Source organism: Erpetoichthys calabaricus, chromosome 5 (assembly GCF_900747795.2).
Source record: "Erpetoichthys calabaricus chromosome 5, fErpCal1.3, whole genome shotgun sequence".
Taxonomy (NCBI): Eukaryota; Metazoa; Chordata; class Cladistia; order Polypteriformes; family Polypteridae; genus Erpetoichthys; species Erpetoichthys calabaricus.
The window spans coordinates 43,250,490-43,538,847 of record NC_041398.2 but is presented as its reverse complement, the minus strand read 5'-3'; the positions used below and the strand labels follow the sequence as shown (position 1 = coordinate 43,538,847).

The following is a 288,358-nucleotide window of genomic DNA, read 5'->3' as shown; positions in this document are numbered from 1 at the left end:
TGACGGTGAGTAAAACAAAAGAGGCTTCTGGTGGCACAGGCCATGCACTCATAACCTACTGAGGCTTCTTGGTCGATGCCACACTAACACTGTGTTTGGTCCACCAGAACATAAACACAACATTTGGCCCTGGTGGTGTCCTAGGGTGACCCTATTTCTCCCATTTATACTCTTCATTATGAAGGCCTGAAGGCCTCAGATCCACCGCTCTTAATCACACTGTCAGGTACTATAATTCATTTCACTTCTAACATACCAGGCAATTAGACACACTAAAAGAACAGGCAGGAAAGATTAAGTTACACATTTATTCAGATATTATAGATAATAAGTTGTATTACAGCTAGTGCCATATAAAAGCAAATATAATGTCACTTTGCAAAACGATACCTCCTTATAGTGCTAGATGTGTAGTTTCTGGCTGTACATAAACTTAAAGTTGCACTTGATTTTCTCTAGTCGGATTATTTCCGCTCAGCTCTCCTCAGATCATCATTTAGTCAGCTCTCCCCATCTGCCTAAGGTCAGGCACACTGTCTGAAAATGGCCATTGAGAGAGAGCAGTTGTCTTCTCAAGATGGAAATGTTTTTGCAAGTCTCCTCTTCTTTTACTGTGATGCTCCACAGCTCAGACACACCACCACCCATCAAGTTCTTGTGAGCATTTTCTCCCATTTGAAAGGAAGACACAAATGCAGTTATGAACAAACAAGCAAGTCATGAACTGTACTTTCTGGAACCTTCATGTGGATTGGTTTTTTGAGGGCTGAAAAATGCTTTCCCCATAGCATCACTCTGAAGAACTAAGAACTAAGGCACCTTTATTTTCAAGAGTGTATTTCTGTTAATTATATACAATATGTGTATCTTTATATTATATAAAAAAATCCTGTGACGAGACGAAACTTTTTCAGAGAGATAATTTCAAGTACCGTGAGATAAGACATTGTGCCAAGCGATTTAACCACCCCCATGGTCCACTCACCTCTCATTCATGTGAATGCTATTGTCACACACAGTTCCTAAGCTCTCAGCTCTTATAAATTTTTATGTTTTCCTCATTTTAATACAAGGCATACAATCTATTCATTTCCTTCGATGTAGTCCTTTTCTGGACAATAATTTAATATGTTCTAGATGAAACGTCAACGACTAAGCGAAGAAGAAAGGGCAGTGCGTCGAACAGAGGCCCAAAAGCATTGGAGAGAAAAGAATTCAAAAAAGAACAATAATAATCTAAGTGCAAATTTGGAAAATAAGGAAAACCTAACAGGTCCAAGCAGGGGCAGAAATAAAAGACAAAGAGTAGAAGACAAAGTAGAACGTCGTAAAGAGTTTCAAAATCGTTGGCGTGATACACATGCAGAACAGGTTAGAGACAATGAAAGTACTAAAATTCGAAAGTCTCAAAAAACCGATAGTAAAGATCGTATTACCGCTAACAAACAGGAATTATTACTCAGTGAAATAACGGAACAGCAAAAAGAGATTGAATATATGAACACAGGTGGTATGACAGAAGTATGTAGATATTGTTCGGCTTTAAACTTTAAGTCGGAGACTTGTAGATCGCCTAATTCGTGTTGCCATCAGGGAAAAGTATGTGTTTCTTCCCAATGATGAGGCGTATCTGCGAGAAATAAAAAATGTGTTATTTGATGAAAGTGAAATCCACTAACACTACAGGCAAAATATCCGAATCAACAATAATCATTCAATGCACAAAACATAGATTTAAACAATTCAGGACCATACACTATGAGAATCTGTGGTCCCGCAACAATTAAAGCTACTACAAGTCTAATTTCAAAGAAACCACAGTTCGGTCAGGTTTCTATTTATGATCACGGAGAAGCGATGCAACATAGAATCGAAACAGTTAAATGATCGGACATATTAGAAATTCTACAGCCAATAATGGATACAAATCCATACGTGCAAAAGTATCGCACTTTACACAAAAATTTATCTGAAAAACACGGACAAAGAAGTTTTCTTGGATTTCTATATGAATCTGAAAGATCACACTCACATATATAATAAACCAACATGTGACGAATTGTCAGCGATAATAGTTTCGAAAGACGGAGATATCAAAGACAGAGTTGATATTCGTGTTTATCCAAAAGCACAGCACGATTCATTGAAAGTGGCAGATGCAGGAAATGACGAAAGCATAGGGTCTGCATGGGGGTTGGCAAGCGAAGCGAGCAGGGGGCAGAGCCCCCTAGTATATATATTTGTTTTTTTATACTATTTATGCATTATTTTCTTATCTAATTGTTTTTCTTTGCATGTAACTACTTCTTTCACATCTTCTAAAGCACTTTAAGCTACATCCTTCAGATGAAAATGTGCCATAGAAACAAATATTGCTGTTGTTTTTGTTGTTACCGCAGTCTGCAAACTGCATTTGTTCTGCCACAGTCAAAGGTAAGCATCAAATACATTTTTAATCAATCAACTGAACTTTATTTCTTATAGTGCCTTGCATGAGAAGATTTACCTAATACGCTATCTACAAACCCCTCTCAGGTTTACAGTATGGCACTCACGGTCTCTGTCTCAACTACCAGAGCCTCCCTCTGGTCTCCACATTCAGATCCTAAATATTCCACATTTGTGAACTAAAATTTGCTAAGATGTAAATGAGAGTTCACTGACATTCTAAAAGTCTAATTCCTTTTCTTATGGGAGGGTAAAAATCACAATTCCGAACGTTATATATAAAAAAAAAGAAAACTGCAAGCTGCCTCAATTTTTGTATTTTTGTCTGGTGGTCTGCGATGATCTATATTTTATTCTATTTACATATCTTTTGTAAAGGACAGCCGGGTCCCATGGCCGGCAGGGACGCCCCTGCTGCATCTGTTCCGGGGGAGCAGCCATGGACACTTCAATACCTCCCCCGGGATGCTTGGTGGCAGCCTCCCTGGCGGACGATGATTCTCCAACCTGGCGCATGGCCCCATGGGAGATGGAGTCCTCCACAGCTCGGTTGGGGAGCTGCATGGAGTTTGCAGCCCGGCTGGTCGAATATTCAGCCCCACCCGGAAATGCAATTAGAACAAGGTGGTCAAGCGCCTGGAATGCTTCCGGGTGGGGTATAAAAAGGGCCAGCCACCACCACTCAGAGAGCCAGAGTCGGGAGGAGGAGGACTAAGCCTGAGGAGTGGTGGTAAAGAAAGAAAGTTTATTTGTGAGTGTTTTGGGACTGTGTTGGGCCTGTGGGACACGGGGAAGGCATGCCCCACGGCTGAAGAAAAACAAAAGATTGTTTTATTTAAGTACGTGCCTCTGGCTCAGTCTGTGCCGGGTCAGGCGCTATATAGCGTCTATATTACACTTTGCAAGTTGGAATCTATAAATGTCAACTGTCCATAGCTCAACAATATTATTACTAGTTTTGGAGGATGGAGCAGAACTTTCTTGTAACATTTAAATAGTGGAATCTTACAAATATACGTTATTATCTTCTATGCTGAAACAGAAAATTATTTAAAATGTACATTGTCTGTTAATGCTTTGTTGTTTAATAAGAGTTACCGGAATCCCTGGATGATTAATTTAAAGTGTAAAATCTCTGCAGCTTGTAATGTAGCCCACCAGGGGCCTCATGCATAACGCCGTGTGTAGAATTCACACTATAACATGACGTAAGCACAAAAGCCGAAATGTGCTTATGCACAGAAAAATCCAGATGCAGGAATCTGTGTGTTCGCCAACTTCCGCATTCTTCCGCTACATAAATCCCGCTCAGTGTGGAAATAAACGCATGTGCACACACTTGCTGTCCCGCCCCAACTCCTCCCAGAATTACAACTCTTTGAATATGCAAATCAATATAAATAGCCCTTAAGCCCAGCATTCTGTGAAAAGGCAATGGCAAAAGTACGAGGAAAAATAGAAGAATTTCAGCGAATACCAAATGGAGGCAAAGAAAAACATACTATTTGTTGGTTTAAACAGTTATATAAACAACAAAAGGAAGTTGATTGAGTGACATAGCATGTCGGAGAAACTCGAAAGCTCAAGTTCACAAAGTCGCACAGTGCCCGAAATAAAAGTCACATATCAAAATCAGCGTGAAAAGGCGACTTGTAGCCCATCGTCTAAGTGTCATATGAAAGCTTATTAGGGTACAGTAAAAAAAAAGGCACACAGTGTGAAAAAAGCACGAAATGTCAACTTTAATCTCGAAATTTCCACTTTAATCACATAGTTTATTTTGTCATTAAAGTAGAACATCATAAACTTCATCTTAAAATCGTTTCATTTACTAGTTTCTCAAATCCCATCGTAACTAAAGTAGCACGTTAAATGCTTTATTGTGTATTTGATCTTCTATGTGCTCTCTGTGCCTGAATCACTACGTGCTCTTCCTCCGACAGGACACAGAATCCATTACATTCGTAATATTACAGCTCTCTGAGTAATTAAAAAACTGAGAAGTATACGTGATATCATTTTCATGATGATATGAGTTAAAGCATGTTATTAAACATGGAAACACGGTGGAGCAGTAATTGTTCATGTCTTACCCTAGATGCTTGCTGCGCCATGCGCGACCTTCAATGAAATGCTTTGTTACAGAAGTACTGTCTTTTTCAAACGTACTAACCTCCAATTCCTGTCCTTACTTTTCTTTCTCCAAATACCCAATCACCACACAATCAGCTCTGTAATAGACGTTAAGCCATTGTGATGGACGACTGGCGCAGACTCTGGTCGCCACCCCCAGGCCGCCAGGAGGAGCCCTCCGGACAGCATAATCGTGCCCCGAGTTCCAGCAGGGCCTCATGGACTTTGTAGTTTGTATACACAGCCCTGCTGGATACCTTGGGGGCCACCGGGAGTCGCTGTAAGGGGGATAGTGGACTCTTATGTGCCCTATAACCCGGGAGTGCGTCATCTTCACGTGACAGGAAGGAACGACGTGCTCCCGGGCTGAAGAAAAGGACTGTTTACCCTGACCCAGAAGGAATAAGGACTTGTGGGTTTGGACAGGAACCACTTCTGGGTCAGGGGATATAAAAGGACTCTGGGAAACTGAGCTGAGCTGGGAGGTAGGAGGGCGAAGTGTCTGGGCGAGGAGGATTGGTTTTGAAAGAGAATTGTGATTTATGAGTGTGGAGTGGAGGGTGCTTTGTGCACGGTATAGTAGAAAAATAAATAGTGATTATACTTTCACCTGGTGTTCAGAGTGGTACCTGAGGGTTCAAGAGGTGGACCACGCCTCTATCTGTTACACCATCTGTAAGCTTAGAACGCCAATTCTTCAAAACATTTAAGGAACATCAAAATATCTTCGTAATGTTTAATTATTCTATCCATCTATCCTTCCAGTGTCGCCCCAGCCACAGCATGAATACAGCGCGAGGCAGGAACAAACCGTGAACGAAGCTCAAGCTCGCTAGCACTGCGGCACCATGTAGTTAAAGTTAAAGTTTTATCTGTATAATATAATCAACATATTTTGCTGCATTTCATCTTAAAAATGATATCATCATCATATGTAAATACGCGCTTTATAAAGTGGCTCAGGTTGTGCAATATTATAACTCTATCATAAGTACAATTACCTCACGGTAACTTGCAAGTACAAACAGTTCTACAAGGAGCACTTGAGCCGCCGTCGTGGATGTGGATCTAAGAAAGGGTAACCACACAGGAACAGTAGCACTGCTTTGACGCTGGGTGCCGCCAGTCTGCAAAACCTAATGGAGAACTTGCATACGACAGGGTATGAGGTACCGTGGAAAAGTGCGTGGCTTTACGACAAGTGTAGGTTTTATACATCGCGATTTGAACGTGGAAACGTTCTTACCCAACATTTCTGTGCGTACGCACCGTTTATACATGAGGCCCCAGAATATTAGAAACATTTTGATGACAACAGGCCCAACAAAGCTCACCAATCCTATCCACCTAATTCTTCCAAAATAGCATTCTGTTTAGTTTTGAATTTCCCTAAAGCCCTACTGCCCACCATGCTATTGCTTGGTTTTGTGTGTTTTGGGCTGCTTTCAATATTGCAGAACTAAGTGTAATGCACATATGGTTTCAGAAGCTAAGTATTTAAGTTATCCAAGCACGCTGCAGTGTAGACTACTATTTATGATATCAAAAAGTACAAACCAAGGCAGCAGATTTCAGAGACATGACTTTAGTTTTATGAACCTTGGATAATAACAATGAGCTTTATAAGCTTAGAGACATGAGAGCGACAAGAAGAGAGAGAACAATGTCAGAATTCATCTGGACGCCAGCGAACACAACTCATGTACCAACCTGATTGCTGAATCTAAAACCTGCCCAGGTCGAAATCCTCTTTTGACATTGTTGCTAATTTTCAATAAGTTTTCTAAGACTATATATATCTAGACGTTACTACACTGCTCAAAAAGATTAAGGGAATGCTTAAATCACACATCAGATCTTGATGAACAAAATATTCAAGTGGAAATTCTTTATTGCATAACACCATGTAAATTCATTGAGAACATAATGATATAACAACGGTCAATGGATACCAAAATCAGCAATCCATTAGGGGCTGGAATCAACATCACAACAAAAATCAAAGGCACAAATTGAAAGCACAGGCTAATCCAACTTGTATGAACTTCATTACAGCAACTAATAATGTGACTCAGTAGTGTGTATGGCCCCCATGTGCCAACAACATCTGGGCATGCTCTTAAAGAGATCACAGACCTGGATTATTTCCTAGAGAGGGACAACCCTCTCCCTGGTAATGTTCTTTAATGAACTGGCAGATAACTTTTTTGAGCAAAACTGCGAGATGGGCATATAAAAACAAAACAAATCCTATAAAAGGGCAGAAAGCAAAATGAAACCAAACTCTAATACCAGAGACAATAGTTGTGGTTGAGAGAACAAAATAGACAAAACTGAAAGTACACTTTGAGTCCTTTAGATATTTAGTAACCACCGACTGGAGAAAGATTTGAATTCAGAGCTGTCCTTTTATTGCATGTGGTTGATTGAGCATTGGTCATGACCTCAGAGGCCACAGCCCTAGCTATGCTAGAAGAGGACCTAACCACAAAATTAAATAATGGTGGAGTTTGAGTACACAAAATCATACCAAATCATGACAGTTAAGTGGTTTGATCGAGTGTGTCTAGGTTTTCATTAGGGATCCAGTCGTGTCAGCCTTTAGGTCTAGGTTATATCCTGGGCATACTCTTATGTTCTTTGTGCTGTAGAAAGTGAGTTCCTATAATAATAATAATTCTTTGCATTTATATAGCGCTTTTCTCACTACTCAAAGCGCTCAGTAATTGCAGGTTAAGGACCTTGCTCAAGGGCCCAACAAAGCATTGTCCCTATTGGCATTTACGGGATTCGAACTGGCAACCTTCCAATTGCCAGTGCGGAGTACTGAGGAGTGACAGACTGTGCAAGCATCACTCATAATCAGTGCTTATGTGGATAGAGTCTGAGTGTGAATATCCTTCTGTGTCGGTAAAGTTTAGGCAGGCAGTGTGGCATAGTGGTTAAGGCTTTGGACATCAAATCCCATGGCTGACCCCACTGGGTGACCATAAGCAAGTCACTTCAACTGCCTGTGTTCCAATTTGAAAAAGCAAAAATGCAACCAATTCTATCTCAGATGTTGTAAGTCTCCTTGGATAAAGGTGTCAGCCGAAATAAAAAATAATAACAAAGTGCAAGAGTAAACCAGTCCCATAATAAAGTCGGTACATTCCACTCATCCCATGAGAATACACCATTCTTCAGGTATGGCTGCTTTGTTTACAAAATTGTCCCACAATGCACCAGTTCATCTGGGGCTTACACTAAAATGTCGGTTCAATATAATGTTGATAGTATTGTGAGTGAGAATGGAGCTCATCCTGCAGGACAAAGAGCAAACAATGGAAAAATCAATAAACAGGCCATGGTCAAAATCAGAAAGAGTAGTAGAATTTGATCAACAGAATACGTAAAAACAAAATTCAAAGGTCCAAATGCAAAGCTGAAGCTCCTGACTGCCTTTGGAGCTTTTCCTCCTTTAACTAGATAGTTGCAAAGTAATTTTTCTTTGAATAATCAAAAAATGTGGATGCTACCCTCATTGCAATATCAGCTTAAATGCTACTATTAATTACAACATCACATGTAGTGCCACCATCAGTCACATACCTGGCAGTAACAAACAAGTCATGTGAAGAACATGAGGAGAAAGTGTTGCCATGATGAAGTCACCAATGAGGCTATAGAAGTAAAAACAAAATAAATTACTTGGTCCAAAACCAGATATAACACTTTCAAGTCATTCCTCAGGGAGTACTGTAAATCTATTAATCACAACAGACAACGTTGTTGACCTCACCAAACACGGACAGAAGCTTTCCTTAAAGCATGGACAATTGTATATTGTACAATGTAATGCTTAACTCCGAACATCAGCACTTTTTGGACCTGGCACGTCTAAACTTACATGCTTTGGAAAGCATTTGTACATACATTTACTTTCGGTGGTCAAAAATGTCATTTCAGTGTGGATAGAAAGCCAAAACAAATAAAAAAAGAGTTGTTTTCAAATTCATCCATGCTAGTGTTGACTAGGCTGGTGTCACGGACTCCTGTTTTAAATATGGTTTGCTTCTGTTGGGGGATTTTATACCCCAAAGTATCCATTGGGTTCATTTGTTGTTGAAATATAATTACAGTTTTAATTTTGATTTGTGATGTTGCTGCCACTCTGATGATGCCATTGTTGATTCCTGTTGTTAGAAACATCCTGGAGTGGACGTGTCCTTAGAGGTGACGATGTGATGCGATAAAAGGCCATCCGGGGTATGTTTCCCTATTGGGCTACATGGATTCCAAACTGTTCTTTGTTTTGTTTCTCTAGTTTTTGAACCCTCTGCACTCCTTCTGACTTTGTCTTGTGATTCTTGGTATAGGTTACTGAGAAGTTTTCTTCTGGTTCTGACCTTGCTATGGTGGTTTGATTCTGTCCTTGTCTTCAAGTCACCCTCTGAAGCCTCATACTTGCTCAGCATAACAGCTGGAGTCTAATGGTGTACTTTCTTTACTTATGACTGCACAACAAGACACAGCACAACCTGCATCAGTAAATTTGCAGATAATGCCACCATCATAGGCCTGATCAGCAATGATGAAAAGTCTTCTTACAGGGATAAAGTCACAGTAATAACCTAGACTTGAATGTGGGTGAAACAAAAGCCCTAATAGAGACACAGGCCACACTCTCATAATCCACCAAGTATTAATGGGAACAGTCACCAACTTTAGGGTTTTGGAAATTTACACTTCTAATGGACTAAGGTGGATTATGAACACAGACATTATCTTGAAGATGTAAGGTAAGGTTTGGTACAGCAACACCTCTACTCAGGAAAAAAGTGCATTGCAGATAATGGTGAATTTGGTCCAGAGGATATATGGCTGTAGTGTTACAGTAGTGGAGGAGGGCAAAGCCAAATAGAATTTCTAATGTGTAGAAAATCTCATTTGGAAGAGATAAAGAATTATAAGATCATTAAAGATGGAGAGTGTGAAAGTGCATCAAAAAGTGATGGTGACTTACAATCAGCAGGAGAAAAGAAAAACAGAACAAGCAGCACCAGGGATAAAGTGGTGGAGATTAAAAGTGGAAGGGCTTAGGAACAGGTTTAGGGAGAAAGTCGTCAAAGAAATGTAGTCATTTGAGAGTATGGAGGAATGATGGGAGAATAATAGCAAAGTTGTATTAAGAATAGATGAAAAGATTTTGGGTAGGATGACAGGAAGGAGCCCAAATGGGGACAAAGAGACAGGGTTGTGGAACAGAGAGCTGCAGGATGCGATAAAGGCTGAGAAGAGGGAGTAGATGTGTTGTGGCATCTAATGCAGAAAATCCACGAACAGGAGACGATACTGTACCAGAAGAGTGGAGGAACCGTGTGATTGTACCCATTTATAAGGAGAAGGGTAATATTCAGGATTGTGGAAACTATAGAGCTGATGTCACCCACAATGAAAATTTAAGAAAGGGTAATAGAGAGAAGACTTAGGAAAGAGACCACCATAGGGGTGGTGCAGTTTGGTTTTATGGCCAGGAGAGGAACAACTGATGCACTCTTTGTATTGAGACAGCTGATAGAGAAGCATCAAGAAAAACAGAAAGGTTTGCATGTGGTGTTTATTTATTTGGAGAAGGCTTATGAAAGAGTGCCATATCAAGAGGTCTGAAGGTGCATGAGACAGAAAGGAGTATCAGAGTATGCATGTGAGGATTGTCCAGGATAAGAATGAGGGGGTAAGGACTCAAGTTAAAAGCAGTGTTGGGGGTAACAGACAAGATCTCAGTTAGAGTAGGTCTGCACCAGGGATCTTCTTTAAGTCCTGACCTCTTTGATCTGATTATGGATGTTTTAAGTCTTGGGATAAAAGACCAATCTCCAGGCAAATGTTTTTTGCAGGTAACACCATGTTGCATAGCATCAGAAAACAAGAAGTGGAGAGGAAGTTGGAAAAATGGTGAAGAGCTTTGCAAAAAAGAGGATTGAAGGTAAACATAAAGCAGATCGAATATATGAGGTTTAATGATGATCAAGATCCAGAGGTAAGCCTGCATGGAGAGCTATTGAAAAGAGTGGGTACATTTAAATATCTAGGATCAGTGATAGCCCAAGATGGAAAATTAGATGCAGAGATAACACGTAGCAACAATATGGATGGAACAATTGGAAGAAGGTATCAGGAGTATTGTGTGATCAAAAAATTAAGAGAAAGGTTAAAGATAAGGTTTTTAAGACAGTTGTACGACCAGCAATGATGTGTCGAGCTGAGACATGGGCATTAAAGAGAGAGCAGGAGAAGAGAGAATATTAAGATAGATGTGTGAAGTTACAAAAAAGTACAGAATAAGAAATGAGACAATTAGAGGTGCAACATAAGTGTGAGAGACATCTAAGACAGTACAGGAAAGTAAACTGAGGCTGTATGGACATTTGATAAGGAGAGAAAATGAATCTGTGAGCAAAAGAGAGATAGGAATGGGAGTAAAGGGGTAGAGAAAGCCATGGCTGATAAAGCGAAGGTGAATGGATAGAGTAAAAGAAGATCTGAAGGAAAAGAGTCTGACTGAGGAGGAGGTGCAGGACTGAGCTGTTTGGCGAAGGTTGATCAAGTCAATCGAGTCCATACAGAAGTGGGAAAAGATGAAGAAGAAGAAGAAGATATGGAGCCTGATGGCTGAGGCTTTGTGTTTCATTCAGTTGTCTTCTGCTCCTCTTCACTGAAGTGGTCTATGTGATCTGTATGTGAATTAACAGTGTATTTGTTAAAGTTAAGTCTTCTCTATTTAAGAGAATTATTGTTCATCTTAGTAAATAAGGCTTTGTGTTTTGTTCTGGGGTCCTACCCATTTTTTGCTGTAAATATGAGAATCTTTTCTTTATAAGAAACATTGTTCAGTTATTGCGGTTTCAGTTATTTGTTTTGGGATCTTTCCCTTCTGGCACTTTGTGAAACATTCTGTGCCTTAACAGGAACGGAGGTTTGTGACACAAGATTTAGGTTCTTAAGTACTTATTTTGGATTGTTCAAGAGTTTTAATCAATTTTAATTCTGCGTCCTTCTTTCAGTTTATATTAAGTACAAATTTCTTTTTTTTCCGCAGTTATTTTTTCTTTATGTTATAATTTTATCATGGAGTGTATTTAGGGTTGTGTTTTTATTAATTTTTTGTTATTAATTAAGTAACCTTTCATTCAAATCTTAATAGAGATTGACAGAAACAACAAGGATACTGAGAGAAAATCCATGTAGAAAACAAAAAGTATCAGTAGGAAATCTACATGGACATGGAAGAAAACCACAATTACCAGTAGATGGTGCACATGGAGATGGACAGAAAACCAAAATTACCATTGGCAGATCCACATGGACACAGACAGTTAACCAAGACTACCAGGACTAAATCCACTTGGACATGGTAGAAAACCCAAAGAATCAGAGAAAATCTGCAAGGATATGAAGAAAAAGCCAAAAGTATCAGGGGGAAATCCACATAGACATGGGCAGAAAAGTAAGAGTACCGGAGTAAAATCCACATGGGCACTCTTCTGCCAAAGCAGAATAATTTTTACTTGGTGTACACAGAATAATTTTTAAATGGTGTACACACTGAGGTCAAAACCAAAGAGACAAACCAATGTTTTGCCAAGCCAAAGAGATAAAAGTCAGAATCATAAACCGGAAAGTAAGTCGGAAAACCGAGAATGAAAATACAGAGAAGCGCACAATAAGCCTTTTAAGTTTATCCAAAACACGGATACCCAAACAGCTCATGAGTGACCTCTTTAAGGGTTTTGCCGATAATGTTATGCAAGCACGCTCCTGGAGCAATGGCTGACATGAAAGTCACTAAATGGTGCCGGCCATCAATATTCAAAATGGCGTCACTATAATACGGTAAAAAATAACAACTTAGTAACCAAGATAGAATGAAATAAATGGCGTATTTAAATTCCTTGACCTCAGAAACCCCAGTATCATCACCAAGAAGTCCCAAAAAAATCCTCAGGAAAGTGTAAAAAAAAAAATAATAAATAACAACAATCACAATAGAGACAAACAGAAAACGAAAACTAGCAGGTTAAAATCCACATGGACATTGAAAGAAAACAAAAAGTACAAAATAGACATCCGCATGGACAAGGACAGACAACCAAGAGTACCAGGAGGAAATCCACATGGTCGTGGACAGAACAGAAGTTCTGAAACTGTGACGAAAAAGCTGGATACTCCGTTAAAGAGACGCTTTCTCACCCCTCATTCAAAGCTACGTTTAGTGTTATACATCTTTGTCGATGCCTTTGGGTGGGTCAGAAGTCCGTATGTTGGGTCAGGTTCTCGTATGGTACACAAATGTACCACATCAGTGCCCCACTCAATGTTAAAAAACACCCAGAACTTTTCTCCTGATGAGTTCATTATCTGGTGATGGCAAATTTCAGTCATGCATTATCGCGAAATGGCGATTATTTTAAAAGCTTCTCTACAATTTTCAGAATATCTGTTGGGCAGGCAGAAAAATCACATGATCACTTTTTTTTTATAAGAAAATAACATAATGCATGTTTATCAGCAGAGTTAGAGATTAACAAGCAATGGAAGTCATCTGCAATTCCGCTACATTATTAAACTGTGATTAGATCAAGGAAGCCTGGGAGAAAAGAATGGCATGGATGAAAAACAAATGCAAAACGCCATCAGTGGAAGGGAAAGGCGGGTGATGAGTGCGATTAAAGGTATTCCTTTTGAAATGCATGTTTATTTCCGTCCCGTTTCATTTAGTTTTTAATATCTCTTTGATAAGAGAGATTTGTAATCATCATAAACAGGAAATTGCTCTTTGGTCTTTTCAGCTTGCTGTCTCATAGTCTGTTTGTTACCTTATGCTCCGGTACCCCTACACTCCCTTATTGGCCCAAAGCAGGTACAGAAAATGGATGGATGGACTGTGATGACTCCGTTTTTTTATACATTACCAGAAAGGTACCCAGTAATCAGTTGAGAAGGAGACAACGAATATGCTGTCCTGTTACTGTGGAGGACTGAACATCTAAAGGTACATAGAGTGGTCAGGGAGGGGATGCATCCCTCTTCTTCACAAGATAAATGCTATCACCAAATGTCCTGCTGTAGTCTGATGACCCTGAAGGTGGGAGCAATGCTATCATATCTGAAGGGACAGAGAGATAAACAGCGTTAAGGTCAGATGAGCAAGTTCTCCCATTGCAAGATGTTTCTTCCACTGGGGATTTGTACTAAACTGTACAGTCCTCTCACTGTCTTGCACCTTCATGATAAACTTCGGTTGAAATGCTTCAGATGTCTCGTGTTACTGTCTAACAAGCAGGGCACCGGAAAGAAGAGACCATATTGACAAGGTTTCATTTTTCTTCAGAGAGACTACTGATGGACTGCACCCACATCTCTAACCATCTGTCTTGTCATGGGGGTGTCACAGAGGGATGCCAATCTCCCGTAATAATATTTAACCTCTACCCATTTACCTATTGGTCAGGTGGTGGGCTGCAATGTCTTTCACTGACACCGATCTTAGATGGACCAAACCAGGATTGAGTGCCTGCTCAGAGACAGTAAACAGACTGTTCATCAGTCAGCAGGGGAGCGGGTACAACATTATAAATTGCAATCATAAATGTCCTTAATGCCTAAAATGTACCCAAAGCTGAAGCAGAGCTGTGTTGTGGCATTTACCCCAAATACAACCTGGATAGATATAAGAGCGAATCTCTTCAAAGGCTACACACTCAGCATGTCTAGTGCTCCACTGGAAGGTCTCCTTGCATTACACACTACGCTGGTCAGTCTTTCTGGCAAACTGGAATGGCTGTTGGGGAACCCAAACCTTGGACTTGCCCTGGCATTTATGTCTTTTTCACAATGGCATTTTGGAGCCAATGGGCATCGCAAAGTAGAGGCCAGCATACTTCCTTTAGTGGCCTCTGGTCCTACCTTTCTTCTCAATTCTTCCATTAGTCAATGATTTACCTATGAAAACATTCTTGTAGGATATATCACATACTTTTACACCTTTGGCCGATGCTGGCCTCAAATCTCCCTCTTTATAGCCTGTCATGCAACAAGTCAAGCAGCTCAGCAAGTCTTATAATGGAGTAATCGCTAGATATAGTACAATTAACCCTAAACTTTCCTAATTTTGTAGTACATGCTTTTATTACTATTGTATTATGTGTCTAGTCAGGACATACATAAGTTATAAGAAATGCACAGTCCATATGGCCAAGTCCATCATAGCCCATCCCCGTATCTCTATCCATTCAGCTATCCATTTTCCAATCCAAAGTTGTTGAGTTCCCCATAACAAATTAATTACTTTTATATATATAGTGCACTTTCATATACATCAGAGGTCAAAGGTGCAGTTTGGACACTGTGAGGTAAAGCCCAGGTACTTACCCAGTTGGGATGCCTTAGGGATGGAAGAACTGGGGAAGAGGGTGTGCACAGGGCATTATCTCCCAAAGGATCGCTAGATGGCAGTCCTCTGGGTTACAGTGGTTCCTCGAATTTTCACAGGGCATCATTGGACATGGAGTTCTTCAACTCAGCCATGTTAGGTTCCATGAGTGCTTCAAGAGGGTGCTGCAGGGACTGGGGAGCCCTACTTCATGGGGCTTGCATCTCACCCAGAGGTGCTTTCAGACCACATGTATGGAGTATTCCAGGGTGGAAGATAAAAGGGGCTGTCTGCCTCACTTTGACAAGCGAGAGTCAGGAGGAGGAATGGAGGATGTAGTTAGAGAGACTGAGAAAGGAAGACAAAGAATTGTGTGCTATACAGTGCTCTGCTGCGCTTGTGGTGGTGGGAAACGCTTGTTGAGAAGAGTTTACCCCGAATAAAAGATTCTTCTTCTGGTTGTAACTTGTGTCTGTGCCTGTTTGTGTTGGGTGTCTGGGGAGCTGGAGTGCCCCCTGGTGTCCACAACACTTAACAACTTTTACTGGATTTCTTGAACAGATTAACTGTAAATACCTCAAAGAAGTTCACTCAGTTTCTGCATCTTTATGCTGTGAAATGCTCACAAATAGTGCTTAGAAGTGCAGAATGAGGCACCCTCAGGTGAGGTACAGTTTACTTGGAGCACATATGAATTGATTTAGGACTCTTGTGTTTCTTGTTCTGAATCTTATCCTTCACATATCTTCATCTTTCTATCTTTTACGGGTGCCACCAATTTTTAGTTTTCTTGGGACAGCTCAGTCTCTGAAGCATTCATAAAGCTCCTGTATTCTGTTCCTCTACTTCATATCCTGCTTGGAATCAGCAAATTTCTGTTTTGTAAAGTATTTAATATGCTTACCTGTCATAAATCATCATTTTTGCTACATAAAATTGTGACAGAAATATTTTGTCCAAATTGTCAATCAATAACTTTATATTCATGATGTCATCACACGGCTTTTTATGTTTGCAGGACTGCTGTTTTGCACTTAGTTCTCGTGTCCACATTACGTGTGGCAATGATGCTTGAACAAGGTGACAGAACATTTGAGGGAAGGAACAGAATCAGGCGATGGCACTGACAGATCAGAAAAGGGCAAGCAGGGGTCATAACTGGGAAGACTAAATTTAAATGAACAAACATCAGCACATGTAGGCAGAAGCACAGAACAGTAAGTCATAAGACAAAAAAAAATCAGGAGTGGTCTCCCCCTCATATACTCAGATATGGGGATGGATATTTGAGAAGTAAACCGCAAGACAATGATTGTATTTTTATATTATGGACATTAAAGGACCTTCAACAACAATCAAATGAATAATATATTGAACAATTATTATAAAAGTAAAGTGTTTGGTTTATGTGTGTTTTCACCCTGCGATGGACTGGCACTCTGTCCAGGGTTTGTTTCCCACCTGACACCCTATGCTAGATGGGATGGGATCCAGCAGACCCCTGTGACCCTGTTCAGGACAAAGCAGGTTAGAAAATGACTGACTGACTGCTCGACTTCATTTCCGTTTCTTTCGAGTAAAATATAGTCCCTTTCTCCTATTGTTAGCCATTGTGTCTTATGCCCTTCAGACTTGGAGAAGTGTTGAAAAATTGATGGGTACTCCTTTATTTCGTAATTTCGCCCTAAATATCGGAGGCCATCTGATTTCCTCCTCCCATTGGTGTCAGTCTGGTACATCTGTGCTAGCGGATTCTGTATATTTAGTGAGTCAGGACTGGAAGGGTTCCTTTCTCTTTGACTTAGGCATCCTATACCTTCCACTTCCTACCTTTTCTATTTTCAGCTGAGGTCTGTGCTCAGCCATGTGGAGTTCCTCTCTCCTCCCCTTGTGCAATTCATCCCCTACACTCATTTGTTTCATCCCTTTATCGTAAGTCCAAACCAGTATCTGGTCTCCATTCCCTCCTCCATAAAGTTTCCCTCAAAACACTACCAATCATGTCTGTCTGGCTAACAGACCTTTCCCCATCCTCTGCGTTGTGCTGGCAAACTATCTTTCTCGAGATAGATAGATAGATAGATAGATAGATAGATAGATAGATAGATAGATAGATAGATAGATAGATAGATAGATAGATAGATAGATAGATAGATAGATAGATAGATAGATAGATAGATAGATAGATAGATAGATAGATACTTTATTAATCCCAATGGGAAATTCACATTCTTCAGCAGCAGCATACTGATACAATAAATAATATTAAATTAAAGAATGATAATAATGCAGGTGAAAAACAGACAATAACTTTGTATAATGTTAAATGTTAACGTTTACACCCCCGGATGGAATTAAAGAGTCGTATAGTTTGGGGGAGGAACGATCTCCTCAATCTGTCAGTGGAGCAGGACAGTGACAGCAGTCTGTCGCTGAAGCTGCTCTTCTGTCTGGAGATGATACTATTAAGTGGATGCAGTGGATTCTCCATAATTGATAGGAGCCTGCTGAGCGCCCTTCTCTCTGCCACAGATGTTAAACTGTCCAGCTCCATGCCAACAATAGAGCCTGCCTTCCTCACCAGTTTGTCCAGGCGTGAGGCGTCTTTCCTCTTAATGCTGCCTCCCCAGCACACCACTGCGTAGAAGAGGGCGCTCGCCACAACTGTCTGATAGAACATCTGCAGCATCTTATTGCAGATGGTGAAGGACGCCAGCCTTCTAAGGAAGTATAGTCGGCTCTGTCCTTTCTTGCACAGCGCATCAGTATTGGCAGTCCAGTCTAATTTATCATCCAGCTGCACTCCCAGATATTTATAGGTCTGCACCATCTGCACACAGTCACCTTTGATGATCACGGGGTCTATGAGGGGTCTGGGCCTCCTAAAATCCACCACCAGCTCTTTGGTTTTGCTGGTGTTCAGGTGTAGGTGGTTTGAGTCGCACCATTTAACAAAGTCATTGATTAGGTTCCTATACTCCTCCTCCAGATATGAAAAATTTCTCTAACAATCGCCTACAGCATCACACACAACTTAAATTTGTTCCTACTGTACTCTACCCCTGGGACTAGAATTTGATCCCCTCTGTCATCCTGACACTTTTCTCCACATGTCTGGGAATGTCCTCCCACTGCAGGTCCCTGTCTCCAGGTGGCTGAATCCCCCCTCTACTTTTTTGGAAAAGACAACGTTTTCAGTCTCTTTTAATGGATCATCATCTGAGCCTGTCCCCTTCCTGTACGGGGTACCACAAGGATCAGTGGTTAGTTGTATTTTATTTTCATTGTACATGTTAGCCTTAAGTCACATTATAAAAAAGCATGGAGGGTCCTATCAGTTATGAGAATGACACACAGTTGTAACCTCCCTTTGAGATCTGGCAGCCCAGATGCACTAAAACTAAAAGCCTGTTTGACATTAATAATAATTCTTTGCATTTATATAGCGCTTTTCTCACTACTCAAAGCACTCAGCAATTGCAGGTTAAGGGCCTAACAGAGCAGAGTCCCTATTGGCATTCAAACCGACAACCTTCTGACCGCCAGTGCAGATCCCTAAGCCTCAGAGCCACCACTCCGCCTTATGCATTACACAATGGATGGCTAGTAACTTTTAAAAAATGACTGAGAGCAAGACTGACCTCTCAGTTTTTGGGCCTTTGTCTGGTTACATCAAACCCTTGGCATTTTATTTGATTATGATTTTAAATTTAATAAGCAGATAAATGCTGTTGTTAAGGCCTCTTTTTATCATTTGAGAGTCTTGAGCAAAGTAAGGCGCATGCTTTCTTTTAGAGATGAAGAGAAAGAAACCCTGGTACCATTGGTGAGACAGGAAGGAGAAGGAGGAGGAGGAGAGAGTCGGACAGAAGATAAAATACTGAGCATTGGGAGGTCAGGTCCTGAAGTGGAGTAGCATTTTGGTTGTTTGAGACTATGGGCTAGGGCCTCCTCCTATATTCACTAAATCTATGTCTTCTTCTTCTTCGTTCGGCTGCTCACGTTAGTGGTTGCCACAGCAGATCATCTTCTTCCATATCTTTCTGTCCTCTTCATCTTGTTCTGTCACACCCATCACCAGCATGTCTTCTCTCACCACATCCATAAACCTTCTCTTAGGCCTTCCTCTTTTCCTCTTCCCTGGCAGCTCTATCCTTAGCATCCTTCTCCCAATATACCCAGCATCTCTCCTCTGCAGATGTCCAAACCAACGCAATCTCACCTGTCTGACTTTGTCCCCCAACTGTTCAACTTGAGCTAAATCTATGTACAGAATAAAAAATGGCTGACATTTATAATGGGGATGGGGTAGGCAGTGCACAGTCAGAGAGACACATCTACTGCCTTTGTGAGCTCTTAATGGCCTCCTTTGTCCTGTTAATGGTAACCCTCTCTGACCCTCCGAGATGACATGTATCCCTTCGTTCCCATTAAAGTCACTTTGCAAAACTGGCTCTTTGAAAAGGAGAGAAAGAATACATTTGCCTTTTTCTTTCACTAATCCCCTGGCACAATAAAGCTTTTCTTTCATGTCACTGTTACTGCTTTGAAGCTTTCCTGTTTGCAACTGGCGAGGAATCGCTGAAAGTGACACCACTGCTCTCACTCAAGCCATCCAACCTGACATGGCAGAGATGGGATATTGGGATTACGAGCCAGCAGCTCTACCCCTGCACTAAGGGGAGCAGTCGGACTTAAGCAGAAGCGGATCTGCTCGCTTAGTTTGGAACGCGGCTTTTTTCTGTGCATGTCACCAGTTTTTATGGAAATCCTTTCATTTTCACCCTTCATTGACACCTTTCATTTCAAATCGTAAATCGAGGAAACCTCGCAGACAGGGAGACTGCGATGAGCCGCTCAGTAAACAGGCACACACAGCCCAGCCTGATGGCAGTAAAATGTGCTTTACCTCATTCAGATTTGAGATGTTTAGCTTCAAACTGAGCTTGACGCCCTCCCTCCATGACAGTGCCGTGACAGTCCTAACTCTTCACAATGTTAATGCACCTTTCATTTTTCCATGGATGTTTGTTCCCTTTTTCTGTTTTACTAAAATCTGAAATGAATCTCCAACATTCTGACCATCGCTTGCAGTTCCAATACTCTTATATTTTTATATAATTCCTCCAGAGGTCCAGGAGACATTTCTTGTTTTATTCCTGTACTTGAATGTGTGCTTCCTTTTTCTATTTTCTTGTGGGGTGTTCCTCCTGCGGCTTTGATTTCCTGTGTAAACTGTACACAGTTGGGGGTCTCTCCGCTCTTCTTAAAGGGGACGCATTGTTCTTTAGTTGATAAACAGCTGTTGACTATGACAGGCAAACAGAAAAGAACAAGAAGAGGAGCCTTAGAGCACAATTTGAAATGCAGTATGGACACTTGCCCTCCGTGAATGTGTTCTTGAAGAACTGCGGCTCGTACTTTGAACCTCCACAGAAGCCACAGTGGAGATATTAGGACAAGAGTGATGCGGTTTAAAAGAAAGGATATGTTTAATGTTCTTTAAAATGCAACTTTCACCCCTAGGTGTACACATATACTGTAATGCCTAAACTTCAAAATCAAAATCAGACTTTTGTATACGTAATGTTTCCTTGACTTATTTTTTTATTTGCGATTATTTATCTGTTATTTATTTAGTAACCCAAGAAGTGATGAAGCTTGAATTTCTGCCAGAAGGGCTTCTACAAAGTATTGAGTTAAAGCTCTGAATGCTTATATGATTGTGAGATTTCAGTTTTTGATTTTTAATAAATTTGCAAACCTTTCTGAAAAAAAAACTGCTTTCACTTTGCCATAAAGGTTGTTGAGTGTTGAAAAAACAGCACATTTCTCCATTTAAGGTTAAATCTACAACATAATATGAAGGCGTCTGAATCCATTGTACATCTTTATATACATTATTGTCATAAGAATGAGTCATAGACATCATCAGCCACCTGTATTGTTTTCAGGCTGCAAAAGTTGATTTGAAATAAGCACGATGTGCACAGAACAGAGTCCAAAACAGAACTGACTGGCCTTAACACAAAATGACCGTTTTAAGCAGGAGTAGGGGAAGTGACGCAATCGTCGGCGCCGGAACCGTAAGTGGCGTCTTTGTTGGTGCCGGAACTGACGTCTTTGTGAACGGAAGTGGCATCATCGTTGGCAACAAAAAACGGAAGTGATGTCATCAGTGGTGCCGGAATCGAAGCGGGATTTCCTGGGAATGGTCTGCAAGAGACTGAGAGAGACAGTGAGCACACTCCCTGGTCTGGTGTAGAATTACTATTATTTAGGCCCTTTAGCTGTTTCCCATGTGCATGTGTGTGACAGACAACCCAACACACGTTTATTGTACATTATATATTTACAAATAAGTGCACACACAACCCAGTACTCCCCCAAAGTCCAGGCCTTCCTTCTCTATGCTTTCTTCAGGTCCGCCTCCACTCCTCTCCTCCGAGCTCTGTCCTTCTCTGCTCCTGACTCCAACCATCGAATGGAGGGAGGCGGCCCCTATTATAATCACCCAGACATGCTCCAGGTGCCTCCCGATAAGCTTCTGCCGGCCCTTCCTGGTGTGCACCGGCTGCACACTCGGAAGCACTCCGGGTGTCCCTGGTCTTCTTCCCCCCAGCACTTCCGGGTGTGGTGGAAGTGCTGAGGGCCAGGGCTCCATAGGTATTGGGGCGCCCCCTGGTGGTGAGCTTCTAAGCTCTGTTCCCGTGGTCCCCAAAGCCACCAGGACAGTCGCCCCTTCTAGGTCTGAAGGAGGCATAAGCCCTCCTCCGGTCCTTCTGGGCGTCCCCGCTGGGTACCACCCCCAGCTGCTTGCCACTATATATATATATATATATATATATATATATATATATATATATATATATATTTATATTTATATTTATATTTATATATATACAGTATATATACTATATATATATATTTATATTTATATATATACTATATATATATATATATATATATATATACACTATATATATATATATATATATATATATATATATATATATATATATATATATATATATATATAATACAATATTTGTCTGTCTGGCCGCTTTTCACAAGAAAACTACTTAATGGATTTAGATCGGGTTTTTTTTTCTACAATTTGCTTGAACATTCCGGTTGATTTTGTGGCTTCTCTCATCACGCTAAGTATCAAAGTTCGCTTGCAGTAACGATTTAACTACGCGAATAGGAGAGAGATGCAGCAGGTGAGGGAAGGGGGAAGCAGGCGGGACCATCCTCAGTCCTTGCCTCCACTTAGCTCAGTGTTTCTCAGCCTTTAAGTATTTGCGACCCGAGTTTTCATAACAGTTTTAATCGTGCCCCCCTACCGTTTTTTTGAAATCCTAATAAAATTTATTCCTATATTTTTCATTGCTAATACACCGCTACAAGTTTAAAATTTTCCTACAAATAGCGAAATTACACCACATATGGCAACATTGGTGCCCCCTTTTTTGTTACGCCCCACAGTTTGAGAACCGCTGACTTAGCTAGTGATACCTGTTTGTTCAACAGACATTATCACTTACAGATTGTTAAGGAGTAACGTTTGATGTTTTTGAGAGAGAGATCAGAGCTACTTTGGTTTTAGAGGGTAGCTGCTGATTGGCAGAGATATCACAGCCATGTGGTTTTCTCTCAACGTGGGGGACGCTCTCCCATCAGAGCTGAACACAATCAGATACAGTGGCAACATTTGACATTGGTGTGTACCTACTTTCCGTTTGGCCAGAATTACATTTATTTTTTTTTCTTAATTTTTATATTTTGTTCTGTTTCACTACTATGTGGGCGGAGCCACGGGGGACATCTAGTCTATTATAATATAATATATTGTGCTTTTCATGTGTTTTATCCATTTATGCAATATCTTGTAGGCAGAGCCCGGCCAGGAGGGAGGATAGTTTGTTACCCGAATAGGAGGCCAGAGTGGAATGACAAACAGATTGGCCAGTGGGATGAGAAAATAAGTTTGTGCCCAGCCTGTATAAAATCATGGACAGATCAACAGAAGCTGAGAGTCAGGAGCTGTTCAATGACCCACACACCAGGTGGCGGCAGTCCTTGTATGGTAGCCCAGTCGGGACACCTGCAGGGGTGCTTGGGAGTTGGAGTCCAGAAATGCAACCCTGTTGGGATCCCTGGGTACTGATAGATGGTGCTGTTGGGGGAGGACCTTCCTACTTTCTGCTTCTAGGAAGACAAGGTGTGGCAACAGAAGCATTCCCGGGTTTGACTTGAAAGGGAGACCATAGCCAGAGTCGGGAGGCAGCAGGCAATACTTGATGGGAGGTTGAGATGAGGAAGAATTGGTTTATTTATTGTGTATTTTGGCTAATCTTTGGAAGGGTGATTACTGGAGAGGTGCTGTGTTTGAATACCGACCTTTTATTTGAACCCAAAAGTGTCCTGGGCATTGCTGTGTCTGTGGTTTGGGGCTCAGTGGTGCCCCCGATGGTTACACTCTATTAATCTATTTTAATGATTCTAGGGGGCTTTGCCCCCTGCTTGCTTCGCTCGCCAACCCCCTTGTTTGGTTTTCCAGATACACACTTTTAAGATTTTGGTTTTCTTTGAATTGTTGCTATTTCATTAGTTTCACTTTTATTTCAGAACTTCATATAAAAACAATATTTGGAATCTTTTGAGTCCCACTATGCTGAATCTTTTAAATGAGGCCCATGAGACATGTGTTTAATGACTTTGTACCATAATTCAGGATAGGTTTCTCTGTTTGGAATTTCAGCACAGACAAAGCGATCCACATCATCATCAGTTAATTTTTTTTGCAAAGTAACCAATAAATTCATGTGAGGTAAAACACGTTTTTCAAATTCTCGGACTTAAACTTCAAAGCCTTACAATATTTACATACTTCTGACATATCACCTATGTCCATATATTCGATCTCTATTCGCCTTTTTGTTATTTCTCGAGTAATAATTTCTCTTTCTTTGTGCTAATGCGATGTTTACTTTCTTTTTTTGACACTGTCGTTTTTTTTCTGCTTTCATATTCTCTACCCTGCTCTGCATGTGTTTGGCCCCCTGGTTTTTTAACCTCTTTATGACGTTTTACTTTGTTTTCTACTCTTTGTCTTCTATTTCTGACCTCGCTTCGTCCTGCTATTTTTTAATTACTCCTGGTCCATGGTGATTATTTTCCCTTTTTTCGAGTAATAATTTCCTTTTATTTGTGCTAATGCAATCTTTATTATCTTTTTTTGTCCAGCTCGAAAAGAGAAGAAGTTAAAAAAAAAAACCAGACAGACGTAGTAAAGTCTCACAAAAGTTTTACTTGAACAATCAAGAAAATGAACGCCGACTTCGTAACCCCAAACACAACCTTCTAGCACCTTCTCCAACCCCCTCCTCCTGTCCCAGGACCCCCCCTCCCGCCCTTACTGCATCAATCAATACCCTGCTGTCAGTCTTCCGTGCTGTTCTTCGCCCTCCCTCAATCGAACCTAACAATCACTCCAAAAAAAACAGGCCTCAACCTGCCTGGGACGCTACAATACTTTTGAATTTTCCTGCTTGCATATTCTTTACCTTGCTCTGCGTGCGTATCGCGCCATCGTTTTTCTTGAGCCTTTCGAATTCCACTGCTTTCATAATCTCTAACCTGCTCTGCATATGTATAGCGCCAACGTTTCTGAACATCTTTATGAAGTTCTACTTTGTCTTTTAATTCTGAACCCGATTGGACGTGTTTTTTTTTTCAATTCCTCTTGTTCCGGACTGATTATTACTTTCTTTATTTTCTGAATTTGCACCTTGATTATTGTTTTTCTTTTTTGCATTTTTTTTTCTCTCCAACGCTTTTGAGTCTCTTTTCTCCGCGCTGCTCTTTCTTCTTCGCTTAGTCGTCGACGTTTCATCTATAACGTATTGTCCTTCTACGCTTTATATGCGCTGAGAGCCCTGGATCTGTGTGTGCTCAAAGCCTTGACACGACTGAGTGTTTTGCTGCCCGTGGTCTTTTTTGATATTGGTTGTAAGTAGGGCGTGTCTTGCAAGAATCTCATGTTCTATGTCATCGCTAGACGGTCCTGAGTCAATCTCTTTCGTCTCACAGGTCTTTTAAGTGTCTTCCGTGATCTTCACGTGAAGTTCACGTCTCGTCTCCTTAGTCATTCTCTCCCAGGATTTTTTTTTTATAATAGAGAGATACATTAAGTAAAAAATCTGCATAAAACAGCATTAAGACAAATAACTTAATTATCATTTCAAACTGTCATTACACTCTGATTCAGCTCTGCTCTTCCAAGACCTTAAATATGGCCTTACTAAATATTAGAGCGTTAACCAAAAAGTTAGTGCTAGAAAAATCGACTTTCTTGCATTAAATGAAATGTGGCTTAGCGCTGATGGTGCTGCAGTTTTAATTGAAACTACACCTCTGAATTAAATCTTTACTCATGCAATTCGACAAGGCAAGAAAGGTGGTGGTTCAGCGAGCGTTTACACTGAGCCCATTAAACTGTAAAGATGTCGACTTTGGCACGTTTGTGTCTTTTGAGTATTTTGCCACTGTTATTCAAGGTGTGTCCCAGTCACTTGTATTGTCCATTTATACACCTCCTAAATACAATGTGTCCTTCATTGAGGAATTCTCAGACTTAGTATATATAATAATATCTAACTTGACAGGTTCTTAATTATTAGTGATTTTACCTTTCATGTCAAGTGAGACCCGAAAGCAAGAGATTTCATGAACATCCTGCACTCGTTTAATCTCAGCCAGCACATCAACCAGCCCACACCTAAGGGAGGACACACAGTGGATTTAGTCATTGCAAAATGATTACAAGATGACATGAGGCAGGTCATGGATATCGGTATATAATTAATATTACTTAATGTAGAAATACTGATAACTACAAATAATGAAAAGCATATTGTTAAAAACATCTGCATCTTCAAAAGTTTGATAATAATCTAAACAATCAGTCCATTTGTAGTGTTTACCTCAACAACGCTAACAATCTTTATAGCAAGGTGGAAAATATTTATGCAAAGATAAGAGCTGCAGCTGACACAGCCACCCCTTAAAAGACAGTTAAGAAATCCTCCATCACTGTTATACTCCGGAAAACTGAGATCTGAGTGTAAATGGAGAAAAGCTAAATTGATAGTCCATTATGAAATACTGAAGACTAAAATAACTGAAGGTAACAATGTAGTCCACCTTGAGAGGCAGTCCTATTTGTATGTTATTATAAATGATAATGCTGGTAATCCAAGAGTTTTATTCTCTATTATTGATCATCTTCTAAACCCAGTTCACTCAATGGAATGCCTCCTAAAAACTACCAGTGAAACTTATAAGGCTTTTGCTATATTTTTTAAATACAAAATGAATGACATTAGAAATAATTTAGTACATCCTCTCAGTGTTAATCCGACTGAATCCCAAAATTCCATTTAAAGCGAGTTAAATGATTTAACCAGAATAGATCTACCTGAAGTATGCAGAATAATGTCTCAACTGAAATCATCTACCTGAAGTATGTAGAATCTACCAAAAGGATTTTTCAAAGAAGTCTCTGTTGTGCTAATTGAGAGCGTACTTGACATAGTAAATTCATGATTAGATACGGGGGTCTTCCCTGACTGTCTTAAGACTGCAGTTGTCAGACCCCTGCTCAAGAAAAATAATCTTGACTCCTCTGTTTTTGAGAATTTTAGACCAATATCTAGCCTGCCTTTCTTAAGTAAAATCCTAGAAAAGGCAGTCATTACACAGTTAAACGATCTCTTGAACCAACACGCTATTCTTGACAAGTTTAAGTCAGGCTTTAGAACAAATCGCAGTACAGAAACGCACTGACTTGTGGGTAAATGCAGACAGAGGCTATTCTTGTTCTCTTAGACTTGAGTGCAGCATTTGACACCATTGATCACAGTAATCCTATAAATCACCTTAGTCAATGGGTGGGCCTCTCCGGCAACGTCTTAAATTGGTTTCAGTCTTTCTTAACAGGTAGAAAATTCTTTGTTAGTTGTGGTGATTTTACTTTCGGAGTTCCATGATATTTAATATGGTGTCCCACAAGGATCTTTTCTGGGTCCACAGCTCTTTTTCATCTATATGCTTCCATTACGTCAGATTATCTCAAAGCACGAGGTGAGCTACCACAGCTATGCTGATGACATAAAGCTTTATTTATCGATAGCGCCTGATGACCCTGATGCTCTTGGCTCCCTCATCCTGTGTCTTACTTGTATTTCTGAATGGATGAGCAGTAAGTTTCCCAAACAAAATAAGGAGAGAACGGAAATCTTAGTTATTGGCAAAAATTGATATAGTGATGGTATCAGAAATAAACTCGATCCCTTAGTCCTAAAGGTCAAGTCAGAGGTAAACAATTTAGAATTAACTATTGACTCTGACCTAAATTTTAAATTACATATTAATGAGATTACAAGGACTGCATTTTTTCACTTAAGGAATATAGCAAAAGTTAGACCTCTTAAAATTTTACAAGATGTTGAACAATTAGTTCACGCTTTTGTTTTCAGTCGAGTAGGTTACTGAAATGCACTCCTTACAGGACACCTAAGAAAGACATCAATTACTAATTACAGTTAGTGCGGAATGCAACGCCAAGAATCTTAAGTAGAAAAAGGAAACCCGAGCACATCTTCTTCTATGGTGGTGATCTGCACCACCACCACCACCACCTGATCAAGACACCCTGCAGCCCCCTGCGTTGATGGATGTCCACATGACCATCATCATCGGTTTCTTTCATGTGAGTCCTGAATACCACAAGGACTGATTTAGACCATCTGTGTTAGGTAGAATGTCCAGTGGGAGCTGGGTGGTCTTTTGGTCTTGGGACCCCCTGCAGATTTTGTTTTTTTTCCAGCCTAACTGGAGTTTTTTTTCTGTCCTCTTGGTCATCTGACATTACCCTTTTTCTTTGTTACATACTGTATGATATTATTGTCTTCTTCTTCTTTCGGCTGCTCCTGTTAGGGTCGCCACAGCGGATCATCTTCTTCCATATCGTTCTGTCCTCTTCATCTTGTTCTGTTACACCCATCACCTGCATGTCCTCTCTCACCACATCCATAAACCTCCTCTTAGGCCTTCCTCTTGCCTGGCAGCTCTAATCTTGTTTGTTTACATTTTATATTAACTTTTTATTTCATCTTGTAAAGCACTTTGAGCTCATTGTTTGAATGTAAACGTGTTATCGAAATTAATGTTGCCATTGTTGTTGCCTTTCTCGTCTATCTTTCTGACCAATCAACTGGTTTTTCAGGTTTCACATCCTAAGATTCCATCCGTCTTTGCTGGTGCCTCACAGTTGTAAATTAATTCCTTAAATGGCAGCTCAGTCGTTTCTAATGTTTCGCTTTTTTTTCTGCAGGCAGTAAACTCACAAATTAAACGAAGCACTCGGTTACATTAACACCTTGTCCAGGGGTGAGCACAGGAGCTGATTCAAACTGTCTGGTAAGCAGCTGATCTTCTTTCACACTACGGATTCTCCTACACTCATACGCAGTCATTTGAACTGATTGTCTGTCATCTACATGGCATATTTATCAATCAAGATGGCTTTATTTCATAAGCTGTGCTTGTGTGAAGTCAATAAATTAATTCTAATTCATCAATACCAAAAAAGACACAGCTTAAGTAATATTAAATGATTTCTCAGTTAGAAGGTTACAGATGAAAGGCACTATATGTAAGACACAATCACCCGACTGGTTTGCCGCTTGGCCTCCCAGTGGGTGCTTAAGTTGTCCTCTGGCACTTGTAACAGAGATGGCGACACTTGATCCCAACTCGGGCAGCCACTCATTCAGCAAGCTGTCTGGCAGCGATGTCAGGCAATTACTGGAGAATAGCCGCACAAAAGGGAGGTTAAATGACGGACTGAGGGGAGCAATTGAGATGATGAATAACGTGTGACATGTTTACTTGTTGCTGTCACACACGCTGACAGCCCTGCTGCTGGCTTTATTCGAATGAAATGAAGACCCAGCCCAGCTGAGACACACACAAAAGGCCCGAGCAGGCAGAGACACGGCTAGGTGAAAGGGAGATGTACTTCCTTGAAGGAGAAAACTGGCACAACAACGATGTCGTGTTTGGAGGGGTGCCACTCTTGACAGGTGATGCCTCCTATGATCTCGGTTTTTATAACGTGAATGGATGTTAGTTAACTCTGAAATATCTTTTTAGTCTGAAACATCCTCCATTAAAAGGTTTGTGCAGTCCCTTTTTGCAAAGAGCAGCCTTTAAGTGGTAGACGGAGGTGTTAAAAGTTGTGGAACTACTAAAATGAGAAGCGTTATTGATGATTGGAGTGTAACCACCATAAGAAATCCCCCCTGTGGTCACCACGTCATTCTAAGTTTCCATTTTTGGTCCCACTGGTGTTCATTACCACTGAACTCTAAATGACAGAGTCAGTCAGTTCATCTTTGTTAATCCAGTTCAGGGTCAGCACTGGGTGCAAGCTGGGGACCACCCCTGGACGGGATGCCAGTCCATCACAGAGTCCACCTCTACTCCTAACCTGCACGCCTGTGGGGATGTGAGAGGAAGACTGGAGGAGATCTCCTCAGTGGCAAACTCCACACAGACTGGGCACAGGATTTGTACCCACTGCATTGCCCAGAAGGAGAATACGCAAAATAAAGTGAGACCCTCTAGTGGACTTTGAGACACATTGTTTCTCTGCTTGGTCAACTTTCATGCCTTTCCAGTCATGTCCCTTTGTAGTCGGAGTTTCTCTGGTCTTTTATAAAAATCTTCCCTAAAAACTCAAGGAGGCAGCCACAACTTGGCAGATCTCGGCCTCGTCAATATGCATGGCACATGCTAAGCATATCACACTTGACTGCAGCTACCAGCAGAGCGGCATCCACGCTTCGTGTAACAGCTTGGCAGGGAACATCCTGTACAAACATGTTTGGTTAATGACTGGTAAACAACCTCCTTTGAACCTGGCAGCGGGTGCCAGGTCTGGAGTGCAGTCAGCCATCGTAAAAAGCATCGATGCCAACCCCACAGTGCCTGGCACAGTAACGAAATGGTGTGACCCCCAGACACCCTCACACTGCCTGTATGGTGCCTTTCATTGTGAATTCCAAGGCTGAATATTCCATATAATAATGAAGCCATGCTAACTGGTTGGCTCATCAATATTTAAGTGATTCGAGTGCCTTGTATGACATTAAAATTCACAACACCTTAAAAAATGAAACCAGTCGGCTGACATTTTACACAGAACTGCATGAAAAAGCTTCACAAAGAAGTCATGTTTGACTTACTGGAGTGCCATTCCTGACAAACAAACTGACCATTTTTATATTGTTGCTAAATGTAATCAACCTTTAAGCATTTTATATAGTGCCTTTAATGACTAGTTTATGCTAAAAGGCTTTAAAAATTAAGAGGTGAAGTCATTTACTTTACACTGATTAATATTAATTGAGAATCTTTATAATGCCCTTTTAAATAAAGAAAGTCAACTGCTTAAGTATTTATATAGTGCCTTTAATGCTAAGCTCCGTCACGGAAACCTTCATAAAGAAAGGAAGTGAACTTTTATCAATTAATTAACAAATACTGTAGTTTACTGCAGTCAGGGAAGACCCCCGCATTTAATATACTTTAGTACCTTCCATGGGAAAAACCTTAATATTCCTAACGCCCCGACAATGTTTGAGCATTTCATATTGTGCCTTTATTGCTCAACTGCATACAGAAGGGCAGAAAAGAATGAATTCATCACTTCAATATTAATATTGCATTTATTATAGTGCCTTTCATGGCAATAAGACAGTTGCTATAATGCCTTTGACAGTGTGATTAGTTCATCAGTATTTTATATAAAATGAACATTTCATGCCTTTAGTGCCTTTAATGGTCAACTTTATCATAAAAAACTGCATGCAGAAAGAAAGTGAATTTGATTGCTTAATTAATATTTCAATTAAATTTAAATTAAATTAATTTTAAATATACTTACATTTTAAATTTACTTAATGAATATTTCAATTATTTCAGTGCCATTCAGGACCACAAGACAGTTGTTATAATGCCCTTGGCAATGAGACGTTTCTGAACATTTCATACATAATGCACGGTGGCGCAGGTGTATTCAATTTGTTTTTGTGTTTTCTGATTTGTTTTCACATGATTTCATTTGTTTCTGCTCCTGGCACTGCAGGGCTACCGTAAATAAAGAAAACAATCAGCCGACATTTTATACTTCATGCGGACCTTCATGCCAAAAAAGGTTCACAAATAAGCAAGTGGATTTATCTAATTAATGAAGTGATGCTTTATTTACTGTAGTGGCCTTCTTGGCAAAACTAAAAAACTAACAATTTTATATTCTTGTTAAATTTAATCAGTCTAGGAGCATTTTATATAGTAGTGCCTTTTATGACTAAGGTGTCCTAAAAGGCTTAAAAAAAATAAGAAGTGAAGTTGTTTAGTGGAGTGATCGATATCAATTCATCACAGAGCTTTACATATGAAAAAGCTTCATGAGACACTCTTTAGAATGTCCTTGGAAATTCGAATAAGTGTCTTGGCATTTTATATAGCGCCTTTCAAGTTGACCTCCATCACAGAAAAGAGGTGAATTTGATCGATTCATTAATAGTTCATTTATTCCAGTTCTTTTCATGGCAAAATCCTTATGAAAATCCTTGATAATATACAGTAAGTTTATAAGAATTGTATACAGTGTTAAGACTAATTTAACTTCACGTTAGTGAACCCGTTTAGGATAATCTATTGATTAATGTTTCATCGGCCACATTGTCTTTTCTGGATAAAGGTTTATTGAGCCACAGTATTCTCTAAACGTCTATGAGCATTTCATATAGCGCCTGTCATGCTAGAAAAAACTTTATACATTAAGGAGGTCAATCTACTTAGTTGATTAATTCAGATTTATTATAACTTTTTCCATGGCAGCTTGACAATTTAATAAGCTATATATATATATATGTATAATATATATATATATTATATATATATATACTGTATATACAGTATATACTTCATATGTATAAAATCCTAAGCCTAAATGTGCAACGATTTTGTGCAACAATTTTATATGACATGTTTATGTCACTGTTTTGTCACGCTTTAAATCGGGCTTATTTTCAAACCTACATATATATGTTTCGTATGATTCTTTTCAGAATTTATCCACCTTTAATGTGATGTTGTTAGATTTTCAGATTCTTATTCCGATTTTAAATTATAAACTAAAGAATATCAAGAAATCATGTCCCACGAGATGAGACCAATAAAAGACAAAGAGTAGGACGTGAGTAGGACGTTCGAAGTGCCGCGCAAGATCACGCAGTACAGCAGCAACAGCAAGCCAGCAGCTGATCGAGCAAAGAGGAGCTAAAAAAGCTGTATTTGTTTCCCATTGTATCACCGTTTAAGAGGGGGTTTCGGAGGAGCGACTGCGTCTCCTTGGGGTGCGTTCAGTCCCCCTCTTCACAACGCAAAAAGCAGAGATGCGTAGCGCAGGCCAGGGGGGTTGGCGAGCAAAGCGACAGGAGGTGAACCCCCTAGTGTATGTGTATATATATATATATATATATATATATATATATATATTGTGAAGCCTCCATAACCTGGACACACACAGGAAGGACACAGGTTCAACACAACACCCTGTTTATTTACAGCTTAACGTGCACAAAACACCAACACCGCAGCACATCTATATACAGTCCCTTCTTGCTGCCAGTCCATCCACCTCCACTCAGGCTGTGTCTTCTTCCTCCCGACTCTGGCTCTTCCATAGAGTGAGTCGGCTCCTTTTATTCAGGTCCCAGGAGTGTTCCAGGTGGCTCATCAGTATTACTTGGAATCACACCCAGGTGCTCTGGAGGTCCTCTATAGGGCTCTGCAGCTCCCCCTGGTGGCCCCTGTGGAACCCAACAGGGCTTCACCAAACTCCAGCTCCCAACATGCCCTGTGGGAATCCATGGTGCCACAGCCACCCAGGAGGGCTGCCTCTCTAGTATCTTAGGGGAGGTATTGCCTCAACAATGCCCTCTCTCCTGCTCCTTCCACTCTGTTGGCGTCCTGGCTAGGTTTTCGCCATGGCCACCCATCACAATATATGTATATACTGTATATATTGCCATGTTATATTGTGCCTTGCATGCTGTACTCCACCTCAAAAAATGAATGCAATAAGCAAGTGAAGTTTGTAGACTAATAAATCAGCATTAACTCAATGGTCTGATCTTTCACAAGTGAAAGGCTATAGTTTTCATAATTTACATTTACATCATTTAGCAGACGCTCTTATCCAGAGCGACTTACAACAGTGTTTGTTAGTTTTTTTTCGCATACCCCTTGGGGTCAGAGCGCAGGGTCAGCCATTGTACAGCACCCCCTGGAGCAATTACAGGTTAAGGGCCTTGCTCAAGGGCCCAGAAGAGTAGGATCTCTTTTGGCACTGATGGGGATTCAAACCGGCAACCTTCGGGATACCAGCGCAGATCCTTAGCCTCAGAGCCACCACTCCGCCCCGTCTTTGGAAATGTGTGACCATTTATATAGTGCCTTCCACTCTTAATTGATCCCCATTGACTTCTCCTGACATGCAAATGAATCTGATCAGTTCTTTTTGAATTGATCAGAGCACCTTTTGTGGTGAAAGGTTTAATGAGACATTTTGTTTGTGACCATTTTATGCTGCGCTCCTTCCTAAGAAACCTTCACACAATAAGCAAGAGAAGATAGCGATAAATCAGCACTTATTGCATTATATTAACTTTTACAAGTGTAATGATTGCTTTCATTTTCATTGCGTCTTTGTAAATATGAGGAACATCAAAAGGTTTCCGCACTTTTTTAAACTCTTATTTTTTAAGAGTTTCAAAAACAAATTACATCACTTTTCTATAGTCACTTTCTATTGTGATGTCATTTTCCCATCAGCGTCGTACCAGCTTTTTAATGCCCAATTACTATTCCTCCACCTTCACCGTTTCCAACAAAAATATAAAAGTGCAGAAACTTTTTGAACATCCCTCGTATAACAAGAAAGTGGGCATTTATTTTGCACTATTCATGCTTCATTAATTTTGAACCCGTGACTAATTCATATTTAATTTGCAGTGCTTTTAATAGTAAAACACTATCCTGGCATTGGAAGTTTTTAAAAAATATCACATTCATAAAGTTTTTGCACAATGAAACCCAAAGCACAGCACTCGGACGTGGACCAAGCCGTCTCCTGATGTCCCCTGTGTCGTGATAACGCTATTTGATTATAAACCCATAGTTCGGTCTCCTCTCCGGAGTTTGTTCCTGACCCCCTCCTGATGTTACAATGGTGACCCTCTGACCAGATTAAGTGGGTTCATGCAGTTCATCGGACATTATATGGAAGCACCCGATCTTCTGAATTCATTCAGTAGCTTTTTACTTTGAAGCCCGTCATGCCAGAAACACTTCATGTAACACTTTAAAACGTGAGGCCCACCACCATCTCATGTGTCATCTTGTCCAAGTGAAGCGCTTTACATATGAATGAGTGAAGTGCAGTCGCTCCCGTCGGTGACGTGATTGGAGGCTGCAGCACGTGTTTTACTGCTCGTGTGGACATTTCTTGTCTCCTCCTGTTCTGCATGGCACCTTTCAAGCTGACTTCTGTCATTTAGTGCTCTGTGAAGTAATCAAGTGAAAATGATTTTTTTTTATTTTGAATCAGTTCAAAAGTGTTTCTTAAAAAAATTCCTTTAGTCTAGAAGGTCAATGAAATGAAATTAGAATTAATTGAAAGTGTGCGGCACGGTGGCGCAGTGGGTAGCGCTGCTGCCTCGCAGTTGGGGGACCTGGGTTTGCTTCCCGGGTCCTCCCTGCGTGGAGTTTGCATGTTCTCCCCGTGTCTGCGTGGGTTTCCTCCCACAGTCCAAAGACTTGCAGGTTAGGTGGATTGGTGATTCTAAATTGGCCCTAGTGGGTGTGTTTGTGTGTGTCCTGCGGTGGGTTGGCACCCTGCCCGGGATTGGTTCCTGCCTTGTGCCCTGTGTTGGCTGGGATTGGCTCCAGCAGACCCCTGTGTTCGGATTCAGCGGGTTGGAAAATGGATGGATGGATTAATTAAAAGTTAAAAGAAATAAATAAAAGAACTGGAAAGCAGCATTCTGGACATCCTGTTAAGAGTTCTGCTTTGTTTTTATGCAGCAGACGATTGTAACGCAGGACTCCAGTCTGTTCTCTGTGCGCGTGTGAGGGAGTCAGCATTATTAGAAAGCGTTCAGGGTGGAGGTGAGGGGTATCGGGGTGCTGATCCTGACCAAAATATTAGGTGGGGTAAGTAAAATACTCGGGAGGGCATGATGTGATAAATCCAACCATTACTAACAGTGTGGGCTGAATGACCCCCTGGAGCTGGGCTGGCGCTGACCCTGATTAAAAAGGTAGAAGGAGCTGTCCATAATGCTGATAATGTTATATAGTGCCTTTCAAGGTCAAAATGTGTCTCGGGTACAACAAACAATTGAAGTGGATCCATAAATTGGATGGAGTGGTGGCTCTAAGGCTAGGGATATGCACTGGCAATCGGAAGGTTGCCGGTTCGAATCCCGTAAATGCCAAAGGGGAGTCTGCTCTGTTGGGCCCTTCAGCAAGGCCCTTAACCTGCAATTGCTGAGCGCTTTGAGTAGTGAGAAAAGCGCTATATAAATAGAAAGAATTATTATTAAATGAATCCTTAGTCATATGGATGGTGTGGTCTTCCCAGGCAGGCTTGAGGTAAATGGGCTAATTCCTTGTGTTTCCTTTATATCTGTATTTGACATAACCTATGCAATCTAACTTTGCTGTGTACACAATAACCAATCCCTTCATCATTTTATAGTGCCTTTCATCTACCTTATTTTACTTAGCTCTCTTCATAGCCTGTTCCATCACAGATTATTGTATAGTTAGAAGTGCCATCAGCCTGTTACTATATCATATGTCAATTTTTTAAACTCTCTTTATCCTGAACAGGGTCATGGGGGAGCTGGAGCCTATCCCACTATTTCATATAGTGCCTTTCAAAATTAAAACGTTAAAAAAAACCACCTCGAACAATGAACAGGTGCAAGTTAAAAAGGGGAATTCTAGTGCCATCTAGGTCAGCTGCTACTGTATCTAGGACTTGTTTCAGACATGTCAATTTATTTATACAGTATAGCACATTTAAGACAACATAGGAATGCTGTGGCCAAACAATAAAAGAAGAAAAAAAAACATACGATTAACATAAAAAACATAAATAGAAATAAAATAAATTAACATAAATAAAATAAATAGTAAATAAAAGTAATGTTACATAAGGGTGGCACGGTGGCACAGAGGGTAGCGCTGTTGCTTCACAGTTAGGAGGTCTGGGTTCGCTTCTCGGGTTCTCCCTGCATGGAGTTAGCATGTTCTCCCCGTGTCTGCTTGGGTTTCCTTCCACAGTCCAAAGGCATGCAGGTTAGGTGCATTGGCAATCCTAAATTGTCCCTAGTGTGTGCTTGGTGTGTGTGTGTGTCCCCTGCGGTGGGCTGGCACCTGCCCGGGGTTGTTTCCTGCCTTGCACCCTGTGTTGGCTGGGATTGGCTCCCATGACCCTGTGTTAGGATATAGAGGGTTGGATAATGAATGGATGTTACATAATCACAATGAGGAAACCATCAGTATTACTGAAGGTCACGGAATGCAAGTGAATAGAAATGAGTCCTTAATCTTGTTTTGAACAGTTCAATTGTAGATGACTCCTTTATGTGACGAGGTAAAGCGTTCCACAGGCGAGGAGCAGCAGCTGCAAAAGCCCTGTCCCCCTTAGTTTTACACTTGGTATGAGGGACAACAAGAGACAACTGACCAGAAGATCTAAGCACTCCAGATGGCTGGTGTAAAGCACACAGTTAAGTATAAGTTTGTATTTCATGTGATTAAAGTGACTGACCTCCATCTTTAATTAGATGCACTTATTTTATTGTGCACCATTCAGATTTATAGTGCCTTTCACAGTTGTAACCACTATAAAGCACTGTGATATTACACATGTTATTAAAGTGTTACTATTTGATACACAGCAGCACCTTAACTCCATGTGGTGCAGTGGTTAAGGCTTTGGACTCCAAACCAGGAGGTTGTGGATTCACATCCCACCACAGACACTGAATGACCATAAGCAAGTCACTTCACTCACCTGTTTGGAAAACCAAAAAGAAATGTAACCAATTGTATCTCAAATGTTGTAAGTCACTTTGGATAAAAGCGTCAGCGAAATAAAGAAATGTAAACATATAGTGCTTATAACAGTGTGCTCCATTATAAAGCGCTTACTCATTACTAAAGTGCTTGCTTTTCATATAGTGCCTTTCACAATGACATCATACCAACATCACTACAAATATCGAACTTGTGAAGCTGAAAGATGATTTCTAAAGGATTCAGGATTAAGACCAGTAAGATCCAATGCCTCCCAATTCATCCACTTTGCCTGGGGTGTACCTCACCCCTTGCGTCTCTAAGACAAGCTTCTATGGGCCCTTTTTATAGTGCCTTTCATATTAAAAATATGACATTAACTTTGTCAATAATCAACTATTTTCTCTCATCAACCTCATTTAGTGATCAGTTCTTATCATACAGTTCACATTTTCATTCTAAAGTGTTGTTGAACAGTTGCAGCTTCATATAAGCAGCCCTCTACGGCCCAGTAGGTGTCAAGACTGAAGCCCCGGCCCCCAGCTCTGACCCTCCTGGCCCGGCACTCTCGGACTGACAGCTGCCTCGGCAGCCTCTCTGTTTTCACACAGAACACAAAAGCGGCCCTTGTTCTGTTGATTGCTTGTTGTCCCTCAGAGTTAGTAAACTGTTTGATGTATCAACTCCTGGGGCAGTTTTCACTTTGCTATCCTCCATGTACAAAAACAGAGAGATAGGAAACAAAAAAAAAAAAAAAAAAACGGGTCTGTCATTTCATCGCCGCTCAGCACTTTTGTGAACGCCGGCCTCAGATCCCTTTTCATATCAAAGAGCTTCCACTTAATCTGCCTCTCATATTTACCTGTAAATAAATACGCCAAGCTGCGTCGCCAGCAGCAAAACGGATCTGGTTATGTGAAATGCCTCCTCCTGCCCTCCGCACCCTCCTTGTGGTAATTTGATCAGGCTGAGAAAATTAAATGTTAATGAATTAATAATGCTTTCCATTTGAACTTCTAAAAACATATCATTATAATAATCCTGGCAGGGTAATCAGGTTTTTTATTTTATTGACACTGAGTCTGTCATTTGTGAGGCGTGAAGAAGAACTGATACTACTTACTGTCCGTAGGAAAGACGAATTACATGCAGCCCTGCCGTGTAGCCACCTGTGCCGTGATGGAGGAGCTTGGACAATTACAGGAAGATGACCAGTGAATCCAGTGAAGTTGATCTATTTTAGTTTTACTGTATAGCACCTTGATAAAAGGACTTTACAAAATCTTTTACAGGACACAGACAACTCCTTTAGTTCTTCAGACCAGAAGAACACTAAAATCTTCATCCTTGCAGTCATCCAAATGGTTTAGGATCAGCTACTTTCATCGCTTTTAACCAGATTTCTCGATTTTTGTTTTTTGTTCTTTATTTTGCCTTATAAAATTTATTGTATTAGGAATTTGTTAGTTTTCGCATACCTCTTTCGTAGGGTCAGCCATTGTACAGCACCCCTGGAGCAATTACAGGTTGAGGGTCTTGCTCAAGGGCCCAGCAGAGTAGGATCTCTTTTGGCAGTGACGGGGATTCAAACTGGCAACCTTCTGGATACCAGCACAGATCCTTAGCCTCAGAGCCACCACTCCGCCCCAGTTTTAGCTATGGTATTAATCTTCTTCCAGTTCACGTCTTTTCTCATAATGTTATTGATTACCTGTGTGATTTATTTTTAACTACTGGTTTCAGTTCCAGAATCTGTTGTGATCCTTCGGTAACCAGAGGACATGTCCATTATGTTGTAATCTCTTTGCTTTTTGGAAATTGGGGAAACTCCAGGGCTTTCCCCAGTAGTCACATTTTCAGTATGATCTCTCTGGGATATTCCACTGATCTGCCTTTGCATCCACATTTCCGTTGTGCAGAGCCTTTTCCTGAAGTCCTCAGAGGTGCTTCCATATAGCACTGATTTGTACATCTTATTCTTTGGCCATCTTTGTGTGTACTTATTGTTCATTACTCCAGACAGTGTCTTCTACATCCCCTTTGCTGTTTATTCACTTTTTTCCATGCTGAAAGCTTTCCACGTTCCTCATGGTGAACATTATTTTCCAATTTACCGATACCAAACATTTTTCTGCTTTACCCATATCCATCTTGTTTCTTCTTCGCTCAAGATTAACTTTTTTCATGTCATACACACCAAACATTTTTCCACTTTACTCATGACAAACTTTCTTCCACTTCACCAATGCTGAATGTTATTCCACTTTGCCCATGTCAAACATTTTTACACCTCACCCACAATGAACTTCTTCAATGTCACCCATGCTGAACGTTCTTCCACTTCTCCCATGCCGAACACTTTATTGCGTTTCTGGTGTTGATCTTCATCTAATTTGCATCTTCATCTACTGTTTCAAACCACTATGGTTTTATCGGTCATTCACCCAATACTTTTCCTTCTAGCTTCATTTCTAAGATTAAGGCAAACGGAACTTTATTATAAGAAGGTACAAGATGGGTGACACTGTCCAACAGGAAGATGTAGGGGCTCGTGTTGACTTAATTGTCCGGACAGTATCTGCACCCAATTTTTGTTTTTCTCAAAAATGCATGCAGAAGTTTAGAATGATATTTTGGTTATTTGATTTACTATATCTGTGGTGGGTTGGCACCCTGCCCAGGATTGTTTCCTGCCTTGTGCCCTGTGTTGGCTGGGATTGGCTCCAGCAGACCCCCGTGACCCTATGTTCGGATTCAGCGGGTTGGACAATGGATGGATGGATGGATGTTTTTCATGCTACAATTTTACTTTTATGAGTGCCACCATTTTGAAACATTTAGGCATGGACATTGTCATGTTTGTAGTTATGTCTGTGATTTCCACTGGGCAGCAATGTTGACATCATTACACACACATTATTTAAGAGATCAGTGCACAACATTAGCTTTGGGAATATTATAAAAATCATTAAAAATAAAATATTCACAAACTCATATTAGTGAAGGAAAGGCTTGTTAGTTACAATTAGAACCCTGGCAATAATTTAATTATCTTCAGAATTCTTTTGATTTCTGGTTTCTGACTTTTGCTCTGGCAAATGACTTCCCTGTATTGTTTACCCCTAAAAGCTCAAAATCTTAGCATAAATATTTTGTCCCAGCTTTTAGACACACCAACTACCATCTCTGGCCACAATTCCCAGTCCCTTTTCCTTTTTTTGCTTATTAATTATTTTATCTTAAGGTCTGGGCCAAACAGGAGTGGGGTCAAATTCACAATAAGGAATGTCGGGTGCTGCAGTCACCTAAGAGGACTATAAAAGACAGGGCCGCTCACTGTGGCAGTAGCTGCTTTTGCTGTGATGCCTTTGACCACATTTGCCATAAAGGTTCACTTTAACATGGGTTTGGAATTCTAATTTAGACCTGTTTTTAAAAAGTTAATAGTTTGGCTTCTTGTTTTTATTTATTTTTTTTCTCTAATAATATCAATTTTGTTTTTGACTATTTTTTTGAACTGAAGGCTTATGGTTTTGGATTCTTGTCTTGGATTGTTAAAGATTAAGAGTTTCTTTTTACTGTTAATTTCATTCTTTGTATTGTTACTTCCTATTTCAACACCTGCATGGCGGTTCAGAAGTGCTACACAGCACCAATAAAAAAGAGAACACCACAAGGGGAGAATTCCACAGCAGGGGTCTTATTTATAAAACTCTGCTTGGATTTGAGTGTGAAAATATACATATGCCTGTTGTGATGTGAGATTTTGCATATAAGTTGATAAATATCTTGTATGTCTTTATTTGTAACTTAGGAAAAACAATGTAATATTAGTGTATTAGTGTTACATTAGTGAGAAGCATTCATTTTTACAAACCCCCCCCAACCTACCACCCCGCCACGACTGAGTCTCTTTGAATTTTATTTCAGGATTTGGGGGAAATGCCTGAAACAGGTTTGGCTACTGTTTCTCTGAAGTCTCTCAACTGCCACACAAAGCCAGGCTGCCTAACTGCCAAGCTTTACCTTAAACATATGATTTAGAGGGCAGATGTTAAGATGTTCTTTGCCCCATTGGTCTGAAGTAAGGCTGTTTGGAATTGGCTTGTATCAGAAGCCTTAAAGTACCATGACATCTTATTGGCTGTAGGGGTTGGACAGAAAACCCACAAATTTGCTTGCTTTATTTCACCCTCTCTCTCTCTTACCAACTGATGAAGGAGCAGCTCACACACACCATGAACAGAAAAGGGCAACACAATGAAGAGCACAGCTCAGCAGCCATATTGAGACAGGCATGCGGCCTGTTCTGAAGAAAGCTGACCACCAATGATGCCTTAACTAGAGACATTTTAAGTAACTAACAAGTCTGTGTGCCGCCAGAAACTACACATCACCATTTATCAGGTTGTATGGTTGCCAATATTCAAATGTATTTTGCATATTGTTATTATTTATGAATATTACCAATAATACATTGTTTAAATTGTAACTGAGCTCCTGCTTGTCTTTTACTACACCTAATTGCCTGAGGTTATAAATGTAGAAGGGAAAGTGAGGAGAAGTTATATAGTATAATACCTTATAAACAGTGGTAAGTCTGGGAGATTTGAGGCATTCTGACAAAGGTTACATATTAATAATACGAAAGGGGAAAGTAGAGCAATACATTACTCTACCAAGACAAAACAATGCCAAAAAACAGGAAAATATGTATGCAAAAAAATGAAAATCTAATAGATAAAACCTGGAGTACGCACATTTCTACACAATTTACCATTAAAATTCACTATCATTTGTAAAATGTGTGTACGTGAATGCACATCAAAACTCATCTTGACATTACATAAGACTTGTGGGTTAATGGAATGTCACTGCTCACGGTTAACAGAAGCAGCTCTGTTCTCATTAGATGCCCTTATTGCAATATGAGTGCAGTAAAGAGATCCGATTACATTAGGAGAACTGGACACTGCTGCAAATTGCCTTTTTATGTTGGCAAAAACATGTTATGTGTTATCCATGTAAACGTACATCATATGGAAATTGGGTGTAGTTACTTGTCAGTTGGTTAATGGACAGTGGGAATGATGGAATAAAGCTTGGCTAAGAAATTCTCCTTTTGGCCAGTTCTCTGGACAGCCAATAACATCTGACGAAAACCCAAAGAAAAATTCTTCAGCAAAAATATGCAGCATTGGGACTCATAAAAGGGGATTAAAATACAGTCTGTGCATCATATTCATCACATTTGTGTTTTAACATGTTTGTCACATTAACACACATTATAATAACAACTTCCGTGAGTTGTCTTGTAACTGATTTGGCTGCATTTCTGGACTTGATCTAAGGCGTCCTCATGATATCTCATTATGCATAAGCAAATATTTAAAAATCCAAAATACGTCTGGTCCCAGGCATTTTGAACAAGGATATTCAACCTGTAATAAAAAAACAGAAAAATTACTGATGCATAGGCAAGAAACATCAAAATCGTGAGTCAAACAGATCTTCTGTCAAAGCCAATATCACAATTAAAAACTCTGGGTCAAAAACTCAGTGCAAAAGATTTGCCAACCAGAAAGTCAATAAAATAAACTTTGTTTCAATCTTGACCTTAGAGAAATCCATCAAACTTGGATATCCTGGACAACCTTTAAACCGTTGCCCAGATGACTTCACAAATGAGCACTTACCTGGGAATTCTGAGAAGGATTTCTGTGGAGATAGTCATAACAATAGCCTAAAATAACAGAAATAAAATCTAAGCAAAATATGAACTTTTTTATCGAAGTAAGATGCAACATAACAGACCTTAAATTCAAACTCCACATGTGTCAAAACCCTATATTTCATATGTAATTAATGAGAAATTCCATTAGGAGCTGTAACAAAAAAATGATACCTTCCAAAGATCATAATAAACACTATTTTAAAATAAAAATGATTGTAATTTACTCAAAAACGGGCAGGGAAACCAACAAAATCCTAATATCTACTGACTTGTTAAGAATTATATTAAAAATATTAAAATATCAACATGAATCTCAAATTTCAAAACACAGAATACTAAATAAAAGGAATGAAAACAATATTGAATTGAAATACACACAAATATCCAAAACTACGTTGTTAGACTCAACCAGGCAGGTAAAACGCGACTTAACTGAGATACAAATCTGATTTAATTAAAAAAAAATCATCTTTTGGTAATTTTTCAATTAATTAATTATCCAAAATGCAGAATCTAAAATAAGAATCAACATACAAGGCCAAAAATCCAATAAAGCATCATACTACTGAAGACTTTACAAGGACATACACATCAAAAATGAGAAGAGCATGATGCAAAGTTAATGCCAATGAAACAGTGCAGTGGCCGAGAAGACTTTAAATGAACCCCAGGCATTGTAAGACAAATAATTAAGGCACCTGGGGATCGTTTCTTAATTGAGGGTCTCCACCATCAAAAACATAGTTCACGCTAACTTGGATGAATTTCAGAATGCATCCTTTTTTGTATTTATTTTTGTTCTTCCATCCACACTGAAACTATTAACGTGCTTGAAGATTAATGTGAGCAGAGGAAATTGCAGGAGATCTTTGGCCGGCACCTGTATCCAAGGCAACTTCCAACTTTTGAGATACAATTGGTTACATTTCTTTACTTTTTTCAATCGGAGCACAGGCGGGTGAAGTGACTTGCTCATCGTCACAGAGTGACGGTGGTTGGATCTGAACCCACAACTTCAGGGTTTGAAGTCCAAAGCCTTAACCACTGCACCAGGAGATGATAAATGAAAACAAAAGGTGTGTTCAGGTGATAGCCATGAGTCAAAACCGGAAATGTAATCAAGAACAGGCAACCAAAAACAGAAGGACAAGACACCTTCAAATGTCAAAGTTAGAACAACGTCAGAACCAACCTACTGCTAGGTCCTACTCGATAAAAAAGCTAACTATCACTAAAAAGTTTTGAATGTCTGTTGTATCCACTGATGTATAATAAAAAGTCTGATTGCTGTGCATCTGTGACATCAGTGGTCACCTGACTATTCAAGTCAGTGTCACATAAATTAAAAAGTAAGACAGTAACAATATTTAGTGTTGTCAATTCAATTCCAAACCTAATCAGAATTAGAACCTTCATACTGTATGTTGAAACACAAAAAAATACAGAAAAACCTACGGATGTCTAATATCACTCAACAGTGTATAGATTTGTAAATGCCAGTGTTACAGTTTGGAATCTATTATTTTTATATGATTATTTCAATCTTTTTGAGTTGTTGAATGAGTGACTTGGCACTCATTTTGGCTTGTTTTTGTTTTGGGACACTGAAGTTAATTCTGACATTTTTTTATCCACCACTCTCTATTTTAAAGATTACAGCCATTTTTGGACAACCATTGTTAGGGGAATCGACACAATAAGTAAAAAGTAAGACAAAAGTTCACTTCGTCATCCAACTGGTGGTTCTAAAACCCTTTTTTTCCTAGACAACCTTTTGCTTAAAACTCAAGTTCTTGATTCTTTTGGTTCTGACCTTTTTACAAATACATTTTTGACTTTGATTTGTCTCTTTATTTTTGGGTTGTCAATCATGTCTTTTGTTCTTTTGGTTTGGACCTTTGTCTGTCCATTGTCTTTCTAATGGTTCTCACTAAAAATTCTCTTGATGGCTGACAAAAGAGTCAGGTCTCATCATCTCATGTAGCAGTGTAATTTCTGAAAATTCTGATGTATGACTTTCACATGACAAGCATTGACTTTGTCATGATAATTCCCTTTGTGATCTCATCTTCACGGTAGAGCTAGATATTTCCTAAATTCTCTGCAACAGCTGATGGATACTATGACTTGAAACACTTGAATATTTCACAGTATTTACAGTATTTTGTCAGGACCCCCAGTTTATATTAGCCATGGCCTTGCTTACATTATCTGCCTTTGTAACCTTGTAACCTTTATCATTTGTGCAGACAAAGCCTGTTTTGTTGTTTCCCCCTGGTGCTTTTTGTTTTTCCTTTCTTCTTTCTGCTTTGGTTATTATTGGGGTTGCTCCACAAACAAACCTTGCTCATGGCTTACAAATCCTGTATACCTCATAGGAAAGATGTACAATGAATAATTTTAGAAAACACTGAAAACACAGATGTCAGGTCAGGTTAGGGAACATGTACTTGTACAGAGTGTTGTTGCACTCGCCACACAATGAAACAACTCAAGATCAGAGCCTCCATTGACTCTGCAAAGATCACTGCATCGTCAGCGAAGTGAATCGTTGAATCGTTTTTCACCAACAGATGCCCCACAGCTGCTGGACCCCACAACCCTGCCCAACACACAGTCCATTCAAGCATTGAACAGAGTAGGAGCAAAAACACGGCCCTGACGAACCCCAGAATCAAGTGACAACTGATTAACAGATAGGTCACTAACAATAGATGGTGTGTCACTTGCTCACAGATTCCTCTAACAAACGCCTCTTTATCTGTCCTCAGAGCCCTAGCAGCCGTCCTTCTCAGTCCCCAGTACAGAACAGAGTTGTGTCATATCTGTTGACTTATGTGTACTCTCAGCGTTCCTCCTACGCCTTTCCTCGGTATCCGTGTTTGTCTCGATCTCTCTTGCCCGGCGTCTGCTCTCTCAGTTGCATTCCCATAAAGCCTTCTTCTCAGACCCTGTCATTTCGAGGCACTTTTTCATTTTTTAACTATCACCAATGGTAGATGGTTCTGCATTACCCACTGTAAAAACTTCATTCTTATTCTCATGAATACTTTCCCTATTATTTTATTGTTTTTAATCATTTTACCTGCTTTTGTTATTTAATTTTATTTCTACTTATTTTCTTTGGTGGGTTTTCTTTTGTTCAAGATAGTATTATTATTTTATATTTTATAGCTATTTTGTGTTTTTCTTGTCCCATGTGAATTACTTTGTACTGCTCCGCTTGGAAAGTGCTATACAAATAAAGTACTTATTATTATTATTAGTATCTTTGAAGGTGACTTTCTATGTTCCTCCTACACCTTTATTTGGTATCCTGATGCGTCTCAACCTCTCTTGTCCAGTGTTTTCTCTCCTGATCTCATTCCTGTAAAGCCTCCTTCTCAGGCTCTGTCATTTCTGCTTGCCTCCTTTTCACTTTTTGACTACCACCAATGGTAGCTGAGCCCCCATTAGCCGCTATGAAAACATCATTTGTATTCTTGCAAACACTTTGTCTTTGAAGCTGACTCTCAGCGTTCCTCCTACACCTTTCCTTGGTATCCTTGTGTGTGTCATCCTCTCTTTCCCAGCGCTTCACAAAAGAGGACAAGACAAAAGACAAAGAGTTGGGGCGACACCGTGACTCTGTATATTGTCAAGGCAAATAATTCAAAGCTTTTTAACAAAGAATGTCCCTAAGGACACAAGTTTCAGCTTAGACTAGCTCAGATGGCGACACTTCCTGTTGACTATAAACCATGCAGGAAGAGGCGGGTCCAGGGGGGCGGACACCACAAGTGAAGTCAGAGCCAGTCAGGTTGTCAATCATCTGGTCTATGGAGGAAGGAACAGAAAAGGCATTTAGTAGAGATTAGTATATACTGCCATCTTGTGCATTGAATTACCAAAACCAGAGGGATTGCACTGTCCACAAGGTGCATGTGTGTGACAGCTTTCTCTCCCAATCGCATTCCCGCAAAGTCTGCTTCTCAGGCTCTGTCATTTTGACGTGCCTTGCTTGTCTTGTGTCTGCTTTTTGGAACACCACCAATGGCAGTTGGGCCCACAATACCTGCTATGAAAACATCATCCGTATTCTTGGAAATACTTCCAGTATTTGAAGGCAACTCAGAGTCCACCTCATTAGTATTTAGAAATGCAACATCACTCAGTACGTAATTTGCTTTGCTGTCATTGAAAAGCTCCATTTTAACTACTTTTTTGTGAAAATAAAAATAATCGTAATTATCACAATCAGGAATTGAACTGTGCACCCCTAACACACTCCTAATGTATCACGTCATCATTACTACCCCTTAGCAACCAAAGCCAAAGTGAACAATCAGACCAAAGCCAAACCAACCAATCAGATTGCTCAGAGGGACCTTGCACACACACACACACACACACACACACACACTCACACGCACGCACACACACACACACACACACACACACACACACACACACACACAAACAAACACACCAACCCAAACTCATACATACACATTGACACACACACAGTAGCATTTTATTATATGGCAGATATGTAGCCCGATATACCTAAAACCACCATCACAATATGTAATAAAGATGAAACATTATGGATATTAAGTATTACAATAAAAAATGACACTGAATAAAAACTTAGTAATTTGGAACACAATCATGTTTCTCAAAGCAGAGTAGTGCCACACACTATGGAGAATGAGTGTCAATGGCAATTCTCCACTTAGGCTTAATAACACTCATATTTGAAAAGACAGGCGTGCTGATGGAAGTTAAACTCTCAATTTCCAGAGAAATCTCAGCAAGCTCTGGGTGTGTTCACTTTTACCTAACAGGAAATAAGTGATGCATTTCATTATTGGGCATGAAAGTTGGATGCACCAGCATGACCCCATCCAAAAAAAATAACAATCAAAGCAATGAACACATGGCGATTTTTCAACAGCAAAGAAATATAAATGCAAGCAAGTGCCAGTATGTATATGCACCCCATTCTGAATGTTGTTGAAGGTGTATTCCATATTGATTACATGATTCAAAAGACCCATGTAACAGGGCCATATTAGTGCTTGCAGCAGTCAGTCAGGGAAATGTGGTGAGGAAAATTGTCAACCACCTACTTCTTCCTCATAGCAATGTCATTGCACTCACTGCACATGTTCTGCCACAGTGTGTGATCACTTCAAACACCCTGCTTACTGATTCTAACCTCACAGCTCTTCAATGGAAGAGAAACTGCTGCTAGAGATGACCATCCTAAGGCAACACAAGCATTTGATCTAGTTATAAAGCAGTGCTCACATCATTCATGGGGACAGGCAACCCTGGCAGATGCTTGTTCTGTGGATTGAAAACAAGAAGATTCCCTCGTTTCCTTTTGTTTGGATATGTGAAGGTAATGGAATTATACCTGTTTATAAACTTAGCATAGGGCTCTCTCTCTCAGCATGACTTTGGAAGTATGTCAACAGGCCTTTCAGTTCAGGTTGGGGAGCATGCACCGTACAGTGTGTTGCCACACCCACCACATGATGAAACAGCTTGGGATCCTGGTTGGCAACCCCCCAGGCAGACGTCCAGTCCCACCTTCCAGAAATGACCATCTATCTGATGCAGGCAGGTGTTACATGGGCATCCTCTTGGCTGGGTCCAGCTGCTCGGGCCCTAAACAATGAGGATCCTACAAACTGGATCACCCTCGGGGAACTGAGCCACATGGCCATAGTGGTGTAACTGATGCTCCCTCAGAATGCAAGTAATGTGCCTCATTCGGGACTCCATGAACAACCGCTCATTCGACACAAAGTCAAACCAGTGGTACCCATGCATTCTCCAAAGAGACACAGTACTGAAGGAGTCCAGTCTTCGTCTCAGGTCACTGGATAGCATCCATGACTAGCAACCATATAGCAAGACAGGAAGCACCAGGATTCTAAAGACTTGGACCTTTTGCATAGATCTCAGGAGTGCCACACATCCCTTGCCAGAGACCTCATGACCCACCATGCTCTCCCAGTCTGTCTACTGACTTTGTAGGAAGAGTCACCAGAGACATGACTGTCGACAAGGTTGACACTCACTCCACAGACAGACACACTGCTGATTGCTGTGCCCAAGAGGTTGTTAAAGGCCTGGATATTGTTTTTTATCCAGGACACTCGCAAGCTCAGACACTCAGACTCCTCACTCACTCTCTCAGGAGTTCCAATCAGAGCCTCCATTGACTCCGTGAAGAGAACAGCATCGTCAGCAAAGTCAACATCAGCAAGTCTTTCTTCACCAACAAATGCCCCACAGCCACTGGATCCCCATGACCTTGCCCAACACATAGTCCAAGAAAGCATTGGGAATACTGGTAACACCAACACAACCCTTAGCAACCTTCAGGGTCTTGTCACAAAAGGTCTCCCACATAACATTAGGATCAGGGGTCACACTCAAGTCTATAAGTTACTCACACACTGTATGATAACTTGTTAGAAACAGACTGATCTTGGAGTCTGGCCAGGTCCAGCCTCATTTTCCTAGTAGGTGGTAGCCTGCTGGACCTAAGCTGGATCTTCAGAGTAGCAAGAACAAGTCTGTGGTCAGAATTCAAAAACTGGGCACTTCTCTAGACCCTGCTGTTTTGTAACAGTCTCCATCATCTGCCTACAAGGATGTGATCGATCTCCTTCACCGTACCAGCAGTATTGGAGTACTAAGTCCAATGATGCAGCTCAGGGCACTAGAACCAGGATCCAGCGATCCGCAGCCCCTGACCTTTTGCAAAGTCAAGGAACATGGAGCCACTTTCACCATGGTCGCCAGAACCATGGGGACCGAAACAATTCCTCATAGCCAGCCTGGGTATGATATTAAACTGCATCTGGCCCTGCAAACGGTTCTCCAACTTGCAGGGAAATCATGGGGGTTCATGGCAGGATTGTCACGCCAGCCACTGTAAAAAAACTTCACACAGCTCTGAGACGGCAGACAGGACTCCTTTCTGCTCTCCGCAGGAGTAGCCCTGCTGCAGCTGCCCATAGGATGGCTGCTCGTATTATGAAGGACATGGGGGAAAGCCCCCAGAAGAGTCAAAACCATTGGAGAGCTAATGGGGTCGGGCCTTTAGGGGATCAGAACTGATGTGGTGCTGAGGCGTCGTCTGCTGCACGGCAGCACTTGGGTTCAAATTTGAGGTAACCCAGCCAGGTAGGAGTGTGGAACGTTTTTTCTCTCTGGCATGATGATCATCTTCCTCTGCTGTCGGAGGAGCTTTGTAAACTCTGTATTTCAGTGGTGGCACTCTCTGGGGTATGCAGGCCTGGGACTGGCCAGATCTCTGTAGGAGGGTACACTTTTTATTGGTCTGGTCATTCTGAATGCTATCACACTCAGGAAGTAGCTGTTGTTGTGGCGGATCAGCTCCTTCTGATGGTGTCCGATGTTGCTCCTTTCAATAAGCGTATTATGAGACTCAGATTATGGCACTCTCTGGGTGCCTTGTCTGTTGTCTCAGTGTATGCTCCACCTGCAGTGAGTGATGTCTTTGTGAGGAAGTCATTTTATTTGCAGCTATGCTTGGTGGTTGATGGGAGCCTACGAGGTGACACTCATTTGGTCATGGGTGACTTCAGTGTGACTACTGGCACTGATAGGGCTGGCTAACAGGCCTTTCAAGTGTGATATAAAGCTATGGGAGTCAGTGTTGTAACCTCTTTGTTCAACCTTCTACCAAAGCTGCGATCTTCTGGAACTAAATGTCAAGGCACAATCAAAGTTGGAAAGAAGTTTTCTTCAGATACTTTTGGGGTACCATCTTGGTAACTAGAAGATGATGTTACCATCTTAATGTACATCAGTAAACAGGGACATCAAATTTTGTATGGCCATTTTTATAAATCTGTGGTAGAAACAGATATTCGGTTAAAGTAGAACAGTTGCCCTGAGTACCTCTTTAATCTGATTGTTCCATGTAAATGACTGCTCAGTCAATGATGTCATGATGTGAACATGTAGGCAAATAGCAGTAGATCATGGATGTGCACAATAAAAAGCAACACCAAGGATTCAAGCGACTGAACTTTCCATCTAAGTACAGAGCCAGAGACAGACGTGTCAAGAGACATTTAGTAATAATATCTGAGACAGGAAATCTCCAGGAAATTTTCTAGAATCTTCTACAGAGTGACATGGGTAGCCTAGTTGAGTTTTTCCAGGCTAATTTCCATGATAGATGTGTGTCTTGACTGTCTGACAGCTGTGTGGGATGCCCAGACACACTAATCTCGTTCCTTTGCCTCGCCTGCCCATCGCCGATGCTCTCTCTGACCTTCAGCTTGTCTGCTTACAGCGACAGCCTTCTAATCCTCTGTTGTGGTGCAGCTTGGTGTTTTTGCTGCCATTGCATAGCATTGGCCAAGGTCAATCCATCCTGCACACGTCTCGCCCATCTCCTGGCCACCTCTTTCATTAATCTCTGTGGCTCAGAGTCTAGTTATATACATGCTAGGGGAAGGCTACGGGATAAGCCTCTGACCTTTTCTCTACACTCATCCTAGGTTGCCAGACTGTAGAAGAGTGGGGTGGCTGTTTGTTTACACAAGAATTAAGTTGTTACGGCAACAGTAACTATTGTGGTGGTCGATGACCCCACACACTTATTGAAGGACAGATGTCCGGCTTCTAAAAGTGTCAAATCACAGCCATTGCCTTGAACTATGGCTTTACATCCCAGTTTCTATAAAACATGCAGTGCTGATGTCTCAAAGGTTGGATAATGCCGGGTTCACACAAGTACACACTCAGAAACTACGTTAACTCAGGGGATGGAAGAGGAAAGAAAATATTGCAAGTAATCTTTAGCTAATAATTTTATTGGTCTTATGAATTTCTTAATTATGGCACCTGTTTGAGAATTGTGTTCCTATTTTGTGTTGCCCTTTCAGATTCCTGTTAGTATATACAGGTATAGTCATATGAAAAAGTTTGGGAACCCCTCTTAATTTTTAAAATTTTTGTTTATCATTGGCTGAGCTTTCAAAGTAGCAACTTCCTTTTAATATATGACATGCCTTATGGAAACAGTAGTATTTCAGCAGTGACATTAAGTTTATTGGATTAACAGAAAATATGCAATATGCATCAAAACAAAATTAGACAGGTGCATAAATTTGGGCACCCCAACAGAGGTATTACATCAATACTTAGTTGAGCCTCCTTTTGTAAATATAACAGCCTCTAGACGCCTTCTATAGCCTTTGATGAGTGTCTGGATTCTGGATGGAGGTATTTTTGACTATTCTTCCATCCAAGATCTCTCCAGTTCAGTTAAATTTGATGGCTGCCGAGCATGGACAGCCTGCTTCAAATCATCCCATAGATTTTCAATGATATTCAAGTCAGGGGACTGTGACTGCCATTCCAGAACATTGTACTTCTCCCTCTGCATGAATGCCTTTGTAAATTTTGAACTGTGTTTTGGGTCATTGTCATGTTGGAATATCCAATCCCTGCTTAACTTCAACTTTGTGACTGATGCTTGAACATTATCCTGAAGAATTTCTTGATATTGGATTGAATTCATCCAACCCTCGACTTTAACAAGGGCCCCAGTCCCTGAACTAGCCACACAGCCCCACAGCGTGATGGAACCTCCACCAAATTTGACAGTAGGTAGCAGGTGTTTTTCTTGTTCTTCTTCCGCCATGCAAAGCGCTTTTTGTTATGACCAAATAACTCAATTTTTGTCTCATCATTCTAAAGCACTTTGTTCCAAAATGAATTTGGCTTGTCTAAATGAGCATTTGCATACAACAAGCGACTCTGTTTGTGGCATGAGTGCAGAAAGGTCTTCTTTCTCATCACCCTGCCATACAGATGTTCTTTGTGCAAATTGCGCTGAATTGTAGAACGATGTACAGATACACCATCTGATGCAAGATGTTATTGCAGGTCTTTGGAGGTGATCTGTGGGTTGTCTGTAACCATTCTCACAATCCTGTTCATATGCCGCTCCTGTATTTTTCTTGGCCTGCCAGACCTGCTGGGTTTAACTGCAGCTGTGCCTGTTGCTTTCCATTTCTTGATTACATTCCTTACAGTTGAAACTGACAGTTTAAACCTCTGAGATAGCTTTTTGTAGCCTTCCCCTAAACCATGATACTCAACAATCTTTGTTTTCAGATCTTTTGAGAGTTGCTTTGAGGATCCCATGCTGTCACTCTTCAGAGGAGAGTCAAAGGGAAGCACAACTTGCAATTGACCACCTTAAATACCTTTATATCTCATGATTGGACACACCTGTCTATGAAGTTCAAGGCTTAACGAGCTAATCCAACCAATTTGGAGTTGCAAGTAATCAGTATTGAGCAGTTACATGCATTCAAATCAGCAACATTACAAGGGGACCTAAATTTTTGCACAGCCAGTTTTTCACATTTGATTTAAATTCATACAACTAAATACTGCTTCTCTAAAAATTTTTGTTTGGAAAACACCCCAGTACTCAGATGTTCCTAGGAAATGAAAGACATACCACTGTTATCTTTTTTGTTAAAAGTAGAGTAAGTTATTATGCAGGCTGAGAGGGGTTCCCAAACTTTTTCATATGACTATATGTGTGATGTCATTCTGTCCTTTGTTGTCATTAGGGACGACTCCCATTGCTAGAGTACATCATCCAGATTACCATCAACAGGTTTCAGGATGAAAACCAAACTTGTGTCCTTTCAGTGTGAATCTCACGATTTATGGGGTTTGTTTTGGTTTGGTTTGTGGTTAATATTTTGGGCTTTTTTTTCATCAATGCTAGTCAAAAATGGCAGTACAAAAGTAAAGAAGAAAATCCCCAAAAAATAAAGAAGAAGGACCCACAAATACACAGAGAAATCACTAGGAACAGATTTGCCTTGATTTAAGAGGGAATCTCAAAACTAGCACACTATGCACCTCTGAAGATGAGGTCACTCAGAATGAGCAGGTCACATCACTGGCAAGTGTTGTTGCTAATAAACAAGATAGATACACACACTGACACCCGTGACAAAATCAAAATATTTGAAATGGCGGCAAAATGATGTTACCTTAACAACGATAAAAATAAATTATATATATCAAAACATAAATGACAGAATAAAAATCAAAGTATTGACAGCATTGTGCTTCAGTATGACAAATGGTGGTGTCCCTGCAGGTTCACAATTATATACACATACCCAGGTGCAAACCACCTAGACAGGACAGAGGACAATATACTGTTAAGTGTGTTACTGTGAAGTTGGCTGACTTTAAAGTCTCGTAACACCATCAGGAATTTGAGTTATGAGCTGCTGCTTTAGCTATCGCATCTACTGATTCCTCATGGGTAAAGTCGAAGGTGTCTGAAAGCGTGTTTTCTCTGCACCTGAAGCAGCCCCAGAGAATGAAGTGTGGTGTGACCATTTGCAAGGCGGAGGTGTGCACAATATGCCTTATTCTCATTTAACACTTAATGAAGGGCAACAAGGGTGGCACAGTAGTAGCACTGGTGCCTCACAACAAGGAGACTGGGGTTCACATTCCGAGTGCTCCATGTGTGGAGTTTGCATGTTCTCCCTGTGTGCATATTACAGGACAAAGATACAAACTTGATCTCCACAAGTGAAGAGCTCAGAACAAATTACAAGTGAGTTACACTTCTGTAGTAATAAAAACCTAACAGCTAATGACATCTACTGAGTAATTCAACAAACAAGAGAGTCTTCAAACACTCCTTAAACCCACTAAGGCAGTCAGAAGTCCAATTGGAAGTGGCTAGCTTGTTCCACCAGCTTGGCGCTACATGTGAAAAGAGTCTGGACTGAGAGAGAGTCTCTCTCTGTCAATCTCTGAGTTGCCTTTCCCAAGATTTCTTCCATTTTTTTCTCTACAAGGTTCTTTTTTCTTCTTAGGGAGTTAAGGCTGGGTGGCTTTTAAAAAAACAGGGCCTGTTAAAGCCCACTGAGCCTTTCCTTATTTGTTTTTGGGCTAAACAAGAAATAAATTGTGGTGGCTCTGAGGCTAGGGGAGCTGCACTGGCAATCGGAAGGTTGCCGGTTCGAATCCCGTAAATGCCAATATGGACTCTGCTCTGTTGGGCCCTTAAGCAAGGCCCTTAACCTGCAATTGCTAAGCGCTTTGAGTAGTGAGAAAAGTGCTATATAAATGCAAAAAATTATTATTAATACCATGCAGAGGTAGCATCACCAGATGCTGTTTATCAGCAGACCTGAGTCAAAAAGGAGCATAGGACCTTCCAAAAATCTTCATATACAGTATATACAGTATGTGCTGACCTCTGGACTACTCCATAAGTGAACATCAAGGATTTGCTAGAGGCAGCCAATGTAGCGAGTGACATGTGCCTGCCTCGGCTGGTTGAACACCAGATGTGCCACTGCATTATGAATCCTCTCCACTGGCTTGGTGACACATGCCAGTAATCCTGCCAGCAGAGAGTTTCATTAGCCTAGACTACTCCTGCCTTGTACCTGATGCTTTCTAGGATAGGCTTCAGCTGCCCTGTGATCCTGTTCTAGATGGGCAGGTTTGTGAAATGGATAGATGAATGAATGGAAGGGGACAACAAAAGTTTGTAATCAAAATCAACCTCATTGAGAAAATTTAATGGCTAGTTATGATTTTGAGGAAACATGTTTCCAAATTCGTCCTTCCCAGGGCTGCTTTCTGCATTATGAATACAGTTGTTGTTGAGTTGTCCTCACAGGTGGCGCAGTGATAGTGCTGCTGCTTTGCAGTAAGGAGATTGTGGGTTCACTTCCCAGGTCCTCCCTGTGTGGACAGCACTTTGAGTAGTGAGAAAAGCGCTATATAAATGTAAAGAATTATTATTAAAGAAAAGAATTATTGTTAGAACATTCTGCAGCCCACTCTGGGACCCAGAACTGGATTAGGTGGTTTTGTGAATCTGGGTATCAAAAGTGTGAACAAAAGTGGCTTAATGAACATGTAGTGAGGCCCAGTGACCTTGTGACCTCCTAAGCTGCCACACTTGCTGCCTCATTTTCCCTTATAAACCTATAATGCCGTTTGGAATGGACAGGCTTTAGCACAGGTCAGTGGGGAATGACTAAGTGACTTCTGTTAAGTAGAGGATGAGATCATTGGGTCAACTCATTGAATGGCTTTAGTGATTATTATTTTACACTCGGCTGGTGCCTTTATCCAAGTTTACAATATAATACAATTGCTTATGGGTATTTTTTACAGTTCGAGCACTTGCAGGACAAGCAACTCAATGAGACAGTGGTACTATAGCAGTATTATGTGCCCAGTGTTGTGACTGTAGATATGTGTGTAATGGTGCCCTGAGATGGAGTGGCTCATAATTTAGGGTAATGTGATTTCATTCTAGTGTTTTAAAGTGTTAAGAAGTAAAGCAGTTATAACAACATAAAAACTGTTTAAACTCTTACTTTTTTTGCATAAACTTCAAAAAGCTGCAAAATCACCAGATTTTAATCACAGAGAGAGAAGGTGTTAGTAGAGACAAAAGGCAGCTTTACAGAGTTGGGTATTTTTCAGCAGTCAGAACAGCATACAGACCCCTTTTGCAGATGAGTAGGATTCAGTGAAGGGTCAAAACTTTAAACATAATAATTTTATATTTTAAAAAAGATTAATTTCTGGACTTTTGATTTGCATAAAAAGTGACACTCATTGACATTTGGGCATGCACACCTCATGAATATGAACTGAGTTGGTCTGTTAAAATGGAATTGGACAGAGCAGGGCTAGGAGTGTTCACCCGGGTGCAGGACCTTTGTGAATGTCCCTCATCCTTCACCAATGTAGTGCCACCTCAGGATTTGAACATTCAGTTTTAGGCACAGCTGTCCCAAGCTTGTACCTGGGTGAGATACTGAGCCAGCTTAGCTATCAGCTAACCACGGGTGTCGAACTCCAGGCCTGGTGGGCCGCAGTAGCTACAGGATTTCATTCTAACCCTTTCCTAATCAGTGACCAGTTTTCACTGCTAATTAACTTCTTTTTCCTTCGTTTTAATAGCCCTGTTTTGAAGGATTCAGTCCTCTGAATTGATTCTTGTCTTCATTAAATGACAGCCAAACAGAAATAAGACGTGAAAGGAGCCGACAGATGACCAGCTAAACTGGGGCTTCAAACTCCAACCAATTTCACTCCAACCAGTTTCTTAATGAGAAGCCAATTCCTGCTGTTAATTAAACTTGTTATTTAATTCCATGGCTTGTTGCTGCTCTCATTCTGCCACAGCAGACATTTCCAAAACTGTTGATATTCTGTTTTTTCTAAGAACATCGTCAAAATGTTTTGGTGACCTGATTAGATCAACCTTACTGAGACCTCCAACTTTCTTTACATTCAGGTACTGTGTGATGGTCAATGGTTAGCAGGTCATGTTTTGTGTCTCATTATTGTTTGGCTACTAATTAAGGAAAAAGAAACAACTAAGGGATCATTTATACTTCACGCTCAGAACGCATACGTGCACACATCATGGCTGCCACGCATTCCCAGCGTTCATTTGAGCAGGTCCTCAGAGGTTAATGCGACATGTGTGTGAGTTGCAGTACCAGCAAAAAGTCGGGGAGCATAGCTTGATAAAAGTTGGAATGTAACATCAGAGTCTCTGTTTACTATCTACAGTTAGGTCCATAAATATTTGGACAGAGACAAACTTTTTTCTAATTTTGGTTCTGTACATTGCCACATGAATTTTAAATGAAACAACTCAGATGCAGTTGAAGTGCAGACTTTCAGCTTTAATTCAGTGGGGTGAACAAAATGATTGCATAAAAATGTGAGGCAACTAAAGCATTTTTTTAACACAATCCCTTCATTTCAGGGGCTCAAAATATTTGGACAATTAACTCAAAGGCTATTTCATGGGCAGGTGTGGGCAAGTCCGTCGTTATGTCATTATCAATTAAGCAGATAAAAGGCCTGGAGTTGATTTGAGGTGTGGTGCTGCATGTGGAAGATTTTGCTGTGAACAGACAACATGCAGTCAAAGGAGCTCTCCATGCAGGTGAAAGAAGCCATCCTTAAGCTGCGAAAACAGAAAAAACCCATCTGAGAAATTGCTACAATATTATGAGTGGCAAAATCTACAGTTTGGTACTCAGCAACGCAAAAAGACCTGGACGTCCACGGAAGACAACAGTGGTGGATGATCGCAGAATCATTTCCATGGCGAAGAGAAACCCCTTCACAACAGCCAACCAAGTGAACAACACTCTCCAGGGGGTAGGCGTATCAATATCCAAGTCTACCATAAAGAGAAGACTGCATGAAAGTAAATACAGAGGGTGCATTGCAAGGTGCAAGCCACTCATAAGCCTCAAGAATAGAAAGGCTAGATTGGACTTTGCTAAAGAACATCTAAAAAAGCCAGAACAGTTCTGGAAAAACATTCTTTGGGACAGATGAAACCAAGATCAACCTTTACCAGAATGATGGCAAGAAAAAAGTATGGAGAAGGCATGGAACAGCTCATTATCCAAAGCATACCACATCATCTGTAAAACACGGTGGAGGCAGTGTGATGGCTTGGGCGTGCATGGCTGCCAGTGGCACTGGGGACACTAGTGTTTATTGATGATGAGACACAGGACAGAAGCAGCCGAATGAATTCTGAGGTGTTCAGAGGACATACTGTCTGCTCAAATCCAGCTAAATGCAGTCAAACTGATTGGGCGGTGTTTCATGATACAGATGGACAATGACCCAAAACATACAGCCAAAGCAACCCAGGAGTTTATTAAAGCAAAGAAGTGGAAAATTCTTGAATGGCCAAGTCAGTCACCTGATCTTAACCCAATTGAGCATGCATTTCACTTGTTGAAGACTAAACTTCAGACAGAAAGGCCCACAAACAAACAGCAACTGAAAGCCGCTGCAGTAAAAGCCTGGCAGAGCATTAAAAAGGAGGAAACCCAGCATCTGGTGATGTCCATGAGTTCAAGCCTTCAGGCTGTCATTGCCAGCAAAGGGTTTTCAACCAAGTATAGAAATGAACATTTTATTTCCAGTTATTTAATTTGTCCAATTACTTTTGAGCCCCTGAAATGAAGGGATTGTGTTAAAAAAATGCTTTAGTTGCCTCACATTTTTATGCAATCGTTTGTTCACCCCACTGAATTAAAGCTGAAAGTCTGCCCTTCAACTGCATCTGAGTTGTTTCATTTAAAATTCATTGCGGTAATGTACAGAACCAAAATTAGAAAAAAGTTGGTCTCTGTCCAAATATTTATGGACCTAACTGTACATGTGACAGAAAGCCGATATGCGGCTCCTACAGGATTGATGTCTGCGCTTCGATGTTTGATGAATGGTTCGATGTGGTGAAGCAAAATGCCAACATACAGATGCATTCGTGGTATTTTTATATTCAAGCGTCGCATATTCCCGATCGTAATGACACGATACATTTTAAAAGTCTCACATATCATCTTTTGTGCCGTCTTTTTTTTCTGGGGATTCCTCCTGACCTGACAGCAGCGGCAAACAGCAAAAGATCACCACACAGAACACATTACATTTATGATATTCCAACTCTCTGCACATTTAGAATCCTTAGATTTATACTTGATATCACTTTCATGATGAAATGCATTAAAGTATGTATGTTGCATTTTTCACATAAATTGTTAATTTCATTTAAATAATGAATATTGTTAATAATTACATACACGGGGGTGACACATTGGCAGAGCGGTAGCACTGCTGTCTCACACTTAGTCACGTCGCTGGTATTCCCTGCCTGGAGTTTACATGTTTTCATGCTGGGTTTCTACAGTGTGCTCCGGTTTCCTTCCAAAGATATTTGGTGGCACTAAAATGACGCCAGTGTATGTGAGTGCTTGTATTCACCTTGCGATGAGCTGATGCCCCGTCTAGGGATTGTTTCTACCTCATGCCCAATGCTAGCTGGAATGGGTACATCCCTGGATTGATGGATTTAATCATTAAACATCCTTTTCAGAGATATTGCGGTAAGGTGTCATCAGAATTTAATGAGTGTTCCAGGCAATTCACAACACAGTGAAGCTGAACCTGTTCTCACTGTGATGATATCTCACACTTCCACCTGGTGGATTCTTCCAGATTTATGTAAAGTACGCGCGTAAGTATAAACAGTAAAATGCTTGCGCAGCAGGAGCGTCTGCTGGAGCATGCGTCACATCGCGTGAAGTATAAACCTGGCCTGAGGGGCCTGAGTCAAGTTAAATAAAAGTAAGGCAAAAGAGGTCAATTAGCAGAAAAAAATGGTCACTAATTAAGAAGATGTTTAGAATGTAAATCTGCAGCCACTGCGGCCCTCCAGGACCGGAGTTTGACAGCCATGAGCTAAACAAACAAGCTTGACTGACTGAATGGTCTCCTCTCATTTGTCAGATTTATTATGTTCTCATGTTTTAGGCATAGACGAGATTTGATATGAGCATGTGAGATGTTGATTGTGCAGGCCTCTCCACTGGCACCACCTGGATTTAGACCCAAAGAGTCCCTCAGCACTTCACCAAGAATGGCAGAAACTTACAAGAGATGAATACTTAAAAACACACCATCCTAAAACCACATAATCTGATTCTGGATCATTGGGGCCACAGTCTAACCTGACAGCACTGGGGGAAAAGCCTTGAGGAGGATGCCAGTCTATCACAGAAACCAGTCAGTCACCGTAAAGTAGATCGAGCAGAACTCTTTCAACTTAGAGGCAAGTCACGTACTCAATGACTCCAGGAGAAGTTAAGGGGATGAGCGTTTAGGACACTGACCCTCACCAGTCAGAGTGGATAGGAAGTTGAGATGAGGTAAGCATTTAGGACTGAAGCCAGGAAGCACTTCTTTATGCAAACAGTTGTGAGACTCTGAAGCCAACTCTGTAGTTGGAGTAGAAACCTTGAGAAAGCTGGATGAGATATGGGACAGCTTAGCTATTAGCTAAAGAAATGGGCTTGAGGGACGGAATAGTCTTCAATCGTGTGTCACATTCCTGAAGTTTTTTCTTCTGTTCTCACCAGTTAACCCAATCTACATATCTTTGGGGATCTGTGAAAAAAACTTGTAGGAAAACCCAGACAGGCATGAGGAGAACATGAAAACTCCACACAAGCAATGAGTGGGTGCCAGATTCATTTCATACCACTTTACTTTAGGGGAATTCATTTGAGCCCACTTTACTGGCCTTGTAGAGATGTGTTCCTCAGTCTTCTGGGCCACTGGGCAGGAAGCTGAATCAACGTTTTAGGAAATATTTATAATGAGCTGTGAAAAGTGAGCCTCACATTTAAAAAGAGGAGCCCACTAAATAATCCTCCTGGGACACTTGCAGCTCTCACAACACCACTATGCTATTGGGGGCTTCAGTGAATTGTGTTCAGACGAGATCAAAGCCAGCCGGCCTGGGGCAAGCCCCCTCACTTAAATTTGGCACACACAGGCCTGCCCCCAAACACAGCTCTGTATTTGTTTGTTGGGGGGAAATTGATGATGAATGATGTTAAGTCTGCAGCTTAGCAAATGGGAAGAGCGACTAACAAAGTAGGTTACTGACCCCGGGGGCACTTGTGGAGTCCCAAGCTTTGATTGGACTTTGAAGCCTGCTGAGTTTTAAGTACAAAGTACACTAAGAAATTTTAAAATTTAAAAGATGTTCAAGAATCTGAGCTTTAAATATTAGAATAGAAAGTCTTTGTTATCAAACATTACTGAATGAAATGAAATCTCATGTTGTTTCACAAACTCTTTTACCAAAGTAAACTTTGTCGTGTTATTCATGCGCACACACACACTCCACAGTGGGGGTGTCTGACTCACATCCTGGAGGCCACACTGGCTGGAGTTTTCTTTTCAGCCAATTTCTCAATTACTGCTGCTAATTGAACAGACGCCTGTTCCCTTCATTGCAATTGATATGCTTTATAAAATTCAGACCCCTTAATATTTGAACGGTGCTGTCCAAAAAAACAAAAAATAATATTGGAAATGTCTGGTGTGGCAGAGTTTAAGCCCTAACAAGAAAATAATGTGTCTCACTGACAGAAAGAATTGGCTTCGAATTAACAAAACTCTGGTGTAAAAATGGTGGCCCTCCAGCAGCTCAGTTTTGCAGCCCTTGAGTTAGCTCACTCTGCAGCTCATTGCTGACTGATTGTTGGTTAAGGAAAAAATAATCAAGTGTTCTGACTCTTGAAATGCAAGTTAAAATTAAGGCAAACAAAATATTTTCCAGTATCAGAAGTAATTACAGTACTTACTGTTAATGACATGTACTTCTATAGCACATTTTCATACAAAGTGTTCAGCTCAAAGTGCTTTACAACATGTCAAAGAAGTAGTTACACGTAAAAGAACAATAAGAATAATAATGAATAAAGAGTATACAAAAGATAAATAAATAATGCACACTTACATAAGAAAGATATATAATCAAGAGAAATAGAGTCCTTAAAATATAGAATTGTTGCTGTTTTTTTTTTTGTAAGTTTCTTAAGTGACAGTCCGATGTTAAGGTCAAACGGCCAGGGTGGACAGAAAACAAAAGACAGTGGCTTTGCTCTTTAGGAATGAACAGGAGTCTGTAAACAAAGGTCCACAAGGGGGCAATAAATCCTGACTAGCAGCTTCAACATTACATACTGTATGTACATGTGTGCTCCGGCTGTGAAAGGAGCTATATAAGGAAGGCACTGTATGTGATTGATTGCAATATGATATTCTCCAATACCAAAGGTGCTTTGTGATACTAGAAGGTGTAAGAGGCAAAAGCTGAAAAAAATGTAGTGCCTTTCATATCTCTCTAGCCAAATGCCTGCTGTATTATGTGTGTCTTTTATATCCATCTCATATGTTGTATCTATTCATTCTTTTTAACCTGTTTATCACTTCTGGGTCACAAGAACCGAGTGTTTATACTGGTAGTCTTGGAATGAGGTGGGAACCAACCCTGGAGAGGATGCCAGGCCATGAACAGGTCACACTCAAGCACACACCTAAAGTCAATCACAAATATTTAGAGTCACCAAATTAAATGTCCTGGCTTGGGGATGTGTGAGAAAAAGTGAAGTATCCAGAGAAACAGCTATGGAGACATAGAGAGAATATGTAAACTACACATAGACAATGACCAGGCCTGCATTCATACCCAGGGCTATCCTGTTTCTGTCTATTATACAGTGTCTTCCATGTCTATCCATCTGTTATATAGTTCTTTCCTTTGTTATCTATTATATAGGGCCTTCACTATCTATCACATTATTTCATATAGTGCTTTTCATATCTATCTATCTATCCATCTATCTATTTTATAGTGCCTTTTATTTTCTGTCTATATCTTATATAGCACCTTGCACATCTATATATTCCATATTACATATATTGTTTTTCAAATCTATCTATATATCTTATATAGCACCCTTCATATCTATGTATTTATTCTACATTACATATACCATTTTTTCTATCTATCTATCTATCTATCTATCTATCTATCTATCTATCTATCTATCTATCTATCTATCTATCTATCTATCTATCTATCTATCTATCTATCTATTTTATAGTGCTTTTAATTTTCTATCTATATCTTATATAGCACCTTGCACATCTATGTATTCCATATTACATTTATTGTCTTTCATATCTATCTATCTATCTATCTATCTATCTATCTATCTATCTATCTATCTATCTATCTATCTATCTATCTATCTATCTATCTATCTATCTATCTATCTATCTATCTATCTATCTATCTATCTATCCCTTGTACTGTATGCCTGCACAGTTGCTTCACAGAGTAATGAACAACGGTTACTGTGGAAATGCTTGATCCATACTTCTCAATGTTTGTAAAAGATCTCCAGCTGTATGAAGATTTTGCTGGAACATATTATTGATAAATTTGATTTTGTCCTGGGTGGCTGTCACATACGCAATGAGCTCTTTTAGTGTTTCCATTGCTATTAGGACAGACCCTTGCTCTGACCAGTATACAATAAGTGATGCGTGGATTTGCTGGCTTTGCTGTTGGTTATGAGAGGATGTGGTCACTAGATGGCCCCAGAGTGCCATGTATTTTGCCTCACTGCTACAGTCCAAGATGTCCACCTTTTTTGGGGGGGGGGGGCTATGCTGAGCTGCTGACCAGAACATCTTACAAGTTAAGTCTCAATTGTTGCTATAGTTAGCTTTTAAAAGTTTTGAAGCAACAGCTTTAATATGTGATTCTCCTATTGGCAAAATAGCTTTAACTAATGGAGGCACAAGCTGTGCAAACATGGCATGATTTTTATGGAAGCAACCTAAAAAGAATCCAACTGCAGGAATTGCTCTTTGAGAAGCCATCTGTAAAGATGTCATAGCGAGAGCACAGCATGGTATCATACCATGCAGGCTGGCAAATTCAGGCAATTTCCAAATTTGCCAGGGCCCATAGGGAGCATCAAGTTACAACTGAGAGCAGTAACCTTCTACCAAGTACAGAAACCTGGCTGGTCAGAGCAGAACTTGACAGAAATGACTGGCATCCAGTGCTGGCACTAATGAAGTCAGTGAGGTACATGTCAAAACAATCAACTACCTGACTTGACTGCTTTAAGAATGATAACATAGACTGGCTCCTCACATCATGGACCCCAGACGTTAGACTTACGCTTTCAGCCTGACACCACTAAGGGGAATATGGCATAGAAAAAAAAATGGCATCTGACTTGAGACAGCAGCCTAACAGAGTTAAATTACATACATACAACAAGCTGGAACCAAAGCTACCAAGGAGCCAGACCCCTGACAGTGCACACTGGCCCCTTGAAAAAGCAGCTTGCAACATGCAAGATTGATCAGGCACTTGTTACACCTGACATAGCGGCCTGGCACCAGTCAGGGAAGTGTGGCACTTCAAGGGAGCAAATGGATTCCAGTAGCTTAACAAGAAAGCTTCTGAGTTAGTGAGCAGCCAAAGCATTTTGATCTCACAAAGGCAGCCTGAGATCATAAAGAGAAGCCTAATACCTGGCAGACCAGGCATATCTTTTCTAAAATTAAGTGCCACTTGGTTTTGGAAACAGAACAAGATGGCTTGGGCACAGTCATTAGTTGCTTATAAAGGCTTTTCAGGTGTTGGGTAATGAAAAGATTTAAACGCATCCAACATGCTCTGTGTTTCCTCCTAGTCAGCCACACACAATGGTGTCCGGTAAACAGCCACCACTACTCTACCATGGTCAAGCTGATTCTCCCCTTTAACATGTCACACAGAATTGATAACAATGTGCTCCTTGTTGAATTACCCTTTTTGTAAGATGGTCAAAAATTTAGATGTCACACAAAAATCAGTTAGCAGGGTGGAGCAGAACCTCAACTCTGGCTCACTGGTGACACCAGTGAGTGGCTGATGGCATTGTGAATCTAAAGAGTCCAGGAATGTGAAGAACAGAGTATCAGGGACCATGTCAGCAGGTGTAGGACAGATCCTGATGGATGAATCTTTGGCAAAATTCCAAGCAAATAACCAGTTCATACTCCAGCACTTGGCGCAATGGGCATGATGTCCTGATCAGTGCCCTTGAAAGCTTTGTTATGTTTCCAATTACAAATGAGACCAGCAGTCAAGTTTAGTGTTTCAAGATGATGCTCCTTTCCTGACAGTCTGACGCTGCTAAAACGCTTAATCCCTTCATTTTGAGCTGTTGATGTTATGGCAAGTCGTTACATTTACATTTCCTCATTTGGCTGATGCCTTTATCGAAGGCAACATACAATATTTAAGATACAACTGGTTACATTTCTTTTGTTTTTTTCCCACTGGAGCACAGAAGGAGGTTACTTGCTCATGGTGACACCGTGTCAGTAGCAGAATTTGAACCCACAACCTCGGGGTTTGAAATCCAAAGCCTTAACCACTATACCATGCTGCTTTGGGAAAGGTGCTATGTAAATAAAATGCATTATTGTTGTTATTATTATTATTATTATTATTATCCCATGGCATCAAGTAGTATTGGCAGCAAAACAGCAAACTCAAAAATGGAGGAAAAGATCAGTCAGAAAGCAGCTTTGACTGAATGGGACAGACACCCAGTTCTCCAGCCGTCCCCATCCCACAGCTCCCTCTTCCCACAGATTGACGATTTAGCGAATAATTAAGCATATAAACCGGGTTAAACCAGGCAGTGCACTGAGGATCTGCCAGGTGGGTAAACCAACACCATCTCCAAATGCTCCAAGAAAAAACACACATCAGCTGTTGGCGGCAACTGCCCCTCTGCTTTTGAGACTTCTTAATGCTGCCTGTCTGGAGCGGTTAGTGCAGCTGTCTGGCCTCCATTATGATGCTAAATCAGATGAAGTCTGTGAACATTTCAGAAGATACCTGCCAAAGTGTGCCAGCTGTGGGTCACCAAATTGCCAGCTGGTCACAGAGTAGTTATACTTTCCAGCTGTTCTAATAAGTAAAGAAAGCTGGACTCTCACAGCTTGTGTTATATTTAATGACTACCTGCATTTTAGGAAGGTGTTGGCATGGGACAGAGTAACTCGTACTACCTGCTGCACGGGTCCACAGCTTGATTTTTTCTGTGAGGAGTTTGCATGATCTCCCTGCATCTGTGTGGGGTTACCTACAGATGCAGTAGTTTTTAGCGCAGGTTATGTTAATTGTCCGTGGCCCAGAAGGGGTTGTGTGTGTCTGAGTCGGCAATGTTGTGGGTTGGTGTCACTTTCAGGGTTGTTTTTTTCCTTGTACCCAGAGCTGTCAACTCTGTGAACCTAAATTAGATTAAGCAGTTTGAGAAGGCTATGTTTTGTCTAATACTGTAAAGGCATCCTGATCAGGGTCGGTTTCTGCTCTGCAACTGATGCTGTTAGGATTGTCTCCAGGGCTCCAAAACCCAGAAGCTGTTACGAGTGAGAGGTGCACAAGATGGCAAGAGGGGATTCACAAAAAGCCAGATCTGGACTTCACTAATCTTCTCCAAAATAGGCCTTAACATAGGCAGCCAGACCCCAAACTCAAGAGCCAGTCTTTTGGGCCTGTGGAACACTGACTTTAAAAGGGCAAAAATACTTTTACATGTCTTAAATACACAAAAAATGCTCATCAAGGGAGAAGAAACTGTAAAACTGTAAAACCTCTGGCTTAATAGGGCAAAGGTAAACAAAGAAATAAGGAATTTATTTTGTGGCAACTAGGGGTCACCTTGGGACCCAAGCTCTCCAAACAACAGCACAAACAACAGTTAAATGTTCAAATAACATTTTATCAATAACACTACCTTTACAGTTTTTCAGCAAAAGATAGCTCTCTAGATAGCTCTTTACCATCTGTGACTCCCTGACTGAGATAAGGAGGCCCCTTTTATGCCAGACCCAAATGTACTTTTGGTGCTGGACGGAAACCCCTCAAAGTAGGGACAGTCCTTCCCAGTAGCTCCCCCTGGAAGCACCCATGGAGCCTTGCAGTGCTGCCCAACAGGATTACAGTTTCCAGTGTGCCCTGCAGGTGTGTACATGGGTGCACCTGGCATAGCAGGAGAGAACACAGTTTCTGTTTCACCAGGCTCATTCACCTTATAGTTCCATCTTGAAACAGGAATGTGATCCATCCTAGTTGGGACATCAATTCAGGGCTGCCTCCCATTACCTATTTATATAAACAAAAAGAAGCACGGGCGGCACGGTGGCGCAGTGGGTAGCGCTGCTGCCTCGCAGTTGGGAGATCTGGGGACCTGGGTTCGCTTCCCGGGTCCTCCCTGCGTGGAGTTTGCATGTTCTCCCCGTGTCTGCGTGGGTTTCCTCCGGGTGCTCCGGTTTCCTCCCACAGTCCAAAGACATGCAGGTTAGGTGGATTGGCGATTCTAAATTGGCCCTAGTGTGTGCTTGATGTGTGGGTGTGTGTGTCCTGCGGTGGGTTGGCACCCTGCCCGGGATTGGTTCCTGCCTTGTGCCCTGTGTTGGCTAGGATTGGCTCCAGCAGACCCCCGTGACCCTGTGTACGGATTCAGCGGGTTGGAAAATGGATGGATGGAAAAGAAGCACAAAATGGCAAAACAGGACAAAATGACAAAAATAGGGAAAAGTTGGTTATGCCAAAAAAAAGGCAACCCAAGGCAAACAAATCCAGTTTGCAATCCAGGAATCAGAAACATAAAAAAAACAAACAAAAGTTCACATTGTATTAAGAAAATCAAAACTGTACTCACAATGATGATCTACAGTCCACAACTGGAAATGAAGCTCCGCTGGAACCTTCTCCTGTACTTCACTATAAAGGCTGGGGGCGGTGCCACAAGGTGATGTCACGGTGGCCCCGCCTCTTGGAGAATCCACTCATAAAACACAAGGATCATATTCAAACAACATAAACATACAATACATACTGTAAATACTAAATTATAAATGAACGAAACATAACAATATAAAGAAAAACTACATAAAAACAAACACACATGAAAAATGATAATTAAAAAAAAACATTAAAAGAGAAAATAAAAATATGCCAGGGAGCAGACCCTGTCTTTAACATAACAGAAGTGGTCTGAACAGGTTTAATAATAAATAGGCGGATAATTAAATACTTAAAGCAGGCATTTATGGCTAGAGAATTACTTTATACATAGCTCATATAGTGCCTTTTATTGCCACTATTTGTGCACTAAATAAGTCCACATTCTTTCTCAAACGTAACTTAACACAATATTGTCAGACCCACTTAATCCAATCCACTTACACTCACAATCACAGTAAGTACAATTTAAAATTTTTTGTGCCTAATCTCAAATACTGCCAAACAAAATGATGCCTACTCTATATATCTTCTTTCACAGTGTGCACTTTATGTCAAATGAGCCCCCGATCCTTCAAAATTCATTTCATTTCTCAGAGTTTGCTCAGTTGGAATGTTAATTTTCAGTTTCAAATATGCTTTGTAAATCTTTATTTTTATAGTTCCTTTCAGAAGTGAGATTCTGCAGTCAAATTAGCTGAGCCACAGAAGTTAAACTTTATTTTATAGGGCATAAGTGAAATTTGATTAGTATGAATAGCCTGATAAAACAATTATTACTTAATATAGTACCTTTCAGGCTCTTTAAACCCTGCCAAATTAATCTTTATTTTCGGATCTGATGAGCTGTCAATGCTCCAGTATCAATCAATACATTTAATCCACATTTATTATAAACCCTTTCAGATCAAATGTGCTCCTGATCTTACTGAATCATATTTTTATTTTATTACTTGGCTGATGCTTTTATTCAAGGTGACGTACAACATTTGAGGTACAATTGGTTACACTACCTTTTGTTTTTCTAAAAAGAAGAAAGGAAGGTGAAGTGACTTGCTCATGGTCATACAGTGTAAGTAGCAAGATTTGAACCCATATTCTCAGCACTTGGGGGTCCAAAGTCTTAACCACTTTGCCGCACTGCTTAGCTATTTACAAATGACTGCTAGAGATCTGCCTAGTTTCTAGTACATCTAAAAATAAACAAGCCTTATTTTATATAGCAACTTCAAGTCAAATGAGTTAGTATTTGGTGGGGTGACTTTCTGTCCCCGATAGGGTCTTTGGGGCCAAATGAGCCCCAAATCAGAAGATTCAAAAGATTATTTTTTTCTTTTATTCCATCGGGATGCAAGCCAGGCTGCTAATCCACTTCAGGTCTCATGCTCATACTGGGTCAGGAAGTACAAAGACGTTGTGCAAGAAAATGTAACAGACACAGGGAGAGCATGCAAACTGCACACAGACAGGGTCTGAGCAGAGACTTAAACTAAAGACACTTGGGCTATGAAACAGCAGGGCCAACCAGTGTTTCAGAATCAGTGCGTTTATTTGATACAGTGCCTTTCTGGCTGACTCGTAAATACTGGCCATTTTGTTTTAGGTGAACTGTACAACTCAAATTTACTTGCAATCAAATGTGCCTGTAGACAAAGTGAAATTTCATGTAATTTTAACTCGCTGAATCCAGACCAAGGTTGAACAGGAGGAATGGAGCCTATCTTAGCTAGCATAGGGCACGAGGTAGGAACAAACCCTGGGCAGGGTGTCAGTTTTAGCAATTTAACATTGTCACTTCACCTAACCAGCATGTCTTTGGACTGTAGGGGGAAACCAGAGCACCCAGAGGAAACCCACGCAGACTCAGAGAGTCCACGCAGGGAGGACCCAGGATGAGAACTTTGGTCTCCTTACTGCGAGGCAGCAGTGCTACCAACGTGCCACCCCACAAAGTGAAATGAATAAAGAGACTCAAATCAGCAGTCCAGAATCACATGGCAAAGTCACAGGTAAGGTCAAATTTTAGGGCCAGTATTGCCCAGCGCTGTGTGACATGTGGAGCTCCTGGGAAATCCCCAAACTTACTCAAGCAACCCACCACCCCTCTACACATCAAATTAAATGGCCAGCTGAGGAGCCTCCTGACCCTGGGAGTGTGTTTAAAGGCAAAGCCTCATTAACAGTTCTTAGGTGGGGCTTCAGGGGCTCAGCTCCTAATCTCTGTGATCTTCCTAAATATTAATGTGAAAGTGAAGTTCCCGAGGCTGGAATTACAAGGACCTTGATGCCCGATAATCAGGCAAAGTAATAATGAAAGACTGACAGCTCCAGTTTAGGGAAAGGGCCTCCCAAATGTCCTGTGGTGATTTAGACACAGCCAGCTGATGAGAGGACCCCGACAGCCCAAAGAGGGTCGACTAGTCAGGGTACACTTAATGCATTCATTAAGATATTCTTTTTGTGTGCCATTGTTTTCTCAGAAGCCTTTGAATAGTCATCTTAGGTGCTTTATAAAATATAGATGGGTGTACAGGGCAGAGAAATGTGGTTAACTGCTTTGTGAAAAGGTTTGCAATGGTAATCATGTCAAAGGCACTATAAATGTGCTTAAGATTGTTGGAAGGTTAGTAATCATTTTCAGTAGGCTTTCTGTGAAAGATGCCAAATAAAACAAAGACTAACATAGATAGTATAGTATCTTTGAAAGGGCTTATTGCCTTTAAAAAGTGTAATATTCTGCATGATTGTTCATTCAAATTGTGAAAGTATTAAAGGTACTATATAGAAAATCAAAAGATGCTTTTTCATATTGCTTACTTTAAAAAGTGCTGTAGGATAATGAGGAATGACTTTTAATATGAAAAGATTACATTGTTATATGCTAACAGGGTTAAGTGCTGCTTAAATGCTTCGTTCCAAGTTCAGTTCCAAGCCTGGTCACTATCAGTGCTGAGTCTTCTAGTTGTTGTGTATTCATAGCTATTGCTCTTCATGTATTCTGCACCCCCAAAGTCCTTTAATTTGCAATTCTGAATTGATGTGTGTGCTTGACTTTGCTCTGTGGTAGACTGGCAACCCATCCAGGATTGGGCTTCTCTTACACATACCGGGCTACTAATAAAGGCTAAACAGTTTCCAGCAGATTCATAAAGTAGACGAATGTTATATTTGAGGATAGCACTGTGGTACAGTGGTTAGTGTTGCTGCCTCCTAACATGAAGAGACAAAATATTGATATATGGCCTAATTACTGCATGGAGTTTTCAAGTTATCCATCTATTCCTGTTTATTTTTACAGTTTACATTATGTTACTTACTACATCTAAATGAGTTTGGCATATCTATATGAGAACTGGTGTGTCCATGACCGTGTACTGGTATAAGATGAACTTCCATTCAGAGCTGCTTCTTGCCTTGTGCTCACTGCTGCTCCGCATAACTGTATAATTGAAGAACCAGTTATGATGAACAGATAGATGTGTTGTTATAATGTTCCAAACCATTATAGACCAGCGGCACTTGCGTCTCACTTTATGAGGCTGATAATGGACTATATGAGTCCTGGACCCACTGCAGTTTGCCTATCGGACAAATATTGGAGTGGAGGATGCAATAACCTAACCTGCTCCACAAGACGTATTCCCACCTGGACAAAGCTGGCAGCACTGTGCTGATTATGTATTTTGATTTCTCCTGTGCCTTCAATACAATCCAGCTATCTCTATTAAGGGGTAAGCTCAGAGATAAGCAGGTGGATGTGCCAGTGGTGTCCTAGATAATGGACTATCTGTCAGGCAGACTGCAGTTTGTGAGACTCAAGGACTGCGTTTCTGATACAGATGTGAGCAACACGGGAGCACCACAAGGAACAGTTCTGTCTCCTTTTATCTTCACTCTGTCCACCTCCAACTATACATAGAACACCAGTTCATGTCACTGGCAGAAATTCTCAGATGACTCTGCACTTATGGGGTGTATTGTTAAGGAGGATGAGACAGAAGAGAGGAGTCAAGCGGAAAACTCTGTTTCATGGTGTAAAGAGAATCATCTGCATTGTTTGCACAGGTTGGACTGGTCTTGTAACACAAGGGAAATATATAAGAAAGGGCAGAGTGAACTCTTTTTTTCTTGGGAGACTGCATTCCTTTAATGTGACAAGTGACATCCTTCACATCTTCTACAACTTTGTGATGGCCAGTGTGATTTTCTATGCTCTGCTGTGCTGGTAGCATCACTTCAAGAGGGGACCACAGAATAAACAGGCTAATTAATTATAGGACACACTCTGGACCCCCTGGAAGTCATAGCAAAGGAGAGAATTAAAACAAAACTGAGTGTCATTATGAACAATGCTGCACATCCTCTCCATGACACACTAACCCTGAGGACTTTCAGCTAATGAATTACGCAGCAGAAGCATGTTAAAAAAGGGCTCCTTTTTACAAACAGCAATGCGTCAGCTTAATGCATCACTGGGACTGGGACAGCCATGTCAGAGGTTTTCTTTCTTTTTAGTCATTCTGGTGTATATGTGAGAGGAGTCTGCTGTTTGTCATAAAATAATAATAATATTTATTTATTTATTGAGCTTCTGTAAAATAGAGAACAAATAAAGTGCTATCTATCTATCTATCTATCTATCTATCTATCTATCTATCTATCTATCTATCTATCTATCTATCTATCTATCTATCTATCTATCTATCTATCTATCTATCTATCTATCTATCTATCTATCTATCGTGGCATACGGCCAGGGCTCTTGCCCAGCTAGGATGCTCTGGATACACTCCCTCCCCTGGAGTGCTAGGTGCCAGCCCCCCTAGGTTGCAGTGGTGCCTCGGATTCCTGCAGGGCTCGAAGGGAGCTGGAGTTTGATGCAGCCCTGTTGGGTTCCATGGGTGCCACCAGGGGATGCTGCAGCTACTGCTGAGCCCTTATTTGCAGCTCTTCCGCCACACCCAAGTCAGCGAGCACCTGGAGCACTTCCAGGTGCCTTATAAAAGCAGCCAGTTGCCACTACTCCAGGAGCCAGAGTCAGGAGGAGGTAGACGAAGCTTGCCCAGATGAGTGGAGAAAAGAGAGTAGAATAGAAGAAGAAAAGACTTTTGTATTGTGCCGGTGATTGTGCTGAACTGTATTGTACTTGTGGGAAATGGGGGAAGGCGTTTCCCACAAGGGAAAAAGAAAAAATAAACTTTGTGTGCTTAACTTGTGCCCTGTGTCTGTCTGTGTTGGGTTTGGGCGTCCGGAGATCCCTCTGCGGGCCACTCTATCTATCTATCTATCTATCTATCTATCTATCTATCTATCTATCTATCTATCTATCTATCTATCTATCTATCTATCTATCTATCTATCTATCTATCTATCTATCTATCTATCTATCTATCTATCTATCTATCTATCTATGTAATGTGAAAAGTGCTAAGTAAGATGTAGATTAAGTTCAATATTGGGTGGGTGAGTTTATTTAGTATGAAAGACAAAATCATTTTGAAAGACAAAACAAATCTGATTATGATAGCACTCAGCATGTAGGGTGTAATAATGAATGAAGAGAAATTTCTGTGTCATTAATTTAATTTCAGTTTAATTAAATTCAAATGTATGACTTGGCTTTCCCATTCACGAGGTATGGCACATAATAATTATGTTCAGTGTAGAAGGCACCTTATAAAGTCATGTATATTGTACCTTGTAATAATGAATGAAGAGAAATTTCTGTGTCATTAATTTAATTTCAGTTTAATTAAATTCAAATGTATGACTTGGCTTTCCCATTCACGAGGTATGGCACATAATAATTATGTTCAGTGTAGAAGGCACCTTATAAAGTCATGTATATTGTACCTTGGGCCACTCATACCTGAGGTGACTTAACTTCTGACACTTCATTAGCGGTCATGTGGCACCCTTTAGAGCTGGCAACTACTGCCTGCTGTGTTTCCTGGCCTGTTCATATTTCTTTTCTTCATTATTTGTCTCTTTTATCATGTAAATTGATCTTACTTTATCAAGCATGACGAATGTTGTAAACCAGCATTGCAGACTGACAGGGCGAGCAGGAGGAAAGTGAGGCCGTTAAAGGTAGCTGGCATGGTCACTTTGTGTGCCTTTCACCCCTGATGATAACGATAAGACATGCTGCTCCGTGCTTTTCTGAGCAGCCAGGCTCCATTACAAGAGCTTTTTATCTGGATGGCCATCGGGCAGCACAATCTTATTAACGATTTAGTGGGAATATAAAGGAAGGGAACAGCATTTCTGAACAGGAGGTTAATGAATTTTAAACACATCTTAATGAGGAAACTTACCTGAATAAACTTGCTTAATGGGCTCCATTTACAGTACATGCAGGCGTGGGGCTATGTGTGTGAAACAGGGGAGGTTAATGATTACAGGGAGCCAGTTCGGACTGGGCTCTGTGGTTATCTAACATCTCTCCATAATGACAGAGTCTTTAATGCTTAAATGTGAAAATGTAGCTGCCAGAAAAACAGTCCAAAACGTGCCAGTGGTTGGGCAATATTAGATAATGTTTAGGCATTAAGTTCTTTTATTGAAAAAGCGGTCAACATATTAGCTGAAAGGCAATTACAGCTTCCATTTGAATGTTCACATCATTAAAGATATGAGATGATAGATAAGAGTGAGAAAAAAAATAAATGAAGAAATAGCTTGACCTCACAGGCAAAAGAAAACACCCACAGGGCAACATTTGGCCGCCCTCTGGAGCCTACACCCTGGGTGTTTGACATCTGCTTCAGGTAGAGTCGTCAATGTAGGAAGAATAAACAAAAGGTGGTATGCACTGTAACAGGAAAGATGCTGTATAACTTTTTAAAAATAAAATAGCACTTTAATCACCTAAACAGAACAAGAATGTGTGAAAAGGATTTCAAATTTAATGAAAAGGTAGAAATATAAAATGAAAAAGCACAAAAGATGCTATATAACATTGAAAAAACACTGAAGAAAGAATATTGATTATTCCTACATTTATTTCAATTATATATTGCAATCTATCTATCTATCTATCTATCTATCTATCTATCTATCTATCTATCTATCTATCTATCTATCTATCTATCTGTCTGTCTGTCTGTCTGTCTGTCTGTCTGTCTGTCTGTCTGTCTGTCTGTCTGTCTGTCTGTCTGTCTGTCTGTCTATTCAAAGAGCCTATTAAAAGTATTCACCCCATTGGGTGTCTTCACATTTTATTGTTGTACAACATTGAATCACAGTGGATTTAATTTGGAATTTGCAGATCAACAGGAAAAGACTCTTTTAATGTCAAAGTGAAAACAGACCTCTGCAAAATGATCATAATTGATTACAAATTTTAAAACAATATAATATATATACACCCCCTTTAATATGAAACCATCCCTGGTGCAGCCAGTTGATTTTTAGAACCGCATTATTAGTTCTATGGAGGTGACTTGTCTGGGGTTTCAATTGATTTCAGTAAAAATTCACCTGTGTAAGGGAAGGCCCACTTGTGGGGAGTCAGTATGTTGGAATAACCTCCACAATGAACACGAAAGAACCCTCGAAGCAACTCCGTTAAAAGATGACTAAAAATCACAAGTTGAGACTGAGTCAAGAAAACATCCAAGTCACTGAATATCCAGTTAAATCAATCATAAAGAAATGGAAAAAATATGGCACAGCTGTTGATCTGCCAGGAGCAGGCTATCCACAAAAACTGAGTGATCATGCAAGAAAAATACTAGTGAGGGAGGCCATGAAGAAACCTGTGAGAACTCTGAAGGACTTGCTGGCTACAGGGTCTGTGCAGATGACCACTGCTGTGGGGTGCTTCACAGGTTGCACATGCATGGAGAACAGATGAAAAATATATGCTGAGAACGGTGAATGCTGAAAGTATTGGAAGAAGACCATGAGGACAAAAAAGGAAGAGATAGCAGGAACAGATTGATAGTGACTTGAAATTTCCTGAATGACACCCAGAGACTACAGAAGAGAGGAATCTCTGACAGAGGACAATTCATTCGTTTGATCCCAAAAAGTGAAAAGCAGCCTGAGGATGTCAGAGAGTTTTGCATGTACTGGAAGGTCAGCATAAAAAGTGCCGGTGGCTGGAATGCTTCTATAAAAAGTGCTTTCCTGTAGAAACCACAGAACTAATTTAAATATTTTATTTTTACGTATTCATGCTGATTTAACAAGCGTACTGCTTTTGTATTTCATTGTTTCACTTAAAACATGTCACAATCAGTTCTTTCTTAGGATGCTGAGTGTCTGTTCTTCTTCTAAATGAAAAACAGTCTGCCATGAAGATTAAATTTTGTCCTCTTGTATCTATTTAAATGAACACATTGTTACAAAATAAGTCTGTATCAGGAATTACCGTGCAGTAAGGTAATTCGATTTTCATACACCATTTTAAATTAATCATGCAACCATATAAAATGTCATGCAGGATGACTTTCTTACAGAGACTGATTTCGTGGGTGCATGAGGGAAGGGAATGGATGTTGCTCAGTTACTGTCCCGCTTTTCACTTCTGCCCTTAGACTCAAAGAAAATGCCCCCGAAGAGGACCAGTGTTGTCACTCCCACTCTGTCTCTAACTGTTTTGGTTTTATCCTTTAAAGAACGGAGGAAACAGGAAGTCAGTGTCAGCTGGAGGACCAACACTTTGGAAGATGCACCAATGTGGTAGACCAAGTTTATTTTTATATCTTTCTGAGAATTCAATTTCTATTTCTCCTAATGACAATTAATTAGGTTTTCTAACAGAGGATGCCAAAGCTTTTAGAGCGTCATTGTCTTTTCTTCTTTTAGAATTTAAAACTTATACTAAAGCTATGTGCACACTATTACATTTTCATTTAAAGGAGAGCTTTTGAAAATCCCGGACTGGATCCTCCTCATTTGATTTTCTTAGCTGCTTTATTCGTCTTGTACTTGTGCGTTGCTCTCAATAACAATTCCATCTCATTGTCAGTCCAAACAAAACAATCTGTTTTTTATTTTTTATATTCTCCATTGCTGTTCTCCATGAGCAGCGTAAGCTACAAACAAATGTCTGCCCTGTTGGTCACTTCCTTTTCCTGTTTCTGACGATGCACATAAACCCAATGTAAGTGAACAGCTACATCATATGCGCTTTTGCACATTCTAGTATTGGTTGTGTTGGATTGCCGGCTTCCTATTCCGGCCCTCACCCCCAGGCCGCCAGGAGGAGCTCTCCCAAAAGCATGGACGTGCCCCGAGTTCCAGCAGGGCCTCATGGACTATGTAGTTTTTATACACAGCCCTGCTGGATACCTTGGGGACCACTGGGAGTCACTGTCGGGAAGCCCGTGGACTCGTATGTGCCCTATAACCTGGAAGTACTTCTTGGTCACGTGAGCAGGAGAGATGACGTGCTTCCAGGTTGAAGATAAGGACTGTTTACCTTGACCCGGAAGGAATAAGGAATTGTTGACTGTTGTGCAGGAACACCTCCGGGTCAGGGTGTATAAAGGACTCTGGGAAAGCCCAGTACACTGAGCTGAACTGGGAGATAGGGTGGCTAAGTGTCTGGGAGCGGAGGAGAGAGTATTGTAATTGGTTTGGTATTTATATGAGTAGTGTGGAGTGGAGGGTGCTTTGTGCACTGTGTAATACGAAAATAAAGAAGTCTTGTACTTTGACCTGGTGTTTGGAGTGGTACCTGAGGGTTCAAGAGGTGGACACACGCCTCTACTGCTACATGGTCGATATACTTTCGTAGAGGATGCGAAAAATCTAATGTGGATGGAGATGCTGTTTTTCATTGAAAACAGAGTAGTGTAGCTGTAGCCCAAGTTAATCATTAACATCCGAGGGCAGCAGTCACCCATAGGCAAAGACTGAAAACTCAGGTTTGGTACTGGCATGACAGGAACATGACCCGCAGGCTGGAGGGCATAAACAGAGCACATGGGCACAACCTCCTGGATCTTCAAAAATATGTTTCATTTAAAGTGAGCAAATGCTCTGATTTTTCTAGACTTTTTCTTAACCTTATTATGTTCTTTTTTAACTGTAGATGTTACTGACTTGCTATCTGAACACTGGGAATATTGGGGGTCTTATAATTTGGATTCATTATTTAAAAGCCAAAGTAATTTAATAAAATATATCTCCTTATTTAACCTATTTAACTCTGGATTGGTAGGTAACAATGAGCAATTAAGGGTAATCATATATTGAACTTATAAAGAAATGCTATACATTGTTGTTTATTTTTGGTTATTTTGTCATTTTTACATATATTTTAATTGACTGATTTTATTGATGTTTTATTGAGAATTTCATTTTGTTGTTTATTTTTCTTCTTATAAGTGTAAAGGTGGATGGAAACTGTTTATTTTATTGTCAGTCATTGTGTGGATATGGGACAGATGTATTAGGTTTGGAAATTTGTCATTAATTTGTAGTGAAACGGTGGGACTGATGTTAAGTTTTCTCATATAACACAATTGATGACAATTATAACGATGTTGTAATGTAAATTAATCATATGCAGATTCCTTCAATTTAGTGTCAGAAGTATATTTGAAATTTACAGAAATAGTGTATTATTTTCTGAATTTGGGGTAAATGGTGGTCCAGTTAAAAGGCAGCGCTTCACTGGAGATTTTGATGTTTACAAACCTATTACTACTTTTTATCTCGCTCAAACTCAAAATTGGTTACAAAAATCATTGTAATCAACTACATTCCCTTGCTTAGCTGATCAGAGGCGTAGCTAGGGTTTTCAGCGCCCGTGGACAACTGAAGATTTCATGACCCCTCCTGTTTGCCAAAATGCAGTGGGGAACATCAATTCGGCGCCCCCTAGATGCTGCGCCCAGGGACAAATGTCCCCCCTTGCCCCCCCTAGCTACGCCACTGTATCTGATGTGACAGAATTATCTCAAAACTATGCTGATGAAACTAGAAAGCCCCGTACTAGATATACAGATAATAACAGACTAAATCAGATAAAAAAAAATCTGTGGCTAAATATGTACAAAATATTATGAGAGAAACAGAGCTACAGTTGCTAAATATACATAAAAATAAGAAAGTGAAAAGACTTGTAATTACTAAACATGCACAAAAAAATCTCAAAGTGAACAGACATACGGTTGTTAAATACACGCATAAATATCCAGAAACTCACAGGGCTGCTGTTACTAAACACATCTCAAAACAAATTAATATAAACAGAGAAGCTTCTGTTTCACATTAAAATAAAAAAAGATATTCGTCTTGGCTCAAAAGTTGCAATGATGGATTTAATTTTAATTCACACTTTGATTATAAGTCTAATAAAGACATTCTTATTGGGTCCATGAATGTTAAACTGTTGTGCACTGATGAACCACCTGGAATGTGTTGCCAAAGTGGAAAAATCAAATTATCACCTTTTGAAAACTCACCAGAGCCTATTAAAAGTTTAGTATATGGTTTACAGCTGGATTCAGAACATTTTTTCAGTGCTATAAAAAAATATAACAGTGTGTTTCAAATGATATTATTTGGTGCAAAATGGGCAATCAAAGGCAACCTCAAATTTTAAAGTACAGGGACAGGTGTATCACCATTGTCTTAGGAAGTTTCCCGCGTAAAGCAGGATAACACAACTGGTATAAACAAAATACATACATACATACATACATATATACAGTATGTCTTTTTAACTTATTGCTAGCTTGTGGCCATTTGTTGTATCTTTTTTGTTATTATTGTTCCATCTGCATCATGTTGTATTTGAGGCATGGTGGTGTAGTGGTTGGCACTGATGCCTCACAGCTCAGGTCACATTTTTGGCTACAAAAATTGGTCTGGCATAGTTGTCCCTATGTGCTTCCCTTTTGCCAAACTCACAGAACCTTCCTAAATGAAAACATTGCTTGCATTTGTGACATTGCCTTTCACAAAAGAAAGTGGTGAATGATCTTACTGCAAGCTCAAGTTCATGAAGTAATAAGCTCAGTTAATAAGCTGGCTCAGGAAGTACCAAATCATTTGACTCTGAAGTCAGTTGAGAGTGATCTGGTGTGAAAACTGGATTTTAGTGATCTGGACTTTGCTGCAAAAAAAGTAAAATTTCAAAAAGCAAGCATTTGTCTATATTAATATACAGAATGGCTTATGCAGCATTTAATATTTCTCATTTTCCACACATTTGCAATAGGATCCTTTCAAACCTTAATTTGTGATGGTTACTTGTGATCTGTGCAGCAATGGCTAATTAAAGATCTAAGCTTTGATAAAGCATACATCGTCTCTCATCATTTCAGACAGTAAAACCATATTTTTTTCTGTTCTTTGGATTTTTGCCATTCATTTTAAAGATAAGCACTCTGTGTGTCTCTGAGTTCACATTGATGTGTGTATCCTTAACCCAGCCCTGCCCATGACTTCATAATGAAGGCGCAGGTCAGGTCAGGTTGTGTAGCATGCACTGATACAGTGCATTGCCACACCCACACACAACGAAACATCTCTGGATCCTGGTTGGCAACACCCCAGGCAGACATGCGGTCCAGTCCCACCCTCCGGAAATGACCGTCTGCTGCAGCCACGTGTTACGTGGGTGTCCCCTTGACCTGGTCCAGCCACTTGGGTCCTCAACAATGAGCAATGAGGATCCTGTGAGCTGGATCACCCTCAGAGAATCAAGCCACATGGCCGTAGTGCCGTAACTGACACTCCTTAACAATGCGGGTAATGTACCTTATTCAGGACTCCATGAGCAACCACTCATTCAACATAGCGGTACCCAAGGCTTCTCTGAAGAGACACAGCACAGAAGGAGTCCAGCCTTTGTCTCAGGTCACTGGATAGCGTCCATGTCTCGCAACCATATAACAAGACAGGAAGCACCAGGACTCTAAATACTTGGACCTTTGTACTTTTTGCATAGATATTGGGAGCTCCCCACACCCCTTTCTAGTCACCTCATGACCCCCTATGCTCTCCCAATCTGTCTACTGACTTTATAGGATGATTCACTAGAGATATGAATGTCTCTGAAAAAACCCTCTAATGTATTGTATAAATTTCAAGAAAGAAACAGGGTGCCGAGCTCCTGAGTACAGGGCAGGAATAATCCCTGGGTGACCTACAGCAAGTTGTATTCCTTGGAGCTTACTTTGACTTTGGTATTCTTCCCCTACTAGCTGGGGCCTTCATGTCCATGTGCTGCTAAGATGAGTATTTACAGGATTGAAGCTTCACCATAAGTCATGCCATTGGAACCAAAGTAGTAGAACAGCTCCTGTTTACATAGTAGCTGAAGACCCTCAAGTGGCTCTTGTCAGGTCTAAAGCCTTTAAAGACAGATGTAAGAAGCTCCTGAAGTCTCAACTCAAAAGAAGCTTTGAATGCATAGGGAGCGTGCCATAAAGCAGTTGCACATGACAAAGGTTCAGCTTCAGCACCCATGTCTTCCTTGCTTCTGGGTCTCACTGCCCTCGAGGAGCGAGTAGAATTATTGTACTTCCATTTACAGGACAGTCTTGAAAGTGTAAGCTGATACCAAGACAGCCGATCAAGGCCTGTCAATATCTCCGACAGGCACAATTAGATAATGCCCTTAAATTGAGGGGTCTAAAGCACAGCACGTGTCTCCCAGGCATCCCAGCATCAAAGTCCAGGAAGTGTGTGTGTGTGTGTGTGTGTGTGTTTGTTGGAGTTTGGGGCTTTCCAAGCAGCTGGAGTTGCTACTGTACAACACAAGTGCTGGAACGGCAGGCCGAGAGGTCTGTGCAGGCAGCCTTCATATGCAAGCCAAGCCCGGAGGACTCACACACCAACCCTATCAGATTCCGGCGAGTCTTCACTCATCTCAATTGCTACGAAAGGCCAACTGTCAATCTCCGTCAGAAAAGCTCCCAGGGGCTTACTAGTTTCCGTTTTTTTCTCCTTTTGAAAAATGCAGTAGTCCAGTGATAGCGTTGGGGGAGAGGCTTGGCATCTACAGACGTCATGCAGGTGGGTCACTGGGTGGAGAAGACAGGACAAAGCAGTTGGCAGTTAGCTTGGTGCTGGAAGGTGTGAGTAGCTTGGCACACACTCTTTGGAAAGCAGCAAAAGCACAATGGCATGGGGATTTCCTCCCTTGTGGCATCATGCAAAACAACCAAGAAAAAAATAATCATAAATAATGAAAAAAGAAATCTTTAGACTGCAGGGGGCACTCTTGAGCCATCCCCAAAATCGGATAATAACCAAAAAGAGCAAAAGTATAAAACATGAAAGTTGTTATTTAAAGGAAGTTTAACAGAACAAGAAGAAAGCAAAGGAGAGTGTTGTCTGAGGAGGTCAGAAAGAAAATTACAGACAAGCATGTAAACAGAAAGGCTAGAAGATCATCTCCAAGCAGCATGATGTTCCTGTGACAACAGTTGCAAATATTACTAAGAAGATTAAAGTCCATGGGACTGTAGCCAACCTCCCTGGATGTGGCCACAAGAGGAAAATCGACCCCAGAAAGGGCAGAAGGATAGTGAGGATAGTAGACAAAAAGCTGAGGACAACTTCCAGAGAGATAAAAGCTGAACTCCAAAGTGAAGGTCCAACAGTGTCTGATTGCACCATCTGTTGCATTTTTACTGACAATGGGCCTGTTGAAGAAGTCCCAGGAGAACCTAAAAAGCCAGACTGGAATTTGCTATAAAGCTTATTGATGAGCCACAATGCTTCTGAGACAATGTCTGCTGGACAGATGAGACAAAGCTGGAGCTTTTTGGCAAGTCACATCAGCTCTATGTCCAAAGACAAAAAACAAATGAACACCATAATTACTGTCAAATATGGAGCAGGCTTGGTTATGTTTTGGGGTGCTTTGCAGTGTCTGGCATGGGGTGCCTTGAGTCTGAGCGGGGAACAATGAAATCTCAAGACTATCAAAACATTATGGAGTACTGCCCAGTGTCGGAAAGGTCATGGATCCTCCAACAAAAACAAAATATTGAACAATTCTAAAGTGGCCTTCTATAAGCCCTGATTTGAATCCTATCAAACATCTATGGAAAGAACTGACATGTGCAGTCTGGAGAAGACCACCTTCACATCTGACACAGCAGGAACAGTTTGCTTAGGAATAGTGGGCCACAGTACCTTCTGACAGGTGCAGAAGTCTCATTGAGAGCTCCAGGAATCACTTGTTTGCAGAGATTGCCTCTAAAGGTCGTGCAACAAAATATTAGGTTAAGGGTCCCATCATTTTTGTCCATGCCATTTTCATTAGTGTTATTATTTGAAATATTCTGTTGAATGAAAACTCTAAATCAAAAGTTGATTTTTGTTAAATACGGAACAAACGATGGGTGGCAATCATTTTTGTCAGTTTTAAGTTATTACAAAGACAATTGTGGGTTCTTTTTTTTTGTGGAGGAGTACCAACAAATTTGTCCACATTTGTATCTGTTTCAACGGTCGTTTTTTCTTGGTAGACCTGTACCCGGATTAGCCAGGCAGAAGTGGCTACATGCATAAAACCAAAGTGTAGCCACAAGAGGATGTCTCTTGACCGTCTTCAGACCTCATACCATTTGTTCTGATTTTGCTGAGCTTGGGAACAGTGAGGAGAATTGTGCTTGTTTTGTAAACAGATATTTGTATCGATTCACCTCTGATATCTCAGGATTTCTGTGGAGGTGATCTAGGTTAAGTTTTGTGTCTATTTTTCACTATTAGATTTTAGATTTATTTTGCTTTGCGTCCTTTAATGAACAAGAAAGAACATTCTTTTTGTTTGTTTTTCTTTTTCTACACTGTTTGATTTAGAGCCTGTGTAAATACTATATTTAGTCACTTACACTTTTTTATGCTCACTTTTATTTTTTTATTGTGCCTCAGTAGTGAACACAATTTCATAATTGCTAGATGCTGTTTTGTAAATACTTAACACTTGTTGGAGTAAACCAGAAATTCTGTTTGTACAAACAACGTTTTGGTCTGTGTCCCAAGCTATCACTTACTGGTTACGACTCAAGATGTCTGGGGTCTACGTCTGTGCAAAGGTGCCATTGCGTGGGGCATCATGACTCCCTTATAACTCAGAGAAGCCCTTTAATGACTCTTACTATTTTAATCGAATTTCCCCAGTGCTTTTCACAATATTTGTCTGTTGGCACCCCTGGCTATAGATGGTGTTGCTACATATATTTCTTTTACATGCCAAAAAAGTTACATCCGTGCCTTGCAGGAGGATGTTGTTGTCTCAGCCAGCTTCCATGTTGGGTTCTGTTGAGATCTCATTAGGTGACACTGGTAACAGACACCCAAAGAGAATGTCTGTGCTTGTCCTCTAAAATCAAACATTACCAGAGCCTGTTGCTATTCAGGAAAGTCTGGGGGAAATAAAGTGGTTATTGTCATGATCTTGCTTATATTTTTAATTTTTTACAGTTTCTTCTTGGCTTCTAAAAATAACTGAAACTTCATTTCAGGGTTTTTTAAGATCAGTAAATCTAATTGTCACATTGTTGTTTTGAATCTGACACATTTTTAATGATGTACAAAATTAAATACATTCTCCTGCTGTGCCATCTTGTTTTTTTCTTGAGCACCCGTAGTTAGGGACATGTTCATGGGGACTGGATGACATCTCCCGGAAGTCATGTCAAGTGACATAATCAACGTGACGACTCAAAAGCTGGCAACACAGATCATTCATTATCCAAGTTTCTGGATACAACCTAATACCTAGCGTCTCTGTTTGAGTATTTAAAAAAGTCTCTGGTTTTGACCTCTCTTTTACCTCTTAACTGAGATTTATGCCTAACATTTTGGCTTAGGCTCTATTCATTATTTTTGGTTCTGGCATTCTCACTACGATTCTCTACTTAAAATTTTTGTCTTATTCCATAAAGCTGTGTTACTAAATCTTATCTTACCAGTTTTGACCTTGGCTAGTTATTTTCTACGATCTTCATATTTCATTTCTATTCAAAACAACTGATGCTCTTTGAAGTCAGTAGAGCTATAAAACTGGATGAGAGGAAACCATGTTTAATAAGCAAATCATTTTGACAGCATTTCATATCTCTGCTTGAGTGTAGTGTTGGAATGATCTGAAGGAAGCAACAACATGTCTGACCTTTGGAGTTCTCCTCAAGTTAATGGTTTTTACTTGTACCACCAGCTTACCCAGGAGCCTTTAGGTTTCCCAGAACTAATATATAATATGGATAAAAAGAGCAAGAGAAGAGGACATTCTTGATTTATCTAATGTGATTTTTCAATATTTTTATTAATCTTCAATGGGCAGAAACAGTGTTGGTGGGAGTATCAGTGAAAGCTGCCAGTGGAAGAGGGATACACTTCTAAAAGACTTTAATTGCCAAAAGCCAATGCCACACCGTAGCAGGTGGTTTCTGTGTTACGTTATGGCCAAATTGACTAAGAATGTTTGATAGTTATTCTACAAGTTGTTTTGTCAACAAATAATTGGCTGCCGATTTGCTATGCTTTTATATGTATTTTTAACACTTTTGCTATCAAGTGCTTCATAGGTGGCCCTCTCGCAGTAATACTGGTTTGGATTTCCGTAAAACGCCTCTAACTTTCTCTGACAGTAATATCGCGCATAGCACCGTGCCCCGCGCATGCACACTTCACCAGAAGACACCCACACACGGACACCTGGACGCACATAGGGATTTTATATATATAGATGAAGCAGTTAAATGCATATGCATTTGCAGTATTAAATAAACATAGCAGGTGGTAAGAGCAGGATAGGAGGTCGGAGTCTTGACTCAGTTCCTCCGTCAATTTATGTCAACCCAGAAAGCTAAAGAACAACACCTGGAATGCTGGTGTCCTCAAATATGTGATTTGCTATTTAAATTAAATAATGAATTACTTTCAGAATTGGGAAGAATTGGTCTCCACACAGCTCGAAATTAAAGAAGTTTAGTTCTCTCTGCCAGATTAGGACAAGCCTTTTAGACCCAGGATGCACCTGGTTGCACTCCTCAGCAAAACCTGAAGTGCTGCTATGTCTTTTTGCACACAGTACTCCAGGTGTGGCCTCACTACTGCATTATATAGTCTATGCATAAGTCCCTTGATTTATAGTCAACATGAACATTTCATTTGCTTTTTATAACCATTGCTGCACATTGTTTAAACAATGAGACCCTGATGTCAACATGAATCCTTCAATCCTTTTTAGAAGATGCACCGTATAAAATACAAAATAAATCCACTAATCCATTCTCAAATCCACTTAATCCAGTTCAAACTTACGTCAGAGAGTAGAGCCTATTCTACTAACATTGCTAACTATGATTATGGCATTATTATTAACCTGTAACAGAACTATGGGTAATGAAGTTTTTTGCAGCTGGCTGTCCATATACTGTATGTAGGAGCTAAACAAAGTATACGGTCTTTCCTAGAGATCTTCCCCTCTGGTCATATATACGTAGGTCATATTAAGCACCTCAATATTGCAAATGGTACACAGAGAAATTACCAGGGGTCTTCACAGCTGATCTGCTGCTTTACTGACCCTCTGCATATATCGACTGAACAAAGCAGATGGCCTTATGTAACATTTCTTGTATTAGTTAAACACAACAGAAGTTGTACCCATGAGTTTCAAGCCATTGAACATTAAAGTTCATTCTTCAAATGGATATGGTCTGTGCATTTCAATTATAGATCCAAGTGGATAAAAAAAAAAAAAAAGACCAGTGCTGCTCTTAGGCACATTAGGCCGTGTTGTGTCTTGCTCTGGGAAGGGTAAGAAAGGATTGGAGGTGACCAGGAGAGTAAATGTTTAAAACAAGCCAGAAAATGTGTAACCAAAAGTCCAGAAAAATCCATAACCAGCAACCTGAAATCATAATCTTAAATACAAAATCTACAGTCAGCAAACCGGGAACTCTAAAGAGCACTAAAGAACACATACATGCTGGTTTTCTAATTGTTTATCAGCAAACTGACAAATGATGACAAATGCAAAGTGCTAGTTTTTAAAGTGTTGAGCCATGATATCAAATATGTGATTTTCATAACTGCGCTCCACAGTAACAAAGGTTACATCCCAGCAACAGTATCTCAAAATGGCAGTGACATGGTCTTGTTTATAAATGTACTTTTTTCAAACTGTCCCTTAGCCTCTAAAACTTATTTGGGTATGGTTTTATGTGTTTCTGAGGCCAAGAAATCTATTGGCTGCATTTATATTTTTCTTTCTTGTGTTAAAACAATTCACATTCTACCATGGCACTATCTTGTTTTCCTGTTGGACATCACCGTGTTTACGCAGACGCGAGGCCGCATTGCTGAGAGATGGTTCAAGGAGGTTGTGTATCATGATGTCACTAGACAATTTAAAAAGCAGGCACCATACACACCTAATTCATCCAAGATTGGACTGATAAAAGAAAAACTTGGCGTCACTTCATATGGTTAGTTTTTGATTTTTCTAGTTATTACATTATTTTTCTGCCCTACAATAATGATTTATGCTTTGAGTTTCTTGGCTCCGGTTATGTGTACCCTTTTTGGCTTATGACTTACTGCTCTGTTTTCTGACCAGGCTTCTAACTACACATACTGAGATTTGTTATTTAAATGTTGTCTTCTCAGTGATGACCCCTATGTGAATTCTGACTTCTCTGTGTCATCTCCTGATTCCATTTTTTCTCCAAACAGCTGTCACCTTATGCAGGGTGTCCAAGGAATCACAAAATGGTAACAGAAGAGATGTAAAATATTTTCTACTTTCCTAAAACAAATTAATATTGTAAAATAAATGCAAGAATTGAATTTAGCAATCCAAAAAATCCATAATGGGAAAGACCACTTAGAAAAAAAAAATTAAACAAAATGAGCAAAAATGCCAAACATTATTAAATCATAACAGACAGAAGGTGTAGCTGTACTGGAAGACAACCAGTAAAATTCCAGTGGCCTGACAGAATAGGACAGCCTTAGTAATAGGAAATAGAAAGTGCAAAAAGGCCACCACTTATGAATTAAATACATTTAATTTAATATATTCCAATATATATTATACTGCATAATGGCACTTTTACAACAACATCTGTTACAAAGTAATATAACAGATATTCTGCATGCTTTTAAAATGGTAACACCTACACTTTCTGTGATTAAGTGATTTCTGTGAGTGCCCAAAATGCTTTGAATACTGGCATTGATCTAATTTGTTTATGTTGTCACACACACACGCATGGGAAACGGTTTACAGGCTCAAACAGTGTTATTACTCTGCCAGTGCCAGATCAGGGGTTGGTGGTGTCATCAGACCCTCTCTCTTCTTGTCCCTCTGCAGACCAGCTAAAGACTGTGCCTCTCAGTGATATCACCACTGGTCCACCCACTGATGATGTCACTTCTGGCACCTTTTGGTTACATCACTTCTGGTACCCAGAATTCATTTACCTGACACATCAGTTCCTGTTCCGGCCTCCCTGACTCCACCTCTTCCTCTAATCCACCATATTTAGTGACCATATTCATCCTATTAGTTAGTTTGGTTTTTGAACTCTCTATCTGTAAAGATGTGTTTTCATTATTTTACTGATTTTTCAGTATATGTGGCGGCCATCCCCAAACCTTTTTCTGTCTGCTATCTATTTTTTATTACATTGGCGAAGTCGGCAGGATTTTTTTTGCTCAAAAATATCAGTAGAACAGGACCTGACTTCAGTCCTTCATAACATAGCCACAGAGATCCAGGAACACAAGGTTCAATTGGGTGAGACCCGGATGCGACTCACTGAAGCTCAAAGGACCTTTTATGACCTTAGGACTGAGGAGGCCACTAACTATGATCTTTTAAAGGATGGAATCCTTAAGAGGTACAGCGTTTCTCCGGACCAGCAGGTGAGGTGGTGCCACGGGTGGCAGTTCAACTCTGAGAGACTGTCTAGATCGCAGGCTTTGGAATTGTTGGGTAAGGCAGGGCACTGGCTACGGCCAGATCATGAAGCAGGTGCCCTCCCCGATTTTCTCGCCCAGCTGGTCCTCAGACAGGCATGTAAACATATGGACTTCCTCACTGAAACCCTGGAGAGTGGCAGCCCAGTTCGAGTGTTCAGAACAGTCTGTGCACCAAACCCGATAGGAGCATGTCGGCCATTTGGAGTCTACTTGCTGCAATATGGAGTCCAAGGCCTGTCACAAGGAGAAGTGCACATCCACCCTAGGGGAGGTCGGGCATACCATCTCAGTTTTTCCACAACTCAGCAAGCTGGCGCACTGCTGCTGGGCTTGAGGTGAAAGGTATTGTGCTGTTGCTAATCCCTTATCTTTTCCTTGGAAAGAAGTGGTGATAGTAAATGGGCATAGGGTTACCGAACTGATTGATACCAGCATCAACATTTCCATTGTAGCTCGCCGTTATGTGTTACGGTGACAATGGCTTACGGAGGAGACCAGTCTAACCCGTATTCATGGCAAGATGTGTTGGACTTCAGGAGTTCCACCCTGAACACCTTGTCATGGTACTCGTTCCTACCTCACACTCCAAATTAATGGCTTATTGGCATGGCCCATATGAAGTTAAACAGCAAAAAGAGCTTATTGATTATCTGGTTAAACCACCAAATTGTCGACTGAGTGAACAGATTTATCACATCAACTTGCTGAAGTCATGGAGGGACAGGGGGCCCGATCCTTACTCTAGCCAGCCCTGTTCTCTTTGCACCTATAAACGCAACCTTAACTTTTGGTCCTTTTATGACACCCTGACAAAACCAGGAACTTGAAGCAGTAATCCTGTCCATCCCTGAGCTAGTGAACGGGAAACCTGGTTGGACCTCTCTGCTTGAGCATATTATAACAGACCCTGGGGTAATCATCCAGGAATGCCCTTATCACTTCCCAGAGACAAAACGTGATGTGGAACTTGAGATCAAACGTATGCTGGAACTAGATGTAATTGAGGAAAGTCATTGTCCTTCGTCCAGCCCTATCGTATTGGTCCCTAAGCCTGATGGAAGTTGAAGGTTCTGCAATGGCTTTCATCGCCTTGATCAAGTCTCCCAATTCAACGCATATCCAATGCTGCGAGTGGATGACTTCCTCGAGTGACTCGGAAAGGAGAAATATTTGACCACTTTTAACATGACGAGTGGACGTTGGCAATATTGTGTTCTTAAATTTGGATTGCATGAGACACCTGCAACCTTCCAGCATCTGGTGGATAAAATGCTGTGTCCCCTATAGTGCTGCCTACTAGGATGACAAAGTCATCTATTCCGACACAAGGAAGAAACACCTAGAGCAGGTTCAGGCTGTGCTCCAGGGAAATGCTGGGCTTCAAATCAATCCTAAGAAATGTTTTTTTGGACTGGTAAAGGCCAAGTATTTGGGATAACCATTGGGTAAAGGGTCAGTGAAACCACAGTGTTCCAAAGTAGATGCCATATTGAAGTGGCCCTCTCTGAAAACCAAGTGGCAGATCCAAGCCTTCCTTGGTTTGGCCAGGTGCTACAGCCGGTTTGTACCACAGTTCTCTGAGAGAGCAGTGCCTTTGACGGATTTAACAAAGAAGCGGGCCCCTAACAACATGGTATGGGAACAGTAAGGCGGATACTATATTTCGTGACCTGAAGCAGACCCTTACGTCAGCACCTGTTTTAATGGCTCCTAACTTCTCTCTGCCTTTATCCACCAGACTGATGCTTTAGACACAGGACTGGGTGCCATACTGAGCCAAAGCATCGATGATATTGAACATCCCATCATGTTCCTGCTGGACAGGGAAACCAGGTATGCAGCGGTGGAACAGGAGGCCTTGGCAATCAAATGGGCAGTAACACAAGTGCGATACTAACTCTTAGGCCGTGAGTTTACCCTTGTCACTGATCCAAGGAGTCCAACCCGCGCATCATTTGTTGGTTTTTGGACCTCCATGTCCTTTATTGTTGGGGTTCTCTCCAATCCTATGGCTATGCTCTTTCTCGGGATCAATGCCTTTTGGTTCAGGCCGCCCAACCCAATGGGTCTGGGCTGAGGGGGACGCCATATGACATACGTGTACATGGGAGATGGTTTACAGTCTCAAATAGTGTTATTACTCAGCAAGACCGGGAGCTGGCACTGTCATCTGACCCTTGCTCCTCTTGTCCCTCTGCAGACCACTGGTCCACCCACTGATGACATCACTTCCGGTACCCAGAACTCATCTCCTTGCCACATCAGTTCCTGTTCTGGCCTCCTTGACTCCACCTCTTCCTTTAATCCACCATATTTAGTGACCAGATTCATCCTGTTAGTTTAGTATTTGAACTCTGCATTTGTAAACATGTGTTTTTGTTATATGGAAAATAAAAAGACACGTATTAGCATAAATAGACATAAAACTAATTAAGTGTTTCTGTAAGCATTAAACTTAGTTTGAATTAGATATGTCAAGCAAATAGTTAAATAAAGGCATTTGCCATATTTCTTTTTTAGTTAAGCTCAGAGCGAAACCACCAATATTGAGTAACTCAGAAAGACAGAGAAGGAAGATAATGACTTACAGAAACTGCCCGAGGACAGGGGAAGGGGGAACAGGGGGAACACCTATTGTTTGAAGGCCAGATAGGAAATAATGGAAGCAAGTAATGATACTGAATGACGAGATACATGAAATATTGGTGGCCAAGGAAAGCCCATGAGAAGCCAGCTGGAGTAGTGAGTCAGAATAGACAGCAAGTGCATTGTTGCAAACGAGAACAAGATGATAAGAAATGATTATATAAACTGTGATTTTTGGCTTGTTCGGGGCTCAACTCAGTTTGGCCTAACTGGCTTGAGTCTGCATTATTGTTTTATTGCAATAAAGCTAATTACTCTGTTTGCTTATCCTTCGACTCCTAGAGCCTTCTTTCAAAGTAAGAATCTTCAATGTATTTTACGCTTCCACAGTTATTTTGCTGATTTTTCAGTATACGGAGTGGCCATCCCCAGTTATGACTCTTCAATAATAAAATGAATACATCATTGGATTACACTTGCCATGAGAGATCCTAAGGGCTTGTTGTAATGCACCTATAGTCACTCACATCTATGTGATACAAATAAAGTGCTCCTTAAGATCATGCTATATAGCAGTGCGTGACTAATATATGCAGTATAGGCAGCCCCTGTTTTAAAGCTGTCATTGATGCTTTTCAGGTCAAATAAACAAAGCCCTAATTAAGGTCTTGTTACACAGCAGTAAGTGAATAACACATGCTCTACTGGAAATTCTCTGTTCTAACGTGTTGTCAATGGTGGTATGTAAGACTAAGAAAAGTGGTTCTTAAGACCTTGTGACATGGCAGTAAGTGGTTAACACATGCACGATAGGTAGCCCCTATCTTACAGTGCTGTCATTCAGGCTCTCTAAGTAATTTTAAGACTAAATAAATGCATTTGTTTAAGGCATAATATACAGCAGTAATTGACAAACATATACATCTAGGCAGGGTGGCGCAGTGGTAACGCTGCTGCCTTGCAGTTAGGAGACCCATGTTTGCTTCCCGGGTCCTCCCTGCGTGGAGTTTGCATGTTCTCCCCATGTCTGCATGGGTTTCCTCTGGGTACTCCAACTTCCTCCCACAGTCCAAAGACATGCAGGTTAGGTGCATTGGTGATACTAAATTGTCCCTAGTGTGTGCTTGGTGTATGTGTATGTGTGTGTGTGTGTGTGTGTGTGTGTGTGTGCCCTGTGGTGGGCTGGCACCCTGCCCAGGGTTTGTTTCCTGCCTTATGCCCTGTGTTGGCTGGCACTGGCTCCAGCAGACCCCCATGACCCTGTAGTTAGGATATAGAGGGTTGGATGGATGGATGAATACATCTAGGCAGCCCCTATTCAAAAGTGTTACCTATCAGGTTATGTTCATATTGAGCATGCATTCATATTTTATATAGCGTCCTTCATTGCTAGCTCTGCCAGACAGATTTTCATCATGGTCAAAGTACAATCATAAAAATGCAATACAAAAAATTAGATTCACAACAGTTACTCTGAAAATGTTACTTTATATAGTGCATTTCTTAGTGTGAACACATACAAAAAGTTATGAATGGTAAAGGAATGAAAGTAAAAGACTGAATGCACCAAGAAAATGGCCTAGAAAGAAAACAATTTTGATTTTAGGACTGCTTAATTAACATAAATCCTTTCATGGTAAATACTATAACAAAGGTAACAAGTCACTAAAAATAAAAATGACAGAATTTGAATGCAGACACTAGGAGGTGGCATAGAAGATAAGGATTTGGTGTTCCTGATTTATTATATAGTGCTTTACATACTGAACACTACAGTGTGCCCAACAATATAAATAAAACATAAAGAAATGACAAGAGCAGAGACAATAAAAAGAACATTATGTTCATTTTGTGGGCCGTATGGTCTAGTGAGTACAACTTGAAACCATGAGGATGTCAGTTATGTTTCTTCTGACTCACTGTGTGACCCTGACTGAGTCATTTAACTTGTCTGAACAAGGAAAAGCATGGATGGGAACAACTGAAATGCATGCCATCTTGGGTTAGTGTGTCCGCCAAAAATAAAATTAACATTAAGGGAACAATTTAGACTTGGCACTATATGAGATAGATAGATAGATAGATAGATAGATAGATAGATAGATAGATAGATAGATAGATAGATAGATAGATAGATAGATAGATAGATATGAAAGACATTAAATGATATTGATGAATAGCTATGGTATATTATGTGCACAATATCATAAAAGTTCTTCAGTCTCCAATGAGCATTTCCTGAAAATGCATGGTTTATCATATGTAGCATTTCTTTACTCCATTAGATAGTCAGAGTGTGTAATTAGTTTGTTTGTCGATGTAACCGCAAAAAAACTTTCAGAAGACATCAGGTAGCATGCTGGCAGTTAGAAACTTGACCACTAGAGGGGGGTATTTCATTAGGGTTAGAGTTTTTGGCACAAAGTGGGGAAAAAGGAAATTGGAGAAGGAATAAGAAAGCTGTAGATACCAAAATGGGAGACTTGACACAAAGGAAAGAGTGGTCCTCCTCACTGAGACCAGCATCAAACCTGCTTAAACCAGTAAAGGGTTATGGTGGCAGGAGCTTATTTTGTAGGCACTAGAAATTAATTGTGAAAAGAACATGGATCAAAATGAAAATCACCATAAACCTTAAATTGCATGTATTTGGGTTATGATGTGAAAACCAGTATGCCTTGCAAGAAACGCTTATGTATGAAGGTCAAGAGAAAGATGAAGACAGTGATTAGCTGGAAATGTGTCATTACAGTGTTGAGCTTTCTACGTAACTAACATTATCCTCTGGCCTTAAAGACCTAAAGTCAAATAAAAAGCACAGCCAACTGCAAATCTAACCTTGCAATGAATACTTCAGTCTTATCACAGAATGGGAGACAGCCAACTGAAACCAAACAAAGTTTCAGAGGTGGGATTTACTGTATGTCATTCATTTTAAATTTTTTTATTTTATTGCCAATTGTATGTTCACCAGGAATGTGGGTTTTGGAGGTGTGCAGTACTATATTAATAATATATAATTAATATTAATAATATATTATTATTATTATATGTTTACTATTTTCATTTGCTTATATTATTATATTATATTATTATATAAGTAAAGTAACTCATATTTTTATGTAAAGTTTTGCTTAGAAAAATTTTTCTGAGATATACATTTTTAAAGTGAACATCTCCAGTTCAATTCATTCATTCATACATTTGTTTTTCTGTAGTTGCATGTGTTTTTTTTTGGGGAGGGGAGGGTTGGGTTAATTTTTTATTTTCTTAATATGGCTTTAAACAAAAAGCTATAGCTAGACAACATCACTGAACTGTGCTTTACTTTAACGTAATTGCAAACAGTAATACAATTTACATGCCACATATGTACATAACCCATGGAATGAACCGAACATTTCAAATTTTGAGGTTGTTTTATCCTGATGACCTGTATTGTGGTGACCTCTTCTCAACACCTACGCTCACAGCCACAGCAGCTGCTAGCTAGACTGCAGCTTTATAGTGCTTGCTAACTACATCTTACTTGGGTTTCGCCAAACTTTCCTCCAGCTCATTTTCCACACCACATATCACGCCGTGTCTTTTTCTTTCCTCACTCATCCATGCACCCTATTGGTGAAGTCCTGCTGCTTGTATGCCCCTCCTGTCCCTTGGGCTGGTTGCCTTCATTTGAATAAATTGGAAAGCCTCAAGCAGCCAAGTGGCACAGCTTCATATTAGTGCTGTGGTGCATTAGTATAGCCTACTCGGTACAGTACAGTATAATTGACAAATAAAAAAACACATGTCAGCTAATTATCTTTTGTCTAAAATTTCATGAAATTTCAATCAATTCAGTCAGAGCATTTTTTATATTTTGGGATATTTCGGTTTTTTTTAGTATACGGATTGTAGAGGTTTTCTTTACCCCTAAATATTGATATATCAAAATGTCATTTTTTTAGTGGATACTTACTGACCTATATGTACAATCCTGTCAAATATCAGCATTTTAAATAAATGGGAATAAATAGTGTTTTTGTTGAGAGACTGAGTGAGTCAGCTTTGCATTTTATATATTTATAAGTATATTTAACATATAAATTTTTTTGATGTCCTAACTCACTTTTTATAATTAGCAAAATATATCCTTTGAATATCACCCTGATCCACTTTCTCCATACTAAAGAATGGGGCTGACACCTATATAATACAAACAGTGAACATTCCTCTTGCACTTGAGAGAAATCTCGTTCTTGACAATGAAAACAGTAAGCGTAAGTGACATAACGTAACACAAAAATAACAGACCTGACAGCTTCAGGTTACATTTTTCCAACCTGACAAACATTAACCCATTTTCTGCTTCTTTGATTAACTGGTGTCATATACATGCACATGGGAGACGGTTTAGAGGCTTGAATGTAAGTCTTTCTCTACTGAACCAGGGGTTGCCACTGTTCCCTGATGTTTCTCTCTTTCCTCTCTCTGCAGACCAGCAGAAGAGCCCACCTCCTAATGATGCAATTTCCACCTTGCAAGAAGTCGCAGCCCGATGAAGTCATTTCTAATATCGGTCCCAAAAATCGTCCTCTTCCTGTTCTTCAACTATATATCTGCCGTTTCCTAACCAGTTCAGTTCTGTTTTGGACTCCAGTTTGTAAAGACCACTTTCAATTTGCATAGTTCTTCAAGTACGTATATGGGAATGGTTTCCCAAAAACTTTATGACTGTTTCTGTCTCTCATTACACTGGCTATAACTTCATCATTTTTAACTCAATATTCATGTTCTACCCATCAAAATAAAGGTCAGACATTTCTCTTTCAGAACCACAAGAATATAGTAATGTTTTACACATACAGTGCATCCAGAAAGTATTCACAGCGCATCACTTTTTCCACATTTTGTTATGTTACAGCCTTATTCTAAAATGGATTAAATTCATTTATTTCCTCAGAATTCTACACACAACACCCCATAATGACAACGTGAAAAAAGTTTACTTGAGATTTTTGCAAATTTATTAAAAATAAAAAATTTGAGAAAGCACATGTACATAAGTATTCACAGCCTTTGCCATGAAGCTCAAAATTGAGCTCAGGTGCATCCTGTTTCCCCTGATCATCCTTGAGATGTTTCTGCAGCTTAATTGGAGTCCACCTGTGGTAAATTCAGTTGGTTGGACATGATTTGGAAAGGCACACACCTGTCTATATAAGGTCCCACAGTTGACAGTTCATGTCAGAGCACAAACCAAGCATGAAGTCAAAGGAATTGTCTGTAGACCTCCGAGACAGGATTGTCTCGAGGCACAAATCTGGGGAAGGTTACAGAAAAATTTCTGCTGCTTTGAAGGTCCCAATGAGCACAGTGGCCTCCATCATCCATAAGTGGAAGAATTTCGAAACCATCAGGACTCTTCCTAGAGCTGTCCGGCCATCTAAACTGAGCGATCGGGGGAGAAGGGCCTCAGTCAGGGAGGTGACCAAGAACCCGATGGTCACTCTGTCAGAGCTCCAGAGGTCCTCTGTGGAGAGAGTAGAACCTTCCAGAAGGACAACCATTTCTGTAGCAATCCACCAATCAGGCCTGTATGGTAGAGTGGCCAGACGGAAGCCACTCCTTAGTAAAAGGCACATGGCAGCCTGCCTGGAGTTTGCCAAAAGGCACCTGAAGGACTCTCAGACCATGAGAAAGAAAATTCTCTGGTCTGATGAAACAATGATTAAACTTTTTTGGTGTGAATGCCAGGCGTCACATTTGGAGGAAACCAGGCACCGCTTATCACCAGGCCAATACCATCCACACAGTGAAGCATGGTGGTGGCAGCATCATGCTGTGGGGATGCTTTTCAGCAGCAGTGACTGGGAGACTAGTCAGGATAAAGGGAAAGATGACTGCAGCAATGAACAGAGACATCCTGGATGAAAACCTGCTCCAGAGCGCTCTTGACCTCAGACTGGGGCGACGGTTCATCTTTCAGCAGGACAACGACCCTAAGCACACAGCCAAGATATCAAAGGAGTGGCTTCAGGACAACTCTGTGAACGTCCTTGAGTGGCCCAGCCAGAGCCCAGACTTGAATCCGATTGAACATCTCTGCAGAGATCTTAAAATGGCTGTGCACCGACGCTTCCCATCCAACCTGATGGAGCTTGAGAGGTGCTGCAAAGAGGAATGGGCGAAACTGGTCAGGGATAAGTGTGCCAAGCTTGTGGCATCATATTCAAAAAGACCTGAGGCTGTAATTGCTGCCAAAGGTGCATCGACAAAGTATTGAGCAAAGGCTGTGAACACTTATGTACATGTGATTTCTCAGTTTTTTTATTTTTAATAAATTTGCAAAAACCTCAAGTAAACTTTTTTCACGTTATCATTATGGGGTGTTGTGTGTAGAATTCTGAGGAAAAAAATGAATTTAATCCATTTTGGAATAAGGCTGTAACATAACAAAATGTGGAAAAAGTGATGCGCTGTGAATACTTTCCGGATGCACTGTATGTTGAGGAAGAATAAGTTGTAAAATTCATTATCAGTTTTTACCAAAAAATGCATTTTGAATGTATGAAGGAAAACACACAGGGACAGGCTCAGTTCCAGAACTACTGTATATGCCCTCCCAAAGCACTAGATGGCAGAATCTCTGGAGGCAGGTACACTCATGGACAACCGCAGGGCATGACGAGACTTGTAATGATGTGAGGCAACCCTGCTGTAGTCAGTGGATGCCACCAGAGGGCGCTACTGGAAGTTACGCTCCCTGCTTTAATGACCTACTTCCATCTGGCTGAGCCCTGATAGCGGAAATACTCCCAGGTCCAAGATAAAAGGAGCCATCTGACCTCATATTATTAGAATCAGGAGGAAGAGGGCAACACTTGTGGGAGGAAGAGGAGTCAGAAAAATAAGGGCGAAGAGAAATCCAGGTTAGTTGTGATTGTCTTTGTGAAGAAAGGTATTGAGGATAATAAAATATCCTTTATTTGAACCCGCGATTGTGTTACGTGTCAGTTGTGTCTGGGGTTTGGGGGTGCCAGTCTTCCATAAATGTTATTCTTATTTTCATACATGTTGGAATAAGCTTTCAAACCCTATAAAAGTGTCAGTGAATGTATCAGGAACAAACCGAAAAAAATTGCTGAAATATCTACAAATAATATGTCTAGTTTCACTGTTTTGAAGCAGTACAAAAAAAATTTCTCTGCTTTTACTATTTTCAAATATGTTTCCAAAGCATAAATATCAATTACTCAAGACCCATGGCCTATGTATCATTTTAAAAGGCAGCTCTTAGTGTTAGAGGATATATAGTTGGTAAAGAAATTATACTGTGTATCCAAATTACAACAGTTATAGTTGCAAGATTCAAAAACATCTTTACAAAAAAAAATAAAATCTAAAATATAGTAAGTGGGGAAGCCCAGGGTGATATTTTGGGCTTGAAAGAAATATATTTTATGGCAGTTCACTAATCACATGATTCATGTATGCCTCTGAAATTCATTCCTGTCTACATCCATGTTATGAACAATTGTGAGTTTTTCTAATGAAAAACGGATAGTACCCTCCTAACATTTCTCTCAGTATTCACAATTATGTCAAGAATCATCAGCTCACAAAGACTGTTGCACATTTTAGGGAAAGATTAATAACTGAAATAAGAAGTTATAGATAAGCTCTTACCTGCCCACATAAGCCCAGCTATCACTCATTTAAACCCTGTCTATCAGATGGAGTGAACTGTCCACTTACTCATCACTCCCATTCTTACCTCTTTTGTAAGTGTGTGTGATACTGGAGCACCTCATGGAAATGTCCTGTCTACCCTCTGCACAACAGACTCCCAGCACAATATCAGCACTTATCTCCTACAGAAATTTTTAGATGATTCCTCCATCTTAAGCAGAATTAATAATGGAGACGAGTACATGAAGATTATGGAAGACTTTGGCTTGTGGTGCAGGGAGAACCACCTGCAACTCAACATCAGCAAGACAAAACAGCTGGTGGTGGACAAGTAGCCTCTGAAACCAGTCACCATCCACTGGGAGGATGTGGAAGTGGAGCAGAGCTTAAAGTACCTGGGGGTACTGGACTGGTTTGACAACACAGTGGTGCTGTACCAGAAGGGCCAGAGCAGACTGTACTTCCTGAAGAGACTCAGGTCTTTCGATGTGTGCAGCAAGCTGCTGGAAATGTTCTACCAGTCCATAGTAGCCAGTGTGGTGTACTACACTGCAGTCTTCTGGGGAAGCAACCTGACCTCAAAAGAAGCAAAGTGCCTGAACACACTCATCACAGGGCAAACTCTGGCTACACTGGAAGCTGTTGGTGGAAAGAGGATGGTAGCAGAATTGGATGCCATCATGAAAACTCCCCTCCAGGAGTCGCTCTCTTGGAGCACTACAGGCTAATTCCACCACGGTGTGCTAAGAATCATCTCTGGGGGGTCTTTTCTGCCCACTGCTATCAGGCAATTCAATGCTTCCTCCTGATGTACTGTTTATCTTTAAAAATTCAGCACAATATTCATTTATTTGTTTATTTATTAATTTTTTATTTATTTATTGATCGATTGGCTATAATATTTGTACTGTGAGTATGTATCCTTGTTTTTATGTTTATTTTTTATGTTTATTTATCTAAGTTTCTCCTTAGGATATATAAAATTAATCTAATCTAATCTAGTCTTGTCTCTCTCATGATCCAGGTCTCTTTTCTGACGAAAAGTGATCCATCACTACAATTTGCTTTCTCACTCTGCACAAATCATACCTGAATCAAACCAATCAAATCCCTCTTTTGGGGTCACTTATAGGTGAGACATTCTTGTAGACATTGGTGCCTTTAAATGTCAGAACCCTAAAAAAAGTTAAAGGGCTGGATCTCCTGGGGACTGTTCAAGATGCCTGCATTAAAAGGCATCATGATCCCTCTATGAATGATGTTCTGGAAGTAAAATCTCTGGGATCATTAGAGAGAGAGAGCGAGGGAGAAATTAAAGTGGAGAGTCTGCCGGCTGTCACAAGTCTCTCAGACTGTTTGGTGGTAGCACATACTGTATTTTCTGACTAAGTCAGTGGGGGCCTAGTCAGGGGGAGGGGATGTGCTGCCAACTAGTAGCCTGGGGGTCTTCAAGCAACCAGCTAGCCCTATATTGACTCTCTCTCTCTTTTTCTGTAGTACCACCAGAGACTTTTACTACCAAGGCATAATTTGCACTGACAGATGACCACCCCCTAGGGTCTGCTCTTTTCGCACGTAGTGTGCAGAGACCACTGTCAATGTCATTATGAGTCTCAGTCCTTTTACAATCTATTTTTGCCTCTGACAACTTCTTACTACACAGACACCCCCAACACACAAATCCACCTATCCATTTTATTATCCCACTCTCTTGAGAGTATTGGATGCAGCGTAGGAGGCAAAACTTAACAGGGTGCTAGTACGGTGCCAGTAATCACTCAATAAGTAAAAAACATACATATACCTGTCCACATGAAGTTACATTTGATAGAATAAAATAGTTTTGCTATTTTTGTTGAGGTTGAAATACTCGGGCTTTAATTGTTTTTATGCTTCAGTATTCAGGCATAAACCTGTGTTAGAGAAGAGTTTAAGATTATTGTTTTGGGTGTATACAGGGGGTGGGAATTGATTCCATTACTGGTGGGCAATAACTGGAGCCAAGTGACAAAAATTTAACCAGTCTGTACAGTCCCTAGTCAGCCACATACAGTAGATTTTGCACACTTTATTGTGTTGTAGATAGAATATTAAATGGTTAAATTTGCCTTTTTTGACCAACAATCTACAATCAGTAACCCATAACAACAAAATTAAACCATGTTTCGAGTCACAGTTGGGCAATTATCTATAAGCTTGGCATATCTGGATTTGGGCAGTTTATCCAATTCTTCCAAGCAGATTCTCTGAAGTGCTTGTAGGTTGGATGTCTGTAAACTGCCATCTTCAGGTTGGGGTTTAAGACTTGGCCACTCACACACAGCCAGAGACAGGTCCTGAAGTCACTCCAGTGTTGTCTTGGCTGTATGCTTCAGGTCACGGTATGGTATGGTATGGTATGCTTCAGGTCAAGAACATGCTGAAAGACCTCCAGTCTGAGGTCACATGCACTCTTGGAGGAAGTTTTTTTTTTTTCCCCAGGGTCCTCTCTGTATTTGGCTGCATTCATCCTTTCTTAAAGTATAATTAGTTTCCTTGACCCTGCCGCTCTTAGAATCACCCCATAGCCTGGTGCTGCCACTACCATTCTTTACAATAGGGATGGTATTAGGCAGGTGATGAGCAGTGCTTGGTCTTTGCCAGACATGGTGCTTGGAGTTCTGCCCATAGTGTTTGATTTTTGTCTCCTCAGAGCAGAGAATCTTTTCCCTCATGCTATCAGAGTCCCTAAAATGTCAAGTGGGCTGTCATATGTGCCTGATTTAATTGAGTGCTGCTGAACTGGCCAACGGGCGGCACAGTGGCACAGTGGGTAGTGCTGCTGCCTCACAGTTGGGAGATCTGGGGACCTGGGTTCGCTTCCCGGGTTCTCCCTGCGTGGAGTTTGCATGTTCTCCCCGTGTCTGCGTGGGTTTCCTCCAGGCGCTCTGGTTTCCTCCCACAGTCCAAAGACATACAGGTTAGGTGGATTGGCGATTCTAAATTGACCCTAGTGTGTGCTTGGTGTGTTTATGTGTGTCCTGTGGTGGGTTGGCACCCTGCCCTGTGTTGGCTGGGATTGGCTCCAGCAGACCCCTGTGACCCTGTGTTTGGATTCAGCGGGTTGGAAAATGGATGGATGAACTGGCCAACCTTCTGACAGTTTATGCCATCTCACCAGAGGATTGCTGAAGCCCTGTTAAAGCGACCATTGGGTTCTTTGTCATCTTACTGACCAAGGTCCTTCTTACTCAGTTTTGTTGGACAGACCAGTGGTTTGGAACTTCTTTCATTCCTGGGGACACTCAAAACTTTAGTGATGGTTTTATCCCTTTTTTCCATGATCTATGCTTGTCTACAGTTTGATAGCAGAGGTCTACAGAGAGCTTCTTGGACTTCATGGCTTGGTTTTATTTTGACATGGAGTGTGAATTGTGGAGTTTATAATCAGAAGTGTGTGACTTTCTACACACTGTCCAATCAATTCAGTTTCCCACAGGTGGATTCCAATCATGTTGTAGAAACATCTCATGGATAATTAAAGTAAACTGCATGCTCATGGCCACAATTTGGAGTGTCACAGTAAAGGGCCTGAATACTTACATAAAGGAGAGATTTCAGGTTTTGATTTTTAATCAATGTGCAAGCCTCTCTGAAAACATGTCTTCACTTTCTCATTATGGGTTATTACGTGACAATTTATTCATTTAAAATTAAATCTACAACAGAACAAAGAATGCAGAAATTGAATGAGTCTGAAGATTTTCTGAACCCACTGTAGCTCCTCCTTCACCAACAAAACTAAAGCATACATTTAAAAGCTTGATAGCAGCTCTGAGCAACCAATCAGGTAAATTGTATGTATTTTACCAATACATTTTATTAATATTTTAAATTTATAGATTTGGAATTGCCACAAAAAAAAGTTAAAATATATCAGTAGGAATAAAGTACTCGAAGTGTGTGGCCCTCTAAAGTCCTTAGAATGATCTTCCCAAAGGTAGTGGTCTTGTGAGGAAAAATACATTTTGACAGTGCTGTTTTGGGTATCATGGATGTTCACTATTGTAATTTTACCTCAAAGATCTTAGGAGGATTTTCCTCTGGTTTTCTAATTTTTAATCAATCTATCTGTTCTTATTAATAATCAGATGGAATTGGAACATTGGATGCAAGGCAGGAACCAACGCTACTCTTTTGGATCACTGACTTTGCAGCTATGCTTTTCTTGTGATATCACTCTATAAGGTACGGCAGGCAGTGATAATCTGACTGGTAATCAGTGTATGGAGCAGAATGGGACAAACTGACAGAATTAAAGGCATTATGTACTAAAGTTGGTCAGTCAGTTATTCTCAAAGCCACTTAAATCAAAGCAGCAACACAAGACTGAAGCCTAAAAACACAGCAAAGAGTGGCAGATAACAGGCTGCCAGTCCTTCACAGATCTAATAAAGTATCAAGAATGTTCCAGATTCAATATTGTAGTCCAGGGTAGGCTGGAGCAGGATTAAAAACAAAAAGGGTGCAAAGGGAAAAAGCAAAAATACCAAAAACATCAGGCCAAAATCCAAATTACCAAATGTAAGAATCAAAACAGAAGAAGAGTTTGACATGATGACAAACCACACAATTCTAGTGTGAAGTGCATCTGTGGAATATCATTTGTGCCAAATAAAAGAGCAATTATGAATGATATAATCACATGAAATAATAAAGTGATTTTTTTAAATTGTGAAAAACAATTTTTGTGAAGTATGGTTTCAGTGTTTGTTTTTTTTTTCAATAAACTGTCTTCTTAAAAATATTGGTTCTTTAATGGTATTTAATGGCTCTTGACTGGGTTGTGTGATTCCTCATAGAACCATTGCTTGACATTCATTCTGAGAAGGGCTCTTTGCCTATGAAGTTTGTGCTTTGAAAAACTTCCTAATATTTAGAAAAACCCTGAAATCTTTAATGAATGGTAGGTTACCTAGCACGGCACTAACAGATCTATCTATCTATCTATCTATCTATCTATCTATCTATCTATCTATCTATCTATCTATCTATCTATCTATCTATCTATCTATCTATCTATCTATCTATCTATCTATCTATCTATCTATCTATCTATCTAAAAAGAAGAAACAGTCTGTTAGCCACAGCTCCCCCCTCTTGCCCTGGTGGGGTATTATATTCATATGATGAGTCCTTGAGGAGTCCCTCAGACAAACATGTGTGACACTGTCAATCAATTTATCTATTGGTCATGCAACTATGATGCACATACACTCACTGAGCAAAGTATTAGAAGCACCTGTACACCTGCTTATCCCTGCAATTATTTAATCAGCCAATCATGTGGCAGCAGTGCAATGCATAAAATCATGCATATACAGGTCACAGACTTCAGTTAATGTTAACATCTAAGACCAGAATGGGGAGACAAAGTTATCTCAGTGATTTTGACCATGGCACGATTTAATTGCTGGTGCTAGACAGATTGGATTGAGTATTTCTGTAACTGCTGATATCATGGGAGTTTCACATACAACAGTCTCTAGAGTTTACTCAAAATGGTGAGAAAAACAGGAAACATCTACTGATTGGCAGTTATGTGGATGGAAGTGCATTGTTGATGAAAGAGGTCACAGGAGATTGGCCAGATTGGTTTGAGCAGACAGATAGGCTACAGTAACTCAAAACATCACTCTTTATAGCTGTAGTGAGCAGAAAGGCAGCTTACAATATACAACCCATTGAACTTTGAGGTGGATGGGCCACAACAAGAAAAGACCACATTGGGTTCCACTCCTGTCAGCCAAGAACAGAAAGCTGTGGCTGCAGTGGGCACAGGGCCACCAAAACTGGCCTTCCTAGTCACCGGCTCCGAATCCAATAGAACACCTTTGGGAATTGGTAGAATGGAAAATTCACAGAATGAATATACAGCTGACAAATCTGAAGAAATATGATGCAATTATGTCACCATGGATCCAACATCTTGTCGTATCCATCCCACAAAGACGTGAGACTGTTGTGAGAGCAAAAGGAGGCCGTACCCAATATTAGTATAGTGGTACTAAGAATTTCTAAGTGAGTGTATATGCTTGTGCCCTGCAATATGCACTAGGACAATGAGCATTATCACAATTCCACTGTCATTTTGAAAACATAAGAGACAACCTGGAAATCTGTCATTCTACACATTTGTCAGCAATGAAACAAGAAAATAAAGAAAGAAAGGAACAGTAGAAAGTCTTTAGAAAGTGAGTAAAATTGAACACAAGCAGGTAGAAATTCTGTTATTCAATACGGGAAATCCATGACAGCACATTTGGTGGTCTAACACACAATTGAGTTTGTTTGGTAGAGGGGTGGTTGTTAATCTTAATAAGGCTGGAAGCTCAGACTCCTAAATAACAAGGATGCTGGAAACACTGGTTGCAATAAGATTTAACAGGGAGAGAAGAACAACATCACAAAAAGAATGAAAGGTCTTGACAAAGACCAACACAGCGCCTATGCCTCATGTATCCCCAGGTAATACCTACAATGACAGACCAACAATATGCAGAGCTGGAACTCTACTGATAGCATACATTATGGCACATAACTTTGACTGTCAACTTATTCTGTACTGGTTTATAACAACACAAGTAATTTTTTAAATAACTGAAGAATATCTGTTGATTGAGGCATCCCAGTATCTCATCCAATTATATTTTAAAAGCTGTCAAATTTTTTGCTTCAAACATGTATGTCTCCATAGTCTGTTTCAGAATCCCTCAAATGTCCTGAACTGGCATAGAGTAATCTTCACCAGTTCATCCCAGTTAGAATTTAGAGCTTATAAACTATTGTATTCACACAGATGACAACATGAATGATGGCGAAATTCATACATTTCCCGTTTTCTGGGTCATTGGGTGTCATTGTGTAAGAAGTATTAGCAATGATAGCTGTTTGCCTCTGGTTAGGTGAATTTTAACAGAGTTATGACATATCCTGTGACTTGCTACAATACTTTCATTGCAGGCCTGCTTAGTGTAATTTTCAAATGTGGTGATATCTGAGCTCTCCTATTTACCACCTATCAGGATTGTCTAGATAATACCAGCACCATTCCTTAGATAGCTGTTTCCCCAGACATGTCTTTAACAGAACATTGTGTGAGGCATTCTGAAACAACCTTCACTCTTCACAGACCACTTTGAAGAGATGAGTGAGTTTACAATGCTAGACTGACTGTATATGACCTCATAATACGACACACAATAATCCATGGATATCAATGTGAAATTTCATGACCAGTTATTGTAGGGAATGACAGATCACAAGACACCCTCATGATTTTTCAGCACAGTTTTCACAGTTTCAATTTCCTACTGTGAGATTAATGCGAGGCTGACACATTTTGGTAGCCAATCAACACGGACTATATCAGAATAAAGACAAGATGTTTAATGGATATTTGTGCTGGCTCCTAAAGTTCCATGAGTGTGTTCTTTATCTGTGTGGTTCATCATATCCAGTTTCCTTCATTTCTTGAGGCAACCTATGCTCGTTTCTGATCTACTTTACTTGTTGTAGATGTGATTGTTCATTTCTCATTTTGTAAGCATTATATACAATGTACTTCCAAACGAGTCCTCATTGTTTGTTAACTCATGCATTCACAGGAGTCCACCCCTCATGACTTGCATGGTTAGTTGTAGACCACTATGGCTAAGTAACTGGGAAACATCATGACCCATTAAGATTATCTACATGAAGGCCACAACTGAAAATTGCTGAAAAAGTTACATAGTGTGACAGTGGCCTAAGTAACACTGGAGGCAACTGATAGGTCTTGATCAAATTGATGTTTTAGATATGACCAGTTTGTTTAATTATTTTCCAAATACATTATAACCAACACTCTTTAGTCTACTTTCTCTTAAGTTCCTTTTGCTCTACTGTCATTAGAATTTCCATCAGACATAGCACTATTTGTTACTGTAACAATGTGCCCACTGGTTCCTAACACCATTCAGCTGCTTTTCCCAACTCATGGTTTCTCATCTCTGAATCTTTTCCATTGTCTAATTCAGGCAGAAGGTAAATGTCCCATCATCCACAAATCTGTCTTTTAATATATATTACAACCTGGAAAAAAGAACACCATATCCCTGTACCAGGGGTCCTAATATTTACTTTATTACTTCAATTACTTTAGATATAAAGACAAAGTATAGATATTTTAAAGCAATGTGCTATTTATTAAAGTATATAATATCAACAGAAAAAAATACTATACCATACTCTACGCTTGCTTAATCCTGAGCAGGGTTGTTAGATAATAAAAGAGATAGCAAAGTCTGGATGTACAGTATATAGTCTTGAAAAAATGTCAAAGGTGGATGTTGTCCTGGGTAGTTTTTTGATTCAGGAATCAGCATGATTCATGAGCTACACTTTTAATGTCCAGATGAAATGATCTCTCTCGCTCTCTCTCTTTCTGCTGTGTCTCAGTCTCTGATGTTGCTTCTTACTGTTGCCACTCTCCAGGATGGGTCATTATTTATGTTAAAATCACACATGCAGCTTTGGAACATATGACATTACACACATAATATAAACTCTTAACCGCATTTCATTTCTCCTTTATGCAGATGATATACAGCTTTATATCTCATTTAAACCCAATCAAATTGAAAAATTGTCCATTTTGGTTAACTGCTTGTCACAGATTAATGACTGGCTTTGTAATAACTATGTGATGTTGAAAACGGAGGTTCTTATTGCTTCCCTTAGCCTTCACTCTGAGATCAGTCTCAAGATGGCTTCTGTCTCTTAAATTTCCAAGTTGAATTTACATAATCTGAAGGTTAATTTCGATTAGTCTTCAAGCCTAGATTCACTTGTAAGGTCTGTTAGCCGCTCCTGTTTCCTTCATTTAAGAAACCTTTGTAAATTGAGGTCTGTAGTCTTAAGACCAGAATTGTAGATGCTTGTACATGCTTTTATTTCCTCGCATCTTGTCTACTTTAAAGCTCTGTATGCTGGTCTGATTAAATCCTCCCTTTCTCGGCTAAAGCTATTCCAAAATGCAGCTGCTAGGCTGTTAACTGAATCTAGTTGGAGAGCGCATATTACTCCCATTTTGTACACATTGCACTGGCTTGTAGTTTATTATAGAATTTGTATTAAAATTTTGGTGCTTACCTATAGAGCGCTCTGTGGACAACCCTGTGAGTATATTACTGGCCTCCTGCACCACAATACAGCCTGTCAAGCACTTAGGTAGGAGCAACTGGGCCTCTTAGCCATCTCTCGTACCTGGCTTAAGCTTCTTGCGGATTGCGTTTTTCAGGCCGCTGCGCCAAGGCGTTAGAATGGCCTTCCATTAGTGTTGCACACGGCTGAGTCAGTTAATTCTTTTAGCAAGCAACTTATTTTTAAGCTGGCTTTTGAACACATCTTAGTAATCTCTGCTTGGACTTTCAGTTATTTTTTTATATTTGGATGGCACATTCATGTGTTTTTGTTGTACTGTGCTTTGTGATGTCATTTCTGTGATAGTTGCTTTATAAATAAATTTTCCTTACTTATTTACTTTACTTACATATGATTGGATAACTATCCTGGTGATGGATGGCTCTTGCCAAAATCTTTCATCCTGTACTTAACTGCACAATCCCTTGTCATCTCTGTTTCTTTTAATCACAAAGTTTTAAATTGTTTGACCATTTTAAACTAAAAGCACCATAAATTACATGGATAACAAGACACATGCTTTAAAGTTCTAAAGTATTGGTAGACAAAGACAGAAAGTACAATTTTTGATCAAAATAAAGAAAGAATGAAGATTTACTTAGATAAGTTGCTTTCAATGTTAATTTCTTTGTAAATTAATCAAGTGAGTTGTCTTCAAGGGTTCTATAAATTAATTTGTAAACAAGCTAGGTCTTTTATAGTTCATCACAGTTTGTCAAAGCAAAATAAAAAAAAAAACTTTTAATATTAGCAGTCCGCAGTTTAATCCTCCAGGACACAGATCATAACAGTATACCACAATTGCAATAGCAAAGCGGTTATGTACTTATTGCGATGTTCTTGTACCATGATTTAAATTGACAAGACTTCCCAAAGCAATGGTTACCACACTGCAGAAGACAAAAGTAATACACAACATTTATATAACCTTCTAGTCACTCATTATTTTATGTTGCCTTAAGGAGTTAAAATTTGTAGTCCTTAAAATTGTAAAACCCTACTCACGGGGCAGTATTTCAACAAATAGTTATTACAATTATGATTAAAAGATTGTGAACACTTCAAGATGGCCATTATTTTAGATATTATAGTGATGCAGTATATGTGAGCCTGAACGCCTAATGAATACACAGAGTGAACAACTTAAATAAAAAAAAATCCTACACGTAAAAATGCATTTGAACTGATTAGTCTGATATTTAACAAATCTCTAGATATTCTTGTGTGCAAAAGTAAATAACCCATTTCAAACAGTATCTCGTGGCACATCCTTTAGCAGCAATGTCTTCACCTTCACCTTTTAAAGCCAATTATCGCTTTCTGACATTTTGCTGAAGGGTTTGTTAACAACCTGATTTTACGAAACTCCGCCAGCTCTCTGTAGTCTGATGGAAGAAGCCCCTTTTTGCAGGTCCTAACATGGAGTAGTATTTCAAAAGGATCAGCTCAGGACTTTGGCTTGTCCATTCCAGGATACAGGAACTCTTCTTCCAAAGCCATTCTTCAGTGGACTTACCTGAATCTGTCTGATCGTCTTTTTGTTAAAACACCCAGTGGCAGCTTTTCAAACAAAATGGCTTGACTTGCTTGATATTTACCAGAAATTGTGGTGACCATTCCATAGAAGGCGTTTCTGTTCAGGGTTGTTCCAATACTAAATCAACACAATTTTACTTCAGAGTCAGCTTGGGAGGTTGCAGATCTTTGGATGTTATTTTCAGATTACCTTTAATCTCGTTTATTATTCTACTTGTGGCTCAAAGTAAAATTTTAGGAGAATGTCCTCTACTAATGTTTTAAATGTCCTCCACCTGTGTATTATTCACCTGGCATTAGATTTATGGAACCCGAATGTTCTTAAAATGGCTTTATAACCTTGGCCAGATTACTGAGCATCCACCACTTTTTTATTAGTTCTGCTAAAGCTTAATTTGTGGGTTGGAGATGGTGGCACTGACCAGAAAGCAGGAGACAGAGCTGGAGGTAGCAGAGTTAAAGATGCTAAGATTTTCACTGGGTGTGACAAGGATGGATAGGATTAGAAATGAGTACATTAGAGGGTCAGCTCAAGTTGGACGGTTGGGAGACAAAGTCAGAGAGGTGACATTGCGTTGGTTTGGACATGTGCAGAGCAGAGATGCTGAGTATATTGGAAGAAGGATGTTAAGGATAGAGCTGCCAGGTAAGAGGAAAAGAGGAAGGCACAAGAGGAGGTTTATGGATGTGGTGAGAGAGGACATGCAGGTGATGTGTGTAACAGAACAAGATGCAGAGGACAGAAAGATATGGAAGAAGATGATCTGCTGTGGCAACCCCCAACGAGAGCAGCCAAAAGAAGAAGAAGATGGTGTTGCCAGGAATATTGCACTAGCTTAAAGTTATTTCTTATATATTTAATATTTTTTTGTTTATTAAGTTTTCATCTTTTGTTAATTCTGTTTTCAGTTTTTGTTTATATACAAATATGACTTTTTTTTGTTATTGAATTGGTAAGCATTGTGCTTCTATTTTCTTTGAAGGTATTCCTTGTGTTTTGCAGGTGTGCCTCAAAAGGTAAGCCCACCCTGATGTCACTGCTGTCCTCTGCCATTATATTCTGAAGTCGAGAGTAGATCCTTCAGTGCTTCATTCAATTTCTTAGAGTGCATTAATTGTAAACATTGGTTTTCTGATTTCTAGAATTTGCTACTGTTTTTGAATTACGTACTGGGTGTTGCTCACTCAGGATTGCCTTTTCAGTAAATCATTTGCCTCATTGTTTCATCATTCTGTGCTTCTTTTGTGATTTACAAATAAATGTGTTTATTTATCATTTCTTTTTGTCCTTAAACCAGAGGTTTTTATGTGTTTTTCCTTACCCTTATCTAGTAGGCATTCTTGCCTTGTTGTTTTTCAGGTAAAACAATCTACTGAACTCTAACCCTTGTGACTAGGCCTTCAGCGCCTGGATTAAAGGCATCCACTATTCAAGTGTTCTTGAGTGTGACACGGAGATCCACTTGTTAGTGTTGCTGCCTCACATTTCCAGAAATTTAGATTCAAACCTTGGTTTGGTTATGGAGAACATGGACTTTTAGAAATTAGCAGTACTTTTTCTCTGCATGCGTCCCCTCACGCCTCCCAAAGACATGCAGGTAAGAATCAATGCAAACTGCAAATACATAGATAAAGTAGGAGCAGCTCACCCTATGATCGATTTTAACCCACATCCTGGTCTGATTCATGCCCAGTGGGGGCTGGGTGGTCTTTTGGCCTGGTACCCCTGCAGATTTTCTTTCTTTCTCTAGTATCTCACCCCTGGAGTTTATTTTTTTGTTTTGGCTACAGAAACATCATAGTTCAAGGGTTTATTAGTACTGTTACTTTACAATTCTTTTATGTGTTTGTTGGACTGACTGTTATACTATATGATCGTGCATGCTGAAAAATACCTTGTATAAAATATCGATTGATTGTTGGGACAGAGGTCAAGGGAATCATCTACCGTATTTTAATGTGATATTAGTATTTTATGCTTTTGTGCATTATGCTTGCAAATGATTTGATCCTGAGTTTCCTAGTGAGTGGTTGGCATCTGACCACTACTTTTTTCAGTGAGGCAGGCAGGCTCTTCTGATTTGTGGTGTTGGTTAAACGTGATAATGCCAAATACATGCTTTAGACACTTTCATTGCAATAAAATTAGGTTTCGGAGTTGTAGCTGTCAATTCTGTTTAATCATCTATTAAGGTTCAATAAAAAATATAAAAAGGGAGAGAAGAACTGGATAACTATTTTCTGTTATGTCTTACGGAGCTCTTAAAATGACCATCCTAGCCAACATGACAACAAACCAGCAAAAACAAAAAAGAGTAGTCTTGCCAAAGCTGTGGTAAAAATGATGGAGAACAAAAAGATTGTCAGTCAAATCAAATGAAATGGGCAAGCTTGAAGTCAAGCTGCTGAACAAAACCCCTCAAAAAAGAAATTGTCAAAGAAACAAACTTTCTGTCATTAACAGCAATGTGCAAACAAAATGTGACCATTCAGTTTCCCCATGAATAAGAATGCTGCCAAAACTACATGACCAGGCCTCATGACATTGCATGTACAGTCAGGTCCATAAGTATCTGGACAGTAACACAATTTTCCATACTTTTGGCTCTGCACACCACCACGATGGATTTGAAACAAAGCAATCAAGATGTGACTGAAGTGTAGACTTTCAGCTTCAATTCAATGAGCTCAAGGGCTTTAACAAAAACTTTATATGAACTGTTTAGAAAAGACAGCCATAATTATACATGGTCCCCCTATTTTCAGGGGCTCAAACTAAAATAATCATAAATATAATATAATTTTCAATATTTGGTTGAAAATCCTTCACAGTCAATGACTGCCATCTCCAGGTGCTGGGTTCCCACTGATGCTTTGTCAGGCCTTTACTGCAGCTATGTTCAGGTGCTGCTTGTTTGTAGGCCTTTCTGCCATCAGTTTTGTGTTCAGCAACTGAAATGCATGTCCAATTGGGTTGTGGTCATTTGATTGAATTGACCATTGAAGAATAATCCACTACTTTGAATTGAAAAGCACTTGTTTTGCTTTTGCAGTATGTTTTGGCTCATTGTCCATTTGTACTGTGAAGCGTAGTTCTATTATTTTTGCAGTATTTGGCTAAATCTGAGCAGATAGTACAGCCCTGTGCACTTCAGAATTCATCCTGTACTTCTGACATTGATATCATCAATAAACACCAGTGACTGACTTCCATTTGCAGCCATGCATTATCATACCATAAAACTACCTTCACCATGGTTCATAAATAATGTGGTAGTCATTGGATAATGGGCCGTTTCTTCTCTTCTCCATGCTCTTCTCTTTATAACATTCTGGTATATACTGACCTTAGTTTCCTTAGTCCAAAGAAAATTATTCTAGAACCGGACAGGTTTTTAAAAAATGTTTTCAGGCAAAGTCTAATCTATCTTTTCTATGCTTGAGGTTTACCAGGGGATTACACCTTGTGGTAAACCCTCTGTCTTTATTTTCATGAAGTCTTCTCTTGAATGTAGACTTTAGCAATGATAGGTCTACCTACCAGAGAGTGTTCTTGGTTTGGCTAAATGCTGTGAAAGGGTTCTTCTTCACCAAGGAAAAGATTCAGCAATCATCTTATACAGTTGTCTTCTGTGGTTTTTCAGACCTTCTGGTGTTGCTGAGTTCACTAGTGTGTTCCTTCTTTTTAAGAAGGTACCATATGGTTGATTTGACTACTCCTGGTGTTTCTTCTGACTCTCTCTAAAGGGTTTGTTTTGTTTTCTCCATCTAAAGATGGACTGTTTTTACTTCCATAGACAGCTGTTTGGACCACATATTAAGAGTTCACAGTGGCAGCTTCCAAATGCAAATTGCACACTTGGAATGAATTCCAGACCTTTTTACCTTCTTAATATTTAATAAAATAATGAGGGAACTGCTCCCACCTGGTTATGGAACATCTTGTCAATAAATTGTCCAAATACTTTTTACCCCATGGAAATTGCTAGGCAGAAAATAGGCTGTCATTCCTAAATAGCTCATATGATATTTTTGGTAAACCCCTTAAATTAAAGCTGAAAGTCTACACTTCAATCACATAATGATTGCTTTATTTCAAATCCATTGTGGTGGTGTACAAATTTATGAAAATTGTGTCACCACCAAATATTTATGGACTTGACTGAATACACATAGGACATGCACCTTGGAGATGTGCAGCCTCAAAGCAACTAAAAAGTCCAGTATGGTGGAATGAAGATGTGATTATCATGTAATGCTGAAATGGTAACAGATAATAAAAAGGTACTAAAAAATAACACACGATGATCAAAACATTTGATCTCTGATTTAATTATAGTACTTTTGGCTAACCTATACAGGTTTAGTTTCCTGTCTACGAGGAAAAATGGATCACTCACTTATATACCACAAAGAATTACATGTAGGATTCTATTTAAATTTTCATGTCTTTCGTCAGTTTGGCATTGGGCTAACTCACATTTGGACTACAGACACAATGAGCCTTTGGGACATGGGGCAGCTTTAAATGTTGTCCTGAGATCAGTTTCAGACAGCCTCTACTTTGGCAGCAGGCTCACCAGGCTACAGCTCCCCATAGCATAGTTTACCCTCCCTTCTACTCTGCCTCCACGCCTTGACTTACAGTATTCAAAAAAGACCATGCTATATATCCAAAGCAGATGTTAAAATACCTGTCCTTTTAACAGGGCAACTCTTCCTTACCTTCCTATCCTGGGATTATGTTCTGCTCTGTATGAGCCAGAACGTCTTTTAATCTCTTCAATCTCTTAATTTTTACATACTTTGCACCCTAGAACTTTGCAAAAAAGCAAACCGCTGTACACTCTTGGTTCCAACCAGAGGGTCAGTTTTCTCTCCACAGGGCCTTTTCTGAGCCTTATCTGATAAGGCTGATCAATTAAAGACAAAGTGAAACCCAGAGATGCCCCATCTAAATAATTGCTCAGTAGGCAAGGAACCATCATTCAACAATGAGCAACATTGATAGACAAGACACTGCACCAATTATCAACCAAAAGGTTGGGATTAAATGCATCCCAAAAGCCAATGGTTAAACATCCTGTCTTTTCTATAAAAATTGTGCAAGCACCATATCTAGACTGTCTCCTTATATACTCACTGCTCTCAACTAGGCCTGCAACAATTATTACCTAATTGCTTGATCGTGATTATTTGAGCTGACTGAACTTATACTGCATAATCGCTAGAATTGTTTGCATTCATCCGTATAAAAATAGCTAGACAAAACAGAAATGTCATATTTCTATCACTATTTCCACATGATTTTGCACTGTGTAATGTCTGACTGTCGCTCATTTAGTGATGTCCAGTGTGTACTGGTTAACGTTACTTTTAAAAGTAACTTAGTTACATTACTTGTCTTATTACTTACAATAATAAGTATCTAAATATGTTATTTAGTCACTTATTAAAAATGTAATGGGTTACAAACAATGTGTTACTTCTGTGTTACTCTTTCTTCATTTGTACAAAAAACTGCACATTTCACTGGCCAGCATTTGTTATTAAATCCTAAACCTAAAAACCTTCATGAAACTGACCAGAAAGAAGATCACTTTTTGTTGTTTTATAGATATTGTAGCTAAATAAGGTTGGGACCTGAGAGGGACAAGCTCCACAGGTGGCCAAGAGCTGTCTGATACCTGGAGAAGCTGGCTATAAGAGGCAGCCAAAGGGGGCTTTGGACACAGCACTAGAGAGCACTGCAATCTCATCCTCTAGCAGGCTGCTAAAAGCACATCAGCTTCTTGCCTTACATCAGCTTTTTGTTGCTGTGATGATCACTGGCACCTTGTGACCCTAAACTAGGTGGATTAAATTTGCGCCTCGGTACATGCAGGATAATATGGAAAAGTACTGTATAACTTTTTTTCAATGCAGCAACATGCCACTTCACAAGTATGCTGAGTTTTGTGGTGAATTTCGAGGAGAGGCTGGTTACATGGGTTTTTGAATAATAAAAAAAGGGCTGAATATAATGCAGCAGGTCATCAAAGTACCGCCACTGTATCAAGGCACAAGAAAAAAAAATTTGAAATGCATGTCTTCATCATGTAGGTCACCTGTTCATGAGAATATTATGCACACCCTCACTTTACCGCTTTTGGTTAATGGGTTCAACACTCCATCTTCTCTTTATTCTCTTAAAGTCAATGATAACAGGCACAACTCCTCTTCAATCGGCAGAGTCTCATTTCCTCTGCTGTGACTTTGTTAGTTACGTGACATTAACCAAACACTATCACCTGTTGACTAGCAGAATATCAACACGCTGATCGAACTGGACAGCATAAGTATAAAAGAACTGTTTTTGTCCCTGACCACGCGCAAGCTTCATTTGGAAAGTATATATCAATCTTAACTCCTACAGCAGCAGGCAGTGTCTTTGCAAAAAAAGGCAATACTTCTGCAAAATAACACAGATATACGGTAACATAGTAACGTATTTCTATTTTGTTTTTTTAAGTAATGCAGGCATTTTTACTTTAAGAAAAAAGTGTCATGTTATGTCACTTATTACTTTAAAAAGTAAGCAAGGTTCCCTTTGATGAAGAAGTTAGCAAGGAAACACATGTACATTTGTGCAACAGGTACTGACTCTGAGAGAACATTTAGTATGGCCGGGAACATTGTGATCCCAGTGAGATCTTGCCTTCTGCCAAGTAAGGCAAATATGTTACTGTTCCTTGCCTGGAATCTACCTAGCTAGTGAGGACCATGATTGGCTGTGATTATGGGTGACAGGGATATGGCTTGTTTTGGCCACAGTACATTGTTAATCTGCATTATGGCACCTTACATATTGATTATTTATAGTATCTTTCCTGTACAATTTTTGTTTAAAAATTCTAAAAGGCAAACAGAAATGCAATTTTTATTTATATGTTTCACTGTTCAGTGCCAATAAATGGCTGTTCTTTTTAGTAAAGTGTATGTACATTATTAAACTGTTATTAGGTTTACTCTATAATGGTAATATAAAATGAACAAAAAATGACAATTAAATTGTTAATCACAATTATTTGTATGCCAATTAATAGTCGGCTAAAATTTTTTGATTGTGACAGCCCTACCCTGAACCTGGCTGCTGCCTAGGGTGGAAAACCTGTTTGTATTGGAGTTAGATGAAGGGGTCATTAATCCAAACCTTGCTCAGGAATAGCAAGTGCATAAGCAAGTGAGAGCTCATACATAAAGGGCACAAGTTCATCTTGCTACAGACTAATCATCAACTGCACAAAATATGTAACCTTGCTAGCAATAAAGGCCACATTGTGAAAACTTGAAGAAAAACACTGCAGTACCACCTAAAACCAGAAGATTCGACCAAGGGAAAGGAGAAGAGCTCCTGAACAAAGAAAAGTGTGCTTAAGATCCCTTCACATAAGCTGGATAAAGCTGACCAGGAAAGGAACAAAGCAACACTTACACCAAACCATAAATACACCTACTTTGATTGCGAGAACTCTTTATTGTAACTTAGTAGTTAGGATAAAACCAGCTAACATATAATGGTATTGATATCACTGTAACTAAACAGTAATACCTTTGTGAAAGATACATTTTTAGTTGTTACAGATTTCTCTCCCTACTTATCTGTTATTAGGGTTGTAAACCAATGTATCCAATGTAACCGATGTAAACCTTCATGGTGCTGAAACTAGAAACTTTAAAATTTACTAGGGAACTTATCCACCTTGACCACATGAATTAAAAGATCAAAATTCATAACTTATAGGAGAGAAAAAGTTCACTTAAGCTAACCAAATAAGTAAAATGTAAATACTGTAATTTTATGTTTTATATTGTTTGTTATTTTCCTTTGTCTGTATATCTATATACATAATTATATACATACTTGCATATATCCATCTTCTATAATGATTAAGTTATGAATAAATTGTATTTGGTTTATTGCAGCAAGCATGTTAGTGTATTTGTTGAAATATAGTCACTAGGTCCAGACATCAACAGAGAAGGTGAAAGTTAGTTAATATAGACATTCATTGATTTAAGAACTTCATTCATAAATTGTACAGAACTCTTCATATTTCTGGAAGATGAAACAGAGAGACTACATACATTTCCTACATTAATTTGGCACCACTAGGTGGGCATTTTACTATGTTTTTTTAATTAATTACTAGCATTGTGCTAATAATTAATTAACTGATTAATTAACAACAATCAATTCTTCTTCTTTCATCATACACAGTACAAACAATTCTTCCATACCCTCACTTTTCTCTCAATCTCTGACATTTGCTGGCTTGCCTACCCTTTATTGAACTTGGGGAGCAATGACTGTTTCCTTCAGAGTGGAACTGTATTCTCTTATTTCTGGGTGCTCCAGCCTCTATCCCTGCAAATGCACATTATTTCCTTACTTCAGAAACGGTCATGTCTCTGACACGACAATGTGCAGTACCACCATCTGCATATGCTTTCTTTTCTTTCCTACAGCTTTGTTGGGCCCTACCCCATGTCACCCTTTCCTTGTCTACATACCTCTTGTCCACGAGTGCAGTAATCCCAGGTCAGGTCAGGTTGGCGAGCATGCACTGGTACAGCACATTGCCACACCCACCACATGATGAAACAGCTCGGGATCCTGGTTGGCAACCCCCCAGGCAAACACACAGTCCAGTCCCATCCTCCAGAAATGACCTTCTAGCTGCATCAGCCAGGTGTTATGTGGGCATCCGCTTGGCCTGGTCCAGCCACTCGGGTCCTCAAAAATGAGGATCCTGCAAGCCAGATCACCCTTGGGGAATCACGGCACATGGCCGTAGTGCTGTAACTGATGCTCCCTCACAATGCAGGTTATTTGCCTTATTCTGGACTCCACGAGCAACCACTCATTTGACACAAAGTCAAACCAGCAGCACCCAAGGATTCTCCAAAGAGACACAGTACCGAAGGAGTCCAGTCTTCATCTCTGGTCACTGGATAGCGTCCATATCTTGCAACCATATGCACACAAATATATTAGTAAATTGAGAAGGGGTTAAATGTAATGGTGACATATTAAACAAAATAATGTTTGAAATGTCATGGGTATTGTTTATGTTTATTTCAAGACTTTATTACAGAAGAATGTGTGCTGCTTGGGTTTCTTTGCATCTGCATAATTACTTAACAAAAACAGAAACAGAAGCAGGAAATGAATGTTTCACAGTATATGAAAAAAAAAAATTTACAGGTGTGTTTAATTTGATTTTTATAAAGAAAAACTTTAGACAAGCATTTGTATTTGCCCTGAAGAGATTTTTCCAGATGAATATCCCCTCCTGTTGTTTTGTATCAGCCTCTAATGTGTTATTCTGTTGTACTGTACTGTTGACTGTAAACTGTATTCTTCTGAAGTTGTGCTTTGTGTAACCACCTGCTGTTAAAGTCACAACTCTTTACTTTCATAGATATGCTGGTATAACATTATTATCTATACAATGTTAGCTAAATGTCTCCAAAAGTAAGAGCAGTAGACACACTAATCCAACAAACTGCAATTATCAATACACATACTTTGTAAATTAATTATAATGTATAAAACATACATTCCATTAAAAAATTATACAGCTATGTAAATTGTACAATTTGCATTCCTAAGTGAAAAAGACAACAAAAATAAACTGTATTGTGAAATGCTTCTTTTTAAGCATGGTGTTCTTATATATTAAAATGCACAAGTCTAATTATACTTCTTTACCAGGTTGTATTTATTTTTCCACATTATTTCATATTTCACTGTGCTTAGCAGAAAGCTAAATGAAAAATCTTTTGTGTATTTATTGATGGAAGATTCTGTTTTATATAGAGACTTTCAACAGGCATAACATCCCAAGACAACCTACAAAGCAAATAACTAAAAATTCTTAAAAGTCACGTAAGATGCTTGATCCATTTCAGAGCCTGTCCTGCCAGCACAAGCCACATGCAGAAGTAGAAAAGTACTAATAAATCTACTCAAGTAGAAGTATTATTATGTAGACAAAAATTTACTAAAAGTAAATGTGTCTCAGTTAGAAACTGCTTAAATAAAAGAAAAAAAACTAAATTTGTAAATATCCTACAATGAATTGGGAAGCATAAGCAGAACATACACAGAAATAAAATACAAAATATTTATCAAAGGCATTTTAATAATAGGGCGGCACGGTGGCGCAGTGGTACCGCTGCTGCCTCACAGTTAGGAGACCCAGGTTCGCTTCCCGGGTTGCATGTTCTCCCCGTGTCTGCGTGGGTTTCCTCCGGGTGCTCCAGTTTCCTCCCACAGTCCAAAGACATGCAGGTTAGATGGATTAGTAATTCTAAATTGACCCTAGTGTGTGCTTGGTGTGTGGGTGTATTTGTGTGTGTCCTGCGGTGGGTTGGCACCCTGCCTGGGATTGGTTCCAGCCTTGTGCCCTGTGTTGGCTGGGATTGGCTCCAGCAGACCCCCGTGACCCTGTGTTCGGATTCAGCGGGTTGGAAAATGGATGGATTTTAACAACATATTTATAGTGTATACTGTACTGTACTGTATATGGTATATGTATGCACACTTGGAGACAAAAATATGCACTATACTGTAGATGGCATTTACATTTCAAATAGATTGAGCATGTACAGTACATCCATCCATCCATCCATTGTCTCCCGCTTATCCGAGGTCGGGTCGCGGGGGCAGCAGCTTGAGCAGAGATGCCCAGACTTCCCTCTCCCCGGCCACTTCTTCTAGCTCTTCCGGGAGAATCCCAAGGCGTTCCCAGGCCAGTCGAGAGACATAGTCCCTCCAGCGTGTCCTGGGTCTTCCCCGGGGCCTCCTCCCGGTTGGACGTGCCCGGAACACCTCACCAGGGAGGCGTCCAGGAGGCATCCTGATCAGATGCCCGAGCCACCTCATCTGACTCCTCTCGATGCGGAGGAGCAGCGGCTCTACTCTGAGCCCCTCCCGGATGACTGAGATTCTCACCCTATCTTTAAGGGAAAGCCCAGACACCCTGCGGAGGAAACTCATTTCAGCCGCTTGTATTCGCGATCTCGTTCTTTCGGTCACTACCCATAGCTCATGACCATAGGTGAGGGTAGGAACATAGATCGACTGGTAAATTGAGAGCTTTGCCTTGCGGCTCAGCTCCTTTTTCACCACGACACACCGATGCAATGCCCGCATTACTGCGGATGCCGCACCGATCCGCCTGTCGATCTCACGCTCCATTCTTCCCTCACTCGTGAACAAGACCCCGAGATACTTGAACTCCTCCACTTGGGGCAGGATCTCGCTACCAACCCTGAGAGGGCACTCCACCCTTTTCCGGCTGAGGACCATGGTCTCGGATTTGGAGGTGCTGATTCTCATCCCAGCCGCTTCACACTCGGCTGCGAACCGATCCAGAGAGAGCTGAAGATCACGGCCTGATGAAGCAAACAGGACAACATCATCTGCAAAAAGCAGTGACCCAATCCTGAGCCCACCAAACTGGACCCTCTCAACACCCTGGCTGCGCCTAGAAATTCTGTCCATAAAAGATATGAACAGAATCGGTGACAAAGGGCAGCCCTGGCGGAGTCCAACTCTCACTGGAAACGGGTTCGACTTACTGCCGGCAATGCGGACCAAGCTCTGGCACCGATCGTACAGGGACTGAACAGCCCTTATCAGGGGGGCCGGTACCCCATACTCTCGGAGTACCCCCCACAGGATTCCCCGAGGGACACGGTCGAATGCCTTTTCTAAGTCCACAAAACACATGTAGACTGGTTGGGCAAACTCCCATGCACCCTCCAGGACCCTGCTAAGGGTATAGAGCTGGTCCACTGTTCCACGACCAGGACGAAAACCACACTGTTCCTCCTGAATCCGAGGCTCGACTATCCGACGGACCCTCCTCTCCAGGACCCCTGAATAGACTTTTCCAGGGAGGCTGAGGAGTGTGATCCCTCTGTAGTTGGAACACACCCTCCGATCCCCCTTCTTAAAGAGGGGGACCACCACCCCGGTCTGCCAATCCAGAGGCACTGTCCCTGATGTCCATGCGATGTTGCAGAGGCGTGTCAGCCAAGACAGTCCTACAACATCCAGAGCCTTGAGGAACTCTGGGCGTATCTCATCCACCCCCGGGGCCCTACCACCAAGGAGTTTTTTGACCACCTCGGTGACCTCAGTCCCAGAGATGGGGGAGCCCACCTCTGAGTCCCCAGGCTCTGCTTCCTCATTGGAAGGCATGTTAATGGGATTGAGGAGGTCTTCGAAGTATTCCCCCCACCGACCCACAACATCCCGAGTCGAGGTCAGCAGCGCACCATCCCCACCATATACAGTGTTGACACTGCACTGCTTCCCCTTCCTGAGACGCCGGATGGTGGACCAGAATCTCCTCGAAGCCGTCCGAAAGTCATTCTCCATGGCCTCCCCAAACTCCTCCCACGCCCGAGTTTTTGCCTCAGCAACCACCAAAGCCGCATTCCGCTTGGCCTGCCGGTACCTATCAGCTGCCTCCGGGGTCCCACAGGACAAAAGGGTCCTGTAGGACTCCTTCTTCAGCTTGACGGCATCCTTCACCGCCGGTGTCCACCAGCGGGTTCGGGGATTGCCGCCACGACAGGCACCGACCACCTTACGGCCACAGCTCCGGTCAGCTGCCTCAACAATAGAGGCACGGAACATGGCCCATTCGGACTCAATGTCCCCCACCTCCCTCGGGATGTGGTCGAAGTTCTGCCGGAGGTGGGAGTTGAAGCTACTTCTGACAGGGGGCTCTGCCAGACGTTCCCAGCAGACCCTCACAACACGTTTGGGCCTACCACGCCTGACCGGCATCCTCCCCCACCATCGAAGCCAACTCACCACCAGGTGGTGATCAGTTGACAGCTCTGCCCCTCTCTTCACCCGAGTGTCCAAGACATGTGGCCGCAAGTCCGACGACACGACCACAAAGTCGATCATCGAACTGAGGCCTAGGGTGTCCTGGTGCCAAGTGCACATATGAACACCCCTATGCTTGAACATGGTGTTCGTTATGGACAATCCGTGACGAGCACAGAAGTCCAATAACAAAACACCGCTCGGGTTCAGATCAGGGGGGCCATTCCTCCCAATCACGCCCTTCCAGGTCTCACTGTCATTGCCCACGTGAGCATTGAAGTCTCCCAGCAGAACGAGGGAGTCCCCAGAAGGTATGCCCTCTAGCACCCCCTCCAGGGACTCCAAAAAGGGTGGGTACTCCGAACTGCTGTTCGGTGCATACGCACAAACAACAGTTAGGACCCGTCCCCCCACCCGAAGGCGAAGGGAGGCTACCCTCTCGTCCACCGGGGTAAACCCCAATGTACAGGCTCCAAGTTGGGGGGCAATAAGTATACCCACACCTGCTCGGCGCCTCTCACCGGGGGCAAATCCAGAGTGGTAGAGAGTCCAGCCCCTCTCAAGGAGATTGGTTCCAGAGTCCAAGCTGTGCGTCGAGGTGAGTCCAACTATATCTAGCCGGAACCTCTCAACTTCGCGCACTAGCTCAGGCTCCTTCCCCTTCAGAGAGGTGACATTCCACGTCCCAAGAGCCAGTTTCTGTAGCCGAGGATCGGACCGCCAAGGTCCCCGCCTTCGGCCACCACCCAACTCACACTGCACCCGACCTCCTTGGCCCCTCCCATAGGTGGTGAGCCCATGGGAAGGGGGACCCACGTTGCCTCTTCGGGCTGTGCCCGGCCGAGCCCCATGGGTGCAGGCCCGGCCACCAGGCGCTCGCCATCGAGCCCCACCTCCAGGCCTGGCTCCAGAGTGGGGCCCCGGTGACCCGCGTCCGGGCAAGGGAAAACGCCGTCCAAAATTGTTTTTCTTCATAGGAGGTTTGTTTAACCGCTCTTTGTCTCATCCCTCACCTAGGACCAGTTTGCCTTGGGTGGCCCTACCAGGGGCATAAAGCCCCGGACAACAGAGCTCCTAGGATCATTGGGACACGCAAACCCCTCCACCACGATAAGGTGACGGTTAAAGGAGGGGTGTACAGTACATGTCTATGAAATACAAAAAACATTTGTAAGAAAATCTGAGCAAACCAGACAGCAGCCTTACTGATTTTAAATTGCAATTATTGCACACGTATAGCAAAATGGGTCCATCGTTAATTGCAAAGCATGCTGAACTTGCCTCCGCTAGAATGAGATTTAAAGCAGATGACATACCATTAGTGCTAGAAGTACACAGTAATGATTAAAACAGGAATTCAAGAAAGCTGAGATTTTGTTCATTTATATTTTGTTTTAAAAAACAAATGTTTTCATGTGTATAAACTAAGCAGAAAATTTTAAAGACAAAAAAACTGCAACTGTCAGTTTTTCTAATAATTGTTAAAAATTGATTGATCAAATGCCAAAAATCCCAGAAACCAACCCTGGACAGATAGCCAGTCCATAGAGATGCCCATTATAACACACACACACACACTCACATACACACAAATACACACAAATAGACACAAACTCATAGATGATAAATTTATAATCATAAATTAAACCTAATTGTATGTGGTGGTCAGGATTGAACTGTCTCTGATAGGCAACAGTGCCTAACACAGCCTGAGCCGTTTATAATCACAAAGACATTTGAAATGTTTTAAATCATTGTGACTATGCTTAAACATGTCAGTCAACCAGAAGATGCAGATATTTGCCTAGAATGACTGTAAGGATGATAATGTTCACCCTCAGTTTAAATTAATATTATAAATAACTGAATAGCCTTGTAACATGCAGCAAATGTAATAAATGAACAAGAAATCAGTGTGATTTTTATGCTTTATTTCTTAATTCTAACAAAAACAGCATGCAATAGCAAACAAAAGATTCACCAACTGGTGTTATAAACAACAGAAACAGTACCTCTGCAGGCATCTTTAGATTACATGGGATCAGGGTATTAAGGAGCTCCATTTCATCACTCTCCCAGTCAAGGAGTGAAACCTCCTTCTGGATGGCTGTGCTTTTATGGTCGGGGAACTAGAAGGGGTGGAGTCAATTGACCTCACTGGACCATATATCAGCACTGTGGAGAAAAAGGAAGACAACATAGTTAGTGGCAGTGCCCCCTCTTAGCCTGCAGTGAAATTACATACTTGGGAGTAACCTGGAGGGTGACCCTGTGACGCGCACGCTTGAGCTATAAGACAATGCACCTTTACAAACATCCAGAGACAAACTAAAAAACAAGACAGAGCTGAAAGTCAAGTACCAAAGTCTTTTATATAACCAAAAAGTTGTCAGAATATCCTGGTAACAATATCTGACTAATGATAAACCCTGAAAAACAGCCCCAGACCATTATTCCTACTCCACCAAACTTTACAGGAGGCACAATGTAGTCAAGAAGGTAGCATTCTCCTGGCATCCACCAAGCCCAGATTCGTCTGTCAGACTGGCAGATGGTGTAGTGTGATTCATCACTCCAGGGAACACGTTTCCACTGCTCTGGAGTACAAGTGTATCCTGCTTTACACCACTGCAGCCAATATTTGGTATTGCATGTATTGATCTTAGGCTTGTGTACAGCTGCTTGGCCATGGAAACTCATTTCATAAAACACCTAATGCACACTTCTTGTGCTTATGTTGCTTCAAGAGGCAGTTTGGAACACTGTTGTAAGTGATGCCACAGAAGACAGCCGATCTATTTTACATGTAATGTGCTTCAGCACATGGAGGCTCCACTCTGAGTTTACATGGTCTTTCACTACAGGGTTGAGCTGTTGCAGCTCCTAGATGCTTCCACTTCACAATAATGGACATTGCAATTTACTGGGGCAGATCTAGCAGAGCTGAAATTTCACATCCTATGACAGGGTAATATTTAAAGTCAATAGGCTCTTCAGTATCACCTAATCTACTGCCAATGTTTGTCAATGAAAATTACATGGCTATGTGCTGAATTTATGAATTTGTTAACAATGGGTGTGGCTAAAACAACAGAATGCTGTAATTTGCATAGTGTAAATAATAAGGGAATGACCTACATAAGTGTAATAGATCAATACCTGGCTCTCACATTTTGTGTATTAAAAGCAGATGGCTTATTGTGAATTCTGTTTTGTTTAGTTTGACTTAATTGTATGTAATGTTATTTTCTTTGTAGTATAAGTTAGGACTTGATCACATAGAATGCTATTTTCTTCAAAATAACAAAAAAGCAGATGACTTATTCAATTGCAATAAGAGATAGTATCTTTATAACTGAATGGTTGCAAACACTTTTCCACTTTTTTGGCTGAAGACCAAAAAGAAATTGTCAGTCCATATCCACACTCTTACTGAACTCTTGTTCAACAATTCACAGTCTTCATACAAAGAAATTTAACAAACGTGTTTCTACCAATTTAAAAGTTGAAAGAAAAGGGCACCATGTGATGTGGAAGTTTTTATGGGTAGATTAAAAAGAGTAGTTTAGCCAGAGAAGAATGTAGATCAGCAAAGGTCTACCAAATAAAAAAATAAGCTTATAGTAGGAAACACCAGAAGTAAAAATGCCTTGAAAAGAAACTGCCATAATATTTGAATAAAGTTTCCCTTTGAAAAAAGTTCATGCAAGATTGAGCACACAAATGCATGTAGGAAATTCCCCCAGCAGAGCATAACTTAATAGCAAACAAAATCCAAAATGGCACAGTAATAACATTATCAACATGCAAAGTTGGGGGGGAGGGGGGTTAACACAATACATAATAATACCTAACTGTAATGTAATTACATTTCCCAGTAGTTAAGAAGAGTAATACATTGCAGTTTAAATTCTTCATTTTAAATGATTTAACTAAAACAGTTACTTACATTACACATTTGTTTCTAAGCAAATAATATTCATTATATGGGGTGTTTGGGCCTGGTAATGGTGTAGAAATGCATTTCATTTCACATACTATATATATTCCTTAGCCTGTCTACTGCATATGTGTGAGTTTTTTGTATATTTCCGTGGGTGGGAAAACACATCACTTCTGAAGAATCACCCTCGGTCCTTTATTTTTCAAAGCTGAAAAAAAATTATTCTGTGGTTCACTGAAGTTTGAAAAGTTCTGTTTTTTCATGAGTATTGTTTTTTGGATCCTGGATTTTTGCTTCTGTTTTGTAGTTTCAGGTTAGGTTTTCACATTGGGACTTGTTTGCCTTTGATTGTATTCTTAGGCAAGTCCTTTTGCTTTATTTAGCCTTTTTTGCCATTTTTGTTCTTCTTTTGTTTATTTGAGTAAATTCTGCTTATAAAGAATCTTTGTGGACTTGTTTCTCAAGCCGTTACCATTTGTCTTTTCTTCAAGAGGCATTTTGAGAAATTTAAAGTTATTTGAACTTGAAAAGAATGCTCCCTATTTTTGGGATTTAGACAGGCCTGAACCTTGTCTAAGGAGTTGGGGTCCAGGCTGCTTTAGTTGAAGCCTTTTTCTGGGCAGGTTAGGAAGTGCTCTGGCCTGTTTTATGGGTCATTCAGAGGTCTAACACCATTTTTCTATATTGTGTGTTGCTATATAACAACACGATTAGTCTGTTAAATCAGAGATGAGTTGCATTATAAATATTTTAAGGATAAATGATCTCTAATAACTTCATAAACATGTTATAATGTATATACTGCATCCATATAATATTTATTTCCTTTCAAACCTATGAATCTGTTAGATGAGCCTGATTGACTGAACAGTCTCCTCTCATTTATTAAACTATGTCCTTGTTATTTTCAAATGCTCATAAATTGAAATTTTAGTGTAAAGGGTTATGCATCTCTATATTTGGGGTAATTAGTGCAGTTGTAACCAAATTTCATGTGAGGTGCACTAATCATTTTTCATCATAGAACTAAGTAGAGGATTAGCCATGATTCTCATAGAATGTCAGTGAGATAGATCAACCCAAAGTTTACTCTAATCGCATTAAGTAAAAATTATACAACATATGTATTCATATCTTTTTAATACCTGCAAAAAACACATAAAATCTTTCACTACCCAAAAGATTAAAAATGACTAGTACAATAACAATCAAAAACAGTAAATACAGATAAAACTAAATAATGTTGCACTGAAACATGCCAAGAGGAGCTGGGAAGTCTATCCATCCTTATATTAATCACTTTGTTTAATCCTAAGGTGAAATGTTAGCGTTTACAGAAGCTCAAGAAGCATAAAAATATAACAAATAACAACCTCCGCCTTGTTCAAACAAAAGTAAGAATTCCAAAAAAGAAGAAAAAAAATTCTAGTTTGGCTAAAGATAAAGAGGACAGTCACAGAGAGGCATTATAAAAGTGTATTGCTGTTGGTATGAAGGGGCCACCAGTACTGTTTCTTGACACATTTCTGTTAAATATTTTGAAACAGTATCATAGAGAGAGCCTGTCCTGTCAGCATTGGCATAACACTAAGCTAAGAAATAAATATGATAAATTTTAACAGCAAATAATGAAACAAAAACCTGCAAAAATTATAGTTCCAGTAAAACAAAAGAGGAAAGCAAAATATTTTGCACAGAAATGTTAAAGCTAATAAGTTAGTATTATACATATTAGGGTAGTGACATCATAATCTATGTAAAGAGAGGGGAATGATGAACCTTTTATAAGAAGAACAAGTGAGTCCTGAATCTGCAGGTAAATATTGAGACAGATATGCAGACCAAAGCTGAATTGCAGAGAGTTGTAACAGTAGATTTTGAAATAGTTAACTAAAATAAAAATGAAAATATAATAAATGAAATAGTCTAACAGATTAAAAAAGTTAATATATTTAAAAAAGGGGTTTTGGAGCAAGAAGTATTATTCAAATTAATAGCACAGTTGTGAAGATGATTTATTATCTGAAAGATAGTCAGTGAAAGCACACAGCTTGACAGTAATGCATTTACTTTGGTGACAGCATTCTGAACCTCTTGTAACTTGTTGATACTTGGCACTGTATGAACATTTAAAAGGGAATTACACTAGCTCAACCAAAAGTGATACAAGTAAGGAAGGGGCTTCAGCAGGGTTGAACTGAGGCTTTGTATGTAATAAAAGGAAACTCTTAAGTGTGACTTCAAAGCTGGCCACAGAGCATAATGGGATAATTTTTAATAAAATAAACATCAAGATATCAATATAAGCAAAATGAACTAAAGCAGGGGTTTTCAAACTCGGTCATGGGGACCCACTGTGGCTGCAGGTTATTGTACCTTCTGTTTGTAATTGAACTCCTGGGCTGATTAAGTAAACTCTTATTTCCCAGATTCTGTGTTTTGGGAACAATATAGAAATTAGAAAACTAAGTTTGGTAAAAAAAATATATATTAAAATGTACTAAGAAATTATACTTTTCTTTTTAACAATATTTTCATCTTCATTTTCATTCTGTTTTTCCAGGTGTTCTCATTGTTTAATTAATCTATTACTTTCTAATTAGTGGTTCTGACGCTAAAGTAGTTGTAGCCTTTCACGATTCAATGTCATTTGCTGAGGTGTCTGCTTTGCTTGTTTTTAATTGAATGAAGGGAGCAAACTGCACAGTGAAAGGGCAAAATATAATGAAATCAGCAAAAGTTAGAGTTAAGCATTTAAATCTATAGCAAAAATAGAAATGTTTCTAAATGTCTTATAAATGTAAAAATCATGCTGCTGTGCTTTAGTGAATGTAGAGTAAGAGAAGAGGAAACAATACCAGCTAATCAAATGAGATCAATGACATCAGTTGTTGTCACTGATTATGAATCTGGCTGGAAAAAAAAAAAACCTGCCCCCACAGTGGGTCCCCAGGACTGAGTTTGAAAACCCCTGAACTAAAGTATTAGTACATGTAATTATGTAGTAATGTAATTTTACTTAAATGTATTCTTTTAAAGTACTATCCTTTGAAGACAGGCTCAGAATGCTTACATAGCTTTACAAAAATTAATAGCAGATATAATAAAATTTGTAATTCTGAAGGCCATAAAATATCTTTTATAAAACATTCTCCATAAATTAAAACTTCCTTAAGTATAAGAACAAGATATCTATAGTACATAAACAATAATAAACTGACAAATGTGGACAATATTGCATTGTATATTGCTATCATAATGGCAAGAAAAAGGCAATTACCAAAGGAAGACTGACAGGTCATTATAACCTTTAAAAATGTAGGTCTTTCCTTTAAAAAAATTGCAAAGAAACCCATGGTGGCAGGTAGTACAGATTCTTACACTATTAAAAGTGCAAAATAAGAAAAGAAGGTTTGCCCGGGCCAGGAACCACCACCAGTCTCAATATAAAAGCATATAACAAATAAGCAATTAAGAGATATGGATGCTGCACAGCTATTAGGCTATTCTTGAAGCTGTCGTCCTATGAGTTGCCTAGCATGCAAGCTACTGACTCTCAGAAACATGCATTCTGATCCTGTTGTGACTTTTGGGCTGACCAGACATATTCCTGTCAAAGGTTCTTCCATTTTCCAAGTTTTTTCTAATGGTGTAGGAAACTGTACTCACTGACACCTTGGATTTCTTTGCTATTTCTCTAAAGGAAAGACCTACACTTTTAATGTTAATAAAGAACTTTGTTAATGTCCTTTGTTAATTGCCTTTTTCTTGCCATTATCATAGCACTATAAAGAGCAATATTGTCCAAATAATGCTTTAGAGGGAACAACAACACAGTTTGTTCTAAAACTGCTTTTATATAGGCAGGACACTTGTCAATCTTAATTCCAATGCTGCAGAAAAGATGTAAGGTGTTAACTTATTACTTTTTCCCTAAAAAGGGCCTTTTTATAACTCTCAATAATTGCTTAATTTTTCAGCTTTTGATAATCTCAAGTCACAGTCAGTCAGGTGATGGAACGGTCCTTACAGATGATGTTGCAGTTGTGAACCGCTGGGGTGGCTACTTTGAGCAGCTGTTTAAAGCTGATCCTTCTGCTAGGATGTTGGACATCTATGGGTCCATGGTTCTTGAGGCTGATCCTCCAATTACCTGTGAACCATCGAGTCTCACTGAGATTCCATTGGTGGTGAACTAGCTGACGGTAGGGAAGAATGCAGGAATCTGAGGTATCCGGGATGAACTTCTCCAGGCTGGTAGGAAGGCTGTCCTCCTGGCATTGGAGGCAGGCATCATCCCAAAAACTGGAAAGTGAGGCTTTTTGTCCCTATCTGGAAAGGGAAGGAAGATCGCCTGGATTGCGGCAAGAACAGGGGGATAACACTGCTCTCGGTGCCAGGTAAGGTCCTTGCTAGAGTCATCGTCAAGGATCCATGATCACATGCTCACACCTACCAGCGACCAGAGCAGTCTGGTTTTATGCCTAAGAAGTCTACTATCAACTGCATCCTAGCACTGAGGGTTCTCATCAAGCACAAATGCGAGTATCGGCAGAGTTTTTTTTTTTGTAGCCTTTGTCTATTTTTGTAAAGTATTTGACTCAGTTGACTGAGCTGCCCTGTGGGACATCCTGAAACTTTGCGTAATCCCCCAAAGTTGCTGGATATCATGGCCGGCCTGTACACTGGTACTGTGAGTGCTGTCCAGAGTGTAGGCAGAACCTCTGCGTTTTTCCCAGTTGATACTGAGGTTCATCAGGGGTGTGCTCTATTCAATGCTTACTTGGACTGGGTGTTGGACAGGGTCATAGGGTCCAGTGGCTGTGGTGCATCTGTTGTTGAAGAAAGATTCACTGATTTTGACTTTGCCTATAATACTGTGATCTTTGTGGAGTCAATGGAGGCTCCGATCAGGGCTCTCAAGAGATTGAGTGAGCAGTCTGAGTGTCCGGGCTTGCAAGTGCCCTGTATAAAAACCAAGATCCAGGCTTTTAATGACCTCTTGGGGCGCAGCCATCACCAGTGTGTCCATCTGTCTGCAGAGAAAGTGTCAACCTCGCTCAGAGGTTTACTTAGCTTGGCAGTGACATTCATGACACTGGTGACTGTTACTAAAGTCACTAGACTGATTGGGAAAGCATGGGGGGTAATGAAGTTGCTGAAAAGGGGTGTGTGGCTCTCCTGATATCTGTGCAAAAGGACAAAGGTCCAAGTCTTTAGAGTCCTGGTGCTTCCTGTTTTGCTATATGGGCTTCAAGACATAGATGCTATGCATTGACCTGAGATGAAGACAGGACTCCTTCACTACTGTGACTCTTTGGAGAATGCTTGGGTACCAATGGTTTGACTTTGTGTTGAACAAGCAGTTGCTCACGGAGTCCCGAATGAGGCACATTATGAGGGAGTGTCAGTTATGGCACTATGACCATATGGCACAATTCCCCAAGGGTGATCTGGGTTGAAGTGAAGATCTGAGCAGTTGGACCAGGCCAAGGGGATGCCCATATAACACCTGGCTGTGGAAGACAGATGGTCATTTCTGGAGGGTGGGACTGGAGCATGTGTCTGCCTTGGGAGTTGCCAACTGGGATCCCAAGCTGTTTTGTCACGTACTGTGTGCGGCAACATGCTGTACCAGTGCATGCTCCGCAACCTGACCTGACATGACCTGTAATCTAAACTTTTTCTTTTAACCTCTGGCAGTTTACTGCTTACCAATGTACCATCTCAGGTTATTCACTGGACTTGAACTCCTTAAATTTAAATTAAAACTAGAAAAGAACTGGGGTTTTTCTAAAGATTTTGACCAGTGTGTGTCTTATAGTTGTGCAAGTAAGAATTTCATTGTACTACTGTATGTACACGATGTGCTATTTACATATGACAATAAACTTGAACTTGAAGCATCTTAGCTGAGTCTTAAAGACAAATACAGATATGACTATACAGTCCCCTCTCTGTACCTGGGCTTTGATATTTAACTTCCCATTATAGACTGTAATGGAAATTATGCTGGGAAAATCAAGGGGGAGTCATGACTACTCTAATCAACCTAATCAAAGACTTTGTTAAATGGTGTGACTCAAACCACCTACAACTGAACACCAGAAAAACCAAGGAGCTGGTGGTGGATTTTAGGAGGACCAGGCCCCTCATGGACCCCGTGATCATCAGAGGTGACTGTGTGCACCTATAAATACCTGGGAGTGTAGCTGGATGATAAATTGGACTGGACTGCCAATACTGATGCTCTGTGTAAGAAAGGACAGAGCCGACTATACTTCCTTACAAGGCTGGCGTCCTTCAACATCTGCAATAAGATGCTGCAGATGTTCTATTAGATGGTTGTGGCGAGCGCCCTCTTCTACGCAGTGGTGTGCTGGGGAAGCAGCATAAAGAAGAGGGACGCCTCACGCCTGGACAAACTGGTGAGGAAGGCAGGCTCTATTGTAGGCACGGAGCTGGACAGTTTGACATCTGTGGCAGAGCGATGGGCACTGAGCAGGCTCCTGTCAATAATGGAGAATCCACTGCATCCACTGAACAGTATCATCTCCAGACGGAAGAGCAGCTTCAGCGACAGACTGCTGTCAATGTCCTGCTCCACTGACAGACTGAGGAGATCGTTCCTCCCCCACACTATGCGACTCTTCAATTCCACCCGGGGGGGGGGGGGGTTGGTAAACGTTAAAATTATACAAAGTTATTGTCTGTCTGTATACCTGCATTGTTATCACTCTTTAATTTAATATTGTTCTTTATCAGTATGCTGTTGCTGGAGTATGTGAATTTCCCCTTGGGATTAATAAAGTATCTATCTATCTAGAATATACATATACAGTAAATTGTGGGGTTAAGGAGAGACTAAATTATTTTATTGTAGCAATATAATTCCAAACTCGTATTTAAATCATATAAATCAAGAAAATGAGTACAAAAACTTTATATTCAAAGCAAAAACAAATCTTTTCATTTTGAAATAAAAATGTGACAGGACACACTCATTGCTATTAATTGCCAGCCATTTCTTTTAGCTGTGTATTACTTTTGCTTGTTTTACCCTTTTATTCTAATAAATTATGTTTTTTACTCCTTTTTGTTATCCATTGTTGATTTTTTGTTGTAAAACACTTTGGTCAATTTTTAGTTGTTTTAAAAGTGCTATATAAATAAATTTGACTTGACTTGACAGTTACACACTCATATATACTCACTGATACTTTTGTAATTTAGACTTACAAAATTTACTTACAGTATGAAAGTATCATTTAACTATTTATTAGAACAATTTGTTTAGCCATTAGAGGAATAAGACTGGAGTACAGTTCCATATATGATCCAAACCAGTCAATTTGAGAACCAAATATTTTCATAACTTTTTCCAAATGTTATTCAACATTTGGTGACGGTGTCTATTCTTTTAGGGTTAACAAAGTATCATACCTAGGGCTATCCAAGAAAATAATTTGTAAATGAAGACTACTTGGCCTCTAGTAGTAATACAGTAATGTACTTTTTGAACAGTAACAATTGCTCATGGATACTTCTTTCCTACACTTGAAATAAACATTAAATTGCTTGTTCTAATTGACATTAATTCCAAAATTACAGCTTAATTTCTTTATACTTCTGTGTTTATACCTAAATTGTAATATTATTGACAAAATGCTAATTAAATTGTTTACCTTATATATTTGTATAATGAAGAACTTACACTTGAATTATGGTGATTTCCGTTTTGTCTTTAATAATCTTAAAATTGCCTTCGGGAACGTGTAGACTAAAATTGACAAAAGGTATAGATGAAAATTAAATTCAATAGTTTTATAAGGTACACCACCTAAAGTCGCTTCATATTAAAACTGTAGAATTTTCTATATGTGTATTTTTTAGCTGAGACAGGTCAAACGACATCATATTTTTTACACAGCTCTCTTCTATTTAGGCTGCAGTAAAGTTGCTGAGTCAGTCAGTCGTTAGTATAAATATCTGATTTTAACGCCTTTGCCCTTTACCAATTTCACACCAAAACTGCCGTCCTCGTCGCGCTCCTCTTGTATTTCTTGCAAGTTTCCGCAAGTCCGTTACTTCCCGCCCGGTTCGTGACGTTTAGCCCCGCCTCCTCGGTGACGTAGCGAATAGCGCACCTCACTTCTTTGATTGAAGGCGGAGTCGGTGGTCTCGCTGCGCGGAGCTGGTTGACGGCGCTGCAGACAAGCAGCAGTAGGCGGAGGTCGCCGAAGAAGAGGCCGATAAACTTTGAGAAGCAGACACGTAACAGGATAATGCGCCACCGCTTGTGATTGCTACAGCGACATGTCCCTGTTAGGGGTAGACGACGAGCAGAGATGGTTGCCCACTCATGTCCAGGTGACCGTACTGCGGGCCAGAGGCTTGCGGGCCAAAGGCAAGCATGGGACGAGCGACGTGTACACCATCATGCAGCTGGGCAAGGAAAAGTACTGCACATCTGTAAAAGAGAAAGAGCTGAATCCGGAATGGATGGAGGAGTGCTCCTTCGAGTTACATCCTGGTGTACTGGAAGGAGGTCCTCCGGGAGGCAGCGATCTTCTCCTCACCGTCATGCACAGAGCACTTATCGGCATGGACAGCTTCTTGGGGCAGGTGGTTGTCCCATTGGATCGTGTCTTCCAGGAGAGGATGTCCCGGAAAAATGAGTGAGTTTGTGGCGCCTAACAGTTTACTTTCTCATGTGTCCGTGCACTACGTGAAATCCGTAGCAGTGGGCGAGGCTGTGAGAAGTTCATTGGCATTTAACGGCGAAAAGATGCCATGGGTACCTTATACTGAAAATGGGTGTGGGCAGGCATATAAGCACAGCTCACTGGTGTTTGTCTGAATAGCACTAAGCAGAAAAGAGAGGCGTGGCATGTATACTGTGGTATGTTATGGGTCGTTTTCGCAAGAGGAACTCTGTAGAGGCGTAGTGGTCACTATGTAGGTTATGGGGTGCTGGTATAGTACTTATAAGGTGGGCAAGGTTGCAGGCATCGTGTATATATTACCAGGCTGGATGTCATGAGCTCAGTGAGTTGGGTGCATACAGTGTTATCTACTCCTGACTGTAGAAAGTGAACAAGATCAGTTAAGTATACTATATATAAAGAGAGTGCAAAGTGTACAGGACAGATAAGACACAAAGCATGACCAAGACACTTTATATTAAAGAATGTTTATTAGTACAGTATGAGTACTTTATTGTGTGTTTAAAAAATGAAAAAGAGATGTGGGGCTCTCTACAGCGATTTTGTTGAGAGATAAATGACACAGTGTAAAGCAGTATGCAAAATTGTAGTAACCACAGTATACCTAAAATGGGTGAATCTGTATGTATCATTTCCTTGTAATGCTATAAAGAATATTACAGGAATAATGTACACAATGAGAATGGAGAAGGACATGTTTCAAGGCTGAGGGGACCTCAGACACAGAGCAGGACACGCTATAAGCATACTTCACATGAAAGTATGACGTGTTCTGTGGGAATGACAACATGAAGAGCTAGGCAGAATGCTAATATACTGAAGATTAGTTAGGAGTGAGGAACTGGAGAAAGTAAGCAAATCCATCCATCCAACTTCTGAACCCGCATCTTTTGATTAAAGGTTATGGGGTGCCATGGCCAATCCCAGCAGCATCAGGTGAAAGCAGGAATCACTTCTTGACAATGTTCTGGACCATCACATTGTGCAGTTGCTCACACCTGAACTTGCTGGACATTTTAGGTTTGTTGAAACGGAAGTGCATGTCTTAAGGATGAGGGAGAAAAAAACTAAAGCAGGCACAGGAAGAACATTAAAGCTCCAGACAGAGAATTGCCTGGATTTGATCTTTGTTTTTGTTTTTTGTTCTTTATTTTGCCTTATACAATTTCTTGTATTAGGAATTTGTTAGTTTTCGCATACCCCTTGGGGTCAGAGCGCAGGGTCAGCCATTGTACAGCGCCCCTGGAGCAATTACAGGTTAAGGGCCTTGCTCAAGGGCCCAGCAGAGTAGGATCTCTTTTGGCAGTGACAGGGGTTTGAACCGACAACCTTTAGGATACCAATGCAGATCCTTAGCCTCAGAGCCACCACTCCACAGATTCTTTGTCTGTGGAGCTGTGAGGTAGCAGCTCAAACTACAGTAACATTGTACTACCAGTGTGTCCAAAGTGGTTTTAAAACAAGGTTATTTTGGAAGACAGTGCTGTGGATCAATCTGCTAGGAACTTTCAGCATATGTACACAGAAGGCAATCTGGGGAAAGGTAGTGGGCACACCAGCAGTTATGCATGTTTAGCACAATATACGCAAATGGGGAAAACAGAGAAGTCATTACTCTCATTTTTATGAAACCGTACATTCAAAGGAAACTGAGTGTAGAGAACACTTTGAGCATTACAAAAACAGGGTGTGGCAGAGCTTATATGAGTAATGTTGATCAGCTTTAAGCATATATATATATATATATATATATATATATATATATATATATATATATATATATATATATAATAAATGCATGGCTTTAGACAGAGGAATAGATTTTTTTGAAACTTTTGGTGAAACTTTTTCCAGTTCATTAAACCTATCACAAAAGCTCTGCTTTCTTTTCCTCCATATACAGTACATACTCATGGGGGAAGGGTTTTAACAGTTTTGTTCCCAGAATAGTAAGCCATCATATCAAGCACTGCATAATTTTACTTTTACTTTGTATGTACTATACAATTGTCCTTCTGGAAGCTGTGATGCCCCTTATTACCTCTTCCTGCAATAGCTACCTACAAAACATTGTCTTACCTCATGGTCTTCACATATCCAGACTCATTCTTCAGGAAGCATTTTCTGTTGTCCACTCATAAAGGCACAAGTAACATTATGTTTCTCTTACTAGGTACCTGTAGTAAATCCTGAGTCACATTTAAAACTGCCATTTTCACTGCCATTGAAAATGCTTAGTATTAAGCTTTGGTAAAACTGAAAAATAAAATCTAGCTGTTTGAGCTGCAGTCTCCCTGCAACGCAATGAGGAAAAATGTTTTAAAAAAATATGAGTGATTACTCTTTACCTTTTTTTATAGCTATACTATAGTCTTACAGTCCAGTAGATAACAACAGTTGTCTGTGTCTTTTTGCATCTTGTATACGTAATGGAATTGTTTCCTTAGAGTTGCCATTTGTATTTTAGAAATTCAGTGGCTTTCTATTTTTACTTTCATAACAAAATGTATTGCTTCTTCATTCCCACAGTTGGCCAGAGTATCCTATTCTAGTTGACCTGTTGCATTTTTCAGGTATCTTAATATTTCAGTCAAGTACTCTGGCATACTACCAGCTAGGAGAGTCTCTCCTCCTTTAGCTATATTTGAAGGTATATTTATACTGAATTTAAAACTCATGAGCCAATGAAATAAAATGTATCATTAAAGATTTACCAATATTTATTATTATTTCAGAACTGAGTAATATTCAACTTGTTTTGTGTTTGTATAGAACGTTACACGTATCTCATGGCAACATACATATTGGCCAAAATTATGAACACTTTTGTATATATTCGAGTATTATTTTAATTATGAAACATTCAAATCTCCATTATTTGTTGATAGGTCTACTACAAACATACTATATAGGCCCATTGTAATAAGTAACTACCTAATGCTAAATTTAGACAACTTACTGCAGTATGTTAAATGTAAATTAATAGAGTATTCCCAGTCCTAATGTGGAGATTGCCAAAAGTCTTGTGTTATGCATTTAGTCAAGGATTTTTTAAATTAATTTTAATTTATTCCCTTAAAAGGGAATAAAAATTGCATTATACTTAAGAATTGAAGCAAAATACTTAATACCAAATATGAAAACAACAACAAAAATGGAACTCACAATATTTTGAAACAGTGTCATGTTAATATTGCAGGGTCTTTTGCAGTTCTCACACTATATATATAATATAGTATAGTGTCCCACTGAGAATCGGCAAATCTGGACCCATTAATATCACCTTTTCTACCAGTACATTTTTAACATCTTACAGAATTAATATTGAGGCTGAAGTTGTGCTGAAATACTGCAAGAGATTGAGAGAGAGAGAGAGTGTTAGAGGCTAGGTGCTACGAGGCACCCCTACAGTTAGATATCTGATTTCCTGTTGGGGCTTTATGAGCTCTCCTTTAATTATTACTGGCTGAAAGAGCTGTTCTAGACTCTTGTAACCTCAAGTCAAATCCCAGCACTGCTGGCTCAGGAGAAGTACCTGAGTGGGAAACATCACTATGTACGAATTCCTCAGCAAAGACATGGTCTTACAGTGGCAACATGGATGACCACACAGTGCATAGAATTTCACTGAAATAAGATATTTTAGTGGCCAATATTAACTTCTGTTTTTAATTGGCATAGCACATAAGTCCTACAGTGCATGAAGGTACAGCACATCGGGCAGGGAAAACAAAATTGTAGGGTTCCATGCATGGCAAAGTGTCACAGAGAAGATTCTTGTGCAATAATGTGTTGTGGGTATGTTGTGTCACTTGTGCAGTGCCTTACTATCCAAGGTTTCTACCTGGGCAGCTCAAATGTCTAAAAACCTCCACCCCTTGCCAACAAAACAGAAACGACAAATGGCACAGAACAGGAAGTATGCCCACTATCTCTTCATGCATGGAAGGGGTGGTGGAAATTTTATATAAACACATTAGGATACACAAAAAAACATGCATAAACAGTGGGGCAAAAGAAAATGAAATGGAAATAAAAGCTTATAGTTGTTCATTCAAGATTTAAATGCATAAGGAGAGGCTTCCTGTGTTTTGTTGATGAGTATCAGATAAGACATTAATAGAGATGTTTAGTCTGCTTTTCCAAGTCAACAGACTATGTTTATTCATCAGGATAAGTGTAATGAACAGTAGTAGTTAGGTATTGTGGGAGACCTGTGACACCAAATGTCCTAAACATTGTGGTGCTCTGAAATGGGGGGAGCCTGTATAAAAAGTGTTGTGATTTCTACATACTGTAACTGAAATGTAAGCAAATACCCTTAAATTATTACCCTGTAATGTGCACTTCAATCACATCTGAATTGTTTGATTTATAATTTTAAACCGTGAAACAGAGGGGTAAATCAAGGAAAAATGTGTCTTTGTCCCAGTCATTATGGAGGGCACTATATGTACTGTATTTCAGCTTCTGTCAAAAATAGCTGGATTGCAATATTTTGATCACTTGAGCTTAATTTTATATAATTCCTTCGTTCCAAAGCACTTTACCAGTATAGTAGAAATGTTTCAATATTTTTATAGTTAAATCGGTGGTCTTAATTTAAATAAATGGTGGGGATTTATTTCAAGTGCATTAGTTGGTAGGGGCATAACCAATAAATGAGAATGGGAAGAATAATTGTCTTTAGTTTCTGTTCTTTTTTCTATTAAGAACATGTTTGCGTTACTCATCCCTTATTTTGATATATGACAGCTGATGTCACACTTGATGTTTGAGGTCTGACAAATATTTTTACATTATTGACATGGATGTTAGAGCTAAAAGAGTAAAAGAATAACTTTTTCTTGTCCTCTTTATGTAATACACTCCCATGTACTATATACATTTTGCAATTTTGCAAGTTCAAACTGCTACTTTAGTGGTATTTTAGGGCTGAATTACAACTTGCTCAAACTTGCAATCAAATGACTTTTCATTATTGTTTGTTGTCAGAATAACTGGCAAGGAAATGTTTTTTTTTCTAATTTGGAACAAAGTTCTTTCCAGAATTCTGGTGTTTTTGAACAACACTACAAACCTTGCATCAGCAAGTCTTTTCCTAATGGAGAATCAGTCTTGACAGATCTGTGTGAATAGCTCTCCAAGAGTCTCTTCCTTCCTTCTTTCCTTCCTGACTTTGCCACTCTGAAGTGATGAGGACTTTCCAGCATAGGGACTGGCACATTCAAGGACTTTGCTTAAGGAATATTTTCAGATATCATCATTTATTTATTTGCTTGCTTATTTAACACATTTATACAATGTGACTTACAGATCACAAGTGAATAATACGTTTTTTTCGTAAGAGAGCTTGTTTTCAAGGTTAAGCCAAAGTCCTTGTGGTTTGCAATAAGACACCTTAGCTGACTGGCCACATGACCCCACTGCTTATGCATAATTTTAGTGAAGAAGAATGGATACACACACAAATGCATATATTATGTGAGTTCAGAAGCCATCGTCTTCAGTTTCTTCACACAAAATGCACTTATTGCTAAGTAATTCTTAAGAAACTAGCCCTCACACACTTGTAACATCATTTGTCTGAATGGATACTTCTGTGATTCGCTTATGCCCACATTCTTTTTTGCACACTGTTAACACTTGGATGGAGTTTTCTTTTTTATTATTTGCCTTACTACACCACACAGCCAAGAATGCAGCGTTGTTTTGGCTTCGGCTGTGGTGGGCAAACCTGCTATATTTCCTACAAGTGATACGTTTTGTTTTGAACATGAAAATTTAAAAAAAATAGAAATTTTCCAAATATTCCTCTGATGATAATTCCTGGTAGGAATTGAAAGCTTAGGAATAAAAATCTATTTTAAGATACATGATTCATTTGTTCCCTTTGTGGATTTCTAGCTACAAATATGCAAACCGTATCACAGAACTTTGCCTGCTCACACACACACACATACACACAGACACACCTATATACAGTATATATACGTGTGTATATACAGTGCATCCGGAAAGTATTCACAGCGCATCACTTTTTCCACATTTTGTTATGTTACAGCCTTATTCCAAAATGGATTAAATTCATTTTTTTCTGCAGAATTCTACACACAACACCCCATAATGACAACGTGAAAAAAGTTTACTTGAGATTTTTGCAAATTTATTAAAAATAAAAAAATGGAGAAAGCACATGTACATAAGTATTCACAGCCTTTGCCATGAAGCTCAAAATTGAGGTCAGGTGCATCCTGTTTCCCCTGATCATCCTTGAGATGTTTCTGCAGCTTAATTGGAGTCCACATGTGGTAAATTCAGTTGGTTGGACATGATTTGGAAAGGCATACATCTGTCTATATAAGGTCCCACAGTTGACAGTTCATGTCAGAGCACAAACCAAGCATGAAGTCAAAGGAATTGTCTATAGACCTCCGAGACAGGATTATCTCGAGGCACAAATCTGGGGAAGGTTGCAGAAAAATTTCTGCTGCTTTGATGGTCCCAGTGAGCACAGTGGCCTCCATCATCCGTAAGTGGAAGAAGTTCGAAACCACCAGGACTCTTCCTAGAGCTGTCCGGCCATCTAAACTGAGCGATCGGAGAGAAGGGCCTTAGTCAGGGAGGTGACCAAGAACCCGATGGTCACGCTATCAGAGCTCCAGAGGTCCTCTGTGGAGAGAGGAGAACCTTCCAGAAGGACAACCATCTATGCAGCAATCCACCAATCAGGCCTATATGGTAGAGTGGCCAGATGGAAGCCACTCCTTAGGAAAAGGCACATGGCAGCCCGCCTGGAGTTTGCCAAAAGGCACCTGAAGGACTCTCAAACCATGAGAAAGAAAATTCTCTGGTCTGATGAGACAAAGATTGAACTCTTTGGTGTGAATGCCAGGCGTCACGTTTGGAGGAACCTGGCACCATCCCTACAGTGAAGCATGGTGGTGGCAGCATCATGCTGTGGGGATGTTTTTTCAGCGGCAGAAACTGGGAGACTAGTCAGGATAAAGGGAAAGATGACTGCAGCAATGTACAGAGACATCCTGGATGAAAACCTGCTCCAGAGCGCTCTTGACCTCAGACTGGTGCGACAGTTCATCTTTCAGCAGGACAACGACCCTAAGCACACAGCTAAGATATCAAAGGAGTGGCTTCAGGACAACTCTGTGAATGTCCTTGAGTGGCCCAGCCAGAGCCCAGACTTGAATCTGATTGAACATCTCTGGAGAGATCTTAAAATGGCTGTGCACCGACGCTTCCCATCCAACCTGATGGAGCTTGAGAGGTGCTGCAAAGAGGAACGGGCGAAACTGGCCATGGATACAGGTAGGTGTGCCAAGCTTGTGGCATCATATTCAAAAAGACTTGAGGCTGTAATTGCTGCCAAAGGTGCATCGACAAAGTATTGAGCAAAGGCTGTGAATACTTATGTACATGTGATTTCTCAGTTTTTTTATTTTTAATAAATTTGCAAAAACCTCAAGTAAACTTTTTTCACGTTGTCATAATGGGGTGTTGTGTGTAGAATTCTGATGAAAAAAAAATGAATTTAATCCATTTTTAAAATAAGGCTGTAACATAACAAAATGTGGAAAAAGTGATGTGCTGTGAATACTTTCCGGATGCATTGTGTATATGTGTGTGTATATATATATATATATATATATATATATATATATTAATGAGAGAGAGAGATACTTTATCTACATATACCGTAGACAGTATTTCATTTTTGCGATCTGGGTTATCTATTATTTGATGGTTTGTGCCACAAAGTAAAATTGTGGACATTGTACAATATGTTCAATTGCATGTTAGAACTTTACAATTTATTACTAAAATGTGATGAAAAGTAGGTGCAGGGTGTATGTCACTGCTCTTGTTATGGGTCAAATGATGAAGAAATCCATGGCAACAACCTTCCAAAACCTGATTAGAGCCACATTGAAGAAGACTTCAAAGCTACGGGCAGCTTTGGCATTTACCTAATAAATAATGCAGGGTGCACTTTTGTCAGATCAAAGTGGCACTGTGAAATGTAAGAAAACATCTGACCTTGCTGCATAGGCCTGATTAGACAAATAACCTTGAAAGCTTACATATGAGCATCAAATAATTTTTAGCTTGCAGTGAAAGTTCAGTCATTATTTGTGTCTCTTTCACTTGTCTTTTTTTATTTATAATAAACCTTAAAGGTGATCTGTCCTGCTTCTGATCTTGTTGGGATGCATTCTGCTTTCCCATGACCCTAAACTAGATTATCTGGGTTCAGTAAATCTATCTATCTATCTATCTATCTATCTATCTATCTATCTATCTATCTATCTATCTATCTATCTATCTATCTATCTATCTATCGATCGATCGATCGATAGTGTTGTTTTGGGTTGAAACAAAGCCCTAAAGCATTTCAGCTTCATTGTGGGATACATCACATGAATGCCTTGCAGCCCTACTTTTACATTCAGATATACTGAATTTTGCCTGTGAAGAAGGAGGATCCTGGTGGTGTGAAATTTTACAATCTTTTGCTTGTACTATTTCATTTATTTTCTAAAGATTTAATAAGTACTAAACTTACCCAGTGCTTATTTTATAGTAAACATAATACAACATTTAAGACAAAATATTGTAGTCAATAGTCCATTAAATGTGATAATGGAAGGCAGAAAAGTGAACATAGATTCATGTTCAGATGATCTTTGTTTTATTGCTGGAAGTGGAACATCAGCATAAACAGGCATTTAACATGATTTGTTTCTGAGATTTTAAAATGACTAGCAATGTGCTGAAGCTTGTTTCACACATCCATATTGTCATCCCAGGTTCTTAGGATATACAGACTTGGCAGCATTGCATGGTACACTTGCACACCTTCAGTCACTTACACAGGGTGAATTTGTAGTCCTCTCCTAACTGAACCAGGTGCATGTGCAGAATGCATAAAGAAAAAGTAGAACTGCGAGACAGAGAGAACCTACACTCACAGAGGTAACTTTCAAATGTAATGCTGATGGTGATAAGGTTAGGACTTGAACCCAGGCCTTTGAGCTACAAGGCAGCTTTACCCACTGAGTCGTTCTGCCGACAATCTTGAAGTTTGCTCTGTAAAGAAACTGGGTCTACAAATAGTTGATCAAAATAAGTCAACAGCACTGTCTTTTTTTAATATGCATGGTGTCAGTGTACTTTCTATTATAGAAAGGATGTTGAGGGAAAGGCTAGTTGACAAAGCACAGAGAACAGAACAACCCAATAATCTTAGCTTCACAAAATGATCTACATTTTATTTTTAATATTTTTGTGATCTGATGAAATAAATGTGGGTTATTGGTCAATGCAGTGGATATAATATAAAACATTAGTTTTTTGTTTCTATCTATCTATCTATCTATCTATCTATCTATCTATCTATCTATCTATCTATCTATCTATCTATCTATCTATCTATCTATCTATCTATCTATCTATCTGCTTCTCATTAAATAGTTACTTTGAACCAAAATAATCAGCTGGATAATGATATGTATGTAAATATGATTTTTTAAAACATTTTATTGAATTTATTAAAATCAAACAACATTCCATACAAGCAAGTCAAATTTTACAAGACTTGGTTCAAGTCAAGTCAACACCCTCCCATGAGAGAGAGAGAGAGAGCTGGGCCAACATAGTGAAATTTTAATAGTAGAAAAAAATAAGTAAGTAAATAAATACAATATAAAAGGGATGAGAATCCACTTACTCAATTTAAATGCTTATTCTAAAATGTTATTAATTAGATCCTGCCAGGTTTTAAAAAGGTTTTGCATAGATCCTCCAAGTGAGTATTTAATGTTTTCCAATTTCAAGTAGTATACAGTGATCCCTCGCTATATCGCGCTTCGCCTTTCGCGGCTTCACTCTATCGCGGATTTTATATGTAAGCATATTTAAATATATATCGTGGATTTTTTGCTGGTTCGCGGATTTCTGCGGACAATGGGTCTTTTAATTTCTGGTACATGCTTCCTCAGTTGGTTTGCCCAGTTGATTTCATACAAGGGACGCTATTGGCAGATGGCTGAGAAGCTACCCAGCTTACTTCTCTCTTGCGCTGACTTTTTCTGATCCTGACGTAGGGGGATTGAGCAGGGGGGCTGTTCGCACACCTAGACAATACGGACGCTCGTCTAAAAATGCTGAAAGATTATCTTCACGTTGGCTACCTTCTGTGCAGCTGCTTCGTGAAGTGACATGCTGCACGGTGCTTCGCATACTTAAAAGCTCGAAGGGCACGTATTGGTTTTTTTATCTGTCTCTCTCTCTCTCTCTCTCTGCTCCTGACATAGGGGGTGTGAGCTGCCGCCTTCAACAGCTTTGTGCCGCGGTGCTTCGCATACTTAAAAGCCAAACAGACCTATTGATTTGTTTGCTCCTTTGAAGAGGAAGATATGTTTGCATTCTTTTAATTGTGAGACTGAACTGTCATCTCTGTCTTGTCATGGAGCGCAGTTTAAACTTTTGAAAAAGAGACAAATGTTTGTTTGCAGTGTTTGAATAACGTTCCTGTCACTCTACAACCTCCTGTGTTTCTGCGCAAATCTGTGACCCAAGCATGACAATATAAAAATAACCATATAAACATATGGTTTCTACTTCGCGGATTTTCTTATTTCGCGGGTGGCTCTGGAACGCAACCCCCGCGATGGAGGAGGGATTACTGTATAACATTGGTTACCCACTGACTGAAAAGAGGTGAGTTAAGATTCTTCCAGTTGAGCAAGATAAGTCTACGTGCCAATCTCTATATATAATCTTCATTTGGATCTTGATCTTTGTTTGTCCGCGAATTCCACGCATGCATAGACCACCTTCCAGTTTAGTACGTTGTTGTTACTCACGGATGTCAACAATGTGCCAGAATAACGAAAGGGGTGGTGGACAGTGTTACGCTGGTTAGCTCCTGAGGCCTGGTTAGAGAATGAGATTGCCGAAAATAAAAGGTATGTGCCTACGTAACATATGAATGAAAGAAAGACAGTGGGTAAAATGAATGACAACGTAACAGCATGTTCCTGAAATTATTATTGTTACATTGTAGCCGGCGAGTGCTGCGCGTCTCACAGTTGTACCGTGGCTTGCTCACATGTCAGTGAAGTGATCCCTATTTATGCTTTAAAGAGCCTGGATACCTATGTGTCCCCCTTTTATAACCATTGCTCCGTGTATATTGCCTTACTCTTTGGATTGCCACAAAGCAACCTGTGAGATTGGAGAAAGGTTGATAAGAGATCGTGAGAGGAAACAACAGCGTCGTGAAAACGAGACGGACTGTGAACGGAGAGAAGCAGAAATGCTCCTACACCACCACATAATTACTATTCGAACAGCGATTCCGAGTAGGCCGTTCCTATCGAATCAATGTCCAAGGGTTTTCTTTTGTAATTTTGTTTCCCTTATAAAAAATCATAATGCTGTGCGACGAAGGGCCCAGTTCACGACTGGCAGCCGCGTTTAAACAGGGAGCCCTTCACAGACAACTTTAATACGCGCAACGTAGTTGGGCGCACATGGCTAGTAGTGTAGTAAAGGCAATTCCAGTTTGTTTGTCCTTCTCCACTTTAAGCCCATCTGGAAGTACACCAAACAAAGCTATTTGTTGATTAGGAGGGAGTGTGACACCAAGGCTGGCTGAAAGGCATTTAAAGATTTTGGTCCAAAATGATATTAATTTGGTGCACCCCCAAAACATATGACCCAATGAGGCTGGAACTTGCAATGTTTTCAGGTTGGAACTTGCCCTGGAAACATTTTGGATAATTTTAAACAAGACAGATATGCTCAGTAGATGACTTTAAGTTGAATGATTGTATGCTTTGCTCATATGGAGCTTGAGTAAATTCTGTGCATTGCTGCCTTCCATTTCTGTTCTGAAATGTTGAAAATTTAAAAGGTAAATGAGCATATTTATACACAAATTTAAAGCAAATCGGTATGTGCACCTAAGACTCTTAATTGCAGAAGTGATTCTTGAAAATAAGTAGATTTCAGAGTGGTCATGCCTGGTCTTACTTGATCATTTTTCTCTCCCTTATCATTTAACCCTAGGAGACCCCACTTTTATGTAAGATAAAAGCTCACTATCAAGCTAGCCAGATATGAAATATGATACTTTCCACCCTCAGCGAGTCTGAATTAGATCAAACAGGTTTGAGAATGTTAGCGCTTACATTAGCGCTTAAGTTCTAATTCTAAGACAGCTTTATTGGTATGATGTTGTCAGTGTATTAAACAGTGTTTTCTCACAAATAAACAGCAAGATCACTCCCAAAACCAGTGCTGTTTTTTGAAATTGAAAAGGGAGGAGTAAAAAAAATCAATATAGCAGAGTATTACAATATTTTTGGGGCAGTATGTTTCCAACACAGTGAGGACAATTTTCATGCCATTTTTTGGTTGTTTTTTATATACATATGGGATTCCTTGCAGCAGTTTTAACATTTGTAATCCACCATTTGTTAGAATGAAAAACCATTACATTTTATTAGTACTTGCATAGCAAAGTACTGTACAATCTAACGTAAACTTGAGGACTGATTCTTCTACAATATGTTCTGTCCTTGTTTAATGCAAGCATTGGAGTTCATTTTGTTTTCACCTGCAAACTAAACAGTAAGTCCCTGTTTTCAGCTTCAGCTGCCAGACATGCTTGAAGGCTGATTTATACTTAAAATAATTTAGAATTCTTAAACTGATGCAATCAAAGAGTAAGTGGAGAAGCAATAAATCCGAAATTGCTCATTATTCTGTTCTGCCAAAGTTCTTTCCCCTCGTGAGCAGAAAAAGGAAAAGAAGGCTAATGTTCTTAAAATAAAATAAAAAAATCAAGTGGATGCGAAAAATCACAAGATTAATTAACATTGAAAACAATTTGCAGTGTTTGAAAACTCAGTAGTGTTTAACATGTTTTGTGTATGAAAGTAAATAATATGTTGAAAAAATAGCAGGTTAATTGCTGACACTGATGTTATGGTAACATCCGTTCATGTAGCACTAAGAATTTTAAATGTGCATTTGTATTTAAAGTATATTTTAAATTTGTGACATTTTGAGTTAGAGTTTGAGACATCTGTCTTAGAGTTTGACAAGCTTTAGTAAAAATGTAAAGGCAACCACAAAGTTCAAATTACATACAAGAACTGAATATACTCATTCATACTGTGCACATTGCAGAGATATTGTACATTTCTGCTATTAAAAATGAATTGGTTAGAGTCGAGGCTTTCTCTTATTAGGTATAACAGACATTTTTGCCTGTGGGGATATGGTTGCAAGTTTAACTTCAGTCAATCAAATTTATGGCAAAATAAAATTGTAGTACTTAATATATCAAAGAATCACAATATTTTCATATCTTATCAGAATAGTATTGTATTATGGATTTCTTATCAATTTCCACTCCTGTTTTGAAGATATTGCTCACTTTTGTAGGATGTTCATTCAGTCGGCAAATTCTTGCTGTGGGCAAGGTATATACTTGTGATTACAGTCTTGAATCACTGATGCTATTTACCTTACTTGTAACTAAAGTAGAGCTTCTGACAATTGAAATTTGTTTTTCTTTAATATTATTTATTTTTAGCTGTATATTCTTTATTCAAAAGAATAAACAAAACAATGCCCATTTCTGTAACAGTTCAGTTTTGGATCATTAAGGTTTGCATATCAGCTCATCAGGCAGCTTTAGGTTTCATATTTATCCTGGTATTAGATAAGAGGGCTTTGTTGATGCAATATGCATGACTATCTTCCTGAATATATCTCTCCTCCCTCGCAATTCAGGGAGTGGAAGTAGTTGCTGAATTACTTAGGGTTCTTTATGTTTAGTCTTAATAATGGCCGTTTACATTAAACTGAAGCTTTAAGATTATTGTTATTCAGTCAGTCAGTCATTATCCCACCCGCTATATCCTAATACAGGGTCACGGTGGTCTGCTGGAGCCAATCCCAGCCAGCACAGGGTGCAAGGCAGGAACAAATCCCAGGGCAGGGCGCCAGCCCACCGCAGGGCACACACACCCACACACCAAGCACACACTAGGGACAATTTAGGACTGCCAATGCACCTAACCTGCATGTCTTTGGACTATGGGAGGAAACCGAAGCACCCAGAGGAAACCCACACAGACACAGGGAGAACATGCAAACTCCACGCAGGGAGGACCCGGGAAGCGAACCCAGGTCTCCATACTGTGAGGCAGCTGCGCTACCATGCCACCCTTATTGTTATTCATTCCTAATTAACTAATTTTCCTTTGTTTTTAATACCATGTCCCCCTCTACATGTTCAATAGTGATATAAAAGTCTGCCATATGTATAGAATATGGTGAAATATTTCTTGCATTTCTGACCAACATGCAACAGTAGAAGTGGTAAACACAAAACTGTATGCCTCCTCTATCAAACTTTTAATTTTAAATTCTGCTTTGATTTGTTTATTTTCCTAGCTAATTGTATCATAGGCTCAGACTGAAGAGCACTTATATAACACTTGTAGTGAGGTGCCTCTGCTTTATTGACTAAATATGTGTAAAATATTTTCAGTCAAAGGACTGACCGAGTTACTAGACTTGCCAGTTCCACCTTTATTGAAATAGTGAAGCAAATGTTTGCACTTGTGATTTTCAAGTCACTTCAGATTAAAATATTGACTAAATACATGCACAAGTGAAATGTATCCTGTACTTTTTCCATCAGCCTGAAAGTGCTGGTAATTCAGTTTTGTTGCTAGTCTGCTGAAGGTGCTGGTTTGCTCTTATCCTGTTAGCATTGTCTTAGTCCTAACTCCTAAGCTGATAAAGCAGCCGTAGTAGCACGATTTCTATATATAAATACAGTATAACATAACATTCTCATACCCGGTTAAACCATTTCAGGGTTATGGAGAGATGCAACTTGTTTCTGCAGCACTGGGCACAAACCAGGACTACAGAGACCACTCATATACACATTCATGCAGGACCAGTTTGGAGTGGAAAGTTAACCCACCACATGACATAAGGAAAGCATGCAAACTCCACATAGATAACAACAGAATTCAAACCCAGGTCACCGAATCCCTGAAGAAGCATCAATAGCCACAATGTCACTTGCCTACAAATTAGTAGGTACTGTATATCTGCCTTTAGAATTTCAGGATTGCAAGACTGGACAGATAATAACTCCAAGGTAATAACATTTCAGGTATTTTAATTTCAGAAGATTTTATTTCAATGTCAGTCTAATGAAATCTGAAAGCATTCAACCACAGATATGGGGAATGTGTGCTTATGCCTTTGCTTATTGCTTTTGGATTTCCACAATGAATAGATTTTTATAATATTTTGTCCTTTAGTGAATTCATTGTAGACTGCTTCTAAGGAACAATGCCAGCTGTTAACTGTTGCTAATCATGGTCACAATAACATCTGCAATGGCAGTAATGCTGTCTTCTGGTTACTTTCTTATGGTTTTATTAGTGACAAAGTTGATTTTACCTACCATGGGTAGTAAATATGTAATGTTATTTTAAACTGTAAACCTTACTGACCAGGGCTGCATTTCAAGTATATTCATTTGTTCATCTAAAAAAGAAAAAGGCATTAGCTAATAACATATTACTCAAAGAACTTAAGCATACAGTATGATGAAAGTCTGCAAGGAAATGAAGAAATCTAAGGTTGAACATGGTTATCAATGTTGATGCAAGTTCACTTTTGTTATATTTTGTTCACGAAATTTCTTATTTTACAAAAAAGAAAAAAAATGGAAGGTTAAATCATATCCAGATATCATTAATGGGGGAGGGGTGCTGGTAACTGTTAATTTTATGTGACACCAAATGCAAAATAGTGGTGTATAATTCTTATACTTAAAATATGTAGCAGAACATATAGTTTAGTTTCAAATGAAGCTGAATTTCATTTGCTTTAGACTCATCCTGCCATTATTAGACTTTGCACTTAATCTTTTTTCATATATGGATTCAGTTGATAGTAGCTGTTTCTCTTGTTTAGTGAAAGAAAAACACAATTTTGAAAATACATATTTTTTTGAAAAACACATTTATGTTCGAAGACGTTAAAATATCTTTTTTTTAATGACTGAAATTCTTTTAATTGTGGCTGTTTGTATCTTGACAACATTCTTTTTTCTTCTCTTGTCAACTATGACATTGAGCTTTTTATGCAGTAGAAATGAAAATCTGAAAAATCCTTTCTCTTACTATATACACTAAGATATAAAAATAATATAAAAATTGTTTGTTGATGGAGTTATAGTATCCATTAGAACCTTTTCTAACATTAAAGGATTGGTTATCACCCATGAAAATGGATGATAGGGTGAATATTTAAATGAAAAATTTTGTGAGCTGATCATACTACTAGTAAAATGTTGGTGTGCTCAGCAGATTTTCATAACTTGGGAAAGAAAATAAATGAGTAGCACAACTAGTAATCCCATAATCCTATAAACTTACATGGGTTCACACAGCAAGTACCTTAGCTACTAGTCCACTCTGTGCTAACGGCATGAAAACAGTGAACAGGGTAAGATCCTCCATACACACTTTTAAAATAAGCAATCACTAAGATGTGTTGAAAGTGAAGTAATCAACATAGACCTTAGTGTTAGAGTTTGCAATGCAACAACACATGTCTCTGTTATATGCCATTTGGTGTGGGATTCGTAAAAACAGTGTTAATGTTTGTGATGTGGCATATTAGAATGTTAAAAATATTTGTATTGCGTCATTTTTTGCATAGAGATTTTGGATGACAGAGACATGTCTTCCTTACTTGAAATAACTACCTTACCTTGAAACATTTGTCTTCCTTACCTAAAAAATGTCAGAACACATTTGTCATAAAGCAATAATGTACTCAACTTCAAAGTAAAATGTTTTTGGTAACCCCAAATTATCTAGACATACCCATTGTTGTCCTGAATCATTGTCAAAGATTGAGTCTAATTGAAAGTTAACTGAGATCTGCAAAAATAGGTAGGCTGTCATATAAAGCTGAAGGAAGACTAATTTTATACTGATGACCATCATAAGACACCAGTATTTCCCAGTAATCTTTCATCAGTAGGAGGCAACTTTCTAATGCAGTTATTTTTAGGTGCTGTCCTACGAACCTTTACTTCTTCTTGTGGCTTTGTACACATTTTTCTTCTCCAGGAGCTTCTCATCTGGTTTGTAAGTCATGATAAGTTCAGACAAGTAAGCCGAACCTCGGCCATTTAATGCTTTATATGTTAAAAGAAGGATTTTGAAATCTGCCCTAAACTTAACCGGGAGCCAGTGTAAGGATTTAAGAACTGGAGTTATGTGTTCGTATTTTCTTGTTCTTGTAATAATTCTTGCAGCCGCATTTTGTATTAACTGGAGGCTGTATAAAGAACAGTTTGAACATCCAGTGAACACTGCATTGCAGTAGTCAATCCTACTAGAGATAAATGCATGAATTAATTTCTCAGAATCCTGTTTATTTAGAAAGCTCCTTAATTTCCTACCATTTTTAAGATGGAAGAAACATGTTTTGGACAACTTTGTAATATGCGCTTTAAATGACATGCTAGAGTCAAAGATAACTCCTAGATTGCGGGCTGATTCAGTAAAATTAATTGGGATTCCAACTGAGTTAAATGATGACAAAATATTGTTATGATCAGCGTCATTCCCTCCAACAATTAACATCTCTGTTTTATCTGTATTTAAAGACAAGTAGTTCTCATTCATCCACTCCTTTAATTCGCTAACACAACTAATTAAAGACAACATCGGAGAAACTTCATCTGATTTAAATGAAAGGTATAACTGGTTGTCATATGCATACGAGTGAAAATTAACATTATGTTTCCTAATGATAGATCCCAGTGGAAGCATGTAAAGTGAAAACAGTAAAGGTCCCAGTACTGAGCCCTGCGGGACACCATATTGAACTTCTGTGTATAATGATGAAGTACTGTCAGCACATTTCTGTACATATTGGAATTGATTTGATAAATAAGAACTAAACCAAGCAAGCACGGTGCCTGTAAGCCCAACATCATTTTCTAGCCTGTGTAGTAAAATAGAATGGTCGATGGTGTCAAATGCTGCACTTAAGTCCAACAACATAATTACAGTGGAGTTTCCTTCATCGGATGATATCAGAATGTCGTTTACAAACCCACGTTGGTGCCGTTTCTGTACTATGACCAGTGCGAAAACCAGAATGGAATTTCTCAAATAAATTGTAATGTGTAAGGTGTGACTGAAGCTGATTGGCGACTACTTTTTCTAGTATTTTAGAGAGAAATGGTAGATTTGAAATAGGCCAATAATTATTTAGTATGTGTGGGTCTAGGTCTGACTTTTTAAGTAATGGTTTAATGACTGACACTTTTAGTGTATCAGGTACTGTGCCATGCAATAATGAACTACTGATAATGTTTAGAATAGGCGCTGCAAGAACATTCATTGCACTTTTTACTAGTTTTGTTGGCACTGGATCTAGGGAGCAAATAGTGGGCTTCATTTTAGAAATTAAAGTTAAGACTTCCTGCTCAGTTACAGGATTAAAATTACTAAAGTGCTGAATGCAATGTGAGACAGGGTCTGCTAAGCTAGTATTTGGTTTGTAGTGTGATGCAGAGATCTGGGATCTTATATTTTTAATTTTCTCATTGAAAAGTTCATAAAGTCTGTACTGCTAATATCTGTTGGAATTTTGCACTGATGATCTGAATTTCCATTTGTTAATTTAGCCACTGTTCTAAACAGTACCCGAGGATTTTTATTATTGTTATCTATTAATGTAGAATAGTATTCTGAGCGAGCTTTAAAGAGGGCTTTTTTATATTTATTAACACTCTCTGTCCATGCAATTTGAAAGACATGTAGCTTTGTTGTTCTCCATCTGCGCTCCAGTTTTCAACACTCTAATTTAACCAGGGAGAGCTTCTATGTGCTTTGATCACTTTTGTTTTAAGGGGAGTCACTGTGTCCAGAGCATCTCTCAAGGTCACATTATAATGTGATGTTAGCTGATCTAAATTGTTTTCCACGTTTATATTTGATGTTAACTGATCTGAATGGTTTTCCGCAGTTACACTCGACTTACTCAAAGTATCTATAAATTTTGACGCAGAATTACAATCAAGATGTCGCACTGTCTTTGTTTTAATCTGGGAGTGTGTTGACAAGGGCAGGACTAAATCAAATGTAATTAAGTAGTGATCGGAAATAACTTCATTTAATGGAGTGATATTTAAATTTTGAATTTCAACTTTGTAAGTTATAATTAAATCTAATGTGTGGTTATGATTATGAGTTGGACCTTTGACAATCTGACAAAATCCTACTGAATTTAACAAATAAGTAAAACATTTGCTAAAAGTGTCAGTTTCCACATCAATATGTACATTAAAATCAGTACTAGTTTTTCCAGTATTACTTTAATTTAATCAGTTGAAATGCAATGAATGACCTGAAGTGGTGAAAAGGTAAGCAGTAAACTGCCAGAAGTTTAAATTTAAAGTTTAGGTTAGCAAAAACTGAAAAAAAGGAAATATCAGAATATTGCAAATGGGCATTCTTCAAAGAACAACTAATAAGTTACAACCTACAAATCTGAAGAAAAAGTGGAATAACTGAGGTATTCTATAACTTTTGATCGTGTGTGTGTGGGTGTATATATATATATATATATATATATATATATATATATATATATATATATATATTATATTTATATATGTATGTATGTATGTATGTATGTATGTGTATACAGTATATATGTGTACAGTATATATAGATATTTTGGAATATACATTTTCTTTTTCTCCTTGTAGAATTGTCTGTGTCCTGTCTGCACTGAGTTTTTGTTATTGAAAATTTAGTCCTCAGGTGAAAGATTTTACATGTGAAGTGTCTAAACCTGTTCAGGAATGTGTGCCTGCACGACACTGATCAGGGTTATGCTTCCATGGGTGTGTAAGTGGATTTTTAATGCGCACAATTATAAAATGCTGCCCTATTCTTTCTCTCTGTCTCTGTGTTTTTGGTACATTTATTTATTTATTTGGTTTAATGTGATTTGAAAGGTTGTGTGACCTGTTGAAGATTTAGACAATTGTTGCAGTACAGTACATGACATGACCCTTTGTCATTTGACTTGAGATTGCAGGGAGTAACTGATTAAATGTTTTCTTCATGACTATCAAACCACTTAATTTTAGTAGTCAATCAAAGTGGAGCACATGAAAGTAAGCACAAAATACCAACCATTTTGTACTGATTCAAAAGTTTGATGTTTTCTGTTTGCAATGTCCAAAACTCTCACTTTCCCTCTTTCCTTGCAACTATTATTATTCGTCAGTGTTTGTGAACATTCTATGCTTTGTATTTCCAGAAAAATGCTCATTAAATGTTAACGTTCATTAGCAGAAGAGCCCACATCTTGGGATGAGAGATCCTAAGCAGTCTTGATTTTCTTATATCTGCAGCGAGTTTCAGAGTTGTAAGGGCTGTTAAAGGTGCTATCACTCTTAAGAGTCATTGGAAGTGTCATAGTTGACCATAATGGATGCATGTTTTGTGATGTCTGCAATGTTCTGTGATTTTTGTCATGATTATTTAAATTAAGGCTATGACTAAATATCGGAGGAAAAAGGTATACAGTGTGATACTGGCTTTATACATGGTGATTTGTAGGAATGGGGGCACCCTTAGGACATAGGTGCTAACCTAGTTAGTCTTTCATTCTTTGAAAGTAGGCAGATGGTTTAGAACACAATACACAGACACTTTAATGTGTTTAATGAGAATACACGTGGCTCACTTCATAAATAAGTAGATATTAGAGTTTAATAAACCTTCACTGATTGTCATCACTACATTTTCCAAAGTGCTGACTTAAAAAAGCCAGGTTGTGTGGGAAAATTATATGTGTCATCAGATTTCCTCTACATGCACCTACATGTACTATTTGTTACCATCTTCTTGTGTCAATACACATTAGACAGTATGACTTACATATATGGACGCTTCCATCTAGGTAAGGTGTTTCAGATGCTCATTTTAATCAGAGACCACCCTAATTCAGTCAGAACAATCAAGCATATAACATTTTATGTAGCGCCACCACAAGGCAGTTCAGACAAACAAGCAAAATTTGCTTATGGCTTTGAGGCAAAAGAAAAAGGTAAATGATAATTCAGACATGACGTTAATCCTTGAGAAAGACAAACATCTAACTCCCTTAATTGCACTAAAGGAAAAGTCTGTACATCTAAACAGGCAGAGTAACAATACACAGAGAAGATTGTTTAAACAGATGCCCAATACTGCATTTTACCCAACAACCCTATTCAAAAAGAGATTTCAGACCCTGAGAATTCTTCTTGAGTCACATTCTTCAAAGGGTGTGAGTAGATAGCATTCCACAGCTTAAGTGAGGGTTTGTTTGAATTTTACCGATAAGACCACCCTGAATGGACAAGCAGTGCAGAAGACAAAACATTTACTGTGCTCATCTTTGGGGGACAATGCATCTGTTTGTTTGATTCTTCCTATGAACTATTAATAATGGGGGATGTTGACAGTGTCTGCATTTGTTTTGACATGTTCACCTCTGCCTTTCCCTTACTGAGGGGGTGATTACCTTGTTTCTTTTGCTGGTAGCTATCAGATGAGATTGTGAGAATGTTGAGATCCCATGTTTTGCAGGCAATAGTTCTGCGTGGTCGAGTGTCTGAACTCGAGGTTTTTGTTATCTTAAAGCTTTGCAGCACTCCAAGTGACATCTCATGTTTCCCTTTCTATAAATAGTTTCTTTACTTATGACTTTTTCACTTGCATTCTTTGTATTCTGAGTCATACATTTATTGCTTTATTTGAAAAAATTTAAAATTTTCATTATTATTTTTCGGACTACCTTATTTCAAGAGAGATGGAAGGTTTGCTGACTGTCCTGGAGAGTATAAGGCAGGAGCCCGTCTATCACAAAGGTGTGCACACTGACACCAGAGCATTTGAGAGCAGAGTCACCAATCAACTTAACCAGCACGTCTTTGGGATGATAAAGAATTCCCGATAATGCAGGGGCAAAACCAAGCAGACGCAAAATAGAATGTGCAGAATACACACCAGAAACACAGAGAGACTAGGGTTCAAACTTAGGCCCTTGGAGGTGGTTTGCGAAGTGGCAGTGTAAGTCAAGTTCAGGTTTCCCCATGACCATTAGAAATTCCCATTCCTTACATAGTTTGCCAAAATTACCTGAAAGTTGCTTGTGTTATAATTGCATTTCTTTAGTAATTTCTTTCTGTTGCTAGAAATTTCTTAGTACAGTTTTAAATTTTTCATACATTTTTGAATATCAGGACACTAATTATTTGATTATTTTCACGAAATACAGTTTTTACGTAATCATTTGTTTTGTATTTGATAAAATGTCAGTTTGTTTTCGTTAGGGGTGCTGCCATTGTGAGCACCCATGGTTAGGGACACATTCATAGGCTGCCGCAGCAATGTTTCTTGGAAACAATACCAAGTTACTTAATTTGGGAAACGATTTAAAAGCCAGCAGAGCAGAGCACTCTTCAGCCACGTTTATGAATGCAATCTCTGGTCCTTGGTGTATTTATTGTTAAATGATTTACGGCAAACAATTTAGTGATCTTGTTACTTACTTTGAATTTGGTTTACTTTTTGGTTTTGGTAGTAGATAGGCTTCATTTATTCGCTTTGACTAGACATGCACCAGACTTAAATATTCATATTCCGACCCATTATATTTCTTTCTGCCTCCTGGCAGTACAACTTGCTTAAATGTTATTTAACCTTTGACTCCTATCATCCTAATATCTCCAGTACTGATTGCTGTGGTTATCTGTTTCTTTGTCTTTAAACATTTTTAAATATATTTTGTAGTAAATTGTTATATTTTATGTTTTGGATATGTCAGTATCATTTGAGTGTTTATTGCATTACTTTGTCCATCAGATGGCACTTACACAGTGTCTCTGATTTAATACAATACAATACAATACAATTTATTTTTGTATAGCACAAAATCACACAAGAAGTGCCGTAATGTGTCTACAGATCCTTTCATTCTCACATTCATAAATTATGAGTTTGTCCAAATTACTATGTGTATACCAAATGTGTTTTTAAGCTACTGTGTAACATACTACCAATAGTACAATTTAAGAGTGACTACTACAGTTAAATTAAAGCTTTTCTATATGTGAAGTCAGGGAGATCCAATAGGAGAGTGTAAATTGAACTGCAGTAGTGGAGTGCGTAGAGGACTTCATTCCAGAAGTGGGTCTGTGTGTGTGGCAAACCTGTGCTCATATCTCTTCATCTACTCATTTCCAAACTGTTATTCGATTTCTGAATCTGTATATCTGTTGACAGACCCACATTATCATTATTATCAGGTTTAGGGTCCTGATAAACCAGAGCATATCACAGGATCATTTGGTCCAGGAGAGTAATTGTTATTTTTACTCAGGAAAGCTTTGTAACATATAACAAGAAGATTGGATGATTTTGCTATCTGCAGTTGTGTGATGTTGAGAAAACCATACAGAATTGGCTATGATCCACCTACAATGCTTCCATTGTGAATTTATTGCAATTATTGGAGCAGTTTTTGGGGGTTTCATTTGGGCCTTCTGCGGCCCACCTGTACCGCCACAGCCCACAGGTTTGGACACGCTGGTTTAGATATTCTCTATCTTTAAACTGTGTATTGATAGTCAGCTTAAAAAGAAATTCATGACTCTTGCTGTGTCTTACCCCTTCATGTGTAGTTTTATGTTTGCCATATATTATCTTGAAACTAATAACATTACAGCATATTCTCAGAAGGACACCTTTTGCCACTGATTTGTAAAAGCTCTGAAGAGTTGCATATTGTTGTGTAACAGTAGGCAGAAATTATTTTCTTAATTCTACAGCTTCAGTAATCTATGTAATTATAATCATTTATAGTAGCTTGGAGGTTTAAAGTATTATAAACATCGACACTGAATTATATCCCAATTGGCTTCTGCATTTCAGCCACCTGTTTGGAGAGGTGAGTTTTTCAGTGTGCAGAGCAATGATTGCTATTATATGATTTAAAAACAAAAACAACAGCACAATTTTTAGTAATCAATGAAGGATTATTATATGATTTTACAATTAAAATTTTTGGAAATATCAATTTTCTTGTACATATTGTCAAATGTGCACTAATATTTTTATATGAGAAGAGCCTGATGGGAGGTGAGCCTACCTTTTGAAAAGGAACCTTAGGTAAATTAATTATTTTTTCTTAAGTAGACCACATATTGTTTGCAAATCCCGGCAACTGTTTCACATGCCTGCAATTGCTGAAAACATCCGGAAAAGTTGTCCATTTGAGTCCTTTTTCATTATGACCATGCTCTACTACACAGAGCACATGCGACAAAGGAAACATTTCAAGAATACACCTTAAAACTGTTGTCCCACTCTCCTTATTTGCCAGTTTTGGTGTCTTCAGACCTCCTTTGCTTTTCTGAGATGAAAAAAACATTTGTGGGTTCACCATTTTGATGATACTGTCATTAATGAGGTGGTGCAGTGGTGTGACTTGCAAGAAGTTTAATTTTTTTCTGAGGAAATCTGGAGGATGCAATACCAGTGGGAGAAATGTGTTGACCTTCTGGGAGACTACATTGAAAAATCCTAAAACAGCATTGTGGTGCTACGTTACTTCCTTCCCAGGTAAGCTCACCTCCCATCTAAGCTCACTTCATATCAGATACCCTTCATGTGTATTATGAGTTCTCAAAATGTCTTTACATTTTGCATGTGTAAATTATGAATTTTTCCTAATACTCATTGTTGTCTGCCAGGGTCTCTAACAGCTTTCTAGTGTAAACTGTGATTTTGATTCTGTAATCTGGTTTTGCTTTTTTGTTTTAGTGCTACCTTTGTACAGTACATTGGTGGATAGTGGATGGGTAATGTGGCTCTTATTGATGCTTTAATCCACAGATAGTGTTAACAGAGTGATATTGTTTTTGTTTGTGCATTGCTTTTCACCAAGTCCATTATGTTTACACTCGGGGCTCATCAGAATACAAAATCATTTTGTACAAACATGTTGTGTTACCCTAAGAGAGTGTGTGTGGGTATTTGTATCTATATGTATGTATGTATGTAAGTATATGTTTCTCAGCTGCAGTTAATGTACATAAATTTATATACATATTTGTAAAATTATGCTTCCCCCCATCAATGTTATGTTGCATAATATATGGCTTTTCTTCACCCGCAGCTTCCTTTTTGCCATCTTTGTATGCAAGTCATGTTATTCAATTTACATTTTTCTACAGCAGTGCCAGTGTAAAGATGAATTTTTAAGATCCACTTTGTATTTTTTGAGGAATATAACTCAAAACTATTTAAAACCCTTTCATCCCGTGTAATAAGTAAAGTAAACTAATGTTGTAGCATATAGCTTATTACATAAGTTACACATTACAAACATAAAAAGTACAAAATACACTATATGACTAAAATTATGTGGCCATCCTTCCAAGTTATTGAGTTCAGCTGTTTCAGCAGTACTTCTTGTTAACAGGTGAATAAAATCAAGCACATAGCCATGCAATCTCTATTAACAAATATTATCAGTTGAATGGGTCATACCTGAACAGCTCCATGACTTTAAATGTGGCATTGTCATATGATACCACCTTTGCCACAAATCAACCTTTGAAATTTCTGCTTTGCTACATTTGCCCTGGTTACCTGGCAATCTGATGAATAAATCTTTGTAACCTTTCAGGCTACCTAGTGCCTACAATAAAGTTTGGTGGAGGAGAGATAATGGGCATAGAGAGTTTTTCAGGGTTTGTGCTAGACCCATTGGTTTCTATGAGTTTCAGTGAGTGCACAATTTTATGCAATTGCACACTTCCATCACTTCCAACTTTGTGGCAACAAGACCCCTTTTCTATTCTAGTTTGACTGTCCCCTGTATAAAAAGTCAGGTCCAGGTTTGACAAGTTTGGTGTGGAGGAACGTGAGTGGCCTACAAAGAGCCCTGACCTCAGCTCTGTTAAACACATTTTAAGATGAATTTGAATGCTGAGTGTGAGCCAGGTCTTCTCATCCAACATCAGCACCTGGCCGCACAAATGCTGGTTTGGCTGAATGGGCACAAATTCCCACACACCCACTCCAAGATCTTCTAGCAGAGTGGAAGCTGTTAAATAGCTACAAAGAGAAAGCCAACTCCATATTAATGCCCATGGTTTTGGAATGTTCAGCAAGCTGATATAGAGATGATGGTCTGGTGTCCACAAACTTTTGACAGGATAGTGTATGAAAAACTTTTCAAATCAAATGCATAAAGAGTTCAAAATATTCAATAAGATTCAGGTACTTTTTTCATCGTGTAGAGGTTCTGTTCACACACTGCAGAATGCCTGAAGCAGAAGTATAATTAAATTTGTGTTTCTTGAAACTTTCTCATGCAAGAGGGCCAAGCAAATGAAAGGGAACTCATTCTGCCACTTCTTCTGTTTTGGAACCAGTTATTACCTTTTAGCAGTAATAAATAAATTCATTTTCAGAATAGGAAACTTAGACATTTTCTTAGGAAAACAAACTTTGTACAGCATTGCTATATTGTTTAGTGTCCATGGATGTCCTCACTAACCACTTTGCTGTTCCTTTGCTTAATGATAAATGCCACCATTTTTATTTTAAACATTTACAGTGAAACCTCGGTTCACGACCATAATTCGTTCCAGAACTCTGGTCGTAAACCGATTTGGTCGTGAACCGAAGCAATTTCTCCCATAGGATTGTATGTAAATACAATTAATCCGTTCCAGACCATACGAACTGTATGTAAATATATATATATTTTTTATGTTTTTAAGCACAAATATAGTTAATTAAACCATAGAATGCACAGCGTAATAGTAAACTAAATGTTAAAACATTGAATAACACTGAGAAAACCTTGAACAACAGAGAAAACTAACACTACAAGAGTTTGCGCTATACTGTAGCCTTATGACCCGATTGCTGTAAACATTTTTTTTTTTTTTTTTTGGAGTTTTAAGCACAGGGAAAAAAGGAACATTTGAACAAATCCAAACTTTATTTAAATGCCAACCATAAGCAACCAAGAAAGTAACATTGCAGGAGTTCACGCTAAAAGCATTACAACCTGATCGCTGTGTAAACTTTTTTTTAATGAGTTTTAAGCACAGGGAAAAAAATGAACATTTGAAAAAAGAGAAAAGTAACATTGCAACAATTCATGCTACGAACCAAAAAATGAACATTTGAAAAATCCATAATACAAAAACTAACCATAAACCACCAAGAAAACTAACCTTGCATGAGTCGAGTTTTGGCATGAAGTGAGGAGGAACTGGGTGGAGAACAATCCGGTCTCGTCGCAGTTGAAGACTTGTTATAGGATGTAGCCTTCGTCCTCCACTAATTTTGTGAACTTTTTCACGAATTCTTTCGCAGCTTCAGCGTAGGAACTAGCAGCCTCTCAATGCCTTACCACACTATGAATGCCACTTCTCTTGCGAAACTTTTCAAACCATCCTCTACTGGCTTTAAATTCCTCACTTTTGCCACTCATAGAAGGATAGTTTTGCAGCAAATCGCCATGAATCTTCCTGGCTTTCTCGCATAACATCTCCTCGCTTACGCTATCCCCTGCAAGTTGCTTCTCATTCAGCCACACTAGCAACAGTTTTTCCACCTCTTCCAGCACTTGAGGCCTCTGCCTGGTTAACGCTGTAACTCCTTTTGCAACATCAGCTGCTTTAATAGATTCTTTCTGCTTTAGAATAGTCAAAATCATAGATTTTGACTTCTTGTACTCGGTGGCAAGATAAGTAACACGAACGCCACGCTCATACTTTTCAATAATTTCTTTCTTTACTTCGATTTCAATTTTCTGCAAAACTTTCTTCTTACCACTCTTCACTTGCTTAGAAGCCATGGTTAACTGCAAAAGCACACAAAATACTGTAGAGCACAAAGAGTCCACAGGTAAAGCACGCACGTCTGACTGAGAACAAGGAACAAGGAGAGGCTGAACACGTGCTTAAATACAGTAATCGGTGCGTACGAACCGGAAGGGAAATGAAATAGAGCACAAAGAGTTCACAGCGAAAGCATGCACACACGTGCAAGCACGCACATCTGACCGAGAACAATGCAAGACGTGCGGAAATCATCGGCGTGCACAAACTGAAAGGGAAACTGGCTTGTTCGTATACCGAGTGTGTGGTCGTGAACCGAGGCAAAAGTTTGGCGAACTTTTTGGTCGTAAACCAATTTGTACGTGTACCGAGACATTCGTGAACCGAGGTTCCACTGTACTAGTAAATTGTTCATTCATATGTTCCTATATTAATTCCTTTCCTGTCACCTCTGTAGATTACCTGCTTTGTATCCATTGCCTCATAAGTATGTTAGCTGCATTCCTTTTCTTTCTGGCTTCATTGCGTTTTCTTTACACATTTTCTTTTTTTGTCACTCATCTTTCAGCTTGTTTCACTGCATAGTGTAGTAACAGTGCAAGTCTGAATTTTTTCCTTTTAAAGACTCACAGGCAGAAAGCTGCACATCCACTTCCTATGGGTGACTCAGGAGAAACTTAGTGCGAGTGCAATGTTTCCAAAGATTATTTTAATGAGAAGATATTCTCAAATAAAACTTTTATTGTCTGACTGACTTGCATTTGTTACATTGGCTTTTCCACAGACATGCATGTTTATTTTTTGACTGTATGAAAACATAATAGACATATTTGGTAACCATTGCTATCTGTAATATTGGTATGTGTCTACCGGTATATGTGTGCTGGGTTCGATAAATACATCTGCTATAGACAGTGACAGTATCTGTGGTGAGTCCCCTCTACACCACCATATATGTATGTTGTAGTATTAGTGTTTCCATTAATGACCATTGATTTTTTTTTTTTTTTATTTAATTCATTTTGCCTCACATACAACTTCAATGACAAGAGGTTTTCAGGAATAATTGATGGCTTCTAGGAACTGTTTATAAACACTAGTTTTAGTAAATGACTTATTACCAATGTTCACATTCAGTTAATTGATAAATCAAATGTGAGATTTTTTAGTAAGATTTACGAATATCTGGAAAAGGGCTGTTCAGTTCAGTGGGAATACATTGTAAAATGCTATAAGACTATTGATTTTCAACAAAATCTTTCCAGTAGGTTTTGCTCTACAGTGATTGTGTATACAGCAGGTATTTATTCAGTGGGTAAAGTAATAAGACATGTTTGAAATCATAGAATTATGTAAGGAAAGTCATGTACCTGGATATGTCAATTTTTTTTCATTACTGATTAGAATTCCATATTTGTGCCAGTGAATGATTAATAAGTACATCATATGTTTATTTTTTTATGCAAAGTGTTACTTTTTCTGTTTTTTCCATTTTTTTTTTTAATTCAGAAAGTACCTCTTAAATTGAATTTATTATGACTTATATTTGTTTGTAACAGATTTGGAAAAATGTATAATTTAATATATATTTCAGGGGTTAATTCACCAAATATCCAAACATTTGGCTTTGAAAGTTCTATAATACTAAACAACTCTTATCCTGAATCTGTCAGTCCTTTAACCAGAGATTGTGCATTTTATTTTGTGACTGAGAAGACTTCTGCTATATCTAACTATATAGTGGATTGCTTCTTCTTTTTGTGCCCTCTCATTTTATTATCCTAATTCCTTTTGCATTACTATTCTTTTATTTCCAATCTGACGATCACTTATTTTTAGAAGGACTCTCACTCAGGGTGAATTCGTCTGAAGAGTGGGCTGGTCAACTTCTGAGGTAATTTTTCCTCTCATTCCTGTGTAAACACAGTCCACAGACATGATCGGAGCATTGCCAGTGCAGGGAGGGGCTGTAATTGCTCCTGCATTCTTTCCTTAACTCCCAGTGGCTATGGGCCCTTTGGCATATTTTAAATTGCACAGAGATGTGGCATGTTTAAACTGTAGCCAGTCCTGTCGTTTATCTTACTAGTGTCAGAGGGAGAGTCTTGATTTTTACTTTGCTCAAATATTTCCCAGGATGATGACCCATTTATCTACTCTGTTAAGTACTTTTTTGCTACAACACTCTTCAGGGTTCAACCTTGTGGTAGCTTTACTTCACAATATGTACAATATAAATTAATTATTTGTAGTAAAAAAAAAAAAAAAAAAGAGGATTATTTTTGCAGGATAAGAGACAAAAAGTCCAGTGGAGTAAATAGTGTTTATAAGTGAATGTTGAAAAGTTCAGTTTTACCTATAGTGGGAAAATGGGAGGACTTTTGATTTGCTGTTTAGTGTGAGTTCTTAAATGTCACATGTACTCCTGTGCATTGTACGGCACTCTTGGACAATCTCAGATCATTCAATTTAGTCTTTAGTCAGAGCGGCATTTGTTTTACACTGGCCTCCATTTGACTGTGTGACCCACAGAAAGTCCAACAGTTAAAAATGTGTAAATAGTTCCTCTGCTTACCAATACTTGGAGAACTTTTTGGGTGGTGTTTACTACTGTATATATAAAATACAAGTTGTTTGTTACATGTTTTGTTTCGCCTACATGTTTTTGGAATATGTGGAAGACATATAAAGGAAGGCAGAATGTTTAAGTCATCTATTCAATTTATGGTGCAAGTCAAAATTCTGCCATCAGCATTTAAAACTAGTTTATATATGAGGAAGGACTCATAAACCTAAACAAGAATGGGATTCCCTTTTCTTGAATGTTGGAAGTAAGAAGATAAGAAGAGCAAACCTTTTAGATAAGCATACACAGCATATTAACCATATTTGTGAAATACATTATCACCAAGGATCTTGATCATTGTTTGCCACAAAAATGTACAATGGTAGAAGAAATAAACTAGCATGAACAATATCCTTTGTTTTCAAACAAAATATGTACTGTATCTACAATAGTATTTTTAAATATAAGAATATTGCATTTTGACATATACTGTAAAAACATACATTGCATCATCCAACAAATTATTCAGCAGAATTGTGTGAGGAAATACCACTGGGGCTCCTCCACTACAGGAATATGCCTTTATAATGCCCTACTGTGACTACTGTCTTTAGAATGGCCAGTAGGTTGGATGAGTTGGCTGAGGTCTCCAGGACTCTGTGCATGGCTTGTCTGACTTTTTTTCTACAATCTGGCTGTGGTTCTACAATTAACTCATAAACAGATATTGTTGCATTTCATTTAAATTAATTGGTTTCTGTTAGAGGTGGGCGGTATGACCAAAATTCTATATCATGGTATTTTTCTAAATTTTGCCGGTTTCACGGTATTAGACGGTATTTTTTTCCCCATGCATGAGTGGATGTTAACCACATTTTCCACTGCAATTACTGCAGTAGACTGGCTAAGAATAACCTATTCGACTGTTATGAGAATTGTACATCGTACAAAAAGACATTTTAATGTGCACACAAGTATTAATCCAGGTTTGCATGGCCCCATAAAGTGATAGTTTTCAAGGGGGTGGCACTAAAGAGAAGGAATCACATTGCATGACAGATGCAGTCAAAATATAGAACCTTCTAATTGAACAAATTTTGCAAAAGCTTAAACTATGATTTTGACAACATATTTTCAACCATCCAAAGAGGCATTTAGACTTAGTAAAATATCCAGAGGTGTTTGTCAAAAGTTGGATTGCACTGAACACGTCTTAGAAAAGGAATAAATAGTAAATATTTTTTGTAAACCAACTACACTTTCTGTTAATGTTAACAATCTCTGTCCACTGACACGTTGAAGTGACTTTTTAAACAATTTTACCATCATTAAACTGCATAATATTTAAACTAATAAATAATAACAATAAAATATATAATAGTATTACTGATAGTTGCACCATTACTTCAAGGCTTCAAGCCCAGGTGCATTACACAGTATTCACCAAATTAAAATAAAATAAAACAAGTGCAACTTGGTGATGACATCTTGCCAACTGTACCATCATTTAGGCAAACTGCATTAATATGGAACTTGCTTCAAGCTAAGCTATATACATAAATAATAAAACTGCAACTTGCATTTATAATGCTGTTTTTGGTATAGCCCTATGGAAGCGCATTAGGGCCACTGTGAAGAAAAAAAAATATGGACACGGAAGAAAAAAACAAACTATATGTCGAGAATAAATTTGACATGTTGACTTTATTCTTGACATTTCCACTTTAATGTTGACGCTTATGTCAAGATTAAAGTCGACATTTCCACTTTACTCTCATAGTTTATTTTATAATTAAAGTAGAATGTTGTAAACTAAACTTCATCCTAAAATCAATGTTTAATTTACTAGATTCTCTCAAACCCCGTCATAAGTTAATGCAACACATCAAATACTTTGTGTTAAGTGTTCCCCGACCCAGTCGTGAATCACTACGCTTCTTAAACTGACTTCCTCCGCACTAAGAGCAGGCGCCTGCAGCAATCACCGCACAGAATCTATCCACTTCATGATATTCCTGCTCTCTACCAAAACCCCAGTTCCTATCTTTCCTTTTTCTTTCTCCACATTACCAATCACCACACGATAAACGTCTTCGTGAAATTAAAACTAGTTATTAACTTAGCCGACGGAGTGTTCAGAACTTTAAAAATATCTTCGTTATACTTGTTTAATTATGCCATCCATTCAGAGTTGCGCCCATCTCTGAACGAGTCGCCAGCATATCGCAAGATGAATACAAGCAAAACATACACTAGCAAGTACAAAAACAAGTACAACTTGGCTTGCAGTATTATCCAGTAGTATAGAAACAGTATTTACACATCTGACCTTTTAAAACTAAAGTATCTCCAGGCGACGGACGTGACTCCTTTTTCTCGGCAAAAGTTCTTCTGTTGTTCATGTTCAACTTTATCGTCGGCTTCAGTTTCAGAATGCTCTCTGTCCATTTTTCACATTTCACAGAACTTTAATTTATTTCCGCATTTATTTATTTATTTATTTAATTTTGTCCGAAATAGTCCTCCATATACCTATGCTACTGCCCACTATTTGGTGGTGTAGGAGTGAAAAAGAGCCCTAGTGCAACAAATCTGTGTTTAGCGGTGTAGAAGTGAAAAAGGTCCCCACTTGAACAGTTTCCCGCTGCCTACCTGGAAGGAGGTCTCTTTCTGAATTGCCTTTCTCCCAGATTGATTCCATTCCAGATTTTTGTATTTTTTTCTTGTGTTCTTAGGGAGTCAAAGCTGGGGGAGCAGTCAAAAAACATTGTCTGTTAAAGGTCGTTGAGGCATTCCTTCTGTGATGTTTGGGTTATACAAGTAATCCATTGTTGTTGTTTAGCCAAGTCCTTAGTTTACTTATTTTTCTTCTTTTTTTTTTTTTGAATTCTGTGAGTTGTGGTGTGGGGTGGTGTTGTTTGTCATAATATTTCTATATTCCTTGAACTTCTGTAAAAGGCTTTCTTCGGACAAATAAAGTATTGGTCTTTCTATAGCCAGTAGATCTCAGAAATGTGCATAGCACTGGGAATAGATAGATAGATAGATAGATAGATAGATAGATAGATAGATAGATAGATAGATAGATAGATAGATAGATAGATACTTTATTAATCCCAATGGGAAATTCACATTTACATGTGTTTGTTATGAGAATCTCAATCTGCAACCTTATGCCAGAAATTGAAATTTTGGAAAAGGAGAATGGCTACTGTCTGACAGAACTTAGTTGGCCTTCCTTCTAGCCTAGTTTTAGTTCTTAATACTAAGATTCCCAAAGTGCCATATACTATAAAAACATGTGGAAGGACAGATTGAAGAAAAAACTGTTAAGAAACAGTGACATTATAGTTGTGTCTGCTTTAAATGTCATTCTCTGTAAAAAGGGCAGCTTTTTGCCCTTTCATGCTGATTTGCTCTATGTTTTCAGTAAACGTCAATGTCTTCTAAGTGAATGTTTGAGTATTTTTAGGATTCCACCATCTCTAGAGTTTGCCCTTTTTTCTTGGATTAAAGGGAACACCAAGAATGTATAATAAAAAAAATAGCTGAATAACTATGTCATACAAAGTTATACCTTAAGAAGCGCTTGCACAGTTTGAATTTCAGCATGGGTTTGCAGGTAGGTATCCTGTCTGTTATTTAAAAGTCCAGCATGGTTTCACTTTAAGTGGGACAATAATAAAGGGTTTACCTATTTTATGCCATTATAGAATTAGAAGTTAAAAAGACTACTTGTTGAGTGAGTTGAGCAAGTGGAAAGATTATTCGTTTTGTAATATATAAAACAAGGGAAGGTTTGCATTTATCCTTGCTTTGTTATGAACATGGCAACAGCTGTCCATCTAACCACTTATTTTCTGACGGTGCATCCAGTAGATGATTGTCGGGAGTTGGTGCCAATGCCGGCAGCATTAGGCACAAGATAGGAATTAGACCTTAGATGGGGCACCAGTCTCTCACGCAACTGAATGCATGAGTTAAAAATAAAATGTATATAATTATTGTGTCAAAATTTCCATATTGATTGAAACATTCCTAATGTTTTGAATCACAAGACAAATCTCTCCAATCATACAACCTGCATAATCTGAGAGGTTGTGATTAGTGGGGTTACTGAAATTGCAATTCTTAATTACTGAAAACAAATCCGCAAACTCAATTTGTTAATTTGTTTTTTTTGAAACCAAAGCAATATTTATTATTTTAATGATGCAAGAACAAATGTAATGCCTATTCTTGTTGTGACAAATACCTGCAGTTGCAGTCAATCAATTAAGGCACAGCATATTCTGGAGCAAATCATAGATTCGGACTATTCTCTAATTGTAACAAGAATGTTTAATAATTCATGGCCTGTAGAAATGAAAACATTTTGCATGAAAATTGGCATGGTAGATCAGCACAGCAAACTTTGCAAAGGTTTTGATTTGTAAATCATACAGTGTGAACATTCCACGCAAAACTTTTGGCAGCCTGAGTATTTTCTGTTTTGGACCCACACCCTATTTCACCCTGTTTCAGTTACGAGGTCCTAAGTAAGCACTTAGTTTACTTGTGCCTTAAAATGAGCTGCATGACAGAATTTCAAGTCATAAAAGTATAATTGTAGATGTCTAAAATGCAATAAGAATGATACATTTACAGTATTTTTAAAAAGGTTTCACATCAGATATCAAAATATAATTACAGATATCCCTGATTTAAAAACTACATAGATATCAATAGTGTTCAGTTGAGTACACAGTATCACAGAGTACATTTTAGAGATCTCTGATTTGCTTGCTCACTGATCATTATTAAATTGTAGAAAAATTCAATTTTAACTAGTCTGCTAGCCAAAAATATAGTGCATGACATGGAAGAGGACGAATAGGAATCGAGAAATGCCGTGTCGGCTGTGTGTGGGCGGGACCGGTTTTGAAGAGGAGCCGCAGGTAGCGTGGGGAAGGGTTTGGAAGAGGACGAATAGGAATGGAGAAATGCCGTGTCTGCTGCGTGTGGGCAGGACCGGTTTTGAAGTGGAAGTAGGACGAACCAGAAGGGAAATATATATAAGAGATAGAAGTGCAACATTTAAGGTGATGATTGCTAAGGTTACCAGTGCAGTCTTTATTGGAGTTTGATTGCCATGATCTGGTGGTGGATTATTGTTGACTATAAATCCATTTCTTCTGGGGCTAATGATCATTGATTCACAGTGCTTTCCAGACAAGGTTTTCTGATGGCATAATACCAGAACAATGTGTATGTTCATGTGGGTGCAAAGATACATTGTAGTCAATTGTCAGTTGCTGCCTTCTTTTTAGGGATGCTTTGACTGCTTGACTGTATTTTATGGCAATCCTGCCATCTGTTGCACATACTTTTGGAGCAGGGCTACGTAGTGCCAATATTTCAAAGTGTTAATGATAGAACTGTCAATTCAGCCATTTACTGTAAGTGTCTTTGCGTGTTAGTGTGTGCGTGTGTGTGTGTGTGATGAAACTTGTCTCTGGCCAGCTGTGTCCTTATGTCATGTATGACACATTCTGAATCCATGTTGTGCCAATTTAATGTCTTTCTAATTCATTTTAGTAAATCATTCCTTACTTGTCTCATCTTTTTTGCATACACAGTGAGTGTGTATTTGTATATATTTGCAGTGCCTGTAAAAAGTAGTTGGAAGTTTTCACATTTTATTATTGTACAACACTGAATTGCAGTGGATTCAGTCTGGCTTTTGTGACTCTGATCAACAGAAAAAAACTTGTTAATGTCAAAGAGAAAAACAGACCTCTGTAAAGTGGTTTAATCTAATTACAAACCCAAAATAATTGATCTCCAAAGTATTCACCCCCCCCCCCCCCCGTGGAAAGTCAGGGTGTATAATAAATGTGCGTGCAAACATTATATTGGCCACATACAGAGAACAGAAAACAAATTTATAGCACAGACCAGTGGACAGATTTATTTTATGTTATCATTATTCATTTTTTTACTTTTCATGATGACAGATGAGACTGCTTGTCACTGTATGAAGTGCAGTCATGGTGCCAGAGAAGTGCTGGACTTCCACTAAGCACTGATCCATCTGGCCCTGCACTGAAACTCCGAGACGCTTTTCTTCTTTTCGCACGCTACATTTGCTGTTATTATTATCTGTAATTAAATTATTTCCACATGTTACTTCCTCACTTTCTACCTGCAAACATCTGTGCAAAAGTCGCCATTGTCATCCACACTTGCTTACTGCTTCAATCTGATGAGCCAAATGTGCCCAACAAACAAACAACAGTCCTTTTACGGAAGTTGCGGCACGTGACTATAGTAAGACCAAGTAACGAGATCACAGCATAGTGAACAGCAACACCGCAACGTAACTGAACGCTCATGGCGACCTACAAACAACCCCACTGCACAACTGAACCGGATTGAACGAAAATGCTATTGCTGTTTTTTCCGTTTTTACTCAATTTTCATTCTCGTTTTAGTTCATTCACATATCACTAATTTTTATTTTTATTTAGTTTTAGTTTCTCTGTTTGTCTTAATTTCAGTTCTCATTCTTGTAAAACAAAAAGCAATATTTTGAGTTCTAGTTCTTGTTTTCATTATGAAAATATCACTGCAACAAACACAAAAGAACACTACAAGCAACTCTGTGAATAGTTGATTTAAAAGCACAAGTCAGGGCACGAAGACAAAATATCCAAGTCATTTTATTTACATCATTGGAGTCTAGTGAAATCACCAGTCACAGATTTATGGTAAAATGGTAATTAGAAAGCTACTGTTTTTTAAAAAAAAAAAAAATATATATATATATATATATATATATATATATATAATATATATATATATATATATATATATATATATATATATATATATTATTATTATTAGTGCTGGGTGGTATACTGGTTCATACCAAAAACCATTTTTTATTTTTGTTACAATATGGATTTTCCTTATACCGCAACACCGGTTTAAATTGCCTAAACACCATTCGGAATGTGGCGCAGCGAGAAATTGTTTAAGGGGGACCTTTTTCACTGCTACACCACTAAACACGTGCAACGAAGTACATGCGGTAGTGGAGGAATTGCACGGTGAAAATGGACAGAGAACATTCCGAAACTGAAGCTGTAGCAGATGATAAAGTTGAACATGATGACACAGAAGAACTTTTGCTGGAAAAAGGAGCAGTGTCTGTTGTGTGGAGATACTTTGGATTTAAAAGGTCGGTTTTGGACCATTATGTTCAAATGTGTGTATACTGTTTTTATACTACTGGATAATACTGCAAGTCAAGTTGTACTTGTTTTATTTTTTTCAATACTGTGCAATGTACCTGGGTACTGTGTAATAGTGTGACGACATGTTGACTTTATTCTCAACATTTCCACTTTAATCTCGTTGCTTATGACGAGAATAAAGTCGACATGTTGACTTTATTTTCAACATTTCTACTTTATTCTTGTCGTTTGTCGAGATTAAAGTCGACATGTTGACTTTATTCTCGTAATTTGTTATTAAAGCAGAACATCGTAAACTAAACTTCATCTTAAAATGAATATTTAATTTACTAGTTTTTCTCAAACCCCATCATAAGTTATGTAGCACATTAAATGCTTTGTGTTAAGTGTTCCCGGAGCCATGTTAATCGCTACTGCTTCTTAAATTGAATTCCTGTTGCACTAAGAGGAGGCGCTGGCAGCACACAGAATACATTAATTTCATGATATTCCTGCTCCCTGAACATTTAGAATGTTAAGATAAGTACTTGATATAATTTTCATGATGAAATGCATTAAAGCATGTATTAATCATGTGGGGTCACGGTGGCGTGGAGGTTGCACTGCTGCCTTGCAGTAATGGAGTCCTGGGTGTTCACTGCTTTGAATTTACATGTTTTTCTGGTGGGTTTACTCGGTGTGCTTCAGTTTCGTTTCAAAGTCATGTAGGATGTGAGGTTTTGTTATGCTATATTAACCCTGCTAGTGTATGTATTGCTCGTATTCACCCTGCAATGTGCTGGCGCCCCGTTCAGGATTTGCTTCTGCCTCGCACACAATGCTTGCTAGGATGGGCGCAACCCTGAATGTACGGCAAAATTAAACATGTATCGTGTGGTGATTGGTTATGTGGAGAAAGAAAAAGGAAGGATAGGAACTGGGGGTTTGGTATGTCAGACAGATAGCACGCGTGCAATAAAGAAAGCCCGCTCAGAAGAACATCCATTGAATTCTGTGTTCGTGTCTCTGAACACCAGATCACAAACCCAACATTTATACAATATTTAAGTTAAACCTGTGCGATACCCATTCATACATCCAGTTTTTTGGAACCTCGTCACACCTGCCATAAAGTTCTCTACACTAAACGTAGACCTGGGGACCCCTTACTGCGAGGGAGCAGCACTACCGCCATACTACCGTGCATGTTTAATACCTGCTTTAATGCATTTCATCCTGAAAATGATATCATGTATTTATCTTAGCATTCTAAATGTTCAGAGAGCAGGAATATCATGAAGTGAATGTATTCTGTGCGGCAATCGCTGCTTGCGCCTCCTGTTAGAGCAGAGGAAGTCGGTTTAAGAAGCACGTAGCGATTAACAACTGGTTCGGGGAACATTTAACACAAAGCATTTAATGTGCTACATTAACTTATGACAGGGTTTGAGAAAATTTAGTAAATTAAACATTGATTTATAGGGTGAAGTTTAGTTTACGACATTCTACTTTAATTACAACATAAACTATGAGAATAAAGTGGAAATGTCGCGAATAAAGTCAACATGTCGATTTTATTCTCGACATATAGTTTTTTTTTTTCTTCCCTGTGTCCGTATTTTTTTTTTCTTTACTGTGGCCCTAATACGCTTCTGTAGGGCTATATCACAAATAGCATTATAAATGCAAGTTGCAGTTTTATTATTTATGTACATAGCTTAGCTTGAAGCAAGGTCCATATTAATGCAGTTTGCCTAAATGATGGTTCAGTTGGTAAAGATGTCATCACCAAGTTGCACTTGTTTTATTTCATTTTATTTTAATTTGGTGAATACTGTGTAATGCACCTGGGCTTGAAGTCTTGAAGTAATAGTATTATTACTGGAAGTTAAACTATTATTTATTTTATTGTTATTATTTATTAGTTTAAATATTATGCAGTTTAATGATGGTAAAGTTGTTTAAAAAATCACTTTAATGTGTCAGTGGACAAAGATTGTTAACATTAACAAAGTGTAGTTGGTTTACAAAAAATATTTACTCTTTATTCCTTCTTCTAAGACATGTTCAGTGCAGTACAACTTGACAAGCACCTCTGGATATTTTACTAAGTCTAAATGCCTCTTTGGATGATTGAAAATATGTTGTCAAAATTTTAGTTTAAGTTGTTTACAAACATTATTCAATAAAAAGGCTCTATATTTTTTTTTAATTTATTAATTTTATTGTAATCATCCATCCATCCATCCATTTTCCAACCCGCTGAATCCGAACACAGGGTCACGGGGGTCTGCTGGAGCCAATCCCAGCCAACACAGGGCACAAGGCAGGGAACCAATCCCGGGCAGGGTGCCAACCCACCGCAGGACACACACAAACACACCCACACACCAAGCACACACTAGGGCCAATTTAGAATCGCCAATCCACCTAACCTGCATGTCTTTGGACTGTGGGAGGAAACCGGAGCGCCCGGAGGAAACCCACGCAGACACGGGGAGAACATGCAAACTCCACGCAGGGAGGACCCGGGAAGCGAACCCGGGTCCCCAGGTCTCCCAACTGCGAGGCAGCAGCGCTACCCACTGCGCCACCGTGCCGCCCTTTTTATTGTAATCATTCCATACAAATAGATCAATTTATAACAAAAAAAAATTGAAGACAAATCAAACCTCACCCCTGAGAAGGAGAGGAAAAGGCTCTATATTTTGACTGCATCTGTCATGCAATGTGATTCCTTCTCTTCATTAGTGCCACCCCCTTGAAAACTATCACTTTATGGGGCCTTGCAAACCTGAATTAATACTTGTGTGCACATTAAAATGTTTTTTTGTACAATGTACAGTTCTCATGACAGTGGAATTGGTTATTCTTAGCCAGTAATTGCAGTGGAAAATGTGGTTAACATCCACTCATGCCTGGGAAAAAAAATACCGTCCAATACCGTGAAACCGGTATAATTTTGAAAAATACCGTGATATAGTATTTTGGTCATACAGCCCAGCACTAATCATTATCATAATTATCACATTATCAAAAACACACCATGCCCACTGCAAAGGATTGTGGTGGTAGCATCATACTGTGGCGATACTTTGCTGTAACAGACCCTGGGAGGCTTGTGATGGTAGAGGATAACTGAATGTTGCAAAATACAGTGAAATCTTGGAGGAAAATTTCATGTAGTCTGCAAGTAATCTGTGCCTTTTTAGAAGATTTGTTTTCCAGCAAGACAACCCCAAGCGTAAAGACAAATGTACAGAGTAATGGCTTAAAAACATCAATGTTAATGTCCTTTAGTGGCCAATTCAGAGTCAAGATCTTAATCCAAATGAGAATGTGTTGTTGGACTCTTAAAAGGCTGTTCATTCACAATCCCTTTGCAACCTGACAGAGCTTGAGCAATTTTGCAAAGAATGGGGAAAAATTTCACACGTGCACACAGACTGGCTTGAAGTGGGTGAGTATTTATGCAGCCAGTTATTTTATGTTTTGTTTATGTAATTAATTTAGATCAATTTACAGACATCTGTTTTCACTTTGACATTGAATAATCTTTTTCTGTTGATCAATGTCAAGGAAGCCAAATTAAATCCACTATAATTCAATATTGTATAATAATAAAATGTGAAAACTTTAAAATGAGAGCTGATTTAATCTTTTGCCATATCAAGGTCATCTTGTGCTACAGGAGATGTAGCTTTATATATGAAGCTCCCCCTGTGATAGAGGAGGTGCAGCTTTAAATATCAAGAATGTGAGTATCAGCAACGTCATGAGAGTACTGTCATTGGACTACATAAAGGCTTAGGTACACCAATATATTTAGGTGTTGATGTGTTGGTACTTATAATCTGAGAAAATGGTCCACACTTCATTATAATCTGAAAGATTTGTATATTGCTATTAATCCCTCCCAGTAAAATGCTGAGACTGCACCAGTATACCAAGGACAAAATACATTTGTCTGCTGAAAAAAAGATGTACTCCTGCATGATGAGAGAGTTTTTTTTCAGGTGTGATAACATCTTCCATTTTTATTTGGTACAGTACTACAAATGTGAAATAATCCCAATTACACTCACTAACCTGTATATTGGTTTCTGTCATCTAAAATTAATCTTCCTTTTTTACTTCTCTTTCCTCAGAAAAATTTTGAAAATGCAAAGTATGAAAAGTCTGAGTCAAGCTTGTACTGTAGGTCAGATGACAGGATGTGTTTGAGAGAAATTATGTAGGGCAACACTTCCCAAGAGTCATGTAATACCAGAAATGAAGTGTCTGCATAGTATAGAAGTTAAGGAGCCTAAACAATACATTTTGAGAGATTTACTCAAATTATTATTTCTTTTGATCTCAAGAATAAAAGACTATTTTAAGATATGTGGTTCATTTTCTCCCTTTGTGCATTTCTAGATTTCTAGCTATATAATAAATATATATATATATATATATATATATATATATATATTTTATATATATATTGTGGAGACTGGCTCAAACACAGACAGGCAGACACACTCATGTCACCCAACACACGTTTATTATACATATTTACAAAGTCTTTAAGTGTACCACAAACCCCAAAGTCCTGGCCACACAACAATGCCTTTTCTCTCTTCAGGCCACCTCCTTGCCTTCCTCCCCACATCATCCAACATCCACCCGACTCTTGTCTCCGTCTGAAGGTAGGTGGCCCCTTTTTATACACACCCGGATGTGCTCCAGGTGCTCCCCGGCAATCTTCCACCGGCACTCCCCAGTGTGGCGGAAGTGTCGGCTGTGTACCTGGAAGCACTCCAGGTGTCCCCTCTTTTCTTCCCCCCAGCACTTCTGGGTGTGGCAGAAGCGCTGGGGTCCAGGGTCCCCAAGGCATCGGGACACCCCCTGGCGGTGGCCACGGGCCCCTACAGGGTAGAGCTTCCAAGCCCTGCACCCGGCCCCCAATACAACCAGGACGGATGTCCCCTCGCGTTCTGGAGGAGGAATGAGCCCTCCTCCTGTCTTCCTGGGCATCCCGGCCGGGCATGAGGCCCGTCTGGGTGCCACAATATATATATATTTTATATATATACAGTGGAACCTCGGTTCACGACCATTATTCGTTCCAAAACTCTGGTCGTAAACCGATTTGGTCGTGAACCGAAGCAATTTCCCCCATAGGATTGTATGTAAATACAATTAATCCATTCCAGACCATGCACTGTATCTATAAAATATATATATATATCTATAAAATATGTATATGTATAAAATATATATATACAGTGGAACCTCGGTTCACGGACGTCTCTGTACATGTCCAAATCGGTTTATGACCAAAAAGTTCGCCAAACTTTTGCCTCGGTTCACGACCACACACTCGGTATACGAACAAGCCAGTTTCCCTTTCGGTTTGTGCGTGCTGATGATTTCCGCACGTGTTGCATTGTTCTTGGTCAGACGTGCGTGCTTTCGCTGTGAACTCTTTGTGCTCTATTTCATTTCCCTTCTGGTTCGTACGTGCCGATTACTGTATTTAAGCAAGTGTTCAGCCTCTCCCTGTTCATTGTTTTCAGTCAGACGTGCATGCTTTACCTGTGAACTCTTTGTGCTCTACAGTATTTCGTGTGCTTTTGCAGTTAAGCAAGTGAAGAGTGGTGAGAAGAAAGTTTTGCAGAAAATTGAGATCGAAGTAAAGAAAGAAATTATTGAAAAGTATGAGCGTGGCGTTTGTGTTACTGATCTTGCCGCCGAGTACAAGAAGTCAAAATCAATGATTTTGACTATTCTAAAGCAGAAAGAATCTATTAAAGCAGCTGATGTTGCAAAAGAAGTTACAGCGTTAACCAGGAAGAGGCCTCAAGTGCTGGAAGAGGTGGAAAAACTGTTGCTAGTGTGGCTGAACGAGAAGCAACTTGCAGGGGATAGCGTAAGCGGAGCGATATTATGCGAGAAAGCCAGGAAGATTCATGGCGATTTGCTGCAAAACTATCCTTCTACGAGTGGCAAAAGTGAGGAATTTAAAGCCAGTAGAGGATGGTTTGAAAAGTTTCACAAGAGAAGTGGCATTCATAGTGTGGTAAGGCATGGAGAGGCTACTAGTTCTGATGCTAAAGCTGCGAAAGAATTTGTGAAAAATTTCACAAAATTAGTGGAGGACGAAGGCTACATCCCGCAACAAGTCTTCAACTGCGATGAGACAGGATTGTTCTGGAAGAGGATGCCGAAGACTCTCCCTCAAAACTGTAACCTCCTCTCCACTCAGTTCCTCCTCACTTCCTTCATGTCAGAACTCGACTCATGCAAGATGAGTTTTCTTGGTGGTTTATGGTTAGTTTTTGTATTACGAATTTTTCAAATGTTCATTTTTCAGTTCGTTGTGTGAATTGTTGCAATGTTACTTTTCTTGGTTGTTTATTAAATTTCTGATTTTTCGAATGTTCATTTTTTTCCCTGTGCTTAAAATTCATTAAAAAAAAAAGTTTACACAGCAATCGGGTTGTAAGGCTATTAGCGTGAACTCCTGTAATGTTACTTTCTTGGTTGCTTATGGATGGTTTTTAAATAAAGTTTGGATTTGTTCAAATGTTCCATTTTTTTCCCTGTGCTTAAAACTCATTTTAAAAAAAAAACAACAAAAAAAAAGAGTGTTTACAGCGATCGGGTCATAAGGCTACAGTATAGCGCAAACTCTTGCAATGTTAGTCTTCTCTGTTGTTCAAGGTTTTCTCAGTGTTATTCAATGTTTTTTACATTTAGTTTACTATTACGCTGTGCATTCTATGGTTTAATTAACTATATTTGTGCTTAAAAACTTAAAAAAATATATATATTTACATACAGTTCGTATGGTCTGGAACGGATTAATTGTATTTACATACAATCCTATGGGGGAAATTGCTTCGGTTCGCAACCAAATTGGTTTACGACCAGAGTTTTGGAATGAATTGTGGTCGTGAACCAAGGTCCCACTGTGTGTGTGTGTGTGTGTGTGTGTGTGTGTGTGTATATATATATATATATATATATATATATATATATATATATATATATATATATATATATATATATATATATATATATAATATTCTGTGTATGTACTGTATATGTTTATATGATCTGGTTAGGCAAATAAACAAGGTGGTTAATTTTGCAAATAATATCAAACTTGTTGGAATATCAGATAATCTAGAATTAGTCAAGTAAATGTACTTGCATTGGGAAGTAAAAATGTTCGATTTGAATTCATAATGGAAGGTCTGAAAAGTGCAGGTACTCCTTATGAGAATGATCTTGGAGTCACAGTGGACTCTTAATTGTGTACCTCCAGGCAATATACAGAACCCATTAAGAAGGCTAACAGAATACTAGGTTATACAGATCAATTTAGCAACTGCAAATCAAAGAAGGTTGTGCTTAAGCTTTATAAAGCACTGGTGAAAGCTCACCTGGAGTATTATGTGCATTTTTGGAGTCCAGGCTATACAAAAGACATAGCAGCACTAGAAAAAGTCCAAAGAAGAGAGACTAGGCTGACTCCAGGACTGAAGGGGGATGAGTTATGAGAGGAGGTTGAAGGATTTGAAAATTTTCGGTTTAAGCAAGTAGAGATTAAGAGGTGACATGATTAAATTTTAAAAAGTATGAAAGGAATTAGTACAGTGGATTCAAGACATTACTTTAAAATAAGTTCAGCAGGAACTGTAGGATGCAGTTGGTAATTTGTTAAGGGTAAATTTCACACAAATGTTAGAAAGGTTTTCCTCGCACAGGGAAGCATAAACTTATGAAATAAATAGCAAATTACAGGGTGGCCCACCAAAAAGTGGTATTATGATGGAGAGTAGGAGTTTAGGGACCTTCAAAACTCACTTGATGTTATGGAGAAATTAGGTGGATAGGATTGGAAATCTTTGTTGAGCTGAATGGCCTGTTTTCAATAAAATTCTTCTAAAGTTTTAATGCAATGTTTGAATGTAATTAGCTTCAAGTCTGATAATGATACCAGTCATTTACCTTTAAAGTGATGTGTCCCAGTTATGGCCGGTTGAAGGGGGTAGAGTTCTTCCAATTACTTTCTACCCTGGCAATATGAATGGGAGTAGTATTATTCAGGTCCACACTTCCTTTTAAACAATTCTGAAATTCTTAAACTGTAAAAATCTAAAATTATTTTTGAAAATACCGCTTTTTTAGGAGTCAAATGTAACCTGATGCCAGTGATGTAAAATTATGAGAGACTGCACTAAGTGACATAAGTTGCAAATAGTGAAATGAAACACTTTACGGGTCATGGTGTAATTTTTTGGAAGTACATCTGAAAAGTTTTAGTAGTACTTCAGTTTTTATCCTTGACATAGGTCTAGTGATAGCAAAATACTGTTAAGAATGACAGAAAAATTATGAAATTACCTTTTTTGCATTATAGTCAAAATGGAAATCAATAGGAGTAGTTTCAAATATGCCATATAGTGCTAGCATTCTGCTATCTATTCTATGCTATATATGCATAGTCTATTTAAAGGTACATGTGAAATACAAAAGAATGATTTTATATTTACATTAAATTATAACAGCCAAGGCTGAAATATAGGTGGAAAAAAACAATGCATTGTTTTAGAAAATGCAAATATAGTTCATAAGTAAAAATGTAGGTAATAATGTCAGCACAGAAGTTTAATTTATTCCATTCATTGTAAATATTCCTAATGTTTGTCATTCCATATTCCAAAATATCTATTATTTCAGATAAGGAATTGGAAATATATGCTAGTTTTATTTTGCTCATTTGTTGAATTCTTTGTTTATAATCTTCATTTTATTTTTTCCCCTCAGGTGGTTTAAGTTACATTCTAAGGTTGGGAAAAAGGAGAAGGAGCGAGGGGAGATTCAAGTGACTGTTCAGTTCACACGCAACAATCTGACTGCCAGCATGTATGACCTCTCCATTAAAGATAAGCCCCGGTCTACTTTAGGGAAGCTCAAGGACAAGATGAAGGGCAAAAAGAGTACAGAGTCTTCATCTGCAATAGTGCCTAGTGCCTTTGGAGCTCTTTCTGGCAAAGGGGGTAGGGAAATAGACGAAGATGATGAAGAAGACGACGAGCAGCACGAAGAAGGCAAGCGAAGCAAAGTCAAAGGGTTCTTCAAGAAGCAGAGGCTGCGCAAGTCATCAGATACCCATTCTAATGCCTCAGTTGCCTCCACAAACAGCGTCTCATCCTCTCCAGGGGGAAGCCTCAGTCCAACCGCTGGGATCAGTGTGGTAGTGTCAGATCTGTCCAATTCACCAAGCTTGAGCAGCAACCTAACTGTTGACAGTCCAAGTAAGTGTACTTCAGGTGGGAAATGTGCATGTGATATGTAACTAGAGTGCCTTTGAAGCCAGTAAAATAATGGGAAAATTATAAAATGATAAACCTATAGGATTAAGTTTTAATAAGTGAAGCTGACAAATGCTAAATGCATTATACCATTTTTTAAATATATTTTAACCACATTGAGAAGACGTATACAGATATTCCGAAAATAAATGTAAAAAGTAGAGAAATTAATTGAATGAAATCTCACACCCTTATTTTAGTTTTTGGTAGCATTTTGATTTGCAGCAGTTACTGTCTGTTAGTATATGGGTCTGTATCATTGAAGCAGCTGATTGGCTATTTTTGGCAGATGTCTGTTTCAACACAATTATTCATTGCCTGCAATCACCAAGTCATTCCACTAATTTGTTATTAGTGCCTGGGCTAGTCAAGGATATCTATTTTTTGCCTCTCCACTGCTAGTTTTGCTATGCACTACATACATAGGATAGACAACATTCTCCTTTTGAGCTTTTTTTTCAAAGGGCAGCATTTGCTCTTCAAAAAATCTATGTATAGATTTTTTCCTTTTTTCTGTTTTTTCCTACCAAGGATCACTTTACCACAAAATAGTTTAAAATGTCAACAGCTGTAAAGTTAGTCAGCATTTTTTGTTAGTGTTTTTTAGCATTCTACTTGCCATTTACCTATGCATACCACCATTGCTTAGAGCTCTGTATACTGTCAAGACTTTTGTCATACACTAGTCAGCTTTTGTCATAAACGCATGAGGGTCCTCCAGAATTGCCATTGGGTACAAGATGTTGGCATGACAATGCCATCCATTTTGGAAGGACAGTCGCACCTCAGGTATTATGTTCACAAACTCATTGATGGGGGCATCAGAATGATTTTTATTATTCTTCTAATCTGTGCCATTCCACAACTTCATGCTTGTAGGTCTTTTAGCACCCCTTGTTCCTTGTAGTTCAGGGGTGGGCAGATTCAGTCCTGGAGGGCCGCAGTGGCTGCAGGTTTTTGCTCCAACCCAATTGCTTAATAAGAAACCCTTATTGCTCAAGTAACACTTCTGCTTCACTTTAGTTGTTTCGCTCGTTAAGAGTTTGAACCCTTATTGCTTATTTTAGTCTTAAACAGCTGTATTCTTGGTGTTTAATTGCTCCTAATTAGCAATACCATGCAAATGACAAAAGAGACCAGCATTTCTCCATTTAGCTTGTTACCATTTACGCCTGTGTGTATTTATTGTGCACTATTTGGTTTAATTAAATACTTGGAAGGAAAGTGAAGAGAAAAAAAGTGAAACACTGAGAATTACTCATCTGTTTTAGACTTCAGATCATTTGGATGATATCCTTAGGAAGGAAAATAAATCTAGGATATTAGAATGACCTGACATGGCAGAGTTAAAGCACTAACAAGCCATGCAATTATATAATTGACAAGGATTGGTTTTTAATTAAGCAACTGGGTTGGAACAAAAACCTGCAACCACTGCGGCCCTCCAGGACTGAATCTGCCCACCCCTGTTGTAGTTCATGCTTTACTTTGAGATGCACTAAACTGCAGTTATCCCACATTAACAGTTACTCTGAAACAACTAAAATCAGTACAGTTGAATGTGAACTTGTGGAATCCAGGTAGCTTATTATATGATTTGCAAGATCATTGCATATACAGTACCAGAGTGAGCTTGCAGGTGCTGTTGGTAAAGGAATAATCCACCAAATGTTTTTTGTATGTTGCTTACCCCATGCAGTTTGTTGTGAGGGCAGAGAAAAAAAATTTAATTTCATGTTTTTATGCAAAAGTGAGATGACATTTTTCCTGATATATCCGGTACAGTAATCCCTCCTCCATCGCGGGGTTGCGTTCCAGAGCCACCCGCGAAATAAGAAAATCCGCGAAGTAGAAACCATATGTTTATATGGTTATTTTTATATTGTCATGCTTGGGTCACAGATTTGCGCAGAAACACAGGAGGTTGTAGAGAGACAGGAACGTTATTCAAACACTGCAAACAAACATTTGTCTCTTTTTCAAAAGTTTAAACTGTGCTCCATGACAAGACAGAGGTGACAGTTCCGTCTCACAATTAAAAGAATGCAAACATATCTTCCTCTTCAAAGGAGTGCGTGTCAGGAGCAGATGTCAGAGAGATAGAGAAAAGCAAACAAATCAATAGGGCTGTTTGCCTTTTAAGTATGCGAAGCACCACGGCACAAAGCTGTTGAAGGCGGCAGCTCACACCCCCTCCGTCAGGAGCAGACAGAGAGAGAGATAGAGAGACAGACAGAGAAAAACAAACAAGCACAAATCAATACGTGCCCTTCGAGCTTTTAAGTATGCGAAGCACCGTGCAGCATGTCGCTTCAGGAAGCAGCTGCACAAAAGATAGCAACGTGAAGATAATCTTTCAGCATTTTTAGACGAACGTCCGTATCGTCTAGGTTTGCGAACAGCCCCCCTGCTCAATCCACCTACGTCAGGATCAGAGAAAGTCAGCGCAAGAGACAGAGAAAAGTACGCTGGGTAGCTTCTCAGCCATCTGCCAATAGCGTCCCTTGTATGAAATCAACTGGGCAAACCAACTGAGGAAGCATGTACCAGAAATTAAAAGACCCATTGTCCTCAGAAACCCGCGAAGCAGCGAAAAATCCGCGATATATATTTAAATATGCTTACATATAAAATCCGCAATGGAGTGAAGTCGTGAAAGGCGAAGCGCGATATAGCGAGGGATTACTGTATCTATAATGACCAACACTAGAAAACAGTACGTTATGAAAAACGCCCATGAAAAAGTTCCTCATGTTGCTTGTGTTTCATAACCCATATGTCAAGTCACCTAGTCAAATGCTCAACTACATCCCAAATGCATGTATTTTTACAAAAATATTGTCATGAATGAAAGTAGAAAATGCTCAGATGCAAACAAGAATTTGAATGGAAGGCAGCTATATGAGCTAAGTAAAATATAAATAAAATATCATTTTTGGATGGAGAATTCCTCTGAGTATGTATTCACCCCCACTTTGTGTCTGTTGTGACCACAACAGGGTGCCACTTAGCGCTAAACCTTTGACACGATGTTACCCAGCACAAAAAGACCCCAAAGACCCCGACAGGGTGCGTTTGCCCCTGTGGGTGTCCTAATTGAGTTCAGCCCTGAGAAACACTGCCATCTGTCCTGTGGGGGAATGACCTATCTCCTGGTAAGCCCATTTGCCTTTTGTTACATTATTGCCTCTTGGCCAGGTATAAATCCTTCCTTTATCCCAGCCAGGATGCCTGTCCCTCCTTCCTGGCACCTAAACTATCATTATTAATTAATCTTTTAGAATTTTTGTACTTTTCTCTTGAAGGTTATTACCATGTTATTCAGCATATGTAAATTTTAGACTCATGCCAAAAATGTGAATGTTTTTTGAAAGGTTTTCAAAATATTTTCAAGCACATTTTGAAGGGGTAGAAGAAGTTTATCCAGTGTTTCATTGTGTAATCCTTTCTAAATTTCAGTTTACTTATTTGATGTGCAATTTTCATATGGTTGTCAAGGTAGCATATGCTTTCCATTGCCTTGCTTCTTTTAATTGGATCTCTTAGAAATGTTTTCCTATCATACAAAAGCTACACTTTTAAATAATCTTTCAAATAAATAGATCAGTAAGTACGTAAGTGGTAGAGCCTTAATTAGCAGTGGAAGAAAAGTATAAAATTGGCACCTCCACTATTTACTCTGGTCTGGCTAATGATTTATTAATAATCACATTTCCTACAAGGATATTTGGAAAGTAGGCAGCTGCCATTAATTTTGCATAATGTATTCAGTTGTGCACCACAATTTCACTTTCCTGCCTGTCATTTATATTGTAAATTAAAGTGTAATCTGTAATTTAAACAGATTATTAATAAGCATATTTTTGCTGGGTTTCTGTAGTATATGGTAAATAAAAATGTACTGTAACTGTTAAAACAGAATAACAAGTATTATAAATGGGTAAACTAATATTCTCAAACCTGCTTAATCCAATTTCAGGGTCATAAAGGCCCAGAACCTATCCCAGCAGCATCTAGTGCAAGGCAGGATACAGCCGTGGACACAAAGCCAGTTCATCTTAACACTCACATAGGGCCAATTTAAAGATACCAAATATCCGCATTATCCTCATGTTTTTGTTTTGTTTTATTAATACTCTGAAAAAGCAAAACTCAGCATGATATAGCATGTTTTGAATGATTTTGACATATCTGCCAGGTCTTTTGCTTGTACTTGCTTGCTAAATAGTTTGAAGCATACTTATTTTTGCACGCCTCCAGGAAATATTGCGCAAGTTTAACATTGGTATCAAAAATAAACTGTCTTCCACACATCCCCTTCTGTTTTTCTGCCATCAGCAGAAGATCAATTTTAAGTCACAGAACACTGCTTAGATATTTTAACCTACCCAAATTCTATTGCACTGTTTAATGACTATTCTAGTAACACTGATATCTGGTATAAGCAGTCTGCATGTTATAAAAGATATTATAAGCCTTTTTACCATGACATAAAAAAATGAATATTGATGCTGAGGTGGGTAGAGTAGCCAAAAATTGTACTCAAGTAAGAGTAGCGTTACTTCAAAATAATATTACTCAAGTAGAAGTAAAAAGTAGTCATCCAAAACATTACTCAAGTAAGAGTAAAAAAGTATTTGCTGAAAAGACTACTCAAGTACTGAGTAACTATTTAGTCATAATAAATTATTTATTTTTTAGAAATGTTGCAATAAGACAGACAAAAATATAAAATAATGTGAAAATTCTGCTATTTCCAAATAATAAAATAAAAAATTAGTAAAAATAAATAACATTTTTACAAAATAAAGCTGCACAAATAACACAAAGTTCCAAAAAGCCAATACCTACAGTAGGTAACATGTATGTTTGAACAGTGCAAACTACTTACAGTGACAAGATATACTGTACACTAACAGTATAATACTGTATATTCACGTGCCCTCCAAATAGCATAGCTCATAGAAAATAACATTAGAACAAGGCAGCTTGCGCACGTAGAAGAAGTCTCACTTTACCTTGACTGTCTGTGTCTGTGCATGTTTGGTTAAAACGTGGTTGTTCTTCACTTAGTGAAGTGATGTTTAAGCTTCAGCAGGAGCTGGCTCTCACTTTTCATGTACAGTGGAACCTTGGATTGTGAGTAACTTGTTTTGCAAGTGTTTTGCAAGACGAGCTAAAATTTTTTAATAAATTTTGACTTGATAAATGAGCGAGGTCTTGCAATATGAGTAGTTCGTATACGCTTTGTCGAGCATCACGTGATCACAACTGAGCTGATGGTTCTTCTCTTCTCTCGCTGCGAAATTGTGGGCAATTGTCAGTCGGCGTGCCTCAATCATATAGACAACTTCCGTACGAGCATATACTGTTTACTATAGCATTGTGACCACGTGTGTGTGCTATGACGTATGAGTCCCTGCCTTGCACCCCAAAACACGAAGCTGAGTCTCAATACTTTAGTGACACCATCTTTATTCAGCTTGAAACAGGAACGGCGCGGTTATTTATTGTAGCGGGATCTGCCACTCTCCTATACACAGACACAGCAGTCAGGCAGGGTCATGCCCAGGTTAGTGACCAAGTAATGCTGTGCCCTGTGCATTTATAATGTTCCTTGTTCCTTGTATCACCCATCAATGGCAGGTGGTTATAGCATGACCGCGATCTTTTAGGATTCACTTTTACGGCGAACTGCTTCAGTGCTGGGTGCCTGCAGTTGCTTCGGGACGCTCTTCCGCGTGTCGTCCCGTTGGGTGAAATCCCACAAGAGTTTAGAAACTCACTCACACCAGCCATGATTGTTTTCAAAAGTAAAGTGCAGGTTAATTTGTTTTATGTATTTTTTCTTTATATTTTGTATTAATCATTTTTATATGAACAGTTTTGGATTGTTGAAAGAATCATCTGAGTTTCTATTATTTCTTATGGGGAAATTCGCTTTGATATACGAGTGCTTTGGATTGCGAGCATGTTTCCGGAACGAATTATGCTCGCAAACCGAGGTTCCACTTGTATTCTTTCTTTTCCTGTCCACTGTCTGTGAGGGGTTTGTGCCGCTATGCTGCCACAGTTTGTGTGTGGTCATGTGACTGCATGGCTACGTCTTGATTTGTGAAACGGAGCTATGTGATTATTGTTGCTACATCTGATTGGTGAAACAGAGTCTTGTGATTATTGTTGCTACGTCTGATTGGTGAAACGGAGTCTTGTGATTATTATTGCTATGTCTGGAGAAACAGTCATGCAGTAGATCCACTGGCGGCTTCTCTCTGGCAAAAATATAGTGTATCTAATGGAAAAAAAGTAACGATTCGAGTGTTGCCCAATGTAGCGGAGTAAGAGTAGCGTTTCTTCTTCACAAATGTACTCAAGTAAAAGTAAAAAGTATGGTGCAGTAAAACTACTCTTAGAAGTACAATTTTTTTTTAAAGTTATTCAAGTAAATGTAATGGAGTAAATGTAACTCGTTACTACCCACCTCTGGTAAGACGTTTATTGAATGTGAACTGCTTTATTTTAGGGTCCAAACTTTTAAAGACTTGAGATCCTCATCAACATTGTCTTTGAATGAACTGAATTGAAACAATAATGTAGGCTTACTGGATGGCCATCATTTGAAAATAGCAACAACAGATTCCTAGATTGTGAATCAGGTTCCAAAAAATAACTGAAGACGACAGCCTTAGAATGGAAGGATTCCCAGTGGTAAGGTTTATAATAAACAACCTTAGTTATTCTGAATTTGTTAAAAAACAGAAATTTAATTTCTGTTGTAGTCTTTAAAGATATATCAGCTTTGGTAACTGACTATGTTCTGAATCAGTCAGTGGAGTGTTCCCGCTAAGTATTCATTTGCAAGTCCAAATGTACTTTATACTGAATAATTCATAAGTACACATAGTACGTGTCAGCCATTTTCCCCCCTTCCCCTTTTTATCTTGTATGCAGATTCTTTCACTGACCTACATTGTATAGAGACCAGATTATTACAAGCACTGCGTAGCATGTAGGCTTGCAATACTGATGAAGATGTCTAGAGGAATTTGTCTGCCTAGCACTGGAATGTACTTATCTTTATGGGATGCAACTCAGTTTGCCGTACTTATGCCTGCTTTTGTAAGATCATCCAAGAATGTACAAAATTGGTGGATTCTATGCCAAATCGCAACCAGATACTTCTCAAGAGTCAAGGAGGTCATATCATACACTGATGTGAGCATTTGAATATTATTCAGAATAAAAAATGAGCAAGACTGATTTTTGTTGTTTTCAGAGTCTGTTTCAATTAATTTGTACAAGGGTATAAGAAACTTGACACTGTGTCAACTTGTTACCCATGTGTTTGTTATGGCCGCAGTAATTTGTTTCTTCAGTGGAGTGTACCACTGTCAGTTCTATGACCGGACCAGTTTATTTATGTTTCCTGAATATGTCCAACAAGCCATGTTCAAAATAATAAAAAAAATACATGCAGAAGCCCCCTGCTTTGCTACTAATGCTTCTGAAGTTGACTTTAATACTCTGCAACCCTCTAATGGACCAAGGAACTGAACTGAAGGGTAAACATATCCAAGGTGAAGTATTTTTGATTCCTCCCTTTCTTATTCCGCCCACATAAACCACATTAAGAATCTTTCTTACTTTCACCTCCGTAACATTTCCCGTGTTCGCTCATTCCTCTCCTTTTCTAATGCTGAGAAACTTGTCCTTACTCGAACCAGCAACAGTGAGCACATCACACCCATCCTGCTTCGCCTTCACTGGCTCCCTGTGTCTTACAGGATTGAATATAAAATTCTGTTAATAACCTACAAAGCTTTAAATGGCCTTGCACCGGACTACATCAGTGACCTTCTAAATCACTATTCTTCTGTTTGCCAACTAAGGTCTCTGATTCTGGTAATCTTGTTGTGCCTCACACTAACCTGCACTCTATAGGTGACAGGACCTTCAGCTCCATAGCACCCTGACTTTGGAATGACATCCCGAAATTAATTAGATCAGCTGACTCAATTCATTCTTTTGAAAAACAACTTAAAACTCATCTGTTTAGGAAGGCTTTTAACTTAACTTAACATTCTGCCCTTTCTTTCAGTTCACTTCTCTGTCCAGGTGCTCAGGATAATTTGTGTGTCTGTTATATCACAAATTAGGTTATTTGTTAGGTTTTTCTTTTAGTATTGAATTTAGTATTTTACTCTGGTTTATTTTTATTTATTCTATTTAATGCTTTATCTGTTTCATTGTTCTATTCAGGAAAACATTTGTATTCAATGTTACATATACCCTGTTGTTTTTTCTAAGACTCTGTGAAGCGCCTTGAGCATGGGAAAGGCGCTATATAAACAAAATGTATTATTATTATTATTATCCAGTAATAATGATGGAATGTGCAATTATTACTGCATGTAAAATTATTTAATATTTTTAAGTTTGCAGTATGTATAGTAGTAAAGCAAAATGATTAAAATTCATTAACTGCAAATGTGGCAGTAAATGTATACAGTGGAACCTCTAGATACGAGTTTAATTCGTTCCAGCACTGAGCTTGTATAGCGAATTTCTCGTATCTAGAACAAACTTCCCCATTGAAAATAATGGAAATCCAGTTAATCCGTTCTGCACCCCAAATATATTAACATAAAAATCAATTTTCCTAACAAATAACACTGATAAATTATATATACTGTAGTCTACCTTTAATAAATAACACTGGTAAATAATATAACTGATTATTAAAAGAATCAAAACAGGTGTCCAAAGTGCAGTAGAGCATTCAATAAATCTTTAAATAAATAATCCTTAAAACAGTTGTGAAGTGGAGGTTTAAAATACACAAGAATAACAATCCTTTAACACGAGGTTAAAACGTCAAAAGGAATGCCGTCTTTAAAAAACAGATGACAATCCCCGGTGCTTCTTCTCTGTTAGCGTCTCACCTGCGGGCTCTGCAACAGGCGAGACACTCTTAATGCAGCTGACCTTCTCTACACCGTCCTGCTTCAGCTGTTTGGCTCGCCTGTTCAGCTCACTGTTCAGCTACACGCGAGCCTGCACTCACTCACTCACTTGCCTGCCTGCCTGCTCTCTCTCTCTCTCTCTCTCTCTCTCTCTCTCTCTCTCTCCCTCTCTTTTACTTTTTCTCCCCCTTAACCGGCTCGCGCTTCTCTATATATGCGGGGAGGACATGGCAGCTGCAGCCCATCAGCCACAGGAACAATCATGGATGTGGGCAGTTTCCCACCTGTGCACTTAAGTGAGAAACGCAGACACCGCAGATCGCGGCTCGCAACTGCTACCACGCCCCCTTGCTAAGCCGCGAGCTATACCCACAGCCTGGCTCGTGGCTCGTTACGCGAGCCAATGCTCGTATTTAGATCTGAATTTTTCGCTCATACTTTCCTCGTATTTTGAATTTCTCGTATACAGAGGTGATCGTATCTCGAGGTTCCACTGTATTTCAGAAATTCTGGTATAAAGGGTGTAATGGAGGAAATGGATTGGCTAGCATCCTAACTGGGATGGATGGTTCCTCAGTTGGGAGCCCATCATAATGGATGGTTCCCATGGATGGATTGGTGTTCCTTTTCTGGGTCAGGATAATATTATAATGGAAAGGTGGAACTGCTTCCATAACACAGTGGATGGTACTGTTCCTCTGGTGGATCTTCCATGTGAACATTTGCAGTGCTGCATAGAAGTTGTAGTTCCAGTGGGTAGCCCTGCTCTATTTCTTGGCAGTTGCAGTGAGGAGGCTTCCATGATTTAAGATGGTTCTGCCATATCTGGAAGTGTTATCCTATGTACAATATTGTGACATTGTAATACTTTCAGATCTGGCATAAAAGAAGCATCTGAACCTCACCCAGACAACTTGGAGTTGAGAGAGAAGGGGGAGAAAACTTGTCTGGGGAGAAGGGGAGGAGGAACAGTGATAAAATTAAAAATTATAATGCTGTGGTCTGAAGAAGCCTATTTGAGACGTATTTCAACAAATAAAAGTGTTTATCTGGACCTGGGGCTTTTGTTTGTATAGTTGTGTCGTGGGGTTTGATGCCTTCTTTTACAGTAGCTTCCAGTTGAAGGATAAGGGCTTGGAGAGCTGCACAGGTGACACTTCTACAAGGGAAATGTTTTTTTCCTAGTGTTATTGTATTGTCAAATGCTATACTTTGCACATGGGCAATTTTCCCAGAAAAAAAAATCTTGAATCTTTTAAATCAGTATACTTTTATTTAAAATTCATTTTTTATATAAAATTATACTTTTGTCAACTTATGCACATATTTATTCACAGATTCAATGATTTATAGCAAGAGTTAAAGGCCAATCTTAACAATATGTTTCCATACAGTAAACCATGTATGTATTTTTTTTCTTCAGATGGGTTAAATTAAAAGAACTAATAAATCCAGTTTACAAACATAGGCTTATTTCCTTATGTTTTAACTGCTTTGCAAATATGGTCAGCTTCCTCATATGACAATGACAGAAAAATGTCACTTTATCAATTTGTTTTCACAAAATGAACACTGCCAACAAAATTTATAAAGTGAAAAGGTCACTGGCAATTCGGTAATGAATAAATAATCTTTTCTCAGTTGCATTTGCCAGAGGTATAGCAGTAACACAGCTTGCAAAGCTATAAATAATTGCTTAAAACTGTAAAGGAATGATAATAAATAAAAAAAAATGATGATAATCAAGTATATTAATAAATTAGTAGCGAATTCACCACTGAAGGGACTGCATTTTAGATGGCCATCTTGGATTCTTTCCTTGTATGTCCAAATGTCTGAAAGGACCCCCATTCTCAGCTCATTTGTTAATATCTTTTCTACAAAAAAATGCATGCTTGTATCAATGTATATAACTTTATAGCACCTTCTGTTAATATGATGTGGAACTGCACATGTTTCTCACTGCTCTAATAACAAGATATAAACAAAACCTTCATTGGGTACAAAGAGCAAAATAGAATATTGACAGTCTTGCTTTTTTGAATTATATAACCTTCCAGTGATGTTAAGTCTGCTGGCAAAGCTATCATACACATTGATACAACTTTAGCAAAGAAAGTGATGAATAAAAAATAGAAATTAATGTTCCGATACAAATAGCTCACCATCCATGTTATCCATGGCTCTAACTAATAAAATGTCTAACAACCCCTTATGACATTACTAGACAGGTACTGTGCATCCAGTAATCTTGGTCAGACAGCCTCACAGTTTCCCTGTCACTTCTCTTTTGTACATTTCGTCAGTTTGTTAACTTTTTTACAGCAAGAGACCTCATACTTGTACATCCTTCTGCTGTCCTGTAAACAGATGTTCAGTAGATCCTATTATGCAGGTCCCATTTTCCTCTAGTGGCCCTTTGCCTGCTTGTTCCCCTCCTTGCCTGGTGTATAATGCTGTGTTGTTTCTTTCTAACAAGACAGGGGAAAATACAATGAAAGTGAATCATGTGTAATGTACCCACAGTTAAAGCAGCCGTGTTGAATGCCATAGCATACTGTGGCCACTTCTATACTTGAGTATTCCTACCAAACCAATGTGTTGACTTTTTCCAGTTCTACACTAAAGTGACATTAGCAGTTTTCAGAGTGTATTAACACTTTTCACAGTAGGAAAAGTATGATATGTGGAACAATACCCTTACCAATCAGTGCTCATTTGGATCAACTGTTATGTTGCTGCCATAGTTTTTTCTGTTTCAGAGGACAGTCCAAAGACATTCAGGTTAGGTGAACTGACATTGCTAAATTAGCCCTTGTCAGTGAGTGTGTGTGTATGTGTGAATGTTCTCACTGTGATGGACTGGCGCTTTGTCCAAGGATTGTTTCTGCATTGAACCCTATGCTTGCTGGGACAGGTTCCAGTTGCCACTCAACCCTGCCCTTGATAAGCGGGTTAGGAAGGTGAATGTGTGGATGGGCTACTTTTCGTTTCATTATGTATTGTGCCTCCCTCCAACTAGGTCTTTGAGAGTACAAATATTTATTTTGTTTATTCCTGCATCTATCCTTTTCTGAGATGACTTAATTCATGTCTGGGTCATTTAGCCTAAGCCCTGGGACTTGGAATGTTTAAGTGTATTTGCATTTAATGCATAAAGCACCAACAGTGGCTGTCATGTCCGTCTGTCTGCATGAAACATCAATGGTCCAAATGTATTGGAATTTGGCACACATACTCTTCAAAAAATTATTGAGAAAGTTTAGCTTTTTTGACATATCTTGTAAAAAAAATCTTGAGAAAGACTGTAAAGTTGTTTGAAATCTCCCATTGAAAAGCATTGCCCAATTTATAAATTCATCTATCTTAAAACAGAAAACTGCAAAACAGGTTCCCAATACAAATGAAATGCTGGGAGTAGTGTGCATATGCACACTGCTCATGGAGATGAGTTAACCGTTATTGTAAAAAGTTGCTTATCTAGAAATTAATGTAAGAGGAAAAGAATTATGTATGTACACTAAAAAACAACCTCACAGCTGCATTATCTGCACATTATAATTATTCAGTATTTCTCTGACTCTGTAGTTTTACTGCAAAGCTCCAGACCTGCTCTCCATCATGAACCGATGTAGCCAACAATTTTACCTTGAGACATCAAGAAATATTTTAACTTTCTATCAGGTGCGTTTTTCAAAAACGTCATGTTTAAGAAGTTTGAACTGCAATTAGTCACAGACTCTCTAAAACCAAGAACTAACAATAGAGTATTAATCAATGCCATTTTTGCATCGCTTGAATTGAAATCTCCTGTCTGTGAAAGTTATTGTGCCACCAGAAGCCTGTTTGGGCAACAGTTTTAACCAGATAAGATTGTAAAGTAGTGTTAAAAAGCATGCATTTAATATAGTACACTGACATGTGTAAGTTGCATTATGTTATTCCTGTCATTATTAAGCATGACTTATTGTTACAAAACGTTTTGTTAAACAAAAATTTGATGAACTTACTCTGAATGAAGTAACTGGGAAAAAATACAAAATACTCTAATTTTCAAATCAGTTAACTGATTTACAGTGGATATAAAAAGTGTATTCACTCCTTCCAAAATCACAGATTTTGTGAAATGAAAAAATGAAACCAAGGTAAATCCTATCAGAACTTATTCTACCATTATTGCAAATTTGCAATCTGTACAAAGAAGGTGAAAACAAATCAGAAACTGTTTAGTATAAAAGGGAAAACTAAATCATACAAAAACTTGGTTGCATTAGTGTGCACACCCTTTAATAATCAAGGGTGTGGTTGCGTTCAGAATTAATCAATTGTAATGAGTCTCATCTCAAATAGTAGACATCAATTTAAGTCATCAACAAATGGAGAAAATATGGCTTATCAGTGACTCTACCAAGATCAGGACATCCCACCAGGATTGATGAGAAAAGGTCAGAGAGGCCATCAAGAGGCCCACACCATTTTAAAGGAGTTGCGAGATTTCCTATCAAGTACTGATTTTTCCCTACATGTGACAACAATCAGTTGCATTCTTCATATGTCTGGGTTGTGTTCTAGGGTAGGGACCTGAAAGCCTTTTCTCACAAAGAAAACCATCCCAGCTTGGCTAAACTATGCAAAAAGGTATGCCCAGTCTCCCAAAACCATGTGCAAAATGTATTACGCTCTGATGAGACCAAGGTTGAACTTTTTGACCATATTTCCAAAAGCTATGTTTAACGCATGCCATTTAACGCAAAAATAACACAGCACATCCTCTAACAAACTTGCATACCCACAATGAAGCATGGTAGAGCTAGCATCATGCTTTGAGGCTGCTTTTCTTCAGCTAGAACTGGGTCTTTAGTCAAGATGGATGGAATTACGAATAGCTCCAAGTATCAGGGGCTATTTTGGCACAAAACCTTCAAGCAACTTCTAGAAAGATGAAGAGGAACTTCTCATTTAGCATGACGACGACCCAAAGAATACATCAAAATCAACAAAGCAATGGCTTCATCAAAGAAGGATCAATGTTGTGGAATGGCCCAGCCAGAGCCCAAATCTTAATCCAATTGAAAATATATGGCATAACCTGAGGAGAGCTGTGCACAGGAGATGCCCTCATAATTTGACAGATCTGGAAAGTTTTTGCAAGGATGAGTCTACATGTGCCAAACTGAGAAACTTTTACCCAAAAAAGACAGAGTGGTGTGTGTCTTATGATTTATTATATATACCAAATGTTATTTTAATTATTTTTTAAAATTTGTGAACAGTAGTGTGGTTTAAAATGGACTACGAATTCAAAAATCTCTAAATATACAAACATTATGTAGTCACAAATCAATTCACATCCAAAAAAAGAGAAAAATAACTGTTAAGTTACATACAACTTCAGGTCAAAATTAAACAAAGAAAAAACGAACAAGAAAATTAACTAACAAATATACAGAAATTAATGTGAATGCTGAGCCTGCTTCATGGTACTGTAGGGTTTGTATTTCGAGTAACTTTAAGCAAAGATCTGCTTCTATGTTTAACTTATTCCTTTTTATTTCTTGAGGAAGGACAGAGGTAACTGAATATTGGTGACCAAGTGTGAAATCAGAACGTTTCACTAATTAATATTACATCGTTAGGTATTTTTATTTTATTATTAATAATTTTTATTTTTATTTATTATTAATAATTGTTTAAATTCATATTTGTTCCTCAATGTGCATTAGTCTAATAGTCTCTAAAACTGCACAATACGTAATGGTAGACTGAACAAAATATTGCAGTATTGAAGGAGCAGATCTGAGAGAGAGGAGGAGAGAGAAGCTGTGCGATTGTGCATTCAGAATGTGGAAGAAGAAGAGCACTTGCTTGCTAAGATACTCTGCTGTGCTTTACAAAAAAATCAATTGGCCTTGCCCTTTGGCTCCCCAGTGTTCATTCTCCTGGAAAGGATTGGATCAAAGAGGTGGGGAGCAAGCAAGAAGGAAATGTTAATTCAGACCCCAATTGAACAGTGGGAGAATTCAGATGAGTTTGGATAATGGATGCAGAAAGGAGAGTGAGACTTTTTTTTTTTTTTTTAGTCTTAGTGTTGGAGAGATAGTTGGAGAGTTTGACAGCAGGAGCAGCGTGAGACGCAGTGGTGGAGTTGAAGGAGTTCACCAGTTGTATAACCAATTACCCTTTTAAGATCCACTTACCACCAACATTCTTTGAGTGCCAGTCCATTCCTTTTTTGTAAAACCCCTGCCTTCTATGTTGCTAAACCCCAGCTACCTATCATTTTCGCAATATTTCCATTATTATTATTTTTTTTGAGTTCTCTTTCTTATACCACATTGCGACTGCTCACATACCACAGGCTGAGGACCAATGATCTAGAGCTTATACACAGTTGGCAGGAATCTGTTCTGAATGTGGTTCCAGTTTCAAGGCACATTCTTGTACATACACAAGCATATTCACATTTGGCTAATTTAAACTCACCAGTTAATTTGACACGCAGGTCTTGAGTATGAGAGATAAACTCACATATAAAGACTGATTTAAACCCTTGACTTTAGGGGTGTGATGAGCACTAACCACAGCACCATCAATCTGCCCCGGAATTCTTTGCTCAAAATGTAAGGCCTTCACCACTTAACTCCAACTGATTAAACCAAGTACTGTTTAGACTTCCTTTTTATTTCATATTCCTATTAAGTATTCAGCTAGCTGCACCAGTTAAAGTTTTAATTCAGTCACCAACAGTTCTTGTTTATGTCTCTTATGCCACATTAACTTACCACATAAATCATTAGCATCCAGCTATCCTGTTGCCTCAGACTATCACAACAGTCCATATAGAAAAGCTCATTCAGATTTGAGACTTTCTTTAACTCTAAATGTGTGTTTATGAGCTTAAAATTTGCAACTTATCTACTGGAAATGTAGCTCTGGATGTCAGTTTCTCAAGCTTTTTATGTTATTAATTTCTGTTTGTCTGTTTATAGTTATTTGCCTAATGTCATAATTGTGATTTAGAACACTGGCATATCAAATGGCACTCCTTAGTTCACACCATGGTGAATCAGGTTTATGGACAGAATCGACAGGTTAATTGTTTACAGTTCTTGGGACATTAAATATTACATGAGTTTTACTTGTTTAATCGTGCATTTTTTTATTTTTATAATTTCTTCATGTTTTTAATAAAGTTTGAAATCCCTAAATGAATGCATATATTTTATGGAAAAAATATGCTTCACAAACATGTGATTCTTCTTTATCACCTTTACTTGTTTTTAATCATAGCTTCCTGGTTATTTAATACACAATAAGTCTTTATTCTCTCTGTCTCCAACAGTCCATACAGCCCAGTCTTCTCCAAAGCTTCAGACACACAAAAGGGCATTCAGTGACGAGGTGAACCAGACTGGTGTTCTTCTACAGCCCAAAGAAGTGCAGAACCTTAAGTCCAAGGGAGAGCCACTGTCCAAGTCCTCATTATGCATTAATGGCAGCCATGTATACACAGCAGCAGAGTCCACAGTGCTGCCAGGTGCAATGGGAGTCCTTCAGAAGTCCTCTCCACTGTCTCGCTCACTTCAGAATCTTCCGAAAAAAGGAGACGATTCTCACAAAGCTGATCATGATGGTCGTCGTTGGTCCCTGGAGAAGCCAAAAAAGAATAATGATGCCAAGTCACCAATTAATTTAGGGGAAATGGCAAAAGAGGCAAGTTTGCTTGGGCACCCAGAAGGGAAGCCAGTGCAGATTGCCACACCTATAATTTCCATAGGGAATGAGAAGCAGACAGAAGAAGGCGTAAAGGAGGAGCATAAAAAGAATAAGCTTCATTTGTTCTCTCATGGTAGTGGGAGCAAGAGTGATTCTGTGAAGAGTACTGAACATGGAAGTCCATCTCCACCCCATAAAACTTGGTTTGGTTCTAAGGACAGCCAGCACAAACCAAGGTGAGTAAAATTTTAGGTTAAATGTTGCCATGACCTGTACCTGTTGCTTGCAGTGTGGTTTGGTGTCTCTATTTCACACCTTGCTTGACCCTTCCTTTTCCTTATTTTTTTTAATTAAAAATTGCTTGCAGCACCTGATTAATATGATACCATGCCTGCTTTTTAACATACTCTTTTTATGACTAACTTTCTATGAGGTGTCTTCCTAAAAATGATCACCCAAAGCATTCTAGATTTAATAGAAAATAAAAAATGCATAACTAAATTTCTATATATTAAAAATAGTGACATGTATATGTACCTGTTGACCACATACTTCTAAAAAAGCCAAGAAGATAGGTTGGGATAAAGACAGTTGCCAGAGTTTAGTGAAATTTTCTTCCCTGCTATTTTTCTTACAGTGTTTTGCAAAATTAATTTGATAGACTTTCTGGAAGTAGGCGACATGCAGTTATGGGCCAGTGTAGTGACAATCTTCTGTTAGATTTTGCAGGGTAGTTAAATTCTTTCTTTCTGTTTGGCAACCAGAAGTACTAGGTATGAGAAGTGAAAGACTTCCATGCCTACTGCATCAGCCTGCCATACATTCAGTCTTTGTGTGCCAGTTGGTGGAAGACTGTCAGTGTTTTGGTGCTGAATGGTAATGTTTTTTGGTGAGTGTAAGTCATGAGTGAAGAACAGAAGAACAGTTTCCCTACCAAATTTGTTGTGTTTTTTTTCTAGCTTTATTTGGAAAATTCTGTTACTTATCTATCATTCTTACCATTTACTCATAAACTTAAATTTGCCTTTTTGATGGAGAAAAAAATGACTGCACTTTAAGTCATGTATGCATATGTTGCTGTTAAATTAATTTATAAATGGTAACATATTTTTTGCATCTGTAAAAAATATCTTTCAATAACTGTATACAAGACATTTAAAATATTCACCACTATTAATCATATACTTTGTGATTTGTCACTCAGTTTAGTAAAAAATGGGCTTATCAGGGTTATCCTGGTAGCTGTAGTCTGGTGATGTTGATGTGTATTATGGATGTGATTATCAAAGAAAAAAATTAAGCAGCATCTGTCAAGTGTGAGTGTGTTAGGAGACTGTCAACATGGATTTCCTTGAGAGGAATCATGTTTTGCAAATGTGCTTAAATTCTTTGAAGAAGCAACAAAACATGTCTAGAGGGATTATACAGTATTTAGCTATATTGTCAAAAAGCTTTTGATCAGGTAACACAGGATAGGCTGGTGATCAGATTAAAATTAATGGGATTTCAAAGTACAGTGTTTGTAGATTGTTTAATAATTAGGTACACATCCAAATTGCCAGTATGAAAGTAACAGTTATATATGCAAACATAAACCTAATAATTTAGTTAATTTATTATCAGGTGGTTACACAGGTAGATTACATCCTATGCAGAAGAGTTGATCTGAAGGAGATTGAAGACTGCAAAGTGGTGGCAGGGGAAAGTGTAGTTAAGCAGCATAGGATGGTGATCTGTAGGATAACGTTGGAGATCAAGAAAAGGATGAGAGTGAGGGCAGAGCCAAGGATCAAATGGTGTAAGCTGAAAAAAGAAGACTGCAAGGTTTAGGGAGGAGGTGAGACAGGCACTAGGTGGCAGTGAAGAGTTACCAGACAGCTGGGAAACTACAGCAGATGTAGTAAGGGTGACAGCAAGAAGGGTGCTTGGCGTGACATCTGGAAAGAGGAAGGAGGAAAAGGAAACCTGGCGGTGGAATGAGGAAATACAGGAGAGTATACAGAGGAAGAAGATGGCAAAGAAGAAGTGGGGATAGTCAGAGAGATGCAGAAAGTAGACAAGAGTACAAGGAGATAAGGCACAAGGTGAAGAGAGAGGTGGCGAAGGCTAAAAAAATAGGCATATGATGAGTTGTATGAGAGGTTGGACACTAAGTTAGGGAGAAAAGGACCTGTACTGATTGGCTAGACAGAGGGACCGAGCTGGGAAAGATGTGCAGCAGGTTAGGGTGATAAAGGATAAAGATGGAAACGTAATCACAAGCGAGGAGAGTGTGTTAAGCAGATGGAAAGAGTACTTTGAGAGGATGATGAATGAAGAGAATGAGAGAGAGAAGAGGTTGGATGATGTGGAGATAGTGAATCAGGAAGTGCAACGGATTAGCAAGGAGGAAGTAAGGACAGCTATGAAGAGGATGAAAAATGGAAAGGCCATTGGTCCAGATGACATACCTATGGAAGCATGGAGGTGTTTAGGAGAGATGGCAGTGGAGTTTTTAACCAGATTGTTTAATGGAATCTTGGAAAGTGAGAGGATGCCTGAGGAGCGGAGAAGAAGTGTACTGGTGCCAATATTTAAGAATAAGGGGGATGTGCAGGACTGCAGTAACTACAGGGGAATAAAATTGATGAGCCACAGCATGAAGTTATGGGAAAGAGTACTGGATGCTAGGTTAAGAAGTGAGGTGGTGATTAGTGAGCAGCAGTATGGTTTCATGCCAAGAAAGAGCACCACGGATGCAATGTTTGCTCTGAGGATGTTGATGGAGAAGTTTAGAGAAGGCCAGGAGGAGTTGCATTGCATCTTTGTGGACCTGGAGAAAGCATATGACAGGGTGCCTCAAGAGGAGCTGTGGTATTGTATGAGGAAGACAGGAGTGTCAGAGTTGTACAGGATATGTACGAGGGAAGTGTGACAGTGGTGAGGTCTGCGGTAGGAGTAACAGATGCATTCAAGTTGTAGGTGGGATTTACATCAGGGATCGGCTCTGCGCCCTTTCTTATTTGCAATGGTGATGGACAGGTTGACATACGAGATTAGACAGGAGTCCCCATGGTCTATGATGTTTGCTGATGACATTGTGATCTGTAGCGATAGTAGGGAGCAGGTGGAGGTATGCTCTAGAGAGGAGAGGAATGAAGGTCAGTAGGAACAAGACACAATACATGTGTGTAAATGAGAGGGAGGTCAGTAGAATGGTGAGGATGCAGGGAGTGGAGTTGGCGAAGGTGGATGAGTTTAAATACTTGGGATCAACAGTATAGAGTAATGGGGATTGTGGAAGAGAGGTGAAAAAGAGTGCAGGCAGGGTGGAATGGGTGGAGAAGAGTGTCAGGTGTAATCTGTGATAGACGGGTATCAGCAAGAGTGAAATGGAAGGTCTACAGGACAGTAGTGATACTAGCTATGTTATATGGGTTGGAGATGGTGGCACTGACCAGAAAGCTGGAGACAGAGCTGGAGGTTGTAGAGTTAAAGATGCTAAGATTTGCTCTGGGTGTGACGAGGATGGATAGGATTAGAAATGAGGACATTAGAGGGTCAGCTCAAGTTGGACGTTTGGGAGACAAAATCAGAGAGGCGAGATTGCGTTGGTTTGGACATGTGCAGAGGAGAGATGCTGGGTATATTGGGAGAAGGATGCTAAGGATAGAGCTGCCAGGGAAGAGGAAACGAGGAAGGCCTAAGCGAAGGTTTATGGATGTGGTGATAGAGGACATGCAGGTGATGTGTGTAACAGAACAAGATGCAGAGGACAGAAAGATATGGAAGATCATCCGCTGTGGCAACCCCTAACGGGAGCAGCTGAAAGAAGAAGAAAATTACAGGTGGTTTTGTTGTGTGATGTTAGATGTGGTGTTCCCCAGAGATTAGTGCCATTCCTTATCTTTAGATGCATTCCCATAAAATGCTTTGGGGCTCTGTGCTGCTTCACGGGGGAGCCCAACCACAGTGGTTGACCCTGTGTCATAGCTTTGTGGCAATCAGTGCTTCACGGAAGACAGAACCCCACCACCAGAATGAATAAGTAGGTTTGCAATACGCACATACAGTATGTTGTTTATATTCTCTTGGCAGAAAATAAAAAAAGAGGCAACATAGGTGCTGTCATGTCAGCACTCAAAAGGTTTCAGATTTTGAAATTTTGGATTAAGGATGCTTAATATGTATGTATATAATATACGTATCTGGCATTGACAGGTTTTAAACCACAACCATATATATGTATCTATATATATATATATAAAATCCCTATGTGCGTCCAGGTGTCCGTGTGTGGGTGTCTTCTGGTGAAGTGCGAATGCGCGGGGCACGGTGTGATGCGCGATATTACTGTCAGAGGAAGTTAGAGGGGTTTTACGGAAATACAAACCAGTATTACTGCGAGAGGAAATTAAAGGTACACAATACAGTGATGCATATTACAGCCACATACAAGCCAGTATTACTGTCAGAGGAGATTAAAGGCATATTACCAATGCGCACGCCTGTATCACCGCCAGAGAAAATTAAAGGTATATTACGGACGTACAAGCCAGCGGATGTACAAGACAGTATCCTTCAATAAGGGCGCGCACAGGCATCCTTCAGTAAGGGCGTGCACAAAAAGGCAAGCCTCAAAAGGGCGACCTCAATTGGGCGCAGCGAATAAAGGTGCGCGTAAATAAAGATCTGCACCTTTGTTGCTCTTCACATATTCCAGAGCCATTTGAACTAAATTATCTACGAACGCCTTTATTCGCTGCGCTCAGTTGAGGTCGCCCTTTTGAAGCTCGCCTTTTTGTGCGCGCCCTTATTGAATAGAGCCGTACGAGACAGTATTACTGTCACAGAAAATTAAAGACACACAATATACAGCGGCAGCCCACGAATAACGGTCAGCTTAGCAAATAAACATCAACAAAAGAAAGGCTGAAAGAAAGAAAAATACGACCAACAAAAAGAATGAGGTCAAAGTCCCTTGCCATTTAATATAGACTGTTCCTACTAATGTTTATGCACTACTGTTCTAGCGCCCGTTATTGTAACGGGCTAAATGACTAGTATATAGGGGTGGGCGGTATGACCAAAATTCTAAATCACGGTATTTTTTCCTCATGCATGAGTGGATGTTAACCACATTTTCCACTGCAATTACTGGCTAAGAATAACCTATTCCACTGTCAAGAGTATTGTACATTGTACAAAAAAAACATTTTAATGTGCACACAAGTATTAATACAGTTTTGCATTGCCCCATAAAGTGATAGTTTTCAAGGGGGTGGCACTAATGGAGAAGGTATCACATTGCATGACAGATGCAGTCAAAATATAGAACCTTTTTATTGAACAAATTTTGTAAAAACAAACTATAATTTTGACAACATATTTTCAACCATACAAAGAGGCATTTAGACTTAGTGAAATATCCAGAAGTGCTTGTCAAAAATTGTATTGCACCGAATATGTCTTAGAAAAGGAATAAATAGTAAATATGTTTTGTAAACCAACTACACTTTCTGTTAATGTTAACAATCTCTGTCCACTGACACGTTAAAGTGACTTTTTAAACAACTTTATCATCATTAAACTGCATAATATTTAAACTAATAAATAATAACAATAAAATAAATAATAGTATTATTACTGATAGTTGCACTATTATTTCAAGACTTCAAGCCCAGGTGCATTACACAGTATTCACCAAATTAAAATAAAATACAACAAGTGCAATTTGGTGATGACATCTTTACCAACTGAACCATCATTTAGGCAAACTGCATTAATATGGACCTTGCTTCAAGCTAAGCTGTACTGGGAAGAAAAAAACAAACTATATGTCGAGAACAAAGTCAACATTTCCACTTTATTCTCGCCGTTTATGTCGAGATTAAAGTCGACATTTCCACTTTATTCTCGCCGTTTATGTTGAGAATTCTCGCCGTTTATGTCGAGATTAAAGTCGACATTTCCACTTTATTCTCGCCGTTTATGTTGAGATTAAAGTCGACATTTCCACTTTATTCTCATAGTTTATTTACTTCATAATTAAAGTAGAATGTCGTAAACTAAACTTCTTCCTAAAATCAATGTTTAATCAGTTACTTAATTTACCCCGTCATAAATTAATGCAGCACATTAAATGCTTTGTGTTACGTTCCCCGTCACTACGCTTCTTAAACTGACTTCCTCCGCACTAAGAGAAGACAGTGATCACCATACAGAATCCATTCACTTCATGATATTCCTGCTTTCTGAAAATTTAGAATGCTAAGATAAATACTTGATATCATTTTCATGATGAAATGCATTAAAGCAGGTATTACACATGCACGGTAGTGAGGCGGTAGTGCTGCTCCCTCGCAGTAAGGGGTCCCCAGGTGTATGTTCATTATAGAGAACTTTATGGCAGGTGTGACGAGGCTCCAAAAAACTGGATGTATGAATAGCTATCGCACAGGTTTAACTTAAATATTGTGTAAATGTTGGGTTTGTGATCTGCTGGTCGGAGACACGAACACAGAATTCAATGCATATTCTTCTGAGCGGGCTATCTTTATTGCATGCATGCTGTCTCTATCTGACGTAGGCTACCAAAACCCCAGTTCCTATCCTTCCTTTTTCTTTCACCACATAACCAATCACCACACGATAAACGTCTTTGTGAAATTAAAACTAGTTATAAACTTAGCCCACGGAGTGTTCAGAACTTTAAAAATATCTTCGTTATACATGTTTAATTATGCCGTCCATTCAGAGTTGCGTTCATCTCTGAACGAATCACTTAACACAAAGCATTTAATGTGCTATATAACTTATGACGGGGTTTGAGAAAATCTAGTAAATTAAATATTCATTTTATGATGAAGTTTAGTTTACGATGTTCTACTTTAATGACAAATTACGAGAATAAAGTCAACATGTCGACTTTATTCTCATCATAAGCGTCAAGATTAAAGTGGAAATGTCGAGAATAAAGTCAAAATGTCGTCACACTATTACACAGTACCCAGGTACATTACACTGTATTGAAAACAAATAAAACAAGTACTTGGCTTGCAGTATTATCCAGTAGTATAGAAACAGTATTTACACATCTGACCTTTTAAAACTAAAGCATCTCCAGGCGTCAGACGTGACTGCTTTTTTTCGGCTCTCTGTCCATTTTCACCGCGCGGCATACCTATGCTACCACCCACTATTTGGTAGTGTAGCAGTGAAAAAGAGCCCTAGTGCAACAAATCTGTGTTTAGCGGTGTAGCAGTGAAAAAGGTCCCCACTTGAACAGTTTCCTGCTGCGCCACGTTCCGAATGTCATTTAGGCAATTTAAACCGGTGTTGCGGTACAAGAAAAATCCATATCATAAAAAAAATTAAAAACGGTTTTCGGTATGAACCGGTATACCACCCAGCACTACTAGTATATTAATATAACTGATAGTAAAGAACTTTTTTTGTAAAACAATTACATGTTTATTCAGTCTACATCAAAATAGCTCCCTTCAGAAGAAATTTGTACCTTCAGCCATCATAGCATTCTTGGAGAATGTTCTTCTCTGAGATAAATCAGTACATCGGGCACAGCTCTTGGCTGTTTTCATTTATTTCAAAACTGTGTCCTTTTAGGCAAATCTTCAGGTTATGGCAGAGAAAGTCATATGATGACAGATCTGGTAAATATGGAGAATGTGAAAACACTACATTCTGCTTGGAGATGTGAAAGTTCGTAACAGATAATGTACAGTAAATGAGTTAATTGTCATTGTGAAAGATCCAATTTTTGCCAAGTTTAAATTGAAAAAAAATCAACCTCAGCATAAACCTTACACTTTTATATCTTGTATGCCTTTACTACATTTTTTTTTATGCATAATGCTGATGATATTCACTTATGGTGGGGTTGACAAACATACTGATTAGATATTTAAAGATTACCTTAAATACAAATTATAAACTAAGTTGTTGAAGGTTTTGTTGTATCCTAGAGCACCCAAACAACATGCTGCTAGGCAGTTATTCAGAATTACAGAGTTACACCTGAGGTACCAACAAATAGCAAGGACACTATTAACATTTAATAAATTATTGACCATCATCATATTATTTGGTTCAGGGGAGTGAGGCTAAAATATGCATATTTTGTGTTTTTTTTCTCTCAATTAATTGGCCAATGAAAGGGAAAAATGCAGTTGTATGGTGTAATCCCCCTCACTCATTTCCCTTCTTTTTTTGCTAAGCTTTGATGGTGATTAAGTCAGTTTTACACTTACAATTTTGGGTGGACTTTGGAAGGCTAGGAGGGAAACCAGTCACACAAAATATGAAGTGGTGTAGCTTGTGTGCTTTTTCTTCAAAAAACACTTGTAAATACAGCAGAACTCAGACAAATATCTCTTCATAAACCATCTTGGAACTTTGTTACTGCATTTTACTGCTGCCCTCTTAAATCTGTAGCTGTACTGATCCTATCAACTGTTAATCGTTTGTAGTTTTCCTAGACTACTGGTGTCATTGAGCCTTGGGACTAACTATAGCACTAAGTGTCTGTATTTTAAAAGCTTGTTTTCTGTTATTTGGTTACTTTGTTGTTTCCTACTAATATCTCCAAATTTTTTTGGGTTTCATGATTTTTTTTGTTACTTTGAATAAAAATTCAACTAAATAATAATAATAATGATGAAACACACTGACTTATTGTAACAACACCAACATTACACACCAACATTAATCCATTTGTGAAGCACTTCAAGACTTACCAGTGATGAGCTTATATGAAGTACAGATTGGCAGTGACATTATACGTTCTAGCCTGTGACTTCACAGTGAGCAATAAAAATGGATCAATGAACATGTTTATTATTCACAAAAATTCTAAAGGATCCACTGTGCACAAAAGACAGAACAAAATGCATTGTGTGAAGTAAGCAATTTTGACTGTGCTTACAATTCCTTATGCATAAGGTGGCTCCAAAGTTCGCCTATACATAAAATGTAAATTAATCTTTAATTGCCATCCCCTCGATTCAGATAAGTTTTAGTGGCAAGAAGGTTAAATGCTGACCAGTTTTGTTAGGTGAAGGGGATTATGAAAGGAAAATTGATTTGGATGTTGTGTGTGTTCCTGGATGTGATGTGCAAATTAAAAAAAAAAAAAATCTGCATCGCTGCATAGATGTGCACAGTTTTACAAATGCTGACTAGTGAAAGATAAATCTAGCGACAGTTTTTGTTTGATTGTCAACTTTACAGGATTACAAGGAGTTGTATTTTTTTGATTAATTCAAGATTTTTTAATACATTCAAATCATATTCAACTCGTGAAATTTATTTTAACAGACCTAATTTGTAAGTGTAATTTTAAGTAACCATTATTATGTGTTCTTGTTAAAACAAAAGTTGTAAGATAAGATTTTATACTTATACAAATTGAAATTCTGTAAGCCAATGTAAGCATTAAAATGATTTCTTAGTCCCAAAGGGAAACTTATGCATTAAGTATATTTTCAAAACAAATAGGCAACGAAAATAACTCAGAAGCAAGACTTGCAAGGTAATATTATTTTAATTTTCTGAATTTTAGGACTATGTAATTGAATATAACAAAGTTATCATGAGGAAATGTCATTGTAGTTGACAAGAACTACACATCACAAACATCATGAGGTTTTTTTTTTTTTAAGCTTAATTATTAGACTTTGTAACCATCTTTAAGAATACATTTCAGAAAAAGTTGGATGGATAGATAGAATTGAACATGAAAGAAAACATGAGAAGTACATATTTAAAATTGCTATTTTTATACATTGCCCCGAGTACAAATTACTGACAACTTTTTTTTTTCCTATTCATTGTATTTTTTAAACTGTCAGTCTGTTTTTTGAGCCCACTTTGGGTCACTTCGAAATTATGCCTTTGCCCCTATAACCCTATGTGCCTAGTATTAGGCACAGTGCAGGAACAAGCCTTGGACAAAGTACAAGTCTAGGACAGAATGATTTGTTTATTCTTGTAAATATTTTATTGCTTTGCACTGTTCAGCTCCTTCTAGGTAACTGCTTTGAATTTGTGAATTTTTTTCCCAGTTTTAAACCACCCTTGCTACTAACAGAATGTATTTCTGTTGGACAAATGCTAGCAGGGAAAATGATTATAGGAGATGTACTGAGATTGAACGTTTGATGCATGTAACTGTGCAGTTTTCTTTAATGACACATCATATGATTTAAAAAGAGTAACTTCACTTATAATTTATAATTTGAGAATTGTTTCAAAGCTTGAAAAACATCTGCGGACAAGAGAAAACAGTGGTTCCCAATGTGGTTAAATGTGTTTTTAGTGTTTTGCTAAATAGTCTTTATAGCTTTAGAATGGGATACAGTGATCCATTATTAGTATTGTAAATAGAATGCAAAGATTTCAAGTCATTCAGCATTATTCAAAACACAGTCATTGCTGGACACACAAACTTTTTTTTTCCCCAATAAATCCTCCCCTGTCTCTCCTGGTACTAGGTACACAGCATTACAAGTGTGCTTATTACAGTCTTTTTTTTTTTTTTTGTTCTTTATTTCGCCTTATACAATTTCTTGTATTAGGAATTTGTTAGTTTACGCATACTCCTTTGGGTCAGAGCGCAGGGTCAGCCATTGTACAGCGCCCCTAGAGCAATTACAGGTTAAGGCTCTTGCTCAAGGGCCCAGCAGAGTAGGATCTTTTTTTTTTTTTTTTTTTGGCAGTGACGGGGATTCGAACTGGCAGCCTTCTGGATACCAGCACAGATCCTTAGCCTCAGAGCCACCACTCCGCCTTTCATTCATCTGAAATAAATATACACCTCTACTTGCCTCCATCCACTCATGAAATAATCTACTTTGTCCAGATTAGATACCATCTTGATTATTAAAGGCCTTCAAAGAACTGTTGACACAAAAGGCCATCTCAAAACCGTGCCTCGTGCTCATTGGTGTTGTTTTTCTGTTTGTGGAGTTATATAACTCATCACTTACAAAGGAAGATGTCACAATACCAGAACTTTTCTATTTGATACCAACTCCAGTGAAATTTTATAGTACTCAAAACCTTTTAGTTCCAGTGCAAAAACATAAATCCTGTTCAATGCCTTTTTAGTAAAGTGCCTCTATTAGTGAAGTGAACAATATTGTGTCTTTTTCTGTAATACAATATTATACATATAAATACTAACAGTAATAACAGCTTTAAAATACTGGTATATCCATCAAGTAGTTCCCCATCAATCATTTACGTAAACAAGTATTGGAGTTCATGAAAATCAAAATATAGTGCATGGCTTTAATTTTAATGTGTGGGAGAAATTTGTTCCCCCAATGTAACAATAACATTTTTAATCTTTTTGGGGAATTTTGGCACAGGGTTTATAAAGAATGATATCATCATGGACTGATTAATCTTAGCATGTGCACATTCTAATTTTTTTCTGACTTTTCCTGTCCAGTAACAGAAAAATACAGCTTAAAATCCATACTGTATTTTAATATTTGTAGAAAACACACACACACACACACACACACATATATATATTTGTGATCCAATATTGGAGTGGGATGTAGTTTTCTTTCCCTAGAGTCTGTGGGGTAGTCAACGTGCTTAGGGGGCTGTGGAGTAAGTTGATTGATTTGAAAATTCTAGTTAGGGACATGAGGACAAGATTACCTTTAATCTCGTGTCCTAGTAGTGTCCCCTCTTTTCCTCTCTATGGTTCCCTCACTTTTTCATGGAAGAAAGTGCCCTTTTGTTTTTTTTAGTTTGCTAAAGGCGGAGCTTAGTCTCATTACAAGTGTATCAATGTTTTTTTTTAAAACTCTTTGGCCATCATCATCATCATCGGCTGGCTGTGTAATTGGCTGTCCATTAAGCTTTACACCTGGAGGTACCCCAGGCTGTCTGCCACTCCCAAAGAGTTTTTGTTTTAATTTTATTAAGTTTAGTATATTGGATGGGGAATGGGGCCTTGCAGATCTGTATTTTGGCTTTGGAGGGCTAGAAGGGAAAATAGTTTGAAAAGCATTGGTCTAAGCAACTGCTGTTCCAGAGTTTGTATTTGTGAGTGTATTACAATTTTAAATATGAACACAATGTTAACTGTGAATTCCTCAAATGCATGTTTACCACAGTGTCTGCATTTAGTTTGGAATACTCTGGAATACTCTGACAAAAAATTATATTTTTTTAAAATATATTACTTAATTCATGTAGATTGTAGCTGTTGCTGGTAAAAATGTTTAATGTTAAGTTTTTATGGAGAATGGAGATAAACAAACCTTGTGATAGAATGGGTGTCTGTGTACAGCAATGCTGGGCAACAGCAGTTTAAAAAAACATCCATGAAAAAAATCACACATTAGTCGTTGCACATAATCACATGCCAAGTTATCTAGTGGTATTCTCATAACATTCAAATCACATGCTTTTTTTGTTAAAATATTGTTAAGTAAATATTTCCAGAAAATCGGATTAATACACGAACAAAGAACATGTTCAGTTGAGATTGAGGCAAGACTTTTGACCAGTGAATGAGCGGAGAGGCTAGTCTTAAATATAAACAGATTGATCCCATTTGAATGCATTTCCGGTTTGCACACTGCTCTGATTTTTCGGAAGTATTTATTTAACAGTATTTTAATAGAATATCAGCATCTGTCTAAACCATATACCTGCTTTTACGTGCTGTTTACAGTTAATTTTGTCCAGAATGTAAATGTCCAACGGTATACCAGCCACACCAACAAACAAATATTTACTGTTGGTATCTTTCATATTTCTAATTTCACTTGAATGACTATATGTTGCACGAACAAAGACACATCTCTTACATTCAAGTTACATAACATTGTTAGTCTATAACATTATGATTTTTGTGTCTTCTTTTCAGAATTCCAGAAACTGTCATAGTTCAACATACTGAGGCTTTTGACATTGTGTGCACAGTCATGCACCACTTTAATATTGTATCATTTAGTATGATATATCCTGGCCTGAGAACCATTTAAATTTATTTTTGTCATTCTCATTCTCATTTTTTATGGTACAGATTATGGCTTTGGCTTTATGGCAGCATGAAAAATGGGATGCTGACTGAACGTACAAAACAAAAATTTGTTTTACCTAACCATGTCATCCTTTTCAGAATCCTCTTTATTCCCTGTTACCGTTGTCTAGGAAGTCTAGAAGATCTGGAAATTCAACTATTTGCAGGCAGACAAATTGTATAATAAACTGCCTTATGTTCAATTCATTTTATTTGCTTTCATTTCAGTTTATTTTACTTCATATTATACAATGTATACTTTAAGTAGAAAGTATTTAATTGGCAGCTAACAAATATTAAATGCTTAAGGACTAAAGGAATTAATAATTTTCTAACTTTTATTTTTTACTTTTGCATTTTTTTACACAGTAAAAGTGAATATGGTTTACCAAAATTTTAAGCAGCATGTTTTGCTGCTCATACGTTGTAAATGCGAGTGCCATACACACTTTCAAATATAAGTAAAATAATAATATTTCGATTAATCCCTATGTGTAGCTCTATGCGTTCTCATCTTCTTCTTTCCCTGCCTGAAAATTCTCTCTGCAAGCTTTGCCTCACACCTCATTTGAACTCGCAGCCAACACTACCTGCCTTACTTTCCCAAACTTTATGAAATGATTCAAGCCATGATCCTTAAGAAGACTTGCTAGAAGCCACATACTCGGACTAATAGACTTAACACTAGAATCCCTGAAGCCTACGAAAATATTCGTAATGCCGGGCCACCTTAAATTTCCTCGGACCACCTCATCAGCATCTTTGTTTTGCAAATGTGTCAATCAGCACAAGCAGCAAGCAGTCTGCTATACCATCCCCCACCGAGGCAGCTGAAGTCAGATGCAAAATTCTCACAGCTGAAGTCTCTTTATCCAGGAGTTTAGATGTCTGGAATTGTATTGGGTAAATAATAGACTGTTATTTGGAATACAGATACATTTCATGTGTGTTTCGTGTTTACAACCATCTGTGTAAATGTAGGATGACAAAAAATGCGAGGCACAAAATGTTGAATACATAACTAAAACAAACTTTTTTCATGTTATTGTAAAAATGACAAAATGTTGACATGAAGTGTATAATAAGAGAAGACTGAAGTCCAAATATCAAATAAACACTTTCACAAAAGGTATAACAAAACAAGTGTGCTTTTATTCAAAATATAACCGAAGAAAAAGAAATTGTTCAGTTTACATGTTGCGGTCAATTGGTAAAAACTGAAGCTCAAATATCAATGAAGTGGACATGTCTGCTTGGCTTGTGCAGAGGTAAGAACTATCTCATAATCAAGAGGTTATGGGTTCAATCCTGGGTCTTCCCCACATTTATCTTTTTGAGACGTGAGCTTCTATATAATTATAACTATTATATAATAAAACACTCATCTGATTTGAGTGTGTAACAGCCAGTGTTAATTTATGGTACTTGTAAAAGATATTTCTGAAGGGTTTAAGGTTTCTTTATTTAGTCATGTTTACACAAGAAAACATGACATTTGCCTTCTCAGTTGCATCTAATAACAGACAGAATGAAATAAAACAGACAAATAGAAACAAGAAATGTTAAGGTAAGGCAGTTAGATAATACATATTTACACCAAAAAAAAAAGTTACAGGATATATATCAAAACCTTAATCATTATCTCCGATATTTCTTCTTGAAAAGTCGTATGGCACTAGGAAGAAAGGAGTTTCTGGAGCGATTTGTGTGGGTTTTCAAAGCGACAATCCTTCCTGATTTACTGAACTTTAGTTCTACATGTAATGGATGTCTGTCATCCGTTGAGATGATTTCCAGTTTCTTGAAGATTGCCCTCTGACACACACTAGACAAATCATCTACATCAATCCCAATAACTTTAGCTGCATACTTCGTAATCTTCTGGAGCTTTTTTGAGTTTTGGTTTGTCAGACTATTAAACCAGGCAATGAAACTGAAAGTGATCACAGACTGGACCATACTGCGGTAAAAGGACAACATGAGGTCCTTGTTCTACTTTAAATAGTTTTAGTTTATGGAGGAGAAATAAGCGCTGGTTGCATTTAGAGAGTAATTTTTTTGTATTTGTATTCCAGTTAAGATTGTTATCTAGTTAAGTTTCTAAGTATTTATATTCAGTCACTATTTCTACCTCCTCTCCCAGAACTACAATAGGTGAACATACAGATTTCTGTCTCTTAAAATCAAATATCATTTCTTTGGTCTTTTTTACATTCAGAGAGAGAGAGTTTTTATTGCACCAGTTTACCATACACTCCGCTTGATTTAGATATTTGCTTTCATCCTCCCCAGATATGCATCCTATGATCATGGTGTCATCCGCATACTTGATAATGGAGCAGTGGTCATTATTCTGTTTCAGGTCACTTGTGTACAGAGTAAACAGTAATGGTGATAAGACACACCCCTGCGGACTTCCTGTGTTTGAATGAATGGCTATTGAAAAAGTGTCCTGTACTTTAACTGTCTGTGAACAATTTAAAAGAAAGTTCTGAATCCATAGTGTAATAAATGGGTTTAACATTCATACTGTTCTATTTCTGAATCAGTATATGAGGCTGTATGGTATTGAATGCTGAAGAAAAATCCAAAAATAGTGCTATGACATACAGTATGAACCAGGCTGATCAAGAAAGGTGTAGATTTGTTGTAAGATAACAAGCAGAGCATCTTCCACACTTCTGTTTGCACAATAAGCAAATTGATTGTTGTCTTGAAAAGACTTGGTCTCTGTCATTAAAATGTTTTTCACCAAATGTTCAAAGCATTTAATTGGAATAGATGTACTGTAAGTGCCACTGGTCTGTAGTCATTTAAATAGCTTGGCCTAGAAACCTTAGATACAGGGGTAATGATTGATTGTTTCCACATATTAGGTACAATACCACAGGTCAGGGACCAGTTAAAAAACAAATGAAAAACTGGAGAGAGCAGCTTAAAGCAAGACTTTAAGAGCCGACCTGATATGCTGTCTGGTCCCACTGCACTGTTTGTTTTGGCCTGCCGCAAGCCTTTCTCCACTTCAGTTAAACTGAACCCCATCACAGCAGAATTCCTGGTGTTTTTATAAAGCATCTCCTTTATTTCTGTATTTTGGGTGCTGAAATCACTTGTTTCAAATCTGGCAAAAAAGTTATTCAGTTCATTCAGGGGTATACGTAGACACAAACACTGGTGAATCATGTCTTCTTGGTATCTTGTTGTCACATCAATTTTTTTTTATTCAGTTTTATTCTTGAATAAAAGCACACTTGTTTAGTTATACCTTTGCAAAAGTGTTTATTTTATATTCCAGTAACCACTTGAATGACATCAAATCTGTCTCTGCCTCTCTCGCTCTCTCTCGTGCATGCACATACACATCCAAGCATAAAAACATCATTATTTGAAAATGCTAGTCATTTGAATATGAGTTGTCTTTCCAAGGGGAGGCAGAGGTCTCGGAACAGGAACTTATAGTCGAATGTGCTTCCTGCTTTTTTTCCTTTTTTTTTTTTCCTTTTCTTTTGTTGATGCTCGGACTGAATTAGCACATACTTTTTGGTCCATGATGTCAGCACCTCACTGACAAAAAAAAAGAGAGACATAAATATATGTGACATTTTCAATAAATCATTTTATAACCTGAATAGTACATATCAGAAAACATTGTGGCACTAATGCAACATTATATTCATTCACATACCTTGTGGTTATAGTCCGTGACTGTGGTGGTTTTGTTTTTTTTCGATCTTGCCCATTCTCCACGTTACGGTGCATGGTACTGAGTGTATACACCATCAGCATGGCACTGCCAGATATAAACACTAGCGTGGAGAATTGCTTGTGTACTGAAGTGACTTTAGCTGCAGGTGGAAGTTCCCATTGTATTTTATATATGGTGCCAAGCAGAGTTGTGTTGCGGTGCAGCAGTCTATTAGTCAGCAAAAGTGATGTGGAGAAGTTGTCTGTTGTTACGGTTCTGCCTTTGTCCAGAAATGGCTCCACAACCTTTAAGACCACAGTCTCAGAAAGTCTTTCTGCTCTGGGATGACTGGGATCTTTTCCTAAATAAGGAGTGGCATTGCACATGTACTTTGTCTCCAAATCTGCCGCAATTCAAAACTTTATGCCAAATTTGTCAGGCTTGGTTGAAATATATTGCAAGAAAGGAAAATGGACCTTGGTTGGAAACAGTTGCTTATCAACAGTAATATGTTGCCCTGGGTTGTAATTCAGTAATACAGAAATACAGTTCTTAATAAACATTTCCAGATGTCCGAGATCACAGCAAATCTGTCGTTTATCACACATTTTGCATGGTTGTCCTTGTTGTCAAAGCACAAGTGCCGCATGATAGTCTGATAGTGGTCACGTGGAATTGTATCTTTGATTCTGTTTTAGTTATTTAGTTCTTGCCTTGCATTTCCTGTCAATCTACATTTACTCAGATTGTTGTAGACAAAGAACACGCATGAAATGTAAGTGTTCCAAATAATGATATATTATTTACCCTATAAAATTCCAGACACCTAACTCCCGGATAAAGAAACTTCAGCTATGAGAGTTTTGTGTCTGACTTCAGCCGCTTTAGTGGGGGATGTTATAGCAGGCTGCTTTCTGCATTTGCAAAAACAAAGGTGTTGATGAGGAGATGCTGAGTAAGGAATGTAAGGTGGCCTGACATTATGAATATTTTCGTAGGCTTTAAGGATACCAGTGTTAAGCAGTGGAAAAGCATCTCTGCAATGCTTGCATGGAAGGGCTGTGTAGGACTTTTTAGCTGGGCATTATTTTATGCAATTAGTGTTGGTATTTTGTTGTTTATTTCACCAGCTTTTAAGCTACAGTTGTCACACCACTTAACTAAGGATTGAATAAGGATGTAGATTTCTTAAACTGACCCCAATTTATTATTAATATTAAAAAATTACTTTTTCTGTGAGTTAAGAATTGATTGTAGGTAACTGTAATATCTGAGTAAGCAGTGACTATAGTTTTGTAAGTTTTAGAATATATACCCTTATTAAGAAATGTGACTATAGCTAATAGTAACCTTTTGCATGTAACCTCAGAGGTTAAACACCTTTTAACTAGCATATGCTTTATAATGAAACCTCTTGGGATAAATGGCTTTCTTAGCCTGTGTTACATGAATAATAACTCTGTTCACATGGATCCACGGAGGCTAAGTGCCATTCCTTAGCATTTGTTTCAGAATAAAACCTTAAGAGGCTAGGCAGCTTAACCTAATGTGTGTTACATTTGATTCAAAGACTAAGTATAAACAGAATACTCTCCAGTTATGAGTATTCAGTCTGTGAACCACAGAGACTGTTTTCAGCGTTGGTACTCTTGATAGCTGAGTCAAAAATCAGATATGGTTTACAGTAATGAACAATTTATTAAATAGTAAACCCAAAATGATTCAAAGTTACATAAAAAATGTAATTATACTGTACATATGCAGTATATGGTGTATAATGGCCAAGAATACAGATGTATTCTAAGAGATTGCCCTAGAATCTTTCAAACTGTACCTGGGTTTCAGCCTTCTTATATTCTGTTGTGTGGCCTGAGTCAAGTTGCCAGACTATGATATAATTACGTATATCTTTTGCAGATCAACAGTTATCTGACTCCTGTTAAGTGTAGCTCGACTTTGATGATTAAACAGGAGTGTTCTGTGACCAAACAGTTACTCTGAGGCTAGGGATCTGCACTGGCAATCGGAAGGTTCCTGGTTCGAATCCTGTAAATGCCAAAAAGGGACTCTGCTCTGTTGGGCCCTTGAGCAAGGCCCTTAACCTACAATTGCTGAGCGCTTTGAGTAGTGAGAAACGCGCTATATAAATGCAAAGAATTATTACTGTCCAAGAGAAAGAGCCAAAGGCTTAATTTAATTTTGACTTACCTTCAGAGAAAGATTCTTCTTTCTCCTTAGTGTTGCATTTTATTCCAGAAAAACATGTAAAAAGCATTGCATTTTTGGCATGAAAAATTACATTTTTAATAAATCTCAAAAGCATAATAATGACACAAATAATAATAGTAATGATGAATGAAAATAATAATAACAGCAATAATAATACTATCTATGATGCCAAAACAGTATGTAATCTCAAAATGAGTCCTTTTTGTGGTAAATCGTAAAGTACGGTGAAAGACACTACCCAACGTCACAGTTAGGACAATAATAGTTTCTTTCTTTTCAGATTTTCTTTCCAGATTTATCAATTTTTAAACAACACACTGCACAGGTACAAATTGGATTCAGTTTTTTTTACTGTTAGAAGTATATAATCAATAAAATGTCTGCCAATCAGACACTCTGGATTGATCTGTGATGTGCTGAGTTGACCGTGTGTCTTTAGCTGTAGTGTGGACAGTAGATGTGTGGCAAGGATTTGTTCTACAAGCTGGCATGTAAAGTTTGCATCAGATAAAGTTTTTGTTTGTATAAGATGAATGCATTCAAAATGCACTATTGCACAAGATGATGAAATATCTTTTTGTAGTATTACTTTTGTTGCCTCTGCATGACAGGATAGAAAGTCAATTCTAGATCAGCACAATCTACAATGCCCATCGTGCTATTGTAGTTGACCACAGCACAAGGCTTCGTAACATTGTTGCCTTTTGCCTGTACAGTGACTGTAGCTGCATTAAGATGCAGATGACGTAGCAACACCGTACTGATTGTATTTCGGATCAAACATTGTCCCTTTCCCTGTGTGCAGAACCAAATTCCAAATGTATCCCATTTTAGATTCACAAAGCTTGTAAAACTTTATGCGAAATCTTGCTGTTTTTGACGCATTGCACTGTATCTATGACAGTCTGCCCTTATAAGCCATGAGACTTTCATTGATGCTGACATCACGTTCCAGAATGTAAACACTCAGAAATTTAGCTACAATGGTCTGTCTCCCAAATTTTCGTTAATTTTGGTTCTGAATGGTTATTCTTATCAAATTCTTCATTGTTGGTAAAGTGCAGATATTTCATAGTGAAAACCTGCACTCAGACATAATTTCTCAAAAGAACGGCAGCACTGACAGCACTTTTACAGCCCGAGTGATTCTCAGTTCTAACGCTTACGTAAGATGCATCTGTACTATTGCCGAGTGACACCTTGGGTGTAACGCTTTTAGTATGGTTTTCACAGCCTGAGTAATGCTCGGGTCTAACGCTAAGGAGGTTAAGAGTCTTTCAGGGGATGATTACCTAGTCCCTATGGTGATTTATCTGAAGCCAGCACCAGTTGTTTTTTCTTTAATACAGTATTCCCCTGCCCACACTCCCTCCAATATCTTTCACACTCTGCACCTGTTCCTTTTGTGACTGGGTGCCAAAACCAATGGTTCTACTTTGCGATATTCGGTATCTGCATTTCATTTTCTAAAAATGATTGTTTTTCCTTATTGTGACAAATTGGGCCAATTTTATGTAATCCTCTTTAATAAAACCCCTGTGTGCGTCCATGTGTGTGTGTCTTCTGGTGAAGTGCGCATGCGCGGGGCACTCTTTAATAAAGGACGTCATTGCTGGGGAGAGTGCTGATTGGGTAGTCGCGGCCAAGGTGGAAGTACAGGGAAGGGCGGAATGAGTGGCAGAGTCACCGGCCTCTAGCAGATGCTTCAAAGGCTGCCTGACACGTCACACAAGACAAAGAGGGCAGGACCTATAAAATATTACGCGGCCGATCCAATCGGATTTAGGTAAATGAGGTAAGCAACATCTCCTGGAAGAATGGCCAGCTCAGCAAGTAAACATCAACAAAAGAAAGGCTGAAAGACAAAGAAAAATACAAGCAAATAGATCGATTTAAGAAAAAGAAAATGAGCGTCAGAAAAACGCTAAAAGAGAAAGACTCAGAAGAGCAAATAGATCTATAGAAGAACAGGAAAATGAGCGTAAAAAAATTCTCAAAGAGAAAGACAAAGACGAGCAAATAGATCTATTGAAGAAGAGGAAAATGAGCGTCAGAAACATGTCAAAACACACAGAGCTAAAGCTAAAATAAAACGAGGCAGGATAAGAGATCTTCAAACAGACACAACACATCAATCAACAGCCACAGAGGAGAGGATAAATGTAATATTAATTATACTTATTGTATTGTCATATACGTTTCTATTTTATTTTTATTATTATTTTACATTTAATATAGACTGTACCTACTAATGTTTATGTACTACTGTTCTAGCGCCCATTATTTTAACGGGCTTAATGTCTAGTACTTTATAAAAAAATAATACATAGTACATGTGACTCAACTAAGCACACACGTATAATAACTTTGCATTCTACTTAATGCACAATATCAACAACAGACAATGATTATTCCATGTAAGGATGTTGCTCAGTAAGTATCATAGTACTATAGCACAGTGTTTCCCAACCACCAGTTTTTTTTGGTGGTTCACAAAAATCAAGCAGTTCAAGTATTTTAGCCCAGTCTTTTCCAGCTGGGGGTCTGCTGCATTCTCCACAAATTGATGTATTGTTAGTAAATATGTACTCTCTATACTCTGAGAGGTGATCCACCTCTGCCCCTCCTATTTAATGCTACTAAATTTGTATGCTTGAACCTCCCAAGAGGTTCCCAATCTCCCAAACCCACTCTCTGATTTAGTGCTAATAAACCTGAACAGCCAAATTTCCAACAGGGCACCCCCACCAAATGCCCCCACTGTCCCACCCTTGCTTTCCAAATTCCATTTAAACAGTCCATGAAAATTTTCTAATACTGTACTTCAGGGAATCCACGTGTCATAAATGTTGAAAAATGCTGCTATAGCAGACTAGCACTTGAATTTTAACATGTGCCATACAATGTTATATACCACCTTTACAATAAAGGAGCTTTTTTTCTTAGAGGATTCATTTTCAAAGGTATTATTGTAATTATGTAAGCTATCAGCATAGTTTGGTTGTATTCATTTAAAGCTATCTGTTGGCAGAGTAGAGAAGAGTGTAAGTTGAGTCTACATAGATTCCAGAGAAGTAAAAATTCTGGTGCCCATATTAATCTATCTATCTATCTATCTATCTAATTTGGAAAATGCAAGTTTAGTAGTTAGCTTGGACTACCTGATGCTGGTTCTGTCATTAGTGATGCTATTGTTTTCCATTTACTCCAAGGACCCATCCAAATTAAAAGGGGTAAGTTAATCAAACTTGCAGAAATGGCAGTCAGCACTCAAGATAAATGAATAGTAATAGGCTGATAAAAACAATTAAAAGAAATACAGTTGTGCTAGAAAGTTTTTGAATCCTTTAGAATTTTGTTTCTGCATAAATATGATGAAAAACGTGATCTGATCTAAAACTAGATGAAGAGAATCCAATTAAGCAAATGACATAAATACTGTACATTATATATGAAGAGAATGATCCAGTGTTACATATTTATGTACAAAAAGTATGAAACTTTGCTTTTTTAACTGGTGTGACTCCCTCGTGCAGCAATAACTTCAACTGTTGTTAGTAACATTTAGTTGAACAGTCCTCCACATTAGCCTTGTGGAATATTAGCCCATTCTTCCATTCAGAAATGCTTAAACTTATAGATGTTCATGGGCTTCCTTTTATGAATCGCTTGTTTCAACTCCTTCCTCGACATTTCTGTAGGATAAGGGTCAGGTCTTTGACACTTTTATTCCAAAACAGGATTTTTCTTTCCTTTAGCCATTCTTTGGTGGAAAGACTTGTTTTTAGGGTCGTTGTCTTGCTGCATGACCCACTTTCTCATCAGTTTTAATTCCTCATTCTTCGCTAGCAAAGCAGACCCAAACTGTGATATTATTGCCACAGTGCTTCACAGATCTCACCAGGTTCTTATGGAGGAATGCTGTGTTTTGCTTTTCACCAAACATAATGCTTTTAACTTGAGCCTAAAAGTTGTATTTTGGACTAATTTGCCAACAGAACATTTTTCCAACAGATTTCTGGCTTATCCACATGATCTTTAGCAAACTTTAGACAAGGAGTAGTGTTCCTCTTGGAGAGTAGTGGCTTTCACCTTGCAACCTTGCCATGCACACCACCATTCTTCAGTGTCTTACTGTTGGTGGACTCATAAACAACAGCATTAGCCAATACAAGGGAAGCCTTTAGATTGTTTGTTACCCTGGGATAACATCTCCTGGAATATTACACGACTTGCTCTTGGAGTGATCTTTGTTGGTCAACCACTCCTGGGGAGCTCAACAGTGGTGTTGAACGTCCCACATTTGTATGCAGTGTGCCTGTCAGAGGGCTGGTATAGTCCAAACTCTTTTTAGAAATGCTTTTGTAACCTTTTCCACCTGGTAAGCGGCAATGTGAATTTCCCCTTGGGATTAATAAAGTGTGTGTCTGTCTGTCTGTCTGTCTGTCTATCATCGATCGATCATTGGGTTTTTTTTCCTGTGGTCCTCAGAAATCTTCTTTGATTAGCCATGGCACAGCAAGATAGCTTTATTGTCACTGTACAATACAATGAAATATTGTTTCGAGCAAGCCTATAGATGCCTTAGATAAAAGTATATAAGAGTAGATAATAAACTAAGTAAACATTAAACTATGAGAAGCATAGTTACTATTAACAGCTACAAATATACAGAGTAGAATTAAAGTAAAAGTAAAGGTAAACATGTAAGCATAAATAGATAAATAATAAATGAAGTCACAGTGAAGATTACAGTTATTGTAATGGTCGTAAGTTCCATGATTCATGTATAAGTGTGTAACTATGTGTGGTTGATGCAGATGTTCAGTTCAGTCAATGATGGTTTCTGTTATAGGAAGGGGCAGTGATTGCTGTTCACTTAATAGGCTGATTGCTTTGGGGGTAAAAGCTGTTCTTCAGCCTGGTAGTGTAGGCATGCAGGGCTCTGAAGTGCCTTCCAGAAGGCAGAGGAGTGAAAATGCTATGGCCAAGTTGGGTTGGATCTCTACAGTAGTTCTTTGCTTTTCTACTGCAGTAGTTGAGTGACAGTAATTCTCTGAGCCATTTTGATGATACACCAGAGGGTCATCCTATTCCCAGAGGTGCAGCCAGAGTACCACATCTGTAGAAGTTAACCATCAGCTGTTGTGTGAATTGTGCTTTCTTTAGGCTCCTCAGAAAGTGAAGGCTCTGAAAACCTTTCTTGGCCATTGCTGTCATGTTTGTTGTCCATGACGGGCCCTTGCTGATGTGGACTTTCAAGAATCTGAAGCTCTGTACTGTCTCCTCTCTCTTGCCGTTAATGCCTATAGGATGGTGACCATTGTAGTTCAATCTCCTGAAGTCCAGCATCAGTTCATTTGTTTTCTTGTAGTTGAGTGAAAGGTTGTTGTTGTGGCTCCAACACTCCAGATTCTTGACCTCTTTTCTATTGGCTGCTTCATTATTATTATAGATCAGGCCTATCACTGTGGTGTTGTCTGCAAACTTTATTATGATGTTAGTGTCATGGGTAGGTTTGCAGTCATTTGTGAAGAGGGAATAAATGAGAGGGCTCAGTATTCAGCCTCGCAGTACCCCAATGTTCAGTGTTACTGATGAAGAGAAATGTGCACCCCTGCAGACAGTTTATGATCTGTTAGTGAGAAAATCTAAAATCCGGTTACACAGGTATGAGTTGAGACCTAGGTTGTGTAATTTAATAGCCAGTTTATTTTGGGGAAGGGTTTGAAGGCAGAGCTGTAGTCAATAAATATCATCCTCATATAGCTGTTCCTCTGCTCCAGGTATGACAGGGCAGTTTGTAGGGCAAGTGAGACAGCATCCTCAGTTGACCTCTTTGACCTGTAAGTGAACTGGTATTGATCCGGGGAGGTGGGGATGTTGCTCTTAATGTGTCTGAGGACAAGTCGCTCAAAGCACTTCATAACAATAGGGGACATGAACACTTCTGTCAGCTGTTCCACACAATGCAATGGGCCCATCAAGGGACTCCCATCAGGGACAGCTGCTTAATTAGGGTTAATTTGGCTTAGAGTCCATTTCACCTCATGTGCATTCAGCCCCAGAGTGCATAATTGGGCCTCTTGCTGGGCTAGTTTGGTGATAGGTTGGTTACTTACCTTGTCAGAACATGCAAAGAAGTGATTGAGGTCATCAGGAAGAAATGAGAGTTTCCAGTATTTGTGGAACAGGCGTTACCCTTGTAGTCTATGATTGACCTAATGCCCTGCCACATACGTCGGGAGTCAAAACTGTTAAAAAGCTCCTGTATTTTTGCTTTGTAGCAGTGTTTTGCCTCCTTAATGCGTTTCCTCACATTGGACCTAGCTGTTTTATAGGAATCTGGGTCTCCCATATGGAAAGCAATGTCACATGCCTTCAGTAAGTGTTGGACTTTTCTGTTCATCCAGTTTCCTGTTAGGGAAAGTGCGGATGCTCTTAGTAATAGTGACATTGTCCATACAGAAATTAATGTAGGATAAGACGGAAGAAGCATAGGCATTTAAGTTCGTGTGATTGTCCTTTAAAGTTGCATGTTTGAACAGTTCCCAATTGGTACCTGTAGCTGCGTTTTTCATAGTTACCAAAGTTCAGCAGCTCTAACTTAAAAAAAGGGATTCAACAAAAGCCTGATGCGCAGAAATGATTCCACAGACAAAATATCTTCGTTTTTAAAAGTTTAGTTAAGTTTCAAAGTAAAACAGTTCACACAAAAAGGAAAATTAAATAGCAAAAAAAGAAAATTCTTATTAAGAAAAGTTCTGTTCAAAGCTTAAATCATTACATCTCAAATCGTTACTATTTGTTTAACATTTCTGAATCATTTCAAAACGTTTCTGAACCATTTCTAGACGGTCAGAAAACTGTATGCTTATCCCATTTCGGAGTTGAAAATGGGTCTTTCAAGTCCCTGTTTACTGGGACCTGTTCTAAACACAACTGAATCTATTATTAAACAGTTTCTCAGTTATAGCAAGAAGGTTCTGTCTCTTACTAATTTATAGGGGGAAAAGACTATACCATTGAGAAGAAATTTATATTCTATTCAAATTAAGCAAACATTAATATGAGTTTAACACAAAACCTTAACTTTCTAAAAGTTCTTACAGTACCATCAAAGCAGTCCTGTGATTCAGTCATGGCTCCTCTGACTGTTTGCACATTAGGCTTTGTCCTATGATAAGGTGTTTGTGTGCAGGAGTCAAGAACAAAGAAGTGTGATCAGATTGGTTGGGTGGGGAAGGGTGATGCTGTATAAGCATTTGTTATATTACAGTATATGTGTTCCACCGTATTATTTCCTCTTGTTGGGAAATCAACGAAATGATAAATTTTGTTGAGCACAGTGTTAAGGTTGGCATGATTAAAATCGCCAAGATAAACGCACCATCTGGATAAATATTTTGCAGACCATTCATAGCATTGTGCAGTTTAGTCAATGCCAGCTTGACATTAGCTTGTGGAGAGATATAAACTGCAATGAGGAACGCGACTGTAAATTCCTTCTGCAGATAAAGTCTGCACTTCAGCGTTATGAATTCTAAGTCTGGAGAGCAATATTGTTCAGCAGTGACCATGGAGGTGTACCAAGCATTATTTACATATATGCACAGCCTGCTGCCTTTGTCTTTACCGGATTTACCTGTACGATCCAAGCGGTAAACAGTCGTCAAGCTATAAGCTCAATAGCTGCATCAGGGATGTTAGTGTTCAGCCAGGTTTCGATGGAAAAAAAAAAGTGCAGCTGTTCATCCTGTGGGACGAAGTCCACAGTCTTAGCTCGTCAATCTTATTGACTAAAGACTGGGTGTTTGTGAGGAACAGGCTGGGTAGAGCTGGCTTGTTAGGGGAGTTCTTTAATTTAACATGAACGCCAGCTCTCTTACCTCTCTCACTTTTGCATCCTCTCCCGTCTCCGTCTGCACTGCCTTATTGTTGGAGTGGTAAATCCAGGTGGGCACTGCTGTGCTAAGAAGCTCGTCGGGGATATTGGGATGTGGTGGTGGAATAAATCCCTTCATTCCAATATCCAGTATTTATTGCAAGGTGTATGTTATGTGAATTGTACTAGATTGAGTACAGTTGCTCACTGTGTTAAAAAGTAAAATAGCAACGATAAAGAAAAAAGTGACATCTAAACGGAGAGCTCCGGGCTGCTGCATCCATGCATGCTGCCCTCCCCTTATTCCACAAACCTGCATGGTGAAGATCAAACTTTTCATTGTGAAGACCAATTTCTTTAAATAGGGCCGGCCCTCCAACTCTCACACTTGACTGATATCTCATACATTGAACATCAACATCTAATCTACATCTAGAGGTTCACATACTTTTCTCACACAAATATGCAACACTTGATTGTTTTCCTCAGTGAATAAATGAACAAGTATAATATTTTTGTGTCATTTGTTTAACTGGGTTCTATTTTTCTAGTTTTAGGACTTTTGTAAAAATCTGATTATGTTTTAGATCTTTATTTATGCAGAAATAGAGACAATTCTAAAGTGTTTACAAACTTTCTAGCATCACAGTAAACAGTCTCATCATTGATACTAATAGTCATATGCCATGACAATGCAAACTCTAGCACTAATGGCATGTGTTTAATACTAACATGTAAATTATTCCTGAATTTAAATGCTTTGCCTCCTGAAGTAATTCTAATTACTATCTAAGGCCTTTAGTACTTAGTGTGAAAGTGTGGTGATTTAAACTTCAGTGTTTAAACATATGCTTTATGTGTATTCACTAGTTTTTTTTTTTTAAGGAAACATTGTTAGTATTAATGTCTGTAGAATCTTCCAAAAGATCTTGTCTTTTGCTAATTTACAGTCAATTTGCTTATCTATTGTGTTGCCTCATTAAAGTACTTACTTAATGACATAATAAAAGAATTTGACTTTATTGATTAATACAGTTGACTGTATATACTGCAAATGAAAATTATATTTCCAAATGATATCTCTTAATGATAACATGGTGAGAAATCAGTAGATACATTTGAATACTATAAAAGAAGAGGTTATTCTTATAGTAATGGTCAAAACTCGACTAATGTAGCAGTTGTTTCTTCCTTGAATAGTTCTGCTTCAGAATATTTGCATATATCAGGCAACAAGTTGAAAGTTTTTTTTTCCTTTTTTTAGTGCTTGCAAATAGGAAAAGGAATAACTAAGCAATATTTGCTGGGGTGTGTGAACAAAATGATAGCTTTATGAACACAGAGAAATTGGAGAAAGGCAGCACATTGCATAGTTACTGTAGCCATTTTTGTATTCACAGGTGTGATGATAAGTAAATTTGCTGACACTGTTTGTAGCTTTAGGTTTGTAATAAGTTTACTTTAGTAACTTTAGCTTTCAATTTATTTGGAGTTTTATATTATTTTTTCATTGGTAAGTCACTTTATGTATGCCTTTATGGGTGATTTGCACTAATTTGTATGTATGTTCACAAATACCAGTTCCTTTTGAGTGGGAAAACATTTTCACTTCTTTCTGGGGTTCTTTCCACTGTCCTGTGCTTTGGGTTACTATTCAATATCGCAGGCCATTGGCGATTAAGACTCGGGCATCTGTAAGCAGGAGCCATGCCACTTGCCACTTACTGGATACATTTCTCAGGTGCTTGTTGAGAATGCCACTTTGCTTCTCATTTTTGGAAGAGATATTTTTCACAGTGGTAAGTTTGTTTCTGAAACAAACTTTATTTTTAGGATGTTGTGTTTATAGTCATAAACTTATTGTTGATTTTTAACTAGTACTGCAAATTATCTGGGTCGATTTTTTTTTTTCCTTCCCCCAAGCTCAGGTCCAGTCTTGATATTTCAAATTCATTTGCATTTGCAATAGTGAAATTTAGTATGAAGCCAATATTTGCAAATCACCACCAATACAGAAATGTTAATTTATCTGTAAATATGCATTATGTTCAAATTAGCATTAGCATCATGTTCAGATATTTATGTAAAACTGAGCTTGGCTAAAGCTACTTCTGGGCTGTGAAATGGACCCTAGAATTTGCATTTCCAAGTTGTGTTTGCTCAAGAATGTTTCCCTGCCTTCTCTTACTCACCAAGCTCTGTGTGACAGGGCACTAACCACAGGGACTATTTGTGCCTTTCCCTCCACAGCCTGGAAGTGTCTCCTAAGGTAGAAACCAGATCAGATGCACCCTCTTACCTCTTCTCACCTTGCTTCCCTGTACACCTTTCCTTTCCTGCTTTTGCTGACCATATTCCACTGGGCAATATGCCTCCTCACGCTAACCCTTTTACCGCTGCACTGGTGTCCCCACCTTCCCGGCCCCTCACAAATCCCTTCTTCACCAGCCTTCAAAGTAACCCATTCTTTGAGGAACTATTAGCTGACCAGGTTCTAAAATCTCCCCTGCCCACTCACTGTCTCTCCAGTTCGTCTCTTGAAGCGTCCCTGGCTGCATCCTCTTGGAGTGAAGAACACCGATCTGCTGTGAATGGCACAGACTTGAAAGCTGACCCTTCCAAGCAGGAGCTTAACAGCAACAGTATCTACTTAGCCACGGCACAGACATCTCTATTCAGAAGCAGTACTACAGTGCCAGAATCAACTGAAAAACTTAACCTTGAATATAGAGGAGACTGGGATGAGTCATTTGATGCTTTTGCTGCCAGTAGGCTGAAACCAACAAAGGATATCGAGGCAGCCTCTGGTCCAAAAGGAAGACTAGAATTGTCAAATGCAGACACCAATATTACAGTAACAGAGCTATCATCTACAAATAAAAAATCTTGTGACATTGCTGAAACAGCTGGCAGCTACCTCCCACCAGTTCCACTGCGGCGATCTTTAATGGTGATTGTAGAAGAAGATGCAGCCGACTGGACAGATAGAATGTCACCTAATATTAATAAAAATGAGAAACATGAATCATCACTAACAACTATAGAGCCAGGAAGTGAAACCGTCAAAGATATTATCCAGGAATTGTCTTTGTCTCAAACAACAGGAGGTACAAGCATTGATTTAAATCTACTGGATGAGGCAGATCTTTTGTCTGAATACAACGATCATACTAATCCTTGCCTAACACTGAAAAATGAAACCTCAGAAACATATGCTGATTTAGGTAAAATGGAATCTACAGCTCCACAGTCTATGAACGAACTGAGTTCTTCTTCAGTGAGCTCTTCATCTGTTACAAAAATCAGCCCAAGGTTTGTCAGCACATGGTCGACTGCCTTCATGCAAAAAGCAGCGGAGACTCTCAGCGAGGACCTAGATAGGTTTATTGATAATAAAACTAAAGGGGATTGTGGGCCATTGATATCAAACTGGGAAAATGGAAGGTCTTTCGGGAAACCATCTGAATTAAATGACTCAGCTGGCAAGTATAGAATTAATGAATCTGATTTATCACTTCTAACAGCTGAACAAATTTCTGGGACTAGAAATGATGATGAAGATGAGGATCCTTCTCTTTCAGATTGGCTATTGGAGCATGTAGGAAATTCAAAGAATCACGACAGCACATCATCAGATGCTAATACCGCTAACCCTCTAAGATTGCCCATAGTTTCCAGTCATGAACCAAAGTTCATTTCTAACAAGCCTCCACCTGATCCTGCCAGTGACATGGCTGTAACTACTATTTCTTTTTCCGCTGATGCACTAACCAAAACTAAATTAATGCCTGAAAATACAGAAGAAACCATTATCACTGAAGGGATGGACTCAACCTTTAAGGTATCAGCTAATAAATTAAAACCAAAGATGGAGGACAGTATTGACATGCTGCCAACTGTGAAAAAGGCTGATGTTACTGAAGAGATTGTGCCGGCAATGGAATGTGAACCTAGCATAGAGGTGGAAACTACTTTTCCATCATCTGTGAGACAGGTACAGACAGATGAACCACTTGTTTTATTGGACAATATGAGTGTCTGTCATGACAATGTTCTTCGCGTTATTAATTCCATGATTGTTTGTGCTGAACCTGTTGACACAAAGGAATCCTTTGTAGGAAAGCTTTCTTCTCACGGAGAAACACAGAACATCTGTATTGTTAAGGAGGATTTGGAAGACGAGGACCTACTAAAGACACCTCTCCTGGTAACAGAACCAGTGATCAAACACAGTTTAGATTTAGAGGTTACTGTTGGTGATGATTCCTTACCTTCTCAGTTTTTACAGTCTCCTGCAAAGCAAACAAATGGAAGTGATTATAATCCAACTGGGTTTGACTCTATGTGGGGGGTAGAAACAGTTGCACCTCCTAAGCCTGAAAGAACTCAACAGGATGTTTGCGATGTGGCCTCTGGCTTAACATTGGTCTTTCCTCTTTTAGTCAGCAACTCTGATGACCATATGTGTCAAAAATCGAACACGTCTTCAGAGGATGGTAAGGTTAGCTCTAGTGAAGTGACAGATGTGGACCATTATAAGACCTGCAAGTCCAAACTCTCTTTAGAAGAATTAGACCTAGTGGCCACTTCAGACAGTAATTTAAGAAAACGAACTGTGTTTCCAGCTCCTCCCTGTGTGAACATTTCTGAGGCTGATAAGAAACCAAATGCAGCAAAGAGTGAGGTGTGTGAAAGGATGAGTATACCATGCTCTAATGGTGAAAAGGATCTATTAGCTCAGCCAGGTGCTGCTTGGAGAAAGAGTGAAGATGACCTCTCAAACATGTTCTGGACTACTGTAGATGAACATCCTCAAACACTTAATAATGACACTCCCCATATTAGAGCAGTATGGGTAGAGAATGTTGATTTAGGCTTAACTCAACAGAATTTGAATCTGAAACAGACAGAAACTGATGAACCCTGTGAGTCTTTCGCATCTGTGACATCTATAGGTGGACCATTCCTCTCAAGTACAGAACAGAAACATCCAGAAGAATCTACAGCCAATAGAGAAGCAGAGTTTATTTGTGTAACTGGCCAGCCATCTGTAATGTCAGAGAACCTGTTGATAAAGACCTCTGAAGAAGCAGTTCTCCAAGCAACACAAACACCAAGTGTGGTTTTCCAGGAAGCAAATAAGCCCATTAATAGACTGGATGTGTGGAGGAGTTCTCACGAGAGCTTTCCCCGGCACACAGGGCAACCTGATAGCCTTCTCACTCAAGCTCTATCTCCACCAGTCTTCAGTAGTCGCAATCCCTTTGTCCACACTCCTCCTTCATACCCATCTTCCTCTTTGGAATCCTCCTCCCAGGAAGGTCTCAGCTTCAAAGATCTCCATGTTAAGGTTGCCCCACCCTGCGTGAGTATACGCAGTGACCCAGGGGATGAATCCAAGCCTTTCTTGCATGACAGCAAGCCCCTGGCTGCCTCCACTCCTTCTTTAGTGGCTGTGACTAATTCAAGGTTAACCCACTTCCCTTCCCCTATTCTGTCGTCCTTGACTGAGGGGCCACCAGCGGGAACCAGCCAGGCAGCCGCCCCCTCCTCCTCCTGCCCTCCACCGCCGATTGCTTCAGCACTCACGGTTTTGCCAGAGGAGACACAGCCAGCTGAGAACGTCCTGCAGAGAAGAAGCAGGTGAGACTTGATGGAAATACTAAGTTATTTATAGAGGGACCCTTATGTATTGTCATATCTGTTGGTGATTAAATTTACTGTAAGAGTAAATAAGAGTAATACTGCAGAAAATGCTTTAAGAATGGTGAAGGAAGGTGTATGTTGTTGATTAGAATGTGTACAGTGAATTCAGAAAGTATTGAGACCCCTTCACTTTTTCATATTTTGCTATGTTGTGGCATTGTGCTAAAATCATTTGTTAATTTTTCCCCACATCAAGCAACACTCAGCACCCCAGAATGACAGAACAAAAACAGGATTTTAGAAATATGTGCAAATTTATTAAAAAATAAAAAAATCTGTAATATCGCATTGACACAAGTATTCAGACCCTTTCCTCAGAACTTAGCTAAAGCCCCTTTGGCAGTGATTACGGCCTTGAGTCTTTTGGTTATGACTCAGCATGCTTAATGCACCTGGATTTGTGGATTTTTCTGTCATTGTTCTCTACAGATCCTCTCAAGCTCTGTTAGGTTCTATGGAGACCATTGGTGTACAGCTGTTTTCAGGTCTTTTCAGAGATGTTTGATTGGGTTCAAGTGCAGGCTGTGGACATTCCCAGAGTCATCCCTAAGCCAGTCCTGTGTTTCCGTTGCTTTATGCTTAGGGTCATCATCCTGTTGGAAGTTGAAACTTCAGTCAAGCTTGAATTCCAGATCATTCTTGAGCAGCTTTGCATTAAGGATATCTCTGTACTTTACATTCAGCACTCCCACAAACTTGACTAGTCTCTAAATCCCTTCCACTGTGAAACAACCCAACGGCATGATGCTGCCACCTTTTTGCTTCACTATTGGAATCAGTATTGAACAGATGATGAGCAGTGCCTGGTTTTCTCAACATAACACTATTCTTGGATTCTTCAGACCAGATAATCTTGTTTCTTGCAATCTGAGAATCCTTTAGGTGGCTCTTCTTCCATTTCCACACAGCTTCTCTGGAGCTCAGTCAGAATGCCATTGGGCTCTTGGTCATCTCCCTTATCATGGAAATTCTCCCACAATTCCTCAGTTTGGCCAGGTGGCCAACTCTAGGGAGAGTCATGGTTTTTATAGCCTTCTTCCATTTTTGAATTATGAATGTAACTGAGCTTTTGGGAAACTTCAAATCTGCAGGATTTTTAAAAAAATCTGTGCCTTGAAAGCAGATTTGTGCTTCAACAGTCAACAGCTTTGCAGACAGTTTCTTCAATCTCATGGCATGGTTTTTGCTCTGATACACACTGTCAGCTGCTGGGACATGTAAATTTAAAAAAATAAAATCCTGTTTTTGCTTTGTTGTTCTGGGGTATTGAGTGTTGCTTGATGTGTGGTTAAAAATGAATTTAGAGGATTTTAGCATAATGCAACACAGCAAAATGTGTTTTAGCTCAAGGCTGGAACATATAGTAAAATGTGAAAAAGTGAAGGGGTCTAAATACATTGTAAAGCCCCTGTAATTATGTCATATTGGGTTGGAAGGATTATTAAAATCTGGAGCCTGCTACAGGCTGGAATTGGGGATTTCACTCTTTATCATTTTATACAAGGATGTTGTGGAGCATTGTGTGTGCTGTGCCACTCAATACCCGGAATAATATTTCCCACCAAAAAGAAACTCTGTGAGTAGAGCTGTCATGACTAGTCACTGTTCTTGTTGTTTGTCTGTATAAAATTATGTACAGATTTTATATATGGAAAAACTGAAACAGAGGTCAATGTAGGGTTTGAATGCATACATATATATCGAAAAACTGCTTAATCCAGTTCAGATCTACAGGGGCCAAAGACTATCCTGGCAGTAATGGAAAGACTGACTTGTGTACACAGCCACATCTATTAACAATGGGGCGCCAGTTCTACTGTTAGTTAACATAACATGCATATCTTTGGGAAGGTGAGAAGGAAATTCAGTGAATAACCAATTAAATTGTCTGCATTTGGAAGGACAATATTAGAACACCTGGGCTTATCAAATTATTCAGTTTATTCTTCCCTGGTCACATTTTTGGAGTGTCCTAGTTCTTCAGGACTAGTGTTTCCACTAAATAAAATGGACCAGTAAAAGTTCAGTCTGCCTCACTTTAATCTAATGCAGTTCATGCCATTCCATTGTTTATTAAAATGGCTCCCAGACTCTACCCTTGCACCATTTGTTCCAGCCAAGCCCTCAATTGTGCAACAGCGTACACAATAAATTGTTTGTACTTAGATGTTGCATTTGGATATGTTTAAGACAGTGATTATGAAGGTATTTATCTTCTTGAATGACGGCATTGGTTAGTCTCTTGAAAAGCTTGGAGATATTTGTTTCCTAAGAAGGAACAACTAAAATTCAAATAATAATGAGTTGAACTGTAATGTATTATCATTTTTAATTATTTATCATTTTCCTCATACTGATAGAAACATTTACAGGATAGCACTTCACAATGGATGCTGAGAAGCACAATGCACCGAGTGACTGTTCATAATTTTGACTGAATACTATACAAAAGACCTATACCATCTTTTGATAGATGGTTTACAGAAATAGTTAAGAATGCCTTTAGTGAATTCTGGAAAGCTTGTGTTTCTTAATCCCACCATTGATATGATAAAATCTTCATTCTTATAACCCCCCTTCTGTGTCCTTCTAGTATGTAAGGTGTGGTATGAAATTTAAAAGGATAGCTTGTAAAAACTTCAGTTTATCTGGTTAAATTGGTTATCAAGTTAGAAAGATATCATGATGAGGAGATCCAACAGATTGAAAAGGAAAGAAAAGAGAGAAGAGCAGAATTGGGGTGACAAAAAAAGAGCAAAATACGCAGCTGGAAGGTATGACTTGCAATGGACAAGAGGCGAATGGTGGTGCACATGTAGGAAATGGAAAGTTATGGCCGCTCAGGAAGAGTGCCTTTGTTGTAGGGAGTGGCACATGCTGCTTCCACCACTGGAAATCTAGACATATCAGGGGGATGAGCACACTTTGTTACACAAAGCTGTAGTATGTGCAACAGATTAGGACAGGTTTTCAGCGATCATCAAACATACTTTTTTTTCACTTTGCAAAATTAAACTGGAAAAAATGACCAAAACCTGAGGGACCAGATGGGTAGCTTTTATGGGATTAAGTTTGCTTATTAATATTATTTTTTGCAGTGCTAAATGCTTACTTATGTTAATGCGTGAGAGATTCGAGTGACAATAGGAAGATTGTTATTATTATTTACATGGACAACAACCAGACACAAGATTCAAACCCATGATGATAGACTTTAGAACATTGGAACATTAGAACACTCTAGACGAGAACAGGCCATTCAGCCCAACAAAGCTTGCCAGTCCTATCCACTTATTTCTTCCAAAAAAAATCAAGTCGAGTTTTGAAAGTCCCCAATATCTTACTGTCTACCACAGTACTTGGTAGCTAATTCCAAGTGTCTATCGTTCTTTGAATAAAGAAAAACTTCCTAATGTTTGTGCGAAATTTACCCTTAACAAGTTTCCAGCTGTGTCCCCATGTTCTTCATGAACTCATTTTAAAAGAACAGTCTCGATCCACTGTACTAATTCCCTTCATAATTTTAAACACTTCAATCATGTCACCTCTTAATCTTCATTTGCTTAAACTGTAAAGGCTCTGCTGTTTTAATCTTTCCTCATAATTCAACCCCTGTAATCAGCCTAGTCGCTGATCGACTTGTGAAAAGCAGCTCCAGTAACAATTGTTCAACTTTGATACCCTACAGTAGATAAAGGCTATTTGTCTATACAGCATTTACTAGTGAAAGACAATGCCATTATTATTCTACATCTCTATATTTCAGCCCACTTCAGTTGCAAATGCAGTTAACTGATTCACCTGAAATATATTTGAAACTGTAGTGGGCGATTAGGAACACTTCTTTTTCCTCTTTGGCTACAAATACTTGCCCACTGAGAAATGAGCATTACAAACTAGCAAATCTGCTTTCAGTAATGTTTGAGTGCTCACTTCTAGCCTTAGTGCTACAAGTTATAACTTTTAAGGCATCATGATTACCCGAAAGTAGTTGATGAAAACTGTAAATTCTTTTTTTCTAAATTTATGCTCATATCCTGGATATTTGCATTTCCAAACACTTTCTCAAAATACAAAATTGCTCTAAGAAGCATCGGAAATGGGTTTGGTTTTGTGCTGATCAACTTCCTTATTTACAGTATATCTAAACTCCACCCACAATGGCGACTGTAAGTAAGCTGGAAATGTATTCTTACATCAAGGAAAATAGTTAGATTCACTGATAAAATAATTATTTCTTGTTTCCATCCATTATCAAAAGGATGTCTCATTAATGTAGAAGGCATGGTTTTTTAAATCAAAACCTTTGCTGCTACATAGTGGACACATTTTGTACTTTTAAGCCTTTATTTCATGCTTAGACTTGGGTTAACTGAAGCCCTATTGTAAGCTGCAAGAACAGACAAGGTGTCTTTTAAAACTTACAAAAAAAAAAGCTTCACCTTGCAGCATAGTTTTATGAGGCAAATTATTATATACCATGATTGTGAAGAAATAACTGACTTTCCTTTAACATTGTTGTTTTCAATCCATACCTGTCTAGCTTTGGTTTTATGCTTGGAGTCATTGTCTGGATGGAAAACAAATCTTTTTCCAAAGAGCAGGTTTCTTACAGACTGCAGTCAATGGTTGTACTGACTAAGAGTGAAGATTAGCGTAACTCCTGTGGTGCTGACTTACGCAAAGAGAAGAAATGTGCTAATTTATTTTTTAAAATTTCATTTACTTTTTTCTCTTTGCAATTGCTTATTATTTTGTATCCATCTATTTTCCCTTTCCCCAGCCTGTTCAGCAAGGAACACATACTGATCCATATTTATTAGTACATGAAAAATGTAGATTTGTTAGATAAACCAGAATACCAGAATACTACAAGAAAAGCCTATATAGACAGAATATGCAAACTCCACACAGAATTTGAAAAAAAGTCTGCTGGAGCCTGCATTTGCAAATATCTGGAGGTTCATGACCATCAGAACACCTCTTCTCTAAGCTGTACAAGAATTGTGATTCCAACCTTTAATTAAAAGGCTAGCATTTTTATATACACACATACATGAGCACATACTCTCTGACATTAGCAGACAACAGCAGACAACTATCACAAGGGCAGATGACCACTTAACACTAGAATTACCAGGGCCTATGAAAAAACTTGTAAATCTGGCCCACCTTAAATCCCTTCGCACCTCTCCGTCAGTGTCTTTTGTCTTCTAAATGTGTCGATAAGCCCAAGCAGCCTGCTATACCGTCCCTACCCCCACCGCCTCAGAACGGGTAAGAAGTTCTCCTAGTTCCTACCTTGATTGATTATCTGGGAGTGAGCTGACCAGAATTGTAAGGGGAAATAATTTGATGTGTGTTTTGTGTCTACAACAATCTATGGACTGTGTAATGTGTGAAGGCTGATGCCCAAATATCAAATAAACACTTTCACAAAACGGTGCAAGTACAATACAACAGCTTCTGTGGTGCTGTGGTTAGAACTGACGACTTATAATCTGGAGGTCGTGAGTTTGAAACCAGCTCCCCGGCAAATTTATTGTTAATATTATACAATAAAAACATACATTTGATTTGTGTTTGTAACAGCCCATGTAAATTTATAGTACTTGTAAAAGTGTTTAAAATGTTTTTTTTTTTCACTTTTATTCTCGCCATCACGATACACCCAAAACACAATGGAACAGATCAGCTATAAATGTATGGTGTTTCTAAAAGTTAGCTTTTTTTTTTCTCTCGGTCACGTTCACGCTCTCCTTAAACCCCCCCCCCCCCCCTTCTGATCTGACCCAAACAAACAGCACCAGTATAAATTCACACCCGATCTGACACTGTTCGTTTTAAAATAATATTGCACTAGTGCGACAATGTTTTCTGATTGGTACTATTCAGGTCATAAAATTACTTCTTCAAAATGTCCCATATATTTGTCTCTTTCTTTTTTGCCCGGTGTTGCGCTAACATCGTGCACCTGAAGGTGACAGCATATTCATTGCGAGCAGAAGCACGCAGGTGACTGGTTGCTTGTGCTATAGCACGATTGACTTGGTGGCAATCAACGAACATGTACTGTACAAGGCATGCACGGGTGCCACTGCCACTGGCTTACCTTGCAGAGGAACTTCGTTGTCACTTCTTACAAGAAAAGGCGATGGATAAAGCAAAAGAGGATGCAACATCGACAAACTTCTGTTCCAAGACCGCTGCTCCCCCCAGCCCCTTCAGTGTAATAGTAACACAGCACAGAGAGAAATGTGTACATTGCAACAGGTACACATGTTGTAAACGTAGAAAGGATGGTCCTTGGGTGTGTGGGAACTGTTAACATTTGAATCTGATGATTGCATATAGCGCGGAACTGACCTCTGTGTACTATCCTTTCCTCTGCATATCCTGGAGTACAAAAGAAACAGTACCGTGCACCAAAATGAGGAGACTGCATGGACAAGATCAAAAAAAAAAAAACGCGGTCACTAATTACAAGTGCAAGAAGGCGTGTGAATGAATATGAATAATGTTGCATCAGTGCCAAAATGTTTTCTGAAATGTGCTATACAGGTCATAAAATGAGTTATTCCAAATATCATATATACCTATGTCTCTGTTTTTTTGTCAGTGCGGCTTTGACATCATGGACCATAAGGTGCATACTAATTCAGCGTGAGCAGGAACACTCAATAAAACTGAATAAAAAAGAATTAAAGTGACGGTGAGATATGAAGAAGGCAGATTCATCAGTGTTTGTGTGTCAACTTTTATCCCTCCAGATCAGAGAATTTCCAGTTCCATTGTCTTAAAACACCACTCACATCTACAGTTATTCCCAGTTTCAGATAAAGAGTAACCACATCAGATCTGGAGCGGGTGGGGGTTGGGGTTACATTGTGGGTGGGTGTTGTATCGTGATCACGACTGAGAGAATTAAAATGGAAAAAAAAATGATAACTTTTACAAGTACTACACATTTATACTGGCTGTTACAGACACAAATCAAATGTACAGTGCATCCACAAAGTATTCACAGCGCATCACTTTTTCCACATTTTATGTTACAGCCTTATTCCAAAATGGATTAAATTAATTTTTTTCCTCAGAATTCTACACACAACACCCCATAATGACAATGTGAAAAAAGTTTACTTGAGGTTTTTGCAAATTTATTAAAAATAAAAAAACTGAGAAATCACATGTACATAAGTATTCACAGCCTTTGCTCAATACTTTGTCAATGCACCTTTGGCAGCAATTACAGCCTCAAGTCTTTTTGAATATGATGCCACAAGCTTGGCACACCTATCCTTGGCCAGTTTCGCCCATTCCTCTTTGCAGCACCTCTCAAGCTCCATCAGGTTGAATGGGAAGCGTCGGTGCACAGCCGTTTTAAGATCTCTCCAGAGATGTTCAATCGGATTCAAGTCTGGGCTCTGGCTGGGCCACTCAAGGATATTCACAGAGTTGTCCTGAAGCCACTCCTTTGATATCTTGGCTGTGTGCTTAGGGTTGTTGTCCTGCTGAAAGATGAACCGTCGCCCCAGTCTGAGGTCAAGAGCACTCTGGAGCAGGTTTTCATCCAGGATGTCTCTGTACATTGCTGCAGTCATCTTTCCCTTTATCCTGACTAGTCTCCCTGTTCCTCCCGCTGAAAAGCATCCCCACAACATGATGCTGCCACCACCATGCTTCACTGTAGGGATGGTGCCAGGTTTCCTCCAAACGTGACGCCTGGCATTCACACCAAAGAGTTCAATCTTTGTCTCATCAGACCAGAGAATTTTTCTTCTCATGGTCTGAGAGTCCTTCAGGTGCCTTTTGGCAAACTCCAGACGGGCTGTCATGTGCTTTTTACTAAGGAGTGGCTTCCGTCTGGCCACTCTACCATACAGGCCTGATTGGTGGATTGCTGCAGAGATGGTTGTCCTTCTGGAAGGTTCTCCTCTCTCCACAGAGGACCTCTGGAGCTCTGACAGAGTGACCATTGGGTTCTTGGTCACCTCCCTGACTAAGGCCCTTCTCCCCCTATCGCTCAGTTTAGATGGCCGGCCAGCTCTAGAAAGAGTCCTGGTGGTTTCGAACTTCTTCCACTTACGGATGATGGACGCCACTGTGCTCATTGGGACCTTCAAATCAGCAGAAATTTTTCTGTAACCTTCCCCAGATTTGTGCCTCGAGACAATCCTGTCTCGGAGGTCTACAGACAATTCCTTTGACTTCATGCTTGGTTTGTGCTCTGACATGAACTGTCAACTGTGGGACCTTATATAGGCAGACAGGTGTGTGCCTTTTCAAATGTCCAATCAACTGAATTTACCACAGGTGGACTCCAATTAAGCTGTAGAAACATCTCAAGGATGATCAGGGGAAACAGGATGCACCTGAGCTCAATTTTGAGCTTCATGGCAAAGGCTGTGAATACTTATGTATATGTGCTTTCTCAATTTTTTTTATTTTTAATAAATTTGCAAAAATCTCAAAAACTTTTTGCACGTTGTCATTATGGGGTGTTGTGTGTAGAATTCTGAGGAAAAAAATGAATTTAATTCATTTTGGAATAAGGCTGTAACATAACAAAATGTGGAAAAAGTGATGCGCTGTGAATACTTTCCGGATGCACTGTATGTTTTTATTGTATAACTAGACAAAGAGCCCGTTTCGACAACGTAAGATGAAACCGGCACGAGTGGAATAGTAAGTAATAAGTATAAGCACCACAAACCTGATTATAGGTGTATTGAATGAATGTGTAATTAGGCCTGGAGCTGTAGTCGAAATCGCCTTTCAGGCCTCTAGAGCTTCAATCGAAGTCGCCTTTCTCTTTGCATTTTCGCGGCCGTAAATCCGCCGCCTGCCGCGATGATGGTCTAAGTCGCCTTTCTCTTTGAATTTTTGCACCCGTAAATCCGCCACCTGCTGCGATTTTGGTTGAAGTCGCCTTTCTTTTTGAATTTTCGCGGCCGTAAATCCGCTGACTGCCGCGATGTCGGTCACGTAAGGTTTTCCGGGCAGCTGCGCAGAAGGCGACTGCGCATTCGGCTTCGGACATGCGCAGAAGGCGACTGCGCGTTCGGCTTCGGACGGACCCTGCTGCGATGTTGGTCGAAGTCGCCTTTCTCTTTGAATTTTCGCAGCCGTAAATCCGCCGCCTGCTGCGATGTCGGCCTCGTAAGGTTTTTCGGGCAGCTGCGCAGAAGGTGATTGCGCAGAAGGTGATTGCGCATTAGGCTTTGGACATGCGCAGAAGGCGACGTGCGCAGAAGGCGACTGCACATTTGGCTTCGGACGGACGTAAGTGAGTGAGTGAGGAGACTGGCAAATTATATATAAGATAATATTAACAGTAAGAGCAGCTCACTACTCAGCCAGGGAGCTGGTTTCGAACTCACGACTTCCGGATTATAAGTCGGCAGTTCTAACCACAGCACCACAGAAGCTGTCGTATTGTACTTACACCTTTTGTGAAAGTGTTTATTTGATATTTGCCCATCAGCCTTCACACATTATACAGTTCATGTCTACATTTTGACATTTATCACTAAAACATGAAAAATGTTTCTGTTTTAATGACATGTTTACATAGATTGTTGTAGACACAAAACACTTATCAGATTATTTCCCCTTACAATTCTGGGTAGCTCACTCCCAGATTTACCAATCAAGGCAGGAACTGGAAGAACTTCTTGCCCGTTCTGAGGCGGTGGGGGGATGGTATAGCAGGCTGCTTGCTGCTTGGGCTTATCGACACATTTAGAAAACAAAAGACGCTGACGGAGAGGAGCAAAGGGATTTAAGATGGGCCAGACTTACGAGTTTTTTCATTGGCTCTAGTAATTGTAGTGTTAAGTATATTTACTGATAAATTTATGTTGATGTGATAAAATAAGCACATTTTTGGTGCAGTCATCAACAAAAAAAAGATTGTCTGTTGTTGACAGATAAGATGAACTGGAACATTTGCTAAGAGATGGATTCCAGATTTGTTTGTATTTATACATATTAATTTGACACCATTGTCCAAAGTGATTTATAAATCACAAGTATAAAAACTCAAACAGAACACTAACAGTATAGTTAATTTAATTTTTGAGCAATTTTGTGCTGTAAGACAGCCTCTGTTGGGTGTTAAACCAGCAACTTTGTCAGTTATGACCCAGTTCCTTAACAACTAGGCCACATTGTCAGAATGTTACAGTGCATTCAGAGAGAAACAATATGGTTTATTCCTTTTAAGTGTGCTTCCATTTAAGAGCCCAGCATGTTGTATATTAATTACAGTTTTAGTATGAATCGATGGAATGCAATATAAAGACAAAACATAATCTTGAATTTTAATTCCTGATCCTAAATTTTTGTTCTGAAATGTGTTACTTCCCATGTAAAGAATGATAGTTTCATTCTGAAGGGGTTCTGAAAACAGGTTTATCATATGTGACCAAGCACCCACTCCAAGGCAGACTAAGTAATACAGCAGTCACCAAGCCAAATAGAAAACAGTTAGCAATAGCCAATAAAAACATATAATTAAGAGAAGTATTAGAAAAGAACTGAAGTCAGTATGAACTGACTAAGCAGCAACTGTAACAAGAAAATCCTACATTAAAATAACTATCAGAATGTAGGTATCCCTTAGTTAAATTATTTGCCTCCTACACAATTTTATTTATCCTCTTATTTTCAAGCAGGTACTGTCAAGGATCAGCTTGCCATGGTGTGCCTGACACTCAGTTAGAAGGTTGACCTCCTAGTAGTTCATGTACTGAGGATGGGCACAGTGGCAATTGAGAGACATAAATATAAATCTTTTACATAAAAGGTGCAAAAGAATACAAAGTTTATTGTGCAAGTTGGCAAATTTTTGAATTTCCCCATGGGATTAATAAAGTTTATCTTATCTAAATAAATAAAGTAACCAGGTCAATAAAGAATAGTTAACCAGGTCAATAAAGAATAGTTAAAATGTTCAAATAAGTTTAAAAGAGTAAAATAGGTAAAATACAAGCATTTTACCAATACCATAAGTGCGCCCACACTAGAAGAGGCATCCCCTAATAAGCATAAGTAGGACTCCATTCCTACTTTGTTAGCACAAGGTATACACACTTTGATGCTTTAGTCGGTTTTGCTTCACCTTGACCTCTACTCCGGCACTCCCATGATCCCCAGAGATATTCTTCACAGCCATCTTCAACTGTGCCCTCTGGCAGCTGAGCACTCACCAACTCACCTTGACATGCTCTGTAGACAAAGAATATTTCCAGCAGCTGTTACTTCCTCCAACACTGGCTTTCAGTGGCCAGACCCGCCTGATGCCTTGCCTGTTGTATTGCTGGAGGGGATCTGATTATCTCTCCTCACAGCCTCTCTGATGTATTCCTAGCTGGCCTTCAGCGCCTCAGCCTCACTCGCTGTCTTAACTCAGCAAAATAAAGGTTGTTAAAACAGCAAAACCTCTCTTTTCTTTGGATTATGGTCATTTCATACCAGAATCACATCCATCTATCTCTTCTTTTCTTACAGGATTACAAAAAAAGTTGACCCAAAACTCCCCTCTCTGACCCAGCTATTCCATTTAAAAGCTTTTCCACCTTGATTACCCCTACCGGCAGGGTGCCAACCCACAGCAGGACACACACAAACACACCCACACACCAAGCACACACTAGGGACAATTTACAATCGCCAATCCACCTAACCTGCATGTCTTTAGACTGTGGAAGGAAACCGGAGCGCCCGGAGGACATCCACGCAGACATGGGGAGAACATGCAAACTCCACGCAGGGAGGACCGGGGAAGTGAACCCGGGTCTCCTAACTGCGAGGCAGCAGCGCTACCACTGCACCACCATGCCACCCATGGGTGTACAAGATTAAAGTATTTCATGTGTGATGTTGATGAGAAAAGCAACTGACCATGATAACTGGAGTAAGTATGGAAGAGGTCTTCATTTTGCTGTGGACAGATAAAGGCTGCAATCATACTATAAGAACTTATTATTTCCTGGGGCAAGTCAAGAGGTGCGTATTGAGCTGGAGGCATGATTCCTCTACTGGCCCTGTTTTAAGTGAGTAATCCCCGCAGCATAGGAGTGGGTGATCGATAATTAACCATCTACAGGTGGAGCCGCTAGGGGTTGTTCCAATGCACATAAAGGAAATAAACATGTGTATACCAAAATATTTGTAATTGCAACAATTTTCTGGGAGAAATGGTGCATTTTCTGGGAAAATTCCAGAAATAATTTCGGCCATGACTGTAGGTTTCATCTAACCCAAATAAACACACCAACTATTCTGATTTTCTCTCCCTTTCAAATTTACATCAGAATGCTCAATGTATAACACTTTAGTCTTACTCAGATTAATTTTAGGCCTTCCTGAATCCTCAATTGAAGGTGTTCTGCATTTGATGCAAAAATGATTGTCTTCTGCAAATTGAAGGTAATTAAGATATGACCCGTTAATATTTATACCAACGTCATCCCAGATCAAGAACTTAGACTTCTTTGAAAGCTGCAGAAAAATGTTTAGGGGACATTAAGTCACCCTGCTGAACACCTTTTTTTTATTTCCAACCTACTGCTGTCTTGTTGAAACCAAATTACAGATGTTGCATTTGTGTAGATGTTTAGTAATAAATTAATCTATGAGGTTTCAGTACCTTGATGTTCAAGATGTTCAATTCAATGTCAGTGAGACTAAATCAAATTCCTTTTCAAACTCTGAATCTTAAACATAACAGAAGTTCATATTCATTACTTCTTTACATAACCTCATTTAGTACTTGTATATGGCCCATAGTATTAAATCCACTGTGGATACCACCTTGTTCCCTTCCTTGGCTAAAATCTAAAGTTTTTTTCCTATATAGTTTAAAATAATTTTAGAAAAAAAAAATGCAATTCTGATACCAAACAAGTCGATAATTTTTGACATTTCCTCTTTCTTCTTTGTAGATAGATAGATAGATACTTTATTAATCCCAATGGGAAATTCACAAATTCACATTGTATTTGTAATGGAGGAATATACTATAATTACTATATTTTAGAATATGCACTAATAGGTTCTGTAAGGTTGTGTTCAGGTCATCATTGACAACTTTATATGTTAGAAAAAGGATTTTAAAATCAGCTCTAGACCTAAGTGAAAGCCAGTGAAGTTATTTACATAGGAACTGAAGTTACATGACCATACTTATTGCTTCTTGCCATGATCCTTACTGTCATGTTAAGCAAAAAATAATGTTTAGAGTTGTAAGTGATCAATTCAAACAGCTAGAACATGATATTTTACAACGGATTTTGGCTGAAAAAATGAATACAAAGTAGCTTCTCAAGATCCTGAAGCTAGAGAAACCCGTCAAAATTTTAAGTGCTTTCAGCTCTGGAGAATGCATAGGAACGGCATGGATGGAAATTTTATCTTTATCAAAGTATAAACATAAAATTCAATGAATTTTAGTGCATATAACATACTTTATGTTTTTGTTAATTTGACAACGAATAATAATTTATCCATTGTCTTCCATGAATAAAGCAACTATTATGTTATAAATTAAACCACACTTTGGTTAAATAATACATACAACTGGGAGTCATCAAAATAAAGTTAATACTGTATATTGTTTCTGAATTACATGCAAACACTACCATTTAAAAGGGAAGCTTAAGTTAGGTGGAGACCTGTTGAGTGAGCATATGCTGCCTATACAGTAGCTCATATTTTAGTTAGATTATGAAAATGAGTGACTTTTTTTTGTTCACACTATCCTGGCATCGTGAAAAAGAAGAACAGCACTTGTGCGAGTGAAAACACTGTTGACAGAGGAATGATGTGTGAATGCTTATGGATGAGAGGACCATGTTTTGGGTGTTTTGTTTACTGACACGTTTGCGTCCTAATCAGCATTTGTTCAAAGGATATAGGGTGTAAAATGAAGTCACAGCTGTTATCTGCTCAGATCAGTCAGTATGTGTGTAACTATATTAATACAAGGAGTCCAGGATAGGGTCAGTTAGTCTTTGCTTTGAAATGTGGTCTGGAAAGTTCTTCATTCACTGTGGTCAAAACACAGAATAATTAGCTTTTGTGTATTGTAAAGGAATTATGATTTAAAGATTTTGCTTTCATGCACTTTACCTAAGATTTTAATTTCAAAGTAAATAAATTCTACAATTGGGACAGTGCATCTAAATTTTCACCCTGGAATCCTGCATCTAACTGAAGGATCCAAACATCAGTGTTATTTGCAATTATTATTTTTTGTGTTGTTTGCACCTATGGGTACAGCTTTCTGACACTTTTATATGAACTGAGGATTTACAAGAAGCCTGTAATGTTCTAATGATTATTTAAGTTATGAAGATAGCCAGTGTGAAAGACCAGGGTGTGACTCTCTCTCTGAGGCTTCTCATAGTCCGATCAGCTGATCTTTAGATGTAATAAGAGCATGGTAGAAGTAAATTGTAAATAAGAATGATCAAACTGCATATTATTGGGAAGCAGCCATCAGCTGTGCAAAACAGTGCCAAGAAAATAAATATAAGAAAACAAGTTCAGTGTCTGCCTTCATTATACAAGTTGCAACATTAACAAAACAACCTCTACTGAGAATATTCTGTTAGCCGAGAGGCATCAGAACACATAAAGCTGCGAAAAAAGGAATGTAAAGGCTGTGGCACACTAGTGACAAAGCTACTGTTACTGTGAATGGCAATTTCATATCACTGCCGTTGTTTGGAAATGGAAAGGTAACCTGAGCAAGCAGAGCCTGTGAAGTGTTGCACAACTCTGATTTTTCTCATTAAGCTTAATAACCGCTATTCTAATTGTGAAGATTTTTTTTTGTAAGATCACTAAAGAATTTCCCTTCTTTTATTGTTTTTGTAAGACCACCAAATTTCGCATTTTCTACTGATTTCTTTGACTCTTTTGAATTTGTATAGCCTTGCGGGTTATAGTCCAACACCTTGGCCACAAGACCATTCTGCTTCTTCTCATACCTCTCACTTATTTTGTCAATGGTCACTTAGGTGTTATGTCTTCTTATTTTAACATAATAATCAAAAACTCTGGCTTAGTGACTAGGGGCCTCATATAAACAGTGTGTATGCACAAAAATGTTGCATATGCCCATTTCCATGCAGACTTCAAGATATATTAAAGCTAAACTTTGTGTAAAGCCACACACATTTTCACAGTAGCCTCACACCTTGTGTACACAAGTTTCTGCGTGGTTTTGCAAACTGCCAGCACCCAACATCAAAGCGGTGGTACTGCTTCTGTGTTGTTTCCCTTCTTTTTCATATTGACATCCATGACGCAGGATTTATCAAATATACCGAAATTAACTGGATATTATTTAAAAGTTTAATTCTCTTGATTGTAATCATTCTGGAACAGGGGTTCTCAACGTCGGTCCTGGGGACCCCCTGTGGCTGCGGGTTTTTGTTCCAACCAGCTTCTGTTTTTAATTGGAATCCTGGGCTAATTAAGTGAATGGTTATTTCCCAGATTCTGTGTTTTGGGAACAATATAGAAATTAGAAAACTAAGTTTGCTAAAATGAAAAAAAAAATGTACTAAGCAGTTATATGGGAATGATGTATTTTTTTTTCTTTTTAACAATATTTTCATCTTGATGTTCATAGTTTTTTTCCAGGTGTTCTAATTGTTTAATTAATCCATTGTTTTCTAATTAGTGGGTCTAACGCTAAAGTAGTTGCAGCCTTTCACGATTCAGTGTTGTTTGCCTGGGTGTCTGCTGTGCTTGTTTTTAATTGTCATTATCAAGATACAATAAAGGGAGCAAACTGCACAGAGAAAGGGTAAAATATAATGAAAACAACAAAAGGGAATTAAGCATTTAAATCTATAGCAAAAGCAGAAATATTTCTAAATGTCTTTATAAATATAAAACTTATGCTGCTGTGCTTTCTTAATGTAGAATAAGATAAGAGAAAAATACCACCTAATTAATTGAGCTCAGTGTTATTAGTTGTCTCTTATTATGAATCTGGTTGAAGCAAAAACCTGAAGCCACAGCGGGCCCCCAGGACCGACCTTGAGAACCCCTGTTCTGGAACAATATAATGTTGCACAGAATGGCCAAACTGTTCCAAATACCATAGCTTCTTTAGCATTGTTAGACGAAATGGAAGAATTAGAAGAGTGCGTGTATTTATAGATGATGCTGACTGGCTTCTAAGTCGATGTCAGTTTCAAACGGCTTGTTTATACTTCACACTCAGAACGCGTACGCGCACGCATCACGGCTACTGCACGTTCCTAGCGTTCATTTGACGCGTTCACTGAGCACATCTTTAGAAATGAACACAACGAGTGTGCAAGTTGCAATATCAGCAAAACGTTGGGGGGGCGCAGTGTGATAAAAGTCGGAATGTGACGTCAGAATCTGTATTTACTATCTACATGTCCGCTTTGAGGATCCTCTGAAATCATTGTGCGTGCAGCAAACAGCTAGATGGTCACCCAGTTCTTTCCGGCAGCATTTCAGGCACTGGTTTGTGTGCAACCAGTGCCTGAAGATGTGCTGGGTACAGCAGTACCATCACTATGTGGATTTGTGTCCTCGGCATGGGGGCAGCATTTTTAATATTGTCTGAAACAGAATAAACAGATGGTTGGCTGCAACTCACCTTTTCATCTCGACTTTGATTTCTGACCACTTTATTATTTCAGTCACTGTTAAACTTTCTGAACTTGAACTTTTGAGTGTCTCCACCATGCTGTGTCCCTCAATCAACTAACTTTTGTCGCTTATACCACTGCTTAAGCCAATAAATAGTACATTTTTCCTTGCCTCCACTTTGCAATTGTTGAAATTGTTCTTTTTTTCTCCACATGCTTTTGCCATTGTCTTTCAACAAAGCACTCAACGGAAGAGGCTATTTATATTGATTTGCATATTTAAATATGTGGAATTCTGGGAGGAGTTGGGCTGTGGCTATAGGCATGTGGACGTGCGTTAAATTTCACATTCGTTGGGATTTATAAAGGGGAAAGGCGTGGAAGTTGATGTACACAAAGTTTTATGCATCTGGATTTTTTTGTGCATACGCACATTTCTAATTTTGGCCGTACGCCATGTTTTAGTGTGAATTCTATGCACAGTGTTATACATGGGGCCCCCAGGTGTTGGACTGTAAACCACAAGTTTAAATATCTATATTAATAGATCCACACCATTCATTTCATGTGTGATCAAGAGCAATTTGCTTTAGCCTACATGTGCTCAAGTTGTGTATATATGTAAAATTTTAATTATAGTCTATATACTTGTAAAGCACCTGCATGGGGTATTCTTCTTGTACATTAAATAGTGGTTGACTAATTCTTTGTTACTAGCCAACCCACGGCATAGCATACGCCGCATAATTATTTATTGATGGGTGAACACTTCCTGAACAACACAGTTGTCTAAATGGGGTGGGTTTGAGGATACGATTGTGAGTGAATGAAAAGATGGAACTCTGGAGAGAGCAACGTACATTGTCCGTGACTGAAATCTGGGTTTGGCAGATATAGGCATATCGTTTTGAAAGTTTGTCCCTGTGCCTTATTAATTGTCATTGCAAAGGCCAATCTAACAGGAAATTGCGTGTAAAAGTAAAAGGCAAATTTGAATATAATGGGGTCAGGGATATCCAGGGAATAAGGGCAGTTTGTGAGGAAGGAGCTGCGATAGTTTTACACTCCAGTATATTGTGGTGAATGCTGGTAACAGTCCGTCTAGTGCCATTACAGAGACTTCTTGCTGGCATGAGGTTTCTGAGAAGCATGACGACTGAACCTATTTTAATATTGAGATTATGCGGAGGCATGCCAGTGGGAGTAAGACTGTTAAGAAATTCTTCGGGGAATGAAACTTGATCTGAGGGATCATCTGTGACGATGGAGGCAACACTGGTGAAAGTTACTTCGTCGGCAGGGATAAGTTTCAGTACTTATTCATTAAGGTGTAGCGAGTATTTGTTGGTGACGCTTAATATAGCTTGCGTACTGAGTTGTTCCGGAGTCACAGTTGAGAAACACTTTTTTAATGAGCTTTAAGCACAGGGAAAAAAATGAACATTTGAAACATCTGTAATGTAATAAACCACCAAGAAAAGTAACATTGCAACAATGCACGCTACGAACCGATCGCTGTAAACAGAAGTGAAAACAAAATCAAGCCCGGTGCATTCTTTAACTGCCTTCTCTGCCTTATGCGTCCAGCCCCCCCTCTCTCGCACGTGTGTCTCTCTCTTGCGCGCCTGTGTGTGTGTGTCTCTCTCTCGCGCGCCTGTGTGTGTGTGTGCGCCTCTCTCGCGTGCCTGTGTGTGTGTGCGTCTCTCTCGCACGCCTGTGTGTGCGTCTCTCTTGCGTGCCTGTGTGTGTGTGTGTCTCTCTCGCGCGCCTGTGTGTGTGTCTCTCTCACTCACGCGCCTGTGTGTGTGTCTCTCTCGCGCACCTGTGTGTGTCTCTCTCTCTCTGGCTCGCTCGCTCGCTGCACAGGGAATGCACAGGGACAGACTGAACACGTGTGGAAATCATCGGCGAACACGGCTGCTTAGTGAATTATTGTTGGTTGGCAGGCGTGGCGCTGTCTTGCGTGCGTCTTGCTTGCCATGGACGGTTTCTGAGAAGCATGACGACTGAACCTATTTTAATTTTGAGTTTATGCGGAGGCATGCCAGTGGGAGTAAGACTGTTAAGAAATTCTTCGGGGAATGAAACTTGATCTGCGGGATCGTCTGTGACGATGGAGGCAATGCTGGTGAAAGTTACTTCGTCGGTAGGGATAAGTTTCAGTACTTGTTCATTACAGTGTAGCGAGTCTTCGTTGGTGACGCTTAATATAGCTCCCATACTGAGTTGTTCCAGAGTCACAGTTGAGAAGTCGATGTCACCATATAGTTGTTGAACGGGATCAGAAATAAAAGGAAAACAATGTGAAGGTAATGGATGTGGGAAGAGTGTTAGAGTTGGCAGGCGGGGCTCTGTTGTGCGTGCCATGGTCGGCTGCTTAGTGAATTGTTGGTGGGCGGGGCTCTGTCTTGCGTGCATCTTGCTTGCCATGGACTTAGTGAATTATTTATATAAATTGTTTTGAATTTGATTCAACTTTCTTGCCCTGCGAAGTAAGGCCAGGGTGGCTGCATGGTTGCATTTCAGAAAAAAAAAGGAGGTCAGTATTGATTGTTACTGCTTGTCAAGAACAGCTAATTGCCATTTTAGAATATTAAAAGGGAGCAATGTTTATCTTTCAGTAAAAACAAGTTACATTCCTGAGCACTTATGTGTCATTATATGCTCATACTTATCTCAACCACTTTAACCAGCAAATAAACAGTTGAAACTGCCAGCTCTGTGCAGGCATCTGAATAATAATTTAAGTGGATACATAAGGGCTTAAATTTTAAACAAGTAAAAAACTAATATTAATAAAACCTAGTATTTGCAAAAATGGCACAAAGACAAAAGTTTCATCCATCACAGATGTGATCAATTTTACTAAAATCAAGAGGTAATCCACATGACAGAGAATAAACCATCAATCATTTCTAAGCTCTATTTTCGAGGAGCTCACCACATACAGTCATGCACTCTTTCACAATGTACCAGTGTAGACTATCAAAATAAAGTATGTACTTTAAACAGATAGAGACAAAGTGCAGCTCTGTAAAATTGATACAGTGGTCCCTTTAAAAATAAAGTGACATTAAATATTAAAAGTGAAAACCTATATGAAAAATTGTTTAATTCGGTTTAAGAGACTACCCAACCAATCTTTCTCTGCAGCCACCGCTGATTTAGTGACTTGCACAACAGTGTCACTGCTTTTAATGGATGAATATTGACTACTGCTGGACTTAATGAAGGGAGTGCTTAATTAATTTCTGTAATTTTCAAATGAAAACTCCTACAAAGTCTCTAAATTATAGTTAATCCTGTGGTGTTTGTGCAGGCATTTAACTCTTAATGCACCAGGTAGTTTATTAAACCAGGTTGCACTAAGTTGTACATACATGTCATGTCACAGAGATATCCTTTGTAGAGTAATAAAGTTTGTGCTTCTTTAAATGCTTACTTATTACTTCATCAAGTTATCCTTTAATCCTGAAGTCTCAGGACTTAACATAAGACTTTTGTTAATGAAAAGTGTAACAAGTTTCTTAGTTAAGGCCCAACACAGAGGCATCTTTAACCTTAGCAGTTAAGTTGATAAAAAAGATTTTATTCTCAAAAAATAACACGCTTAGCATCCTGTCTGAGTTGATACTTCAGAATGACAACACCTGTTTAGTCTCTCTCTATACATTATTATACATTGACACACTACAGCACTAAAAACGTAGTTGATGGGATTTATTTTGCAGACAACTTGTCCTTTGAGTCATACTGACCGAAGAGTTCTTCCTTTGTAGGTTTTGCTTGACCCCAATAGGGGCAGCCCTCGGGCAAGTTTTGTTAAAAAGCTACATTAAGGCATATTTAATGTCTCCTTAATTTATACTCTTTTCAGCCTCCATTAAAATCTGATAGAGGAGACCACACTGGAAGAGATGTAATTATCACAACCTGAAAGGATCGATCAAGGCTCATAGCATGTCTCCTAGATCATCCTGTGCCTTGTCTAGCAAAATTCAATTTGGCTACTGCTTATGATTTTTTTTTTATTATTGCAAAGGGCTAACATGCCAGGTGGAAGCCACTCATCTATCAAATTTCCATTTACATGCATTTCTTTTAAGGTTCTTAGTGTGTTAAGACCTGTGATGCCCACATTCAGGCGAATATTGCATCTGTGCCTTCTGCAGTCTAAAAGTTGTGCCTATGTAAGCTGAAAGGTTATTTATGTATTGGTTTATTGGTTTTACACTACGCTTTTCACTTTTTTTCATACTATTCATGTGTAACACCCCACCCCCTTTTAACGGAAAACATGTCATTGAGTGACCTTAATCAAAAAATTGAAAATGGAGCACATCAGTATGTCTACTGCAAAGACATAACCTTCCTCTGGATGAATATTTACATTCTCTCCAGGACTGAATTGGTTCGGACTAAGCAGAGAGAATTTAGAAAGAAAATGTATGAGCAATACTTAAATAAAGTGAACATTAGGAAAAGTGAATACCAGCTATCATGTTAAAATTGTTCAAGTGGGAAAAGAAGGACATGTTTTTAGAGTTTGGTCAAGTGTAGTTATTTTATAAATACGAAAAATAGGCAAGGAGTAGGAATTGCATTAAAACATTGTATGAACCTTTTACAAAGTCAGAATATATTTGTGGGTGAACAATGAACCTGCCATTATGTGGTTTACAGTACAGTTAATGATCTGTTAGATGTCATTGCCGACCTAGTACAGTGGTACCATGTTCAATCCAAGTGGACCCTTGTGGCTGCTGGTTTTCATCCCAACCATTTTTTGCTTTTATTTTAAATTCTACCCTAATTGGGCAAGCTGTTACATCCCATTTTCTGTCTCTTGGTGTTTTTATTAAGCATTTATATAAGTTACATGGAGGTAATTTAATACTTTATCTTGGTATTTAAGATTTTCATTCCACTTTTGAAAGTGTTCTGATTACTAATGAGCCTATTAGTAGGTGTGACAATGAAGGAGCTAGAACCTTTCAGCATTTAGTGCCATTTGCCCTCATTATTGTCATTATTTCATATAATTAATGGAGTGGAAAAAGGTGATTTGTTGGGAAAAGGACAAAAGTGTTTAGTGCTATGGAAAATAAATACAAATATTTCCAGTTTTCTTATAAATGTAAATCACACTACTGTAGTTTACTGAATGTAGAATAAGAAAGAAAAATAAAAGACCAGCTAGTTAACCAATGAAAGCAATTAGAGGAAAGTGACTCCCTTATTGTGCAAATGGCAGGAACAAAAACCTCCAGCCACAAGGGTCTCCCGGGACTGTGTTTTTATTAAACACTGGGCTAATAAAATCCTGAAGAACACAGCACAGCCAAAAATGCAGTTCTCTATTGCCATTCCTATGTTGAGATCAAATCTATTGCAGTAAGATACCTTTTTTAATATTAACGATGGTGGTAGGTTGGACATTAACAACCCCTTTAGAGAGGAAAGTACATTTACATTTATTCACTTAGCAGACCCTTTTATCCAATTGCACTTGCAAAAGAGGTTAACATAACTGAATAAACATCATTCTGAAGAAGTTTTCGGAAAGTGTTACAAGACAGCCTACAAAATTGATCATCACAAGTGAAGGGCTTTAAACCAAACAGAACAAAGCAAGATTAGTTCATCTTTCCATAGCTACAAGAACCTATCATTAAAGCCATTATCAATTACACATATCTACACAACACCAGAAACCCTTCAAATATTTCTCAAACATAGTGAAAGAGTCAGAGGTTCAGATAGGGGTGGGCAACTCCTTCCACTAGCTAGGAACTCCACATGAAAAGAGTCAGGGTTGAAATTTGAGGTCACATAGCAGTTATACCAGCAGACACCATTCACATACTAAAGTGGTTGACATGTATCACAGGACCTTATGAGTACCTAAATATAAATGGAGGCTAATCCATTAACTACTCCGTAGGTAAGCATCTCAGAATTAAGTTAAATGTGTGCTGATATAGTGACCCAGTGAAGTGACCTGTAAAGAGAAGTGACATGGGCCTGTCTTGGCTGGTTTAGTACAAGACAAGCCACCGCATTCTGATTCTTCTACAGTACCTCGGTAGGACATGTGGGCATTCCTGCTAGTAGATAGTTACAGTAGTCAAGGTATGAAAAGACCAATGACTGGTGCAGAAGTTGTGCTGCATACTCCCATCAGATATGGTCATGCAGATGTAGAGTAAATCTGGATGAACAAGAGACAATTGCAATGTGCTTAGTGAAGGACAGGTGGTCTTCAGTTATTGTGTTGTTCTCAAAAAGCTTCTTGCATATTTCATTGGCCCTTTCTTTTCAAGCTACTTGCACTACAGGAGTTTGATGCACCATGACCCTGCTTGTGAAGGAGAATCATGTCTTCAGGGATGAAAGCCATTTTGACAGCTGTTAAACCTTCAACTATCTTTCCTCAAAATGCTAATGGTCCCATCCACTGGTCCATTAATATTCAAAAAAAGATAGGATTAGAGAAACTTGAGCACAGGGTTGAAAACATCAACAATGACTAAATATCCACACTTTCAAAGTTCAGGCTTCTTTATTAAATATGAAATGATTGCCTTTAATGGGGCTTTTGTGTAGAATGTAGACTGAAACAGTCTGTTTTTTAATTTTAAAGTATTTATAGGGTCTTGATCAATAAAACGCAGGAAGCTTGTGCAGTATTGATGAAATCAATAAATGCACAAAGGCTCCGGCACTTTTTAGGGTTCTTTCAGTCCTTAAAGTTGGTCAAGTTTATTTCTTCGTACAGCCTTTTCTATTAGTTGCCTCATGTTGAAGGGTTTTTTTTTCAGGGCCACAAACTGCATCCCACAACATTCCTCACCTGTGTATCTGTGTGCCACTCCTGATTTCTCAGAGGCCTTTGGTAGTTTCCTTAATTTCTCTGTGGAGCCTGGCTGTCATGGTGGCAAAAGATGAAGTATGACTGCTTTTTTTTTCTTTCACTTAGCTAACCTGAGAGTTAGAGGGCTCTGTCCAATTACCAAACCAGAATCTTTTATTTGGAAAATAATTATCCTGTCAAGTATCCTAACAGGCTTTGAGGCTCACAACTCATTCAGTCTTTTTCTCCAGGGTTATGCTTTTCATCACTTCTCTTCCAGGGAGGGATGTACTGGCTCACTTCTTGAGGGTCAACTGGGAAAAGACATTGCAGCAACTAAATGCAGCCTTCTAATTGGAAGACCTCTTTTTTTTTTAAATTATGATTTAGGATGGATTTTAAACTTTGCCTATACCAAAGAGTTTAGTAGCTTCAGTGACATGTTTTTTGTCTTTTAAAATTGCCTATTCATTCTACCTCCCATCCATCCATTTATCATGCAAAATTACAAATTTACTTATGTTTATAAAAATCTAATTGTGAATCCACGATGGACAATGTGATGTGTGCTGCGGAAGTCCTTCAACAAGCTCTTTGTTATAGGGGCATCGGCTGACAATCCATGAGCAGTTTTAGTCTTAATGCTTCAGAGTCTGGCTCTGTGCCTTTCAGTCTTGTGGTGTTCCTTTGGAAAAACATCACTCTTCATTTAACAGATAACAGCAAGCTGGCAAATTCATTTCTCTGTGTTAGTTAATGCTAGGTAGTAAGGAGACCAAGCCGCCCATACTGAGAGGTCCTCGGTAAGAATGATCTAACCAGTGAAAGATTGAAAACCTCCATGAATCATCTAGCAATAAATGGATGAGCATTCCAGTCCTCTTGGACGTCCATATTACTAACCGAGAATAAACCGGATATGGACACAGGTACATGGCGATGGGACCATGAGATGTACTGCGCAGGCGTGCGTCTCATAAACCGCAAGTGAAGTCTTATCCACTGCGAACGAAGGAGTCATGGCCCAAGAACGAAAGAGCTCAACTAACGTGAATGAGAAATGAAGCAACAATGCGCCCATAGCTAACGACTAACGACACGGCCACACACAAAAGAGGATTCTGCGCTGCACCCCAGAGTCAAACGTGAGAGGCTATGGAGGCCCCACAGGTCCACAAAGATAGTACGGAAGGCGCAGGCGTCACCGCCATAATGTGAGTGGCACTACTGCGGAGTGAAGGCGCAGGCGTCACCGCCATATTGTGAGTGGCACTACAGCGGAGTGAAGTTAGGAATAATGTGCTGCTTGGGATTGTATAAACCGCTGAACGCTTTACACCAAATTCAAACACAATACAGCTCAACGATACAAACACGAGCCCACCTGGATAAGATCAATGAACGCAGGCGCCTACAACGCGCGTTTGAAACTGCGGAAGCAAAGCAGGCACGGGTTCAAAACGAACGACCTCGACTGACGGATATACAAATACGAGCCTGCCTGGATAAAATTAATCAACGCAGGCGCCTACAACGCACGTCTGAAATGCTGCAGGCAAAGCGGGCACGGCTCCAAAACGAACGAGCTCGACTAATGTATTTCAGGATACCCAACGCCGGGGGTAGGCGAGCGAAGCGAGCAGGGGGCGGAGCCCCCTTGTTCTAACATAAGCTAAATTTTGCTTGATTGTAGCATCTTAGCTAGAAGCTAAGTTGGCAAAAGACATTTCTGAAGCAGAGAAGTAAAAATACGGAGTTGCTGCAAGTCAGTTTTTAAATACCTTGTTGTATATTGGTTTATTTATAAGGCAATAATGAACAACATGATTTCACCAGTGGACTTTAATGAACAACTTGAATTCACCAGTGGACTTTGTGAAGCCTAACACTTCAGAATACAAAACTGTCATGTTATGATATATTGTTATAAGAGATAGACAATTTGCAGAAAATTGATATTGCTTACATTAAAAGTATGTTTAGAAAGGTTTATACTGAGACAAAAAATCCTAAACTATATAAACCTAGTTTCTCTGGTGCCTCATCTCTAGAATACTGATGCAGGTCAAAGAAACCTCATTTTTGTTACACAACAGAATGCCAGATCATCTATTGGTTGCTAGGCTGCAGCAATCCGTAAGCTTAGAGCAGGGACTGGATGGCTCAATTAGAGTAGAACTACAGAACAGGCAACTTAGATAATGTTCTACAATGACTAAAAATAGAACTGCATGTATTTGTGTTTATTTTCTTATGCACGCTATTTTAACTATTTTTTATTGCAGCAGCTCCCATTCCTTTTTTCTGTCTTTGGCGCCTATCCTGTCCGGTGCAGGTTTGAATGATATCAAATGTGCTCAGTTTCAATTGTAAAAGTAGGTTTAATTTGTAAACTGAAGCTGTATAAAGATTTTATTCTGAACACCATTTTTAGAAAGTCCGGGCTTCTGTTAAATAAAGTTGTGTATTTTAATTCATTCTTGATCATCATGGTACCGGAGAGTGGCCATATGTTGCATGTTGTTTGGACATGCAAATAAGAGTTTTACTGTATTATATACATGAGTTAAGACTACTACTACATCATTATGCATACTGTATAGAATCTTTCAGAATGCACATGAGTGAGCATTATTGCATATGACTTGCACTTCTGTCTGGAATGTTACCCTGTTAATGTTAATCTGCTGTGTGTGTGTTGTTTTTTTTTTGTTTTGCAGCCCACATCCAGTAAAACCCCTAAATACATCAGTATTGGAGAAGCATGATTCTGGTGTGCCTACTGGACTGGACAAACTCAAGTCTACCATTCAGCCAATATTCCAATTGTCACATGGACAGCATAAGGATAACACCGTCAAGGTAAGTTTGTATTGTTGCCTTGTGTCCATCCATTTCCTAAGTCATTTATACATTGACGTGTCACTAGGGACCACAGCCTACCCTAGCTATAGTGACGGCAAAATGTGAATCAACCCTGGATACCACACAAGTTCATTGCAGGGCAAAGTTTTCCATGTACACACTAACACTCATTTATACTGGGCCAATTTAGAGACATACACTACTGTCTATTGCGTAAAATAAGGTTACAAGAGAAAAAATATTTAGACAATATTGTCTAATCTGAATCCATGATACATTTATCAAGATAACCAATTTTATGTATAATAATTAGAATACATTAAATAGCCATAGATGTGATTTCATGTTCTATGAGTATTGATTAGTTTACATTTCAACTATAGCAATCAATACTTTTTTTTTTTTTTAATCATTTAGGCACAGTAAGTATGAGATAGCACAGTGTCACTATGGTTAGCAATACTAACACACAGATCCAGCATCTGGATACACTGCATATAGAGTTTTTACATATTATGCTCACATCTGTGTGGATGATCATAAGGCACTCAGATTTTCCTCCCATGTCCCAAAGTTGTGTGTGCGTCTTAGGTTTAAAAATAGGCTTCTGTTTTGGATTTGCTGGGTTTGAGAATGTTGTTATGCTATGTATAATGGGTTTATATTAGTAAGTCAGTGGAAAACATGCAGAATGTCTATATGTAAAATTAGAATGATAAAAAAAGTGAACAGCCATTTAATTCCCTTTTTACTCTGAAAGTGACAGATATAAAGAAATAAATATATACAGGTATTTAAGAGTGCATGTATGAAATATAAGGCGAGGTTCCCAAGTAGAATGGCACAGGACAATGGAAGGGGCTAGGGCCTCCAAAGAGTGAGAGATAGCATTATCAACAAAAATGTGAGTTTTCATGCCAGCATGGGAAGGACACCTGATGTGATTAATCCAGGGATACGAGAGAGAGAGGAAAGTGCATTGGAAGCATTGCAAGAGGCCAGAAGACCATCTAAATAATGAAATGGGCAAACTGGGTGAGACCATATTATCCTTTAAATGTGGGGGCTGAGTAGTCAAGAGACTATTAGTTTTTCCTCTAGGTTTTTAGGTGAAGGTGCATAGAAATGAAACTGTGTTGACCATTTAAGTCAGTCAGTCCAAATGCTGCCCAAGAAACCTGGCCTTAAGGCTCAGGATTCAGGCACATTAGGTGAGACAGAGTCATCTAATTCTAAGTAAGTTGCCAAGGTTCGTAGGAATGGGTTTAAAGTTTCCTCAAGCCAGAACCAAAACAAGATCAGAGAGAAAATGTGGCAAGTGGGCAACTTACCGCATTAGGTGCAACCTGCCACATAAAGCAAAAAGTATAAGTAGTACTTGTATTTAATGTCTGTTCCTTTGTACTTTGTGTTCTTACTTTATATGTTTACATACAGATTAAAAATGAGTTTGCTTGCAGCCAGTTGCAGATACCATGAGTAATAGAGTTAACACATCTTTCTTTCTGAATGTTCCTTTATCCATTCTTGCCTACAATCCTGGGTAAAAAAGAGAATAATGCATTGCAGAAATCCCATATCCCATGGAGAGATCAAGTTTAAACATGACATTTAAAAAACTGCAGGTATGACAGTTACTGTAAAAGCACAGACAGTCATTTTAATACAAATGATATCCTTCCAATAATGCAGAACCTTAGAGAAAAGGTACATGTGTTTGCAGATATAATATTTTTTCTTTTGGTAAAAGAAAAATAATGTTGTAAAATATTAAGTAAAGGGGCTCATTTTGTCTAGTTTCACTTAGTAAAGCAATTTTTTTCCCTCATTTTTGGCCTCCTTCAAAATCCACTAATGACTATCTGATCCACTTATTTGTCCCACTTGTGTCCCAGTAACAACAATGAGAGCACCAGAGTCTCGCTGAGTTGATATATACATCACACACTAAAACTTGGTGGCACTGGCTATATTTGATTATTTTATGTGCTAGACAGCTACTTCAATAGCATTGTCTTTACTGTACCTTATGCAAGATTATTTTGGTAATACTTTTTATGCTTGTGTCAAGTATCCCAGACTAAGTGACTGCAGTACTCAGCTCAGAAACTGTACTTTGAGGCCTGTCTTACACATATGGAGTAATACTGATGATACAAGGATCATGAATTGCAGTTATCCTGGCTTTGTCTGGTATACACTACTAACAACAGGACATGAAAATATCAATCTGATCTGTAAAGCTGTGAGATCTTTGCAAAGTGCAGTGAAGTACTACGTTCTGATTGTTTATATCAAGAGTGAGTACTCTATAACTTTCAGAAGTTCAGTGGTGCAATTGAAGTGATTTGTGCAATATTCCTTTTAAGGAGAAAGTAAGTTAACAATGTTTGAATCTGCTGTTGTTTGGAGCCTGCCAGACTACACATGGAGGGAAGCAATTAAGTCACATTGAAGAACACAAGGTGATGCTTGTAGAAAGGTGTTGATCATAACACTGATTGGTAATTTCGTCAGATGCATGACATAAATTAGGAGGAAATTTTTATTGAATGTCTGGAAGAGAATGTGAGTAGAAACTATTATGACACATGGGTAACGGGAGTGAGAGTGGTTTCAGGAGCATCTGGTTTGATAGGTAATTGGGAAACAATGAAAAATGTCTGGATGAAAACAACAGACGTTGGCAGCGGTGTAAAGGGAATCTGGAGACACAAGGAGGCGGCATTATATAAGAAAACAATTTTAAAACATAAGATTCTATGAAAATAAAAAGCGCAGAAAGAAAACGACAATCTATAAGGGAGATGCAGTGCTTAAAAAAAATGTTTACCCCTTGGAAGTTTTCACATTTTGTTGTTATGCCACATTGAATCACAGTGGATTTAAGTTGGCTTTTTTTCCACTGATCAACAGAAAAAGACTCTTTAATATGTAAGTGAAAACAGATCTCTGCAAAGTGGTCTAAATTAATTTTAAATATAAAACACAAAATAATTGATTATGTAAGTCTTCACCCCCTTTAATATGATACATTTAAATCATTGCTGGAGCTGGTCATAGTTTTCAGGAAGCAGAAGGTTTACCACACTCCCGTCTTCATTGGGGGGCAAGCTGTTTAGAGGGTGAGCAGGTTTAAATTCCCCATAGTTACCCTCACTGGTCAATTGAAGTGAGCACACTACATTTTGGCTTTTGTCAAGAGAGCCCACCAACTCCTTTATTTCCTCAGATGTGAGGGAAGGTAAGATATTTTTCTATCTGTTCTCACAACATCTACAGTTGTCCCTTAAAATCCATCCTCTTGGAATGGTACCTACTCAACTCAAGATCATAAAGCACTGCAGATTGTGGTGAAAGTGGCATAAAATATTAATGGCACACAGCTGCTTTTTTTCAGAACATACATAACGCATGCTGCCTTAGAAAGGAAGTATTATTAAAAAACTTAGTTGTCTTTCACCTTTTCTTCTCACTCCTCTCTTCTGGCAAACTATAGATATAGTACAGTAGATGTAGGGACAGTTCCTATCCACCAGCCATAAGATTACTGAACAGCCAGTCATATTAACAAATGCTGTACATATATTCTATTTTTTGTTTTTTTATGTGAGTGCACCTTTTTGTTAGTATTATTTCTCTCTCTCACTATTCTGATGAAAAATGCAAGTGCAAATGTCATTGTATTACACATGACAACAAACTTAAAATTGAATTTTAACAAGACTCTTTCAAGTAGAGGAAGGATTGTGAAGGGCAACCAGTTAAACTGGACAAACTAAGATAATATTCATTGAGCCAGTTGTGGTCATCTGTCCGTAATTCATCTCATTTTTGTATTTCATAGTCAACTCTAATTTGGGATTTCTTTTGTTACTTGCTTAGTGGGAGAAGCACCTGTTTGTGCTGTCTTTTGTAGTTAATTGGGCTGTAAATGCTGAAACTTTGATCCTTAGAGTTTTTAAAATGTATGGGGACATTTTACCTAATTAGCTTTCTTCCTTCATACAAACTCATCATTATATGTAGTCCTTTGTACTGATTTATGTTTTCTAACATCAGAGCATACTTAAGGGTAAGGTCTGAAGTTTTTATTTAACATTTGGCAATAACAATAGTTTAACATGTGTACAGAGGCTGCAACATGGAACACCCAATCAGTTACAAATATCTGTCAGCAATTTGTCTCCATACTTATACCTAAATGAAATTGGTCATTGTAATGTGATATAGTATGCAAGATATAACCATGAATAAAATATAACCTTTTCCAATCGTGCTGGTGCGAGAGCTGGTAAATGCTGATAAAGGGCACTAAGTGAATCACCGTGCCCATTAAAACCTCAATTTGCCATTATGAATGCTTGATTATCGAGCCATCTCTGTCTATCTGTTTGTTCCATGGTTTTTGAAAATGGCACATGGTGAAAGGCGTGTTTCTGGCACCTGAAAACCAGAATATTGTGGCTATGAAAGTGGAAAAACTCCTAAATAAAAAAAGCCATGTCCACATAGTCCCTGCATGGCATAAAAAGTGATTAAAAGGAAAGCTAAAAGTTTAGACCCATCCTGAAAAATTGTGGAAAGCAAATATCTTGAGCATGAGATCATTAAACTTGATTCCAAATTCTAAACTATGCCAGATGAGTGTAGGAGTGTTAGAAATGGTCAGGTATTCCCTGTAGGTAATGCACACCAGAATTCCCTTAGTCTGAAGTGGACAAGGTCTTGCAAAGGCCAGGACTGTGTCTTAGAGAAATGTGTGAAAGGGTGGAGTAATAGGTTTGGTACTTTGAATGTTAGATCAATGGTGGGTAGGGCTAGAGAAATAGTGGATGTATTAGATAGGTAGATAGATGTACTTTGTGGCCAGCAAACACGGCAGAAGGAAACACATGCTAGTGCTAGGGAGCTATTTAATGATTTTAAGTGCAGGATGTAGTAGTGGAGACCTTAAGGGTAGTAAATAATGGGAACGTTAGGTATTAAATAGAAATAGAAGAACAGTAGATATATACAGGTATTTAAAAGAAATTGGTAAAATGTATTTGTGGAAGGTAACAAAGACCAAAAAACAGCAAAAACAAAATTTGGAAAGGACTATATAATTGAGGATGCAAATGGAAATGTCCCGAATGAAAGAGATATTAAGAGTAGATGGTGGGCTTACTACTGTAGGAGCAACTGTTGAATCTAGAGAACAATAGGGACAGCCCAAAATATGTGGAAAGGTAGAAGAGCCAGCGATGAAAATACAAATATTGGATTAAGAAGACATTCAAAAAGATGAATGTAGATACAGCATCTGGACCTTCAGGGAGAAGAGGAAGATGGCTGGCTGCTGAAAACATTGAAAGTTCAGTGGGATAAAAAAAAGATCCCAGACTGGAGAAGAAATGTACTAGTTGTTTTGTTTAAAAACAAGTTAGATGTACCGAATTATGGTAACTATTGAGGGGTTGGGTTAATGCAACACTTGTTGAAAATGTTAGAAAGAGTAATAGGTGATAAATTATGTGAATTTGAGGACAGATGATATACAGTATTGGTTCATTATATGTAAAAGAAAGATAGATGCAGTATTTTGTGAATGGCAGGTTCAGTAGAAAAGGTTAGTGAGAAATGATTAGTTATTTATTTATAGATTAGGATTTGGCTCAATACAGGGTCTTGAGGATGTAGTGTTTTGGTGTCTAAAGAAGAAATAATATAGATGTATTGGTAGCCAACAGTGGAAAATAAATATTGAGAGAGAGAATTTTTTAAAGAATACTCCACTGTGCAGTTAACACGTTAGAAATTCTGAGATTACATTTTTTAATACAACCACTAAATGTGTTAATTTAATCTGGTCAATTTGACTGTGCTTCACACTTAATGGTGCAGCATCTGATGAATTCAAGTCCATTGCTAGTAGTGGCAGGTTACTACCGATTGATTGTTTTCTGTGTTGTTTCTTGATAATCAACTTCATTCATACACACCAGTAAAGTTGCCACCTCTCCCTTATAATATGGCATTGTCCCATATTGGAACATGAAGTGCTGGGTACTATATTGAATCAATAAGAGATACAATTTGACCTTTATTTTCAAACACATCATTTTGTATATACACTACCTCTTCAAAGTCCAGAGAATATCTTAAGAACAATTAAAATCAAACCAGTTATACCAGCAGAGTGAGTTTTAGTTTCATTTCATGGTAATGTTGCAAACAGACAAGCGCTGATTGAGATTGCATGTTAGCGTCACCCTTACCATTATGCTGCAATCACACATATACATTTAAAAAAAAAAAGTCACATTGTGCAGTATAGCAGAATGACTAGAACAAGACGGTACACCTATTGATATCTGCTAATGCAAGTCCACCCGTGAAACTTAAGAGGCCTTTGAGGTACAGGTATGATGAGTGGGAGACAGAACATCAGTGGGTCAGCCCTGACCCTGGTGCTGAATATGCTTGACCATTGAGCTTTCTAGTTGCTTTTTTGGTCACCCATGGAGGGATATCTGACCTGAAACAGCATGGTGCAGGTGCCACCATTGTCCAAGCAGGTAAAGAGTAGATGGCACAATGACTTGATTCCTTATAGCTCACTCACACTTTTCCCAAGGCAGACATGGTATGTTGTTGTTGTTCAGTTAATTGTATGTTACCTACTGTAGTCTACATTAGCATACATTTACATTAACATTTACTTAGTTTGCAAACGCCTTTATCCAAAGCAACTTACAACATTTGAGATATGATTGGTTGCATTTCTTTTCTTTTTCCAGTTGGAGCACAGGCAGGTGAAGTGACTTGCTCAGGTTCACACAGTGTCAGTAGAAGGATATATATATATATACAGTAATCCCTCCTCCATCGCGGGGGTTGCGTTCCAGAGCCACCCGCGAAATAAGAAAATCCGCGAAGTAGAAACCATATGTTTATATGGTTATTTTTATATTGTCATGCTTGGGTCACAGATTTGCGCAGAAACACAGGAGGTTGTAGAGAGACAGGAACGTTATTCAAACACTGCAAACAAACATTTGTCTCTTTTTCAAAAGTTTAAACTGTGCTCCATGACAAGACAGAGATGACAGTTCCGTCTCACAATTAAAAGAATGCAAACATATCTTCCTCTTCAAAGGAGTGCGTGTCAGGAGCAGATGTCAGAGAGATAGAGAAAAGCAAACAAATCAATAGGGCTGTTTGCCTTTTAAGTATGCGAAGCACCACAGCACAAAGCTGTTGAAGGCGGCAGCTCACACCCCCTCCGTCAGGAGCAGACAGAGAGAGAGATAGAGAAACAGACAGAGAAAAACAAACAAGCACAAATCAATACGTGCTCTTCGAGCTTTTAAGTATGCGAAGCACCGTGCAGCATGTCGCTTCAGGAAGCAGCTTGCACAGAAGGTAGCAACGTGAAGATAATCTTTCAGCATTTTTAGACGAGCGTCCGTATCGTCTAGGTTTGCGAACAGCCCCCCTGCTCAATCCCCCTACGTCAGGATCAGAGAAAGTCAGCGCAAGAGAGAGACGGAGAAAAGTAAGTTGGGTAGCTTCTCAGCCATCTGCCAATAGCGTCCCTTGTATGAAATCAACTGGGCAAACCAACTGAGGAAGCATGTACCAGAAATTAAAAGATCCATTGTCCGCAGAAATCCGCGAACCAGCAAAAAATCCGCGATATATATTTAAATATGCTTAAATATAAAATCCGCGATGGAGTGAAGCCGCGAAAGGCGAAGCACGATATAGCGAGGGATTACTGTGTATATATATATATATATATATATATATATATATATATATATATATATATATATATATATATATATATATATATATAGGTGAGTCAAAATTATGTTAACACTAATGGTACTGCTATTGTCGCAAACTCCACAAAGAGCCATAGCAAGGTTTGGGGCAGCCACCCGTATATTTGGTTTCCTGGCTACAAATTGTCATAAATGATAGCACTGTTGTGCACAAAACTGAGTCCAAAACAGAACTGAGGGAATAGGGAAAAGGTGGAGGCTTTTAAAGGGGAAGACAGGAAGTGAGGTCAAAGGGGTCAGGCTCATAAGGGTCTTCAACCATAGGCTCGAGCCCGGACGTGACATCACAAGGGCCAGAGCCGTCAAGGTCTTCTTCCATAGGCTTGGACCCAGAAGTGACGTCAAGAGGGCCAGGTGGAATCTCCTGTGAATGGCCTGCAGAAAAGGGAGAAAAAGAGTCCGTGCACTCTGCCACATACTGGTCTGATTCGGAATCGCCCTTACTCAAGACCCTTTAGCTGCCTCCCATGCGCATGTGTGTGACACTATGTATATACTTATATATAATTTTTGTGGACAATTTATGTGCCATATATGGTACATGTGTTGAACATGATGGGGAACAGGTTGAGACATTCCTGTAAATCTTCTTGCACATATGAAATATATTTTGTGAATAAATTGTTTCCATCATTCAAATATTAACATAATTTTGACTCACCCTGTATATATAATACTGCAAATAACACAGTATAACTAGGCAATAATCTATGAAAATTAATGAAGTCAATATTTTTAACCAGGTTAAGATAGTTAGGCGTATTCTCAATTTACATTTACATTTATTTGTTTAGCAGATGCTTTTTCCCAAAGTGACTTACAAAGGAGGTCAACTTAATTGAGTAACATCAGTTCAAGTACTGTTTTGATCAAGTGTAGCAGGACAGGTTACAAAAGTTTATCAACACAAATGAAGAGCTAGCATAACAAAAAAATATCAACTTAACAATATGACAGATATCCTCAGAGCAGAAAACATTCATTGCAATTTGAGAGATATCCACAGAAGAGTAGGGTTTTCAATCAATTTTTAAAAGCATTGAGGAGTTCAGATGGAGGTGGGCAGCTCGTTCCAACAACTAGGAGCTACATATGAAAAGTATCTGGATCGAGATTTGATATCACACAGAAGTAGCATCACCAGAATCTGTTCACTGGGAGACCTTATTGAACAGAAGCCGCATAGCACCCCACCAGTGTCTTCACATACATAGGTGCTGACCTATTGACTACTCTGTAGGCATTCATCAAAGATTTAACTTAACACGGTGCTGCTAGGGAGCCAATCTAGTGAAGAGAGGAGTGACACACGTCCATCTTGGCTGGTTTAACACAAGACAAGGCGCTGCATTTTGGACCATCTGCAGTGGCTTGATGGCACATGTGGGTCATGTGCTAGTAGTGAGTTGCAGTAATCCAAACATGACAAGACCAAAGCTTGGACCAGAAGTTGGGCTGCATACTCAGTCAGATAAGGTCTGATTTTGTGGTTGCTATACAGATTTATAAATAATGCATTTAGAACATCTAAGTAAATAACCCTGTCAGATTCATACTTCAAAGTTTTTTTTCATGCTGTCCTCTTCTATCTAAAAACCTAACCTATACACATTTTCAGTCTAATTAATGACTTCTCCTCTGCAAGTAACAGCTGAGTTGACTCATGTGTAACACACATTTAAGCATGACCTAAATTATAACAGGGCTGATTGTGCACAACAGTTGAACCATGATTTTATGTTCCTGATTTTTAGTATTTAATTGCTTGTGTCAATGTTAGTGCTGTTGGTATGTTGTCTTGCAGCACAGCAGTTTAAACCGTACGTATTGGTTTTCTCAAATAATATAGTAGCCCCCAGGGGTGGTGTTTGGTGGTTGTTTGGCATTGTTTCTATTACAGAAAACTGTTTCAATAAACTAACTGGAATGCACAAACATATGCATAGACAAGTGATTATTGAAACTGTTTTGTATTAGAAATGAATTAGTGTTATTTCTGCTTTATTGAAAAATATTACTATGCTTGAAGGAAATACAATAAATTGCAATTAATATGCAATTCATTTTGATTAGACATTTTAATCGTGTGATTAATCATAATTATTTTTTTTAATCGAATGGCAGCCCTACTTTCTACTAATGTCTAAAAGATTTTTTTAAACTGGCAGTAGTAGATAAGATAATCCAGACTGAAATGCTTTTCCACTATGATGTGAAATTTTGCCCTTTTCTTTACAAAATAAAAATGGTACAACGTGATAGTAGTGTTTTTTTTAGTTTATTTGTTGCATATTGTACAGCAATACACTGTCTTTGCACAGTTAGTTTCCTGTATGTTTGGCAAATCATTTTATCTCTGTGGCCAGCCACTTGTTATTTATCTGTAGTTAGTGGTAATAAGAGCAGACAGTGGCAAGAAAGGCAGTCGTTCATGAGGCCTCTTTGGATAGATCTTAACACATTACACATTAGTTTATGCAAATAATTGCAGATATGAAAGCTCAGAACATCATAGTAGATTACACAGATAATAATAATGTTAGTAAATGTGGGTTTATGGTATGCACACTTTATTTTCTGTTCAAGTTTTAATTCCAAGTCAAAGGTGAGGAATTAGATTCAGTCGGCCTGCTTTTTATGAACTTAGTCCAAACCACTTCATTGCTTTGAGCGCTTTAAATGAGGCTGAAAGGCCCATATAATGACAGATGTATTTTAATGGCACGTTTGTCCTTTTGCTTGTCAGACTGCAGTTGCCCTCTTACATTTATCTAGTGCTGTCCTGTACTTTATTTTTCCACAGTGTTAGACCACTTTATTAAGGCATTCTCTCTAAAGGAAGTCCAATTGCTTCTGGACATTAATTTAACACTAGTTTTTAGTGTTCATACCTTCCATAAACAGTACATTGTCAAACTGAATGTCAGTGTTTTGTATTGTGTTTTTCAAATTTCAGAATTTGTGGAAGTGGCCCATCTGCAATTCAGTGTACCAAACCATTATGTTGTCCTGGCATTGAACAGAAAGACAACATGTTTTAAAGACACAATATGTTATCAGTATTTGTTCAGACAAACAGGCATGGGAGGGCCAGAAAAGTAGCACTTAGTCATTACTATGCCCAAGAAGACACTGCATGTAGTTGATTTTTTTTAAGCATTTAAAATTTGAAGTCGGCTCCATTAATGGATCTATTGTTAAGTCTCTCTAATCCCTAGTAGACTGTTTTCACAGCTTCAAAAAACAAATGATGCACATAATATTAAAATCAGTTGTGCTATAGTGAAACCAAGATTATTTTGATTCTGATGTTATATTCATTTAATCAACCATTTACTAGTTTAAATTGTTTAGAACAGGTGAGGTCACAAGTTATGTGGAGAGATCAGGGACTGATACAATGAGTGAAGCCAAAAATCACAAATAAATGTTTGTGCAACTTGCTGATATAAGCTTATGCTAACAAAGAATAAGCACATTTTGAAATAATCATTGTAATTACTCAAAGTAATTAAGAAACAATGTAGAAGTACTAAATATCAACTATACGTTTTGCACTTCCATTTGCAATAGTAATATGTTCACTGCCTATTGTAACAACTTTCTTGCAAAACTTACTCATTAAAAAACAATTCAGATTAAAAGGTTTGACACTGGCTATAAGTGTAAAACTGGTATGATGAGCAAGGTGACTAGACACCCTATGTTTTTTGGAACAATCTTGCTTTTAGGATTGTGTCCCGGAATTTAACAAAATGTCATGTTTTCAGTCTACCAGTTATTTAAAAAGTACACATGGCAGTCTAATCAGAAGGCTCCTCGACTCTTCAATTTAATACAGATATTTGTATAATGTGCACGAAACTCCAAGTGGGACCCAGCTCCCCCTCTGCACAAATTCCCAAGAGAGAACCCTGCTCTTTGATTTAATATAAAGTTTTGGAAGACAAATTAATCTACATCTACTACATTCGCTAGATTAATGAGTTTTGTCCCTTTTTGAAACTATGCAAGTCTGGTCAATCTAATGATGAGAGATGTGCTAATTGTGTGCCATGTAATGATGGTAAAGAGACAGTTTTACTTAACCTACAGGTGCTGGTCATAAAATTAGAATATCATGACAAAGTTGATTTATTTCAGTAATTCCATTCAAAAAGTGAAACTTGTATATTAGATTCATTCATTACACACAGACTGATGTATTTCAAATGTTTATTTCTTTTAATGTTGATGATTATAACTGACAACTAATGATAAAGTCCCAAATTCAGTATCTCGGAAAATTAGAATATTGTGAAAAGGTTCAATATTGAAGACACCTGGTGCCACACTCTAATCAGCTAATTAACTCAAAACACCTGCAAAAGCCTTTAAATGGTCTCTCAGTCTAGTTCTGTAGGCTACACAATCATGGGGAAGACTGCTGACTTGACAGTTGTCCAAAAGACGACCATTGACACCTTGCACAAGGAGGGCAAGACACAAAAGGTCATTGCTAAAGAGGCTGGCTGTTCACAGAGCTCTGTGTCCAAGCACATTAATAGAGAGGCGAAGGGAAGGACAAGATGTGGTAGAAAAAAGTGTACAAGCAATAGGGATAACCGCACCCTGGAGATTATTGTGAAACAAAACCCATTCAAAAATGTGGGGGAGATTCACAAAGAGTGGACTGCAGCTGGAGTCAGTGCTTCAAGAACCACCACACACAGACGTATGCAAGACATGGATTTCAGCTGTCGCATTCCTTGTGTCAAGCCACTCTTGAACAAGAGACAGCGTCAGAAGCATCTCGCCTTTGGACTGCTGCTGAGTGGTCCAAAGTTATGTTCTCTGATGAAAGTAAATTTTGCATTTCCTTTGGAAATCAAGGTCCCAGAGTCTGGAGGAAGAGAGGAGAGGCACAGAATCCACGTTGCTTGAGGTCTAGTGTAAAGTTTCCACAGTCAGCGATGGTTTGGGGTGCCATGTCATCTGCTGGTGTATCCCTGTTCTTGATTGGCCAGCAAACTCGCCTGACCTTAACCCCATAGAAAATCTATGGGGTATTATGAAGAGGAAGATGCAATACGCCAGACCCAACAATTCAGAAGAACTGAAGGCCACTATCAGAGCAACATGGGCTCTCATAACACCTGAGCAGTGCCACAGACTGATCGACTCCATGCCACGCCGCATTGCTGCAGTAATCCAGGCCAAAGGAGCCCCAACTAAATATTGAGTGCTGTACATGCTCATACTTTTCATGTTCATACCTTTCAGTTGGCCAACATTTCTAAAAATCCTTTTTTTGCATTGGTCTTAATTGATATTCTAATTTTCCGAGATGCTGAATTTGGGACTTTCATTGGTTGTCAGTTATAATCATCAACATTAAAAGAAATAAACATTTGAAATACATCAGTCTGTGTGTAATGAATGAATCTAATATACAAGTTTCACTTTTTGAATGGAATTACTGAAATAAATCAACTTTGTCATGATATTCTAATTTTATGACCAGCACCTGTATTATCGTGTACTGGGGAACACCTTTGATTTTTAGAAGGTGATGTAATCTGTAATATAACATAGAAATGTACTTTGAGTTTGTGTATTTGCCATAAAAGATATGTGTGATCAAATGGTAATTCTGCAATGTTCCACAATGATGCTGAAGCAGTTGTCTGCTGCAGGTTTTCTGGTGAAAATGAAAGCAAAAAATACTAGGACGGTAGCAGCATTAGACTGCTTGCAAGAGAAAGGCTGAGAGGTGTTGCTTTTTGGAAGACAGACACATTTGGGTAATTGTAGCAAAATTTTATTTTGCAATGTAGACATAGCATATTTGGTGAATGTGCTTATTAAGCGAGAGTGAAGTTTCATTTTCATTTACTAGAATCATAATAATAATTATTTACATTTATATAGTGCTTTTCTCACTTCTCAATGCACTTCACATAGTGGGGAGCTACTTCAGCTGCCACTAATGTGTAGCATCTACCTAGATAATGTGACGGTATGCCATTTTGCACCAGAACGCTCACCATACACTAGTTATTAGGTGGTGAAGGAGTTATAGATAGTTAGTTAGAGACAGGGGATAATTAGTGGGGCAGAATGACTAGACTGAGGTGGGCAATTTAGCCTGGACATCAGGATACACCTTACTCTATATGAAGGATGCCTGGGGATCTTTTATGACTACAGAGAGTCAGGACATTGATTTTACATCTTATCCAAAGCACAGTACTATTTTTATAGAACAGTGTCCTCATCAATGCACTGGAGCATTGGGATCCACATTCAGACCCCCTGCAGGCCTTGCCAAAACCTCTTCCAACACTAACCAAGCTTTTCCTGGTTGGTCTCCCATTCATTTACTGGCCGGGCCTAAACATGCTTAGCTTCAAGTTGATGACCTGTTCTGAAGGTGAATGAACAAGTCTCCTAAAAACCAGTTACAGTACATGGTAATATCCACACATTAGTGAATTTGAATTAGGGAATTTAATAAATATGAAAAAGCAAAATGTGTTTGGGGATATCTGTTCACGTGTCATGTAGGAGAGAGTTGATTTAGACTAATTAGCTAGTTCATTTAGTGTATTCCGAATATAGAAGCATAATTATGCCCACCGAAAAATATCTTGCTGAGCCAGATATACGTCTGGAAAGATCCTTGAGTGAATTTTGCTTAAAACTGGGTGGGGATAATTAGACAGGTCACTGAGCGTCACAATTCTAAATACAGTCCAATGCTTCATGAAGGCAGTGTTCAAAGTAGGGATGGTGCTCTTGTTAACCTGATCTGATAAAGAGCATGCTTTTGATTGTGATGAACTGTCATCTACAGTCAAAAAGTGTCCTTAAAAAAAACAAAAAACTATTAAATATATAAATGTTTGTTGCGTGTTCAGGGAGCACATTTCACATGTTTAAGTAATCATTACCTGTTCCAAGTGAAAAAAAAACCTTTCTCTAATATCACATTATATACTGGCAATCAAAAGCATCAATAGACAAGTGGTAAAAGTGAATGATATGTGGTCGCAGGTGCTGTGTGTGATCTCTGTTGTTCATAGTTGTCACAATCATGTGAGAGTCAAAGGTAAGATTGTAAGGTTGAAAGAATTCCCAGCTATGTTCAAGAAAATATAAATTTCAAGATATGCAGGCAAAGCAAACAATGTTTCACACCCTGTCAAAAGGAGATGAAAAGACCTGCCCTTTAAAGAGTTAATAATGAAGAGCCACAGGAGCTGCAGATTTCAGTACTCAAAATACCCTATGCCTAACAACACCAGCAGAACTACGAATGCGGCAGCACAACATCTAACCTTATGACTGCACATGTAAATGAATAACTAAAGGAAGCAAACATTACTGTCTAACTGGAAATGTAAATGTGCCATAACGAAATAGCTGCAGCGTTTTAACACATTGTATATTCATAGATCACAGTGCTTATCCCCAATTCATTTACTGTTGTTATGCCATATAGTGATGCAATAGTCAAAATGACAGAAAGATTTCGTAGTAGACAGAAGCACTTCTCAAACGCATGGAGCCAAGTAGCTGAAGTGGTCTACGTCTGTGCTCACTTCTATCTGTGTCTTCTGTTGCAGAGCTATTTACAATGTACAAATTAATACTTAACATTCAATTACCTTACCTGGTGCTACTGAGTTCCTGAATTGATAACAGCAATTTTAGGTTTTTATCCTTTATGCTCTCAGCATTAAGTGTTTTGCTCAGTTTCTTTTACTATCTTCTTGAAACCCCAGCGGTTTAAAGTGTACGGACTAGAGGAATGGGTATAAGGCATAAGGCCTTTGCAGTGGAGGTTATACCTGTTATTCACAACAAACTTTTTAACTAGTTGTCCCCAGATGTATGGCCACACAAAATTATGTAGTTGCAGACAGGGATTGGATTAGCCCCTTGTGTTTTTAAATTAGATAATTAAATTATCAAAGTAAAGGAATCTTAGTAGTTTATCTCTTTAAGCTCCTCCACATTTTACATATGACGGTGCTCCACTGAGGACTTTTGTTTTAGGAGCCTTCTGTGATGAAGGTAAGTGCTAGAAAACATTGAATCCTGTAACAATCCTTATCAATGAAAAGAGGCATTTCTTAATAACCACATATTTTCTACATATCATTTCTTCAAGTTCCAATAAATCCTAAATTAAATTCTTTTGCTAATTTAACTTCTGTAGTAAATGGCTGTTCACACATCAAAAGCTTTCAATGTAAAATTTGTCCATTTTAATTTTTGTTTGTTTTTATCTGCTTTTTTGTTTGTATTTGTTTATATATATTTATATATCTGCATCCTAGAAACATCAATGATAGTTCACTTTACCGCCTAAATAAATTTTATATACTAAAGTACCATATGTACATTCTATATGTGTGTATATTTTATTGCATTACAAAATTGTTCTGTATTATTCAAATATTATAGTATAGTTTGTGTCCGGGAGAGAATTCTATGTTTATTGCATTGTGTTATTTATTTATTGTTGGTATTGTTTTTATTCTATTTGCAAATACAGTATATAAAAGCTTTCTGTATTTTCTATATAAAATTAATTTGTTTTGAGAGATAAGAGATAAGGATAGTTGGTTTTCTGATTACTAAAACTACATTTGTTAAAAATGTGAATATAGTGTTTCAGTGCATATGACTTAAAATGATAAGACATGTACTCATAGCTGTAACCCTGGCAGTTTTAAAAATCTTCAAAAATGAACTTAATTTTTCTGCATCATTCATGCATCAGACTAAGCCATAATGTAAAGAGGTGTGTTGTCACCATTTTGCTGTGAGTAGATAAGGCCACATGTACATCAAGTCACATTCAGGATTTGCTGTTTCTGAACAATAATGACTTTGTTTTTAATGTTGACCTTGGTCCTACTTTAGCTCATCACACAGTGAGGGTGCAAAAAGCTGTTTCAGCTGCTTTCTGTGTACTGCAGTATTCAAAAAAAAAGGAGATTCTTTTCTGTGCGTTTACACCCCACAGTTTTATATTTCTTCCATTTATAATCAAGGGTAGATGAAATGTTCATGTCTTATTCTATATTGTGTTTCCTAGCTATGTTTTCCTTTGTTTATTTTTGCAGTGATCAGAATTCTTAAATACATTTGCAAATTCAGCAAAATGAATCAATTACCTTTCTGTATGTCAGCTAATTGCACGTCAGCAGTTTCATTTTGTTCAGGATCATTAAATCTCATTTATTGCAGTAATGTCTTTTACAGCTAGAAGCACCTGAACAGATTTGATTTACAGCAGTACAGGTGAAATAGTTAAATTGGTCTTCACTGATTAGTATAAGACCTATTCCTGTGATGCAACATGAAAGTCCAGACATTTCAAGTCTATGAAGGTATACTTGTAGGGATATTTAGGCAACAGACTGATAAAATCAGAACAATTATAGTCTTCACCAATTCCTAAAATTAGATGTTGCAAATCTAACTTTTGGTTACAAAAGCAGATACATTTTTTCCTGTCTATTTTTTTTTCTTATTTTTTCTTCAACAGAAAAAAAACCAAATACTGAAGCCATGTTATCAAATCATAAATTAGCAGATGATATGTCCATCCATCCATCCATTGTCCAACCCGCTATATCCTAACTACAGGGTCATGGGGTTTTTTCTGGAGCCAATCCCAGCCAACACAGGGCGCAAGGCAGGAAATAAACCCCGGGCAGGGCGCCAGCTCACCGTAGGGCACCAGATGATATGTACGATATATAAATATACAAGTAAATTACAATACTGATACATATGCTTCAGAAAGAGCGATTTACAACATCCAATGCCTCATGTGAAAATGAGTTTCCTCCTTTAGAAATAAGAGTAACCAGAGGCTTCCTGTAATTATTCATCAGTTTTTCATAACCTTGTTGGGAAATTTTGGTCACTTCCATCATGCTGAGCTCTCTGACATTTGTGAGGGTTTTTTTGTACGTGCAGTCCTTGTTATGATTTATGCCATGATCTCAAAGATACATTTGACTTTTCAAAAATTATATGTAACATTGACTTATTTTTGTGTTTCTTTTCATTATCTTGATGAGTCACGGGCTTAAGACCTGACATTCTCTAAAAAACAAGTATGCAGAGTATACACACATTAGTTTAGGCATTCATTATAAACCTGCTATTCACAGTCTATAAATGTTTTACTATCTATGCTATTAATAATAAATCATTTTATAGTAAGATTTTTGAGGTATGTTATTGTGATTTTTCATTGTTTTGTCTGTCTGTCTGTCTGTCAGTCACACAGAAACCCCTGCACCACTGCTCCTTGAAGCTTCATCTTGATCTCAATCGACAGCTTATGTTGTGACATACACAACACAACCCATGAATTGGAGGACTGGCCCATAGTGGCCCAGAAATTGGGCTGTGACTCCTTTTCACGGCCAGCGAAGACACAGTACTGCACCTTAATTCATGCCAACAAAAACGATGGCCGAATAATCACGCCACATATCTGGCCCGAAAATAGAACACAGGCATGGATGGGTATGCGGCATTGCCAGCATGAACCATAATAAGCTCTGTGACACAAATCATGCCTACAATTCGAACTGCTGACAGTTGGACATTTACACTTGCCAAAGACACCTGCATAAACTTACAATCTGATCTCAAAATGAAGTCATGCACCATTTTGCCAAGAAAAACAGCACAAACTGTGACCACTTCTCACTGTCAGGCCAAAAGCAAGAGCTGTTGTACTTTTGATGAACAACAAATGATGAGAGAGCAAAACACTGTTGCACATACCAAACTGAGGGACGAGTCTCAACTTCCACAGGAAGTGAAACAAAAATTGGTTTAGAATACATACATAGTGTCAACAGCTCCTTATGTTTTTCATCCTTTTGAGCCACTGTTGATAATCGCCCAGTACATGATGCATATGTGTTCAGAAATTAATTATAAAGTTTATCATTATATTGGTAGACTACATACACTCTTACCAAGACCAACCTGCAGCCTACACCAGTTTTACATCTGCCTGATGTCGCCAGGAAGCAGTCCGCTCATAGTGTACAGAGACGGTCTCCATGCTGCAGACTAAAGTAGTTCTCCATTTAGCTTACACTATAAGGAGATCACTTCTGAGCAGGTGTTTTGTTTGTTCACAGCTAGGGGTGGGCAGTATGACCAAAATTCTATATCACGGTATTTTTCTAAATTATCCCGGTTTCACGGTATTCAACGGTATTTTTTTCCCCATGCATGAGTGGATGTTAACCACATTTTCCACTGCAATTACTGGCTAAGAATAACCTATTCCACTGTCAAGAGTATTATACATGGTACAAAAAAAAACATTTTAATGTGCACACAAGTATTAATACAGTTTTGCATTGCCCCATAAAGTGATACTTTTCAAGGGCTGGCACTAATGGAGAAGGTATCACATTGCATGACAGATGCAGTCAAAATATAGAACCTTTTTATTGAACAAATTTTGCAAAAACAAACTATAATTTTGACAACATATTTTCAACCATACAAACAGGCATTTAGACTTAGTAAAATATCCAGAAGTGCTTGTCAAAAATTGTATTGCACCGAATATGTCTTCGAAAAGGAATAAATAGTAAATATTTTTTGTAAACCAGCTACACTTTCTGTTAATGTTAACAATCTCTGTCCACTGACACATTAAAGTGACTTTTTTAAACAACTTTATCATCAATAAACTGCATAATATTTAAACTAATAAATAATAACAATAAAATAAATAATAGTATTATTACTGATAGTTGCACTATTACTTCAAGACTTCAAGCCCAGGTGCATTACACAGTATTCACCAAATTAAAATAAAATACAACAAGTGCAACTTGGTGATGACATCTTTACCAACTGAACCATCATTTAGGCAAACTGCATTAATATGGACCTTGCTTCAAGCTAAGCTATACTGGGAAGATAAAAACAAACTATATGTCGAGAACAAAGTCAACATTTCCACTTTATTCTCGCCGTTTATGTCGAGATTAAAGTCGACATTTCCACTTTATTCTCGCCGTTTATGTCGAGATTAAAGTCGACATTTCCACTTTATTCTCGCCGTTTATGTTGAGATTAAAGTCGACATTTCCAATTTATTCTCATAGTTTACTTCATAATTAAAGTAGAATGTCGTAAACTAAACTTCTTCCTAAAATCAATGTTTAATCAATTACTTAATTTACCCCGTCATAAATTAATGCAGCACATTAAATGCTTTGTGTTACGTTCCCCGACCCAGTGGTTAATCACTACGCTTCTTAAACTGACTTCCTCCACACTAAGAGAAGACAGCGATCACCATACAGAATCCATTCACTTCATGATATTCCTGCTTTCTGAAAATTTAGAATGCTAAGATAAATACTTGATATCATTTTCATGATGAAATGCATAAAAGCAGGTATTACACATGCACGGTAGTGAGGCGGTAGTGCTGCTCCCTCGCAGTAAGGGGGTCCCCAGGTGTATGTTCAGTGTAGAGAACTTTATGGCAGGTGTGACGAGGCTCCAAAAAACTGGATGTATGAATAGCTATCGCACAGGTTTAACTTAAATATTGTGTAAATATTGGATTTGTAATCTGCTGGTCGGAGACACAAACACAGAATTCAATGCATGTTCTTCTGAGCGGGCTATCTTTATTGCATGCATGCTGTCTCTATCTGACGTAGGCTACCAAAACCCCAGTTCCTATCCTTCCTTTTTCTTTCACCACATAACCAATCACCACATGATAAACGTCTTTGTGAAATTAAAACTAGTTATAAACTTAGCCCACGGAGTGTTCAGAACTTTAAAAATATCTTCGTTATACATGTTTAATTATGCCATCCATTCAGAGTTGCGCCCATCTCTGAACGAATCACTTAACACAAAGCATTTAATGTGCTATATAACTTATGACGGAGTTTGAGAAAATCTAGTAAATTAAATATTCATTTTATGATGAAGATTAGTTTACGATGTTCTACTTTAATGACAACTTACGAGAATAAAGTCAACATGTCGACTTTATTCTCGTCATAAGCGTCAAGATTAAACTGGAAATGTCGAGAATAAAGTCAAAATGTCGTCACACTATTACACAGTACCCAGGTACATTACACTGTATTGAAAACAAATAAAACAAGTACAACTTGGCTTGCAGTATTATCCAGTAGTATAGAAATAGTATTTACACATCTGACCTTTTAAAACTAAAGCATCTCCAGGCGACAGACGTGACTGCTTTTTTTCGGCTCTCTGTCCATTTTCACCGCGCGGCATACCTATGCTACCGCCCACTATTTGGTGGTGTAGCAGTGAAAAAGAGCCCTAGTGCAACAAATCTGTGTTTAGCGGTGTAGCAGTGAAACAGGTTCCCACTTGAACAGTTTCCCGCTGCGCCACGTTCCGAACGTCATTTAGGCAATTTAAACCGGTGTTGCGGTATAAGAAAAATCCATATCATAAAAAAAATAAAAAACGGTTTTCGGTATGAACCGGTATACCGCCCAGCACTATTCACAGCTCTTCAAACTGAGTCCACAGCAATTCATTTGGCAACAAGGGTTGGATTTCCACTGTGCAAGGGTGGATTGTGGTGACGAAGCTGTGCAGTTAAAGGTGAGGACTGAAGCAAAGACAGATAAGCTGATGTCACCTGGAAGCACTCCTCTTGCAGTATTTAGAGGCAAGATTCTGAGCAGCTGACTAAAGTAGCTGTCCATTTAGCTCACACTGCAAAGAGATTACTTCTGCAATCTTCAAACTGAGATGCTGTTTTGTCTTGGTAGAGTAATATATATATTGCTCTACTTTCCCCTATTGTATTATTAATATGTGCCTTAGAATGCCTAATCTCACAGACTTACCACTGTTTATAAGATATTATTGTATATAACTTATCCCCACCTTCCCTCCTATATCTATAACCTCAGGCAATTAGATGTAGTAAAACGACAAGCAGAAGTTAAGTTACACATAAAATAATGTATTACTGATAATATTCATAAATAATAACAAAATGCAAAGTACTTTTGAATATTGGCAACCACACAACCTGATTAAATGGTGATATGTAGTTCAGGTGGCATACAGACTTGTAGTTACTTAAATGTCTCTAGTTAAGGCATCATTTTTGCTCAGCTTTCAGCCACATGTCTGTTCAAAATGGCTGCTAAACTGTGCTCTTCATTGTGTTGTCTTCATCATCACAGGTTAGCAAGAGAGAGATTGTGAGGTTAAGCACGTACATTTATAGATGTTCTGTCCAACCCCTAGCGCCAATAGGACATCATGGTACTTAAAAGCTTCTGATCCAAGCCAATTCCAAACAGCCATACTTCAGACCAATGGGGGAATAGAACATCTTCAAACCTGCCACCCCTAAGACCATATGTGTTTATGGCTTTCTTGCAGGGGGTTGAAAGACTTTAGCAGAGAAACACTTGCCAAACTGGTTTAAAGCACATCCTCTCCCAACTCTGTTGTAAAATTCAAAAACACTCAGTCGTAAAAGGGGTGGGGGGGTTAACACTAAATTACATTGCTTTGCCTAAATTACAAATAAAGACATACAAAATATTTATCAAGTTATATGCAAAATCTCACATCACAACAGATGCTTTGTTGTGTGAGTCTACAACAATTCAGTGTTCCTTATTTAGATTTCATTAGAAACTTCCTCAGTAGCTTCCTTGCTCCAAAAGACTAGTGCTTGCTTTTCACAGGCCGTATTTAATGTGTGTTCTAGTTAATACTTTCAAGGCTGCTTCTGATTGAGTAAAATTTGAATTTCAATTGCAATTAAATAATACTGTTTTTTGTTTCTATCCACAATCCTTTTCTTAGGCTGAGATATTCCCAGAAAGTGCTGCTCAATATTATCACCTGACTCACGATGAGCTTATTCTGCTGCTGCTTCAAAAAGAGGCAGAACTTGAGAAAACTAAAATGGAGCTTCAAAAGAAGATGGCTAAAGTGAGTGACCTTGAGGAGTACATAGACACTCTGTTAGTACGCATCATGGAGCAGACACCTGCCTTGCTGCAAGTACCTGTGCATTCCAGCAAGTCTACAAGCAAATAATCCTGTCAGTCCTTCCTAATTTCTTTTGACCATCAACAAGTCAATGCTCTTAACAGGAAAGGGTTGTCTACTTATTTGGGTAAAAAGCCAAGGAATGAAGAAGTAGTCCTTGGCCATGCTTGGGTAAAACCTGACTTCAAGCCGGGCCTGTAGACTGCTTCTGCTAAGCATAAACTCCATGACAGCTACATGCTTGCCTCAGTATTAACAAGCTGAATGCCAAATAAAAGATTAATCATGCATTTGCCAATGCCAAAGCTCAGCACCTTAATTCTAGTACAGCGACAGTATGCTTCCAGGGGAAACATTCCCCATCCATACACACCAGCTATCACACAGCCCCAGCTTTGAAGCATGAGGGGAATCCATTAGCTACTTTTTGCTCTAACAATGGAGCATGCTGATACTATAGATTTACGTGAAGAAGGCTCTACCATCTCTTTAATTATACCTTTTTAAATATGTTACTAAAGATAAACAGAAAAAAGATGGAAGCAGTTAAGATGTAAAAGGTAAAGCTGGTCCATTGTTGTGTCTTTTAATTGAGGAATGCATTGAATATTCCTGCATGTTGTTAATGCATCTAGATTTTGATTACAGAACCAGGGCTATGTGGTCGAAACTGATTTGTGCCTTTGTAATCTGTCAGGTGAGAAGGTACAGTATTACATTATTAATCTCCCAATAAGTAGGATGAGTTTCCATTTTCTCTTAAAGGGACATCCCACTAGAATGACTTTGTGGATAATATTTGTTTTTTCCAATAAGGCTATATAGTAGGTAACTTTTGTAGCAGCTTATTCCTCAGCACTACAGTTGCTTTGATATTACAGTATCCAACATATACAATGTGTCCCCTTCTAACTTCCTTAAAGTGTTGGGGAACTTGGATTTTTGTTAGTCTTCCACAAAGACCCATATACATAATGAAACTACAGGGTCTGATCGCAGTGTAAGCCCTACTGCAGTTTTGAATTCTGATGCAGCTCCTTTATCATTTGCCTGAATTCTGATGATGCAATATTATAATAGACAGAATCTGAAAATTCTTCACTATATATTAGACAATCAGTTTGGTGCTTGAAGCAGAGGAAACTGTAAGAAGACTTGTCTTTTGTGGCATGATTTCTAAGAAAGGTGGTCTTGTGTTACTTACACCTGTAAACATTTAAGTCTTCCCCTACATACCTCTGAGAGGTTCTTTGAATAGTTGCTCTTCCAAATCATAAGGGAGGGAGCAGAGTCTGGTCTTGGCAGGTGGGACCTTATGGACTTTTTCTTACCTCAGTATATAGCTGAAAAATTGATGGTATAAGCCATGCTTGTGGTCTGTGCTGAAATGCTTGCGTTCATTTATCTCAGACACTCCAATATTAGATGGACTAAATAGGAGAGCTTTGGGAAACGAAATGGTCAATTGTGGAGCATTACTTAAATTGGATTTGAATGGTGAGTGGTGTTAAAATGGGTCCATAATATTCTATATGTTAATTATAGATCTTGAACCCCCTCAGTGACACCCACTTTGCACAATATTTTCCTCCAGTTGGTATCCCTCTTTTATTCACCCTTATACACATGAGATAGCCAGTTTCTTTGTGCATTTTGTCAAAGGTCATTTCCCTGATTTGTTTACTTTACAAAGTTTCCATTGGATTTATGGAACACTAGCAGACTTTGTGTTGGTTTATTGAAAACATGCATCTGAGTTAGCCTTCAAATTGTCTCCTGTGGAAGTTTAAGCCAATCGTGTATTTGTGCTGTTAGCTAAATTTCATTGGTCCTTTGCCATTCTTTGTATCTTTGGGACTGGCTGCTTGATGTGGGGACTTGACATTATTAAATGTAATACAAATATCAGCATTTTGCAACTGTATTTTTTGCAAGATGCAAATTGAAATGGTGTAATGCCAACTTTTTCATAATTACTATTTTGGAGAGGAAAATCTGCTAATGGGGAGTCCAAAATATTCATGGTCAGACCACACTGTGCTTAGATGAAACAAGGCCATCAACACCTAGCAGACCTTCCTTTTCTTTCACAGTATTTCATCTTGCCTCTTTGGTGTTACTGATTAACTCTAAAACAAAAAAACTCAGAGGTTTCATTTACACTGTGCTTTTTGCACTCTCTGCTCTCCAAAAGCAGCTCCTTGCTTCCATTGTGTATTTGTACTGCTTGATGCAATAATGCTTACCAGTGCCATTGACACCCCAAACCCAACTGACTTTGCTTATTCAATGAATAAACAGGAGGATTTGCTGGTGATGTTCTCGACATAAAAAGTGCAATTTCTGTTGTTCTCACACAAGCAGTAGAGGCTTCTCCCATGTTATACACCTGCTTTGGTGAAGGACTGGTTAGAGTTGTAAGTACAGCAAGTTATGCAAATTAAGAAAAGGAAATGTTCTGAGTCTGCAAGTGGTGACTGAATGTGGGGAGTCAAGGAGGTAATTTTGTGAACTAGGTAACTGTTCAGTCTTGTTCTAACACTTAGAATATATTAATGCACTTTGCAAGCATTGTATTTTTTTAACAGAATGTAGGGTAGGATGGTTCTGGTTTGGAATGGGAAAGGGGCACTATAGAACCAACATTTTCAAAGAAAAACTGTTGAGCAGATATTTGAGCTCTGTATAAATCTATACAAGAAGTATCCAGGAATGTATGGGAAGCCCAAGTGGTGAATGATGGGGTTTTGAACTTTGTCAACTCTGTGACTCATTCAATTGGTTATCAGAAAGCCACACAAGCAAAGTGAGACCGTTTCAACATTTGTAATATCATTGTGCTGAGTAACTAAGTAGAAATATCTGCTTTTCCAGGCAACCTCATTGCCTCCTTCAGTGTAATAGAAATGATTAAAAGTGTGTTTGTCTCTATAAAATTAACCAGCACCATATATTAATTCCACTCAAAACTTGACATATCACCGTATAGTGTGTTTATTTAAAATTTAAGCACAGGATGAGATGAGAGACAGTCTTTGATGGTGACAAGTCAACACACCGCAATAAGAGTGTTAACCACTCTACATACTAATAGCACAGCAAAAGATAGCCACACTGAACACTAAGGACCGACAAAGCTAATGGTCTGGTGGAGCTCACATATCTGCAAGCAGCTCCTTGAGTAGTTGGATCATGGTCATCTGTGCCCATATGTTATTTTTGCTTTGTTTTCCAGGGTTATTTGGTTACCTCTCTGTTACTTTTTGTGTTATATAGAGTCATATAGTTACGGCATGAGCATTATCTACAAAACAATGTCAATCAAATTCTGCACTGTGACTTGTAAAATATAAATAAAAAGTGTTGCTTTTCCAGTTAGTCTCCTACTTATATTAATTTACTTTTTACTGTTTTGTTCATTTCTTAAGTGTGTTTCTTTACCAATTAGCGTTGCTTTTACTTTTTAAAATTTTGTTTCTGTTATAAGACTAATATTTCCTTTTTATTTAATTATTACATGTATCTATGCATTTACCATTTTTGTCAAAGGAAACTTACAGTTCAGAAGTACATGATGTGTTTAAATATTTGTGCTATACAAATACTGGTTAGATTATGTGACTCACTCAGGGACACACAGTGAATTAGAGATGAAGGTTTAACTGGTTATACCAGGATTTGGAGTTTAGTTCAGCTATCGTATACATACGACTTGTGTGAGGAATCACAACAATTCTATAAACTCCTGTCCGTTCACCAGAGACTAAAGCTGTTTTGTGTACAATCCTTGTTGTGTAGTGGTTGCACACAATCAGCATCTCTGGAGTTGAATCTGTTTGGCCTGTTGGTTGAGGCTAATGTGGTGACTTAAACTCTTTCCACTGACATAGTGAGTTAAATCATTTTCTGCCGACACACTGTGTGAACCTTTGCAAGCTACCTACCAAAACTCCCACACTGCAAAAATATCAAAACAGTTGTGTTAACAGCTTGTGATTCCTATGTCACTTTGAAACATTTCAGCTGAATTCAATGGGCTCAACCAATATAAGTGCCTTGACATGGATGAACAAGAAAAAAAGGATCATAAAAGAAAAAGCACAGGTAAGGAGCTACAATACATTTTCCAAATGTAGGAAACCTGTTAGCTTTTATTTTAATAAAAACTCATTTTCTTTGAGTGCATAAACTGAAAGGTTATGCATCCACACCTAAGATCTTTCTTTATATTCTTACATCTTTCTTTATTGGCTTTCACATTTTCTAACATTTAAAATTTAGTCACCAGTCAGTCACCTCCTTAAAGAGTGCCTTGCATAGTACATGATATCCATTGCATTATGTATTGTTTTATCTATGGTGGGAAATATATCAGCATGAAAATACAGCAGCAAAGTATGGATATGAAACACACGCATTGGCACTGCTAAAAAAAAAAAAACACTCCTAAAATTCTAAAGTTATGGTTTATTAATAAAAGGAACCAGTTCTGATGACTGCCTCTAAAATCAGAAATCCAAGGTTTCTTAAAAAATTTTATCAATATTTAAAGCTCTTCACAAATAGCTCTTCTGTTCTCATAGCTGACTGAACCTCCAAACATATACACATTAAATAGAATATGAAATCATGCATAGTGTGCTGATTGTACAGTAGATTAGTACTCTCCTACATTGGAAACTTACAGCAGGCCTCACTCCATGTAGCCTGGCCCCAAATTAGAAAGGCAGACTTTTAAAGTTTAAAAGTACACTTTAAATATCCCAAATCTACAAAAATGTCCTTCAGATACCGTGGTGTGAAAACTTCTGGCTTAAAGGCCAGCAAAAAATCTTTATAAATGAAGAGTTTAATAAGTAAAGAAAAGTAATAACAAAAAAGGGAAAGCAGGACAAAATCAACACAAAAAGCAGTTAAAAATGGGGTTGCTTGAAAAAGACAACCCACAGCTAACAGTTCCAGTTTGAAACCCAAATCTTTAATCATGAACAGAGACATAACAATCAAAACAGCAAAATATTTACAAAGGTACTCAGAAATTATCTAAACATCACAACTGTCAAAATCGAATCTGAAGACCTGACTCTCTGCCTCAAAAAAAAAAAAAGCGGTAGTCTTCTAGCCAGTTGACATAGTGACCCCATCCCGATACTAAATTCTAAGGGAACGGTGTATAAATGAAAATTAACAGAATAGCATAAATATAGAAATACATTTCTGAACAAACCATAATATACATAATAAAGACATTTAAGCACTAACAACACATGCCACTAAATGGTGAAGACCCTGCCTAAAACGTGACAAAACATGCATTACAGATTTATAAAATCAATAGTTTTTCACAATGCACAGCATTTTCTTCATATCAGCTCAAGCAGACTGCAACCAAGCAAAGCATTGTAGAACCATGGACATTAACTTCCAAGACGTGTGGTAGACAGTAGGACTTTGGGGACTTTCAAAACTCGACTTGATGTTATTTTAGAAGTACTAAGTGGGTAGGAATGGACTGTTCTCATCCAAATTGTTCTAATGTCTATGAGAGTGCATCTCCATGTCTGAAATCTTCGAGAGGAAAAGAGCGGGACAGATTTTGGCAGTACAATCTAATTTCTGTTAGGTCAGATTAACTGACAGAGTATTTTATTCTGTATGCGCCAAAAGTATTGTGTCCAGGCAGTGCTAGGTATTTTCAAAGAGGTTGATACAAATTCAGTGTTCCGAACACAGTTGCTGAAAATTAATGTCACATTACGTGTATCAGCACAACTACTGAAGTAAGTTTTCCCAAGTACATTTTGGTCAAGTCCAGACTCAAAAGTCAGTGTGAACAAGAATAGTTACTGATCTTATGAATCTGTTGATACAAAAAGATATCACTATGAGCAAATATGAAGTCATTGCAAAATATGGAATCCAACAGGATGATTTTGCTGTAAAACTCAAAAGCTGACAACACCACAAAAGAGCAACGTTTTTTTTGTTGTTACTGAGGGAATCGCAGTACATATAGGAGGAGGAGTGTGGGAGCATGGGCATGTGACGAACCACCAGGATTGGGACCTGAGTGCAGCAGGTGACACCTCAGCACCACACTGGAACAGTGTGAAGTTTGTTTTTTTTTTTTGTTTGTTTGTTTTTTTTACAGTGGCTGGACAGCCAATCCTGCCAGCAACCCCCAAGTTTTCCCTGTAAGTTGGGAGGACCTAGATGCAGGGTAACGTCACACCCAGGACAAAGCAATTGCAGGTTAGGGGCCGAACGGAGTAGAGTTACTTCTGATGTTTACAGGATTCGAACTGGCAACCTTCTGATTGCCGATGCACATCCAGTGTCTCTGAGCCACCACTCCACCCTGCAATACATATAATATACAGTACTGTGCAAAAGTTTTAGGCAGGTGTGAAAAAATGCTGTAAACAAAGAATGCTTTCAGAAATATAAATAATGATTGTTTATTGTTATCAATTTACAAAATGCAAAGAGAGCGAACAAAAGAAAAATCTAAATCAAATCAATATTTAGTGTTACTACCTTTTGCCTTCAAACCAGCATCAATTCTTATAGGTACAATTGCACAAAGTCAGGGATTTTGTAGGATTCTAGTCAGGTGTATGATCAACCAATTATACCAAACAGGTGCTAATGATCATCAATGTCACACGTAGGTTGAACTACAGTCATTAACTGAAACAGAAACAGCTGTGTAGTGTGTAGGAGGCTTAAAACTGGGTGAGGAACAGCCATACTCTGCTACCAAGGTGAGGTTGTGGAAGACAGTTTCATGTCATGGCAAGATTGAGCACAGCAACAAGACACAAGGTAGTTATACTGCATCAGCAAGGTCTCTCCCAGACAAAGATTTCAAAGCAGACTGGGGTTTCAAGATGTTGCTGTTCAAGTTCTTTTGAAGAAGCACAAAGAAACGGGCAACATTGAGGATCGTAGATGCAGTGGTCGGCCAAGGAAAC

General features: G+C 38.8%; 1 protein-coding gene across 1 annotated transcript; it reads left to right on the top strand.

Annotated features, from left to right (window-relative positions):
• Positions 1-135,153: 135,153 nt before the first annotated feature.
• rab11fip5a (RAB11 family interacting protein 5a (class I)) lies at positions 135,154-284,758 on the top strand. Its single transcript, XM_028801476.2, has 6 exons — positions 135,154-135,682; positions 182,346-182,836; positions 199,199-199,808; positions 228,946-232,059; positions 258,342-258,483; positions 281,196-284,758. The coding sequence occupies exons 1-6, from the start codon at positions 135,321-135,323 to the stop codon at positions 281,430-281,432; spliced, it is 4,956 nt and encodes a 1,651-aa protein (XP_028657309.1). The 5' UTR covers positions 135,154-135,320; the 3' UTR covers positions 281,433-284,758.
• Positions 284,759-288,358: the final 3,600 nt, after the last annotated feature.

Coding starts and splice junctions, on each gene's coding strand:
- rab11fip5a (XM_028801476.2), top strand. CDS start 135,321: ATGTCCCTGTTAGGGGTAGACGACGAGCAGAGATGGTTGCCCACTCAT. Junction 135,683..182,345: donor AGGATGTCCCGGAAAAATGA/GTGAGTTTGTGG, acceptor TTTTCCCCTCAG/GTGGTTTAAGTTACATTCTA. Junction 182,837..199,198: donor CCTAACTGTTGACAGTCCAA/GTAAGTGTACTT, acceptor TGTCTCCAACAG/TCCATACAGCCCAGTCTTCT.